Genomic DNA, 235,194 nt, shown 5'->3' with positions numbered 1-235,194 from the left:
GAGCTCCCGGGAGCCGGGCGTAGGCACCACTTGCAGCTGCTGCAGCAGGGTTTGTGGTTCCCCGGCCCCGGGGGTGACAGCAGGACAGAGCTCTGGGCACTGGGGCACTGGCCCCGCTGAGAGCACATGCACTGATGCCCACTTGCGGGAAATGAGCTGAGCTCCTTGTACACCTGCCTGGCACATGGGCAGAGCCCTGGGCAGCCACAGGGGCGGCCTGCTGGCACCTTGGCTCACCCAGCTGTCCTTCCCCGGCTGGCTGTGAGCTGCAGCTCCCACCAGCACCCCGGGCCTAGTCTAGTCTGGCTCTTAGAGGAAAAAAACCCCTTTGCTGGACCCTGTGCCTTGGCAGCAGGAGCAGAGCCCACTCCTGGCAGCATGTGTGTGTGTGTGTTGGGGAGGGTGGGTACCACACGAGCCTCCACCCGGGGTGTTGTTGCCCATGGCAGCAGAAGCTGAGGCAGGAGGCAAGCCTGGCAGGACAGCACTGGGGCGACGGAGGGAGCTGGGCCAGCCTCAGGCCCAGCCAGTCCCCGGCCACGCGCTGGCCCAGCCTTTCGCTCAAGCTGCTGGCTGCGGTGCCAGCATATGAGCTTGTTCGTTTACGGTCCGGCTCCAGCTGAGGTAGCCGCAAGAAAAACCTCCATCCTCTGCTCAGCCCTGCAGCTGGGAGAGGTGTGAGCTGCACCCCATCTATCTCCCGTGGGGGTGAGCTTCACCCACCCAGCGCCATGAGGACTGTGAATGTCTCTCCCATTCACTGGTTAGCTGCTCAGGGTGTGGCTGAGCTCTCCCCTGACATCCAGCAACCCCGGGGGGATTTGCATAGACACGCCCACTCTGCCTCGGCAGTCAGCGGGCAGAGCTGCATTAGGAAGTGATCGGTGTTGGCTGGTTTGGGGTTATAAATCACTTTACTGAGCCCAGGGGTAACAAAATGTGGTTGATTAGTGTATGAGGAAAGGACAGCAGAACTGTGCCTAGCATTGCCTGGGAGGTCACCCTAAGCTGAATCTCTCATGCAAAGCCAGCAGTAGGGATGCCAAGTGCCACTGAAGATGAGTGTGTGGGCTGTTGGGTTTCTACTTGGGTGTTTGTCTTCTGGTTTGAGCTTCAGGGTGCATCTACAGGGCTGGTAAATACCTGGGGCTGGCCTGTGACAGCTGGTTCAGCCTAAAGGGCTGTTTAATTGAAGTGTAGAGCTGATGGCCAGAGATCTTGCTGCTTCGTGAGGTCCCAGAGCCCGGGACCCACCCCAATGCTACACTGTATGCCCTGAGCCTGAGTCAACTGGCACAAACCAGCCCCAGAGGTTCCACTGTCGTGTAGACGTAGGCTGAGCTGCAATTTGACCCTCCCCTTTCTTAAAGCTTAAAGACCAAGCTGATTGGACTCAAGTGAGAGTCCTTGGTTCTGTGCAGTGATGGGTAGAGCTGAGATCCCTGATGAGTAAGTGCAGGGGCTCTGGCTGAGTCATGGTGAGGGGGTAGCGTTGTAGTGAAAGGCGACGAAAGGGCAGCCCCGCAGAGACTCCTTGCTAGCCAGCGAGAGCTGAAATCACGAAGAGCTGGGGGGTCTCAGAAACACGGCACTGTGGAAGTAGCAGTGAGCAGCAAGTGCCAACAGGGCAGAGCTGCCCGCGGCAGAGATTGCAGCGGCAGTGAGCCAGTTGCAGAGGGGGCGGTAGCAGGGTGGGGGGTGTTGCTCGGGGTGCACGGGATGCCGCAGAGTTAGAAGGGAGCAGCCTGTTAAAGGGATTTTTGTTTGGACTTTCACACCAGGAGGTGGGAAACTGAGGCAAAGGCCCGTGGTAAGTTTTCCCGGATCAGGGGGTGAGGTTGGAGCCGGTTCTGTTTTGTATTGTGAAGAGGAACCCCTAGATACTGACCCTGTCCTGTTGCTGCTGACACCACCTGGCCGAAGGGTTATATGCCCTCCCCAGTCAGCTGAGCGTGGCCCTGTTCCAGCCCCACGGGGAGAGCCCCGAGAAAGCCTGCTCACGTTTTGATCAGCGGCATTGGCTAATGTGAGCTGGCTCAGTGTGTGGGTGGCTCTGGGAAGGGCCCTCAGCTCTTTCTCCCCCACATCTGAGCCCTGAAGCTAGAAGAGGTCAGATGTGTGGAGACTTGATAAGGGGCTGAGGAGAGGGGCAGGGAGAGGAGAGTGCCAGGGGGCCATGCCCAGCTCCCATGCTGTCTAGTCTAGTCTAATCTCTGCCTTCTGCCATGAGGCTGTGCCCCTCACTGTGGCATCTGCGCACTGCTGGGCCAGGGGCAGCAAGAGGGCTGCGGGAAGCCCACAGTAGATGGGCTGCGTGCCCAGTAATGGCACCACTCAGGGCCCCCCACTGGGATGGTCAGGCTCGCTGCGACTGTGCTGCACGGCGGGAGGAGTCCAGAAGAAGCTAGGCGGCGGTGGGGGGGGGGCAGGGGGGCCTGTTATAAACAATTACATCCTGCCCCATTTACCATCAATACCCCCACTACTGTTCCAGGAGCACGTAGACACTGGACTGGGGCCGAGCACAGACACCCAGTGAGAGACCGGCCCTGCCCCTCAGAGCTCACAGCCTCCGTAGACGGTGGGTGGGAGGGGAAATGGAGGCACGGAGGTGGCAGGACCGAGGTGTCTCGAGTTGCAGGGCCCTGCCTTGCCCTGCCCCCACCAATTCCCTACCCAGCTATTTCTTACGGGTGCTGTCTGTGGCGAAGGGATCCACTGTGGGAAGGAGCCTGCCCAGGTGCCTCGGAGAGCCGCCAAGGGCCGGGGCTGGGTCTGCCGGGGGCTGCTCCCTGCCCTCTGAGGCGCCCGCCCGCCTGAGAACCTGCTGTGGGTGCCGCGCCCAGCCAGCCTGGGCGGATGGATACACACACACACCAGTGGGGCTCTGACAAGGATGGGGCCACCCCCGAGAGGATTGAGCTTCCATTTACCACTAGGAGGCAGCGTAGTGAGTAGCTAGAACACTGGACTGGGCCTCAGGAGCCCTGGGTTCAAGCCCCAGCTCTGTCACTGGCCTTCTGGGTAAGGCCCTGCCTCGTGCCTTAGTTTCCCCATGGGGGTAATGATACTGCCCTGCTTTGAGAGCGACAGATGCAAAGCATTATACGTGCTCATTTGATTTGCTCACTGCTACAGACCAAGAACATACAGTCTGGTTTCCCCGGTGGGCTCCTCGGGTCTCTGCCTCGCCCAGCGAGAGTGCGCATATCTCAAGGCAAAGCATGCATTTGCACGCACACTTCCTTTCTTCCCTGTGTCCATTGGAATCAAATCGGCATGGGTGAAATTTCAAGCCAACCCTTCTCCCCTGTCTGAGTGGAGGGCGCCCCCCCCCGCCCCCTTCTCACCTGCTGGACTTTGGGCAGCTCACTGCAAAGACACCAGCTGAGTTTCCAGTGTGCAGCCCATGCAGCAGCCCCCGTCTGTTATTTAAGGCCCTCTGAATACCTCATCCAGATGCAAGCCCGGCACAAGCCCCATCTATCCACTGCCTTGCCAGGCCCTCATCCACAGAGTATCTGAGTGCGTCACCCTCAGTCACAGAATTACCCCTGCGCCCCCTGGGAGGTGGGGAAGGAGCAGCCCCATTTCATGAGAGAGGCACCGGGTGGATTAAGTGACTTAGTCAAGGTCACCCAGTAGGTCAGTGGCGCAGTCGGGACTAGAACCTTCCCGAGGCCTTTGCAGGTCACCCCTTCCCACCCTGGCCTGGTCTGGCCTGAGAGCAGGAAAGTGCAAAGCCAACTCAAGGTGCCGTTTCTCTTTCCCTTGCCCATGACTGTTAGCGTTGGGCTGGCAGTGAACTAGCGAGCCAGGGCAGGTCTGTAGAGAAAACGCCATGGGCAGCGGAGCTTAGCTTTGTGCCCTCAATTGGGCGTTACCAGCAAAGCCAAGCCCTGGGAAGGGGGAAATTTGACCCGGTGCCAGTGGTGGGGGAGATTCCTGGATTCCCCAGTGGTGTTGTGCAGAGCAGCCGAACCTTCGCCTCCTAAGGCAGCAGCGGGGCCAGACAGGGAACCTGAGGCCCAGCCCCCATTCTGACGACTTTTAAAAGCATTTTAAAAAGTTTGTTTATATATTTTTATATTACAAGAGGGTTTAATGATTTTGTTATACTATAAAATGAAATGAAAAATCACAGTACACCAAATTTTGAAGCAAAGTCATTTCAAAATGAAAAAGTGAAAGGTTCCGTTCTGAGAAAGTCAAAATGCTCTGTCAATTCTGTTCTAAACACAATGGCACTGAACTCGGCGTTACCGCAGAATGTTTTCATTTTGTCAGATTCGCTTTGTCTGATGGAAAACCTTGGTCAGCAAATTTTCCACGGACCCAGATAGAAGAAGGAAAAAGGAAAGGAAACCAAAATGTTGTCTTGTTATGTTTTAAATCTCATGAAGTTTTAAACAAATTCCTGATTTTTGAACACTTGTGGCGGGGGCTGCTGACGTAGGCCTGTCTCTCGCTGTGCATCTGTGCAGTGCCCAGCTCAATGGGGCCCTGATCTCAGCTGGGGCAGGGCCTGTCTCTCGCTGTGTATCTGCAGCGCCTGGCACAACAGGGCCCTGATCTGAGGATGTCTAGGGGCCAGTGGAAGGCACATACTACCAGTCACTGTCTGATTCTTCCCTCTCAGCTGCATGCCCCCAGGGCAATGTCTTTGCTAGAGGAGCTGACCGACTTGAATTACTGAGAGCTAGCAGGAGTATCAGGTTGGCCTGAATTTCCTTCCTGCGCGAGCCGGCTTTGCAACAAGACCTGTGCAGGCCTGACCTGCTGCTTTGTTCTGCGGCTGCAAAGAGCTGGCTCACTAACAGGTGAGCGCTCTGATTTCCTTTGAAGCGTGCCAGGAATGGAGAGACCTTTGGAGCGGCTGATCACGTGGTGTGTGGGGTGAGCCTTAAGCCAACACCTGCCAGCGGGCAAGGCTCACTGTGCAGCTGCAGCCATGGCTCACATCGCCAAGTCCTTCTACGACCTCAGCGCCACCAACATCCACGGGGAGAAAGTGGATTTCAACAATTTCCGGGGCCGGGTGGTTTTGATTGAGAACGTGGCATCCCTCTGAGGCACGACGGTGCGGGATTACACCCAGCTGAACCAGCTGCAGGCCCGGTACCCGCAGCGGCTGGTCGTGCTGGGCTTCCCTTGCAACCAGTTTGGCTACCAGGTATGCGGCACCTGCACACACAACACCCGCCCACACCCATGTCCTCTGCCTCACCAAAGAGCCCTGGAGGTTGCAGGCCCTGCAGGATCATCCTACTCCAGCGTGCTGAGAATGCAGCGGGTGCTGGCTCAGTGCTTGGAGAGCTCCCGCCAGCCAGGGGCTGGGAACAAGAGACGTGTGTGGCCCCAGCTCCTCCTATGGTGTCTCACCTGAGCATGTGGCCGCTGGGGTAGGAATTGCGTGGGGGGGGCACAGCCTCTCTGGGATGGCCATGCAGCAGCACGGCGACATGGGAACGGTGCCCCCAGTTCAGCCCAGAGATCAGTTTCAGAGCCAGGCAGTGACCCAAGGGATCGGCTGCCCCATGCCCTGTCCCTTATACCAGTGACACTCTGCCTTGCACCAGGGTGTGGGGCAGGGGCACCCCGCCCTTTGATTTTGCTGCCAGTGCCCTCCGGCATGGCACAGGCGGGTATGATTTAACTAGCTGATGCTGGCCTCAGCTGCACCTGTAAGACCCAATGGCCCAGGTGGGTCTGTGCTGAATGGAGTGTGTGTTTTGCATGCTCCTGCCTGAAGCTGGGCTCCCTGCTACCAGCCGGCCTCCTGCTGTCCTGGCAAGGTGCCCTCCTGCCCACGTAAAGCCTCCTTGACGACCCCTTAGTGGCAGTCTGAGCACTGCTCAGAGGGGGGCATTGGAGCAGCTCCACCCTAGAGGTGGCGGAGATGGGCCCCAGCGTGCGAATATCTCACCTGGCTGCAGCCTGGTGGGCAGGGCCCGGACTGCCCCAACCAGACCAGCATGAGAGCAGCTAGAGACAGAGCAGGGTGGCTGGGTCCCTTCCAGGGGCCAGGGCAGGGTTCTTGCCTGGAGAACCTTCTTTGCTGCTGGGACCATACAATCCAGCTGCTGGTCAGGATGTTTCCCCTGCTCCCACATGGCGGCCCAGTGGGGAGGTCAATGAACAGGGACACAGGACACCTGCGTTCTCTTCCCAGCCCTTCCACAGCTTTACTGGGTGACCTTCGGCAAGTCACTTCCCTGCCCCGTGCCTCAATTTCCCCTTTGCCTGTCTTGTCTATTCAGACTGTGGGCTCCCTGGGGCAGGGACTATCTCTTGCTCCGGGTCTGTGCAGCACCTGGCACAATGGGGGGGGGGGGAGGGGAAGTGATCTCCGCCAGGGTCTAAGCAGTGCCAGGACAATGCCCCCACCCTGATCTCAGCTGGGGTCTATGCAGCTCGGGACACAACGGGCAGCAGGGCGGGGAGCTCGGTCACACCCTGCATTCCTCACAGTGTGCTTGTGGGAAGGCAAATAATGACTGAGTGGCAGAACAGGCCGGGCCAGCGCGGTGGGAGCTGGGACCATCCATGAGTCACTAAGGAGCAGCGGGAGGCGACGGGACAGGGCTGGGCTCCAGTCCATCCCTTGACTCCGTCGGCCTGACACGCCCTGTCCTCTCCCTGGCAGGAGAACTGCACCAACGAGGAGATCCTCAACTGCCTGAAATACGTGCGCCCTGGGGCTGGCTTCGAGCCCAACTTCACCCTCTTCCAGAAATGCCAGGTGAATGGGCAGGACGTGCACCCCGTCTTCGCCTACCTGAAGGCCCACCTGCCCACCCCGACCGACGAGCCCTCCGCCTTCATGGGCGACCCCAAGTTCGTCGTGTGGAGCCCGCTGCGCCGCAACGACCTCTCCTGGAACTTCGAGAAGTTCCTGGTGGGGCCCGAGGGGGAGCCCTTCAAACGCTACAGCCCCAAGTTCCAGACCATTGCCATCGAGCCCGACATCCAGCGCCTCCTCAAGCTAGCCAAATAGGGGGGCAGTAATGGGAGTCCAGCGGCAGCGCCCCCTGCTGGAGGGGCGCGGTGCCACTCCCTAAGTCTCAGCCCGCTGCAGCCGGCATCAGCGCTTTACCGGGTGACGGCCCCCTTCTAAACCACATGGGGAGGGGGCCCGAAGGGGGTAAAGGCACTGAACGCTCGGCCCGCGGCACTGGGCACCATCCAATAAACAAGCCTGAAGGGAGCTGGGTCTCTGCGTATTTTCTACCCCTGCTCCCTGTTGCAAAGCCTGGCACAAGAACAACAGTGTCAACTGCCTCCCCCTGGCCCGAGCAGGGAGGCCCAGCCTTCCCAGGTGACACACGGAGACAGCAAGGGGTCTTGTCCCAGCCTCTGCCGTGTTGGCTGAGGGACCTGAGCCCTCGCTGCTGTGGAGGTAGCGGATGTGTGTGTGTGTGTGGGGGGGGACACTGAGCGCCCATGGGGGCTGTGCTGGAGGGAGCCCGGCACAGAGTGGTGGGTGCCCAGGGCAGTGAGCTGGGCACAGGACTGCCCGTCACCGAGGCTGGCAGGGAGTGAGTGTCAATATTCCTCCTGCCTAAAAGGGCCTCCCCCATTAAAATGGCTGAGAGGGCCCGTGCCCCTCGTGGCAAAGCAGGTTCACAGCTCTTTGTGAGCAGGGGCCCAGAGACGGCAAAGACCTCAGGGTGCTGCGCAACCTACCCCTCTGCAATGGGGGCCATGCCCCGTAGCAACCCGCCCCTCTGCCATGCCCCGGGAGCAGCCCAGCTGGGGCCATGCCCCATGATAACCTGCCCCTCTGCCATGCCCTGGGGGCCGTGTCCCGTGGCAAACCCAGCTCCTGTGTGCTGCCCTGGGAGCAGCCCCAACTGCAGGGGATGGTGGGGGGTCCCCAACAGCAAACCCAGCCCCTCTGCAAAGCATCAGGCCGGGCGGAGGCGCTGTGCCCCTCTCCAGGAAGCCCCCTGACAAGTGGCTTGGGAGGTGGGGGGATCTGCCCTGCTGCCTCCTACTGCTTCCTGACCCCCATGGAAAGCACTGCTGCAATGACCTCTGTGGGGGGAAGTCTGTCTGCCTTCTCCCCTCACCCCCACTGGAAGGGACCAGGAAGTTACCTCCTCCCATGGGCTCTTCATTCCTCTACCAGTCTCGACAGCTGAGGACCTGCCTTCCAGGAGCATGAGGAGCAGCTGCTTTCCAGGCCACAAGCCCTCACAGGGGGGCATCAGTCCTGGAGCTACCCTGTCACCCATGGGGCCTATTTGGCCTTCTCAGGGATGGGGGGAACTGCCCGTGTCCAAATGAGCCTATTGCCAGGCCCCCTTCACCCGCCCCAGCCCAGGGATTCGTTTCTTGCTCCACTTCCCAGGTCAATGCAGAATTACAGCCCCAGCCCTGCTGTGTGTGCAGAGCCTCAAAAACACGCCCCGAGTGGGATTGATGCTGCCTGAGGCTGCAGGGAGCCTGAGCCCATTGCTGGGAGGGAGCTGCCCCAGGTGTGACCACACAGCGACGCCACAGAGAGCCTGAGGGGCAGATTCCCTGCCCAATTCAGGGGCCTGGGTGGCTCCTGGCACCAGCTAAGGCAACTCAACTTGTGTCCCTGCTGCCGTGGCCCCATGGTGCTTTGCGGGGGGTAAATCTGCCCTAGCCACACCCCCGCCCCGCCCTGCCTCCAGCCACAGCCCACAGCAGCCAAGGTGGCTCCATGCCTAGGGTGGGAGTCATGAGAGCATCTCGCTGGGAGCTGTGGCATGGTCTAGTGGCTAGAGAACTGGGATAGCATTCAGGAGACCTGGGTTCTACCCCCAGCTCTGCTGCTGAGTGACAGCCCTGCTCAGTGCTTCAGTTTCCCCCCCCCTTTTCCTTCAGCGTGAGCCCTTTGGGGAAAACTGCACCTCCCACTGTGTACGTGCAGCACCTAGCACAACAGGGGCCTCTGGGTGCTATTATAATAGCGACACCCCTAGGGGCAAGTCTGGCCGGGGCCCAGCTCCTGTTTCAGGAAAGGAGCTTGCAGCGGGGCAGTGAATTGTGCAGGTGGGCTCAGCAGCTGCAAGTCTGCCTTCCCCCTGTCAGGGGGCACTAGCTGAGGGGAAGGCAGGCTTGTAGCTGCTGAGCCCACCTGCTCCCATGGGAAGAGGCTCTGTCCTGCAGGCAGAGGGGGCTGCTCTTCCTGCTGGCAGAAATCGGGGCTGCTGGGCAGCTCCCCAGATCAGCAACTGAGATTTTCCCAACGAGGTCAGGGGTTTTAACGACTTGCCTCCCATCACAGTGCTCCCAGGCAGCACGGCCTAGTGGTGAGAGCACCAGGCTGCAGCAGACCTGGGGTCAGTCACATTAAAGGTCAGACCTCACCTCCCCCCAATCTGTCCCCCTGTGTAATAGAGACCCAAGCTCCCTGCAGCCAGCCCAGCCCAGCCAGAGTCCATTGCTCAGACAGGCAACGCAGGCTGGCTTTACGGATGCCAAGAGCCAGAGAACTAGTTGCTCCAATAGTCAATTCCCCTTCCTCTTAAAATTCTGCCCTTTTTTCTAGTCTGAATGTCTGGCATCAGCTCCCGGCCCCTGGATCTTGCGCTGACAGTGTCTGGTAGGCGACAGAGGCCTCCAGCAGAAATCTCCCCCCCAGGTAGCCACCTGGAGAAACTAGGCCACCCAAGCTCCTTCAGTCACTCGCAGTCAGGCAGGGCTGCAGCCCTCAGAGCCTCCTTGGTCTCTCTTCTGACCCCTCTCCAGGCGATCCCTGGCGCTGCTCCTGGGTGACCTTTGACAAGTCACTTTCCTGCTTGTCACCTCAGCTGCCCCAGGGGTGTGTGTGTGTGTGTGTGATGCTTCTTGAGACTCCTCCGTACAGAGCCTGGAGGAAGAGCCCCAGCAAGGCGCTCCGTATTAAAGCCAAGCGAAAGCACCCAGTTGCACTGGCAGAGCGCATGCAGGGCCCTCCCGTGGGGCAGCACAGAAATGCCCGGCCTTGGCCGCCCCTCAGGGTGCGGGGCCAGAGGTGACTGCACTGCCGTGCCTTCACTTCCTCTGCAGGGCAGGGAGCCACAGCGGCAGGGAGCCAGCTGGGTCTAATCCACGTGGCTTCCCTTGGTGACACATCACCCACTTCACTGCCCCCCCCGGCTGGATCAGGTATGGGCACTTCCCTCAGCACAGCCCCTTTTCCTCTGCCAGGGGGCACAGGCAACAGCCCAGCAAGCCCTGCGCCATCCTGTCATGAACAACTGCCCCGTGCAAACCCTCCCAGGAATTCCACTCAGTCTAGGAGCAAACTCTGGGGCTTCGTGGGAAGCGATCCGGATTCTGCAGCAGGGCCCAGCGCCGTTCACACCAGGCCGCTGGTCTCCCAGCAGACGTTTCCATAGCACCCCGGGTTGGCAAGGCTACAGCCAGCAAACACTGCAATTGACAGGCCCCGCTCTTTGCCCCACCGGTGAGTGGGACAAGAGGCAGCAGAAGGGCTGACTCACCAGTGGGCCCCACCAGAGCCTGGTGGGAGGGAAGAGCGGGTTATAAAGGAGAGCAGGTCTCTGCTGGGATGAGCCTGGAGAAATCCCCACACGCCAAGGGCCGGGAGTTCCGTGAGCCTGGAGCAGCACCAGCCATGATCGGGGCCCCACCGTGCTAGACGCGGGACAGACAGCTAGGAAGACACCACCGCTGCCCCAGAGCACTCCCAGTTTATTGCCCACCTGTGCACACGAACAACTTGTCTGCTGTGCTCTTCTCCGGAAGGGGAACACCACACTGCAGCCGGTCACCCCCGGGAGGGCCAGCAGCACAGGATGCCGCTCAGCAAAGGCTGGCCAGGAGATCTGGAGCCACCTTCCCCTTCCATTCAGAGGGAGATTACAGGTCCTAGGCAACAAGTCTTGCTTGTTAGCTCAAGCAGCCTGGCCACAGCTGCGGGCAAGTTTCCTGATACGGCTCTAACCTGGGCCCGATTTGCGTGGTCCTGGACCACGGCGTGGGGGGAGGAATCTGCGTGACTGCAGAACAGCTGAGACAGGGACAGCTGGGTGGAGAGCAGGTGTACCAGCCTCCAGACTCCTTTGGGGGGCACGCTGGGGTGCACCTCGGGGGGCTCTGCTACTATCAGCCAGCTCTAATTTCATTAGAAACTATAGATCCACGCAGTGCCCCTGCGCACCGGCTGTAAAATTACCTTCCAGGGGGTGGGGGGGGATCCCAGACCAGGCACCGTGGACAGGACAGCAGCTGTTATCTTGGTTTGTGCCAAGGACCGTCCCACTCCCTCCCCCTCAGCATGCTCCCCACCATAGTACCAGTTCTCCAGGCAGCCTGGCTTACACCTCCCTCCCCGCTCATTCCTCCAGGCGGGGGCCGGGGTCCTGAGCCTCTCTGATGCCTGGGGAGGAGCGGTGTGCTGGACCGTGGGGCGACTCACGTTCACAACAGAGGGCACGTGTTTAATGACTGTAACCCGCCATCGCTTTGCCAACAGCCTGGCGAGGCTGGACGCAAACCCGCCCCACGGCGGCAGCTTCAGAACAAGGGGGCCGCCTGGCGAGGGTCATCGGGCAGGATGCTGATGGAGTCCTCGGCCCTGCCACACAGCAGGCACAGCATGGTGTACTCCTGCAACAAGACAGAGGGCGCTCACGCGGGGACAAGGGGGCGCTCGCTTCCATATGCAGGGCTGGGAATCCAGGCTGTGACACTCCGTTGTCCCGGGGGTGGGCGTGAGATGGGGTATGCACCTACACCCTGGCCAAGATTCAGGCCTGGAGGGAGGAGCTAAAAGGAGGAGAGCCCAGCTCTGGGGGCGGGGAAAGCAGATCTCCAGCTCTCACCCGGTGCAGGTCAGGGCCTCCCTGAAGGAAGGGGGTCTGGGTCTGAAGCTGGGAGCCCAGGCAAGTGTTAACGAGAAAAGGGACCCTGAGTAGAATGGGGGTCCAGCCCCAGCTGACCCTCCTTTCTGAGTTCCTTGTATTTGTTTTGCAACTTGGCTACCCCTGCAGGGGAAGAGCTTTGATGGAGGGCCGAGCAGCCCTGGCACCAGACCATGCCGGAGATGGCTGCTGACCAGTGAAGACCCGGAGGGAAACTGAGGCCAGATGAGCAATGCCACAGTAGGCCACAAGGGGGTGCAGATGCCAACACTGCCACATGGTGACACAGTGTTCAGTCCCTTCCAATGCGGCACAGCAGGGTGCCCAACCGAGAGTCATGCCGGAAAGGGACTCATGCAGGCTGGCCTGAGAGATCAAGGAAAGTCGTGTGCCCAGACTGGCCTGCAGAGAGCATGGCTGTGGCAGTAGGAAACCTGCCTCCCCACTATCACTCAGCTTTGCTGTGCACCAGAGCCAGAGAGACGGACTGGGCTCCTGGCCCTGAGCGAGCGCAAGCTCTGAAAGGCCTTACTGGTGACCAGACCCTTCAAAGCCCTCTGGTTTCTCCCCAGGGCGAGGGCTGGATTGCTCCCACTTAGGTAGGCACTGGGGTAGTCGCTCTTGTTTCAAAGATCCCAAGAGCTGGGGCACCCACGGCTCCCCCAGGGAGACGAGTCCACAGCCACGGCCAGCTCAGTGTCAGCCCACCAGGCTGTCTCCATCCTCCCTTTATCAGCATTGTCCTCTCACTACACCAGAAAACTACCAGCACTCCCAGGCACTGCCAGGCGGGCAGAGCAGAAGCACATTCGCTGGGCATCGCTGCGTGGGTACTAGCACCTCCGAGCAAGCTCAGGGCTCCGCCCCGCCCCAGCGAGGGGAATGGGTTAACACAATCAGGGCGTGCAGAGCGCCCGCCGGCCTGCGCGCAGCTACTGACCAGGGCTTTGGGGACGGAAGCGAGCAGGAAAGGGGACTTGCCCTTGGACATTTCAAGGCCAGAAGGGAATTTTCTGCCCAGCCAGTCTGGCCTCCTGTATAAGCCAAACCAGAGAGCCTCCCCCAGCAACTCCTGCATCCAGGCCAGAACTCTGGTCTGAGCCAGAGCAGAGCTTGAGAGAGAGAATCCAGCCTGGATTTACAACTGCCATGTGACGGAGAACCTGCCCCATCCCTGGGTCAGTGTTTCTGATGGTTAACCTCCCTCCCTGTTAAACACCGGCACCTTATCTCTAGTCTGAACATGCCTCCCCTTCAGCTCCTAGCCCCCGAATCTTGCTCGGCCAGTTGCTGATAGATCACAGAGCCCCCTGCTAGCAGAAATCTCCTCCCTGGAAGTGTGATCAAGTCACCTCTCAGCCTTCTCTTGGATAAACTGAACAGATTGGGCTCCTTTAAGCATCTTGCTAGAAGGCAGGTTTTTCAGAGCTTGACTCCTCCTCTTAGCTCTCTTCTGAGCCCTGTCCCCTTTGTAACATCCTTCGTGCAGGGTGGGCACCAGCACTGGGCAGTCTCCACTGCCAGCCTTGCCAACGCCAAAGAGGTCACATCACCTCCTTACTCGTGCTGGATATTCCCCAGCTCGCACATCGAAGGATCCTGTACACCACCTTGGCTGTGGCATGGGCGCTGGGAATCATCCATCATTGCACCGGGAGTACGAAGGCTTTTCAGTTGCCGCTTTCCAGGATGCAGGTCCCCATCCCACAGGTGCGACCTGCACTCCTTTTCCTAGTAGTCTGATCTTGCATTTAGCATTAAAACACATGCTACTCAGGTGAGCCCCCTTACCAAGCCCTGGTGCAGGAAGCAGGGTTTGCTCACAGATTTCTGGTTCAAATTTTTACAGGACTGCCGGTCTCGCCTCCCAAATAATTAAATATGGACCAGGAAATCTGGTAAGATGCTTCCCTAATGGCAGTGCCAGGATTAAAGGCTTAAGGAGTTTAACTAGCTCTGTTTTCCTTTTCCCTAACCCCACTCCTCCTAGTTGTACCTCCTGGGACATGAAACAGGGTATCTGACTGATGGAGTCTGTGCTCCCATTATGACAAACTCCCCCCCCCCCCCCCCCCCAGCAGATGTGCATGGTAACTTTTCAGCACCCTCCTTTGCTTCCCACAGGCAGCGCCCCTGAAGCCCACGGATGCATTTCCCCGATTGGTGCTCACACTTTCACCAGGAGCTGCAGACGGCTAGTCTTGCTCTCCACAGCGGCTGGCCAAGGGGCCAACAAGCAGTCCCATCCTGCCCCGGGCAATGCAGGTACAACCACCGCAAGGCAGGAAGGGAAAGGCCGCTGGAGTATTTGGCAGCACAGACTGCAAACCGCTGGCCTTGTTTTCACTCGTCCAACGCCAGTTTCAAAAGGAGTCAGACAGGCTCCCACACACAGACATTGGGACTGCCCAGCGCTGACCAGGGCCGATATCAGACGAAAGCTCCTGAGATGGACCAGCAGCCCAGCCTCTCAGAAAGCGGAGCAGGGATCAGCTTTAGAGAGGCCTCCAGGTACCCCACAGCATTGCATCAGGGCCTGGCAGTGCAAGGGCTGCGGCTAGCAGCAGCCTCCAGGGAGTGGCCACTGAAACCACACCCCTCCAAGCCCGCTAGCTCCCTCTGGAGGTTACAAAGTGCAAATGGCACCCAGAATGGGAGCACACTCCAGCAACTGCAGGTTTGGAACAGAAAGGCGCTGAACTTCAGCTTGCGGAGGCATCGGTTCAGGAACCTCAGACCCAGAGCGGCCCCATCAGCCTTCCCCTGCTCTGCCCCGAGCAGGCAGCCTGAAGGGGCGGCTAACGCCTGCCTGCATCTCAGAGCGTCTCGGAACGGTCCCGCAGCCCCGGTTGGTGGACCGTGCCCAACGCCTGTCTTCCACGCCAATCCATCGCGAAACTCTGTAATATGGCTCCCCTTGTTGCTCCGAAGCCCTGCTGACTGTCCAGATGCGAGCCAGGGTCTGCCCGCAAAGCCCCCTCTTCCACTACCACCTCCTCCCCATCTGCTTCCACCGGCCTTGTCATCTCACCTACTGCTCTGCAGGCAGGTCTGATAAAACCCGTTGCCGAGGTAGAGGGAGAACACAACTAGTGAGGTCAGGGGTCAGGCCACACCCATCCTGCCAGAGGCTCGGGGGCTTGGCTCTGCCTCCTAGGCTGGACCGGGGCTGCAGACCCCTGCAGACCTTCCCGTGCAGAAGAAATTAACAGTGGTGGTTCTTCCAGCAATTGTCCCATGGCCTTGCTGTGTGTCTGCTTTCAAACACTGATTCATCTGGGTCCTGCGCACCCTCAGTTCTGCAGCGCTTCATGCGGGGTGGAAGGTACTCAGCCCTGCACCCCATGGCATCGGGTCCTAAAGCACTCAAGCTGGAATTCTCTATGGAGCCTAAGGGAGTTAGGACCCCAAGTCCTATTAAAAGTCAATGTCATTTAAGTGCTTTTGAAAACTGCACGCCCCCTCCCTAACCCCACTGACTTGCAATGAAACGTGTATTCCTAAGTCGAGGTGCTTTTCAAAATGCCAACTGAAAGCTAGGGCTGTAGGCAATCATGCTAAATCAGGGGTTCTCAAACTGGGGGTCCAGATCCATCAGGGGGCCGTGAGGTTATTACATGGGGGGGAGGAGGGGGTCACGAGCTGTCAGCCTCCACCCCTAAACTCCGTTTCTCCTCCAGCATTTATAATAGTGTTAATTACAAAAAATGTGTTTGTAATGTATAAGGGGGGGTCGCACTCAGAGGCTTGCTGTGTGAAAGGGGTCACCAATGCAAAGGTTTGAGAATCACTGCGCTAAATGCTACATCCATGCACGGGAGCCAGGCTCCATTTGAGCATACAGAATCTCAACCCTTGCCTTGCATGGATGTCCCCTTGCCTGATCCGACGGTGCCAGATTAGCCCAAAGTGTCGGGAGCTGGAGAGACGCTAATCAGCGGGATGCACCCATCACCTAACTCGGGCACCATGCCCAGCGGGTGGAAATGCAGCTGTGGCAGCTTGGAATCCACAGCTGGAAAGTCAAGCTACATTTTACAGTGAAGCTGGCCCTACAAAAGCACAGCAGGTTGGGCAGTGTCTTGAATCCCTCCCCTAGCTTCCTAGCTGAAGCAGCACGTGGGCTGCACAGGGCACAAGCTCACATGTACCATAGCAACAGTAACCTGCAGAACCCTACAAACCAAGAGCACCTCCAGATGGAAACCCACAAAGCGGAACTGTCTGCTCCGGCCGCTGCGATCCTGGGGTTCCTTGTGCTTCCGTGACATCACTCCCAGGGCTTTCCAGATCTCGGGGCATTCGTATGAAGGAATAAAGGTGTGTGTATTTTTGATCTGTGTATGTGCGTGTGATGAAGTGGGAATTTTCGGTGACTTTTTATGCCCCCTGTGTGTGCCTCGGTTTCCCCTATATTTTGCATGGCAATGCAGTAGGGAAACAGGACTGTTTGCTCTCAGGGCAGGTTAAGAGACAGAGGCATGCATGGCATTTAGCTGTCTGAGCCTGAATGGGTCGTTAAAAAGGTCTGACTGAGGCTCACTCCATATCAGTGAAGAATCCAAGATGACAATGGGAAAGCCAGCCACCAGGACACGGACACCTAGCAACCTGCGCCCCAGAGGAGGATGGATTCTCCCACCTCTCAGCAGGGAGGCTGAGCAAACCCTCCAGCTGGAGAACAAAAGATCAGGAGGGCGGGAGGTGGGGTTAGGAGTTGGCTGTGGGAAGGGGTTGGGGCTCTCACCTCGGAACTGACCACGGAGGTCAGACTGAGACTGAGACAGAGCCTGAACAAAGGGGTTCACCACAGCTTGGCTGGGCTCTGGGCTGAGCAGGACGGACTTGGGCCATGCTTTACCCTTCGTTTTTCTGTGCTCACCTACAGCCCTCCTGTGTTGTGTAACAGCTGACAACTGAACCCGGCTGTTTGGACAACACTGAGTGTCACCGCAAATACTGCTGAGGTGCATGGTCCCTGAAGAGGGGACAAGTCTCTCCCAGGGCTCTGGCTCAGCTTGACTCACTGGGCAGAGCTCAGGGGGTGAAGCAGGAGGGCTGGAGCTGCAAAGGTTCAGTCAAAGGAGGCAGTGAAGCCAGCTGGCCCGCCCTGAAGAAAGAGTGAGACCCCCTTGGGGGTCCAGCACGCTGAAGGGCTGGTTCCAAAGCTGGGGGCGTAGCACTGATCCTGGGGCTCCATGACAGCGTGCAAGACAACATACCTGGTAATCGTCCACCACGCTGAATGTATATTCGTGCCTGGCTATCATGTGATGACAGTTCTTACACACATCTGGAACGAAAACCAGAGATTCACAAGGATCACCTGCTTGGAAGGAGACCTCACTTACCACAACCTGGGGGCAGGGAAAGTCTTATTTCTTTTGACTGAAAATTGCACTGATCTGAGATTAAGGACCTGCTATCCTGGGTCAGTGACAAAAAGCCCTCCTGGTCCAAGAGGGCAGCGGTCGTCTTAGAGGCAAAGCCAAATATCTTTGGATCCCCCCGGCTAGATCCACCCCAGTTTTCTAATACATTTGTGAATTTACCAAAGCAATAAAAAACTTGTATTTTGTAGCCCCACAAATGCCTGGAGAAATTGTTTTACTACATAAGGTTTCACCTTCATTGTATGGGCCAGGGCCATTTTTACCTGGGAGCAGGACAAATAGTTCAAAAGAAGTCAATTTTTCTAACCACCGGAGCCTGGATGCTGAACCGAAAAGGAGACCTTTCACTCCCTGATATTCCCCAAAGCAGCACGCTCATTGGGTCACCTACACCAAAACCTGTAATCACTGGGGAAAGGCACAGTATAAACTCAGGGGACTAATGGAAACATGCCACCTTTAACCATTCCCAACTCATCTCCTGTGCCATCCTACAAAGCACATTTAATCTATGCAAGCTTGAGCGCAACTATGGCTCTGACCCTGCAATTAGCTGGAGAATCACTAAAGTCATTAACTTGGCCATTCAAATCCTGCAGAAATTGCTTCCAGCTTGTGGCTATTTGTAGGCCTCTGTGAAATGAGTTGAGGGGCATAAACTAAGCTCCCACCTTGCAAAACCCACTTGCACTTCAGTCTCAGCAGGGAGGCCAAGGCACTGAATGGGCGAGGGCAAATGACTCTCTTAGTCCTGCAGATGGTTCCCTGGTGGTCGGGGTCCAGGCAGGGGATGAAGGAGAAGTCGGGATTGCCACTGGATTTTAGAATCCAGGGGGAGGTCAATATAGGGCCTTCCACGACCACCAATGCAGATGGAAATTGTCCATTCACTCCAAACAGTGTAAATGTAACATACACTAATAAATGCCAAACTGAGAACACTTTCCTGCATATTTTAAAGAGACACAGTGATACTGACAATCAAACACCACTCCATTCTCTCTCTTCACATCCCTTCAGTTCTCTTTCCTCACATTTTACCTGGCTTAAAAAAAAAATTGACACACACGAGGCAAGCAGGAGGTTTACTCTGGTGATTAGGGAGAGCTAAGCTATCAATTGCTGGAGAATTTAGGCTCTAAAAACAAAACATTAACCTGGCATGGTTGCAAAATGTGAACAGATACAGAGCTGCTTCCCTGAGTTTGCCCCTCAGTTGGCTGTAGATTGACATTCACAAGACTCTGGTCAGTTTCACAGCAGCTGTTCACAACCCTGTGAGTATCAGTGAAGCTGTCCAGAATCACATCAATTTCAGGCAGGGGCTTCTTGGGAGCAGTGGGCAGCAGCAGAGGCAGACACTGGAGCTAATCACAGGTGAGGATGACACCCAAACGGAGGCAGGGGAGAGATTCTGGAGTCTCAGCAGCAGTGCAGCAGGGAGGTTGGGGGGTGATGGGGGAGCGTACAGTAGCAGAGACTCCTCCAGCACTGGAGTGGGGAGGGGAGCTCCAGCCTCAGGCCTGGATTCTGAGAACAGTTAAGAACATGCTGACCTGGCTGTAGCCAGACCACACAGGTTTTGTGCTGCTGTAACTATGCTGGCCAGGGGATGTGATTTTTTTTTTTTTAAACCAACATAGTTATACTGATACAACCCCTCATGTTGACAGTTATACCAGAATAGATCCTTCCCCTTCCTGTAGAGACACGGTACACTGGTATAAACACCTTTGTACCTGTATATCTGCATCCACACTAGGGGGTTGTGCCCTTATTCATAGATTCCTAGCTTAAGGCCAGGTGGGACCATTAGATCATCTCATCGGACCGCCTGTATAGCCCAGGACAGACAATTTCACTCAGTTCTCTCTGGACTGAGCCCAGTAAATTGCGTTTGACTAAAGCAGATCTTCCCGAAAGGCCTCCAGCCTGGATCTGAAGCCTTTAAGAGGGAGCAGCGACCCCTTGGGAGTTTATTCCAATGGCTCCTCTGTTGGTCATGGTTAGAAATGTGGGCGTTATTGGTAATTTTGAATTTGTCTTTAACCCTCAGCGACTGGTATAGGAACGCCACTGGGATAATTTAAGCCGTACAATTTTTGACAAGGCCTTAGACACTTTCCAGCCAGGGACTTAACTGAAAGTGGAGCCCACGAGGAAGGTCACAGGATAGCAGCAAAGTAGAAATTTCAGCAACTTTCTCCTTCCCCGCAGCTGGGGACCTGGGTCACTGACTTAGATTTCTTTAGGGAGCCCCAGACAGCTTTCCTACTACCCTCTGGCCAAGAGAGGTCTGGTAACTTTTTCAAGTCAAGTGCTAAACTCTCTCTCTCCCCACAATAGGTATAATAATAAAAAAACATGACACCTCACCCCCTCTGCAGCTCAGGTTCCTAAAGCCTGTGGCTGTGCGCGCACTCAATTGATGAGACAAACAAGGGGACCTCCTTACGGTCATAAGTGATGATTTCTTCTCCATCCTCCTCCTCCGTTGCTCTGTTTGCAATCAGCACAAAGTCCCTCTTGTTGCACTCCACACACCCCACGTAGTTGAGCAGGAAAGATCCGTTCTCCAGGCAGGTGTTCCCCTACAAAATTGAGAGGAAAATTATCCACCTCCCTTTCTATGTTATTGCCAAACACCCACCCCTCCCGCTTCAATTTGTCCTAACATTGTATTTATTGACAGCACACGCAAAGGTTAGGGAAGTGGTCCCCAAACTGTAGGGCGCGCCCCCCGCTCCAGGAAGTAGACTCACAAGTATGCGGGAGTTTGGGGGGCAAATTGACACAGATGCTAATTGACACAGCAGAGTTTCCCTGCAGGCCCCTGAGCAGGAACAAAGGGAAGGGTGACAATACTGCAGTCTTAGCAAAATTTGGTACTCTGGAGGCAATGACCTGGGACCAGCCAGCTTGTGTAAAAGTGAATGGTTTACTTTTTTTTTTTATGTACCTAAAAAAAGTGTTTTTTGGGGGAAAAAGGTGTTGCAGTGATCCCGGCAGGAGAGAGCGTTCAGATCCAAGAGCAGGAAGGCATCAACTGAGCAAGAAAGCCATCGGTGACTTCAGAATGCCCCCGTAACATGGAGCCATCTCTACGGTGCCACAAGTACTCCTGTTCTTTTTGTGGACACAGACTAACACGGCTGCTACTCTGAAAGCTGTCATCACACCAGGGGGTCTTGGAGCCACCATGTCCAACAAATCACATATTCGCAAACGTTCCTGGCAGGCAAATGCGGCTGGCTGATTCTGCTTCCCTTCCCTGACTGGCACAGGGATCTCGCTCGATGGGAACTGCTTTGGAGTCTGTGCCCAGTACTAGATTGGTACATTCAATGAGCCTGGAATAACTGAGGGGAGTGAGGAGAGGTAAGAACACAGAGGTAAACAAAAACATATGAAATGTCATCCCAGAGTCAGTGGGGAATCTAGTCCAGTAACACACAGTTCAGAGAAAACTGCAAGGAAGCCAGCAGTAGCCAATTCGGGAATAACCTTCCCCTGAGTGGAGTTTCATGATAACCCAGTCAGTTAGTGACCGACTTATGCCTTGAAACATGAGGGCTTATATCCCTCATGGGCAGGTCATGTCAATCTCTGTGCTTCAGTTTCCCCAACTGTAAAATTGGGGTAATGATACTGACCTGCTTTGAGATCTATGGCTGGAAAGCACTATGCAACATAGGAACTAGTTAGTTTTACTGTTGTTATGCCCTTTAAAAAAAGTCAGTCAGTGTACAGGAGAACCTCAGAGTTACAAACACCTCAGGAAGGGAGGCTGTTCGTAACTCTGAAATGTTCATAACCCTGAACAAAACATTAGAACTGTTTTTTCAAAAGTTGACAAGTGATCACTGACTTAATACAACTTTGAATCTTTCCTATGCAGAAGAAAAATGCTGCTTTCCCTTTATATTTTTAGTCGTTTACATTGAACACAGTACTGCTTTCTCTTGGTCTCTGCTGCTGCCTGATTGCATACTTCTGGCTCCGAATGACATGCACGGTTGACTGGTCAGTCCGGAACGCTGAGGTTCTACTGTTACTGTGTATGAGCTCCTTATCAATGTGCCTAGTGCTTTGAATTCCTCTAAGCTCTTGGTCTCAGCAATACTTTGTGGCAATGAGTTCCACAGGTTTCGATAAAGCATAATTATTTCCTTTTATCATTTTAAATGTATTGTATTTCAACTCCACTGGTTGTTCCTTTGTTCTTGTAAAAAGAAAAGGAGGACTTGTGGCACCTTAGAGACTAACAAATTTATTTGAGCATAAGCTTTCGTGAGCTTATGCATCTGATGAAGTGAGCTGTAGCTCACGAAAGCTTATGCTCAAATAAATTTGTTAGTCTCTAAGGTGCCACAAGTCCTCCTTTTCTTTTTGCGAATACAGACTAACATGGCTGCTACTCTGAAACCTTTGTTCTTGTGTTACTACAAAGAAGGGCCTGACTTGCCTTCTCTTATCATTAATATTTTTGGATATCTCTAGAGAGGAGTTAAATAAAAGGGAACACAATAAACTGTCCCATCTTTTCAGTCTCTTCTCACAGAGCAGTCTTTCTATGCCCCCATTGTTTCTGTTACCATCTCAGTACCCTGTTCTTTCTGCTTTATCTTTTTCAAGGTAACACTATCTCAGAGGCAGGGGCATGGCTGGTTTATGTAACAGCACTGCATTGTCTGCAGTATTATTTCCTATCTCTTAGGCAGCTTCACATTGCCTTTGCCCCATGCTATGCACCCTTAAAACCCAGCAGGGAGCAGGACTACCCCCTGGGCTGCAAACAGGATGCATCCAGAGGTGCTGGAACTAGGGGTGCAGGGGCTGCTGCCGCACCCCCTGGCTTGAAGTGGTTTCCATCACATACAGGGCTTACAATTCGGTTCAATGGCTCTCAGCATCCCCACAATACAAATTGTTCCAGCAGCACCCCTGGGTGACAAAGGTACCCAGGGCAGCCTCTAGCCCACCCTGGCCTGAGGATAGACACTGCTGTGGCAGAAGGTCAGCGGGTGCGGGGGGAAGAGCGCACTTTACAGAGGGAGATGGGCATGATTCACCCTAGGTATCAAGTCAGAAACAGAACCCAGGAGTCCGGGCTCCCAGCTCCAGCCCACCAGACCCCACCCCCGGCCCAGAGCTAGGGAGAGAACCCAGGAGTCCGGGCTCCCAGCCCACCAAACCCCACCCCCGGACCAGAGCTGGGGAGAGAACCCAGGAGTCCGGGCTCCCAGCCCAGCTCCAGCCCACCAGACCCCACCCCCGGCCCAGACCTGGGGAGAGAACCCAGGAGTCCGGGCTCCCAGCCCAGCTCCAGCCCACCAGACCCCACCCCACGCCCAGAGCTGGGGAGAGAACCCAGGAGTCCGGGCTCCCAGCCCACCAGACCCCACCCCACGCCCAGAGCTGGGGAGAGAACCCAGGAGTCCGGGCTCCCAGCCCACCAAACCCCACCCCCGGCCCAGACCTGGGGAGAGAACCCAGGAGTCCGGGCTCCCAGCCCAGCTCCAGCCCACCAGACCCCACCCCCGGCCCAGACCTGGGGAGAGAACCCAGGAGTCCGGGCTCCCAGCCCAGCTGCAGCCCACCAGACCCCACCCCGCGCCCAGAGCTGGGGAGAGAACCCAGGAGTCCGGGCTCCCAGCCCCCGCTCAGGGAAGCGGGGCGAGGGGGGAGACAAGCCCCGGCCCCGCTCACCCGGGAGGGATACTCGGTCTCCACGCAGCCCCCGCACATGACGCCGCCGCCGCCTCTTCCGGCTTCCGGGAGCATCGCGTCTCGCGAGAGCTGCCAGCCCCGGGAGGGTTTAGGGGCGGGGCCGGGGAGGAGCCGTGGGGCTGGGTGGGCGTGGCCTGAGGGGGTGGGCGTGGCCCGAAGGGTCGGAGCTGGGCTCTGCGGGGTCAGTCAGGGCCGAGGGTGGGGTCTGAAGAGAGCAGGGTGGGGTCTGGAGGAGTGGGGCGTTGCCTATGGGTGAGGGGGCGTGGCCTATGGCAGTGGGGCGTGGCCTGCAGGGTCAGGGTGCGGGGTCTGTTGGGAATGGGGCGTGGCCTGTGGGCAGTGGGGTGTGGCCTGTGGGGCCAGGCCAGGGTGGGGCAAGGGGAGAGTGGCTTCAGGCAGCTGGGTGGGGTAGGTAGGTAGGCTGAAGCAGGGCTTTCAGGTGTGTGTCTCTGTGCGTGTTTAACGCGTGCGGAGAGCTGCCGCAGGAGGGGCTCTGCACCCCCAGCACCAGTGACCCATAACCCCCTCCCTGCCCCGATCCCTGTTTTTGTTTTTTTAACAGCCGCCCCAGCCCCTCTTCCAGTAGAAGTCTCAGCAGCAAAGGCATGGCAAGCCCCCTCCCCTAGAGGTCAGAGGACTGGGAAAGGTTTCAGAGTGGCAGCCATGTTAGCCTGTATCAGCAAAAAGAACGAGGAGGACTTGTGGGACCTTAGAGACTAACAAATTTATTTGAGCGTAAGCTTTCATGGGCTAAAACCCACTTCATCGGATGCATGCAGTGGAAAATACAGCAGTAGGAAGATATATATACACAGAGAACATGAAACAATGGGTGTTGCCATACCCGCTATAACGAGAGAGATCAGTTAAGGTGAGCTATTGTCAGCAGGAGGGAAAAAAAACAAAACCCTTTTGTAGTGATAATCAGGATGGCTCATTTCCAACAGTTGGCAAGAAGGGGTGAGTAACAGGAGGGGGAAAAATAAACATGGGGAAATAGTTTTACTTTGTGTAATGACCCATCCACTCCCAGTCTTTATTCAACCCTAAATTAATTGTATCCATATTGCAAATTAATTCCAATTCAGCAGTTTCTCATTGGAGTCTGTTTTTGAAGTTTTTTTGTTGTAGTATTGCGACTTTTAGGTCTGTAATCGAGTGACCAGGGAGATTGAAGTGTTCTCCGACTGGTTTTTGAATGTTATCATCCTTGATGTCTGATTTGTGTCCATTTATTCTTTTACGTAGAGACTGTCCAGTTTGGCCAATGTACATGGCAGAGGGGCATTGCTGGCACATGATGGCATATATCACATTGGTAGATGTGCAGGTGAACGAGCCTCTGGTAGTGTGGCTGATGTGATTAGGCCCTGATGTGATGGTGTCCCCTGAATAGATACATGGACACAGTTGGCAATGGGCTTTGTTGCAAGGATAGGTTCCTGGGTTAGTGTTTTTGTTGTGTGGTGTGTGGTTGCTGGTGAGTAGTTGCTTCAGGTTGGGGGGCTGTCTGTAAGCAAGGACTGGCCTGTCTCCCAATATCTGTGAGAGTGAGGGATCGTCCTTCAGGATAGGTTGTAGATCCTTGATGATGTGCTGGAGAGGTTTTATTTGGGGGCTGAAGGTGACGGCTAGTGGCTTTCTGTTACTTTCTTTGTTGGGCCTGTCCTGTAGTAGGTGACTTCTGGGTACTCTTCTGGCTCTGTCAATCTGTTTCTTCACTTCAGCAGGTGGGTATTATAGTTGTAAGAACGCTTGATAGAGATCTTGTAGGTGTTTGTCTCTGTCTGAGGGGTTGGAGCAAATGCGGTTGTATCTTAGAGCATGGCTGTAGGCAATGGATCGTGTGGTGTGGTCTGGATGAAAGCTGGAGGCATGTAAGTAAGTATAGCAGTCAGTAGGTTTCTGGTATAGGGTGGTGTTTATGTGACCATCGTTTATTAGCACCATAGTGTCCAGGAAGTGGATCTCTTGTGTGGACTGGTCCAGGCTGAGGTTGATGGTGGGATGGCAATTGTTGAAATCATGGTGGAATTCCTCAAGGGCTTCTTTTCCATGGGTCCAGATGATGAAGATGTCATCAATGTAGCACAAGTAGAGTAGGGGCGTTAGGGGACGAGAGCTGAGGAAGCGTTGTTCTAAGTCAGCCATAAAAATGTTGGCATACTGTGGGGCCATGCGGGTACCCATAGCAGTGCTGCTGATTTGAAGGTATACATTGTCCCCAAATGTGAAATAGTTATGGGTGAGGACAAAGTCACAAAGTTCAGCCACCAGGTTTGCCGTGACATTATCGAGGATACTGTTCCTGACGGCTTATAGTCCATCTTTGTGTGGAATGTTGGTGTAGAGGGCTTCTACATCTATGTAGAAGAATAAATGGACACAAATCAGACATCAAGAATTATAACATTCAAAAACCAGTCGGAGAACACTTCAATCTCCCTGGTCACTCAATTACAGACCTAAAAGTCACAATGCTACAACAAAAAAAACTTCAAAAACAGACTCTCACGAGAAACTGCTGAATTGGAATTAATTTGCAAACTGGACACCATTAAATTAGGCTTTAATAAACACTAGGAGTGGATGGGTCATTACACAAAGTAAAACTATTTCCCCATGCTTATTTTTTCCCCCTACTGTTACTCACCCCTTCTTGTCAACTGTTGGAAATGAGCCATCCTGATTATCACTACAAAAGGTTTATTGTTTTTTTTTCTCCTGCTGACAATAGCTCACCTTACCTGATCCCTCTCGTTACAGTGGGTACAGCAACACCCATTGTTTCATGTTCTCTGTGTGTATATATCTTCCTACTGTATTTTCCACTGCATGCATCCAATGAAGTGGGTTTTAGCCCACGAAAGCTTACGCTCATATAAAATTGTTAGTCTCTAAGGTGCCACAAGTACTCCTTGTTTTTTTCTCTTAGGACTGGGAAAGACAGGGCTCAGCCCACTCAAGACTAAAGGCCTGGCCTCTTAGCTAAAGGGCAGGAAACCACTAGACCGGGGTAGGCAAAATCCGGCCCCCAGGCCAAATCCGGCCCGCCTAACATTTCTGTCTGGCCCCCCATGACTAAAATTTCTGTCCGGCCTCCTTTGCCCCGTCGCAATCTCCAAGTCCAAGTGCTAAAAGTCCGGGTAGTGCCTGCCTACCGTGGCCCCACGTGCTTGCAGAAGTGGCCGGCTGCTGCTGGCACATCTCTGCGTTCCCCTGCGTTCCCCTGCCCACCCCCAGCACCATTGTCACAGCTCCCATTGGCCAGAAACCAGCCAATGGGAGCTGCAGAGGCAGTGCTTGCGGGTGCGGGCAGCGCACAGAGACCCACTGCTCCCCTCTCCCCAAGGGGCGTGCAGAGACGTGACAGCAGCAGCCAGCCGCAGCCACTTCTGGGAGTGGCATGGGGCCACGGCATGCAAGCAGCCTGCCTGAGCCCTGCTGCGCCACCAACCTGGAGCCACTGGTGGTAAGCGCCTCCCAGCCAGAGCCTGCATCTCGCACCCCCTCCCGCATCCCAAACCTCTGCTCTAGGTCAGAACCCCCTCCTGCACCCCAATCCCCTGCCCCAGACCGGAGCTCCCTCCTGCATCAAACTCCCTCCCAGAGCCCACACTCCTCATCCTCTCCTGTACCCCAACACTTTGAACCAGCCTGGAGCTCCCTTCCGCACCCCCTCCATTAATATAGTAGAAATGTGTGGCCCATGACGACTTACCAAAATTCGTGGAGTGGCTCTCCTATGAAAATTATTGCCCACCCATGCACTAGACCCAGGCCTCAAATGAGGTTAATCATGAGGGAGCCAGAGGAGGATACTGAGCAGAGAACCCCTGGCAGCACCCAATGCCCCTCAAAGCCATGTGAGGAGCCAGTGGACATGGCCCAGAGGAACTCGGTCCAGAGATCTGATTGAAATCTGCCCTGTAATGCACTATGATATATGCTTCAAATCCCTATGGCAAGAAGAAAGCATTGTGCTCCTCTGTTTGCACAATCCATGTAACTCTGCACAGAAATGAGGGGTTCGTGATCCCTTTGGCTGCACATGCACCTCTCAGGTTGCAGCGTGGGCTGGGGCAACCAACCATAATTAATCTCTGCACCAGTCCGTACAGCTGTCTCTTACGCCGTGAAGGGCAAGCAGAGCAATGAGAGAATAAACGACTCATCAGATGGCACATTTACTTTGTCATTCCTCATGTCTGCTATTATAGCTAGGGCTTGTGATTTTGACCAAGAAACACTGATAAGACAGCCCAGACACCAAAAAAATGGAATTGGTGTTTAGCCAATAAATGTCAGAAAAACACCAAATGGCTACTCAATTTCACGCCTTCCCCACTGCACTTTGTTTCCATAGATAATGTCCTGCTCCCTGGTGTGTAGGATTTGTCTCCACGGACTTGTCTCCATGGAGCAGTAATGCGGACTACAGGGGTGTGATTTTTAAAGCACAAGGTGCTGTGCATTAGTTTCTGTGTGTAGACCCTGATGGTGTGCACTAAAGGTTCCCTAGTGCAATTTAACGTAGGGCTGTTTGAAACAATACTGTGAAAACACAGTAGGGAACGAAGGCAATGAATGCTAAACCAGGCGTTCGATAACAAGGATACAAAGCTTCAACTAAAATGTTCGTTATTTTTATATATGGAATACAAATTGAAATATATCCTGTTTAGTCAAGAATTTTGGGACGGACCTGATAAAAATCTTCTTGTTACAGAATCAAAGAGAAAGCTGCCCCCCCCCCCCAAAAAAACCTCCCCATATATTTGGACATCTACACAGAACTCAGAACCTGCTGACCTTCCCCAAATGAAATGAATAAACCCCTCCAAAACAGAACCCCCAATTATGGCTAAATCACTTTTGCCAGGCTCAGGGGCAGAGTTAAGCTTGTGGGACAGAGTTCATGTGTACTTGAGCTCTCCACACACTAGTACCAGCTCTTGGCTGCAGCAAGAGGTGATGACCAGTGCATGGTCAGTCAGGATGCCCTTTGACAGGGTTTCTAGGAAGACCATGGTGAAGTCAGTGGGATCCCTACCCTGTCATTACTGTCTCTGACAGTGTGTTTTTAGAAACATACAAGCCACAGTTTGATGCTCAGAGATGAGAGAATGAGAGGGCTCCTCCTAATTACATTTCAGCCCTCCCCTGTTCCCTAACGCTTCCTCAGGGGAGCTGTTCCATTGAGGACTCTGGTTTGAAGAGAGCTGGCTGCCCTAACGGCTAGCAGTGCCGGGCAAAATTTTTCATCCAAAACTTTTTTTCCAGCAAAACATGCAGACTGGGCAACACTGACACGTTCTGGGAATTCACATCAGCTTCGCCCATTTGTTTCAGTCGAAAAAAATCCTAAACAAGAAAAGGCTGAAAAAATTGGAACTTTTATTTTGACATTTTCAAAATGAAACATTCTGAGTCTGAAGTTTCAAAACCTCCTTTAATTGTATTTTAAAACCATCAAAAACATGTAAAAATGACCAAAATTGAAATGAAATATTTTGTTTGACTCAAAACAATTTTTGGTTAGCTGCATAAGAACATAGGAGCATAAGAATGGCCATACTAGGTCAAACCAATGATCCATCTAGCCCAGTATCCTGGCTTCCGACAGGGGCCAGTGCCAGGTGCCCCAGAGGGAATGAACAGAACAGGTAACCATCAAGTGATCCATCCAGCTTCTGGCAGTCAGAGGTGAACAGCATGTGTTGCATCCCTGATCATCTTTCTTGGCTAATAGCCATTGATGGACCTATCCCCCATGAACTAATCTAGTTCTTTTTTGAACCCTGCTATAGTTTTGGCCTTCACAACATCCCCTGGCAATGAGTTCCACAGGTTGACTGTGCGTTATGTGAAGAAATACTTCCTTTTGTTTGTTTTAAACCTGCTGCCTATTCATTTCATTGGGTGACCCATGGATCTTGTGTTATGTGAAGGGGTAAATAACATTCCCTTATTTATTTTCTGCACACCAGTTATGACTTTATAGACCTCTATGATATCCCCCACTTAGCTGTCTCTTTTCCAAGTTGAACAGTCCCAGCCTTATTAATCTTTCCTCATATGGAAGCTGTGTTCCATACCCCTAATCATTTGTACCTTTTCCAATTCCAATATATTTTTTTTGAGATGGGACCCATGTTCAAGGTGTGGGCGTATCACAGATTTATATAGCTGCATTATGATATTTACTGTTTTATTATCTATCCCAGGGGCGGGCAAAATACAGCCCGTGGGTCGGATCTGGTCTGCCTAACATTTCTGTCCAGCCTGCCATGACTAACATTTCTGTCCAGCCTCCTCTGCCCCCTCGCGATCTCTGAGTCCGGGCCACTAAAAGTCCCGCGGTGCAGTGGGGCACTCAGGCAGGCTGCCTGGCTGCCGTGGCCCCACACCGACACCGGAAGCAGCTGGTTGCTGCTGGCACGTCTCTGCGTGCTCCTGGCAGGGGGAGGCAGCTCCACACATTGTCCCCGCCTCCAGCACTGTCCTCACAGCTCCCATTGGCCGTAAATGCAGGGGTGGTGCTTTCGGGCATGGGCAGCGTATGGAGACCCGCTGCCCCCCTCCCCCCAAGGAGCTCACAGGGACATGACAGCAGCAGCTGGCCGCAGCCACTTCCGGGAACGGCATAGGGCCACGGCATGCAAGCAGCCTGCCTTAGCCCTGCTGCACCACTGGCCGAGAGCCGTCTGTGGTAAGCACCTCCCGGCCAGAGCCTGCACCTCGCACCCCCTCCTGTACCCCAACCCCCTGCCCCAGGTCAGAACGCCCTCCTACACCCAAACCCCCTCCCAGACCCTGAACCCCAACCCTCTCCCCTAGGTCAGAACCACCTTCTGCACCCCCTCCTGAACCCCAGTCCCCTGCCCCAGCCCAGAGCCCCCTCCTGCACCAAACTCCCTCCCAGACCCCGCACCCCCTCCATTAATATAGTAGAAATGCACGGCCCGTGACGACTTACCAAAATTCGTGGAATGGCACCCCTGCGAAAATTATTGCCCACCCCTGATTTATCCCTTTCCTAACGGTTCCTAACAGTGTTCGCTTTTTTGACTCCTGCCGCTGCACATGGAGTGGATGTTTTCAGAGAACTATCCACACCGACTCCGAGATCTCTCTCTTGAGTGGTACCAGCTACATTGGCTGCACATTTTAAAAAAAAAAATTGGTTTTGGTTTGACCCGAAACATTTCCCCCACCGGCCAGGTTTTGGAATTGCCAGCAAACAGAAGAATCGGTTGTTCGCCCTGCTCTGCGAAGGAGCGCTGGCCCCCTCACGGGGTGCCTGGGTGCTGTTAATGAGCTACGTCAGCACGTGCTCAGCTGCAAGCGTTCCATCCCCTTCTGTTGTTGCTTGGCATGGAAACCATTGCCGGGCTACCTGCAGGCAGAGCGGTGCTGTCCAGAGGCTTTGGTCTCCATGTGTTATGGGACAGGCCTTTCCCTCCCGAATACGAGTTGCCTTCCCGTCTCTGAGCATCGCAGGATGTTGGTTCCCTCTGCTTCAGTGACCTGACAGTTTCCCTCACTGTGAAGGTTTCCTCCGGAGAACTTGCTTCATTTTAATTACCTTTCCCCCACATGCCATTTGCATTTTACTTGGTTGCACTGTCCCCCCCCCGAGCAATGGCAGCACCAGAGCCAGAGCCGCTGCCTGGCTGCTGTTGGTACCAATAATACGCAGCCACTACCAGATGTTAATTAAGCAAATTAAATCAAGCTAATTAAAACACTGGGTTTTTAAACTCTCATCTATGTAGTTAGTCACAGTGCTTATTTCTTAGGGGCAGTTTGACCCAGCGGTTGAAATAAAATAAACCGGATAGTTACATACTGGCCTGGTTTTTCCTCCTGGACGACTGTCACTGAGAAAGGGACAGCGGCTCAGAGGGAGGGATGTGATGACCGCTCTCTAGAGGTATGTAACAGGATGGTCTCAGGAGGGCAGGGGAAAGTTATCCTGGCAGTAATGGGTTATTGTAGCCACAGGGACAATTCAGGTGTGATATTAGTGACCGCCAGGGTTACATTAGAAAAAATCTTCATCGACGAGATGCTCCACTGGTATCAGAACTGGGACATGGGCTGTCTAGCCTAGCGGTCAGAGCCAGAATCAGGAACCAGCCCAGGCGTCAGAGCCAGAATCAGGAACCAGGGATCAAGGCACAGGTCAGGTGCAGTACAGCAGCTAGTCAGAAAGTCGCCCAACTGTTCAGTCAACTTCCGGTGCCTCCTTCTGGCTGAAATAGGACAGTTGGGCCAATCAGAGGGGCCAGTCATCATCCCCTAGTGGGTGGGGCCTCTGGGAGGAGGCAGAGTTATGCTAGTCTCTCACTTCCAATTGCGCTGGGTGGTGCTGGAGGGTGAAGGCTGCCCAGGCCCTGGGTTCAAGACCCGTGGGCCCCTAGAGTGGGTGCCAATCAGAGGAGCAGCAAATGAAGTGAATGCTGCTGCGAAGAGCCAGCAGAGCGACACCAGTTTGTGCCAGCTGAGGATCTGGTCCCAAGTCTCTAAGGGGAAGAGCCATGAAGGGAGCTGGGACAATCTACCAATGCTTTATCAACAAACCAGCTGTGGAGGGTGGTTGTGGAGTCACTGTTATTAGAGATACCCGAGACTAAAGTGGACCCTCCCATACTGAGCGTTTGCAGTTGGGTGTCGGGGGAATCCCTCCACACTCCGCTTGCTTGGCCCTGCTACGGTTTAGCTGAGATAGGCCATTATCTGAACTGTCCCCAGGCTCAGTGTTTTGCGTCACTCACGCTGCAGTTTATCATTTGTGCTCTAGTTTGTCCATTGTTTGATGATGTTACTTTGTATTGCACCCTTGCATGCCTAGGCTGGCAGCGAATGGCCCAGCCCTTTAACAGCGGGTGAGCAAAGTGGAATCGACAGTTATTCATACAGCACCCCCAGGCCTTATCCAAGCTCCGGCCCCTGGCTGCTAGACACTGCACAGGCATATAGGGCCAAATTTTTCATCCAGCTCAGGGCCAGATTTCCAAGGGCTCAGCACCCCTACTGGGGGGAAAGGTGATCAGAGGGGCTCAGCACGTGACTTGCTGGGCTTTTCTGAGCATCTGGATCTTGGTGCCTTTTGAAAATCCTGGCCCTAGTTATCCATGGACCCTGTCCCCAAATGTTTTCAGATTTGCAACTGTTCCAGATGTCTGACCCTTGGGAAGCTTTTCAAGTGCTTGGACTCAAGCTCTCACTTCCAGCCTGTGTTGTATTGGGTTAGTTCAGCTCTTCCATAGGCAGGCAGGGCTGGAGGCACAGGACCCAGTTCTCTTCTTGCAGCTACAGCCAATGTGGGGATGTCCCGGTCAGGGTCAGCCTGGATTTAAAGAGACATAGGGTCATTTTAGGCTCAAAGAGGTAGGTTTTGGGAAAAGCCTTGGGCAAATGGATGCATCCTCCTGGTGGCCAATCTCCCCCCCACACAGCCTCCGGTCAGAGCCAGGGAGGCTGGCATGCAGACTCACCTGGGGAAGGCCTGGATGTAGTGGCCAAGCGGAGGTTGATTAAACCCCCTCACTCCTAGTACCCAGAGGTGGCACAGCTGCCAGGTGCCACTTGGCCATGCCAGCTTCCCTGTGCCCGCCAAGCTGGGGGTGAGGTTCCCTAGGTGGGATCCCCCTGCCCCCTTCCCCAGCTCTTGCCCCCTCGGCCAGGCTGGTGCAGGACCTGGCTCCTGGCTCTGTCCCACCTGGGTGGCTGGGATGCCCAGCAGGGTGCTGCCAGGACAGAGCGCAGAGGCCGGCCCTGATTCCACCCAGCCTGCAAGCAGCGGCGGCACCAGCATCGTCTCCCCCACCCCCACCCCACGCAGGGCCAGCCCCGCCGCACCGCGCTGGGTGTGGCCGAGCCCTGGTGCGGGCCTGCTGGCTCCGGCGCCGCTGCTGGGCATCGCCCGGTGCCCGCTGCTGGCGCTGGCCTGGGGGCCCGCTGTGCTGCATTGCGGGGCGGGCGCCTCCTCCCCCGCCCTCCCCTGGAGGCAGCGGGACTATCTGGGCCGGGCAGCAGCGCTGTCCTTGCAGGAATGTCCCTGCTCGCCCAGATAATGTTATTTATATCGCTGGGCTGGGCGGCTCCGCTCGGCGCTCCCAGCGCTGCCCCAGCCCCGCCGCGCCTCCGCCTCGCCGCTGCCCGGGACTCCGCGCTGCTGCCGCTGCCCCTGCCCTGGACAGGTGAGTCCGCGCCGGCCGTGAGTTGCGCGGGGATGGGGATGGGGCGCACGGAGGGGAAGGGGTCCGGATCCGGGGCGCGCGGAGGGAGAAAGTGTCCGGATCCGGGGCGGAGTGAGGGGAAGGGGTCCGGATCCGGGGCTCACGGAGGGAGAAAGTGTCCGGATCCGGGGCGCACGGAGGGGAAGGGGTCCGGATCCGGGGCGCACGGAGGGAGAAAGTGTCCGGATCCGGGGCGCACGGAGGGGAAGGGGTCCGGATCCGGGGCGCGCGGAGGGGAAGGGGTCCGGATCCGGGGCGCACGGAGGGAGAAAGTGTCCGGATCCGGGGCGCACGGAGGGGAAGGGGTCCGGATCCGGGGCGCGCGGAGGGGAAGGGGTCCGGATCCGGGGCGCACGGAGGGAGAAAGTGTCCGGATCCGGGGCGCACGGAGGGGAAGGGGTCCGGAACCGGGGCGCACGGAGGGAGAAAGTGTCCGGATCCGGAGAGCAGGGAGGGGAAGGGGTCTGGATCCAGGACGCACGCAGGGTGGGGGGACGGTGCCAGGGAGGAGGTTGCAGGGGCGCAGAGAGAGGGGACAGAACTGGGAGAGCCCCCCCCCCCCCCGCAACACACACACCCCTCTCTGGACACGGACCCAGCCCTCTGTGCTGGCGGGGCTGCTGTGCCGCATGGAGCCCGGGCGCTGCGTGGAATGATGCGCCCTGGAGAAGCCTATTTATAGCGTGGACTTGGAGACAGTTTCCTGGCGAGCCTCTGGAAGGTGTGCGGGTGGGGGGTTGTTTCAGTCTCTCCGTGCCCCTCCTGGCTGGTCCCCCCAGCGCCGCCGGAGGGACTCCTGGGGGGAGCTGGATGAGGGTCCCTTTCTCCTTGCTCTACTGGGGCGCTAAAAAGCCAATCCACGGTGTTTCTCTGTGTCGTGGGGTCAGGGATTCTCTCCCAGGAGATCCCCAAGTGTCAGCGTCTCTGGAAAGATCTGGTACAGAAAGAGCAAAGTTCGGGTCTGTGTGTGTGCTCCTGCCTGAGCATGCCCTAAATCCCTTGTCCCCAAGGGATTTATTATTTAGATTGCAAGTCCTCTGAGGCAGGGACTACCCAGTTTGTCCTGTGTTTTTGTGTTCCTGTGTTATTTGTGTGCCCTACCATAGTGCAAACAAATAAACAAGGAGAGGAAAAGTGGCTGGAGGCAGGCGTCTGGATGCCAGGGTGATGGCACTTTGTGTTTTGCGTTGCTCGCGCTGCAGTTTATCATTTGTGCTCTAGTTTGTCCATTGTTTGATGATGTTACTTTGTATTGTGGTAGTTGCAGCATAAGGACAAGCTGGATAAATTGGATGGGGGAGCGGGTGATGGAGCGTTTCCTCTGGGGGTCTCTGGCTTGAATCTAGCCTGTGTTGTTGTTAAGGAGCCACTGCCATTGTCTGATGCGTGGGTCTGGGTTCAGGTGCCTAGAGCCCAAGCCAACCCCCACTGCTGGCACCTCTAGCAGGAGTCAGCATGCAGCTCCCTGCCAGCACAGGACGGTTCCTTTTGGAGTGTATCCTGGTGCTTGCTCCCATCTTTCCTGAGTCTCAAGTGATGGGAACTTCCGCCTTTCCCTGGGGAAGGCCAGCGACCGAGGGGAAGCGTCCTCCTGGCCTTAGAAGTGGCACTTCCCCCAGGGCTGTGGTGTGGCGGGGGCCGTTTGGTGGACCCCGTGATGGCAGTGCTGGTGTCTGGTGGTCTCAGGCCAGTTCCTTGCACTTTGAAAGTGAGTGAAACTGCCTGGGTTGCATGTGCAGCGTCTGGTCAGAGCCCTGGGCAGAGAAAGCTGCCTTCACCCAGCTGAGCCTGGCTTCCCCACTAGTCCAGCTAGCCTTGGCCCATCCTTCCTGTACCATTTAGTCCTCCCACCAGCCCGAGTTCTCTTCTGCATGGGCCCCATTCCATTCACACCTCTGGGGTTTTGTCTGGCAAGCTGTGTCTGCTACCACTGTGGGGCCTGAAACTGACAAGAGCCAGGAGGGGCTGGCTGGCTGCCCCCGTCATTTCTTTGGTCATTTTAAACGTAGTAGCACCTCGGGTTGCACCTTCCTGCATGTGCAGGTGTGAGCCAGAGAGCACCCCTCTCTGCCCCCCAGTCTGTTCATTGAATGCAGCCGGGTATCGTGATGGAGCATCGACAGGCCGCAGAATTAGGAATTCAAAAGTTCTGTTTCCTGAAGCAACGCTAACTCGGCCCCCATTTCACAAAGTGATCACATCTCTGTCCTTGAGCACCTCTGATCCCAGCCCCAACATTGGCTTCTTTTCTGTGATTAATGTATAGAAATACGACATGCAAACCCTCAGGTGGAAGGCTTGATGCCATGGCTTGGCTTCGGACAGCTGTCCTGACACTGAGTTTGATGGGGGTTGTCCTCCTGATGCATTTTCATTGCTAAGTGTATGATTCAAGTGAGTGGTCAGCTCTTTCACTCTTCTGGACGTTGTCAAAATGTGCCAATGGAGTCCCCTGTGCTTTTTAGGGCCTGCCCTGCGCATTGTCTGTGCCCGAGAGGGCTGCCAAGGTTCAGAGCTTGAAAAGAAAATATCTGACATTGTGTCCTGCCTGAGTTAAGGCTTCAGAATGTCTGGGCAGAGCTGGCGTGGGGGGGTCCGCTCCGTGTGCGGCGGTTTTGTAGGCTTTGTGAGAGAGGCTGGGTGGCCCCGTAGCTAGGGGCACTCAGCTTGGACATGGGAACACCTGGATTTTGCTTCCTGCTCCTCTGCAAACTCCCTGTGTGATGTCAGCTTGTCTCTTTGTCCCTCTGTTCCCCCTCATGGAGGTGTGTGAAGAGAAGCACACAGAGATTGGGAGCTGCTCAGACACTGTGATGATGGGGACCAGGTCACCTGTGGAGACAATGAGCTTTTTGAGGCAAAGGCCCCCTTTTGTTCCGTGTCTGCAGCGCCTTGTCCAATGGGGGCCTGGGCTGCGGCTGGGGCACCGAGGCGCTGCCCGCACACGGTGAGAGAGAAAGAGAGCGGGTGGCCTAGCGCCCCAGCGGTGGCGGCACTGGCTGTGTGCGTTGTGCTGTCACGAGCTGTTCTCCCTCTGCTCCTTCAGCAAGTGTCCCAGACTGGCCTGGTGTCGCTCTACTCCCGTTCTGGCTGGGCTCTTTGGTTACGCTCTTTGCCATGATCTGAAAGCCTGGACGGCCATAGCCTGTCCATAATGCCGAGCCCCTCTCAGCTAGTACCCTTGCCTAAGGCAGGCAGGGTTGCCTAGTGGATATAGCATGGGGTTGGGGTTCAGGAGACCTGGGTTCTAGTCCCAGTTCTGTCACTGCCCTGTGGGGTGGCCTTGAGCAAGTCACTTCATCTCCCCTTGCCTCAGTTTCCCCATCTGTAAAAGAGGCAGAATGCTACGATGAGATCCCCTGACAGCAAGTGCTGTGTAAGAGAGAGCTAGTATTATTATTGTTTACCCTATCCCAGCTTCTGGGCCTCCCAGGGGTCCCATCTGCATTGACCCTGCCACTAACCCTTTTGAAGAAGCACCCCGCCCCCAGCCTCAGCAGGTGGCCTGTTGCTGCCTCGTTAATATCTCTGATTACTGAAAGCAAAACACTAGGAAGCCTCCAATTTGCAGGCGAAGGCTACGTCTACACTTTGGCTCTCTACATGCCAAAGCAGTGCTGCCCCCATCTACACTCATAGCATGGTGGCCCAGTGCCTCTCCACTGCCAGGGTGTTTCCCCACCGCGGTGAAAGGCTCCCGCACTGGGTGGGAGGGAGCAAACAAAGGCTCCGTCAGCTCCCCACTGCTGGAGCCTTTCCCCACTGCCTACCCTTGCCGGACCCTTTCCCTGCAGCGTGGGCTCTGCACGCCGCCATGAGCGTCGCCATAGCCTTAGCTGAGAGGTGACCCAGTATTTCTATTACTGGCCCTCTTGTCTCAGCTTGTCCCACTGTGTTGTACACCTCGCAATCCCACCTTGCAGTGTGATGTCAGCTCTTCGGGTGTAGGGTCTGTCTATTTCTGGCTGGCCCAGCTGTGGCCAGGAGTCAGATCTGCCTGCTGGCTCTTTAATTACAAGGCCGGATACCTGAGCTTCCTTCCAATCCTGACTGGAGCCTCTGGGGGCTGCTGTGAGAGGAACAATGTTAATTCTCTGACCCCAGATGTCCAACCAACCAGCAACCCGGTCCCTAGCCCCAGTCAGAAGCGGGAGAGGAAGGTGGCGGTAGGGCTCTTCTGAGCTCTGCCCACAAAAGGGGCCCCACTCACATGAGTCAGGACAGGGTTGTGTTGCTGCTGGGCTCCCTCTCTCTGGAGCTGGGATGAGCCCTGCCCGGGCTCCCTGATTGGCAAAAAAAAACCCCAGTGCTGGCACGTCCCGAAGGCCATGCACGTTTGGCACCCAGGAGCTGTGGCACGGAGTGAGCCGGGCAGAGCTGCAGCCCCTTCCCTTCCTTTCTGACAGACGCCGTGCTCTGGTTGACAGTGATGACATCCCCTCACCCCGAAGAATGGGGCAGTTCACACCTCTGCGAGCAATGGTCCCAGGCTCTCTGTGGACTCGGGGCTGGTTACCCCCCGATACCTTTCGGAGATATTTGTTTTCACAACCATAATGGCTAAAGACTGACTTTGTTTTGAAATGAAACAGAGATTCTGGAAATTGGGACAGCAGCTGCTGCTGGGTCCTGCTACAGCATGGAGATTGTTCCTGTGCAGACTTCCCCTCTCCTCCGGGCCTAACTTCCCCAGAGCTTCTCTGGTTCTTAAAGAAGTCAGCGAAGCTGCAGAAAGTAGAAAGATGGCATCAGATGCATTAGGGTGACCAGATGTCCCGATTTTATAGGGACAGTCCTGATTTTTGTGTCATTTTCTTATATAGGCACCTATTGTGCCCCACCTCCTGTCCCTATTTTTCACACTTGCTGTCTGGTCACCCTAAGATGCATTGACCCTCAAATTCTTAGAGGCTTTAGAAGTTAGATGCTAAAGTGAACATGCAGAGTTTTGTCCAAACCGACCTGCCTTTTCCCTTGCTACAGATGGCTTATTTCCCCTTCAGCAAATCTAAATAATAACACATAGCACCTCTCCAGCATGTTAATCTTCAAAGGGATTTCCAGACACTCCCTGATCCTGGGGCGGCCCTGAGCGAATGATGGGGGATTAGCTTCTTGATTCCTATAATGTTGTTTTCACGGGGCAGCCTCTCACCTCAGCAATTGACACCCGTTAATTAAAAGGAGACCCCCCTCCCCCAGACCCAGCACTGTGAGAGATGGAGGGGACACAGGAGTGACAGTGTATGTTTCCGTGCACCCTGTGGCGTGGTCTGAAAAGTCACAGTGATCAAACACAGCATGAGCTCTGTGATGACCACGTTTTTGATCACCCTTTAGTAAATTGGGTGACCAGGAAATTTGGTTTTCCTATATAATCATCGGAGATTAGCTTGATGGAAGTCACCCAAGTGGCTCAGTGACTGGCTGGGCACAGACTCCTGCGATACCTAATGGAGGGGAGCTCTTTCCGTTGTTGTTCTCAGAAGCAGGTGTCTCAACTTATGTCTAGACTTGAAAGCTCTGTGACTTTTTCTGAGCAAGGGTCTGTTCCGTTGGTTGCAGTGAGTCTGATCTGCCCATAAGTGCCGGCTCTCTGGTTACTAGGCTGGATACCTTGCTGTTCAGCCAGCCCCCAAGTGTCGATTACCATGGAGAATTCCTGCCCTTACACCTCATGCGCCGCATTAAGACACATACCCAATGTGCTGGCAATGCTCCAAACGGAAACAGCAGTCACATGTCATACTCTGCCCCTCATCCCCTGACACCATCTCTCAGACCCTGCCTTGATTTCCCACCCTCCGCGCTTCACTTCTGTGTTGAAAATAGGCCGGATTCTCCAGTCGCTCTGGTGCTCTGAAGCTTTGTGCAGTTCCCCAAAGTTTAAAGTATTTCTTTGGCATGATCTCAGGCACCAGCATGATTTCTGGTTCTTGTTGTTCTAGCCGGTTACTATCTTACTATGTTACTATCTAGCAGGCTGGTCTATCTAGCATAGGTGTTTATGTGGCCCCCATTGCTGGAATATCTGTGTTAACAGATTTAGCCTTGTGTCACAGAGTCACAGGATCTGGTCTATGCTCCAGCCAGTCACCCATCCCCTGGGAGTGACCCTTTAGTGTACCAGGTCCCACGCAGCTCCGCAGGGGCAGGCCCACGACCTCCACCCCTCCAACACTGGGCCATCAGCACCAGCAATCCCTGACTCTCTCCGGGGCTCCCGAATCCAACCCCACCAGCTCTCTGCAGGAGGCGTGTACTGTGTCCCTTCAGGTGCAATGCTCCTCTGAGTATGTATTTACAGTGACACCGGCAGCCTTTGCATAACAAGGCAATCCTTGAGTCATAGCCATTAGCCCCTCCCCCAAACCAGTACCCTGGCAAGCCAGGACTCCATCTCTGGCTCCCTCTCTTGTCCCTTTGTCCACACAGGAGAGACCCCGAGTCCCCAGGGGCAGCCCCTCTCCCCATCACCTGACTCCTTTCCCCCTTGTTCTCCGGCTCAGTTCCCACATTCCACCTGCCCAGGGTTTCAGTGGATTGCTCAGGCCTTGGGGCGTCTCTTTGTCAGGGTCTTGATTTGTCTTCTTTAACGGGCCAGACAGGGAGGTGACACCATCCGACTCTGCCTCTTGTTCTGCCCTGAGAGCAGTTCTAATCCTTTCCCCCCACCCTGGGTTGCCATGCAAGGCGTAGGAGGAAACTGAGGCAAGCATCAGCGTCATTAAAACGTTACAAACAACTCCCTCTTGGTCACACCTCACAACACCTGGGGAGGGGAGGTATATCCACACTGTCCCTGAAGGGGTTAATGGGGGCCTGAGAGGCCTGTTAAGTCCAGGCTTCACTGAGGGTGGAGCCCAGCTGGGGAGGAGCTGGGTAGGGATAAAGCCAGGAAGTTTGCAGCAGAGGTGGGAGGGGGTCCAGAGGGTCAGCAAGGAGTCTGAGGGAGCAGACCTTAGTTGCCAGCCCAGAGTAGAGGAAGGGCCTGCATTCCCCTCCCAGCCACCAAGGAAGGTGGGATGAAGCCCCTGAGATAAGGGTTGGGAGGACCACAGAGCCCAGAGATGGAGGGAAGACCTGCTGCAAGACCCCAGGACTATAGCTGGGTTGGACTCTCTGTTACCCCGGAAGTTGTGGACTAAAGCATGACCAGACCAGAGGGCCAAGTGGCAGGAAGAGAGACCACTGCAGGGATGGAGTGACTGTGGGCAGGGGGACCATCCAGGGACACCCTGCTGTGCCACCTCTGGCTATGGGGATGCGCACTTGCAGTGAGTAGACCCTTTGACAGGATTTCACATAGATTGTAAGCGCCTGGGAGCAGGGCCCATCTTGTTTGTCCAGCACCTGGCACAATGGGGTCCTGGCTCAGGCCTGGGCTCCTAAGTGCTATGGTAATACACTAATTACACTAATAATAATGGTAATACAGATGGGAAACTGAGGCACAGAGAGGCTAAGTGACCTGACCAAGGTTACACAGGAAGTTTGTGGCAGAGTATGGACTTGAAATGAGGTCTCAAGTCCTGGGCTAGTGCCTGAACCACTACCTTGGAAAAGGCAAGTTTAAGAGTGGGCAGCAGTGCTGCCAGCTCACATAGGTTTTTTTCCATGCCTCTCACAATATCTGGCACTGTCATAAAGCACCAGCTGCTGGAGTCAGGTAAGAATCTTTCATCCTTTGAAAACGGTAAGTTTCTAGACCCGGGGTGGGTAAACTACGGCCCAGGGGCCATGTCCGGCCCTTCAGACGTTTTTATTCCGGCCCTCGAGCTCCCATTGTGGAGCAGGGTCCAGGGCTTTCCGCTCTCTGGCGCTCCAGCTGGGGAGTGGGCTCAGGGGCTTGCTCCGCTCTGCGTGGCTCCCGGAAGCAGTAGCATGTCCCCCCTCCAGCTTCTACACATAGGGGCAGCCAGGGGGCTCCGCATGCTGCCCCACCCCAAGCGCTGCCTCTGCAGCTCCCATTGGCTGGGAACTGTAGCCAATGGGAGCTGCAGAGGCTGCACCTGCAGATGGGGCAGCGCGCAGAGCTGCCTGGCCGCGCCTTTGCATAGGAGCTGGAGGGGGGACATGCCGCTGCTTCCAGGAGCTGCTTGAGGTAAGCGCCACCTGGAGCCTGTACCCCTGGCCCGCTCCTGCGCCCCAACCCCCTGCCCCAGCCCTGATCCCCCTCCCACCCTCTTGCACCCCCACCCCCTCATCCCCAGCCCCACCCAGAGCCCGCATCCCAACCACCTGCTCCAGCCCAGAGCCTCCTCCCACATCTTGAACTCCTCTTTTCTGGCCCTACCCCAGAGCCTGCACCTCCAGCCGGAGCCTTCACCCCCTCCCACACCCCAACTCCCCATTTCGTGAGCATTCATGGCCCGCCATACAATTTCCATACCCAGATGTCGCCCTCGGGTCAAAAAGTTTGCCCACCCCTGCTCTAGACCATGTGGTTGCAGAGAAAAGCTTGAAAAGCTGGCCCCTTGAGGCTCTGAAATCTGGAAGGCAAAGGAAGACAACCTCATGGATTGTTTGGGGGAGAAAATCAGATGTTTTTAAAGAGGATTGTATTTTGGGGGGAGCCTGTGTGCTGAGCCCTGACCGGCGAGGCTTGGCAAGGCAGGGGAGGGCTATGGCATGGGGACACTTCTCCGAAGGGAGCCAGAGATTATACTCTGGTTTATGTCGCTGAGATCCATTTTTAGCCTGTGGCATGTCAGTGTGTGCTTACGTCCTGTGGATTAATTGACATGGGAGGCTCACTGCAGCTGGTCCCTGCTCTCAGGATGAGCCCAGTGTTGGCTAGACAGCCAGGACACCTTTGGGCGTTGGCTTCTGGGAAGTCTGGAAAAGGGTTGTTTCTTTATTTGCTTCCCCCCAGCACCCTCCCAAAGAAGAAAGCTAAATCCCACGGACTCTGCTGTCCTGTGCTTCTGGGCTGGGCTGTTGTCTGGGCAGAGGCTGGAGGATTGTGGGGATGGGCTGGCAGGTGGATCGAGTCCCCTTGGGCACAGGGAGAGCAGGACATCTGGAAGCCTGGTTCGTTCCTAGAGCACTAGGACAGAGTCAGTGCATGCAGGGAGAGGGACGGCCACGTCTGCCCTCTCGGGGGAGCCGCTGATGCTACTTACATCGGTGGAGACGCGTCCCAGTCGTTGAACGATGCAGCGGCCCCTTGCTCCCCTTATCCGTAGGCAGGGTGCTGAGCCTGAGGACACGGATACAGGCTCTGCCTGTTACAACAGGGCTCTTCTCTGCTGAGGACCGTGCAACTTCCAGCAGCACTAAACGGGGGGTGGCTCTTCACCACTCGCCTCTCCTGGCGTGGTGATTCGCTCCCCCACCCAGGTGGCAGCTGGAGAAGGAGCGGCACTGCCCGTCAGCTCACACTCACGCTTATCGCTTGCTCCTGCTGGCCCTCGGGCCGACCTTGAGGCTGCCGCGTGGAAGCACAGCGCCCCATTGGGCCCGTGCCGACGGGATGCATGTGTCCACGTGCCGGCGGTGAGGATCGCCATGCCTGGTGCTCCCTCACCACTGCCACCCCTGGGGGCTAGCGTCACTGGGCAGGGGCAGCGGACAGAGATTAACAAGCATTTTCTGTCCTTGGGATGGGCTGTGCCATGGGGACCGTTGTTCCCAATGCGGCACGGGGGGAGTGCAGCCAGGAGTGCCCGGAATAAGTCCCATGTCTCTGACCCAGCCATGGGTGTGAGCGTGACTCTCCCGGTTACACCATTGCCAAGGGGTACCCCTTCTCTGGCACTGCAAGTGGGGAGCTGGGCACGCTGCAGGGAGTGCCCCCCGTGGAGACGGGGAGCAGGTGAAATCCAGCCCGGTCATTATGGGGAGAGCAGCGGCTGGGATCTCGAGCCCTTTCCCAGCAGGGTCTGTCCCACCCCGTGTGCCCTGCTCTGGAGAGCACAGCCTCTGTTGCCACCGTCCCGTCCCCCCCCCCGGTCAGTGTGTGCCAGCCTGCGGGGAGGGAGGCGTGGGAAGAGCTGTGAGAAGCTGCCCACCTTTTGACCCTGCTCCTGCAGCAGCCAGCGTGAGCCACGCACGTAGGCAGGGCCTGAGCGCCTGACCCCGCCCCGCTCGGCAGCGCCCCCGGCCCACAGACCCAGCCCCGAATGCTCACACCCAGGGCAGCCTGTAGCAGGGAGTGGGGGGGCAATATCCCGTGAGAGCCAGAGCCCAGCAGTAGCTAGCACATGTGTGTGCCCGTCCTTACCCTTGCACACCCCCCAACACCCTCCCACACCCCATGTTCTGGCAAGATCCTGGTTACATGTGTGTGAGACTCTCTCATGTGTGTGTATGACTCTCATGTATGTGTGTGTGTGTGTGTCTGTGTGTGAGAGAGATTCTCTCGTGTGTGTCAGAGACTCGTGTGTGTGTGTGTGACACTCGTGTGTGAGACTCATGTATGTGTGTGTGAGAGACACTCGTGTGTGAGGCTTGTGTGTGTGTGTGTGAGAGAGAGAGACATTTGGGTGTGTGTGTATGTGAGAGAGACACTCGTGAGTGTGTGAGAGAGAGACACACTTGTGTGTGTGTGTGTGTCTCATCCATTCCCAGTAGGAGCTGGTTTCCCGTGGGGCCTGCCTGCTACATGACCTCTCATTGTTTCCTGCCTCAACTCTGCATTCCCCGATTTCCGCCCCCCTCTTTTCGAGGCCAGGCTGACTCAGTGTGGATCAGACCCAGACCAAGCCCATGGAAGGGTCTGTAATGCGGCGGGGTGGGGGGTGGTGTGGTGGTGGTGTGGTGGTGGTGTGTGTGTGTGTTTCCTTTCCTGTAACTTCCTTGAGTCTGGAAAGCTGGAGCCCAGCCAGGTGACCGCGCTGGGCAGGCCGGGGCATTGGGCAAAGTGCTGGCCCTGTGGGCCCCCAGGCTTGCGTTGTGGAGAGCAGCGGGCGGCAGCTCCTGCCCTGGACTGTCTCCGGCCTCCGCGGGGCGGAGGGAGTGGAGACAGTGGCAGCCGAAAGCTGTTGTTGGCTTCCCAGAGCCTGTCCTTGCCCCGCTCCCAGGCCCCAGCACTGTCGCATCTCTGCGTCACTTGGGCCTCCAGCCGCTCCGAACGTGGTTCTGGGGGAGGTGGGCAGAGCTGTGGCTGTGGGGAACATGACTTTGCTGGGGCTAAGTTACCCTTCATTTCTCCTCCCTGTCAGAGCGTCTCCACTGGCTCAGGCTTGTGTCGAGGACAGGGCACTGGCTGAGGCTGCCAGCTTCCAAAATAAGACCCACCAGCAGCTGTGGAGCCAAGAGACACTTATGGTTCCCCAGCCAAAGGCTGAGCACAGACAAAACCAGGCTGAGTGTATCTTATAACCGTGGGACTGGGGGCTAATTCCAGACACTCCCCATTGGCCACTGTGCAGGTCCATTGGCTTTCAATGGGGCGGGGACGCCTACGTCCCCTGGGTGTTTCTATTAGTTATACCCACAGTCCTGATTGGCATCAGAGCCTCATTGTGCTGGGCATTGTGCCAACACACCTGTGGGATCTCACTCTTCAAGACACCCAGCGTACAATGGCATGGCCAGGGGAGGAGACACTGACACAAATTCTCACATTTTTGCTAGCTGGTTTGTTTTGCAATTTCATAGATTCCAAGGTCAGAAGGGCCCAGTGTGATCATCTAGTCTGACCTCCTGTCTAACACAGGCCAGAGAACTGTCCCCAAATAATCCCTAGAGCAGAGCTTTTAGAAAAACATTCAGTCGTGATTTAAATATGGTCATCGATAGAGAATCCACCACAACACTTGGTCAATTGTTCTAAAGGTTCACTGTTCACCTTCACTGTTAAAAATGTACACCTTATTTCCAGTCTGAATTTGTTTAACTTCAGCTTCCAGACACTGGATTATGTTAGACCTTTCCCTGCTAGATTATCAGATATTTCTTCCCCGTGTGGGTACTTATACCCTGTGATCATGTCAGCCCTTAACTTTCTCTTTGTTAAGCTAATAGATGGAGCTCCTTGAGTCTATTGCTGTAAGGCAGGTTTTCTCTCTAATCCATTAATCATTCTCATGGCTCTTCTCTGAACCCTCTCCAATTTATCAACATCCTTCTGGAATTGCAGAGACCAGAACTGGACACAGGATTCCAGCAGTGGTCGCACCACAGTCAAATACAGAGTTTCTCTACTCCTACTCAAGATTCCCCTGTTTATGCATCCAAGATCACATTAGCCCTTTTGGCCACAGCATCGCAGGAGTTCATGTTCAGCTGATTATCCACCATGACCCCTAAACCTGAAGAAGAGCTCTGTATGGCTCAAAAGCTTTTCTCTCACCAAAAGAAGTTGATCCTATAACAGATAATATTACCTCACCCACCTTGTCTCATGTTAATTTTTATCATTTTAGTTTTTTCATCAAAATGTTACGTGGTACCAAGTCAAATGCCTTACCGAAGTCTACGTGTATTACCTTAGTACTGTTACCTTTATCAACCAAACTTGTAATCTCATCGAAAAAAGACATCACGTTAGTTTGGCAGGTTCTGTCTTCCATACATCCATGCTCACTGGCATTATTACATTACTTTTCTTTAATTCTCTATTAATCAAGTCCCATATCAGCTGCTCCGTTATCTTCCCCAGAATTGATGTCTGGCTGGAAGACCTATAATTACCTGGATCGTGCTATTTACCCTTTTTAAGCATCAGCAGAACATTAGCTTTCTTCCAGCCTTCTAGAACCTCCCCAACATTACAAAACTTATTGAAAATCAACACTTACATCTCCTCAGCCAACAACTCTTGGGTGCAAGTTATCTGGACCTGCTGATTTCAAGATGTCTAGCTTTCATAGCCACTGTTTAACGTCCTCCTGAGATACTCGTGGAATGGAAAAAATGTCATCATCATCATATGATGGTTTTTCCCCAAATACAGATATTTATTGAACACGTCTGCCTTTTCTGCATTATAATTTATGATTCTACTATTTCCATCTAGTAATGGACCAATACCATTGTTAGGATTATTTTTGTTCCTATTACCTTAAAAAATTCCTTTTTATTGTCCTTAACTCTGATGGCCATAAATTTCTAAACATAACGTAAGAACGGCCCTCCTGGGTCAAACCACTGGTCCATCTAGCCCCGTATCCTGTTTTCTGACAGTGGCCAGTGCCAGATGTTTCATAAGGAATGAACAAAACAGGGAAATTTATCCAGTGCTTTGTTCCCTGTCATCCAGTCCCAGCCTCTGGCAGTCAGAAGTTTAAGGACACCCAGAGCCTGGGGTTGTGTCCCTGACCATCTTGGCCAATAGCCATTGACGGACCTATCCTCCATGAACTGATCTCATTCTTTTTTGAACCCAGTTGTAGTTTTGGCCTTCATGACATCCCCTGGCAACAAGTTTCACAGGTTGACTGTGTGTTGGGTGAAGAAATACTTCCTTTTGTTTGTTTAAACCTGCTGCCTTCATTGGGTGACCCCTAGTTCTTGTGTTATATGAAAGGGTAAGACTTCCTTATTCACTTTCTCCATACCAGTCATGATTTTATAGACCTCTATAATATCTCCCCTTAGCCGTCTCTTTTCCAAGTGGAACAGTCCCCTCTTCTTTATCTCTCCTAATATGGAAGCTGTTCCATACCCCAATCATTATTGTCACCCTTTTCTTTCCAGTCCTAATATATCTTTTTTTTAACTGAGGTGACCAGAACTGCATGCAGTATTCAAGGGATTTACATAGTAGCATTATGATATTTTCTGTCTTATTATCTACCCCTTTCTTAATGGTTCCTAACATTCTGTTAGGATTTTTGACTGCTGCTGCACACTGAGTGGATGTTTTCAGAGAACTATCCACAGTGACTCCAAAATCTTTCTTGAGTTAATTTAGACCCCATCATTTGGTATGCATAGTTGGGATTATGTTTTCAAATGTGCATTACTTTGCACTTATCAACACTGAATTTCAGCTGCCATTTTGTTGCCCAGTCAGTCAGTTTTGTAAGATCTCTTTGTAACTGTTCACAGTCTGCTTTGGGCTTAACTATCTTGAGTAGTTTTGTATCATCTCCAAATTTTGCCACCTCACTGTTTACCCTTTTTTCCAGATCACTGATGAATATGTTGAACAGCACAGGTCCCAGTACAGATTGTTGGGGGACCCCACTATTTACCTCTCTCTTGTGTGAAAACTGACCATTTATTCTTCCTCTTTGTTTCCTGTCTTTTAACCAGTTACTGACCCATGAGAGAACCCTCCCTCTTATTCCATGACTGCTTGGTTTGCTTAAGAATGTTAGGTGTAAGACCTTGTCGAAGGCTTTCTGAAAGTCCAAGTACACTATATCCACTGGATCACCTTTGTTCACAGGTTTCTTGACACCTTCATAGAATTCTAGTAGATTGGTGAAAAGAAAAGGAGGACTTGTGGCACCTTAGAGACTAACAAATTCATTTGAGCATAAGCTTTCGTGAGCTACAGCTCACTTCATCGGATGCATTCAGTGGAAAATACAGTGAGGAGATTTATATACATAGAGAACATGAAACAATGGGTGTTACCATACACACTGTAACAAGAGAGTGATCACTTAAGGTGACTAATACCAGCAGGAGAGCGGGGCGGGGGGGGAGGCGGGAGAGGGGGGATCTTTTGTAGTGATAATCAGGGTGGGCCATTTCCAGCAGTTGACAAGAATGTCTGAGGAACAGTGGGGGGTGGAGGGGGGCAATAAACATGGGGAAATAGTTTTACTTTGTGTAATGACCCATCCACTCCCAGTCTCTATTCAAGCCGAAGTTAATTGTATCCAGTTTGCAAAATTGTATCCAGTAGATTGGTGATGCATGATTTCCCTTTACAAAAGCTGTGTTGACTTTTCCCCAACATATAATGTTCATCTGTGTGTCTGATAATTCTCCTCTTTATTATAGTTTCAGCCAGTTTGCTTGGTACTGAAGTTACACTTACCAGCTTGTAATTTGCCAGGACCACCTCTGCAGCTTTTTTTAAAAAATTGGCATTACATTAGCTACCATGTACTCATCTGGTACAGAGGCTGGTTCAGCTTGTCCCTTTGCTTCCCTTATCAATTTTCTAGAATTCCTAACTTCTGATTTATATTCACTGCCATCAACTTCCCCTTTTTGCGCTTTCTTCCATTTGTTATATACTATTTTTATAAACCAGGTTGTTTTTTTTTAATCAGTATGGTCATCTTCCTCAATTGTGGTTTTTGGGGTATATACTAAAGTGTTCTTAAACAGTTCCCAATTATCAGTCACATTTTTCTAATTAAATTCTTCCTCCCAGCTGATTTGGCAGTAACTGTTTTCAGCTTTGTCAAATTGGCCCTTTTAAAGCACCAACTGAATATAATATAGAACTGGTCTGGACTTTATTCTGTTTGCACATCACAGATGTGGTCTAATCATGATCACTTGTACCTAAACTGCCATTAATTTTTAGTTCTGTGAACAGCTCCTCTTTATCTGTCAAAACAAGGTCTAATATGTAATTACCCGCGTTCGGTGCAACATTTTTTGAGTTGGGAGATTGTCATCCTATAAAGGTTTTAAATTCCAAGGACATTTTAGCACTGCAGCAAGAGCTCTCCAGCCTATGGCACTCCGATTGGAAGCCCCCCCACCGCCCCGATCACCCTTTTTCCCCATGCACATTGTATACAGGTATGTAAGGAGCCAGTCATGCAGTTCCATAGTGCGATTTGGTGGACTGTAGCAGAGAGGAGCTAATACCCCATCTTGTGCTTTATCTGTTAGGACATGGATCCATAAGCATTCCAGATCACTTTGTTCTGAGTCATCAGTGACTCGGAAAGAGGGAATGCCACTTTCGACATAGAGGGCCACTCACAGGTGCCAACTTTCCAAAGTGGCTAGGGGTGCTTGATCCTCGGCCCTGCCCCCACGCCCTGCCCCCATGACAACCCTTCCCCTAAGGCCCCACCCCGCCTCTTCTTATCCCTGTTCCACCCCTGCCCTGCCCCCACTCCATCCCTTCCCCCAAAGCCCCACCCCCACCCGCCTCTTCCCACCCCTGTTCTACCTCTGCCCCCCCTCTTCCCACCCCTGCTCCACCCCACCTCTTCCTGCTCAGTTCCGCAGCCTCCCCCGAGGTGCTGCATCCTCGATCCTCCCCCCTTTTCCCCATCCTCCTGCATGCAGCGAAAGAGCTGATTGCGGCGGGCGCGAGGTGTGAGGAGGGAGGGGGAGGTGCTGATCTGTGGGGCCTGCTGGTGGGCGGGACGAGAGCTAATGCAGGCTGCCAGGGGTTGCTCAGCACCCACCATTTTTCCCCTGTGCGTGCTCCAGCCCCGGTGCACCCACGGAGTCAGCATCTATGAGGCCATTCCTCCTCCCCTTTTGCCCATTTGATCCTTCCAGTCATGAGAATCATCCCACTGGGTATCAGTAATACCGACTGGATCAAATTTCTGCTCAGAAATGAGCAATGCCAACTGCTCTCTGCTCTCCTTTAACCTGTTCTCTGCCTGTCTCACCCATCTGAGGCCACCTTCCAACCCCACAACCGTTCTCAGGCGTTCATCTGCCCCATCTCCATAGCATCTGGGCACCTGACAATCTCTAAGGCATTTACCCTCACACCCTCCTGTGCAGCAGGGCAGCGCTATTATCCCCACATTACAGAGGGAAACTGAGGCACAACGAGGCTAGGTGACTTGCCCTAGGTCACACACACCATCTGTGACACAACAGCAGCTTGAACCCCGGTTCAAGGGCCACCCTGTTCACAGCATGTTAGGTGAGATGGGTTTGCCCGGCCATCATAGCTTCCCGTTTCATAGCCGGCTGCATCCTGCTGCCCACTGACATCTGCTAGCTGTTTCTCTCGCCAAGCCTGCAGGCCTGGGCTTTGGCCAGGGACGGCTGGGGCCAGCTCCGCCTGCCATCCCCGCATTTCCGCATGCAGCAGCAGCCAGGGGCATTCCCAGGGACAGGCTCAGACCCACAGAGCATCTGGGGAGGTTCCCTGCGTGCCAGGCTCTGCTCTCTGCCACGTGCTGAGATTAGCACAGACAATAGGAAACCACCAGCCTCGCTCCCGGGGCTCGTGGATGTTGCTGCTCTGTATGGAATAGAGCGTGGCCTGAGGATTCGCCGTGAGAAATCCTTACGGCCTCTTTAGACTGGAGGAGAGCTGTGTGTTCCCACCTTGCAATAGGTTCGCTTGGCCCTGGCAGGCTAGGGGGCAGTGCAGGCAGGGGATGAGCCGGGGCTGGCGTGCCATCTGGAGCTGTGATTGTGAGACATCCCACCAGCGGAGCTCCGTGCTTGGACAGGAGCCCTTCAGGGAAAGGCCCCGGTGCCACAGGACGTGGTGTTTGCTCCGAGGCTGCCCTTCTTGGGCGCTGTGCTGCAGGCAGTGCCAGCTTGCTGGGAGAGAGAGAGCGGAGCTGCTGGCCGCTCGTGGTCATTGCAGATCCCATGGCACTCGTCCTTAGGGAAAGGGCCGAGTTACGTCGTGTCTCCTGTGATCTCCCTGGACGCCAGACCCTTTCTCTCCTCCTGCCCTGCACTGTTGTGTCGGGTCGCTATGCACTATTCAGCCGTTGCTGGGTCCCCTCCCAGAGGGGGCTGCATGGCGGTGCTGGGTGGAGTGATACCGACATACAGAATAGACAATTTGTGAAGTGCTGCGTGAGGACAGGGGCCAGAGACATGTGACAGCATCATCCTGGGGCCTCTCAGAGCTTGTCTACCCCTACAGTGATGCAGCTGCACTGGTGCAGCTATGGGGCAGTAACACTTAGTGAAGATGCTACCTACAGACGGGAGAGTGTCTCCCCTCAGTGTATCTAATCCACCTCCCCGAGCAGCGGTAGCTGTGTCGATGGAGGAAGCTCTCCCGTCGACACAGCGTGGTCCACGCCCGGAGTTCAGTCAGTAGAACTGTGTGGATTTTTCACACCCCGGCGCTGTAGCGATAAGTCTGTAGGATAGACCCTGCCTCTTCCCACCCCTGCTCCACCCCCTCTCCTGAGCACACTCCGCCCTCGCTCCACCTCTTCCCGCCCACGCTCTGCCCCCTCCCCCAGTGCCTCCCGCCCGCCCCCAAACAGCTGGCTGGCTGGGCCTGCCGAGGAGCTGATCAGCAGGTGGCTGGTGGATGCTGAGCACCCACTATCTTTTTTCCATGGGTGCTCCAGCCCCAGAGCACCCAGGGAGTCGGTGCCTGTACCCCCAAGTCACGTGAGTAGTTTTGAACACCTCATCCGTAGACACAGGGAGCTGGGCACCCAACTCCCATTGCACTTGGAAGTCATTAGGTACCATCTAACCTGGCTAAATCCCTGCGTAGTCAAGGGTGTAACTTCGGCCAGGGCTACACTACAGGATTAGGTCGACGTAACCTGCCTTGTGTCAATCTAGCTGTGGAAGTGTCTTCACTTAAATTTGGCTCCCACCGACGTCAGTGCCCCTCTACGCCGATTTAGTGATTAGGTCGATGCAGCATCAGTGTAGATGCTGTGTTGCTTACTCCGACTGCTACTGGCTTTCAGGAGCCACTGGCACCGACTCTGTGGATGCTCTGGGCCTCAAGCACCCACTGAAAAAATAGGGGGTGCTCAGCACCTTCAGGGCCTGATGAATCTTTTGTGGGCCTGGCCCCCGGACCGTGGCCTCATCCCATTCCCTGCTCTGCCCGTGCTCCACTCCAAGGCCTCGCCCCTGCTCCCACTTGGCTTCTTCCCCCCTGAGGCCCACCCACCGCTCCACTTGAGGCCCAGCCACTGCTCAGCTTCTTCCCCTGAGGCCCCACTTGCCACTCTACCTGAGGCCCCATCCCTGCTCAGCCTCTTCCCCCCAAGGCCCCGCCCATCGATCTGTCTCTCAGAGGTGGATTAACTACAATGATGGCAGCATAGGAAGAGTCTGCTCTCTGGTGCTCCAGCGGCATGGCTGCGGTAGTGTTACTCCTGAGGGAATTCTGCACCAAAAAATTAAAAATTCTGCGCACGATATTTTAAAATTCTTCAAAAATCTGCACGTTTTATTTGTTAATAAATAGATGCAGAGGCTCCAGCAAGGCAGTGGGAGCACAGGCCACCGGCTGCATGAAGGTGGGAGATCACCCTGGAGCCCCTCCCCTCCCCTGAGACATGGACTCAGTGGTGAGGCTGAACCTGACCCTGACACAGCACAAGAGCTGGACCTGCCCCTCTGCACCAGGTGCACCAGGTGTCAGGCAGACAGGCTCAGCCAGGCAGGATCCAAGTGTGGGGGGATCCAGGTGTGGGGTGAGAGGGTTCTGTGGGGGACAATCTGGGTGCGGGCAGCTCAGTGGGGGGTCTAGGTGTGGGGGGATCTGGGTACCCAGGGGCTCATTGGGGGGGTTCCAGGTGCAGGGGGAATGGGACTCTACAGGGGCTTTCAGGTGAAGGTGGTTGGGGCTTAGTGGGGGGTCTCAGCAGGGGGGTCTGGGTGCTTGGGAAGTGGGGTGTGGGGTCTGGGTGCAGCTAGTTGGGGGTGAGTGGGGTGGGAGTCTGGATGTGGGGGCTCAGGGTGGTGAAGGGGGTGGGGCTTGTCAGGGTGGGGGGTTGAGTGCAGGGAGCTCAGTGGGGGTGGTCTGGGTGCAGAGGTGGGGGTCTGGAGGCAGGGGGTCTGATTGCAATGGGGGCTCCAGATGCAGGGGTTGAGGTTCAGTGGGGTGGGGTTTGGGTGTGGAGGGCTGGGAGGTCTGGGTCTGGGTGTACAGAGTGAGGTTTGGCGGAGGGGTCCAGGTATGGGAGGTCTGGATGAACGGGGCTTTGGCGGATGGGGGAGCAGCTCCTTGTACAGAGTGACCCCTCCCCCTGCGGTTGAGGAGTGATAGGGGCTGGACGGAGGGGAGACTGCTGAGCTTCCTGCACCCTGGGGAAGTTTCTGGGGGTGGGTCTGACACAGCCCCAGCCACTCCTTGCAGAGGAAGAGGAAGCCCTGTCCTCTCCTGCCTCCAGCTCAGCCGAGACTAGCAGCTAATCTTGGCACAGGGTAAAAGCCACGGCTGGGATGTCCCCAGCCCTGCGGTGATTTACCTTTCTGCCGACTGCTCCAGGTGCCTGAAACAATGCACCTGCGCTGCGAGGGAGGGGTGCATGGCCGCTCTTACAGCGTCCCTTTGCTTTCCTGTCAGAAAGTCATTTTTCTAAAGGGAAGCAAAGAAATCTGCGGGGGACAGGAATTCTGCTCATGCGCAGTGGCGCAAAACTCCCCCAGGAGCAAAGACTTAGTGTAGTCACAGCCAAGGACTCCACGAGAAGGTAAAGAGGGGAGGTGTCTGACAGCAGAAGTTTCAAGCAGACCAAGGCCGCACGAGAGCCAATGGCTGGCAGCTAGACAAATTCCAACTGGAGGTAAGGCTCGTATGTTAACAGGCAGGGGAATTAGCCATCGGAACAGCTGACCCCAGGATGGAGCAGATTCTCCATGATCTGGCAGCTTCCTTAACAGCTCTGCTGTGCCCGCAGTTCTGGCCTCAGTGCAGGGATCACTGGGTGAGGGCGCCTGGCCAGGGCTATTCAGGAGGTGGGACAGGATGATCAGAATGGTCCCTTCTGGCCTTAAAGCTTATAAACTTTGACCATGTTGTGGCAGGCAGCCACGCTGTAACTAGTGCCCCGAACTTGTTTATCGTTATCAGGCAGACGGGGCACGCGGGAGACTGTTTCAATGCCGGGTCTGCCCTTCTGAGACGCCTCCTTTGCCCAGCTGTGATGTGGGGCACGGTGGGCTCTCAGTCAGTGGCAGCCCTGGACGGGGTTCATTTCAGCAGCAGCTTTTCTGCGAGTAGCGGTATGCTTGGAAAACCCGTCGTGGAAGCTGCCTGTCTTGCTTGCTGCCGTTCTGGGGTGACTGGCCCCCAAGACAGCGTCTGTCTGCGGTGAGCACCTGGCACTTCCTGGGGCCCTTCTCTTTCGCTGGAGGGAAGAGGTGGAGGTGCTGCCGCAAATTAGCTGTTTACATGGCAGCTGGTTGGCAAGGTCGGGTTTAAAATCTCGCATAATGAGAACTCAAGCAGCGCTGGATGCTCAAAGTCGCTCAGTTCCGTGGGTCTGCCTCAGGTTGGACTAAACGGTCCTGTCTTAGAATTCAGAACAGATCCGCCTCTCGGAGTCAGCGAGTCACCGCATCTTATGGATCAGTGGGATTTTATCCATCTGGCACTGAACAGGAGTGGCGGAAGTTCCCTGAAAGGGGGGGACACCAGCATCCGAACCGTGGCCCCGCCTCCCCGCGCTGCCCCTTCTCCCCAAGGCCCTGCCCTCACACTGCCTCTTATTCCCCCCAAAGCCCCGCCCCCTGCTCGCTCCTCTCCGGCCCCTCATCCCGGTTGCTCGCCCCCTTACAGCTGGGAAAAAGTGGGAGGGCATAGCCATGGCCCCCTGCCCCTTCCTCCCGTTCCGACACCCCTGGCACTGTGTAGGCCCACAAGGAATGGTGAGCCTGTGTGAGTGAGCATGTGGGACCTGCCTTGTACTGCTGAGGCCTATGAGCGAGGTGGCTGCGGGCTGGCTGCAGTTCCTACCCAGCCTGCGCTGCAGGGATGGCAGACGGAGCTCGTAAAGCAAAAGCAAATGAGTCTCTCGGATTCAGTGTGGCTGGTCGCTCAGGCTGGTGTCACATTATAGGACAGTGACTCTGTTGTGATGCAAGGTAGAAACGCTCTGAACATCCATGGGAACAGTAGGATACAAATACTCGGAAAGCCTGGCGAGACGTTTCCAAAAGCAGCACGCCATGGGTTGCACTGTTGGACAAAGTCCCTTGCTATGAGGGCCAGTCTTATCACATATCCACTGAAAATGAGAGCTGGTGGGAAATCTTCCGACAGAAAACGCTGCTTAGACAAAAGTGCCATGCTTTGTGAGAACATATCGATTTCATCGGCACCCTCACAGGAGATCATCAAAACCTCGTGTTCCAGTTTTAGCATTTCACCTCTTCTGTTATATTAAACAAGTTGGGAAGCTCTGTGGGGCAGAGACCATCTCCTTGTCCTGGGTCTCTGTAGCGCCGAGCACAATGCAGCCATGATTGTGGCTCTGAGATGCGATATTGATACAAATAACGATACATGATCATTGCATTGTCTTATAACATCAAAATGGTTAGACTGGTATAGTAGAAACCACAGTGTAACAGGATGTAATCTAAAAGTCTCAGGGAAAACAACACACTTTGATAAGGCCGTAATGAAATATTTCAGAATATTTCATCTGGCAAAAATTCCAAGAATTTGCCTTTTTGTCTCGATCTGAGGCTGAAGCCGGTGTTTGAAATCTTGGGCTGTCCCGGAAGGTGCCACGCCAGTTTCCCAGCTGGTTCTGTTTCGAACGCTGCGAGCGCTTTGCTTTCCCAGACCTGCGGAAGAGGGCTCTGAACCAGCGCACATGGAAAACGCAGAACTTTGTTGAGTCACTGCAAAATGCCCCCACTTTGTTCCCCACTCCAGTAGCTTTCCCAAGGATGGGTCCTGCTTCCTCTGCCTCTTGAGCTGCAGGGCTCCCACAGGCCGCTGAACAAAACCCAGGCAGGGCGGGGGGGCTGCACCATTGGACTTGCTCCTCAGTTGTCCCCTCCATCAGCAATGCAGGAGGAAAGAAAGGATGGCCGTGTGGTTAGGGTGCTAGCTGGTGACCTCTGTTCAAATCCCTGCTCTGCTACAGACTTTTTGTGTGACCTTGGGCAAGTCACTTGGCCTCTCTTATCCTCATCTGTAAAATGTGGATCATACCCCTTCACTGGGGTGCGTGAGGTTAAATATATCAGCACTTAAGTGCGCCTGGGCTACTGTCATGATGGGGGCCAGATAAATATTATTGATAAATTCTCTGATTTTCCCATGGCAAATTCAGGTGGCACACCACTCCTAGGTTTGCACGATGCTGGAGTTGGCTGTAACCGGTACAAGTCCTCTATTAACTCCCTGCTAGCTGATGCCGCTCTTTGCCGAAGAACGAAGTAAAAGTCATCACAGATGGACAGAGCCAGAAGAGTACCCAGAAGTTACCTACTACGAGACAGGCCCAACAAGGAAAATAACAGAACGCCACTAGGCGTCACCTTCAGCCCCCAAATAAAACCTCTCCAGTGCATCTTCAAGGATCTACAACCTATCCTGAAGGACGACCCATCACTCTCACAGATCTTGGGAGACAGGCCAGTCCTTGCTTACAGACAGCCCCCCAACCTGAAGCAAATACTCACCAGCAACCACACACCACACAACAGAACCACTAACCCAGGAACCTATCCTTGCAACAAAGCCCATTGCCAGCTGTGCCCACATATCTATTCAGGGGACACCATCACATCAGGGCCTACTCACATCAGCCACACTATCAGAGGCTCGTTCACCTGCACATCTACCAATGTGATATATGCCATCATGTGCCAGCAATGACCCTCTGCCATGTACATTGGTCAAACTGGACAGTCTCTACGTAAAAGAATAAATGGGCACAAATCAGATGTCAAGAATTATAACATTCAAAAACCAGTTTGAGAACACTTCAATCTCTTTGGTCACTCGATTACAGACCTAAAAGTTACAATTCTTCAACAAAAAAACTTCAGAAACAGACTCCAACGAGAGACTGCTGAATTGGAATTAATTTGCAAACTGGATACAATTAACTTAGGCTTGAATAGAGACTGGGAGTGGATGGGTCATTACACAAAGTAAAACTATTTCCCCATGTTTATTCCCCACCCCACACACACACTGTTCCTCAGACGTTCTTGTCAACTGCTGGAAATGGCCCACCTTGATTATCACTACAAAAGATCCTCCCTCCTCCCCCGCCCCCGCTCTCCTGCTAGTAATAGCTCACCTTACCTGATCACTCTCGTTAGTGTGTATGGTAACACCCATTGTTTCATGTTCTCTGTGTATATAAATCTCCCCACTGTATTTTCCACTGAATGCATCCAATGAAGTGAGCTGTAGCTCACGAAAGCTTATGCTCAAATAAATTTGTTAGTCTCTAAGGTGCCACAAGTCCTCCTGTTCTTTTTATCATTGAATTACCCACTCTAAAGAAATCCAAGAGAAGGTGAAAGGGCAGCAGGAGAAAGCGGAGCTGCTGCAGGCTTCCCCCCTCACAGCCAACGCAACAGAGGCTGCCAAGCAGCCAGCCGGCCCATTCTCTCACCCCTTCAGAGCCTAGGTTTGGCATCTGTGCAAGCAACGGACCCTACAGGGAGTGGGGAGGCCTATTCTTTAAAAAAGGGAAGAAGGAGAACCCGGGGAACTACAGATCGCTCAGCCTCACCTCAGTCCCTGGAAAAATCATGGAGCAGGTCCTCAAGGAAACCATTTTGAAGCACTTGGAGGAGAGGAAGGTGATCAGGAACAGTCAACATGGATTCACTAAGGGCAAATCATGCCTGACCAACCTGATTGCCTTCTATGATGAGATAACTGGCTCTGTGGATGATGGGAAAGCAGTGGACGTGTTATTCCTTGACTTTATCAAAGCTTTTGATACTGTCTATCAAAGTTAAAGAAGTATGGGCTGGATGAATGGACGATAAGGTGGCTACATTGTCAGGCTCAACGGGTAGTGATCAATGGCTCAATGTCTAGTTGGCAGCCGGAATCAAGCGGAGTGCCCCAGGGGTCGGTTCTGGGGCTGGTTTTGTTCAACATCTTTATTAATGATCTAGATGATGGGATAAATTGCACCCTCAGCAAGTTTGCAGATGACACTAAGCTGGGGGGAAGAGGTAGATAGGCTGGAGGGTAGGGATAGGATACAGAGGGCCCTAGACAAATTGGAGGATTGGGCCAAAAGAAATCTGATGAAGTTCAACAAGGACAAGTGCAGAGTCCTGCACTTAGGACGGAAGAATCCCATTCACCGCTACAGGCTGGGGACTGACTGGCTAAGCAGCAGTTCTGCAGAAAAGGACCTGGGGATAGCAGTGGATGAGAAGCTGGATATGAGTCAGCAGTGGGCCCTTGTTGCCAAGAAGGCTAACGGCATATTGGGCCATAGGTACCAACTTCACCTCTTCACCACTCTACCTCCAGCCCCGCCCCCACTCCGCCCCTTCCCCACCTCTTCCCCCCTTCCCCACCCCCATTCCAACCCCTTCCCCAAAGTTCCCACCCCAACTTCGCCCCCTTCCTGCCCCTATTCCAACACCTTCCCCAAATCCCCACCCTGACACCGCCTCTTCCCCACCTCCTCCCCTGAGTGCACCACATTCCCTCTCCTCCCCCCACTCCCAGAGTTTGCTAACTCCACCAAACAGCTGTTTGGCAGCGGCTGGGTGGGAAGGTGGAGGAGCAGGGATGCGGTGCACTCAGGGTGGGAGGAGGAGGTGCAGCGAAAGAGCTGATTGCGGCGGGCGGGAGGTGTGAGGAGGGAGGGGGAGGTGCTGATCCGGGGGGCCTGCTGGTGGGCAGGAGGGGAGGGGAGCTAATGCGGGCTGACAGTGGGTGCTCAGCACCCACCATTTTTCCTCTGTGCGTGCTCCAGCCCCGGAGCACCCATGGAGTCGGCGCCTATGTATTGGGCTGCATTAGTAGGAGCATTGCCAGCAGATCAAGGGACGTGATTATTCCCCTCTATTCGGCACTGGTGAGGCCACATCTGGAGTATTGGGTCCAGTTTTGGGCCCCCCACTACAGAAGGGATGGGGACAAATTGGAGAGAGTCCAGCGGAGGGCAACCAAAATGATTAGGGGGCTGGGGCATATGACTTACGAGGAGAGGCTGAGGGAACTGGGATTATTTAGTCTGCAGAAGAGAAGAGTGAGGGGGGATTTGCTAGCAGCCTTTAACTACCTGAAGGGGGGTTCCAAAGAGGATGGAGCTCGGCTGTTCTCAGTGGTGCCAGTTGACAGAACAAGGAGTAATGGTCTCAAGTGGCAGTGGGGGAGGTCTAGGTCGGATATTAGGAAACACTACTTCACTAGGAGGGCTGTAAAGCACTGGAATGGGTTACCTAGGGAGGTGGTGGAATCTCCATCCTTAGAAGTTTTTAAGGTCAGGCTTGACAAAGCCCTGGCTGGGATGATTTAATTGGGGATTGGTCCTGCTCTGAGCAGGGGATTGGACTCGATGACCTCCTGAGGTCTCTTCCAACCCTAATCTTCTATGATTCTATGATAGTCTAAATCACTGGGGAGACGTGTCCCCTTGTCATGGCTTTCCCTGTGGAAACATGGCGATCAAATCAGCCCATGGTTTCCACGGGTTTGACAGGAAAAGCGTCACTCCTCTAGATGATCTCGGCCCATGCGGTCGGAGTCCAGGCCACGGGAGAACCCCCACTAAATGCATGCATTGCTGAGAGCCCCACGCTCCCCCAGAGACGTGTGCACGCACATGGCTCCGGAACGCAGGCTTGTCGGGATGCACGGGGAAGAGCTAATCAGGGTGAAATGGGCTGCCCCGGGTAAGCCCCTCCAGGCAGCACGCTGTCCCCACTAGTGGTGGCTGGGCCACGGCTAGCAACTGATGGGGCGGCTACAGTCTCGCCTACTGGTTTAGTGTGTGGATCAAGAAGCCACAAGTTCAGTCCCCACTCCCTGGATTGTGCTCTGCTCCTTGTACCACCAGAGCAACTGACAAGCTCAGGAGGGCCGGGGAAGGTCTCCTCACGTTTTGCTTGGCTTGCAAGTGACAGGGTGGGGGCAAAGGTGGCAGGCCAGGCTCAAGGGTGGCTGCCCACCCCGCCAACCCCTGGAGCTAATGCTGCCCTCTTCTGAGCCGTCCCGTAGGGAGTCAGGGCCTGATTGCTTTATTAGCGCAGGAACCAAGAGAATCCGTCACTACACAAAGGCCCTTGCCCATAGCCCTTCTCTGTCAGATGTGATTGCTCAAGAACCGCGATGGAAAAGGACTTAAAAGGTTTGAGAGTAGCCACTATTTAAATGAATGCTGTCAACTCGATTTGATCCCCTGCAGTAACGACATTCAACGCTATTATTCTTCTCCAGAGGCCTGTTCTGTGACAGGGCTCATCTAAACTCTAGCCTTGCCAAAGGAGAACAGATAAGCCCCTCGGTCGTTGTTTCTAATTTGTATTATAGTAGCGCTTAGCCAACTGATATCAGGCAACTGTTAGGCTGAGTGCTAGCCCCACAACAAGGGACAGTCCCCACCCCAAAATGCTTACAGTTGCAACAGAGAGCGAGAGAAACTGAGGCACAGAAGGGAAGCAATTTGTCTAGGCTCACAGAGTTGGGAATAGAACCCACCCCACAAGGCACAAGGCAGGACAGCTGGAGCGACAGACTCACTTCCCCTCTGGGGAAGCTGTAATAGATTCAGAGTATCTGTGGCTCAGAGGGGGCAGCCTAGCACACAGGGAGCCGTGGGTCACCTGTTCCCCCAGGGGCAGATCATCAGCTGGAACTAGGACAATCTCCACCCACTGACGATCGGCCCCATCACAGAGCTGCAGAAGTTTGGTCCAATATCACATTTCTCCTGCTACCAGCCCAAGGAGTTTCTGCAGTTTAAGGCCGGAAGGGACCATCAGATCTGGTACAGGCCACCCACATCACCCAGCTACCCAACGCCTTGAAGCATTTCAGCCTTCAGGTGTCTAGCCTGTTGCGAGCCACCTGCAGAGACCAGGAGAGACCGAGGTGCCGCCCAGGCAATGACAGGGAACTCATTAGATGAGAGTGGGCCAGCCAATCCCAGCAGGCGAACCGCTTCCCATGCTGCAGAGGAAGGAGAAACACCCCCCATAGGTCCCAGCTGATCTGGTGATCAGCATGACCCTGACCATTTGGAGCAAGACCCACCAGCCAGGCAGCGAGAAAGAGGAGTCTCTGCATGCACACTGAATGCCCGTGGAGAGCGAGTAGTCACAAAGCGCCCGGTGATGGCACTGAGCTTCCGTGGGTGCCTGCTCTGACAGCAGGTGGGCACAGGGATGGGCAGCGCCCGGGCGGCAATACGGGTGGGGAGCGGACAGTGTGAAGACACATACCCTACAACACCAGGTCCCGCTGCACTAGGTGAGCTACTTGCATGGCTAGGCTAAATGCCTGGGGTGTGGACACACTCCCACAGCGGACAGGTGCGTACACACCCCCGTGTACCTGGCGTGCACAGCATGACCGCACGCAAGGATGCTACAAGGCGCCTGCTGGAAGCAGGGGCGGCTCTACCAATTTTGCCGCCCCAAGCAGTCGCCCCCGCATTGCCACCGTCGCAATACCGCTGGTGCTGCCGCTGAATTGCCGCCACGGGACTCGGACGGCCGCCCCGTTCTGAATGCCGCCCCAAGCACCAGCTTGGAAAGCTGGTGCCTGGAGCCAGCCCTGGCTCAAGGCCAGCAGCGTTCGTGGACACGACAAGAACGGAAAGCGTCACGCGTGCTAGGCTAGCAGGGGGTGTTTGCAACGACAGCAGATAGCGGGCATGCAGTAACAGCTGATAGCTGCCAAGAGAGAACAGCATGTGGCCTGACGACAAGCACGCTGCACCAGACCAACTCCGATCCAAATGCACGCCCTTCAGCGGGGCCAGCCCTGACCGGTATTTAGAGGGAGGAATCCAGGGGAAATCCAATGCCCCAGGGTGGGGTTGGGGCTGCTGTCTTTTGGATCAGATGGACAGTGAGGCCCTCACCACTTGTCGTTCAGAATCCTGTGGCTCTCTCCTAAGGAGTAAGCGTGTGAACCCAACGGTCCTGGCCCAGTCCCAGCACTGGTAAATACCTGCTGCCAGCCTCCCTTTCCCTGGCAGTTTCACCTGGATCCCTAGTTGCCTTCCAGATGGCTGCGGCATCTCGCTGGGAGCTGCTAAGGGCCACTCTGAAGGTCAAATCTAGTCAGTTACAGAGTCTGAGCTGGAGTCAGGAGCTGGGCCCCGGGTTCCAATCACATTTTTCCTGGGTCTTTAAAAAAGTGATTTTCCCTCCCCCATTGCCACATGAAAGACCCACACAAACCAGAGGGGAAACCAACACCACAGAGCGCTGCCAGGTGGGCAGAGCAAACCAGCTACCCAAGCCCTACCTGCTTCCTGCTGATCTCTCACACATTTTAGGAACATTTGCTGCCACCTGGAACAGCAGCCGGGGAAACATTCTCAGACAGACGTGTGGGGTTTAAATGGATGGTATTGTATTAAACAGCTGCCATGTTCTGCCCCAGAGGTGGCTGCCTTTCAATGGGACAGGCAGGGAAAGGGTCTCTGTCGTAGCTGTCTCCCCCATTCCTCCCCCATAGTTCAGAGGGAGAGGCGCACACTACACTGGGCTTTCCAGGCCTGGGGAAGGGTGCATGTCTTCTTGCCCTCACCCCCGCTGAAGCGAGATGGAGGGGACTTTGTTGGGGGCGGGAGGGCCAGAGTCCCTCGCTGCTTACCCCAGCAACAACTTCACAGCAACTAGCTCCCCGACATCTCCCCATCGACAATGCGGGACGTTGCTCCGAAAACAGTCAGCACCGAAAGAGTTAATAGCACCCACTCTGGAGCCTAATGATGGCAGCAAGACCCCGGGGGCAGCCTCAGGCACATGTCGCTGCCTCACTGCACCATCCACCTGCGCTCTGAGGATTACCTTCACAACGGCCCCGTGTTGCTCAAACTGCGGCGGAACTGGCCACATGGCGCTGCTCCTCCTCCTCATTTCCAACAGCCACGCTGCCTTGAAAGGCAACAGAAGCTCAATTAAACACAACACCCCCCCCGATTTTACTTTCCCCTGTAGGTCACGGATGAGAAGAGGTGCCAGAACCTGCTCCCTGCTCTGCAGGCCATTGCGACATCCAGGGGCGCTGGGGCAGGCTCTGGGGCTCGTCCACGCGAAGTGATTTTGCACAGGCCTTGGTGCTGCAGCCTGGAGAGCTCCAGTCCACTCCAGTCCCGCAATGTGGCCATCTTATAAGAACACCTGAGACACCTTGGTTCAGGGACCTTTTCAACAAGAGTCTGGAGCTCAATTAGGCCGCGACTTTTCTTTCGTTTTGCCATCTACGCGATCAACTATTCGGCCATTGGCATGGCTGCAAGGTCAGATTATCCACAGACCCCTGAAGGCAGCCAAAGCAGGTCTAATTCGAGCTCTAGGGAGCACTTGAGGGTCCACCACATCATGTCTGAATGTGTTGCTCTGACTGCAGACTGCACGCATATCGCCAGGCGAGACCAAGCATGAAGCCAAAAAGAAGCCAAAGGCCAGCTGGCCAGCAAAGAAAACAAAGAGCGGCACTAGCCCATTTGGCGAGTCCTGCATTTCAAGGCCACAAGGGACCATAATGACCCTCTAAGGCAACCTCCTCCAGAACAGAGCCCCTCACCAGGGCCGAGCCAGAGCAGAGCTTTTAGAAAGAGAATCCAATCTGACGGACTCCACCACATACCTAGATCTGCTGGGCCAATAGTTAATTAGCGGCGCTGCTAAAAATTTGCTGTTTATTTCTAGCCTGAATTTTAAAAGTGTTAAGGACTTCAGTGCTCAGCATAAAAGTAGGCATCTGTGGATCTGAGCCCTGGATGGAGGGTTCAGTTCGAGAGCTTTTAAGATTGTAGCTGTGTAAAGAAGGTCTGGTCTATGCCAGTAAAGGGTATCATAGAGATGTAATTTATACCAGCAAAAAGTGCATTTGCCAGTTTATAGCAGTTCCCCTAATGAAATAAGCTACACTAGCATGAGTGTTCTACACCAGGACTTTTGCCGGTGTGGCTATGACGGTCAGGGATCTGATGTTTTGGGGGAAGTTTCAGCTAAAGCAGTTCAGTTGTTTCCAAGAATGAGATTAGGGGGAAATACATTGTTTTACTTAATTTCTTACAGCCCTTTTGTTGAGAAACCCTAGCACCCCCATGCTTTGGAGAAGGGGCTTGAAATTTGCCAAAGGGGAAGCCCTGGTGTCAGACATATGCCGTCCTCGTGAAAATGCACCCCAAACTTGGTCAGCTTTGAGCCTCTTAAAAATCACTGCTTGCACATGCTCAGTAGAGACTACATGTCATGTGAACTATGTCCCTTTAAAATGTTAGGGAAATTAAATATAAAATTAAGGTGTGTGAGAAAGTGGGACTGTTCTTAATGTTTCCTCTGAATAGTGTGGGGGTGCCTCAGTTTCCCCTAGGCAGTTCTTAAGTATCTAGGTGGTGGGATAAGGGTGTATGATCATTGCAGAGCCCTAGAGGGCAGGTGTGTGCAGGGGTCTGGACACAGACAATGGCCGACACCCTGTTTCCTGGCAACTGATGGCCTGGCCCTTCCCCCCTGCAAGGTGAGAGCTAAAGGGTTGGACAACAAAGGGATCAGGTGACCTCCTGGCCCGGGAAAGGAACAAAGCCCTGGGGAGGAGGGGCTGGAGGGAGTTTCAGTTTGGGGCTGGTTGGAGACATGGAGTGAAGGGCAGACGTGGTTGTCTGGCTCACTGCCCCCCAAAATGGACCCAGCTGAGGGGTCCTGTTCTCTGCACCTACAAGTTCTGTTTTAGACCATGTTCCTGTCGTCTAATAAACCTCTGTTTTACTGGCTGGCTGAGAGTCCCGTCTGACTGCGAAGTTGGGGTGCAGGACCCTCTGGCTTCCCCAGGAGCCCCGCCTGAGTGGACTCGCTGTGGGAAGCGCACGGAGGGGCAGAGGATGCTGAATGCTCCGAGGTCAGACCCAGGAAGGTGGAAGTTGTGTGAGCTGTGTGTCCTGAAGACAGGCTGCTCACAGAAAGGAGACTTCCCCAGAGTCCTGACTGGCTTCATGGGGAGCAGTTCCAGAGCATCGCCCAGGGACTCTGTGACAAGGTGGCAAAATCAAGTACTCAGAAGTCAAGAAATTCAACTTCGGCAACATAAATTCAGCTTCACTGCACGTCCGTGCCTTGAGATCAGAGCAGGGTGATGGGCAATGTTCCCTCTAATTTCTGACAGGCCATGTGTGCAAAAAATTTATTCTGTGCAAATTTCTGACAGGCCGTGTGCGCAAAAAATATCTTCTGTGCAAATTGTGCTTCTGTGCAAATTTTTGTGCGCGCGGTGTTTCGGATCTGTGTTTCGGAGTTTCGGATCTGTGTTTGGGATCTGTGTTTGTGTTTGGGACCTGTGTTTAGGATCGGTATTTGGGATCTGTGTTTCAGATCTGTGTTTGTGTTTGGGATCTGTGTTTGGGATCGGTGTTTGGGATCTGTGTTTCAGATCTGTGTTTGTGTTTGGGATCTGTGTTTGGGATCTGTGTGTGTGCGCACATGCGCACAGCTTAGAGGGAACAGTGGTGATGGGACTGACCAAGGGCCTGGAAAAATGCTCCAAGGAAGAGAGTTTGAAAAGGTTGGGATTGCTATTTTAGAGAAGAGACAGGTAAGAGGAGACATGATGAAAGGATATAAAACACTGAATGGGTGGGAGATGAGAGCTTCTTTTCTCTGTCTCCTAACACAAAGACAAGGGGGCATTCAATGACATTAAAAGATGGAAAATGCAAAACTGGTAAAAGGAAATACTTTTCCAAACAGTGTGATTAGCCTGCGGAACTCACAGCCACATGAAGTTATCCCTCTTACTATTAGGGACCAGGATGAAACCTATTGCTGGGGGCAGATTATCCCACAGCTGCTACTGCCATGGTCTTACACTTTCTTCTGAAGCATTTGGCACTAGCCACTGTCAGAAATATGGACAAGGGACTGGATGGGGCTAGGGTCTGATCCAGGCTGGTAATTCCTATGCTCCTATGTATGGGAGGGAGTGTATCCTAGTGTAAAGAGCACTGGTTTGGGCCTCAGGACATCTGGATTCTATTCCCAGCTCAGCTGTTGAGTGACCTTAGGCTTTGACTCTTTGTGCCTCAGTTTCCTATGTGTAAAAATGGGGATAAAGCGCTTGGAGATGTGCTGATGGAAAGCGCTGTGTAAGAGCTGGGGATTATAATGATTTTCTATTCCTGTGTTTGTTGTTAAGTGTTCAGGGTGGAGTGCAGCTCCCATTCAAAGCAGTAATGTCTCGGATGAGCGATATGTTCGGAAGAAGCACCTTTAACTCTTGCCGGTCCCTGACTTTTGAGTACTAGATCTGGCAGAAGTCAGACTGCATTTGCGCTGGGAGGGGAGGGTCTTTGCCTGTAATATTCATACACTTTGTAATGCTGCAAAGTACCTTGAGGCTTGTGCAGTGGGCTGCATAAATCGACGAAGAAGAGGTGTCTGGAATGGCAAACAGACCTAGGTAGTGGGCTGCCATGTGGGGTCTTACGTGTACGAGGCAGCAGGGTCTACCGTGTAGCTCCCAGCAAGACAGTCAAGTTATCCCACCAGTGAAACGATTGAGCAGCTTTCAACTGACGGGCATTTTTGCTGTCATAGAATCATGGAATATCAGGGTTGGAAGGGACCTCAGGAGGTCATCTAGTCCAACTCCCTTCTCAAAGCAGGACCGATCCCCAATTAAATCATCCCAGCCAGGGCTTTGTCAAGCCTGACCTTAAAAACTTCTAGGAAAGGAGATTCCACCACCTCCCTAGGTAATGCATTCCAGTGTTTCACCACCCTCTTAGTGAAAAAGTTTTTCCTAATATCCAACCTAAATCGCCCCCACTGCAACTTGAGACCATTACTCCTTGTTCTGTCATCTGCTACCACTGAGAACAGTCTAGATCCATCCTCTTTGGAACCCCCTTTCAGGTAGTTGAAAGCAGCTATCAAATCCCCCCTCATTCTTCTCTTCTGAAGACTAAACATCCCCAGTTCCCTCAGCCTCTCCTCATAACTCATGTGTTCCAGTACCCTAATCATTTTTGTTGCTCTCTGCTGGACTCTTTCCAATTTTTCCACATCCTTCTTGTAGTGTGGGGCCCAAAACTGGACACAGTACTCCAGATGAGGCCTCACCAATGTCGAATAGAGGGGAACGATCACGTCCCTCGATCTGCTGGCAATGCCCCTACTTATACATCCCAAAATGCCATTGGCCTTCTTGGCAACAAGGGCACACTGTTGACTCATATCCAACTTCTCGTCCACTGTAAGCCCTAGGTCCTTTTCTGCAGAACTGCTGCAGAGCCATTCGGTCCCTAGTCTGTAGCGGTGCATGGGATTCTTCCGTCCTAAGTGCAGGACTCTGCACTTGTCCTTGTTGAACCTCATCAGATTTCTTTTGGCCCAATCCTCCAATTTGTCTAGGTCCCTCTGTATCCTATCCCTCCCCTCCAGCGTATCTACCACTCCTCCCAGTTTAGTGTCATCTGCAAACTTGCTGAGGGTGCAATCCACACCATCCTCCAGATCATTTATGAAGATATTGAACAAAACCGGCCCCAGGACCGACCCCTGGGGCACTCCACTTGATACCGGCTGCCAACTAGACATGGAGCCATTGATCACTACCCGTTGAGCCCGACAATCTAGCCAGCTTTCTATCCACCTTATAGTCCATTCATCCAGCCCATACTTCTTTAACTTGCTGGCAAGAATACTGTGGGAGACCGTGTCAAAAGCTTTGCTAAAGTCAAGGAACAACACGTCCACTTCTTTCCCTTCATCCACAGAGCCAGTTATCTCGTCATAGAAGGCAATTAGATTAGTCAGGCATGACTTGCCCTTGGTGAATCCAGGCTGTAGAAATTAACTTTAATGTGACGTGAATCACACTCACACAGTGTGTCCCCCACTCCAGGCCCCGCTCCCACCCACCTGGACTCTGCTTGCACCGAGCAGCCTGCAGGGCTGCAGCCTAAGCCAGTGCTGCTGCTTCTAAGCTCCAAAGTGGTACTGAGCCAAGTGCCAACCGTGGTATTTCTGATTAGGGCATTCCCATAGGTGTGGGTGGAACGGGCTGGGAGATAACCCAGGGGCGCCGTACAGCTCTGCCAGTCCCAGATAAAGGACTATGGAGGTTTTCAGCTGGATTGTTTGGGACTGGAGTTGGCTTTCACTTGTTTTTTCTCCTTCTTAAAACCTGTTTCTGGCCATCAGCAGTAGAGCTCTCCGGCGTCTAGAGCAGTGGAGCGGGAGTTGGGATTCTTCAATTTCAAGGCCAAAAAGGGACAACAGTGATCATCTAGTCTGGCCTCCGAACACAGGCCAGAGACCAGCCCCCAAATCCTTCCTGCAGCGGAGCTTGTAGAAAACAAAGCCAGTCTTGATTTTAAAAATGGTCAGTGATGGAGAATCTACCACAACCCTTGGTAAATGGTTCCAATGGCTCGTTACTCTCACTGTCAAAAATGTTCCCCTTCCTTCCAGGCTGAATGTGTCTAGCTGTAACGTCCAGCCATGGGATCCTGTTAGACCTTTCTCTGCTAGACTGAAGAGCCCATTATTAAACACTGGTTCCCCATGTGGGTACATATAGACTGGGATCAAGTCACCCCTTTAATCTGCTCTTGAGCACCTTACGTCTCTCTCTACAAGGCATGTTTTCTACCCCTTTAATCGTTCTCGTGGCTCTTCTCTGACCCCTCTCCAATTTATCAACATCCTTCTTGAGTTGTAGGCACTAGAACTGAACACAGGATTCCAGGAGCGGTCACACCCATGTCAAATACAGAGCTACAATAACCTCTCTGCTCCTACTCGAGATTCCCCTGTTTATGCATCCCAGGATCGCATTAGCTGTTTTGGCCACAGAGTCACACTAAGAGCTCATGATCAGCTGATTATCCCCCACAACCCACAAGTCTTTTTCAGTCCCGGCTTCCCAGGGTAGAGTGCCCCAGCCTGTAAGAATGATGTACATTCTTTGTTCCTAGGTGCACACATTTGCATTTAGCCGCATTGAAACATACATTGTTTGCCTGAGCCCAGTTTACCAAGATCTCTCTGTATCAGTGACCTGTCCTCTTCATTATTTACCCCTCCCCGTATCTTTGCCTCATCTGCAAACTTTGTCAGTGATCAGGTTCACTTCCAGGTCACTGATAAAACTACTAAACAGCAAAGGGCAAGGAACTGATCTCAGCTGGTCCCCATTAGAGACACCCCCATTCGATGATGCTTGCCCATTTACAGTGACATGTTAAGACCTCTCAGCCAGGTTTAGTACATTTAATGTGGGCCATGGTCACTTTATATTGTTCTAGTTTTTTAATTAAAATGTCCTGTGGAGCCAAGTCGAAGGCCTCCCAGAAGTCTCAGCAAGGCCCAGCCAGACGTCTTTGTAGTTTTAGGGCTCCCCAGATGGCAGTTCCATTGGTATAATACGGCCCCAGCTCCCAGAGGAAGCCGGTCATACTCCCCCGGTTACTGAATGGGGTGCTGGACAGCCTGCCAGTGCCCCCCCAACCTGTGCCAAAGACACGGGCATGGTCGCTGTCCTTAAAGCAATAGCCCATGCATGGCATGGCCAGTGAGACCGGGGCCATCCCTGACTCCGTTAGAAAAGGGCCTGGGGTTCTGTAACATCCCTCAGACAGCGCTCCAGAGACTGGCAGAAGGGACCTGGGTGCAGGGACACATCCCCAGCTGGTATCGGTCAATGAAAGCTCCATTGGAGCCGGGGGACCAGATCTCCAGCTGCAGTCTGTCGGCCCTCGCTCCATTGGAGTTAATTAGGCAGATCTCCAGCTGGTGCCAATTGGCCATAGCTCTGTTGGAGCCAGTGGGGCCAGGTCCCCAGCTGGTATAAATCAGTGCAGCTGCATTGGAGACAATGGCCCCAGTTGGTGTGAATTAGTGTTGCTCCATGGGGTGCCTCTTGCCGATTTGTGCCGGCTGAGGACCTGAACCACAGGAGAAGCTGGATTGGTTGGCATTGACGTTTCACATTGCCAGCTAAGGCTTGGTGCTTGGTGTGGATCAGCTCTGACCTGTGCTCCTCCGGTGCCTTGTCCTGCCTGGCTGTTGGCCTTGTACGCTAGCATATCTGTGCCAGGGGTGCGCGGCACAGCGAGTGGCAGGGGCTGTCTGTGTCTAATTCCTCGGGTGGCTCAGAGCTCTGGCGCTCTGATGGGGAGACAAAGAGCGGCGGCTGTCCCTGTGTTTTGTTCTCCAGCCAAGGCTAAGTAACTGCTACACCCAGTCACCGCTGATTGGCAGGAGTGTTCGTGCGACCAGACATAGGCACCCTCCTGGGTCATTGAGTCCCATCTCAGCTGTTGCAGGTCACCCTGCCCTAAAGTCCTATAAATAAACCACTCCAGCCCCATCTTCAGGGTCTTTGCCCCCACTGCTCCTCTTGGGAAGCTGTTCTTGGACTTCCCTCCTCTGGTGGGCGGAAACCTTGTCTCATTCCCAGCCCCAGATCACTGCTGGACAGTCTATCACCATTTCTACTTGTTCCAACGTTGTCTGTTATCTTTAATAGCTCTTCACCCTCCCTGGTGTCCCCCAGCAATCAGATCCTCTCCCCCTGCACTTGCCAGGTGAAACAAGCCCAGTTCTTCCAGTCTCTGTCCATAATGTCGGCCCTCCATTCCCCTGATCACCCTACTAGCTTCTTCTCTGCACCGCGTCCTGTTGGAATTCATCTGCCTCGACTGTGGGGGACCAGAACTGGACTCAGTATTGCAGACGTGGTCTCACCCGGGCCTGGGACTTGTAGCGGAGAAGAGGTGTGGGATGGTTCTGTGCCATGGGGGAGGCCAAACTATATGATCACACTGGTCCTTTCTGCCCGTAAGATCTATGAAGTACTGCTCCCCCTCTGCCCTCCCCACTAGGAAATACTTGGTGGCCAAAGCTGGAAAACAGGGCTTTGCTGAGTGGAAATTAAAATGCCAGGCTCCCTTTCCCCTGCGGTTCCTCTGTCTGCTGGGAGTCTGAACATTCTTTGACTTCAGCTGTTTCCCCAGATGGTGAGATTCTCTCCCCCTGGAATGTCTTTTCTTTCTAGCAAGAATAACTTTAATCTTCCTAAATCTCCCAGGTGGGGCCCTCACTGGGCCCATGAGCACTGGCGCTGCTAGAGACACCCGACCCGTTCTGAATTGACGGTTGCTTCCAGACAGTTATAGATAGTAACCGTTCAGACCTAAATCTTTCAAATGACCCGCATGGGCATGCATCACCTCCCCCCACCCAGGACAGCTGGGCCTGATATCGCCCATGCCAAGCTATTTGGAGCCATGCTACTTTTAGAGGGGAATTTCTACACCAGGCACGCTGGGAAGCGCTCTTCCTAATTCCAGGCCGAGGAGGAGGCCTCCTGGGGAGCTTGCTTCGTGCGCTCAGAATAGCGGCGGGTTGGCTCCAGCTGCTCCGGGTGATACCGCCACTTGCACTGTTCAGTGCGCCGGATGATAATGTTGTCAGGCCACGCCTTGGGAGCTCCGTGCCAGGCCACCTCCAGCACGACACCCGCAAATGGTTCTTTTGCTCTCCACTTCAGCTTTCAACAGCCTGCCAGCTTCCAAAAGGGAACCGGAGGAGTGCTTGGGTTCCCGACCTGAGTCTTCAATTGCACCGAGAAGGCTCTTCGACAGCCAGTGCCATCTGCAATCGGCCCTTCTCCCTCCTAGCTGCCCTTCAGTACGTTAACTGGCAAAGCAGGCAAGTCTGCGCTTCTAACTTGGTGCAAGGTCTCCCCTCCCCCCTCCCCCCACGTTAAGTGATCCACGACAATCAGTTTGTACGTGCTGCATTGCACTCCCGCCACCAAGTGTCATGCGGCCTCCCCTCTTTCAGTGTGAGCACTAAGCAGACATCCCATGGCGCATTGCTCAGCGGCTGGTCTGTATGCATTCGGGGACTGTCCGTGCTGTGCATTGTGGGATACGTTCCTACCAGAAGGTCATGGAATTATGGAGACTCAGGATCAGCCTCTATAATTCCCATGAAAGCGGCAAAGAGTCCTGTGGCACCTTATAGACTAACAGACGTACTGGAGCATAAACTTTCATGGGTGAATACCCACTTCTTCAGATGCATGTATATAATTCCCATGGTTGCTCTGGTTTCAGACCATCATCTGGGCAGGTGAGCGGCAAGGAGATATTTTGTTTGTGGGCGCAGGGCACTTTAACACAAAACACCTCAGGTTGACCCACAACAAACTGAAGTGCAGACAAGCTCTTAGGGCCCTTCCGAGCGGGCGGAGGGAAGGTATTGGGAATGCAGATCAGGGAGTAAAGCAGGCGGCTTTCACGAAGCACGCCCCACAGGCGTTCAGCGTAAGAGGGCCCGCTCATCCTTCCCTTCCCCTATGCCTCACATGGAACGGGAGCGAGATCGTGGCACCGTGCCGCGCTCCGGGGTCAGCTGTGTGCTGTCTCGGCATTCCCTCGCGTCACAGCCGTCGCAGCCGGCAGCCAGGCCAGCATGGGAGAGGCAAACACCTCCTGGAAAGGAGGTGAGGCTGCTGCTCCCAGGAAGGAGGGATTTGCCCAGTGAGCCAGGCGGGTGTGCTTCCTTCCCAAAAGAAACCCCGTCACAGGGAAGCGTCCATTAAAACTTTGCTGCACGTCTATTGGGATCCGGCCATGCTTACAGCAGTGCAGGTCTGGGCCCATGGGGGAGCCCAGCTGCATCGGGTTAAGGAAATGGAATGTCCCACAGTGCAGTCAGTGAGTCAGTGTTCTCATCGGCAGGCCCCTGGGCTGGGAGTCTGGGGACCTAGGTGTGGTTCCTGGCTGTGCCACCGACATGCTCTGTGACTTAGACGTTTCCTTTCCCTGTGTATTTAGACTGCAAACTCTTCAGAACAGAGACTGTCTCTTGCTGTGTGTCTGGGCAGCGCCCGGCACCACGGGGCCCTGATCTCAGCTGGGGCAGGGCCTGTCTCTCCCTGTGTGTCTGTGCAGCGCCTGGCACCATGGGGCTCTGATCTCAGCTGGGGCAGGGCCTGTCTCTCCCTGTGTGTCTGTGCAGTGCCTGGCACCACGGGGCCCTGATCTCAGCTGGGGCAGGGCCTGTCTCTCCCTGTGTGTCTGTGCAGCGCCTGGCACCACGGGGCCCTGATCTCAGCTGGGGCAGGGCCTGTCTCTCCCTGTGTGTCTGTGCAGCGCCTGGCACCACGGGGCCCTGATCTCAGCTGGGGCAGGGCCTGTCTCTCCCTGTGTGTCTGTGCAGCGCCCGGCACCACGGGGCTCTGATCTCAGCTGGGGCAGGGCCTGTCTCTCCCTGTGTGTCTGTGCAGCGCCTGGCACCACGGGGCTCTGTTCTCAGCTGGGGCAGGGCCTGTCTCTCCCTGTGTGTCTGTGCAGCGCCTGGCACCACGGGGCTCTGATCTCAGCTGGGGCAGGGTCTGTCTCTTCCTGTGTGTCTGTGCAGCGCCTGGCACCACGGGGCTCTGATCTCAGCTGGGGCAGGGTCTGCCTCTCCCTGTGTGTCTGTGCAGCGCCTGGCACCACGGGGCCCTGATCTCAGCTGGGGCAGGGCCTGTCTCTCCCTGTGTGTCTGTGCAGCGCCTGGCACCACGGGGCCCTGATCTCAGCTGGGGCAGGGCCTGTCTCTCCCTGTGTGTCTGTGCAGCGCCTGGCACCACGGGGCCCTGATCTCAGCTGGGGCAGGGCCTGTCTCTCCCTGTGTGTCTGTGCAGCTCCTGGCACCACGGGGCTCTGATCTCAGCTGGGGCAGGGCCTGTCTCTCCCTGTGTGTCTGTGCAGCGCCTGGCACCACGGGGCCCTGATCTCAGCTGGGGCAGGGCCTGTCTCTCCCTGTGTGTCTGTGCAGCGCCTGGCACCACGGGGCTCTGATCTCAGCTGGGGCAGGGCCTGTCTCTCCCTGTGTGTCTGTGCAGCGCCTGGCACCACGGGGCCCTGATCTCAGCTGGGGCAGGGCCTGTCTCTCCCTGTGTGTCTGTGCAGCGCCTGGCACCACGGGGCCCTGATCTCAGCTGGGGCAGGGCCTGTCTCTCCCTGTGTGTCTGTGCAGCGCCTGGCACCACGGGGCCCTGATCTCAGCTGGGGCAGGGCCTGTCTCTCCCTGTGTGTCTGTGCAGCGCCTGGCACCATGGGGCTCTGATCTCAGCTGGGGCAGGGCCTGTCTCTCCCTGTGTGTCTGTGCAGCGCCTGGCACCACGGGGCTCTGATCTCAGCTGGGGCAGGGCCTGTCTCTCCCTGTGTGTCTGTGCAGTGCCTGGCACCACGGGGCTCTGATCTCAGCTGGGGCAGGGCCTGTCTCTCCCTGTGTGTCTGTGCAGTGCCTGGCACCACGGGGCCCTGATCTCAGCTGGGGCAGGATCTGTCTCTCCCTGTGTGTCTGTGCAGCGCCTGGCACCATAGGGCCCTGATCTCAGCTGGGGCAGGGCCTGTCTCTCCCTGTGTGTCTGTGCAGCGCCTGGCACCACGGGGCTCTGATCTCAGCTGGGGCAGGGCCTGTCTCTCCCTGTGTGTCCGTGCAGCGCCTGGCACCACGGGGCCCTGATCTCAGCTGGGGCAGGATCTGTCTCTCCCTGTGTGTCTGTGCAGCGCCTGGCACCATAGGGCCCTGATCTCAGCTGGGGCAGGGCCTGTCTCTCCCTGTGTGTCTGTGCAGCGCCCGGCACCATGGGGCTCTGATCTCAGCTGGGGCAGGGCCTGTCTCTCCCTGTGTGTCTGTGCAGCGCCTGGCACCACGGGGCTCTGATCTGAGCTGGGGCAGGGCCTGTCTCTCCCTGTGTGTCTGTGCAGTGCCTGGCACAACAGGGCCCTGATCTCAGCTGGGGCAGGGCCTGTCTCTCCCTGTGTGTCTGTGCAGCGCCTGGCACCATGGGGCTCTGATCTCAGCTGGGGCAGGGCCTGTCTCTCCCTGTGTGTCTGTGCAGCGCCTGGCACAACAGGGCCCTGATCTCAGCTGGGGCAGGGCCTGTCTCTCCCTGTGTGTCTGTGCAGCGCCTGGCACAACAGGGCCCTGATCTCAGCTGGGGCAGGGCCTGTCTCTCCCTGTGTGTCTGTGCAGCGCCCGGCACCACGGGGCTCTGATCTCAGCTGGGGCAGGGCCTGTCTCTCCCTGTGTGTCTGTGCAGCGCCCGGCACAACAGGGTCCTGATCTCAGCTGGGGCAGGGCCTGTCTCTCCCTGTGTGTCTGTGCAATCTCACCTGGGGCAGGGCCTCTCCTTTGCTGTGTGTCTGGGCAGCGCCTGGCCCCATGGGGCCCTGATCTCAGCTGGAGCAGGGCCTGTCTCTCCCTGTGTATCTGTGCAGCGCTCAGCACAAGCGGGCCTGGATCTCAGCTGGGGCAGGGCCTGTCTCTTGCTGTGTGTCTGTGCAGCACCTGCTACAACAGGGCCCTGATCTGCCTTGGGGCCCCTAGGTGCTATTGTAATGCTAATAATTAATAGTATTGTGCATTGTGTGTGTTACACCAGCTAAATGTCTATTCTAAAGCAGCCACTCAAGCCCCGTTGCTATCAATGGCTGCACATGGGGCAGGCGGGTGGGGCCAGGGAATGGTCCCGCATAGAAAACAGATCTATAGGCTACGGCGGTTTGACCTTGTAACTGGTGATAGGCTGAACCTCAGAAAGCCCCTGAAATCCAGACCTGCTTAGCCAACCCTCGCCCCCCCGCGAGATCCTTCCGCTCCGTTTCAGCCCGGCTCTTCCTCAGCTCAGCGAACCCTCCATTAGCCTCGATTTATGGTGAAAACCATTGGCAAGGAACCGCCGGGACAGGACGTGTGCTGGAGTCTCTGTCACGCTGGCGTAGCAGTGTCGGTCCTGGGGGAGTCCGTGCAGGGCTAAAGCCCTGATGCAGACACAGTTACACTGACAGAAAAATGCTTTTGCGGGTGCACTTATTTGGCTCAGGGAACTGGTAGGAACTACTCCGGCACGCTCCCCCTTTTCCCAGGGTAAGCTGTACCTGGGTGGGTTTGCCGGTAGAACCCCCCCATACAGCTGTACCGGCAAACCTCTTCTCGCCTCGCCCTTGCCTAGGAATAACGACGGTACGTTCGCTAACACGAGGTAATCGACACCGGGGGCAGACCCAGCGAAAGGCGAGGGGTATCTGAGCTTTCCCACACCACAGCAGGCCCAGGGGGCCTATGGGAGAGCCCAGGGTCTTACCTCCATCTGCTAACTCATGGGAAGACTCCCAGCTGCCTGTGTCTACACTAGGACTTCCCTGGGGTTAGTGACAAGGAAAGGACCCTGCTTCGTTTTCCTCATGATGACGAGGCTGAACGGGCCCGTCCTGGCGCAGGGTCTGATTTCATGGTGCAGCACTGCCATCAGTGATGGACTAGCTGTTGTGGTTGTTCTTTGTCAGGCCTGTTATCAACCCTGGCTGGGGTTCAGTTGGATGTGGCACCTGTCCCCCAGGGGCCCACTGACTGGGAGTAAGTATTTCTATACAGTGCAGTAAAGTCCGGCGGCACTTTCCAGTCACGCAACGTGTTCCCCGCCGCGTATCGCTGGCCGTGGAAATGCCACAACTTAAATCAGCGCAAGATGAGTGAGGGGGAGAGGCAGAAGCAGGGGTGGGTGGGAAGGGACATTTGAAGGGGTTCCTAGGTGTATGGGGACTCGGATGCTGCCCCAGGCCTGGGGGCACCGTGGCAGCTGGCAGGAGGGGGAAAATCCATTCAGCTAGACGCGAACAAGCTTTGGCCTCTCCTGACCCATGTCTGAACAGTGGAAACTGCCCTCTCCCCCCGCAGTCCCGGGAGCCGTCCAGTTAGCACAGGAGCGTAGGCTGCCCTGAGCTGGGTGCTGTGAGCAGGGGAACCTGGCGGGGACTGCCCCAGAGCATTCTGCTGGGGTTGGCCGTCCAGGGAACTGGCAGCAGGTTGGGGCCACAGACGCCCCAAAGGCACTAAGCCATCTGTACCGAGGTGCCCATCAAAAGCCAGCCCCAGCCTGTACTGAAACCCGAGCATCTGGGCACCCCCCATCAGCCCTGCTTCCTTTCCATGTGCACATCCTTCAGCAAGCCACCTGCATCCCCTGCCATAGCACTCAGGCTGCTCTGGCCAGGGGTGGGAGCGCAGAGCTGGGACAGCTCAGGCAGGATCTCCTCTTTGGAGGGGAAACAAAACAGCAGCACGGACATGCCTAACCCCAGAGAACAACACAGGGGACTCTGGGCAAACAGGCAGGGCAGAGCCTGGTAGCAGCTATGAAATGGGCATTGCACCCAGGGGACCCTGAGGTCTGGGGTAGTGGATGCATACATATTGGGAACCGTGGTCCCTGGCGGCTTCCTGTCTGGGAGGCTGATATATTCATCTTTTCCCGTAACACCAGAGACGGCGGCTCAGATGTGCCCCCGGAGGCTTGGCCACGCTCCCAATGAGCCAGCGCCAGACGAGCTCTTTCCAAGCTGCATGAGACACCAAATCCTCCTTAGCAGATTAAACATAGACTCTTCGCAGGCACTCCCCATTCAAACCCCTCCGGCTGAGCTCTCTGCTGGCACAACTCCACCGTCTTTAATGGACAGAGCTTGACCAGCCAACTCCGTCAATCTGTCCACTGTCTGCCCGAAGGGGCCATGATAGACACATGCCAGGCGCTTTCCTTGGGCGGGGTGCCCTGGAGAGAGACTGCTCCTTGGGTAGCAGCTCTCCCGTTCTGTGCCCTTGCGCGTCCCCATACACGGTGGGCAGGGAGCAGAGCCAGGAAGGATTTTTTCAACAAAGTGTTTTTTCCATTGGAAAATGCTGATTTGTTGAAATGAGACCTTTGCATAGGAACAGAGCAGTTGCGATCACATTTGGACGGGGAAGGTTTCTCAGGGGCAGCGTGGCGTGTCTCATCCCACCTCCACCTAGCCCAGTGGTTGGGAAACTCTTCAGGGACATGGGAGACCCTGCGTCAACTCTCACCTAGCTCTTGTCTTCACTTGCTCTCAAAGCACTTTACCAAGTATCATTATCTCCCCTGGGTAGATGGAGAAACTGAGGCAGGGGGAGGTAGAGAAATGACTTGCGCAGGCTCACCCAGAAAGGCAGTGGCAGAGATAGGGGACTCGAATCCAGGCCTCCTGCATCCTTGTCCAGAGCTCTCGCTGGGCTGCCGGGCCCAGTTTGGGGCTGTGGATACGTAGCCCTTGCTCTCTAAAGTTAGGCTGCTCGTTTTTGCAGCTCCTGGCTTGGGGTTTTGTCGGCAGCGAGAACTGGGCCGTCTTCCAGTGTTCATCAAAATCTAGCCGGGCCAGACGTGGCAGCCAGTTTGACACGTTCAGAATCTCCCCCCAAATGGTGCGATTTCTGCTTCAGTTCCACTGGCACCGCAGTGTGTTTTGGAGAGTCAAAGTGTGCGCTGCCACCTGGCAGCCCTGCCCCATGCGTGACCATCTGACACCGGCAGGGAGGTGTCCTTGCGCTTGATGGTTCGTTTTTAGTGCAGCCACTGTACCTGGGATTGGTCTTTACTCCCTTCCTTTGAAGCGTTGCTGCACGCTATTGAACAGTGGACATGGAGGCTGCACTTCCATGGAAAGCAAAGTGCATCCCTGGATCTCCTGGGGGTGGGACACCCTGCCTGTTGCCCGCTATGGGGTGACCCCTCTCCCTGGCCTCTTCCCCCTTTGGGTTTCCTACAAGAGAAAGAGATTAGTCCTTGTCTTTGCAAACAAAGCGCCTTTGGCCAGGATAGGCTTGTTAGGGAAGGTAACAAGTGATTGAGTGACTTTTTGGTGTAGGACAACTGCCCATTCTGCAGGTATCTAGCCAGGCTTCAGGAAGGGGGCAGGACTGGGACAGTCACACCAGCAGGGTCTTGGCTTCTGTAAAAAATGAAAGCTGTTTCCCGTAACTCTCTTTCTGTTTCACAGGGACTTTCTGAGGGAGCTGCCAACCTGGTCGGGAATGTTCAACAAAATGTTTTTTCCATGGAAAATGCACTTTCCGTAAAAAATTTATGGAATTTTACCAAATTTTTATGGATTTTTACCAATTTTGGGGGGAATTTTTTCAAATTTTACCTAAAATTTTTTATTTTTTTTTCCCACTGGGGAAAAAAGAAACCTAAAGAAAATTTTTCAGTTTGGGTCAATTCGACATTAATCTACGTCTGCCTGAGCTCCTGTGTGGCCTCATGGGAGTTATAGTTCGGTGCCTCATGCCTTCACTCTCCTCTATGGGCCTGGCTGGACTACATCTCCCATGAGGCACTGCGGCAGCTCAGTGGGCGCTGATTCTCACAGAACCAAGCCAAAATATGCTGATCTGAAGTGCAGACACAAAACATTTCACACCGAACTTTTTTTGGAACTTTCCATTGTTTTGATATGTCAACTTTTCCTCCTGATTCAGGACAAAACAATATTGGAATTTCCCTGAGGCCAGGCTTTCTGGCCAGCTGGGATAACACAGTGATGTACAAATGCCAGTGGTATTTCGAAGGTGGCACGGTGTTTACCACTACTCCTTTAGCTGTATTGCTAGGGTGATGTAGGCCCGGATTCAAGAGAGCATTTAAGCACAGGCTTAAAATCAAACCTATGCTTGTCTTATTAAAATTAGTGGAATTTAAGCAGTTATCTGAAGTGAAGCAACTGGGTTGCCAACCTGAAGCTTTCAAAAATCAGGAATCAGGCCTGGAATAGTGTGAGACGGGTTTACAAAATCTGGAGATTTTAACCAAAAGTAATTCTTTAGGTCATGTTTTACAGCTTTTCTCTGCAACCAGGAGAGCTAGAAATATACTTTAAAAAAAGTTAAAGGTGAAATTCTTGCCTTATCATAGGACTCCTGAAGTTGTGGCCTAAATATACAGTGAGGATCGGCAACCCCGAGTAGGTTTTCAAGCGCTTTTCTGAATCAAGGTCTTAGTGTCCAGATAATATTCCTAACACTCATTTCTCCAGTTGGACAGGCACTGCTGTGTCACTTTCACTCAGTTCAGTGACAGGTTATTGGCATGACTCGTGATACAAGTGTCAAGTGTTGTCCCAGCGTGAGTCTCCGCAGAGTTGTAGGCACAAGCAGATGGGGCTTCTTGTGACTTACGTCTCCACCTTCTGGGCACAGTGGCTTGAGTGCCTTCAGCTCGGCTGGGCTGCCCTACTGCTGGGGCTGCTGCAATATTTCATGAAGTGCCAGAGCTTGGGGCAGAAACTGGTGCCAGGGGCCATCACGGCGCATCTCCCCTGAACGAGCCGGGTGCGTGGGAGGCGGCTCGTCAGTTTCCCCCGAGCGTCCCAGGGAGATGCTGATGCTCCCATGTGCTTTCCTGCAGGGGCCCTTTCCCCGTAACAGAAGCCAGAGCAGCTGTGGCAGGCCCAGAACATGACCTCCACCCCTGACTATGATCACTTGGAGATTCAGCAGCAGTACAGCCGGATCAACGCGCGCTGGGAAGCCTCGGACGATGAGCTGGACAATGACAACAGCTCTGCAAGGCTCTTCGAGAGATCCCGCATCAAAGCTCTGGCAGGTACCACGCTTAACTCCTCAGGGCGCTGGGTAGCACCGTCTCCCCTCGGGGGCGCAGCACCTCCTGGATGGAGCCCTTCTGGGCCTCTTCTTTGCTGAACCTTCGGAGGCCCTGATTCAGGAAAACACTTATGCACGGGCTTAACTTTGAGTAGTCCCATTGACTTAAAAACTAAGCACATGCTTTGCTGGCGAGAGGATGCTTTGCTGAGTCAGGGCCCCAGTAACGCAGCGGACGGGGTCTGGGCGGGGTGCAGTAGAACAGATCCCCTGAGCCCAGCACAGGGGACAGTCAGGGTTTCCCTTGGGTAGAAGAACTCTGGGGGCCTGGGACAGGGCCGGCCCACAACATTTTGGCACCTGCGGCGGAGAGCTCCAATGACGCCCCCATGCCCCCTCGCTTGGGCCCAAACTTTGAAACTCTGGGTCCTAGTGGCACCCCCCAAACAGTCTGGCACCTGAGGTGGCTGCCTCAGCTCGCCTCATGGTAAGGCCAGCCCTGGCCTAGGAGCTCTTCAATAAGTGGAGCACATGCCACCCCTGGGGTTGGATGGTCAGTCACTGGCTGTTTGAACTAAACTCTGCCCTAAGGGTGCTGGAAACTCACTGGGGTGGCATGTAGCTGTCTGTAAGGCTCAAAGAATCTGCCTGGGTCTCTGGGGCTGAGGAGTAACACAGACATAGGCGCCAACTCTGTGGGTGCTGCAAAAAAAAAAGTGGGTGCTCGGCACCCACCAGCCACAGCTGTTCAGCAGCCCCACCAATCAGCTGTTTGGCAGGTGGCGGGAGGTGGGAGGCTCTTGGAGGGAAGGGGGCGGAGCGGGGTGGACAGAGGCGGAGCGAGGGCGGGGCTTCAGGAGACAGGATTGAGAGGGCGGGGCCTCAGGGTGGAGCAGGGGTGGAGAACTCACCGGCAAAAATACAAGTCAGCGCCTGTGAACTCAGACACATGGCCAGATAGACACAGAACTGTTCGGAGAAGATCCCAGATCAGGGCTGGCCAGTCGGGACTGGGGCTGACCACCAGACAAGCCAAAACCCTACAATATTCTTCTGTCCTTTCTGGGCCTTTATATCTTCCAGATGAAGACTCGGCCCAGCCCTCCCCTCCTCTCCCCTGTGGACACAGCTAGGTCCCCCTCCCAATATTTCCCAATATTTCCCCCACCCCTCAGCCACTCTTTGCCTCTTCCTCCTAGCTGCCTCTGCCCTCCAGCAATTGAACCCCTCCGTGCCTGGTGCCCGCCCGGCAGACCTGGCAGGGAATGGGAGTCGGGGGTAAAGCTGGTGAGAAACGACAAAGTTTTTGTTCCTTTTTTCCCTTTCCACTGAAAATTTCAACCTTTCATCAGAAACCCCCAAATTCTGGGCCCAAATCATTTTGATTTTGGTGCTTCTGTTTTCTGGACAAACCTTGGCCATTTTCGGCAGGGAGCTGACGCTTTTCGGAAACCGTTCAGTCAAAGATCCCAGGCGTCTGTTGAAAACCAGCCGCAATGGAAAAATGCTGTCTGCCCTTTGTTGTGACCTTCGGCTTTCCCTGGGCGCCTTGGCTGAGCTGTCCAGGGCACCTTTACTGGGCGAACAATGCAGAGACTTGCAGGGGGCCTCGTTAATAATGAACCTAGCCTTTATCTAGCACGTCTCATCAGTAGATTTCAAAGCACCTGACAAAGGAGGTTGGGATCATTATCCCTCTTTCTCAAATGGTGAAACTGAGGCACAAAGCAGGCAAGGGACTTGCCCAAGGTTACCCAGCAGGCCAGCAACAGAGCCAAGAATGGTGCTCACTGTACATTTATAAACAGAGTCTCAGAAAAGCATTTCTCCCCTCCCTCAGCTACTAGGAGCCCGGGTCAGGCATCTGTGTTTCCTGGAATCCCTTTGCACCCTGCTGTTGCTGTCTCAGGGAGAGATGCAGAGCCTTGATGACAAACTGCATCCCAAATCTAAGGCCTCAGTTCTGTGCAGGGAATTGTTCACTCTTCCAGGGCTCAGAGGAGGGCGGAGAGTCATCAGGCAGTCAGCCATAGCGCTCTGCTCCTGCGCTGCCCGGCCCCAGAGTTTAGAGCAGCTAAGGGGGGGGCTCTAAGCTACGCCACTGGCAGGATGCCTGTAGGGGGCTCTGTGCATGTGGAGAATGGTGTGTCGGAGTGCCTGTCTGCCACCTCGTCACCACACAGCAGCCCCCTGCCAGGCCCGTGCAAGCAGCGCAAAGCCTGTGGAGGGGAGTATCCAACACGACACGTCTCCCTCTGCAGAGCAATTAGATAAGGTGTGTCAGGAGCCGCCTGCATCCAACTGCAATTCACATGTGGGAAATGACCAGTGCGCTGGTTTCCTGGCCCAGCCTGGAGGGAGCCTGACACCCTGAAGTCCTGATGGTGGCTGATGAGAACCACTTCCGTGACGCTTTTCCCAGCTCAGGGCTCCCACTACCCTCCTATCCCCTAGCTCCTGCCTTCACACCCATTCATGGTGGAAATTCTTTAAAGTGATGAATTATTATATAAAATAATATATAAAATATATAAAATAGTTTAATTTTGTTCTTCCAATATACCGGGCTCCCGTCTGCCGCTGTGGCTCAGGAGAAGCAGCCTGTAACAGGGCGGCCCCCTCCCACGCACCCCATTCCGGCTTTGCAGTGCCCTGCCTCAGTTTCCCCATTTGCTTAGGGGAGAGCGCCACATCACATGCATGATAATGAAACTGCACCCCAGGAGGGGAGTGTTCTAGTTAGGCCTCACACACACCGGCCCTCCAGGGCCCAACCCCAGCTCAGTGTCTCTTTTCTTGAGTCAGGAGCTCCAAGTTGCAGTCCAGGTCCCACCGTTTCTTTACTGCCTGCAGCTGTTAGCTCAGCCCAGCTGCCGCTGTCCGGCCCAGCACTCCCAGCTGGACCAGTACTGGCTCCCACAGGAGCTCCTTATAAGTGCCACCCCAAGGCAGGAGGGCTGGGGCAGGATGAACTGCACAGGGCTGGGTGCCCCTAGGCCCCCTGGCCCGTGAAGGAACCAGCCACCCTGGCACAGCATCTGCGTGTAGCGTTTTCCCCGGAAACTCCGTGTAACTCTGTTTCCCGCCGCAGAGATGCCCTCTGTGCGTGCGGCGTTGGTCACCGCGGCCCTGGGCTCTGCTGGCGCTTTCATTTTAATGTGTGGGGCCAAGTGGAGGAGGGGAAAACCCCACCCCCAACAGCATTTTCTTAGTAGGGAAGGATGGAGTGAGCCCGCCAGCAAGGCTGGCTGCCCGCGTGTCTTTCAGTCTGTTCGTGCAGCAGCCAGTGGAGTGGAGGCTTGGTCCCCGGGGCCACCTCGGGCCCTGCGCTAATTGAAACAGTAATGGAAGGGAAAAGAAAGCGGCTTCTCTGTGCTGTTATTACTCACTCCCCCCTCCTAGCTTTGTGCTGCAGCCCATCGCTGTCGCTAAGGAGCAATGAGACTGTTGAAGGCGGAAAGAGCGCGGCCAGCTGCAAAGGCAAAATGCACTTCCCCACCGCAGCCACAAAGCGCTCCCTGGCACACCCCAGAGCTGGGCGCAGTGCAAATGCAGCGGGGTGCATGGAGAGGAAGGGGGGTAGAGACACAGGTACACGCTCGCCATGAGGTTCTGGCTGGCTAAGCTGCAGCCTCGATGGAGCGTCAGAGAAACCATATCCAGTGCAGGAAGAAGCCCTGCGCTGCACCAGGTGCTGGGGGCGGGGGAGGGAATTCTTAACAGTGTTTAATATTACTAATAATAACTTGAATTGCCACAGGCAGCACTGCAGTCCCATTGCACTAGGCACTCTACAAACACTGGGGCAGATGGGAATTTTTCCATCATGTGCCAGCAATGCCCCTCTGCCATGTACATTGGTCAACTGGACAGTCTCTACGTAAAAGAATAAATGGACACAAATCAGACGTCAAGAATTATAACATTCAAAAACCAGTCAGAGAACACTTCAATCTCTTTGGTCACTTGATTACAGACCTAAATGTGGCAATTCTTCAACAAAAAAACTTCAAAAACAGACTCCAACGAGAGACTGCTGAATTGGAATTAATTTGCAAACTGGATACAATTAATTTAGGCTTGAATAGAGACTGGGAGTGGATGGGTCATTACACAAAGTAAAACTATTTCCCCATGTTTATTCCCCCCTCCACCCCACACTGTTCCCCAGATGTTCTTGTCAACTGCTGGAAATGGCCCACCTTGATTATCACTACAAAAGGTTCCCCCCCTCCCCCCGCTTTCCTGCTGGTAATAGCTCACCTTACCTGATCACTCTCGTTACAGTGTGTATGGTAACACCCATTGTTTCATGTTCTCTGTGTATATAAATCTCCCCATTGTATTTTCCACTGAATGCATCTGATGAAGTAAGCTGTAGCTCACGAAAGCTTATGCTCAAATAAATTTGTTAGTCTCTAAGGTGCCACAAGTCCTCCTTTTCTTTTTGCTTTTTTCATGGAAAGTTGTGTTTTGGACTAAAGTTTTTTTTTTTTTTTTTTGCAAAAAGTTCTACTTTCTAAGGAGAGTGTTCATTTTTCATCAAAAAACTGAATGGTGAAAACCTGAGATATTTTAATGCAGAAATGTTACAACGGTGCCTTGTAGGATTTGTAGTTCGGGTGCCTCATGTCCCTATTCTCTTCTGTGGGCTGGGCTCCCAGCTGGACTACATCTCCCATAATGCACCATGGCCAGGGACTCCCATGATGCATCACTTTCATTCTCCATGAGGGGGGACCAGCGTGCATCTTGGGAGATGTAGTCTGAGCAGGTAGCCTGGACGACAGGGTACCTGAACAACTGCTCCTGGGAAGCAGCATGCTGCATTTACAAAATTGGAATGTTTTGGTTTTTAGCCAGCATTTTTTGGTATTTGAATTTTTACAGAAAAATCAAAAATTTCCTTGCTAAGGTTAAGCGGTTACTTAATCGCTGCCTGTAAGTAACTAAACGAGGAACAGAAATGTGGTAATGGGCTCTTCAATTTACCAAACAAAGGCCTAACATGATTCAGTGGCTGGAAGTTGAAACAAGACAAATTCAGTCTGGAAATAAGGTAAATGTTTAACAGTGAGGGTAATTTACTGGAACAATTTATCCAGGGTTGTGGTGGGTTCTCCGTTACTGGCAATGTTTAAATCAAGACTGGATGTTTTGCTAAAAGCTCTGCTCTAGGGATTATTTGGGGGCAGGTCTCTGGCCTGTGTTATCCAGGAGGTCCGATGAGATTATCACAATGGTCCCTTCTGGCCTTGGAATGTAGGAATCTATGAAGTGTGGTGTATCATGGCCCCAGTTCAGGGAAGCATTGAAGCACAAGCTCCATGCATAGGTTCTGAGCACGTTCTTCAAGCTAAGCGCATGCCTATGTGCTCTCCTGAATGGGAATGCATGCCTGAACCAGGGCCCAGGTCCGCGGGGCTCGGGGCAGTTGTTTCTCTGCTCCCTGTTCTGGGGTGCTGGTGCGGGACTCTGCAGTGGGGCGGTGGGCCTTTCTCCCGTTGCAGATGAGCGGGAAGCCGTGCAGAAGAAAACCTTCACCAAGTGGGTGAACTCACACCTCGCTCGCATGACCTGCCGCATTTCCGATCTGTACATGGACCTCCGAGACGGGCGGATGCTGATCAAGCTCTTGGAAGTGCTTTCGGGAGAGCCCCTGGTGAGTTCCGTTCCTTCTTCCCCTCTGCTGGGCTGTGTGACACAGGTCGCACCTACTGTGCCGAGCCTTTCCTCTGTTGTCAAAAGAGGCAGTGTTGAAAGGTGGCCGTCTCAGAGGGCGCAGCAGAGCCGGTCTGGAAACGCTTTGCTTTGCTGCGGAGAACTTCGACATCTCAGTGGAAAACCACAAGCAGAAATATTTGGATTCGGAAACACCGCTGCAGTGCCATGTGGGAGTTGTAGTCCAGGTGCCCCACGCTCCCCTTCTCTCCTATGTTCCAGGCTCCGCGGTGGGACTTCATCCCGAGGATGCACCTTCGTCTCCCGTTTTGGGGTGGGGAGGCAGTGCATCATGGGAGTCCCTGTCTGTGGGAATCTAGGCCTGGGTGGAAACGACCAGCGGCTCCATCTGTCAATGGTGGAGCGTTCCATGGCCTCTGAGAGATGGGGTGGGGAGGATTCTCCACCCGGGGATCCATGGACAAATGCCTGCCCCACAAAAGCCACCCTCAAGCTGGCCCCTTGCGAGCAGCCTGAGCAGAGCGGCCAAGGAGTGGCGAGCAGGAGTGCAGGTGGTCGGTGCGTGTGAACGTGCCCTGGAAAACATTCTCTCCTGGGCTGTGTGTGCCCAGCCCTGGCCTGGCTGCAGCTTCCAGCGCCGGGCTTGCTGCTTTAAACTCTCTGGGCCAGAGTCCCTGCTGCAGCTACAGGGGAAGGTGGCGGAATGCCCCCTTGCGCGGCCCCACATGTGGCTCCATGCTGATTTGGCCCCAAAGGCTGCTTGAGCCAACTCTGGCCGCCAGTATTTGTCCCTGGTGGGAATAGCCAGAGGGCAGAGGAGTCCGGGCGCAGGCCCCTCCCATACGTCACCATCTGAGCTGGTGGGGGGGTTGAGGTGAGTGCTCTGCCCCATCCAGGATCCTCCCTCAGGACTGGGGCGGGTGCTGCTTTGCACCTTCAGTGTGGCTGGCCGCACCTCCTCAGCCCAGGATCAGGCCCACTGTCCATAGGCAGAAGGCCCTATAGATCTGGGCTGAATCCCTTTGTTCAAAGTCTGAGGTGCATACGAGGACGGCGGGGGAGGGCTCCAGGCTGCAGGGAAGGGGGTGACCGAGGCGTGGGTGCAATACATTCTCCAAGCCGCCTGGGAAGCGTGAGTTCTGACGGGAACGGGGCAGGGAGGGCTGCGCCAGCCTGTTTCCTCTGCCCACCCGGGTTAGTTTCTAGGCTCTGTATCACACTGGCGTCTGCGCGCTCCAGCCGGCTGGGGGGCACCGTTGCACCAGGCCTGGTGGCTGCGTGCACCCTGGGTGACTGGCTCATCATCTGTCGTCCCCCAGCCCAAGCCCACCAAGGGGCGGATGCGCATCCACTGCCTGGAGAACGTGGACAAGGCGCTGCAGTTCCTCAAGGAGAAGCACGTGCACCTGGAGAACATGGGCTCCCACGACATTGTGGACGGCAACCACCGACTGGTGCTGGGCCTCATCTGGACCATCATCCTCCGCTTCCAGGTAGGCCTGGCTCTGAGCCCAGCTGGGGAGCGGGGCCGTGGGCACATCCCCGGCTATAGCTTTTGGTGGCCAGGCTGTGCTGTGTGCAGGGAGCCAGGGGCACAGAATGAGGGGTGCTAGGCACCCGTTTACTCCCTTGTGCCAGCTCCCCGTTTCAGAGAGGGAAGCGGCCTTCGCAGAACTGCCTCCCCATGCCCGTCCCTTGTAGATGGACACAAGTGGGAGGGAGGGCAGCTGGGAGGCAGGAGCTGTGGAAGCTTCCTAAAAGTGGGGGGGCCACTGGCACCTGAAACATGGCCCCACCCTCGTGTTGCCCCGTCCCCCTGAGGCCCCGCCCCTGCGCCGCCCCTTCCCCCTGAGGCCCCGCCCTTGCTCTGCCCCTTCCCATAAGGCCCCGCCTCCTACTCACTCATCGCCCCCCCCCATTCGCCCTTTCGGCTGGTAAAAAGTGCGTTGGGGGGGGGCACAGGCCTTCCCTGTTCCGGTGCCCCTGCTGGGAGGGAACCTCGTCTCCCATCCTGTGAAAACTTTCAAGATTTCAGGAATTTTTCCCATCCCAAATCGGGGCAAAAAGTCCAAATTTTGACAATTTTCACAAACCGAAAAGCCAAAAAATGGCCCTGAACCAAAACCGTCAACACGTTTTGTTTCCATTTGGACCGTTTTCAGTGAAACAGAAAGGTTTTGTGCACTGTCACTAGCTCTGAGTTTCCAAACAAAACGTCCTTTCGAGCCACAAATTCGAAACCTCTCAAATGTTGATATGGGACCCAAGCTGTTTCCCAATTTGTTTTTCTTTTCTTAAATGTGTTTTTGAGTTGAGAAATTCATCACCTCCCTCCAGCCCGTCCTTGCAAGATGGTTCAGTTTTGCTGGATCAGCATTTTTTTGACAAAAAATTCCAATTGTTTTGTTAGGAAATTGCTGCCCAGGGCTGCCCCCGCGCCGGCACAGCAGGGGCGTACACTGCACCCGATGTGGGGCTGGCTCAGGGGGCCAGGCTGAGTCGCCGTCTGCTTGCTGAGCTGCTCCCGGGGCAGAGCCCTGGTAGAGCCCTTGAGGAGCAGGGAGGGCGGGCGGGAGGCAGACAGAAAGTGATGTCTGTAAGGGGTGCCGGGCAGAAGGGAGAGCTGGCTTCCCAGCCCTGGGGCGCTCGGGACACAAAAGTCTTCTGCCTCTGCCGGCCTTTCCTGGCGATTTCAGATCCCAGGACCTCCCGAGTAGCTGGGCACATATGAACCTAAGACAGCTAGACAGCTCCTCCCTTGGGGGAGGCCCCTGTGCCGTATCCCGGCGGTAGGCTCGGGTTCATTCTAGAATGCTTTTTGTTCTTCTCTCAGATCGAAGACATCATCGTGCAGACTCCGGAAGGCCGCGAGACACGCTCTGCCAAGGAAGCGCTGCTGCTCTGGTGTCAGATGAAGACCGCGGGGTACGAGCCAGCTAATACTAGGAGCTAACAAACGTCCCCATCCCAGCATCAACAGAAGCAGACCAGTCACACGAGTCTGGCTTACGGGATCCAGTGTTTTCCAGTCCAGGCTGTTGAATCAGAGCTCCATCTGGAGTTCCTACAATCTAATGGGCACACTAATCCGAATTGGCACCAGCAGGGGGGGTATATGTCTCTCGAATGGTCTAGTGGCCCTCTGGCTTGCTAGGCGCGTCTGGCCTTGCAAGAAGTTCCTGGCAGCGTAAGAAGTACATGGTATCTGGGTCTAGTGCTGAAAAAGATGGTAAGGCTGGGATCTCCCACGTGGCCCCCTCTGGGATTCAGGCTCCTGGCTCCCCTTTGCTTTTGTAGGTTCTTCTGCATTTCCATGCACGTATCTGAGACAGCACTCTGGCCCTGCTTCCCACAGCCTGTGCGTCCATACAGCACAGGGGGGCAGGCCAAACACCCATCTAGACCTGCCTTTCTAGTAGCCACACCCAGCGCAGTGCTTGGGCCGGAGGGTGACGCCATGTTTCCTCTTTGTCATGCAGCTATCCCCACGTTAATGTGACCAACTTCACCTCCAGCTGGAAGGACGGCCTGGCCTTCAATGCCCTGATCCACAAGCACAGGTAAGAGCCCCATCACCACCCTAGCTAGCTGCTCTCCCCTCACCAACCCCTTTCCCCGTCATTAGGGTGGGCTCCGGGGCTAGGATGGCCCAGTGGTTTGTGCACTGCACTTGTCTTGAGAGACCTGGATTCAGTTCTCTGCTTTGCCCCACATTTGCTGGGTGACCTCGAGCAAGTCACTTAGGCCCCGTGCCTCGGTTTCCCTTGTGCCCCCTGGGGATAATAGCCCGGCTGCCGAGGAGATGTGTTAGGGACTGTGAGGCACCCAGATACTGCAGTGCTGGGGGCTGGAGAAGGACCCAGAGAGCTGCCAGGCTGTCAGCTTTGAAAGTGCCTTGCCACACGTCGTTTCATTCCACTCACCTAGTGCGGACCTTAAAGTTCCTCTGCACTATCAGGTCCGACTTGATCGACTTTAAGAACCTGGAGCATTCGAACGCCCGGCACAACTTGGAGCATGCCTTCAGCGTGGCAGAGCGGCAGCTGGGCATCACCCAGCTCCTCGACCCGGAAGGTAAGGGCCCCCTGGCTCCCATGTACACCCCGTCCCGCCCCCCGAGGTTACTGCAATGCACTCGGCTCTGTCTCACCCTGCCCTCGCACAGGGTCGGAGCTGCATGGCACAGCTTAGCGCCAAATATTAAAGGCCACCTTAAAAATTAAACAATGCCTTAGCTATGTGTCAAGTGCACCGCCCCACATCTGCAAGTTCCTGTGATGCTAGGGAGGAAGTGTGGCCTAGTGGATAGAATACTGGACTGGGTCTTTGGGTTCTATTCCTGGGACTGGTGGGTGACCTGGGGCAAGTCATGGCCCCGCTGTGCCTCGGTTTCCCCATTTGTAAAAAAAATGGGGCTGGTGCTCCAGCCTGCCTTTGGAAGGTGCTTTGGGCTCTACAGAGGACACGTGCTAGACAAGAGCCGGGTGCCATTGTTAGTTTGTAATCGTTGTATGAATGTTCTGCACAGGGCGCATGAGTGCTTCTTTTAAAAGCTGCAGCCTGCCGGCGCGCTGTAAGTTTCCCGGTTGGCCTTTTTAGAACAAGTTTAAACCCAAGACGAAGTCAGTGGGCTTCCCAGAAAGGATCACTTTTGGTGAAATCTTTTATCAGAACAATGGCAGGAATTTCATGTTTACCACAATCCTGGGTTTCAGGGAAAGGAGACCTTGCAACGGTGTTTTCGAGAGAGGTTTTGCTTTTGAAAACGGGCCCCTTTCAGATGCTGTGCCATGGAATGTTCTCAGGGTTGTTTTAACTCGCTTTGCATCTGCCATCGCGTGTGGGTGACTCCATCCCAGCGGGATGCTCAGGCACACACGACTGGGGATGACGGTTTAGAGTTAGGGCTCGGTATCGGTGTATCACAAGGATACTGCTCACGATTTTAAGCCAGCACTTTTGTCCCAGAGTCCTTCACTGCTTTCTTGCCTTCTCTGCTTTGCAGATGTCTTCACGGAGAACCCCGATGAGAAATCCATCATCACCTATGTGGTGGCCTTTTACCACTACTTCTCCAAGATGAAGGTTCTGGCGGTGGAAGGGAAACGGGTTGGCAAGGTGAGCTCGGAGCCCTTACATAAGAACATAAGAACGGCCATACTGGGTCAGACCAAAGGTCCATCCAGCCCAGTGTCCTGTCTGCCGACAGTGGCCAATGCCAGGTGCCCCAGAGGTAATGATCAAGTGATCTTTCTCCTGCCATCCATCTCCACCCTCTGACAATCGGAGGCTAGGGACACCATTCCTTACCCATCCTGGCTAATAGCCATTAATGGACTTAACGTCCATGAATTTATCCAGTTCTCTTTTAAACCCTGTTATGGCCCTGGCCTTCACAAGCTCCTCAGGCAAGGAGTTCCATAGGCTGACTGTGACTGTGTGAAGAACTTCTTTTTCTTTGTGTTAAGCCTGCTGCCCATTAATTTCATTGGGTGGCCTCTAGTTCGTATATTATGGGAACAAGTAAATAACTTTTCCTTATTCACTTTCTCCACACCACTCATGATTTTATATACCTCTATCATAACGCCCCTTAGTCTCCTCTTTTCCAAGCTAAAAAGTCCTAGCCTCTTTAATCTCTCCTCATATGGGACCTGATCCAAACCCCTACTCATTTTAGTTGCCCTTCTCTGAACTTTTTCTAATGCCAGTGTATCTTTTTTGAGATGAGGAGACCACATCTGTACGCAGTATTCAAGATGTGGGCGTACCATGGATTTATATAAGGGGGCAATAAGATATTCTCCGTCTTATTCTCTATCCCTTTCTTAATGATTCCTAACATCCTGTTCGCTTTTTTGACTGCCGCTGCACACTGCGTGGACGTCTTCAGAGAACTATCCACGATGACTCCAAGATCTCTTTCCTGATTTGTCGTAGCTAAATTAGCCCCCATCATACTGTATGTATAGTTGGGGTTATTTTTTCCGAAGTGCATTACTTTACATTTATCCACATTAAATTTCATTTGCCATTTTGTTGCCCAATCACTTAGTTTGGTGAGATCTTTTTGAAGTTCTTCACAGTCTGCTTTGGTCTTAACTATCTTGAGCAGTTTAGTATCGTCTGCAGACTTTGCCCCCTCACTGTTTACCCCTTTCTCCAGACCATTTATGAATAAGTTGAATTGGATTGGTCCTAGGACTGACCCTTGGGGAACACCACTAGTTACCCCTCTCCATTCTGAAAATTTACCATTTATTCCTACCCTTTGTTCCCTGTCTTTTAACCAGTTCTCAGTCCATGAAAGGATCTTCCCTCTTATCCCAGACAACTTAATTTTCGTAAGAGTCTTTGGTGAGGGACCTTGTCAAAGGCTTTCTGGAAATCTAAGGTCACTATGTCCACTGGATCGCCCTTGTCCACATGTTTGTTGACCCCTTCCAAGAACTCTAATAGATTAGTAAGACATGATCTCCCTTTACAGAAACCATGTTGACTTTTGCCCAACAATTTATGTTCTTCTATGTGTCTGACAATTTTATTCTTTACATTGTTTCAACTAATTTTCCTGGTACTGACGTTAGTCTGTAATTGCCGGGATCACCTCTAGAGCCCTTTTTAAATATTTGCGTTACATTAGCTATCTTCCAGTCACTGGGTAGAGAAGCTGATTTAAAGGACAGGTTACTTACAAACCATAATTAACAGTTCCGCAATTTCACATTTGGTTTGAGCCTTCTCTTGTGCCATGACCTTCCAGTTCTTCTTTTCAGACTTCACTGAGCTGAAAGCCATTATGTAAGTTCACAGAAAATATATAAAATATGCCCAAGCAACGGAAACCAAGCAGACCCTACCAAAACATAGCTCTGGAGAGCTGTATCACAGCACCTCCTCCACAGGGATCTCCCGGGCCTGCTCCGATTTAGATCAGAGACATGTCACGGTCCATTCTTTGGTGTAGTCCTTAATTCAAAGGGCCAGGTCCCCAGCTGGTGTGAATTGGCTCCTTTGGAGTCAGTGGGTGCACGCCAGCTGAAGGTCTAGCCCAAGACGTTGATACAAAGCAGTGTATGCCAAAGTGTGGTACACACGAGCTCTTGCGTCTTCTAAGGGTTGTACAAATCGGTACTTATAGGGCATGAACCAGCTGCCTCTTAATCTCCTCTTGGATAAGCCAGCAGAGGCTCCTCTCGCTAGCAGGAGGCAGAAAGGCAGAAAGCGAGCCCATAGCAGGGTGTGGAATCTAGATAAATCCGGGCTAGAAAGAAAGTGCAAATTCTTAACAGGGAGGGGAGTTAAGCAATGGAAAATCAGAAAAAGAAAAATGGCTCTCCCGATCCCAAAGGACCAAGTCCCAGACCCAGGTCAATATACAAGTCGGATCTTACCCACAAATCATGTTGTTGCCAATCCTTTAGAATCTAAAATCTAAAGGTTTATTCATGAAAAGAAAGAAATACAGATGAGAGCTAGAATTGGTGAAATGGAATCAATTACATACAGTAAGGGCAGAGTTCTTGGTTCAGGCTTGTAGCAGTGATAGAATAAACTGCAGGTTCAAATCAGGTCTCTGGAGAACATCCACAGATGGGATGGGTCATTCAGTCCTTCGTTCAGAGCGTCAGTATAGCAAAGTTCCTCCAGAGGTAAGAAGCAGCATTGACGACAAGATGGAGGAGATGCAGCTGCCTTTTATAGTCCTTTTGCCACATGGCTTGTGCTTCCTTTGTTCCAAATACAAGCCACCCAGCACATGGCATGGAAAAACCTTAGAGTTCTGTCCAGAGGCAGGTCCCTGCATACCTTGCTGAGTCACAAGGGGTATCTGCCTTCTCTCAATGGGTCGATTGTATCGCTGATGGTCCTTAGTGGGCCATCAAGCTGGCTAGGCAGTGCTGATGCCAACTTGTTTGGGATGTCACTCAGAAACATAGCACAAGTTTGAAATACAGACAATATAGAGCCAATACTTATAACTTTAAATACAAAAATGATACATGCATACAGATAGCATAATCATAACCAGCACATCATAACCTTGTCATAGACACCTTATGGGACGTCTTTTGTACAAGATTTGGTGCCACTATATGACCTTGGTTGCAACAGTGATCTCTACGGTCACAGTTCATGTCAATAACGTCACACCCGCCAACAGCACTTTCCATCCCCCTCATCTTGGAGCCCCCAGGACCCTAACTCAGTCGCTTCTCCCGGCTTTGGAAGCCAAGGGGTTAGGATGGGGCCTGGCCAGGAAACACCAATTCCCTTTCGTGAGAAAGGTCCCGGTTTCGGCATTTGTTTATATTCTACAGCAGCACAACATCTAGCCCCTTCGGCAAGGGCACGAGAAAACGAAAGGGAGCAAGAAAGAGAGAGACAGACAGACAGACAGCCCCAGCCCAGCCCAGCAGGCCCTGGTGGTCAGGGCTCTGGCCTGGGATGTGGGGGACCCCACCCAGCCCAGCACAGCCTGGTGGTCAGGGCTCTGACCTGGGATGTGGGGGGCTCAGCCCTGGCCCAGCACAGCCTAGTGGTCAGGGCTCTGGCCTGGGATGTGGGGGGCCCAGCCCCAGCCCAGCCCGGCCTGGTGGTCAGGGCTCTGGCCTGGGATGTTGGGGGGCCAGCGGTAGCCCAATTCAGCATGGCCCGGTGGTTCCCCAGTGTACCCTCCCTGGGCACATGCACCCAGAGAGGGTCCCTTCATGCAGGAGCACAGACGCTGCCAGTGTTCATTTTTCTCCTCTGCTTGTCAAAGGTGATGGATCACTTGATGGAGACGGAGAGGATGATTGAGAGGTACGGAGGGCTGGCCTCTGACTTGCTAACCTGGATCGAGCAAACCATCACCGTTCTCAACAGCCGCAAGTTTGCCAACTCCCTGATGGGGGTACAGCAGCAGCTGCAGTGTTTCAGCACCTACCGCACCGTGGAAAAGCCCCCCAAGTAAGCAGCTCCTGGGTTATGGAGCCAGCTCTGCTGTACTTGCCGTCACTGCTGTCTTTAAAGTGTTCTTCATCCATCCCGCTCAATGAGCTGTACAAAGGAGGTAGCCTTATCTCCACGGTCCAGGTGGGGAAACTGAGGCACTGAGCAGCCATGACCCCCCCCAAGGTTGCCGCACAGGTTGTTGGCAGAGCTGGGAATCAAACCCAGCTCTACTTGACTCCCACGCCAGTGCCCTGCCCACTAGACCACGCTGCCTCTCTTAATAATGATTCTTGACTGAAACGAAGTCCAAAGCAGTGGTTCTCAACCTTTATGGGCTCAGGATCCATTTGTAACTGTTTATGGCCTGTTATGATCCAGTAAAATAGTCTGGGGGTGGAGGCTGTGGGGTGGTTTTGGTCACATCCCGCCCTCCAGGGGCGTCAGGGTTTGGGTCTTGCCCGGCACTCACCCCACAGTGACGGCTCCTGCAGCTCCTGTGCTGTGGGGCTGGCTGGGCTTGCGTCTCCGCTCCAGGTATTACCACCTCTTCTCTGCACCTGATCCAGTTTGCATTCATCTTTCTTGAGCCTGGGTGACTAGAACTGGTCACACCATTCCAGAGGAGGCCCTACCAATGCCTCGCATAGTGGTACATTAGCTGTTTCCTGTGGAAACACATGTAAGTTCACCCCATAATCACCCAGATGGTCTGCCTTCTGGCTTGCCTGGCCCTGAGCCCTGATCAGCCCGCCTGTTACTGACGCCAGATGCCATAAGCGCCGTGGGGACTGAGCTGCCAGGGGCACGAATTTGGAACATGCTGTCCCTCGGTGATGGCATGAAAGGGACTGGCTCGGTCCGCCCATAATCTCTTCCTTTCACCACGCAGGTTCCAGGAGAAGGGGAATCTCGAGGTTCTGCTCTTCACCATCCAGTCCCGGATGCGAGCTAACAATCAGAAAGCATACACCCCTCATGAAGGGAGACTCGTGTCCGACATCAACCGGGTACCTGGCACTCCTGCTTCCCACTAGCATGGGGGGTTTAGGGTGGGGGTTCATGGTCACTTAAGGGACGGCTGCACTGCAGAGGAGTGACTGCAGCTTGTGGTGACGTTCTCCAGCCATAGGTGCTGACTCCGTGGCTGCTCCAGAGCTGGAGCACCCATGGGGAAAAATTGGTGGGTGCTCTGCACTCACCGGCAGCCAAGCTCCCTGCCCCACCACCCCAGCTCACCTCACCTCCACCTCCGCCTCCTCCCCTAAGCGCTGTGTCCCTGCTTCTCCTCCCAGCACTTGCCGCTGCAAAACAGCTGTTTTGCAGTGTAACAAGCTGTGGGAGGGAGGGGGGAGGAGCGGGAATGCGGTGCACTCAGGGGAGGAGGCGGGGAAGAGGCGGGACAGGGGTAGGGATTTGGGGAAGGAGTCCAATAGGGGCAGGGAGGGGGCGGAGTTGGGGCAGGGACTTTGGGGAAGGAGTAGGAATGGGGGTGGGGCAGGGTGGAGTTGGGGCAGGGCCGGAGCCAGGAGGGTCGAGCACCCACCGGTGCCAGGAGAAGTTGGCACCTATGTCCCCAGCCAGCTTTGATCTAGCAAATAGCAGCGGAGGAGTGGCAGTATAGGCTGGCCTGGGTGAGGACACACAGCCCATGCTGCTTCCCTGCCGTCTGCACCCAAGCTAGCTAGATGCAAGCTACACATGAGTTCTGATTGCAGCGTAGACAGGCCCTGAGACGCAGTCCAGAATGGGTGGGGGGCCTCCCTCCATGTTGTCCTCGCTTGCTGGCCACACTCTTTGGCTGTACTCCGCTTTGGATGCCCGTTTTGCAGCTCGCCCATTGCCCCCGGTTGTCGCTGTACACCCACGGGGAAGGGCCAGCTGGCATTGCATGCAGCAGAGCACTTAGCCCCCTGCTCAGGACGGGCGCTGCGAGCTCACATTGAAGCCAGGGGGACTTAAACCGGCGCTTAACATTACGCGTGTGCTTCCCTGGATTTCCTTAGGGCTCAGCGATCGTTTCCCAGGTAAATACAGAGATACAGTATAGATTTCAGTGCGGCTACAAGGGAGGGGAGATCTCGCCACCCGGGGCCTGCTGGCACTTTGCTGAAGCAGCAAGATGCCTGTGGGGCCAAAGGCCATTGGGGGAGACAGCCAGCAGGGGAGCAGAACGCTTTCTGGCTGGTGCTGCAATGGGCCATCTGTAGGGACCGTTATTAGCCCTTTCTGGGCCTGCCAGCTGGTTTCGCATGCCCGGTGGCACCTCACTCTTTCCTGTGATGCCTCTGGGCAGGCCTGGGAATGGCTGGAGAAGGCGGAGCACGAGCGGGAGCTGGCCCTGAGGAACGAGCTTATTCGGCAGGAGAAGCTGGAGCAGCTGGCCAGGCGCTTCGACCGCAAGGCGGCCATGCGGGAGACGTGGCTGAGCGAAAACCAGCGCCTGCTGGCCCAGGTATGGGGCACGGGCTGTGGGTGGGGAGACACAGCATGCCAACCCTCCCGGTTTCACCGGGAGTCTCCCAGAATCAGGCCCTGTCTTCCAGAGGCTACTGCAGCCAGACTGGGAGATTTTGGGCACTAACAGTCCGGCAGCACAGTGGGACGAAGGCAGGCTCCCTGCCCGCCCTGGCCCTGTGCCACTCCCGGAAGCAGCCAGCACCAACCCTGCGGCCTGAGGGGGAGGGGGTCTCTGCGGGCTGCCCCCGCCCCAAGCACCAACTCCACAGCTTCCACTGACCAGGAATTGCCGCCAATGGGAGCTGCGGGGGGTGGTGCCTGCGGGCAGGGGTGGCGCACAGAGACTCCCTGGTCCCGCCACCTAGGAGCCGCTGCCAGAGGGATGTGCCAGTCATTTTCAGGAACCGCCCAAGGTAAGTGCCGCCCCCCTCACCTCCTCCCACACCCCAACCCCCTGCCCCAGCCCAGAGCCTGCACCCCTCACCCAAAATCCCTGCCAGAGGCTGACCCTGCACCCCCTCCTGCACTCCAAACTCAGCCTGTAGCCCCCTCCCACACCAAACTCCCTCCCAGACCCCGACCCCTCACCCGCTCCTGCACCCAAACTCCCTCCCAGAGCCTGCACCCCAACCCCCTGCCCCAGGCTCAACCCGGAGCCACCTCCTACACTCCAAATCCCTTGGCCCCAGCCCAGAGCCCGCACCCCCCTCCCGCACCTCAACCCCCTGCCTCAGCCTGGTGAAAGAGAGTGAAGGTGGGGAAGAGTGAGCAAGGGAGGGATGGGGGGGCTGGAGTGAGCAGGAGCGGGGCCTCAGAGAAGGGGCGTGGCATGGGCGGGGCCTTGAGGAAGGGGCAGGGCAGGGGCAGGGCAAGTGTGTTTGGGATTGTGCCATTAGACAGCTGGCAACCCTACACAGTAGGCCAGACCTGCGGCTGCCGTACTCTGAAGGCGGTGGGGTTTTGCTGATCTGCAGCACCCTGTGGGGGAAGGTGGGGAGGGGGTGCACTGTGACCCTCAGCGACTGCGTGGCAGTGAGCACAGAGCTCCGGAGGCCGTCTGTGCAGAGCTGCTCTTCCAAGCAGAGCGTCGCTTTACCCCACTTCTCCTCACGACCCTGCCTCCGCCCTTTGTCCTGCGAGCAGCGCCCGGCTCCACTAAGGGCTGGCTCCAGCTGCTGCTGCGCATGTCCCAGCCGGGACTGACCCAGGGTCCTCCGAAGCGAACCGCAAGCGCAGTTACAGTGGGAGCTAAAGCTCTGTAACTGGGCTGGAACATCATCTCCTCGGTGGATCCAGCCCGGGGAGGGACCTGGATCTAGAGCCAGGCAATTATTTTGTACAAAGCCCTTTTGGGAGAAAAATGCAGATTTGGCGGGTGGAAACGTTTCACCACGGCATGGCGGTTTTGCCACATTCTCAACACATTTAAAAAAAAATCTGGAAGAATTGAACCTTTTGATTTTCTGGTTCTAAACGACCTTTGGTCTTCATATTTTCTTTAATTTATATTTAAAAACAATAAAACCATGTTTAAAAGTAGTCCAAATTGAAATGAAGCGTTGAGAAAAAACATCATTTTCGGTGCAGCCTAAAACAATTCCCTCCCCCGCGCCGGGCCGAGTTTTCAGAATTGCTGGCAAAAGGAGAAGTCCGTTGTCTGCCCAGCTGTGCAGGTGACACATCCTCCCCCGTGGGTTCCACCCAGACCCCGCTCCCCCTTGGAGCACGGGCCCCTTGCTCTCTGCGCTGCACACGGATACGTAAGGGCAGGGGTGTGGCCTGGGGGCACGTTTGGTGCCTGTTCACGCTCCTGCTGGAGAGAAGTGCAGCACCTGGACTCCTGACCGGTGGGGTTTGGAGACTCCGTTCCCATTAATGGCGTTGGGAAGCCCACGCCCCGCTCTCTGTGGCACGGCTGCGGGGGGGGCTGCGTCTGACCAGGGCTGTTTCTGGACAGGATAATTTCGGCTGCGACCTGCCGGCGGTGGAGGCTGCCAAGAAGAAGCATGAGGCCATCGAGACGGACACGGCAGCCTACAAGGAGCGGGTGCAGGCCATCGAGGAGGTGGCCCGGGAGCTGGAGACGGAGAACTACCACGACATCAAGCGCGTCAAGGCCCGGAAGGACAACATCCTGCGGCTGTGGGACTACCTGCTGGAGCTGCTCCGCGCCCGGCGCCAGCGGCTCGAGATGAACCTGACGCTGCAGCAGCTCTTCCAGGACATGCTGCACGGCATCAAATGGATGGACGAGATGAAGGTGAGGCAGGGGCTGAGCAACGCCAAGGGCGGGACTGGAGCCTGCTACCCATGGGGCCAGTGGCCTAAGTTCCTTGTAAGCTGCGCGACGGAGCGGCTGCTGCCAGGGAGAGATGCCTCTCACCCGGCCCCAAGCTGCTGCGGCTAGAGAGGGCTGCGGGGGAGTCCTCTCTTCCCACTGCAGCCCCGGGGCAGCGTGCACCCCCAAACTGCTCCCTCCCGGCCCCACCCCAGAGCCCGCACCCCCAGCCAGAGCCCTCATCCCCCCACACTCTAACCCTCTGCCCTAGCTCTGAGCCCCCTCCCGCACCCCAAACTCCTCATCCCCAGCGCCTTATGAGCAAGGGGCAGGACTATTATCGCCCCCTTGGGGGAAACTGAAGCATCCGGGGGTTCCGTGCCCAAGGGCACACAGCAAGTCAGTGAAAGAACAGGGAGCAGAGCCCAAGTCTCTAGAGCAGGGGTCTGGGAACCTCAACAGCCAAGCAGGCCCCGTGGCATGGGCACAGCATGCTGCAGGCGAGGGCCGGGGAAAGGAAACGTAGCTTCTCTTTCGTGTTGTCAAAACCAGGGTAAATGATTAGCCCTGCCCTCTCGCCCTGCTCTGCGTAGGCGCGGCTCTTGTCGCCCGAGTTCGGCAAGCACCTGCTGGAAGCGGAGGACCTGCTGCAGAAGCACAAGCTGCTGGAAGCTGACATGGCCCTCCAGGCGGAGAAGGTGCACGCCGTGAGCGCGGCGGCCCTTGCGTTTGCCAACGGCGACGGTAGGTGGAAGTGGTGAGCGACGCATCTCATGCCTGCGGGGCCGGCTGCGGGGGGCGAGGCTGGGAGAGAGCCCATCAAAGGGACCCCTCTGCTGGCCCGTTGTCACACTCTCACTTCTCCTCAACCCTGCCCCATGCCAGCCCTCGGCTTGTTCTGCCTTTCCCTGGGTGCCTCGACTTTTGTCTCCGGTGAGGAGGTGCAGGTCCCAGGGCCGAAAGCCGGCTGTGTTCTTACTTCCCCAGGGCAGGCCAGTGCATCGAAAACTCACCAGGCCAGAGGGAGCACGGCGAGTGGGAGAGGGCCTGGAACTAGGGAGACTGGGTTCAGCACCTGGCTTTGCCGCGGGCTGCATGATGTCGGCACGGCACTTAGGGTGTGTCTACACTGTAGCTGGGAGGTGGGATTCCCAACTCCGTCAGCGCACTGGCCCTGCAGGTGGCGGCTATCGGCACCCTAGCCCTGCAGGAGGCCAGCCATCAGGGCGCGCTAGCCCTGCGGGCGGGCTGGGGGGGGCGGCCGTCGGGGCGCGCTGGCCCTGTGGGGGGGGGGGGGGGTGGCCGTCGTCGTGCCAGTTTTGCTCAAGCTAGCACCTAAAAACAGCAGTGTGGCTTGGAGGGGATGCGGGGTGGGGGAGGCAGGAAGGGTCTCCCCCCCAGATTTGCTGCTTGGCTTGTACTGAGCATGCTCACGCAGACTGAGCATGGTCAGTAACACTGCTGAAGCCGGCTGCCACCACTCCACCACCCTGGCCCCCCGCTATGGGCAGGGCAGGCACGGGTCGCCACATGTACCTCTCCCAGCGCTGAGAATGGCCCCTCCCCACTGCTGTGTAGTCACAGCCTCAGTCTCTCTGGCCCCCGCTGTGACATGGGGATGACAATTGGTAGGGAGGGGTGGCTGTCTGTGCCTGACCTCGAGAGAGCTCTGCCCCGCCCGGGCGGCAGGAGGGACGGGATGGCTGTTGAGATCTAGAGAAGAGGCCTCCTCAGTGATGGATTTTCATTCTTTAAAGCTGCCTGCAATTCTGTCCCCTCCCCTGCGCAGGCTATCGGCCGTGCGACCCCCAGGTGATCCGGAGCCGCGTCAGCCACCTGCAGCTGTGCCACCAGGAGCTGCTGGCGATGGCTGCCGAGAGGAAGGCTCGCCTGGAGCAGTCCAAGCGCCTGTGGAAGTTCTTCTGGGAGCTGGACGAGGCGGAGAGCTGGATCAAAGAGAAGGAGCAAATCTATTCCTCCTTGGATTACGGGAAAGACCTGACCAGCCTCCTCATCCTGCAGCGGAAGCACAAGGCCTTTGAGGACGAGCTGCAGGGCCTAGGCGCCCGCCTGCGTCAAACCATCCAGGATGGGGGAGACATGGTGGCCCAGAAGCACTTCGGCTCCTCCAGGATCCAAGGCAGGACGGAGGAGGTGAAGGCGCTGTGGGCTCAGCTCCAGGAGCTGGCCTCATTCCGCAAGAAGAACCTGCAGGATGCCGAGAGCTTCTTCCAGTTCCAGGTGGACGCGGATGACCTGAAGGCCTGGCTGCAGGATGCCCATCGCCTGGTGTCCAGCGACGAGGTGGGCCACGATGAGTCCTCCACGCAGGCCCTGGTCAGAAAGCACCGAGACCTCCTGGATGAGGTGGCGGACAACAAGAGAGTGATGGACAGCCTGAGCCAGCAGGCCCAGAGCTTCCCGGCCGAGCTGCGGGGCGCCCCGGAGTTCCAAAACCGGCTGCAGGCCATCCAGGCCCTCTACGCCGAGGTGGTGTCCCTGGCTGAGCTGCGCAGGCAGAAGCTGCAGGATGCCCTGGACCTCTACACGATCTTCAGCGAGACGGACGCCTGCGAGCTCTGGATGAGTGAGAAGGAGAAGTGGCTGGAGCAGATGGAGATCCCAGACACGCTAGAGGACTTGGACGTAGTGCAGCACAGGTACCTGGGCTACCACCATCGGGGACAGCCAGGTACCCCCTCCCTCTGCCCCCCGACCCTAATCCCGACCCTGACCTAGCTAGATACATGTAGGACCTGGTTGTGAAGCACAGATGGTCCCTTCAGGGGCAGCCTCTCTTTATTCCAGCGCGTCATGCTTTGCCCCTTCCGGCAGTGCCCAGGGTTTGGAAGGGGGTGTGTGGCTCCTAGCCCCCTTGGCTCCCTTCTTTCTGTGCTCAGCAGCGGGCACGGAGCCTTGCTTTGTGTTCTACGGCCCCAGCCCCATTCCTAGCCCACCCCAGCTCTGCTCACGAACATTGCATGTCATCGTCAGCGTTAGCGCGGCTGCTCCATCTGTCGGTGCTGGCGCAGGGCTCTGGGCACTTTGCCCAGGGTGCATGTGGCACCAGAGGGACGGCAGCGGAGAATGCCTTGTGCCCTGGGCCTGTGCCCCGCTCAGCCAGGGAGGGGGCCTTAGGCACAGCTGCTGCGGAGTTGGGCAGTCCCGGCGCTGCCCTGCGAATTGCTGCCTGTGTGATTGCAGGTTTGACATCCTGGATCGGGAGATGAGCACCCCAGCCTCCCAGATTGACGGCATCAACCGCGCAGCCACCAGCCTCGTCGAGAGTGGGCACCCGCGCAGCGGCCGCATCAGGCAGTGCCAGGAGCGTCTGAACACCAGGTACCGCCCCACCCCTCTGCTGCCCAGAGAGCGGTACTGCCAGAGTAGAGAGCCACACTAGCTGTGTCCCAGGCCTGCCTGTCTGGGACACGGCTGTCTGGATGCTTTACAGTGATCCTATCCCCGGGAGCTGCATATTCAGTGTGTGCTCATGCTAAAACCACCGTGGGCGTCCCATCCTGATGCTGGCTGCATTAACCCTTTGCTAGGATCCCCAGGACCAAAGAAGATATATTAGAATCGGAAAAGGTACAGAGAAGGGGGGAGGGGAATGATGAGGGGTCTGGAACAGTTTCCAGAGGAGGAGAGATTAAAAAGACGGGGACTTTTGTTAAAGAGACAACTAAGGGAGGTCTATAAAATCATGACTGGTGTGGGGAAAGTGAATAAGGAAGTGTTATTTACCTCTTCACGTAACACAAGAACTAGAGGTCACCCAATGAAATTAATAGGCAGCAGGTTTAAAACAAACAAAAGGAAATATTTCTTCACACAACACACGATCAACCTGTGGAACTCCTTGCCAGGGGATGTTGTGAAGGCCAAAAGTATAACAGGGTTAAAAAAAGAATGAGAGAAGTTCGTGGAGGATAGGTCCATCAATGGCTATTAGCCAAAGTGGTCAGGGATGCTACCTTATGCTCTGAGTGTCCGTAGCCTCTGACTGCCAGTCAGTGGGACTGGACAACAGTGGATGGATCCCTTGCAATATAACCCCATATAAATCTATGGTGGGCCCACATCTTGAATACTGTGTGTGACGGGTTGGACCCCCCCAATCTGTGATGACACCTGATGTGCTGGGGTCCCACTGGTTCCACCCATTCCACCAGCCTGGGTTTCCTCACCCTTCCCTAGCTGTGCCAGGCCCTCAAGCCTTCTCCAGCACACACACACAGGTAGGGACACACCCAGCTGCAAATGGACGCAGAGACACTGAGATCAGCTCTGTGTGGGAGGAATCGGCTCGGGGATTTACCCAGCACTCATGTGCACACCCCCTCTGGGGAGTAAACCCAAAATAATATTGTCTTGTGCTGTATAGAAAAATCTGCCCTCTGCCTCAATGTGGAAAGAGATATGCACAGCTTCTTCTCCCCCTCCCCCCCATATGAATTGCACAAACTGAGTTATGTTATAAATAAGAAATAAGTTTATTATTAACTACAAAATGTAAATTTTAAGTGATTATAAGGGATAGCAAACAGAACAAAGCAGATTACTGAGCAAGTAAGCTTAATACACTAAAGAAACAGGTTACACATAGTAATTTCTCACCCTAAATGTTGTTTAGGCAGGTTGGTAGAGTTCCTGCAGCTCAGAGTTCCAGTTATGTCTCTTTACGGGCTAGACCCCTGTTCTCAGCCTGGACTCACCCCTGCCTTTCCCTTCAGGTGTGTCAAGGTTCCTTCCTCACTCTGAACTCTAGGGTACAGATGTGGGGACCTGCATGAAAGACCCCCTAAGCTTATTTTTATCAGCTTAGATTAAAAGCTGCCACCAACAAAGTGTTACACAAAGAACAGGGGAAGTGCCCACTTGGAAACGTCTTCCCCCCAAAATATCCCCTCAAACACTGCACCCCCTTTCCTGGGGAAGGCTTGATAAAAATCCTCACCAATTTGCGTAGGTGAACACAGACCCAAACCCTTGGATCTTAAGAACAATGAAAAGCAATCAGGTTCTTAAAAGAAGAATTTTAATTAAAGAAAAAGTAAAAGAATCACCTCTGTAAAATCAGGATGGTAAATACCTTACAGGGTAATCAGATTCAAAACATAGAGAATCCCTCTAGGCAAAACCCTTAAGTTACAAAAAGACACAAAAACAGGAATATACATTCCATTCAGCACAACTTATTTATCAGCCATTTAAACAAAACAGAATCTAACGCATATCTAACTAGATTGCTTACTAACTCTTTACAGGAGTTCTGACCTGCATTCCTGCTCTTGTCCTGGCAAAAACATCACACAGACAGAGAGACCCTTTGTTCCCCCCCAAGCTTTGAAAATATCTTGTCTACTCATTCGTCATTTTGGTCAGGTGCCAGCGAGGTTATCTTAGCTTCTTAACCCTTTACAGGTGAAAGGGTTTTTCCTCTGGCCAGGAGGGATTTGAAGGTGTTTACCCTTCCCTTTATATTTATGACAAGGTGTTTTTAGCCGTCTTCCTTCCTGGGCAGACAGTGGAGGAGAGTCCTAAATGCCTTCTTCCCAGCCTTAAATAGGCGGGAAGCCTTTGTTTCCAGAGGAAAAGTACCAGCAGTGTCCAGGTGTACCAGGTGACATTATCACATGACCTTGCAGGGTCAGGGCACCCATGAGATAAGGTTTATTTGCAAGGTCCACAGGAAGGAACTCCTGGGAAGCTGGGGGATCCACATCTTTGAAGACTCATTGTCTTTTCCTAATGGCCCATTAAGGCTGATTGCTTACTATCTGGTGGGCGTTTCTCAACCACATACCCACACAGTTGTAATGGTTACATAGACAGTATTCCTAACTTTGGATATAGAAATGATACATGCATACAAATTGGATAAACACATTCAGAAAATCATAACCTTTTCAATTATACCTCCCATGACTCACCTTGCATAAAACATATCTTAGTTATGCCATATTAATATCATTACAATATTTCTATGAAGAATATGGGGTGTAACGTCACACTGTGTGCAGATGTGGTCACCCCATCTGAAAAAAGTTATACTGGAATTGGAAAAGGTTCAGAAAAGGGCAATTATTTTTGAAAAAATTGAAATTGAAATAATTTAAGAAAAATTATTAGGGGTATGGAACGGCTTCCGTATGAGGACAGATTAATAAGATTGTGATTTTTCAACTTGGAAAAGAGATGACTAAGGGAGGAGACTGGTGTGGGGAAAGTAAATAAGGAAGAGTTAATTACTCCTTCTCATAACACAAGAATTAGGGGTCACCAAATGAAATTAATAGGCAGCAGGTTTAAAACAAACAAAAAGAAGTATTTCTTCACACAATGCACAGTCAACCTGTGGAACTCCTTGCCAGAGGATGTTGTGAAGGCCAAGATTATAACAGGGTTCAAAAAAGAACTAGATAATTTCATGGAGGATAGGTCCATCAATAGCTATTAGCCAGGATGGGCAGGGATGGTGTCCCTAGCCTCTGTTTGCCAGAAGCTGGGAAGAGCAACAGGGGATGGATCACTTGATCATTACCTGTTCTGTTCATTCCCTCTAAAGCACTTGACATTGGCCACTGTTGGAAGACAGAGTACTGGGCTAGATGGACCATTGGTCTGATCCAGTGTGACCATTCTTATGTGTAAACTTTATATTTATATGATGCTCTCAATGCCCAGCACCAGAGAGAGACACCGCTCAGAGGCTGCTTTCATGTGACACCAACAGAGTTTCTGATTTTAAATAATAATCTCCCTTCTTGAGAATCCAAATGTTTCCAGTTCCTGACACAGCCAGCCCCAGGCAAGAGAGGGGTCAGGGAACATTTTCAAACCCTCATTTCCAGAAGTGACTTAGGAGCTTCAATCTCGCTGAAGCCGGCGGGACCTAGTCACTTCTGAAAGCTGTCCCCAGCCTGACCTACGCTTGCAGAACTCTTACAGCCCAAGGGGCGTGATTCCCAGCACACCGCCCGGTCAAACAGGGCCTGGGCACATAGAGTTCAGAGCCAGAAGTGACCATTTGATCGCCAGCTCTGACCTCCTGCACAGCATAGGCCGGAGAATTTCATCCCGTTGCCCCTGTATTGACTCCAGTCACTGGTGTCTGGCTAACATGTCTTCTTAAAAGGCCTCCAGTCTGATATGAAGACATCAGCGATGGAGAATCCACCCCTTCCCTTGGGAGTTTGTTCCCATGGGTAACCACCCTCCCTGGTGAACATCGGTGCCTTATTTCTAATTAGAATCTGTCTTGCTTTAACTACCAGCCACGGGTTTTTCTACCTTCCTCCACTAGATTAAATACAGAATACCTTTCTGTGTCACTCAGCGCCAGCGTTTACAACAGCTGCATGAGCTCAGACTTTGTGACATTTTCCTGTGTGCTCACAAACTCTGATCCGCACAACTCACTGAGGTCAGAACCCGGTCTGAGCAACGGCAGAGCTGCTGCAGTGCAAATGCCTCGTCCTCCAGGGGCACTTGGCTCACCAGGACCCGCCCAGTGCTGGCACATTTCGATTAGAGAGGCAACTCGTCCAGTATTAAGTCGAACAGGCCTCTTTTTGAAAGGTTTGTCCCCCTTTCGGAACTGGGACAAGACCGGACGTGGCTTTGTCTGGTATTGGATGGGGGAGTGCCATTCTGTCCCCTCTGGCTCTTAAAAATGGCCTCCCTGTGCGGTGTGAGCTCGCGTGCACCATCACGCCAGCAGGGGTGGCTCACTCCGTTCCCATAGGTACTGAAACATCTAGCATTCCGGGAACGTGTGAGTGGCCACCTTCATCTCGATATGAGCCGTGTGCTTTGCATGGGGCCGAGCCCGGTGACTGATGCAGATGAAGGACGACATGTGTAATAACCCAGAGTTGATTTGGGGCAGGACAGTGTATCTCAGCGAGCCCCGCCTCCATTTTCCTGGCTCTTAGCAGACAACCAACCATCCGGATATTGATGCCTCTGTTTTTGAGAGCCCAACCTGAGAAGGGACTGAAGTGATTTCACAAAGGGCTGAACTCTCCCACTCTGCAAATCAGCCCTTTTCAGGGTTCTCCATTTCAGCCCTGTCTTCTCCCTCAACTCCCCCAGCTCAGGATCCCCACAGGCTGAGAGGAAGGGCAGGAAGGCCTTGGAGGCATGGCCAGCTGGGATGGGGTGGGTGGCTGCCAGACTCTCTGTCAGGGTCTGGCATTGCCCTTTCAAATCAGGAGCGTGGGTGGCCTGGCTTCATAGCAGCCTGTGGGTGGGTACCCCTGCAATCCCTGGCCATGCTTTCTTCCCAGCCAGCACTGCCCCACTTTGGGGACAGCCCTGGCCCAGCAGAGTAAGGTTGGGGAGTCTCTGGGGCTGGTGCCATCCCTGCCAAGACTGCCAACGCACACCCAGTACGAATCGAGTTCCTACAGAGTCTGGGTTTGCAGACACTGACTGCTCCAGCCGGAGAGCGTCTGAATCCCTTCTCTCCCTGTCTCTGCTCCTTGGCGCTCTCACAGAGGGCGGGGCTCACTCGTGAACCAGGGGCTTCTGCTGTGTTCTCTGCAGGTGGCATGTCTTCCAGGAGAAGGTGGGGCAGCGGCGGAAAGCGGTGGACCTGGCGCTGAGCCTGCACAATTACTGCATGGACTGCGAGGAGACCCGCAAATGGATCTTGGACAAAACCAAAGTGATCAAATCCACCCAGGACATGAGCAGAGACCTAGCGGGCATGATCGCCATCCAGAGGAAGCTGTACGGCATTGAACGTGACTTGGCCGCCATCCAGACCCGGCTGGGGGTGCTGCAGGAGGAGGCCCAGCGGCTGGCCAAGGAGCTCCCTGACCTGGCCTCCGACATCTACAGCCGGCTGACCGCCATCAGTGGCCTCTGGCAGGAGCTGCAGAGGACGCTGCAGAGTCAGGAGGCCTCGCTCGGGGAGGCCAGCAAGCTGCAGAAGTTCCTGCAAGACCTGGATGACTTCCAGGCCTGGCTGTTTAAGGCGCAGCAGGCCGTGGCTTCGGAAGAGGTGCCCAGCTCCCTGGCCGAGGCGGAGCAGTGCCGGCAGGAGCATGCCGCCATCAAGGAGGACATCGACCGGCACGAGGGTGACTACCATAGCATCAAGGAGACGGGGGAAAGGGTGACACACGGGCAAATGGACCCAGAGTATCTGCAGCTGCAGCAACGGCTGCAGGGCATGGAGATGGGCTGGAGCGCCCTGTGCAAGATGTGGGACAGCCGGGGGAAGTTCCTTGCCCAGTGCCTGGGCTTCCAGGAGTTCCTCAAGGATGCCAAGCAAGCCGAAGCCATCCTGAGCAATCAGGTAGGGAAGTGGCTGCATCTGTCTGTTATGATGATGATGATGTGCATCACTGTCCCAATGCACTGGGAGCCCGCTGCCCTGCAGAGCTCACTGAATAGACAGAAGGGGAAAATGAGGCACAGAAGGAGGATGGGACTTGCCCAAGGGTAGATGGTGGAGCCGGGAGTGGAAGCCAGGTCTCCCGAGTCCCTAGCCACTAGGCCCTGCTGCTTCTGAATTGCCACTCGGGCTTCCTTGCACTAGGCTACCAAGTGAGGTGGTGTTTATAATTGTTCCATCATATTTAATAGACTTGATCTGTGAAGATCAAACCTCACTTCCCCTCTGCTGATGTAACCCAGGCCTGCTGGGCGTGGTGTTCCGTCCCCCTCTAGCGGCACCGAGCCCACCCAGAGATTGGTGAGTCTGCTACAGCCTTACCTAAGAGCCACGTGGCTTTTAGCTCAGGCAGTAGAGGCTCATGCACTAAGCTTCAGAGGTCCCAGGTTTGATCCCAGCGACCGGGGTCTGTCTGTGTTACACAGAGCCCCAAGGGAGCAATGTTCTCTGCGTCAGCTGGTTGGCAGAGTTCAAAGGGCCCGTCAGATCTACATAGCCCAGCCCGTTCAGTCACGCCCTGTACGGAGGAGCCCGATGACTTGGTTTGGCTAATCGGGGATTCTGAGACAAGTAAGCCCTGGTGAGGTGGAATGGCCCAGTGGTTAGGACACAGGTCTGGGGATCGGGAGACCTGGTTTCAATTCTTTGTTCTCTCCCAGATTCCCCACGCAGCCTGGGGTACCTCCCTTAGACTTAGACCTTTAAAGGTATTGTGCCCAGCTGGTTTAGGAGCCTGTCTCATCTTCAAAAGGGAATTAGGCACTTAGGAGTCTAAATTCAGTGCAGTAGCACCTCAGTACCTTTAACAATCTGGGCCTTAGCTGCTCTGTGCCCCATTCCCATCTGTACAAGAGGGATAATTGCCCTAGGGCACAGAGGGGGGTTGAGGATAAACACGGTAAAGGCTGGGAGGTGCCAAGGCACAATGGCGCTGGGGCACAGATGAAGACCCGAGGTAGAATGCTGCATCACCTGTGTCCCAAGGCAATACCCTTCTGCACTGATACAATAGCAGAGACCGCTTGATTTCATGGCCCGTTCTGATCACCTCCCCTGCAGAGATCCCAGCACACTGGTAAGCATTGTGCTGTGATTCGGGCACACAGTGACTCCATCCTTGGGGTAACTCCCTAGGCTGCACCACTAGGGATGATTTTGGCCTATTGCCTCCTTCCCCAGCCCGCTTTTGCCTGGCAGGAAAGCTCAGTGGCAGATGCTCCCATGCTACTGGTCCGTTTGCATACATCAGGCCAGTGCAAAAAGCCCTGAGCCGTGCCCTGGAGAGTTACACGTAGATCAAGAGCACCACGGACACCCTACCCAGCCGCTAGAGCAAGGAATGGCTGGAGATGGCTAGGCCCAGCACCCTGCATTCTCAGCATGCTAGTGTTAGTCTTGTCTATGCAGCGGCCTTCCTGGAACACAGCATGTCCCAGGCGTGGCTGGAGCTGCGTGGGGAGGGGGGAAGGGTGGGTGCTACAGACCCTGCTAAATCACATCTCCCCCCCGCCCCCGACCCACCCTCCATTCCAGGAGTACACCCTGGCTCACATGGAGCCCCCGAACACCTTGGAAGCATCGGAAGCTACCCTGCGGAAATACGAGGATTTCCTGGCCACCATGGAGGCCAACAAGGAGAAAATAACGGAGCCGGTGGAACGTGGCGAGAAGCTGGTGGTGGACAGGAATATTTACGCCGACAAAATTAATGAAAAGGCCCAGCTCATACAAGAGAGGTAAACTGAACCGCATCCTATCAGCAAGGGGGCCCCCGGGAACGCTAGCCGCTAGCTATGCTGTCCAATCCCACCGCTGGCAGATAGCTGTCTCCCCAGTGGTAGCGGTCTGATAGTGGGTGTCAAACGAGATAAGCTGCTGCAGCAATGATCAGCCTCCTTGTCCCTCTCTCCTTTCCAGGGCCAGGACGAATGTGGCTAAATCAAAGGAAGTGCTGGTTCTGCTGAAGGACAATCACGACCTGCAGAGCTTCTTGCAAAACTGCCAGGAGGTAGGTTGCTGGGCAAGCCCTTACTGCTGGCCAGGAGAGATGTTCTCCTGGTCCATGACACTCCCTGCTTCCCCTGGGCGCGACAGTCAGGATTAGAGCTGGGCGGGAAAACCTCGAGGGAGCCTCTTCCCACTGTTTCAGCCCGAGTCAAAACACTTCGCGACATCACATTGCTTTTGCCAGAATTTCATTTTGGAGAAAAACCGGGGCGGGGCAGAGTTCCGAAATGTCCTACTGAGTCATTGTCACAACGAAACGTTTCGCCTACTTTCCATGACGTCCTGTTTTGATTTTTTGTTGCTGTGCATTATCTTTTATATTCCTGTCACCCTTCTGCCAGGAGGGATCGGAAGCGATAACGTCTGGGGCCAATATCTAGGGGTTCCTCTTAACGTGACCAAACCAAGCCATTTCGAGCCCCTGCCCAGGAATCTGGGAAAACTAACCACCACCCTCCGGGCACCTCTAAGAAGCAAACCTTCCCCACTCACAAGCACTGAGTCCGTGTAACCACCGAATATTTTTTTTTAAGGGAGAGGAAACACAGCATTATTTTGGGAAAACACCACATCGAAAAGAAAAACATTCACTCCACAGCAGTGGTCCCCAAACTAGGGGGGCACAGAGGAATGTTGGGGTGGGGGCCCGCTGCAGGGCTGGGCCAGCCCCCAAGTGGCGGGGGGGGGGAGGGAGCAACCAGCTCCACCCTTGCCTTGCTCCTCCTGCAACCCCATTTAGCCTCCAGTCCTGCTCCACCTCCAGGCCTGGGAAGGGGCTCTGGGCTGAGGCAGGGGGTTGGGCTGTGGGAGGAGGTACGGGTTCTGGGCTCAGGGTGTGGGTTCTGGGGTGGGGCCAGAAACAAGGGGTTCAGGTTTTGGGAGGGGGCTCCGGGCTGGGGCATGGGGTTTGGGGGGGTGTGGGGGTGAGGGCTCCGGCTGGGGGTGCAGGTTCTGATGTGGGGCCAGGGATGAGGGATTTGGGATGTAGGAGGGGGCTCTGGGCTGGGGGGGTGGAGCTGAGGGGTTTGGAATATGGGAGGGGGCTCCAGGCTGAGACAGGGGGTTAGAGTGTGGGAGGAGGTACGGGCTCTGGGATGAAGGTGTGGGTTCTGGGGTGGGGCCAGAAATGAAGGGTTCAGGGTGTGGGAGGGGACTCCAGGCTGGGGCAGGGGGTTGGGGTCGGGGGCTGAGGGCTCCAGCTGAGGGTGCAGACTCTGGGGTGGGGCTGGGGATGAGAAGTTTGGGGTGTAGGAGGGTGCTCCGGGCTGGGACTGAGGGGTTTGGAGGGTGGGAGGGGGCTCAGGGCTGGGGCAGAGGGTTGGGGTGCATAGGGGAGAGTTAGGGCTCCAGCTGGGGGTGCGGGCTCTGGGGTGGGGCTGGGGATGAGGGGTTTGGGGTGCAGGAGGGTGCTCCGGGCTGGAATAGAGGGGTTCGGAGGGCGGGAGCGGGATCCGGGCTGGGGCTGAGGCAGGGGGTTGGGGCCCAGGAGGGGGTCAGGGGTGCAGGCTCCGGGTGCGCTTACCTCAAGCAACTCCCGTAAGCAGCGGCATGTCTCCTCTCTGGCTCCTACGCGGAAGCACGGCCCGGTGACTCGGTGGGCTGCCCTGTCCGCAGGCGCCAACCACGCAGCTCCCATTGGCCATGGTTCCTGGCCAACAGGAGCTTGTTATGCTTATAAGAAGCAAACGGGATCTTTTTTCTAGGGGAAAAGGCAATATGCCGCGTTTATTGGAGATACAACAATTAGCATATGCATTCAATCACACACACACACACACATACTGTCCCGCCAGCTGATGTTTTAGTTACCAGTCTGGAGCAACCTAGTGGCCAGTTAGGTTGATCGCGGGTAGAGAGGAGCCAGGTTCTGTCGGTCGCGACACAATGCTCCAGGGAAGTCTTGGCAGGACAAACCCAAAATTTCATGGCAAAGCCCCGTTTATATTGTGATTTTCCTTCCTTGGGACCAATGAGTTTTGCACCATCATGCTGTAATCATTCCTTTCTGCGTTCAGAAAGGGTGGCTGGCAGAATATGGTCAAATCATATCATACATCAATACATTTAATACATGCTACATTATTATTCTTTATCCTTCATTCTGAATTATATAAAATACAACCATAAAATCCTAGTACTACAAGCTGCGGGGGCAGCGCTTGGGGCAGGGGCAGTGTGCGGAAGCTCCTGGCTGCCCCTACACGTAGGAGCTGGAGGAGGGACATGCCAGCTGCTTCCCAGGAGCCGTGCGGTGTGGAGGCTAGCAGAGAGCCTGGCAGCCCTGCTGTACGGTGCTGCCAACCGGACAATCAACGGTCCGGTCGGTAGTGCCGACAGGAGCCTCCAGGATCCCTTTTCGACCGGGTGTTCCAGTCGAATACTGGACACCTGGTCACCTTACCTCTGCCCTTATTCCCTCTCCATCCGCAGACCAGCTCCGCCTCTAGCCCCGGCTCCTCCCCCTTCCCCAGTTCTGCCCCCAATTCCACCTTCAGCCCAAGCTCCACTGTGGAGTTGCAGTAATGGGGGTTGGGGGGCACAGACAGCTTCTGTTACAGGTAAGGGGAGGTCGTGACTGGAAAAGGGTGTACACCACTGCCCCGCAGTATCTTGGACAATAGCCTTTTGCCTCAGTTTCCCACCTTGTGGTGTGAAAGTCCAGCAGAGGAACATCGCTTTAACATACCACTCCCCCTTAACCCTCCGCTCCACCCCACTCATGGCCTGTTGTCAGAGGTCAGTGGAGTCCCAGAGTGTAGGGCTGCGCTGCGGGCGGGGGGATTACCACAGCCCTGGGGGTGGTTCGGCGAGTGATGCCTCCACCAGCGGCTTTGCTGCCACTGTCTCTGCTGTGCTGCGTCCTTGGTCTGGTCTGGTCCTACAGTGCCACGGCCGCCTAGCCCAGCTATCACAGGCTTTGTTCCTGCTGCTGCCTCTCTTACCGCGCTGCCATAAGCTGCAACGCCATGTGCTGAGACTCCACCACCGAACCCAGCTCTTGGTGACTTCACTGGGTATTGGGGAACCCCACTGCCCAACCCTCTCCTCCGTGTTGACTTCCATGAGAGCATTTTCTCCTCTCTAGGTCTAAGGCTCATCCCCCCCTAACCCCGACCAGCTTATCATTGATTTCAGCTCTGTTGATTACTGAGCAGAGAGAATATTGAGTCTGATCAGCTCTGTCTTTAATTACTGGAGGGGGAAGCCAAATGACGTCTAGGACTCTTTACATGGAGCCTACCCCGCCAAGTAGCAACATTTGTCCCTGTCTTGGTCTTTCACTAGGATTTACTTCACTACCCCATGCTTTGAGAGTGATGGTGACTGCCTCCATTGGGGCATATTAAGTACAGTTCTGCTGCCTTTTATTAATCTAATAAGGATAACAACATTTAATTACCCTTCATCCAGGACTTAAGTGAACTTTAACCTAAAACAGCCAAAAAGTATCATGTTAGCAAATTCGGTCTGTGTGTTGCTCAACTTGGCAAAGGAGGTGTGTCTATGCAAATGCAGCCTGCTCCTGGAGGTTTCTTCCTCCAGTTCATCAATAGGTGGCAGAAGAGAGCTCATCCAGACCCCAGCTTATGTTCTATCTCATATATTCTCATGTAAAATGAAGGCAAAATCAAAACAAAATGTTTGAATTGCTGGAAATAGGGTATTTGGTGTGGGGGGGTTGGCTGAGAATTTTGAAATTGACAGGTTTGGTTCCTAATCAGAACAAAGCCAAATGCCAGCATCACCTTGGTGAAACACAATGTCCGTCCTCTGCACAGCTCTGTTCAGAACATTGCTTTGGCTGCTCATCGGGGAAGGTTTGCACCATGGATGAGCAGGGATGGACTCTCCCTTCATTTGAGCAGGCTTCACAAAGATTTCATTTGAACCATGGGAATTTACTGCCATTTCCATTGTTTCCAAACAAATCCCTGGAGGTGGGAATTCTAACTCTAATCTTCTCATTTCAGTCTCTTTTGCCCCTTTTATTCTTATTAGACACAAGAAAGGCAGATCTATGTAAGGAAGAGGAAGCTGTCCATTTCCTTCTGAGCAGTTTAATGTGGATCTTAGGGCTTTAGAATTATTCCTGACAAGACCTAGCTTGTGTCTGTGACCCTGTCTCAGGCTCACTGCAGTCTCAGGCAGCGTTGCTGCATTGGTCACACTTGGGGCAGCTCTCCCCGCACAGAGCGATGAGCTCAGGCTCTCTACAAATGCAGGCAGATGTCATTGCATCAGTCACACTTGGATCACATTTTCAAGGTTTTCTTCACAACCATAATAGCTAGAGACTGACTTTTAAGGAAAGCTGAGACTCTGGAGAACAATAAAGAACTCTGTTCACACCCCTCGTCTAGTCCTCCCGCCCCTCAATGGGCTACACCTCACCCTGTGGCAAACAGTGGTCTAAACCCTGTTGAACTACCCCCACATAATCTACAATATGATCATAGAATCATAGAATATCAGGGTTGGAAGGGACCTCAGGAGGTCATCTAGTCCAACCCCCTGCTCAAAGCAGGACCAATCCCCGACTAAATCATCCCAGCCAGGGCTTTGTCAAGCCTGACCTTAAAAACTTCCAAGGAAGGAGATTCTACCACCTCCCTAGGTAACGCATTCCAGTGTTTCACCACCCTCCTAGTGAAAAAGTTTTTCCTAATATCCAACCTAAACCTCCCCCACTGCAACTTGAGACCATTACTCCTTGTCCTGTCCTCTTCTACCACTGAGAATAGTCTAGAACCATCCTCTCTGGAACCACCTCTCAGGTAGTTGAAAGCAGCTATCAAATCCCCCCTCATTCTTCTCTTCCGCAGACTAAACAATCCCAGTTCCCTCAGCCTCTCCTCATAAGTCATGTGTTCCAGACCCCTAATCATTTTTGTTGCCCTTCGCTGGACTCTCTCCAATTTATCCACGTCCTTCTTGTAGTGTGGGGCCCAAAACTGGGCACAGTACTCCAGATGAGGCCTCACCAATGTCGAATAGAGGGGAACGATCACGTCCCTCGATCTGCTGGCTATGCCCCTACTTATACATCCCAAAATGCCATTGGCCTTCTTGGCAACAAGGGCACACTGCTGACTCATATCCAGCTTCTCGTCCACTGTCACCCCTAGGTCCTTTTCCGCAGAACTGCTGCCTAGCCATTCGGTCCCTAGTCTGTAGCTGTGCATTGGGTTCTTCCGTCCTAAGTGCAGGACCCTGCACTTATCCTTATTGAACCTCATCAGGTTTCTTTTGGCCCAATCCTCCAATTTGTCTAGGTCCCTCTGTATCCTATCCCTGCCCTCCAGCGTATCTACCACTCCTCCCAGTTTAGTATCATCCGCAAATTTGCTGAGAGTGCAATCCACACCATCCTCCAGATCATTTATGAAGATATTGAACAAAACCGGCCCCAGGACCGACCCTTGGGGCACTCCACTTGACACCGGCTGCCAACTAGACATGGAGCCATTGATCACTACCCGTTGAGCCCGACAATCTAGCCAACTTTCTACCCACCTTATAGTGCATTCATCCAGCCCATACTTCTTTAACTTGCTGACAAGAATACTGTGGGAGACCGTGTCAAAAGCTTTGCTAAAGTCAAGAAACAATACATCCACTGCTTTCCCTTCATCCACAGAACCAGTAATCTCATCATAGAAGGCGATTAGATTAGTCAGGCATGACCTTCCCTTGGTGAATCCATGCTGACTGTTCCTGATCACTTTCCTCTCGTGTAAGTGCTTCAGGATTGATTCCTTGAGGACCTGCTCCATGATTTTTCCGGGGACTGAGGTGAGGCTGACTGGCCTGTAGTTCCCAGGATCCTCCTTCTTCCCTTTTTTAAAGATTGGCACTACATTAGCCTTTTTCCAGTCATCCGGGACTTCCCCCGTTCGCCATGAGTTTTCAAAGATAATGGCCAATGGCTCTGCAATCACATCCGCCAATTCCTTTAGCACTCTCGGATGCAACTCGTCCGGCCCCATGGACTTGTGCACGTCCAGCTTTTCTAAATAGTCCCTAACCACCTCTTTCTCCACAGAGGGCTGGCCATCTACTCCCCATGTTGCGATGCCCAGCGCAGCAGTCTGGGAGCTGTCCTTGTTAGTGAAGACAGAGGCAAAAAAGGCATTGAGCACATTAGCTTTTTCCACATCCTCTGTCACTAGGTTGCCTCCCTCATTCAGTAAGGGGCCCACACTTTCCTTGGCTTTCTTCTTGTTGCCAACATACCTGAAGAAACCCTTCTTGTTACTCTTGACATCTCTTGCTAGCTGCAGCTCCAGGTGCGATTTGGCCCTCCTGATTTCATTCCTACATGCCCGAGCAATATTTTTATACTCTTCCTTGGTCATATGTCCAACCTTCCACTTCTTGTAAGCTTCTTTTTTATGTTTAAGATCCGCTAGGATTTCACCATTAAGCCAAGCTGGTCGCCTGCCATATTTACTATTCTTTCGACTCATCGGGATGGTTTGTCCCTGTAACCTCAACAGGGATTCCTTGAAATACAGCCAGCTCTCCTGGACTCCTTTCCCCTTCATGTTAGTCCCCCAGGGGATCCTACCCATCCGCTCCCTGAGGGAGTCAAAGTCTGCTTTCCTGAAGTCCAGGGTCCCTATCCTGCTGCTTACCTTTCTGCCCTGTGTCAGGATCCTGAACTCAACCAACTCATGGTCACTGCCTCCCAGATTCCCATCCACTTTTGCTTCCCCCACTAATTCTTTCCTGTTTGTGAGCAGCAGGTCAAGAAAAGCTCCCCCCCAGTTGGCTCGTCTAGCACTTGCACCAGGAAATTGTCCCCTACGCTTTCCAAAAACTTCCTGGATTGTCTATGCACCGCTGTATTGCTCTCCCAGCAAATATCAGGAAAATTAAAGTCACCCATGAGAACCAGGGCGTGCGATCTAGTAGCTTCTGCGAGTTGCCAGAAGAAAGCCTCATCCACCTCATCCCCCTGGTCCGGTGGTCTATAGCAGACTCCCACCACTACATCACTCTTGTTACTCACACTTCTAAACTTAATCCAGAGACACTCAGGTTTTTCTGCAGTTTCGTACCGGAGCTCTGAGCAGTCATACTGCTCCCTTACATACAGTGCTACTCCCCCACCTTTTCTGCCCTGCCTGTCCTTCCTGAAGAGTTTATAACCATCCATGACAGTACTCCAGTCATGTGAGTTATCCCACCAAGTCTCTGTTATTCCAATCACGTCATAATTCCCTGACATCACCAGGACCTCCAGTTCTCCCTGCTTGTTTCCAAGGCTTTGTGCATTCGTATATAAGCACTTGAGATAACCTGCTGATCGCCCCTCATTCTTAGTATGAGGCAGGAGCCCTCCCCTCACAGACGTTCCTGCCTGTGCTTCCTCCCGGTATCCCGTTTTCCCACTTACCTCAGGGCTTTGGTCTCCTTCCCCCGGTGAACCTAGTTTAAAGCCCTCCTCACTAGGTTAGCCAGCCTGCTCGCAAAGATGCTCTTCCCTCTCTTCGTAAGATGGAGCCCGTCTCTGCCCAGCACTCCTCCTTCATGGAACACCATCCCGTGGTCAAAGAATCCAAAGCCTTCTCTCCGACACCACCTGCGTAGCCGTTCGTTGACTTCCACGATTCGATGGTCCCTGCCCTGGCCTTTTCCTTCCACGGGGAGGATGGAGCACAGAGCGATGATGTCACTACATGTTTTATTTTTATTTGTATTCATAGCCCTTGTCACGGACCAGGACCCAGTTGTGTTCTGGGACCCAGAACAAAAAGACAGCCCCTGTCCCAAGGGGTTTACAATCTAAGTGTGAGACAAGCAACAACAGCTGTCTATAGCCAGACAGTGAGACCCAGCTGGTCAGAATGATGGACAATGGTCTCAGCCAGGGAGTTGAACCATTACAAGTTTTGGTTCAGTTCCAGTTCGGATTCATCTGTGTTTCCTAAGTCTCCAGTTCGGTTCCAGTTCAGACACTAACTTAGCATGATGGTTCTGTAACCAGTTCAACCACTTTGAACCTGTTTGAGTCAGTTCAGATACATTTCCAGCAGATCAATGTCACACTTCTGCTTGCATTCTAACTCCTAGCAAAAGAATTCAATGATCAATATTTCTTTCAGTACGGAAACAGTATTTATTTTTTAAACAAGTTATTTGCACACGCTAGCACAACATCCTCCAGAACTCTGTCAGTCAGGTCTGACTGCTGGGTGACAAAATGAATTTCAGCCCCGAAAATGCCCTTTCTATGCTGTCTTGCGTAGCAGGAACAGCAATCACGATGTTAGCCAATTGATACAGTTCAGGTCTCGTTTTCTGTTGGTCACAGTAGTGAAGACTATCTGTAGTGAGACAGAGCTCATCAATGAAAGAGTCCAGGAAGGGATTAATATGTTTTTTTGCCTTTTTCCCACAAAAATTTGCTTCTTGGACTTCTTTCGTGCTTTGAGGAGGAGCTGAAGGTCGTCTTCTGATGTCCAGACACGGCTGACTGAAAATCAGTCAGTTCCTCATTTTGGACAGACTAGTACCTCCCAATTAGCCCACATTTAGTTAGATGAATTTTAGCTCTTTCCTTATCCTCCTCTGAGAGAAGCAGTTTGTACCTGAGGTCCAGGTAAATGCAGCATCGAAATGCATCATTGTCCAACACCATTTTCTCACAGTTCTTCATAGAGGCCAATAGTGTTTCAGTAAAAGGTGAAGAAGACACCTTTGTGTCGAGTTGGCATTTTAGCCCGGATCTGTAGAAATCTCCCAGAGCAAGTTGTGCTGGCTGAAGTGCCTTTTTTGTGGTTAATTTAGCAGGCATTAGTGCAGCCATAGTATTTTTTAACTGCCTTCCATTTCTCATCACTCATATCAAGGGCTTGGTTTGAAGAAGTGGCCACCATATGCTTGCAAAACTCCATGAGTTCTAAGAGTCTTTCAGGCATTTTGCACATGGAATGCCATCTAGTTGGACAATCCAGGATTGGCTTATTTAAATTAAGCTTTTTCTTAATCACCATAATTTTTGGGTTCCTAAGTCTTGCAAACGAAACGTGCTTTTCCAACTATATGGTTCACAGAGCTGTTCTTTCATAGCATCCTCACCAGCAAGTTGCAAGGTATGAGCAGAATAGTTAACTCCTTGTAGAGCAACTCCCCCGGCACCTGCCATGTTGAATTCTGTCTTTTCAGTCATCTGAAGCTGGCCTTGTTGTCTAGCATCTCCTGGCGTCTCTTTTCCACAAAAGTCCTCATTATTGTCCCCCTCTTTTTCACTCTCATCATCAGATTCATCTTTTTTCCTCTTCTTCAATTATACACTTGACAGATTTGGCCCCATTAGCTGCGTTATCAGTGGTAATCATAGAATATCCAAGTTGGAAGGGACCTCAGGAGGTCATCTAGTCCAACCCCCTGCTCAAAGCAGGGCCAATCTCCAATTTTTGCCCCACATCCCTAAATGGACCCCTCAAGGATTGAACTCACAACCCTGGGTTTAGCAGGCCAATGCTCAAACCACTGAGCTATCCCTCCCCCTAATGCTACAGAGACATCCCAGACCAGCTTCTGTCTTCGAATATGGTCACCTTCAGGTGTTCAGAAGTGTGCTGCTAATTGATCTGCTTCATAGCAAGTGTGTGGAGGATCATTTTCTGTTGGCAGTCTGCTGCATACTAACTCCTAATGCAGACCTGGCAAGATGAGTAGCTGTGATAAATGAAAGTGGGGGGAGAGCTCCCTTTTATGGACACCCAGCCAACCAGTTAGCTATCAAATCCCTTTTAGTAGCGGTTCTCTACTTGCTTTACCTGTAAAGGGTTAAAAGTCTCACTCCTATGCATAGGTAAAAGGAAGTGAGTGGGCACCTGGCCAAAAGAGCCAATGGGAAGGCTAGAACTTTTTAAAATTGGGGAAAAACTTCCCCTTTGTCTGTCTGTGTTGTTCTCCCGGAAAGCAGGGACAGGGCTGGAGCTATGCAGTAAAAGCTTGTGCCAGGTATGAAAATCACCAGCTCATACCTAGACACTACTCATTTGGAACCCCAGATCTGTAAGTAGATCAGGAAATGTCGAGGAAGATGTGATTAGGTTTATCTCTTATTTCTTTATGACTTGCGGACTCCTCTGTGCTAACCCCAGGTGCTTTTGTTTTGCGTGTAACTTTAAGCTATCTTGATGCTTAATCCTTGTAATTGTTTGTTTAAAACCTAGCAAAAAGCCTAAGTTCCAGATGTATTTTCTTTCTTTTTGTTTTTAATAAAATTTACCTTTTTTAAGAACAGGATTGAATTTTTGTGTCCTACGAGGTTTGTGCAGATGTTGTTTAATTAGCTGGTGGCAACAGCTGATTTCCTTTGTTTTCTTTCTCAGCTCTTCCCCGGAGCGGGGGCGAAAGAGCTTGAGGGTACCCCACAGGGAGGAATTCCCAAGTGCGCCTTCCTGGGTTCCAAAAGGGGTTTTTGCACTTGGGTGGTGGCAGCATCTACCCATCCAAGGTCAGAGAGAAGCTGTAACCTTGGGAGTTTAATACAAGCCTGGAGTGGCCAGTATCCATTTTTTAAGTTCTTGCGGGCCCCCACCTTCTGCACTCAAAGTGCAAGAGTGTGGAATCAGCCTTGACAGTAGCACAATGAACTTTCAAAGAAATCAGCTTGCCCTTGACTTCCTGCTTATGTTCGAATCGTACTCTGGAAGGGCAGTGATTTTGTCTCAGATATTTTCATCATTTATTGGCAGTTTTTATTGCCAAAACCTTGAAGGAGGGAGTTAAGGAGTTCATCTTCCATCAACTTAAAAGGTCTGCCATTCACTGTTACTAATTCGAGGCAAGCTTCAAGCAAAATTAGACTCCTCAATCTTCCCTTTTATTGACTTGCTTTTCAACACAGAATCTAGATGTTGTACCAATAAAATAAAAACCAGCAGGATCTTTTTAAAGGGAAAAAGGCAAAATACCACATTTATTGTGAATACAGAAAGAATCATAGTAAGCAGTTAGTTACAGCTGTAACATTCCATTCAATCTCATCTTTATTCGCACACTCATTCATACACACACACACACACAGGTTCTGCAAGGTTGTTATCATAGTTACCAGCCTTAGAGTTGCTCATGCCAAGCCACTGGCCAGGTGGCCTGGACATGAGGAGGGAGCAGGGCCTTGTCAGATGCTCATCTGATGCTCCTGGAAGTTGGTTTGCAGAATCAGACCCCAAAGTTCTCACTTTTTAGAGTCTATTTTTATAGGAATTTCTTCCTATGCTAGTCTATGGGAATTGCTGCATCATGCTGTTGCTGAATCAGTCAGCAGATGGCACATTCCTGACGGCTCTGTGCTGCTAGATGTTATCTTGTTCTTTGGTTCTCCCATTCTTGAGGCTGTTGGGTGGATTCCAGTCTGCCCTCCGGGGGTCCTCTGGTTATTTCCACTTGACGCCTTCTTCAGCCGATGGACACTGGATTCTTAGGCTGGCACCTCCCTGATCATTCAGTTATTATCCACACCAAGCATCCATCCACATACTTCCTCTATCTCTATTTTAATCACAATTGTTAATACAACAAAAGGGCGGGGAGTCTCTGGGTGCTGTTTCTGTTGTTAGAGTATTGCTTTGAGTCTCTCTCTCTGTGAATTGCTTTGAGAACAGACTCTGTCTTAGAATGTACTAACACAATTAGCAGCTTGCAGGTTTCACACACAGAGGGAGAGAAACAGTACCAAAAACCAAGAGACCTCTTAATTAGTAATACCCTGGAATTTAAACTATGGGGAATCAAACTCATTTGTGATTTTAATACAGAACTTCTTTAATATGATCCAACATAGAGCATGTTAGTTTGAGGACAGAATCTTTTTTTTTTGGCACGGAGAGTTAGGATTAGCCTCATCGGTGTGTGAACTTGTCTCACTTGGGGCTAGCTGCTCTTGCATCAGGAGAGGACACTCGGTGGGGTGATAGCGCCCAGCAGCAGGTGGTGGAGAAGGAGTTTGAGGAGGGAGCTGACGGAGGCTAAGGGTGGGTTTGTGGCTGTTAGCGTGACTTAGAAGCAAGGCTGGGGCAGGCTGTGGTCATGTTGCAGACGCTCTGTCCTGTGCTCTAAGGGCTGAGCCTCTGGGCACTGCAGCGTAGTAAGAGCAGCAAGGCAGTCTCCTTGGGAGGGTGTGGGGCTGCCTAAGTTTTAGTGCATCCGCGTCCCCATTCCTCAGGCTTACGCTCCTGTGCCAGCATCGCTCACTGTTCTGCTGATGTGGAGGAGGGGGCAGACAGAGATTTCAGGCTGGGATTTCCAGAGGTGCCTGAATCCCATAGGCTCCTCAGAGAAGCGCAGTGGTGGGGCTGGCGCTGTGACGTGTGCTCCCTTCCCTGCCTTTGCAGCTCACCCTCTGGATTGACGAGAAGATACTGACGGCTCAGGACGTGTCTTATGACGAAGCCCGGAACCTGCACAGCAAGTGGCTGAAGCACCAGGCCTTCATGGCCGAGCTGGCCTCTCACCAAGGCTGGCTGGAGAAGCTGGATGAGGTAGGTGACCTCCCACGGGGGCTGGGGGAGCATCTTCCCAGGCCTTGCCGCGCCTCAGGCACCTGGCGCTCAGCGGGTACCCGGAGGCTAGCGCAGGCCGGGCAGCTCATGGGCTGAGGTAGGCCCCCACTCCCATCCGCGTCAATGGGGCTTTCAGCAGATGCTTTGCTTGAAGCACGTGCTAAAGAGCTGTCTCAGGACTGGGTGAGGCTGTAGCAGGCAGTAGGACTAAGGTAGCGGTGGGGCAGGAAGAAAGGAGTGGGTCCTACACTGCCCTCCTGCTGGGTCCTTGGGTTCACAGGATTTCATTACTACCCCCCCTTTCCCCAGCCACCGTGGTACAATCCAAAGCCCCCCCCCTTAACATGAGTGATATGACAGGGGAGGTGATTGCCGGACACTGGTGGGGTCTCAGCTGGACATTGTCCTATTGGGGGCACCGCACTTTAGGCAAGATGTGGACAAAGTGGAGAGGGTCGTGAGGAGAGCAACAAAAAAAGACCAGAGGTTTAGCAAGCCTGGCCTGTGAGGGAAGGCATTAAGGACCGGGCTGGCTTAGTCTAGAGAAGAGGAGGCTGAGGGGGGACCGGATAACAGTCATCAAATATGTACAATGATGTTACAAGCAGGGCAGTGATCGATTATTCTCCCTGTCCACTGAGGGCAGGACAAGACGGAATTAGCTTAGCTTGCAGCAAGGGAGATGGAGGTTGGATATTAGGAAAAACTTGGAACAGGTTCCCTGGGGAGGGTGTGGAATCTCCATCACCACAGGTTTTTAAGAAAAGGTTGGATGGACGCCTGTCAGGGATGGTCTAGGTTTGCCTGGTTCCACCTCAGCGCCCAGGCTGGACTAGAGAACTGCTGCAAGTCCCTTCCAACCCCACATTGCTATGATTCTCTTTTCCCCTGATCTCTCTCCAGGAGGGGCGGCAGCTGAGCCGGGAGAAGCCCCAGTTCGGTGCGGTGGTCTCGCAGCGGCTGACAGAGCTGCACCACCTCTGGGACAAGCTCCAGTCGATGACAGAGGAGAAGGCTCAGCACCTCTTCGATGCAAACCGCTCAGATCTGTACGCGCAGAGCTTTTCCGACCTGGACAAGTGGATAGGCGAGATGGAGATGCAGCTGCAGTCGGACGAGCAGGGCACCGACCTGACAAGCACCAACAGGCTGCTGAAGAAGCTGATGGTAGATGGTGAACTCCCATGAGCACTGGCACTGCGGGGCTGGGGGTGGAGTGATGTCCTGCTGGGGAGTTGGGCGCATTGGAGACTGGCAGTACTAGGGGACGGATCAGTCTGCAGTCATCCCTTCCTGTCTCTTGCCCCTGTGGTTTGCAGGGGCTGGGGCTGCAGAGACGAAGCGGGGGAAAGGGATTCTCCTGCAGCAGCTTGCTCTACCCGCGCTCTTCTCAACTGGCAGAGGAGATGCTCATCCTCTCAGGGAAAGAAGCATTTGTAATCTCCTTAGATGTCCAGCCGTTAGCAGGGGACAGACAGCCACATGGCGTTAGGCTAGCTTGGACACTGCCACTGGCTGGGGCAGCCTGTCCTGAGCTTCACCGATTCCAGCAGCTCAGATTCACCAGAGACTGTTACTGGCCTCATCTGTGCCAATCCACAGAGCATATGAGCTGGCAGTCACTGTTACAGAGGCTCGGGTCTCTAGCTCAAGCTGCAGCCTCTCATACTTTAGTTGAGAGGGCTCTAGTTCAGTCCCCTGGGTCCCTTGCAATCCCTCCCTCCTGGGTAATCCGAACAGCCTTCCTCCAAGGGGATGAATCCCGCAGGGACTAGTCATTTTAAAACTCTTTTTTATTTTGTTTTTAATTCAGTCTAACCCTGTAGAAACATTCAGCATGTGTGTATCATGCTGCCTCCAGGGCAAGGTCTTCTCTGGGATTGAACCTATGGATCTAAAAGCAGGAGCTGGCACTGTCAGGCCAGATCTGTCACCTCAGAGGGACAAATAGACTCATAAGCCTATCCATGGTCCAGCCACTAGCAGGGGATGGGTAGTTGCACTGGGTTAGCCTGGGTCATGTTTGGAATTAGGAGCCATGAAGACAGGTTTCAGAGTAGCAGCTGTGTTAGTCTGTATTCACAAAAAGAAAGGGAGTACTTGTGGCACCTTAGAGACTAACAAATTTATTTGAGCATAAGCTTTTGTGAGCTACAGCTCACTTCATCGGATGCATTCAGTGGAAAATGATAACCATGAAGTGTATCTCTGGGAGAACTGGCTGGAAAACGGGCTTTTTTCCACAGAAAATTCTTTGAAAAGGAAATAAAAAGTCTTTGTCAAAAGCTTTCCCACAGTAAAGTTCAACTTTTTGATGAAAAATCAAAGTCTGAAATATTCAATTGGGAAACGCAGCTTCGGTGTTTCATGGGAGCTGAGTCTAGGCGCCTCATGCTCCGATATCCTCTATAAGCCAGGCTCCGTGTTGGACTACATCTCCCATGGTGCATCATGGTGTCCCCTCATAGAGCATGAGACAGTTACATCATGGAAATCCCTGGCAGTGGTGCATCATGGGAGATGTGGTCTGGCCAGACAGCCTGGTCCATAGAGGAAAATGGGCACGAAGAAAATAAACTACAGTTCCCATAAGGCACTGCAGCTGGCTCTCTGAATGGATATATTTCAGTTTTCAAAGCATTCTGTTTTTTCATTGAAAAATCAATGTTTTCTGTAGAAAGCAAACACTTTTTGCAAAAAATTTAGTTTAGTCAAAAACCCAACTTTCTGTAAAAAACAAGCAAACAAAAAAACCCCCAAAACAGGTTGTTTGGTGATTATTTGATTTTTACGAGGAAACAAACTGAGAAGTACGAAGAGGTGACTGATTTACAGCTTGCCTAGTTTCCGAATACCACATGCTTCATGGGATCTCCAACAGAATTATGCAATTTCACACCTTGTCAAGGCTGCAAGAACGGACAATACAAACCCAGTCGATACTGCAGAGATGTAACACGTTGGGGTGTGGGTCACAGTAACGAAACAAGAAAAGACGTACATAAGTAGGGAAAGGAGGGCTCTGGGGAGGGGACGGGAAAGGAGGAGAGGTTTGGGGGTCTGGCATTCTTTGAGCAGCATCAACGTGCTTTATCCAGACATCTGTTGATTAGCCAGTGGCTGTTGCTGCGGCCGTGGCTGTGTGCCATAGCCTGGCTGGCAGTGGTGAACGTCAACCTTTTGTTTTCAGAGACTCGATGAGCAAGTGAGCACACGGAAGAGAGAGATGGAAGAGCTGCTGTCACAGGCCCCTCCACCCACAGGGGACGTGCACGAGGCCGACAGCAAGCAGCAGAGCATCGAGAGAAGGTTCCTCGATCTCCTGGAGCCCTTGGGGAAGAGGAGGAAGGAGCTGGAGTCGTCCAGAGCCAAGTACCAGCTCAACCGGGATCTGGCAGATGAAACAGTGAGCTCCCTGAAAGGCCACATGCGCCATCTACGGCTCCCGGTGCTCCTTGCCTTCCCAATGGGCCTTTCGCACTAGTCTCCCAGCCCCTTGCGAGCATCTGCTCCATGCCCTGGGTGACACAGCAAGGCCTTGTACATAATTTATTAGGTGTATTACGGTAACTCCTAGGCGCTCTATCCATGGACCAGGCCTCTGATGTGCTAGGCACTGTACAGAGACAGAACAAAGGGACAGTCCCTGCCATGCAAAGCTTCCATTCTGTCTCCTTTGGTTGCTGCTCAGTAGTGAGTGGTGTGAAGGAAGGTCCCAGACCAGCTCCCGGGAACCGGGTCACTGCTCTGACAGGGTGTTCAGTGGGTCGGGATGCCCGGGACTCATTGCTAGAGCGAGCCCTGGCAGGGCAGAGTCTGGGGGCCAGGGTGCAAGCGGCTGGCGCTGAAGCTTGAGTGGAGTCTGACTGGCTGGGCAGAGGGCTTGAGTGGGCAGGTTGCCACACTGTCAGATCGCCAGCCCACTGCGCCCCATGCCGTGCCGTGGCTTCCTGCCGTCCTCCCTGCCCCTCGGCCGCAGCCTCTCCATTCTCCTCTGCTTCCCTCTTGCAGCTCTGGGTGCAGGAGAGGCTGCCCCTAGCCAAATCCACTGACCACGGCACCAACCTCCAGACTGTGCAGCTTCTGATGAAGAAGAATCAGGTGAGTCTGTCTGTCACTGGCTGTTCGTCCCAGCACCAAGATCAAAGCCGGGCAGCAAAAGGTTAAATGGGCCTTTTCAGAGGCATTCAGGGTGCTGCAGGTACAGGTCGTGGCTAGAAGCTGGCCCCAGATACATCCCCTAGGAGTCTGGTAACATGTACCTTGACGAGCTGCATAAACTGAGGCTTTCAGCCCTAGGAGATTTGGACACTCATTTTCCATTAAAATGAATGGCAGCTGGGCGCCCAGACCCCCTAGGCAGCACGGGAGGATCGCAGCCATGCTGGGGCTGTGGGGGGCCACAAAGTGATCACAGAGCAGCTGCGTGATGTGGCGTGCTGGTGCATCCCTCTGGCCCTGTGCCACCCTGTGGGGTTATTACATCACAGAGCAATGTGGACACCTAGGGGTGGGAGGCGTTTCTTCCCTTGGCTCTGCCCCCTTCGTGCCCAGAAGGGCTGCTGTCCTCACTGTGCTGCTGCCCATGCTGTGGGTCACCAGCACGGGAGAGCCAGAGGGCACCTACATCTCTTTCCTCCCGCGTGCCGGGGCGCAGGCCCGGAGCTTGTCAATGACGCTGAAGTCAGATGGTTACGGAGACGGTCCCATTGCTACAGACCATGGCCACGGTCGGAGCTAGAGGCCACCTGGCTCATCCCTTCCCTGCCGAGTGTGACCCCGTCACTAGCCATACGCTTCAGCACCATCCTCCCGCTCCTTGGCATGTACCCCTTCACACACACAGGCCGGTATCAGCCCCTCCCACCCCTTAGTTGTGGTGACTCTCCGGGGCCTCTGTCTCTGTGGGTATTTTGATTGATTAGCTGTATTATCATTGAGCCTAGGACCAGGCCCCCGTTGCGCTAGGTGCTGTACAAATGCAGGAAAAAATGACGAGATTTAAACCAATATTTTCCCAGTGTCTAGACACTAGCCGGACACGTTCATTGCCCGCGCACCAGCCGAACAGGAAAAAGCCACTTCTGCCCCTGCATCGGGGTGGTTAGCTGGGAAGCAGCTAGCATGCCCATGTGAAGGCAGAACTCCTGCCGTCCCCTCCGCTGGGCCTTCGCGATACCCGCGGGGCAGCGGGCGTGTTTCTGGGGGGTGACGCGGGCTCTCCCCCACTAGACACTGCAGAAGGAGATCGCCGGCCATGCCCCGCGGGTGGAGGACGTCCTGTGCAGGGCCGAGCACATGGTGGCGGCAGCCGACGGGGACTGCAGTGCCGTGGAGGAGCAGCGGTGGCTGCTGAAGGAGTCGTGGAGCGCTTTGCAGGAGGAGACGGGGAGGAGGTGGCAGCGGCTGCAGCAAGCGAACGAGGCCCAGCAGTACTACCTGGACGCCGGCGAGGCGGAGGCCTGGATCAGCGAGCAAGAGCTCTATGTGGTGGCTGATGAGAAGCCACAGGTGAGAACAGCTGGCGCTTAGCAATAAAACACGCAGAGGGCAGGCACGGTCCCGCTGCGGTCAGTGAACTGGGGTCTGGGCGATGGCCAGCACACCGGGGGTCGCCCAGCTCTGCCCAGCGCTAGGTTTGGCCCCAGGTGTTTCTCCGGGTACGTCTGCACTGCAGTCAGGAGCGGGGTGCGTGGAGCACATGTAGACGCAAGCTAGCTGCTGTCTTGGGAGCAGTGAGCCTTCAGGAAAAGGCGAAAGATTTACATGAGCTGAAGAGAAAGCAGAACACGGCAGCTGCTTGCCTCTGTACGCAGGGCCTGGGCAGGTGGGGCTAGGCCAGGCTGCCGCAGCGTCACCATTATTGGTTCCCTACAGGAGCTTTCCTCTCAGGAGCAGCAGAAGGTCCCTAAAAGTGCGGGGGCCAGTGGTGTCCAAACTGAGGCCCCGTCCCCCTATGTGTTTCCCCCGAGGACCCGCTCCCTGCTACCCCTTCTTCCCGAGCCCCAACCCCCATGCTGTCCTTTCCCCTGAGGCCCCCACCCCCGCGCTGCCCCTTCCCCTGAATTCCTGACCCCACGTTTCCTCTTCCCCCCCCATGACCTTGCCTCCTGCTCACTCCTCTCCACCTCCTTTCCTCCCCCTTTCCCCCCCATCGCTCACCCTTACAGCCAGTAAAGGTGGGGGGGGGACGTCCTCCTGACCCCCCCATTCCATCACCTCTGTTTTCTCTAGCTCCCCTGCTGCAATAACACCTCCCAGCTGCAGTGCAGACCATCCCCAAGAGCCCTTGTGGGACAGTGGCTCTGCATGGGGTAGACGGTGCTCTCAGGTAGTCCAGTGAATCCTCTTTCTCGCTGCCTGGCTGGTGTGTCTTGCTCTAGGTCAAACTGATCCTCAGACTTGGGGATGGGAAGGAATTTCCCTCAGGGCAGAGTGGCAGGGACCTGCAATGGGGCAGGCATGGGAGTGGACTGCCTGGCACCTCAGCCTCTCCTGGGGCAAGGGGATGAGTGCCTGTGCAACAGTAGTTTAGTCTGTTTAGGGCTGAAAAGCCGCAGTTTAACTGACGTCGGGCTCAATCCAGGGGTGTCTGGATGAACTGTAGTGCCCTAGGCGGTGCACGAGGTCAGACGAGACGGTCCCTTCTGGCCTTGAGCTCTCTGGAACTCTGTGGCCCCCCTCTCTGCAATACCACCCAGTGCGTGCCCCAGTGGCGGGACGAGCCGGGTCCAGACCAACGGTGGATGCTCTGCAGCACAGAAGACGCTGTAGCCACCAGATCCATTTATGGCTCAAACCCCCTGGGCTGTGTCGTCAGTTGTGTTTGCACGTGGTGTCCATTGAACGGCCCAGCACCGTCCCCAGGCCTCCTCCTACAAATGTCGACACCATGCCGGCACCGGGAGGCTGCTCCGGTCTGGGATTGGGTGTGCCGTGACTCCGGAGGCTCCTGCCGTGCTTGGCTGCAGAGGCTCCGTGTGGCCCCGTGCGCTGTGCTGCTGAGCCACGTTTGCACCCCAGTGCTGCTCCTGGGGGGATTCTGCACCACTGCCCGCAATTTCTTTCCCCCCAGAAAATATAGTCTGCCCAAGAAGTGCTGCAGTTCCATCTTTTGCCCACCAGAGGCCGCTGTGTGCCAGAGCAGCTGGCTGCATTCATTACTACTTGCTGTTCAGGCGCCACAGCAGCCTCTGGTGGGTGAAAGGGGGAACTGCAGCACTTCTCAGCCAGAATGTATTTTCTGCGGGGGAAAAAACAATTCTGCACGTGCGCGGTAGTGCAGAAGTCCCCCAGGAGTAAAATTCCACATGGCTCTGCTGTGCTCATGGCTTCATGCCTTCCCTAGTCAGGGCACTCCGAGGCCTCTTTCTGCATGCATGTGAATGTGCATCTGAGATGGGTGTGCTCCTGCCTTGTGTACATAGCTTTCCGCTCTTCAGCAATGGACACATCTCGCTATGTACTGCCAGTTCCGCGCGTTCCAAACTCCCGAGTTTGGCTTAAAAACGTCCTGCGATTTTAAATGAAAGCCGAGAGTCTCCCATAATCACGTGACTCCAGGAGCTCAGGCTTGAGGAAAAGCACCAAATATCACGACCTTCCCCTAAACATCGGCCTCCGGTTTTAAAACAAATTTTTACACACAAATTGGTTTTCAAGATGGGGGGGGGGATCCCCCTTCTCACATCCCTGAATCTAACCATCAGCAGAGAACACTCGGTTCAGGAGCAGGCTGCACAAAGGTGACTTTCAGCCACATTTCTGACCTCCTGATCTTGGGGGCCACAGAGGCTAGGGTGTAACTTAGCCCTAGGGTGCTGTTTAAGTTACAGCAGTCTCCCTGGGCGGCCCTCACATCGCTGTGTGCCCCAGCCACACCCCGGGCATGCCCCCTATACCAGGGCCTGTGAGGGAGTTCCTCAGAGGACTGCCTGTATAACCCAGGCCTGTATAACCCAGGCCGTCTAGTGGCATCTAGTCTAGCTAGAGATTTGTGAGTCTGCTACAGCCTTAGCTAAGAGCCACGTGGCTTTTAGCTCAGGCAGTAGAGGCTCATACACTAAGCTTCAGAGGTCCCAGGTTCTATCCTGCCCACCGAGAGAACCCTCCCTGAGCCAGAGCTTTAAGAGTCCATTTGCACTGCTTCCGTCCTTTCACCTGGTGCAAAGAGGCCAGAGCAGGGGTGAGGATCTCCGCTTGGAGATCTAGGCCATTTCCCTCAGAGCCAGGCCCTGTCATTACATACAGCAGGCTGATTCTGTCCTTGCTGAACATTGCGGGGTGCTTTGTGTGTCACTGCAATTGAAAAACGCCCAGCCTGGGTGTGGCCCACCTGAGACCAGACGGCTGTTCCAGGAGCGCGTTGTAACACACAGAAGTCTGTAGATGCGTAACTAGGTACTTAGTAAATCAGGTGCCAGTAGATGGTGCTCCACAATACGCACCTTTGTTCACGGGCTTTGTCAGAACAATAATGGTTCAGTGTCAGCCAACCCCAATCATGAGCCAGGCCCCCCGGTATCATGAGATTTAAAATAAATACTAAATGTTGGCCGAGGGAAGCAGGGTGTCTTAGTGGCCCACGTGCTGGGTGGGGACTCAGGAGATCTAGGTTCTATTCCTTGCTCTGCTGCAGGGTGACGTCGCCTTTCTGTGCCTCAGTTTCCCCTCTCTGCAATGGAAATAATGATGCCAACCTTCTTTGTACAGCACTTTGAGATCTAGTGATAATGAAAGCTGGGCGTTGTTGTTATTATTTTAGTTGCCTTCTGGTTTCTAAGCTGTGAGGGTCACACTGGGCTCACGATTTCCAGCTTTTCTCCATAACCACGGGTGCTAGGAAACGTTCTCCTGAAAGCCGGGTAATCATGTGACTCCAGGAGCTGGGGATTTAAGAAAAATCCATAACTATTGTGCAGTTTGGCAGCACTGGTTGCTATGGCCATGTACTGCATGTGGCTTCCCGAGTGCAGCAAGACACACACACTCTTAGCAAGAGCACCCCAAAGGGAGGTTGCCAACCCCCTGATTGGAAATGGCTGGGACAAGGCAGCATGGCAGGAATCCTGCGCTTGGCACTAGTTTGCATAGAGTCCAGAATGGCAGGCGCCCCTTTGAACAAGCGAGGGCCCAGTTCCTGGCTTTGTCGCCCACGTTCTGCCCCGACGTCTGGCCAGTGGAGGGCAGTGGAGCATCAGAACGGGAATGTTTGCCCAGGTGTGCGTGGGCTCTGGCAGCCCACCCCGGTGCTAACCTTGTCTGGTTGCAGGATGAAGAGAGCAGCATCGTTATGCTGAAGAGACATCTCCGCCAGCAGCGCACCATGGACGACTATGGCAAAAACATCAAGCAGCTGGCTGGGAGGGCGCAGACGCTGCTCTCTGTGGGCCATCCAGAGGGGTACGTATGAGCCAGGCACGGGAACCCCTTACTACCGGAGCATCGAACCACGCATCTAGGGACACTGGGGTGGGGAGCGGCCTGCCTGCCAGCTCTTGGTAGCTGCTTCAATTCCAGTTCCTTGGGCCCATAAATGTGCAGGGACTAGCACCAGCCCTGTTGGCTCTGCTGTGTAGGTTCAGAGTACGTCTACATTGCAGCTAGATGGGTAACTACCAGCCGGGGCAGACATACATGCACTACCCCTGTTCGAGCTAGCACCCTCCAGAGAGCAGCATAGCAGTGGGATGGGCGAGTCGCCCGTGTAGGTACCTTGGGTCTTGGACGGGATAGCACTAGGGGCAGCTAGCCCCTCCTGCCACCCATGCTACCACCGCCATATTGCTATATTTAGCGGGCTAGCTTGATCAAAGCTAGTGAGAGTAAATCTACCGGAGCTTGGAATTACACGTTCCCTCGGTGTCTATACAGGACTGTCCGGCTGCACAGATGGACGGAGAGACAGCCAGATGGCAGGTCTCCTGTTCCACTCAGAGATGCCCAATCCAGGGCCTTTGGCTCCTGGCCTCTACCACGTGGGCTAAGAGCAAATCCGTCCTACGTCATATTAAGGTTCCATTTGTAAAGGGTTAATAGATACTCGGGCCGTGAGCAGGATGTGTGGCAGGTGGCTATAGGCCGTCTCAGAAGGCCTTATAAACTATGGGTATAAACCGTGGTTGTGAACTGCCTGCTGGGTTCTGTAACAATCTGCGACAGCTGATGAGCCATTCATCAAAACATCGACACATCACACATTGACTCACCTCATAGGAACTGTTTATAAAGGGAACCTTCCTATGCAGAGTGACCAGCAACTCTCCTTGGCATCTGTGGGCCGTCAGCTTCTAGACAGGATGCAGGGTAACTAGCATGTCGTGTAGCTCTGAAACAGAGGTTTGGCTGGCACGTTGGGGGTTAATAAATGTTCTAGCAAGTTTCCCTTTAATGATGCTGTTTTCTGGGAATGCCAGACTTATTGTTGGCATTACAGTAGCATGTAGAGGCCCCAGGTGACATCAGGGCCCCATGGGGGCCGGGCGCAGCACAGACACACAGCGAGAGACAGGCCCTGCCCCAAAGATCTCACGTTCTAAACAGACCAAGGTGGGAGGGGAAACAGAGTCACTGAGAGGGGAATGGACTTGCCCAGAATCACCCAGCAGGTCAGTGGTTGATCTAGGAATTTAACCCTCAAGGAGCTCAATCTATTAAGCTTAACAAAGAGAAGGTCGTTTAAGGGGTGACCTGATCCAAGTCTGTATGTACTGATGTGGGGAACGAATATTTAACAATGGGCTCTTCAATCTAGCAGAGAAAGGCCTACCATGATCCAGTGGCTGGAAGTTGAAGCTGGACAAATTCAGACTGGAAATAAGGTGTCAGTTTTTAACAGTGAGAGTAATAACCACTGGAACAAAGGTGGTGGTGGATTCTCCATCATTCCCAATGTTTATATCAAGATGGGATATAGTTCTACAAGCTCTGCTCTGGTTCAGTCAGGAATTAATTCAAGGCCAGTCTCTGGCCTATGTTATACGGGAGGTCAGAGGAGATGATCACATGGTCCTTTAGGAGGTGGGATCTATGAACCCAGGTCTCCTGACTCCCAACCCAGTGCCGTGCCCCCTGGGTCACACTGGCTCTGACTGTCCTGAATGCAGCTGGTTACAAATTCTCCAACAGACATGATTTTTCCTCGGGAAATTATTATTAATTTGTATTATCGCATCACCGAGGAGCCCTGCCAGGGCCCAGGCGCTGGGCAGACATAGAAGGAAAAGACAGGCCCTGCCCTGCTATTTTGTTGAAACTGAGGCTTAATTTACACTAGGAAGATTTCCCGGCATAGCTATGTCAGCTAAGGGTGGAAAAAGTCTCAGCCCCTAGCCAGCAAAACCTCCAGTGTCGGTACAGCTAAGCTGGGAGACAGGGGCTTCAGTCAGTTTAGCTGATATCATCTGGGGCAGCAGGGAAGTCTCTGTCGTGTGGACCAGTGGTTCTCAACCAGGGGTGCGTGTACCCCTGGGGGTACGCAGAGGCCTTCCAGGGAGTACATCAACTCATCTAAATATTTGCCTAGTGTTATAGCTGGCTACATAAAAAGCCCTAGCGAAGTCAGTGTAAACTAACATTTCATACAGACAATGATGTGTTTATACTGCTCTGTATGCTATACACTGATATGTAAGTGCAATATTTATATTCCAATCGATTTATTTTATGACCGTATGGTAGTAATGAGAAAGTCAGCAATTTGTCAGTAATAATGTGCTGTGACACTTTTGTATTTTTATGTCTGGTTTTGCAAGCAAGTAGCTTTTAAGTGAGGTGAAACTTGGGGGTAAACAAGACAAATCAGACTCCTGAAAGGGGTATAATAGTCTGGAAAGGTTGAGAGCCACTGGTGTGGACAATGCTGAAACTTTCTCTGTGAATGTGTCTATTTCGATGACATTTCCTTTTGAAAGAGAATGGGAACATCCCAGTTTGATCCTATCGGAACGGGCCATCCCGAGTGCTCGGTTCGTTTGAGATTGTATTGTAAGTTACTGTATAAGAGACGTTGTTTCTAAAGGTTGAAATTGGGACAGTTCACTTTCCCCCAAGCACTTTTTATTTTAACATTTTGTGTTGTGGGAAATTTGGATTCCGACGGGGAACGCCAGCGTCTTGCGAACTACGGGGCTCCCCGGCCGTCATGGTCGCTGACCCGCCTACTGTCTGTACCTCCCAGGGAGCAGATCATCCGGCTGCAGGGGCGGGTGGATAAGCAGTATGCGGGGCTGAAGGACCTGGCAGAGGAGCGCCGGCACAGGCTGGAGAACATGTACCACCTGTTCCAGCTGAAGCGGGAGGTGGATGACCTGGAGCAGTGGATCGCGGAGCGCGACATGGCCGCCTCCTCCCAGGAGTTGGGGCAGGATTACGACCACGTCACTGTGAGTTAGCGTGCCGGCCAAGGACTGGCAGGGCTGAGGGCACGGCTGCCCCGGCCTGGGACGCCTGCCTGATGTTTCCACAGCAGCAGTGCATCGTGAGGCTGGAGCTTTCTGTAGCCCGGCGGGGCGAGGGGATCTTTCTGGAAACAGAGCTGTAGGGCAGCCTAGCCATGGGGGCAGAGGGAAGAGGAACGCTCCCAGGGCAAGGGGGGGTGTGTACAGAACAGCACACCCAGGATAGGGGTGGGAGGGCTGTACGGAGGAGCATGCCCACAGTGAGGTGGGCGGTATGGAGGAGACAGAGGTGGATTACCATTCTGTGGGGCACTGGGCCAGAGCAAGAAGGGGCCCCACCACCCACATCCCAGTGCTCCTACCGGGGAAATGGGGTCAGAGCGTGGGGGCTTCCCCCACTCCCCTGCAGGAGCGCCGGGTGGAGGGAGTGGATCGGAGTGCGGGGGTGCCCATTTTTCCGGGCCCCCAGTTGGCCGGCGCCCCTGGGCACGGCCCCATTCGCCCAGTGGCTAATCTGCCACTGGGAGGAGAGCGTCCCTGGTGAGGATTGTTTCTCTGCCAGCTGCTGCGGGAGAAGTTCCGGGACTTTGCGCGGGAGACAGGCAGCGTGGGGCAGGAGCGCGTGGACAACGTGAACCTGGTCATCGAGCAGCTGATCGACGCCGGCCACTCAGAGGCCGCCACCATAGCTGAGTGGAAGGACGGGCTGAACGAGAGCTGGGCAGACCTGCTGGAGCTCATCGACACGCGCATGCAGCTGCTGGCCACCTCCTACGAGCTGCACAAGTACTTCTACGATGGCACCGAGATCCTGGGACTCATCCAGGAGAAGCAGCGGGAGCTGCCTGCAGAGCTGGGTCAGGACGCCCACACTGCCGAGTCCTTCCACCGCATGCACACAGCCTTCGAGCGCGACATCCACCTGCTGGAGGGGCAGGTACGGCTCCCCCGCTGCAGGACCTCGGGGCTCCTAGAGCACCGGGGGTCTGGGATCAGACTCATCTCTGCCGCGATAGAGCACCTGCCGGCGATGCCCCTGGGCTGCCTTATTGCCAGCTGCTCCTTGCTCCCGGTCGTCCCTCACAGGAGCGCCATGGCTCGCTGGGGAGTGTTTTCCCTGTGGTGTGGCTAACTGGGGGAAATGGGGGGCCGTGTCTGCCCCTGCTTGGGTTTCACTAGGCCATGCTCTGCTTTTGCACATGTAGGCCACCAGCTGCGGAACATGGCTCGTAGGTGATGCATGGATTACAGGGCCAGACGGGGCCACTCTGAGCTCCTGTAAACCAGCCAGAGAGCCTCCCCCAGGGATCCCTGCCACCAGCCCAGAACTCCGGGCTGAGCTGGAACAGAGCTTTGAGAGGGACGATCCAGCCTGGATTTATAGATGCCATACCAGGGTTGGAGAACCCGCCCTGCCCCGGGCGATCTGTTCCCTGCTAAACATCTGCCTCTCATTTCAAACTGGAATGTTGCTGATGTCAGCTCCCAGCCACTGGCTCTCGCTTTGACAGTGTCAGATCAGCAGTTCTCAAACTGCGGCCGGGACCTCAAGTGGGTCGCGACCCTGGTTTAATGAGGTCACCAGGGCTGGTGTTAGACTTGCTGGGGCCCGGGGCTGAAGCGAAGCCCGAGGGCTTCAGCCCTTGGTGGCGGGGCTCAGTCTTCGGCTTCAGCCCTGGGCCGTGGGGCTCAGGTTACATGTCCTCCCACACGGGGTTCAAGCCCTTGGGCTTTGGGTTTGCCTCCCCCACCCCCGCCAGGGGTAGCCAGGCTTGGGCAGGCTGAGGCTTTGGTCCCCTCTCTTGGGGTTGTGTAGTAATTTTTGTTGTCAGAAGGAGGGGTCGCGGTACAATGAAATCTGAGAACGGCTGGACTAGATTACAGAGCCCCCTGCTAGCAAAAATCTCCTGCCGGGCCTGATAGAGCAGGATCGAGTCAGCTCTCAGCCTTCTCCTGAATAAACTAACCAGATTGAGCCCCTTCAGTCTTGTGCTGCACGGCCGGTTCCCAGACCTCACATCGCCCCGTAGCTCTTTTCTGAGCCCTTCCCTGTTTTTCAACATCCTTGGACCAGAGTGGGCTCAGTCTCCAGGACCGGTGCCATACACAGACACAATACCACCTGCCTGGTCCTACTCAATATTCTCACATTCATCCTCCCAGGTACAGCATCACCCTGGCCGCTCATGTTGAGTTGTTTGTCCAGTGTGATCCCCAAGTCCCTTTCAGAGGCCCCACTTTCCCGGTTCAGCCCCCCATGTTGTAGGTGGGGGCTGCATTCCTTGTTCCTAGATATAGAACCTTGCATTTGGCCATATTAAAATACATGTTGTTTGCATGTGCCCAGCTTACCAAGTGACCCATCCTTGTTATTTACCACTTCCTTGTCTCTGTGTCAACCGGTGGTTGGGATCAGCCCGGTCTGACAGACGGGAATTGTGATGGGACTCCCCGGTCTAGAGCTAGAGGCGGGTGGTAGAGTGGGGCTCAGGAGTCATGGAACCCGCGGCTCGGCTTCCCCCCCTTGGCCACGTTTCCCCATGCTCTCTCCGGCAGGTCCAGCAGTTCCGGGAGGTAGCAGCGCGGCTGCAGACAGCCTATGCGGGGGAAAAAGCTGATGCAATCCAGAGGCAGGAGCAGGAGGTGGTGAGGGCCTGGAAGTCCCTGCTGGACGCCTGCAGCGGGCGGCGGGCACAGCTGGTGGACACAGCCGAGAAATTCCGCTTCTTCAGTATGGTCAGGGACCTCCTGTCTTGGATGGAGAGCATCACCCGGCAGATCGAAACTCAGGAGAAGCCCAGGTAAATCGCCATTGAGGGGGAATGGCCCTGGCCCGCCCTGACTCACCCCCTCCCCACACGTGGACCCTGGATAAGCCCCACACAGGGTCCGACATGCCATGGCGGCGTCTCTATTCCCGCTTTTAAATGCTGACCTGACACTCATCAGAGGCTGAGAAGCAGCCTTGTACTTCGCAAGTTTCCCCTTCTGTAGAGACAGAGTGATCATATTTCCAAAAGGGACACCATGTGGGGCTAGCCTGAGCCCTTCTCCCCCCCCCCCCCCCAGTGCGTGGGGCTGGCCCAAACCGCTCTCTCGAACCCATCTCCCCAGACAGGCCTGGCCCATCTCGCTCGCCTGAGCCCAGCCCCTCCCGCCACTCCCCCCCCGCAGGGCTGGCGTCGCTGCTCACCCGAGCCCTGTCTGCCCTCTGACCGAGCCCTGCCTTCCCACCCTGAGTGGGGCTGGTATCACCCCTTGCCCCCCCACATGTTCCTCCGCACCCCACCTTTTGGGTGGGGGGCAAAAATGGTCATTTGTCCTGTTTGCTGTTGCCAACTGGCCACTTTTGCCCAAAAAGTCGGGACGGCCGGGACAGGGCTTAAAAAAGGGACTGTCCCGGCCCAAACGGGACGCATGGTCACCCTATGCAGAGATGTCTCGTCCGTGGAGCTGCTGCTGAAATACCACCAGGGGATCAAGTCCGAGATTGAAACCAGGCAGAAGAGCTTCGCCGACTGCGTCGACCTGGGGAAGAGGCTCCTGCAGCGCAGACACCAAGCCGGCGCCGAGGTGAGGCGCATGGGGCCTCATGCTCTCATTTGGCCTCCATGGGCGGGGCAGCCCAGCCTAACCCCGTCTTGCAGGGTGCCCTGCGGCCACGCCTTCCACTGGGATCCCTCACGGGGAGGTAGTCTGGCTGGTGAGCCCAGCCCGCCACGCACAGGGGGAGCGCGGCGCACCCAAACTACAGCTCCCAGGAGGCACCGCAGCAGCATTGCTGAATTGAAATATTCTGGTTTTCCGGGTGGTTTTTTTTTTTCATTAAAACCGTAACATTTTCCGCAGAAAATTGACATTCAAAATGAATTTTTTTTTCTTTCTGTCAAGACTGAGCCCCTCCCCCCACTTCCCGACCCCACGGCCGGAGGTGTCATTCCTCGTTCAGAGCCTGCAAAGTGCCCCGCGTGTCCTGGGTGCTCCGTGTAAAGCAACATCTGATGGAGGTTTCCCGCCTGAGGGCCCTCCAGAGCAGCGCGAGGCAGACCTGTAGAGCCAGCTACAGAGACACCCGCCGGAGCCGGGAGTGGAAAACGCCGTGGTTATTTCTCTCCTCTCTCCCCTTCCAGATCAAGGAGAAGCTGCTGCAGCTGACGGAGAAGAGGCGTGAGATGATGGAGACGTGGGACAGGCGCTGGGACTGGCTCCGCCTATGTGAGTGGCACACGGGCATGTCGGTGGTGGGGGAGGGTCGGTGGGCACCAGGAAGTTGCTGGGACTTCACCCAGACCTCCAAGTGCTTAGCACCCGCCTGGCCCCAGGACACTGAGCTCTGTGAAATGGGAGCTCTGGAAAATCCGGCCCGTGGTCTGCAGCAACAAACCATGGACAGGCGGCTCCCAGGGGAAGGGGGTGGGGGGAAGCATACCGCCCCACTGAGATGGGTGTGGCATGCTGTGCTTTCCCCAGCGCGACACGGGACCCCATCCCCCTAGCGTGCATCGGGACTGGGTGCAGGGAGCCTACGTCGGCCTCAGCGGTCAGCATTGGGGCCTGGCGTAGGAGCCTCAGCCTGCTTAGGGGGAGGTTTGCAGGGACCCACCTGCCTCTGCTGAGGGGGCAGTTGCACTTGTTGAGGGAGGGATGTCCCAAAACCCTGGGCTCCCAGCTCCTGAAAACTCCCCGCTGGGGTGCAGGAGGGTTGGCCTGAACCACTCTGGGTCTCCCTTCTCCCCAGTCCCCGAGGGGGGCGATGCTCATGCCCTGATCTCTGCAGAGCGCTGTGTGCTCCAGGGTATTAACGAGCAGGACACTAGCATCCTCCTCCTTGGGGGAGCCAGCCAGCTCCAGTGCGGAGACTGGCCCTGCTCCCCCACCCCCGCCTGCCGCGGGCATGTAACGCGCCGCTCTGCTCTCTCCGCGGCAGTGCTGGAAGTGTGCCAGTTCTCTAGGGACGCCTCGGTGGCCGAGGCCTGGCTGATCGCCAAGGAGCCGTACCTGGCCAGCGGCGACTATGGACAGACCGTGGACAGCGTCGAGAAGCTGCTGAAAAGGCACAACGCCTTTGAGAAATCCACCGCCACGTGGGAGGAGCGCTTCGCCGCGCTGCAGAGGCTGACCACGGTGAGCGTGCCCCAGGCCTGGGTGGACGGGCATCAGCAACGGGGATCGAACCGGGGAACCTCAGCAGCTAGGATGCCAGGAGCAGGCTTCTGTGAGCTGCCACTAGAGGGGGGGCAGAGAGCCCCCCCCATGGGCAGAAGCTGCATAGGGAAGGCAGGGCGGATCCCTTGCCTGGCTGGTGCATAGCTGGGCACATTCCCGGGTGCTTTAGCCACTCCAGTTATCAATGATCCAAAGAACAGGGCTTCCCCACTTCCCTCCAGAGACCATCCCCCTGCCTGGTGGGTATCACAGAGGGGGAATCTCCCCCGGACCCCTTTTGTACTGCGCTGTCACTGGTGGTAGCGCTGCATCCGGCCCCCCCCAACCCTCTGCTCTCCCTTCCCGGCATTCCCACCCTTCGCCCACAGCTCCCTGCCAAGCACTTGGACCTTCTGCCATTTGCAAATCTGCAGCCTTTACATAATCCTCCCCACTGACTCCTTTTCCAGCTGGAGTTGCTAGGGAAGCGGAAGCTCCAAGCGGAGTCCACGCAGCGCACGGCAACCTGGACCATCGACCCCCAGTACGACTTTGACCCAGCGGCTTTGAAAGCACTGGAGTAAGTGACAAGCTCACGCGTTTCAATGCACCTGCGACCTTCCCTTCGGGCCTTTTGGGGGGTGATTCTGCACCCAACGAGGCAGCGGGAGTCTCACCAGGTCCTGGAGGTACCACAGACTCAGGAGGATGGGCTAGTGAGTTAGTAGCCAGCTGCCAGCAGGGGATCCCAGCATGCTCGTGCCTGTGCCTTGTGGGCTCTAGCCATGGAACCAAAGCCAGGGTCGAAATGCTCGGGACTGGTTCACTTCGTAGCACCTGACTTGGGAGCATTTGCAGCTCGCGGCCAGTGCTAGTTAAATGGAAAAGTCCCTTTCCGAAGGCTGATGCTGGGGAGTGCAGCCCAAAGGGGCGTTTCCAGGCTGAGCTGGATTGCCAGGGACATTGCGTTTCAGGATGCAGGTGCCAGTCAGGCTGAGAGTGACTTAGAGCCCAGGGAGATGACAGCGTCACTCGGTCACCGGCTCTGGAAGTGCAGCCCTGCTGCCCCACTGGCAGATCACTGATTGCAAACCTGCAGCTAGGCCTGGTGCCGTTGGAGCATTCGGTGCTGGCCCCTACCAAGCTGTGGGGCCCTGCTCTGTTCCTTCAGGCCATATCTTGTGTTTTCCCCAAGCTGCCAAGTCCAGCTGCCAGGTAAAGTTGTTCCAAGTGGCTCAGGTCAACGGGAATTTTGCCCTTGACTTCAATGGGTCTGTCCATCCGTTAACGCCCCACACTTGCTTTGGAGCTTTCGCTGGATCGGGGCCGGAGGAGGTGGCATCCCGCAGGGTCCGGCCCCACAGCAGCACCTTCTTCTGGGCCCATTTCAGAAGTCAGGCTGGAGTCAAGCACCGGCCTCCCTCAGGCTCCTCTCTGGATGCCAGCCCTGTCTGTCTCAGGAGTCTGCCTGGCCTCCCCTCACCCTGGTATCTGGGCATCTCCTGTGTCAAATCGATGGCAATAGCGAAGTCCCCAGCGGACTCCATGGGGTTGCTGGCTCTTCTCCCTTCTTGGGGTCAGAACTCAGCTTGCGGGGACATGTGGGACTTGGATGGGGGGGATATTCTCCATTGCCTTGGGGTTAGCTTGATCTGCGCCAGCGGGGTTTGTTGGTCGGTTCCTTGGGGACAGGGGGGAGAAAGATGGTCAGTGTGGGGTTTGGGCAGAGAAAGGGGCACCAGTGTTGGTCTTTGGAGGATTGAAGGGGGGCCAGTGTTGGAATTTGGGGTAGAAGGATCGGCACTGGGGGTTTGGATGGTGAGAGCTGGGCTTTGGAGTGTGGAAGGGGGGGATCAGCCAGGGTGACCAGATGTCCCAATTTTATAGGGACAGTCCCAATATTTGGGGCTTTGTCTTATATAGGTGCCTATTATCCCCCTGTCCTGATTTTTCACACTTGCTATCAGGTCACCCGAGGCTCGGCATCAGGGTCAGGAGGGAGGAAAGGGGAGCAGGGGGGCAGTGTCAGGAGTCTGGGGGTTGGGAGAGGGGGTGGCACCAGGAGGTGGGGACAGAAGGGGGGTCAGCTTCAGGAAGTGGCACTGGGAGCCAGGCGGAGTGGTCAGGGGCGTGGAAGGGGGGCGGTGCTGGCGGCAGGGGGAGGACAGTGCCGGGGGTCAGCGGAGTGGAAGAGGCAGTGCTGGGGGTCAGGGGTATGGGAGGTAGGGGTACTGGGGGGGGATGGTGCCAGGGGCGTGGAAGGGGGACAGTACCGGGGGTCAGGGGTATGGAAGGGGGCTGTGCGCCAGGGGGCGCGGTCAGGGGGCAGGAGGGAGTGGAAGAGGGGTGGTGCCGGGGGGGACAGAAGGGAGGGCTGGTGCCGGGGGACAGGGAGTGGTGCCCGGGGTCAGGAGCATGGAAGGGGGCAGCACTGGGGGTTTGCAGCCCCAATGCCCTTGCTAAAACCCAGCCTGGGTAATTCTAGCCAGCTGGCTCAGGTCTCTGAACAGAGTCAATGGCAGAAGAGATTCCTTTCTTTTTTTTTTTTTAACTTCTTAAACTGTTCTTGAGTTTTCATGTCATCCATTAAACAGCTGCCATGTTCCACCCCAGAGGCAGCTGCATTTCCTAGAATCCTAGAAGATTAGGGTTGGAAGAGACCTCAGGAGGTCATCTAGTCCGACCCCCTGCTCAAAGCAGGACCAATCCCCAACTAAATCATCTCAGCCAGGGCTTTGTCAAGCCGGGCCTTGTGGGTGAAGTGACTCATCTAGCGTTTGTAAGCTGAGTGAGAAACTCTTGAGGCTGCAGGGGTGGGGTGTTTTGGGGATATGGAATTTAGCGGCCGCTTTGCATTGTAGAACCAGCACAACGCCTGCAGCAGAGGCTTGGCCACACTGGCGGTGCTTCTTGGTTCCATTGTTTGTAAATCTACATGCCCCAGGAGAGAGCTGACGAGGCCAGAACCGGAACAGCCATTTGCGACTCCCTTAGCTTGAGAAACTCCCAGTCACAAAAGCATCGGATTCAGAATAACGTTGGTGATTCTGGGCAAACCACTTACACAGCAAATTATGGGCCTCTTACCCGAAAGAAAATACCAAAGTTCCCTCTTTTTAAAGGGAGTGTTATTTGCCGTAGGTCTCAGGAAGAAAAAGAGAAGAAAACAGGGGTAATTTCACAGGACCTCTCTGAACCTGCTACAGAAGACTCATCACTGGTCAGTTACCAATTTTAGTTTTCTCCTTCCTGGACCCACCCCCCCCAGCTGCATAATTCCCCGGGATATTTTATAAAGCTCTTTGCAAATTGTTGCCTCTCTGCCGAAGCCTGTTAACAATGTGCCAATGTTTCCCTCTGACAAAAGCCTCCTGTTTTCTTATTTGCTTTGTGTTTGTTCGTCCCCCTAGTTCTTTCCTCCTCTGCTATCAGTGAAGCAGGTGGAAAGGTTTTTGTACCATGCATTCATCCAGTGTTTCTTTAATTAGCTTAATAAATGTTCACATTATAAATAATTTACTGTTTGCCACAAAAATATACACACGTTCACACATTCTATTTTTCCACCCCCAGAAAATGCTCTTTTTTTAACCCAGCAAGAATTTCCCCAATGAGCAAAGGACGTAGTTTGCCAGGTTCACTCGTCTCGAGGTGGATCTGTCCCATCTGATACATCTGTCCCTCATTTGGTTGGGGGAAGGGTTCGCTTGCCCACCGTTGCCCTGCTTGAGCGGAGGTTGAGGGTACCTGTGTGCTGCAAAGAAAGACTCGCGGCTGAAAGTCTCGGAACCCCGGTCAGCTGCCTCAGGCTTGCTGGGCTTGTGCTGTGGGACTAAAAATATCAGCCTAGAGGGTTGGGCTCGAGCTTGGCTCTGAGACCTGACCCCTCACCGGAGAGGGCTCCAGGCCATGCAAAGTGCTATTTTTAGCCCAGTAGTGTGAGCCCGAGTCAGCAGACCCAGGCTCTGAGACTCGTTACCATGGGTGTTTTTCTGCAATGTAGACAGAGCTTAGCTCCAGAGATGTTAAGGGCAGGCAGGACCATTGGATCGTCTTGCCTGACCTCCTGTGTAGCCCAGGCCAGAGATTCTGCTCCATTACCCCTGTGTTGAGCCCAGTCACTTGTGTTTGGCCAAAGCAGATCTTCCAGAAAGGCCTCAGTCTGGATTCTCCATCTCTTGATGTCTTCAATCCCCCCTTCCCAGGGTAGCTTGTCCCTACAGGATAAACATCAGGGCCTTGTGGAATGCATCTGGCTTCTGCTCCAGCCATGGGTTCTTGTCCTGCCTTTCTCCGCCCTCTAAGCACCCGGTGTTTCCTCCCCGGGAAGGGCCATATGCGTAAGCTGGTCTGGAAGGGTGCACTGGGAGACCCCTCGCTCCCCACACTGCCGGCACGTGCGGTGAAACAGCGCCCCCGCGGAAAATGCCGTGTCTGCCAAACTCCAACGGTTCCAGGAGCGCCAGGGGGAAGACAGGCGGGTCTGTAGAGCAGGGAAAGGGGGCGCAGTGACAGCTGCTGGTAGGGAAGGGTCATTTGTACAGCCTGCACTGTTCCACCCCTCGTCGCCTGGCGAATGCAGGCTGGGTGGGCGCTGCTTGCTCTCTGGACATACACGGGGGAACCCCAGGGAGGGAGAAGGCCGGCCCCCATGCTCAGCTCAGTGTCTATTCACATTGAAACTGGCCAGGACAAGCGAAGAGGTTAAAGCTACAGGAACACAGAGAATAACATCCAGCGGCTAGCGGTGGGGCCTACAACTCAGGTCTCCTGGGTTCCACTCCTGGCTCACTGCGGGATCGCGGGCAGCTCATTAAAAAGCCACCGGCTGTTCCCTAGAAGCTGGTTTGCTGTCGTAGGCCCTGCCTTCGCTAGAAACGCGCGTCCATGCGGACGCTGGCTCCGGCGATAGGAGGGGCTCGCCCGTTGCTGGAGTTCACTGAGTGGCAGGAGCGAGGTGGATGGTGTAACGACCTTGCGCAGGGGGGTGGATTTTTCACCCCCCCGAGCGGATCGCTGGCTGGACCTGGCCGTTGAAATGTCCGTGACAAGGGGTGATTTGTTGGTGGCGTTTCTCTCCTGGCTGAAGCCCCGGCACCTACGCAGTAACATAGGCATAATGCTGCCCCTGCAGCGCCCTTTGCTCAGGGAACCGGCATGAAACCCTTTTGTTGCCAGTGTGAACTGGGTCTCCGCTAGGGGGTTTGCCAGGCCAGCTCTTCCCCATCTGGACCTGGCCAGTGTTTCAGTGCTCTGGGCAGTCTGGAAACCAGCCACCTCCTTTCCAAGCTGCATGGCTCACACGCCAGTGCCCACGGGAGCAACCCGGTCTCGTTCTGGGGGTGCGTGAAACATAAGGAGGACGTGGACACAACTGGGGCTGGAACAGTGAAGGGAGGGGGGAGCCTCATGTGGCCGTCGGTTCTCTATGGGCGTGCAGAGACTAACTGTGCTCCTCTAGTCTGACCTCCTATCTGCTCTACGCCCGTTTGCAGCTGGGTTGCAGCAGGACCCACCTCATAGCAAGTGCCCCTGACTTCCCTCATTGCACCTGCCCCCCTCCCCCCCCCCCGGGGGAGCCATTCATCCACGCGCACGCTAGCTGGGCCCTCCCACGAGAGCCTGCTTGGGAAGCCGGGGCTCTGTAGCTGTGAGAAGCACTTGCCCGTAGCTGCTCCGCTCCGGTTCTTCCCCCTGTGCCGGGGATCTGGGGCACTCCAGAGAAGGCCTGTTCCAGCAACTATGCCTCCCTCCAAATGGCAGACACCCGCCTTAGCCCCGCATGGAAGATTGCTCTCAGCAGAGGCGTTTTAGGTTCCCCACCAGCACCCAAGAGAAGGGTTCCTGCTCCTGCTCATGGCCTGGGAATCCTGCTCCAGGCAGCTGGGCTGTGGCCTCCTCAATGTATAGGTCTGCGCTGTCACCTTCACAGGAGGCTTTGGCACTGATTCAGGCCAGACCTCCTTCCAGTGTGGATGGGAGATTGGCTTACCTGGCAGCCCCACCGCAGAGTCTCAGGTGCATGCGGGGGAGACAGGCCAGGAAGGATGGCCTAGGAAACAGGGAACTGGCCGGGGGCTCCAAGTCCTGGCTCTGCTACTGGCCTGAAGGGTGACCTTGGGCAAATCAACCACCCCTGGGCCTCAGCGCCCAGCTGTCATTGGGGATAGCGTTCCCTGCCTCGCATGGAGGGTGAGCAGCTAAACCCACCCACCGCCAGGAGGCCGGAGAGCTACCTCGATAGATCCTGGACTGGGCAGTTGGGGCTTTCAGGTCTCCTGGAGGTGCCCCCTGACATTCTGGTCAGGTCCTGCCCCCTCCTTGTGCGCTGGCCATTGGCTGTGGCTTAGCTGCTCAGGCATGGGGCAGCCCATGGTGCCAATTCTCTGTAGCTCCCCTGGTGTCATGAGACGCTCTGACCAGCTACACCAGCAGAGGATCTGACCCATAGACAGACTGGAGAGAGTCCAGCGGAGGGCAATGAAAATTATTAGGGGGCTGGGGCACATGACTTACGAGGAGAGGCTGAGGGAACTGGGGTTATTTAGTCTGCAGAAGAGAAGAATGAGGGGGGATTTGATAGCAGCCTTCAACTACCTGAAGAGGGGTTCCAGAGAGGATGGAGCTCGGCTTTTTCTCAGTTGTGGCAGATGACAGAACAAGGAGTAATGGTCTCAAGTTGCAGTGGGGGAGGTCTAGGTTGGATATTAGGAAACACTATTTCACTAGGAGGTGGGGAAGCACTGGAATGGGTGACCTAGGGAGGTGGTGGAATCTCCATCCTTCGCGGTTTTTAAGGCCCAGCTTGACAACGCCCTGGCTGGGATGATTTAGTGGGGGATTGGTCCTGCTTTGAGCAGAGGGTTGGACTAGACGACCTCCCGAGGTCCCTTCCACCCTGAGATTCTCAGATTCTGCGACACCCCCAGCACCACAGGGTCCCACGCTGGTGGAGATGAGATACTCTGCTGCCCTCCTCTCTCCAGGCAGAGCTCTAGGAGAATCCGTGACACACCAGCTCACTTTTCCCAGCACCTCCAGGGCTCAGGTTTCCGGGCTGCCCCGCCCTGCTGAAGCTGTGACTCCTGGTGCCTGGAGCTGTGACTCCGGAGCTGAGGCTCACAGGGGTGACAGGGCCTCACTGCACATTAGGTCACTTCCCCCCGACGTCTGTTAGTGACCTCCCCCGCCCGGCGGCGTTCAGCTGGGTGTTCCCACCAGCTCTCCTAGCACAACAAACCATTGGACCGGCGGGTTCCAGAGACGCAGCCAGGCGAAATGCAGGGAGCCTCTCAACTCCAGAGCAGCAGCTGCGAAGCAGAGGAGAGGAACACGGGGTAATTTTTCTCCCGACACCCCACGCAGTGGGCTTAGACTCCGGCTCGTTCCCCTGCAGGAATTCTAACCTCTTGCCATTGTTTTCTTTGGAAGAAAGGTGCCCCGTCCGAGGCAGGCCCCGTGGAGACCCCCGAACTGGCGCTCTCCGGTGCACGCCCAGCGTCAGTGGGAGACACGGACGGCTCATCAGAGGCTCGGCAACCTTTGTATCAGCTGCCAAAGGCTCTTTGTGCTGCTTGGCCGCGGTGCCGCCTCCAGCACCAGCTCACGCTGCTCCTGCCTATCAGCCTGCTCTTCCTTTCACTGCATCTTCTTCCTCCTCTTGCGCCAAGCCCAGTTCTTAGCTCTCCTTGCCTACCTGCCTTCTCCTCCTTGGACATCTTCTTTCCAGCGCTGGCCTTAGCTAACCCCCTTCCCGGGGGCTCGCTTGCTGCTCCCCTGTCCCCCTCATCTCCTCCAGCTAATCCGCTTGCAGAGGGCGTTTCTTTGAGTTCTTTGAGCCAGCTCCGGCTCCCTATTCTGCTGGCTGCAGTGTGCTGGTCTCTTCCTCTGCCTCCATTTCCAGCAGACCAGGTGTGGCTCTCTGCACCACTTCACCCCCAGTTCCCTGCGTGCCTCCACTCCGGCCCTGCTAAAATATTCCCCCCCTCACACCTTGCCCAGCTCCCGACAGCTGCCCTGCCCTGAGACGTTGCCCCTGCTCCCCCATCTGCTTCAGGGTCCCGGGCACACTCGCTCTCCTGGGAATTAAGGGCTCCCATGTGCTTGCTGCTGTCATGCAGGCCTTGTGTCACGCTCTGGGCCCTGCTGAGCTAGCACTGGCTGCAGGGGGTGCTAGAGCCTCTCCATCTGCCATAGCTTCTCCCATAGCCCCGTGCCATGCGCGGGGTCTGCTCTGCCTCCTCCTTCCCCTCGCCCTGTGCTGGCCCCCTGGCCCGGGGTGAGCGAAGGCTGCAAAGCCGGCCGGGCCACGGTTTGTATGAAGGACGCTCCCTGAACAGCCCCTGGCTGCAGCATATCCAAGAGGCCGGGCCCCATGTAGCCAGTGACACTGTCTCCAGGCCGGGCCCTTGTTCCCTAGGCAGCGTGCCTGTACTTCCCACCCACTCAGAGCCCCTCTGGGGCAGGTGCAGTGACCCTCTGGCCTTTGAGGCCCACCCTGGAGCAGGGTACCCCCCCCAAGGAATGCTACCCCCACCCTGAGGAAAGTTGCTTCTACCACCCAACCCTGGAGCAAGGTATCCCATGAGCAGCATGGGTCCTTTGAGCTAATACTGTGTCAGTCATGCCCAGGGCAGCTCCCTCTGGGAGTCACGGGCTCAGGCTCTCTGCAGACTCAGACAGCGTCTCTGCATCGGTCACATTGGGTTCTGTTTTGGAAATGTTCCTCACTGCACTGAGAGCTAGGGGCCTTTTCTTCCTTCTGTGAGAGCTGAGAGTCTGGAGAACAAGCCAGCAGGTCACAGACCAGCCCTGGGGCGACGGAGCCCTGATCCCTGCCTGGAGCTGCCCTCTTGTGCTGCAGGCCCAGCCATCAGCACACCAGCCATAGCTAGGAGCCAGAAGGGTGTCCCTGCAAAGACCTGCTCTCAGCCCACACTAGACGGCTCCCTGTCACCCACGTCGGAGCCCCATCACGTTGCCTGTCCCCAGGAGGTGCCTTCCAAAGCAGGGTCCCCTCTAGGGCTCGTGAGTTCCAGAGCCAAAGATGACACCCCACCCCACCCCGCCCCATCCCACAAATGCACTGCGAATGACCTGCCACCAGCCTCCTCCCACTAACTCCAGCAGAAGCACCTCGGCTCAGCCCAGCTCCTGCACCCCGAAAGAGCCCACGCTGAAAGCAGCTCTAGGCCAGAGCCCCACACGGCGTGCACAGCCAGGGTCCCAGACACGCTGCGGGGGTTGGTCTAAGCGGAAATGACACAAGCTCCTTGGCAAGCCCATGTGACCCAAGGCCGCCCAGCCCAGGCGCTCCCAGCCACCCCATACTGGGAACCGCAGGCCCCCATCACAGAACTAGCTGAGGGCCCCGTCTTGGGATGGGAGGGATCCAACTCTTGGGTCCCACGTACAGAAGCCTCCAGCGGCTGAGTTGTGGTCCTAGCCCCACGCTCGGGGCACAGATACGCTCTCTGGTACCTGCTCCTGAGAGGTGCAACTTCATGGTCCAGCTACCCAGCGCCCCGGGCCCAGGGCTGACCCTCAGCTTCCTCATCACTTGAACACACCTCGCCCAGCACTGCAGCCGCGTGGGCCCTCTGGGATACCAGGTTAACGCTCCAAGGGCATGCGCTAGGTGTGACTAAAGCACGTATACCCACACGCTGCCCACAGGTTTCTAAGCCACCGTCACCCATCACTTAGCAACGCAAGAAATGCCCAGCTCTAGCCTAAAGCAATAACCCAGACCCAGAACTGAGGTTCCCTGCCTCAGTTTCCCCACTCAGGTGGTGGAGCCCGCGACACAGCAGTTGTTTCACAGTAACCACCTCACCATGTTGGAGCTGTGCAGACAGACTCCCCAGAGTATTCCCCCCCCATTTAGCCTTATGTCAGGGTGACAACACCCCCTTGACACCTGTTCACATGCCCGGTCTGGGAACCCCTGTGGCCTGGACTACGCTGTGGGATCTGCAGCCTGCAACACACACACCCCAACACCCTGTGGGTGTAAACCCCCTCCCCACCCTATCGCTCGGGCCTGTCGGTACAACTTCTTCCCCCTTTACCCCAACCCCAGCCTGGGCGCATTCTCTGAGCTGCAGCTGGGGCAGGGCCTAGGCAGCTGGCTGTCCTCCATCCCCAGCTCTGCTAGGCCCTGGGGGCGTGGCCCCCGAGGTGCCCTGGCTGGCTGGGAATGTGGGGTCCTCCTGAGCTGGCCCTTTCCCTGCCAGGCCAGCGGTGTTCTGCGATGGTGGGTCGCCCCATTGCTGTCCCGCCCCAGCGAGTGCAATGGGCAGCAGCAGTACCGGGGGAGGCAGAGTTCCCCTTTTTACACCAGGGTGGACTTTGGCCCCAGACAGCTCGCCGGGACAGGGACAACACGTGGCCAAACCAGGGCCTGCCTTGCTAAGCGCCGTGCATTAGAGCTCAGCTAGGCAGGTCCCGCCCTGCTGGAAAGCTTGCTCCGTTCGATGCAGCTGATCGGTTCTCACCCTTATCGCCACGGTGGACTTTGTTTCTTCTCATACAAGCTACAATCTAATCAGCCAGCAGCTCGGAGCCCTAAATTCCAGCCTGGGCCCTTCGGAAAATGCCAAGGAACATTTTTCCCACCAGCCCCGTGCCGTGGCCGGTGGAGGGGACTCTGCCCCCTCCCTGATTGGACACACTCCAGTGGCGTCATCGTACAGAGCAGCCACCTTGGGGAAAGCGCACGTCGGCCCGGGAAGATGCACGCGCTAGAGAGCCAGGCCCATTGCAGGCGGCCCAGGGGGCGAGTCCCCCCCACGCTACCTGCCCCCAGCTGTGTGGCTGTTCCTGGTGTCGCTTGCAGATGGTGCCTAGCGCCCGGGGGAACCCTTTGTCCTCTATTTGCATAAATAAAAATCAATCACAGCTGACTTGCTTCCTGGGGCAGAGGTCCCTCCTGGGCTGGGCAGTCTCTAGCGCCAGGTTGGCCCCGTTTATCTCGCCTCTGTCAAGAGTTAACCCTCCTGAGAGCTGGGGGGGGGGGATGATTTTTCAAAGCCCCTAAAGCCTGTTTTTCAAAGTGACTTAGGCACTTAGGCTCAGCTTGTCGAAACAGAGATCTGCCATCCCCGCCCTGATGGCCGCTGGGTTTTAAGTTCGTTCAGTGCTGGGGAAAGGTGCCAGATTGCCGCCCCCCCCGGCAGGCCAAACACTTTGCTGTGACCTCCAGCCCGTCACAAGGGGGACACAGCTCACTCTGCTGGGCCAGCAGCCCCTGAGACCCCGTTCAGCTGGAGCAGAACTGAGACCTCCCTCCCCCCATCCTTTCTCACTGACTGCCAGGGAGTCATCAGTTGGCAGCAACATCTGGTGGGTACCGCCGTGGCTGGGTTCAGCCCCATGTGGAGGGTTCCCCAACTGGTCCGGACCCCCAGGCCGCCTCCTGCCTCGTCCCTGGTCAGGCGTCAAGCTGTGTGACGGGCAGCAGGTTTCCACGTATCCCCTCTGAGCAGGAGGCGCATCCCAATGTGGCAAAGCCCAGGGCACTGGACATGCTTTCCAGCAAGTGTTGTGCGGCTGCTGAGCATCCCCCCACCTACCTCACGGCTCCGTACCTTCTCCCCGGGACTCCCAGCTACCCGGAGAGCCCTGCTGCTCCCTGGCACCCGCCTGAGCCCCACTGGGCAGCAGTTCCAGTGCGATAGCAGCCCCCGGGCAGCAACGGGCTCAAGGCAGCATTCCCCCAGCCCTCCTCACCCACACGATACACTAGAGAGGGCAGGCTGGCTCCTGGCCCATTCCCCTGGTCCGGTCCCCTGCCCGTAAATGAGGGCTATGCTGTGAAATGAAAAGCGGGCTCCTTTAACCGCAATACACACCCAGCCCGAGCGCCGCAGGGGAGCCCAGGACTCCAGCTGTGACAGAGCTGGCTATTTCTAGGGGCCATAAGCCGCACTGGCAGTGATGCCAGCCAAGGACCCACCCCTATGTCCGCATGCTTTACAGGGGGAGTGCGTGTCACGGGCCAGGATCGGGAAGGACTGCATCACCGCCATGCTGCATGGTGCATTGGCCAAGGTGCATTCTGGGAAGGGTTCTCCTTTCTTTAAAGAGTCAAGTATGGGCTGTTGTCAGGGGCAGGAGGCAGGACTTGATCCCATGTAGCAAATCCTGTTCCTGTGAGGGGCAGGGCGGTTTGTCTGGGGCCAGGGCCCTACCCAGGGAAATCCCGGGCAGGCAGCACCTCTGGGGCAGCTGTTCAGCAGCAGGGGCTTTATTCCCATTTCCAAACTCAGGCCGCTGGCACCAGGGGCATATTTACAAAGGGATTTAGGTGCCTACAGCTGCAGATGGGTGCCTAGTGGATTCACAACAGTGTCTAAGTGAGTCAGGCACCCGGCTCCATGGACTTTCAATGAGAATTAGGCACCAAACCCATGTCGGCACTTCCAAAACATCCCAGCTGTGGTGCTAGGCACTTAACCCCCCCTTGACAAGTTGACCCAACCTTCCTGCGGCACTTTTGACAATGGGACTTGGGCTCCTAGGTCACTTGGGCCTGTTTGCAAATGGTCCCCTCCAGCTGAGTGTGCTTTGCCAGTCACAGCTAATTGCAAAGTGCCATGCACAGCAATGGGGTGAGCGTGTTGCTCCATAGGCCAGCCCTTCAGCGCAAAGAGCTGAAACTGGGGGCCTGGTGTGTGTGTTCGGGGAGGGTGGAGCGGCGGCATTTGGCTGAGGAATGGGCAGCCCAGAGTTAGGGAGTCAGCTGCTTATTTACAGGAATATACAGAGAGTCCTGCTTCCCTGGACAGGAGTGGGAACATCCAGCACATGCCTGTGTCAAAATCTCCAGCCAGACACATCAGCCCTGTGCCCAAAAAGCTGCTGTCTCTCTCTCTCAGCATCTGCTTCCTGCAAGGGTCACACACACAACCCCTCCTTTCCGACCCACGGACCAAACTGTCTCCGGCAGCTTAACCCAGTCTCTCCAAGGCCTGTTTTCTGGGTCTTTAACACCCACCTTTTCACCCCGCCCACCCCCTTCGTCCAGGCCCTGCAACAGAGAGCAGGTGCTCTGGAGATATCTCTGTGAGGCCCAGTCTTCTTGCACCTCAAAGGAAGCTCATTCAAGGTTCCCTGCATGTTCAACGCACACGTCTCCTTAGCGAGGCCCCGGATCGATTGCGACGGCGACCCCTTACAGCAATAAACAGCTGTGATGTCCTGGGGCTATACCAGCAATGCAGTGCACAGGGCCCACCGCCCTCTTCCCGGGTGAAGGAGCCGTGGCGTGGGAGGTGTCGGGTGCTTGCATAATCCAGACGCTTCCTTTAAGTCTCTAACGAGGCTTTGGGCATGCTGGTGAACGTGGCCTGAACCTGTTAAGAAGCCCCCATGGCTAATAGCCCTAGAGCCTGATCAGTTCAGTGCATTAATTCGCGACTGGAAAGAAAAACATCTCACCACCCCCAGACTGTCAGAGGAGGCTGCTTAGAGAGAGAGAGCGCATGGGGCCAGAGGGGAGGCAGAAAGGGGGCGGAGATGCTCGTCCAAGCTCCGCCCACACATACCCAGAGCGGGACACTGCTCACCCTACAGTGCAGTCCATCATCCCGCACTGAGCGCCTCTGGCCTCCAGGGGCCTGGCTCCCCCTTGTGAGCTGTGAACAGGCTCAGCTGGGCTCTTTTTTGGTTCGGGGGGAAATAACTGCAGGCAGCTCCTGACTGCCACCCACACATGGCCCCAAAATGAGCCTTCCCGCATGGCAAATTGTGTCGCTGTGTGACACAGCACCACACCCACAGGCGCACACACCAATTCCCCCCCACCCTGCTAGTCGTGGGGAAGTTACAGAGGTGACGCCGGCTGAGGGTGTGGCTAGGCGTTAATGATTTACCAGTGTAATCACTGTAATGACCCAGGGGACAGGCTGGGCTGTAATCAAAGTGCCTCTTTACAGTTTAGCTTAATCTGCTTCCAAAGGTCCCAGGGATCAGGACAGGAAGTAGTTTTTCCGTGATGCACAACTGGCCTGAAGCACCCGGGATTGGCCACAGCTGGAGATGAGACCCCCAGCCATGGGGGCGGGTCAGAGAGTCCTTTCTTAGCTGCCTGGCTCTTCCCGTGTGCTTGGGGACCAGATGGGGGCTGGGAAGGAATTTTCACCGGGTCAGACCAGCGGGGACCTTGGGGTGGGGGCGTTCTCCCTCCTCCGCAGCATGGGGCACAGGTCACCTCTGGGATCAGCTGGGCCTGGATCGCCTAATCCATTCCCTGCCATTGCAGGGGCCTCGGGCATTGGTGGCATCTCAGTCCTCCTGGTCTCTGCCTGCAGCTCACAATAGGTTAGATCCTGAAATGTAACAACGTTCTAGGGCTCACTGGGTGGAAATCGATGGCCTGGGCTACACAGGACGTCAGACAGGAAGGCCTAATGATGCCTTCCTGCTCTGAACTCTATGAAGCCATAAGCCCCCTTGTACTGGACTACGTGTCCATTCCAGGAGACAAGGTGTGAACTGAAATCCCTACAGTCACACTGGTACAATGCCCCCTGTGGACAAGCCCTTAAAAGACCATCACTGGGCATGCAAGTTAACCCCTCCCTGAGATGAATGGCAGAGTTCACACCTCCACAATCTCTTGTTCAGCTCTGCATCGGTGATCCCGTTCTCACCCATCGCTGCATGAGGAGTGGGGGAGGTGAACAGATATCGGCTGTTCATTGCCAGCAGCAGAGGAAGTCCTTGTCTAGCTCTAGGGGTAGGCGACGGGAACCAAAGAGCTGGGGGTTATTCCCACTGAGATTACATGGGTCCCTGGGGCTGCACTCTGACATTGGAGCTGGCCGGGGCTTGTTGCCCACCGAGGGCAGGAAGCATGTGGACTTGGGGAAGGGTTGTAAGGGAGTTAGCTGCAGCTGAATATGAAAGCACGACGCCTCTTTGCCACGGTCATGCCAACGGGGGTCCCGACGAGCTGGCGCATCCCAGCCCTCTGGGCAGAGCCGGGTCACTGTCCTAGCTCTGGGTCTCTTGGGCCCACTCCCAGGGGTGGCCCCACGTCTGCTACCCTTCCTGGGCACACAGGGCAACACAGCCTGGCCAGCTGGGCCCCAGAACCAGCTCCTCAGTTGTTTAGGTTCACGTCCCGGTGCCAGCTGGCTGTGGGAGCCCAGCAGGGCTGGCGTGGCAGGCCAGCCAGGGACACGGGCTGAGCCAAGGGGTTGATAACCCGGCCACTTGACTCTGAACAGAGCACTAGAGCTACAGAGCTTTGCAGACTAACAAACGGACTGGAGCTCAGCCCGTCTGTGAGTCTGAGGTGTGTGGTCGGCGTGTCCTGCCTGCTCTCTCTCTCCAGCTCAGTCTCCTGGCATGTGGCAGTGGCCATACCCCCCCTCCCCATGCTCAGTGAAGCCCTTTCTCTTAAATACAGCCTCTGTCCCTTTTCACCCACGTGCTCCAGCTGGGAAAGTCCTGTCCAGCCCCTTCCCTCTGCCAGGCTTCTGTGTAGCAGTCATTGTCCCATTGCGATAGAGCGGTCGGGGCCTGGCAGTCAGAGCTGACGGCCCTTGATCATGCTGCGATGGCTTCTCAACCAGCGACATGCCACTAGGTGCCGAGCCCCTAATCTGGCTACTCTGAGAGCGCGGCCAAACTTGGAATTTCCCTCCCATGGGAATTCCAGCCTTTCGAAAATGGTTCTCATTCTGGATCGGCATGAAAGCCAACACATTGTGACATTTCCTGCAAAACCAAGTTTATTAAAAAAAAGGTCGGTGTGGGTCCATCAAAGCATTGCATTCCGAGTCTGGCTTTTTTAGCTTATCTCTATAGTAAGAGTCCAGGACTGTCTGTCGGTCGGGGTTTGCTGTGTTGCTGGTCCCAGGATATGAGAGAGACAAGGTGGGTGAGGTGATATCTTTTATGGGACCAACTTCCTCTTCTGAAGAGCTCTGTGTAAGCTCCAAAGCTGGTCTCTCTCACTGAGAGGAGTTGGTCCCATACAAGATATTCCCCCACCCACTCTGGCCGAGTGTCACTCTGAAGCCTAGAATAGCTGTTGAGTCAGTGTAATGAGATGGAAACAGCTACAGGCCTGGCTGGGTGTCCATAAAAGGAAGCTCCCCCACCACCCTTCATTTATCACAGAGGCTAAGGGGGCAGCTTTGCGGCTAGTTACAGAGAGCTCCTCCCAACCAGGAGGGGCCGTATGAGACAAAGTGCTGGTTTGTCTGTACGGCCAAATGTAAAGATATATTCCTAAGAACAAAGCGTGTCGGCCACACCTCCGGGATGGGGGACTCTATCCTGGGGAGCAGTGACCGAAACAGATCTAGGGGTGGTGGTCGGTAATCAGCTGACCGTGAGCTCCCAGTGCGATGCTGCGGCCAAAAGGGCTAATGCGATCCTGGGATGCACAAACAGGGGAAACTCAATTAGGAGCAGATTGGTTACTGTACCTCTGTATGTGGCTCTGGTGTGACCGCAGCTGGACTCCTGTGTCCAGTTCTGGTGCCCGCAATTCAAGAAGGATGTTGATACATTGGAGGGGTCAGAGAAGAGCTGATCCTTCTCAGATTAAAGCAGAGGTCTCCAAACTGTGGGGTGTGCCCTCTTAGGGGGGGTGTGGAGGAACATTGGGGGGGGGCACAGTGCGCCCCGGGCCAGCCCCCATAGGGGGCAGGGAGTGAGTGCTTCCCAGCCCCAGCTCTGCTTTGGTTCCACCCCCTGCCTCATCCCCTGCTCCTGGGCCCCGTACTGGCCCTATCCTCAGTGGAGCTCTATTCCTGGACTCGCGCCAACCCCCAGCCTTAGCCACTGGCCACAGCTCAATTCCTGGCCCAGGGCCGAGGCCGGGAGTGGAGCTGCTCCTGGTTGTGGGCCTGGCTGCTGGGCCACACCGCAGTCCAGCTGCAGCTCTGCTCCAGCCCCCAGCCTCAGGCCCTGGCCACAGCCCCACTTCCAGCCCCATTCCCACTCACCAGCCTTGACCTCCTTACCCCATCCGTGTCCATCCCCCTCCCCCCCGGAGCCATGGCCCCGCTCCTCACCCCGGCCCCAGGGAGGCAGGGGAGCACAGACAGGGGGTGGGGGGCATGACCCTCAAAAGTTTGGGGACCACTGTATTAAAGGATTAGAAAACCTGCCTTTGACTCAAGGAGCTCAAACTGTCTAGCGTCACAAAGAGAAGGTTAAGGGGTGACTTGATCACAATCCTAAGTATCCACTTAGGAACAAGTAGTTAATAGTGAGCTCTTCAATCTAGCAGACAAAGGCATAACACGATCCAGTGGCTGGAAGTTGAAGCTAGAGACATTCAGCTGGGAAATACGGTGTAAATGTCGAACAGTGAGAGTAATTACCCATTGGAACAATTTACCCAGGGGTGCGGTAATGTCTGGCAATGTTTAGATCACGATTGGATGGTTTTCTAAGGCTCTGCTCTGGGAATGATTTGGGGGCAGGTCTCTGGCCTGGGTTATCCAGGAGGTCCGAGGAGCTGATCCCTTCTGGCCTTGGACTCTAGGAATCTGTGCAACCGTAACGAGTGGGTGCGAGAGGCTGCACTGGCCAATCAGAGGAGGGAGTCAACACTGAGTCTGCAACAGCATTAGTGTGGGACTAAGCCAGGTGGTGCCTGAAAGAGAAGAGAAGTAGACAGATCTCGGCTTGGTGTTGCAGAGTCTGCACATACTTCGCAAGTTTCCAAGCACTAAGTCAGCCGAACACGTCACGCTTACATGTATATCTAGCACCTCCCAGTCACGCATTTCCACAGGCCTTGCACCCCTCCCTTCAGTCACACTTGCAACTGCCAACCCCCAGCTCCTCTGGGGCGAGATCCCCATTTGACTCCTGAGGGAAACCGAGGCACGTTGTTAAAAGTGAGCCTCTCCTTTTCCAAAGGGGACCTGTGCACTTAGGAGCCAACGCCTCACTGAAAGTCAACGGGGTTTCGGCTCCTACACCCAAAATGGGACTTGGAGCACAGAGTCACCTAGGTGGGCATGAGCGCACACACAGGGCAGAGCTGACCAAGCTCCCACAGTAAGACGGTGGCCGGGATAGAAATAAAGGAGCAGACTCATCCTGCTCTCACCCCTGGCCTGTGCTCCCCTCATGCGCGACAGCTGGGTGAATAGTGGATTTTTCGGTTCATGGACAAATCTGAAAAATGGGAGAAAACGTTTGTTTGGGGCTGACCTGACATTTTTCAAAACTTTTGTCAAATTGGAAAAGGGGGAAAAAAAGGGTGGGGGTCACATAAACCTGTCACCGTGACGACTGTGACAACTTTCAAAATAAAAGGACAGGGACGTCGGAAAGGCAAGGTCCTTTCTGAACAGGAAAGCAGTCAAGCCGTTGCCTTTTCAACGGTCAACATGAAACCGTTCCGATTTTCCGGAATTCAGCTGACAGTTGGCTTTGCCCCAAGCCAACGACACTGACAGGAGTCCATGAAACATTTCCGTGTGCCCAGCTCTGCGGCTTTTGTCGGATAAAAGATTCCTCCCCAAAAACGTCTCCCCGCTCTGCTAGCGGGTGTCAGTTCTCCTCGAGCGGACGAGGGGCAGTGTGGCCAGCAGCATTCATGACCCACCCCGCTCTCGGGTAACACGCTGTGTCCGTGATCACAGCAGGTGGACGAGGAGAAAGCAGACCCAGCCCAGGCCCCAGCGGAGCCAACTGCGGCCAAGCAGCCCGAGATGACGACAAAAGCGGACAACGAGGACCCGCTGTTCAAAGTCCTCCAGACCCCTGTGAGTGAGCTCGACGAGACCACCACACTGCCCGCGCAGCTGGACCGCTCGCACAGCCTCCACATGGAGGGCTACCTGGGCCGCAAACACGACCTGGAGGCTCCTAACAAGAAGGCGTCAAACAGGTGCAAGGGAAAGGCGGGCACTCGGCTTGTAGGACGTGTCCCATAGGGAATGGCTCTGGCTCGGCGGGGGTCAGCTGTGCCCGGCCCATAGAGGCATTGGCAGCTCCCCAGCAAGACCAGGTGGGGAGAGGTTGAAGGCACGCTGGGCTGGGGGGCGACCCCAGCACAGGGCCTCTTGGAGCAGCATGGAGGCTGCCTGCAGGGAAATACAGATTCCGTGGGTGGGACCCATGGGTGAAGGCTCCCCTCCACCCTCCTAAGAAGGCCCCTGCATGCCACGCTGCCCAGGAGCCGGCCCGGCCCCTGAACCACTCTTCGACCTCCCATGACTCCATAAATCTGTTACCCGCGCACTCTACGGCACCCACCTTTACCCTTCCATGGGCTCAAGGCGTAACCCAGTTGAGTTAGGCACCCAACCTGTACCCAGTTCTTAGGGCTCCAGGTGAAAGGCACCACCCCGTACCCAGTTCCTACGGCTCAGGGCGTACTCTTCTGTGGAAAGAGTGGAAGAGCCTTAAGCAGTAATATCCTTATCCTTTATTTATTACCAACCACCAAAACGGAATGCACACCCTAAGCATACAATGCTCACCACTCCCAATAAGGCAGACGAACTTTTCCTGCTGGCCAGTGAGGGTCAGGTCGTCCAGAAACTCCAGCTTCTGCACGCTTATGGTTGGCAGGGTGTTGGGTCTGGCAGCTCTGATCCTGGACTGTGTCCTAGAGTTAGGTTTCAAAGAACTTCCCTTTGGACCTCAGTTTATCAGCGAGTGAAACTTGAGTCCTGCTTAGCTGTACCTTACCCAATCATTTTAGACGAAAGTCCTACAAACCGGTATTTTCCACCAATCCTAGCCCAATCAGACCAACCATCTTAGTTGATTTAAATCTTGCAAAATTAGTTATGCAACAGACAAAAACAATCAAAGAACCAGACAGAGACCCAACAGGTAAACAATAGAGAAGGGGGGACCATGAAGGCAAAACAATAGACTTATAGATCTCACAACCACAACTGCTGATAAGTGGTTTCTTGCTGGACAGAACACTGTTGAACAAAGTTTTCTTTAAAGATCTGAAGGTCTCTTTCTTTAGCTGGTGATGGTGGGTGCTATTAGGACAGGAGCCTTCTTAACAGCCTGATCTTACACAATTTAGATGAAAGGGGATGATGTGACTTTCTGCTTCTTAGCTCATGGCTGCTGCTGCTTACTAAAGAAAAAGGCCGCAGACCTTACACTTCAGTACAGAATTACCACCGCAGCCCGATGCCTGGTGCCAGGCCATGAACCACAGCCCCTCTGACTGGCACAACAGTCCTTAGCCGATTCTGCATGTTGGATGACTATGTCAGACACAGCCCTGCTGGGCGCGGGTGCAGTTCCTTAGACTGCCCTGAGCCAGCGCTCCCCCACGGCATAGCCACATTGGAGAGAGTCGGAGAAGAGCCTGGAGAATGATTAAAGGGTTAGAAAACCTGCCTTACAGAGCTAACCTCAAGGAGCTCAATCTATGTAGCTGACCAAAGAGAAGGTTAAGGGGTGACTTGATCACAGACTATAAGTGGGGAACAAACATTTAATAATGGGTTCTTCAATCTTCCAGAAAAAGGCCTAACAGGATCCAAAGGCCAGAAGTTGAAGCTAGACAAAGTCAGATGGGAAATATGACGTACAGTTTTAGCAGTGAGAGTAATTAACCATTGGAACAATTTACCCAGGGTCATGGATTCACCATCACGGGATGTTTGTTCTACAAACTCTGCTCTAGGAATTATTTTTGGGGCGTTCTCTGGCCTGTGTTATACAGGAGGTCAGGCACGATGACTACAATGGTCTCTTCTATGGGAAATCTATGAAGAAACCATTTCAGCCCAACTGCTCAAGACCCCTGGCACATGGAAGGGACCAGACCAGAGAGCCCCACCCAATGTATTAACCCTGTCACTCTTGGCTGAGCCGGAGTGGAGCTTTTACCACGAGAAGCCAGCTGATTTACAGACTTCAAGTGATGGAGAACCTGTCCCCTGGCTGGGTCAGCTATAGTTTCCCCTCCCTGTGAAAAAACTGGGCCTTCCCTCTAGCCTGGATTTGTCGGGCGTCAGCTTCCAGTCGTTGGAATTCATTGAGATTCACCAGCCCCCCGCGCTCCGAAATCTCCTCCCACATAGGTCCTGACAGCCCACAATCGAGTCACCTCTGGGTGCTAGGAAAGTCACCTCAGCCAGCAGGTAGCAGGGGCCAGGGCTTTCAGGTTCCAGGCTCTGATGGTGCGTGAGGTGCGTTTGGGCTGTGGAGCTGGAGTAATGTGTGTCCTCGCGCCCGTCACACAGGTCCTGGAACACGCTGTACTGCGTGCTCCAGAGCAGCGAGCTGGCCTTCTACAAGGATGCCAAGAGCTTAGCCTTGGGAGTGCCTTACCACGGGGAGGAGCCCTTCCGGCTGAGGAATGCCCTCTGCCACGTAGCCACTGGCTACAAGAAGAAGAAGCATGTCTTCAAGCTGAGGTGAGGTGCAGACAGAGCGCCGGGGCCAGACCCTGCAGCCAGTCTGCCCAGGGAGCCCCCCGCAAGTCAGCGCCGGGTACATCACAGCACATAAACCTCCCATGGCTGGGACCTGGGGCGCAATAACCCATGGCACACTCAGTGGGGGAAGGGGACCCACGCCAACCGTGAGGGGCAAGATTGGCTAGCACCTAAGCCATCTCATGGGGGTCATGGGGTTCGCAGGGAGCACCTTGGTGAAGCAGAGTGCCCAGTGCATCTGGCAGGGGGCCCGGAGGGAGGCGCTGTTTCAGCACAGAATGGGGGGCATTCCAGGCCAACCCCTGCAGGCGGGAGCAGCCAAGCAGTGTCGGGCGGAGGACATTGAGATCATGATAATTGCTTGGCCAAGCCCTAAACCCAGTCCCATCCACCACCTTAACCCCTTCATGCCTGTTCCTTTGCTGCCATCAGGATCATGGTCCTGCCTTCTCTGTGCCCACTGCCCCCCCATTGCCCGCCCTCGCTCCGCAGCCAGCCCTGGCCCATTGCCCGCCCCCGCTCTGCAGCCAGCAAGTGTGGCTTTTTGTCCTGGTGTTCAGCCAGTGACCAGCTGGCAGGGAGTTCCCCTTGGGCTCCAGCCACGTCTTGGCCACGTCAGAAATAAGCCCCTTAAAATTAACACTGACTTCCAAACATAGGCGCCAACTTCGTGGGTGTTCCGGGGCTGGAGCACCGCTGATCAGCTCCTCCCTCCCCGCAGTGCCTCTCGCCCACCAATGATCAGCTGTTCAGCGGTGTGCAGGAGACGCTGGGAGGGAATGGGAGGAGCAAGGGCGGGGCAGGCTCAGGGCAGGGGGCAGAACGGGGTGGGAAGAGGCAAGACGGCAGTGGGGGCTTGAGGGAAGGGGTGGAGTGGGGACGGGGCCCAGGGTGGAGCTGAGGTCGAGCACCCCCCCGGCAACTACTTCCAAAAGTACGTGCTGGGTCCGCCTGATGAGGGACCGCCTGGCACAGGGACTGCTGTGGGCTGGGAGATCTGGGAAGGGCGGGGAGCTGCTGCTGCGGGTTCAGGAGCCCTGGGGCACAGCGTCTGGAGCCCCGAGAAGGGAGAGGCAACTAGATGCTGGCTTTAAATCGGTTAATTAAGGTATATTTAAGGGAGCATCTGAATGACCAGGAATCTCCCCTCTGCTTTCCAGGCTCGGCAATGGCAGTGAGTGGCTCTTCCATGGCAAAGACGAGGTAGGTGCCTGTGTGGGCCATTCGGGGCTGGAGAGGACGTGGGAGGCTGGAACGTCTCAGTGAGCAGGGGTCCAGGCCTGGCTGCATAGATGGGGACTGAGGCTGTCACGAGAGCTACCTGGCCTGGGGGTGGCACAAAGAAAGGGGAAGCCACTAGTAGAGAGAGTGTTCTGGAGACATAGTCCTACAGGGTAGCTATGATGTAGGCCTAGGCTGGGGCAAAGCATGCTGGGAGAGAAGTCCGCCATGCCCACAGCTGGGCTGAGGATGGGTCTCTCCAGAGAGCTAGGGGCAGTCAGGTTGTGAGTGGCATGGGGAGCAAAGGCCCCTGCATCACCATCTCATTTCCAGACCTAGCTGCGTGGCTCTGCAGAGGCACTGGCTTGCTCCATGCGAGCTGCCTCTGACTTTCACTTCACCCAGCCGTGTCTGGCTCCCCCAGCTCCTGCCTGTATAGCTGCAGAGCCAGCGGCAGAAGAAGCTGCTTGTTTTCTCCCTCTGCCTCCTGCATGTCTCGCCATCATTCCTCTGGGGGCTGTGGAGACGCCACAGACTCACCGTTTTCCGTGAGGAGTGTGTTAATTCTGCCAGAATGGGTCTTTCATCTGCATCTGGCTGAGCTGCCTTGGTGCGTTGTGGGAGCTGTAATTCAGCTGTCTCACATCCTCATTCTCCCCTATGGGACACGCTCCCAGGCCAAACTACACTTCCCATAATGTACCGTGGCAGCTCAGTGAGACAGCAGACCACAGTGAATCATGGAATATATAATCGGTCTGTATCAGGGGGTTGCCGTGTTAGTCTGTATCCACAAAAACAACAAGGAGTCCGGTGGCACCTTAAGGACTAACAGATTGATTTGGGCATAAGCTTCTGTGGGTAAAAAACCCACTTCTTCAGATGCAATAATCTGGCTTGGGAGCCCAGCCCATAGGGGGAAACGTCAGCATGAGACACCTGAACGACAACTCCCATGATGCACTGCATCAACTCAGCCAGACACAGACTAACATGGAACTGTCTTGCGAATGGAACTGTTCAGACATGTCTGAACTTTCCGTTCCATCGAGCTGGGCTGATCCAGCTTTCCTGGTACCTCCCCACATTGCACTCTGCCCCGGGACAGACATTCCGATTTCTGAATAGGTCTGATCGCTCCCCTGCATCTGTCTCGGGGCATCGGATCAGCCCAGCAGCCCATCTTTCCCCTTTGCTGGGCTTCTTGCCATACGGGTGACTAGTCCTGGGATTCTGGCCCCCTAAGGGTAGCTGTCTTCTGCCTCCCTAACTGCCCCACCCCAACGGGGCTGCAGCTGCAGGAGAATATGACGTTCTCCTTCGCTCCCTGCCCCATTGGGCAGTGCTGGAGTTTGGGACACAGCGAGCCCTGAGTGAGATCCTCCTAGGTCTTTAGATGCCCAATTCCCATTGATTTAGGTGTCTAAATACTTTGAGAAGCTGGGCCTTAGAGGCTGGGAGGTCCAAAACAGCCCATGGGAATGAGTGGCCCAAATCCCTTTGAAATGCAATGGCCGTCGGGTGCCCAACTCCCGTGGGCGCCTCAGAACACTCCAGCCGTACTGTTTACCAGTGCTTGGGTTCCAATGAACCTTTGAAAGACACTGAGCTGACTGAGGTAATAATGACCAGTGCTCAATGGTGGCATTGGCCCCCGCCTGGAGGAGGAATGCTGGGTGAGAGGTCAAGCTGGGTTAGACACTGGGGTGACTCCTGCCCCCCGTAAGGCGTGGGGCTCTTTGGGGTGAGCGCTAGGGGGGCTGGAGGCTCAGAAGCTGCTGTCCCAGGGCGGTGACTGAGGGGCGCTCTCTCTTGGTCTCTGTCCGACAGGAGGAGATGCACACATGGCTGCAGGGGCTCAGCACAGCAATAATAGAAGCCCAAAGCGTGAAAGCCAAGGCGCTGAGCCTGCCTCTGCCCTCCAGCACCGCCCCGGACGTCATCCTGGCCAAGAAAGACAAAGAGAAAAGATTTAGCTTCTTTCCCAAAAAGAAATAACCCGAGAGGTGGCTGAGGGCAGCCCACTCAGCTGCCTAAGAACTGCGCATGGGGGAGCGTCTGCGGGCGTGCTGGGCCCCGCCACCACCCCCACCCCCATGCACCTCCGGCAGCAGCCGCGGGTGCTCACACCACAGCCCCGCCTCCAGCGCCGGGGCACAGCCCCATGCCCCGCTCTGCTCCCACGCAGCACCGAGCCAGCCCCGTGAGGGCCGAGGCGTGGCGTCTGCTGAAGGCCAGTGCTGGGCGTGCCGGCGCGGGGCCCTGTCCTGTGGGACACGCGTTGCATCGCCCACGGCCGGGGCGAGCCACACGGGTGTCTGGCGGAGGAGGCACCATCTGAGCGAGACCACGCAGTGCTGGGGACACGCTGCCCAGGCCAGGATGGAGGCAGCAAGCTTCCCGACCTGCCTCTCTGACAAGGTGCCATGACGGCCCAAGACATAGGCGCATCTCTGGGCGCCGCGGCTGTGGCAGGGCTGCCTGCAGCCACTAGGGGGTGACAGTCACACGCTCCTGGGCAGGTCTGCCGGTCCTTCCAGCAGGGGGCGTGAGGTGGGCTGGCGCGCGTGAGCTGTCTCTCGGACGCCCCCCCGACACCTTCCCAAGCCACAACCCACAGAGAGCCCATTGTCAGGCAAGCCATGCGCAGCCGAGAACAAACGTTTGCCCTAAATTAGGGAGGAAGAGAATCGTTATGATTCTGCATCTGAGTGTGTGCGCGCGTGCATGTGAGTGTGTGTCTGCACATCTGAGTCTGTTTATATGTGTACACTTCTGCATTTCATGTGACCGCGTGTGTGCATGCATGTGTGAGTTCACAATTCCCACGTGTAGACTCTGTTGTACTGGCTCAGGCTTTGCCTGGGCTCGGGCCGTTCTTGGCCTGGGTCCTGTTTCTGTCCCTGACCTTGTGGTTCCTGTGCTCTCCCCTGTGGGCTGGGCCGGGCCCCCGAAAAGCCAACGTCTCCAAAGCCCCCAGCCCTCCCCTCGGTGTCCTTGCTGCTGCCCGGGGGCTGGGGAGCACCCTGCAGTGTGTGGCAGCGGGGGGCCCTGCGTTCCAGCCAGCCAAGCGGTGCCACGGGGCTGAATGCCCACTGGCACATCCCTGGAGGCGAGGAGGCTGGGCGAGAGAGTAGGTGCTTTCTCCCCTGGGTCCCAGAGACACAGGGCTGTGACGCCTGCCTCCCATGCAGTGCCAGGATGCGGCCAACTCCTGCCCTGTTGCCGCCTGCTGAATGCTCTGTCGGCCTCATGCCCAGCAAGGTCGGCCCAGGGGAGGCTCTCTGCTTCCTAAACCCAGGCTGGCGGCGCTGCTGGCGGAAGGCAGGGAAACACACCACCACGTGCACTGCCAGGACCGGCTCTGGGGGACGTGCAGTGCGTGCAGCAGCACCGCTCCCTTGGCGGGGGTCCCGTCCTGAAAGTGCCTTACCTGCAATAATGGAAAACAAACCCCATGTGCTGAGGCACCGTGCCCCGAAAACTCCAGGCCGGTGCCCCCGCGTGCCCCCAAGGAGGCGCTCCCAGCCCCCAACCCCTGATCCCTGCCCCCAGCAGGGGCCGGCTGAGCTAGGGGGTCTGTGGCGTGGGCCAAGAAGGCTCCCCCCAGAGCAGAGCTTGGCGTGGGGGTCAGTGGCTGGCAACTCAGCCCAGCCAGTGTGAGCAGCCTTCCCAGTCACGACAAGCACAGAGCCCCCGCATTGGGGGGGAGGGCAGTGTCTAATCCCCCCCGGGCCCTCCGCACAGATGGCACGAGGCGCTGTGGGAGTCCAGCAGGCTGACCCAGGGCTCTCGTGCTGTCAGCGCTGGGCAGGGCAGCGCTGCAGGAGGCGACATCGCACCAGAGCAGCTGGGAAATGGCCCTGGCAGGAGGCTGTGCCCAAGGCAAGGTTCACGCCCTGTAGCGGGCCGTAGCACCTCCAGCCTCCCACACCGGCCCTGTTGTACACAGCTCTCGAGGAGGGCACACCCTGCAGCCAGCCACACCGGGGCCTGGCCTCATGCCTCCACCACAGCCCGCTGGGCAAGCTGCCCCCCAGGCCTGCCGGAGCCCAGCTCCACCCCACTAGCGCTGGACGGTTCCCATCAGCTCCTCCGGACCCCCTAGCCTGGCTCAGCAAAACACTGGGACATGGCGCTGGAGCAGGGGGCGCTGGCTGGCTGGCGGCACATATGGTATGTCCTGGGTGCAGAACAGGAAAGGATCCCCCACTTCACGCCAACGTCAGCCCCGTGTTTATCAGCCCTGGCACCCACCGAATGAGGCTGCGCCTGGTCCCCTGGGGTTTGATCCTGCCCTGCAGCGGGGCTGGAGGCTGTGCTGAGATCTGTACGGCAGTGCTGGCAGCTCTGGTACTGAGCTGGGGCCCCCTGCAGCTTGAGGCTGCAAAAGCCTGTCTTTTCGTCTTTGGGGCTGTCCCTCTCGGCTGCCCCGTTTCTAAGCCAAGAAACACCCGAGTTCAAGTCGCTGGCAGAGGCAGCAGGGGCAGGGAATGGGGTATTTTCAGTGGCACCCACAAGAACCAAAGAGCCTTGGCGAGCCACCCTGCAGGATGTGGAGTTAGACCAACTGCAGGTGTGTATCTCGGGGAGGTGTAGCTATATTTACACACACTGGGACTGAAAACCCAGAGTGGGGCCTAACCCCCGCGTTGGAAATCGCCTTGGGCACAGGCAGGCACTGCGGTCAGTCAGTGCCGTGGGGTGTGCTGTGTTTCACATGCATTTTCTCCTGGCCCGTGTTTCCATGCAGCTTGCTGTCCTTGGCTGAGTGGTTTCCTCCACCACTCCCTCCTTTGGAAGGGCTCCGTGCAGCAGGTCTTGGCTCCAGCCCTTTCCGTGTGTTGCTGGGTTCAAACACCTTTTGTTTCTCATCAGAGCCCCCACCCCCACACACACACCCGATTCCCCCTGGGAGCACTGGATTTGCCCAGAAATCATCTGTTTTACCTAGCGTGGGGCCATTTGACACCTGGACCATTACTGCCCTCTCCTCCTTCCGGCTGAATTCATCTTGGTGGGATCTCCGCTCCACAGGGCTGCTCTCCCAGCATGCACAGCGCTCCCGCGCAGATGTGGGGCGTGGGCTCAGGGCAGACATGCATGCGGGGGGGGCTGGAGCCCCAGTGAGTGCAGGAGACGGGCGCACAGCCAGAGCAGCTCGCCGAGGGGCAGGGGGTCGCATTGCTCGAGTTGGTTCTTGATTCCCGCTGGCTGGCACCGCGTTCGACCTGCTGTCACGTACTTCCACTGTGCATAGCAAGAGCTAAACCTCCAGACAGTGCTGCAGAAGCATTTTAATAATGGTTTTTCTAAGAAATAAATAAGCCAAACCCCGCTCTGGCTGAGGCATCTTGTTTCGATTTTACCCAGCAGGTTTCATGCAAGGGTCAGCGAGAGCACTGGGGCCGCCTTGGCTGGAGGCCTGTGCCCTGCCTGGGGCAGCATGCGTGGAGAGACGTGCACAAAGTCCGAGAATCTAGAGGAGAGCGACAAAGATGGTCTGAGGTTTAGCAACCCTGGCCTGTGAGGGAAGGCTTTGAGGACTGGCTGTGTTTAGTCTAGAGAAGAGAAGGTTGCGGGGGGACCTGAGAACAGGCTTCAGAGATGTCAAAGGTGGGTATAAAGGGGACAGGGATCAACTGGTCTCCATGGCCACCAAGGGTAAGAGGAGGAACATGGGCGGCATGTAATGGAGGCGTAAACCTCCGTTAATGCTCCCTGGGCTGGGCCACGGCAGGGCTCAGAGCTCCTCCGGGTGGCCAGGGCTCGGGGCGGCTCGGGTAGGCGGGCCTGTGCACGGGGCGGCTTGGCCAGGCCAGCCAGGGCTCCTCTGGCCATGGGGTGGGGCTCAGGGTTCCTCTGGCCCTGGTGGGCGAGAGCGGGGGTGGTGGGAGCCCAGTAGGGGTGGGGCCTCAGGCAGAAGGGGGCAGGACAGGGGGCTAGCCTCCCCCACCCAGGGGTTCACGTGCCGCCATGGGAAGGAATGAGGTTAATTTGCGGCACAGAAGAGACAGGTTTCATATTAGGCCCTGGAGCAGGTTACCCAGGCAGGTTGTGGAGGTTTTAAAAACTGGGTGGACAGACGCCCATCAGGGCTGGGCTGGGGTTCTGCCTCAGCACAGGGGCAGGACTAGAGGGCCCAAGCCGCCCTACGTTCCTAGGGGTCCGTGGAAGGCCATTTCCGTACCGAGCAGTGGGGATCCCGGCCGAACCTGCAGGGAGCCCTGCTGCTGCGGAAGAGCATCTGCAATAACAACCTCCCGTGCGATGGCTGGCAAGGGAGCGTGGGCTGAGCGGTGCTGCCGCAGCCAGCCAGCAACAACCGGGGCGGGGAAAGCAGCGCACAGAGGAGGGGACTTTTGAGAGGCCCAAGGGGAATGTTTCCCAAAGCAGGTAAGTGACTTGGGAGCCCAAGTCTCTGGGAAAGCCAAGGGGATTTAGGCTCTTGGTCCGATTTTATGAAGGGTTTTAGGTGCCTACAGTTACAGAGAGATGCCGAGTGGGGATTTGAAAAGCCCCTAGGTGCAGCTCTGCATCTGTAGGTGCCCGAAGAGCTTCACCTGGGGCAGCTCCCTAAGGCCCTGTTAGAAAGCAGCTAGAAGCAGGCCGCCCGCCCTCCCTGCCAGGCTCCGCACCCCTAACACCCAGGCCTCTGCGCTCGGCACTTGGCACCTCCTTTGGGGTGAGGGGATGCTGCAGCGTGGCAAGGGCTGAGGTGCTGGAAGACCTGGGCCCTGTTCCCTGCTCTGGCGCAGGCTGCCGGCCAGCGTGGCCCGGGCAGGTGATGTGGGGTATTTCTGCACTACACGGGCAGGTGTGATTACTGCCCGGATATGCTTATGGCGTCTCACTTGGACCTAGCTCTGTAACGCCAGCTTCATCTGCTCCACCCCATTGTGCTCAAACAGCAGCAAAGGGCTGGCGGCACGTACCTAGCCAGGGTCCCCAGGGCCACCCCATTGCCCCACGAGTGAGATGAAAGCTGGCACAGGGAGGCACACCTGTGCCCCAATCCCCTCTCCAGCTGCAGCATGGCCGTGCCCTGCGGTTCCACAGGGAGGTTGCAACGAGGCAGGGACTTGAGTCCCCATCTCCCCTGGGCCATGTTGGGGGGCCACCACACATTGGTTCGTGGTGCAGACATGCTCACAGGGGGGTGATTTCGCCAGCGCCCCGGCGACTTGTGCCTATGCCCATGCAGACCCCGCAGGGCTGGCGCCAGCTAAACACCCCAGTGCAAGTTCCATGGAGCCAAGCCGGACGTCTCCATGTCCCAGCTCCCCACCTGTACCACGGGGATCGCAGCCCCGCAGAGGTGAGATGCTCATTAAAGACGGCGAGGCACCCAGTTACAATGGTGATGGGCGCCATAAAAGGCCTTTAGCTAGCCAGGCATGTGCGTGATGGTTGGTGACAGTTCCAGGCAGAAGGGCTGAAACACAAAGGCCAAGATGAGCAATAACTTCCCTGCCATGGACAGAACTGGGCCGGCAGCCATCATGGAGGGTGCCGGCTGCTGCCACTCTGGAGACAGAACCAGGGGTTTCCAGTAAAGCGCCAGGGCTGTGCAGGGAGCAGCTGTAACAGACTCCTGTCCTCCAGGGCTCAGCACACACTCACCAGCAGGAGTGTGGCCTTTGTCAGTGATCTCTTGGGGGTGTTTGTATAATGATATGTGCGGTGGGGGGTTGCGTTTTCACGGTGATATATCAGGGACATGGGATATTTGTCCAGTGATCTATTGGGGGAGGTGTGTGGCATTTGCACAGTGATATACCTGGGGGCCATGGATGTTCGTACAATGATGTATCGGGGGGGGGGGGGGGGACAGGGGGCTTTTTCACACTGCTATATCAGGAGGGTGTGGCATTTGTGGTGCAAGCTATCGGGGGAGCTTGTAGTCTTTGCACAGTGATCTATCGGGAGGGGCATTGCTACAGTGCTATACTGGGGGTGTGGGGGGGGAATGTTGCATTTGTACAGGGATCTCTTGGGGTCTGCGGTGTTTGCACAGTGAGATAGCGGTGGGGGGTGGCATGTTGCAGTTGTACAGTGATACAGTGGAGAGTGTTTGCAAGGTGATATATCGGGGGTGTTAATACAGTGCCATATCAGGGATATGGGGCATTTGTACAGTGATAGTGGGGGCATGCAGTGGGTATTTGCACAGTGATCTATTGGGGGTGTTTGTACAATATCAGGGAGTGGCATTTGCATAATGATACATTGGGGTATTTGCACAGTGCTATATCGAGGCTGGGGCATTTGCAGTGAGGTGTCAGGGAATGAGACGTTTGCACAGTGATACAGTGAGGGGATGCGAGGCATGTATACAGTGATATATTGGGATGGTTTCACAGTGATATATTGAGGGTGGGGGCATTTGTACAATGAAGTTTTGGGGGTGCATTTGCACAGTGATAGATCAGGACAAGGTTGTTTGCACAGTAACATAGTGGGGGTTGGGGGTTTGTACAGTTAGATATTGGGGGACATGTGGCATTTGTACAGTGAAGTTTTAGGGGTGCATTTGCAGTGTGATATGGGGGAGTGGGGCATTCGTACGGTGCTGTATCTGGGGGCATGTGGCAGCTGCACAATGATCGATTGGGGGCATTTTCACCGTGATAGATTTGGGGCTGGGGTGTTTGTACAGTGATATATCAGTGGGTGGTCAACGATGTACCAGAGAGGTGTGGGGCGGGCGGTCAGCGATATATTTGAGGGAGAGGAGTAGGTGGTTTTGAATCACTGAATTTTCCATTGCTGGGTCCACCGGCAGGCAGGCAAAGTGGGGAGTCACCCAAAGATCACATGGGACTTGCTGCTTTAGCCCAGCTCAGGGGCTGGCCCTGCCCCGGCTCACAGGCAGTGGCAGGCCCTTGTTGGGTAGAGTCCAGGCAGGCAGCGCCCAGCCTTCGGCCCAGGCTGGTTTATGCTCATCCAGTACCCACGGCAGGGTGGGGATGGACAGCGAGGTGTGATCCCAGCTCCGGGCGCCCCACCGCCCACAGAACCTGGAGCTGCAGGGTGGGCCGCAGATATTCCTTACTGTGCCCCTGGCACGTTTGGGTCAGCCACTGGCAAGCAGGGGGCTGCGGGGGGCACACCCCCAGGAATAATGCACAGAGGACAATGCTGCATTGCTGTGGCCAGGGGACCACTATGCACGCCACACTGCCCTACCCCATACCCAACCCCCCCTTCCCCACACACTGCCCCGTGCACTGCCCTGCCCCCTTTACCCCACTTCCACCCCCCACAGGAGAGTGCAGCACCGGGCACGCGGTGGGCGATGGCAGGGCTGTGGAGGGGGCCCGTGTCACACTGTGGGGAGGAGGCAGGAGCCCCCGTTGTGCTGCAGCCCGCTGAGCTGAGCTCCCCAAACCCAGCTTGGGCCTGGCTCTGCTGGAGACGCGGCCTAGCAAGGCAGCCTGAGAGGGGGATGGCACTGCCCCCTTGCCATAGCTGGGCTCAGCACATGAGCACCCAGTGGAGGGGGGCACCACTACAACCAGCCATCAGGCTACGGGCAGGTGGGGGTGCTCGGCATCCCTGCCATGGGAGCTGTAAGGGGTACGGTGTCCATCTCAGGGTGGGAACCTCGCTGGGCACCCACGGAGCAAAGGGGCACTGGCCCCTCCCCAGGGGTGCAGAATCAGGTCTCCCAGGACAAGCCCTGGCCCCGCACCCTTCCCAGGCCCTATCCAAGAGTGACGCCCCCTAGAGGAGGGGAACTCCCAGTGCCCCCCGCTGCCTGGGTGTCCCAGCCCTGGGCTCCCACCCCAGCTCCCAGTGGGGAGCGCTGGCACGGGAAGAAGCCAGAGCTGCCCTGCACAGCCTGTGCCAACCTCAGAGCCTGAGTGAGTGCCTCCCAGGGCATCGCCCCATGGAGAGCGCACCTCCCCCCCTCGCCGGGGCTGCTGTGCCCCCAGCCCTTGGGGTGCAACACACAGTGCTGAGAGGCAGGGAGTGTGGGGGAGAGGAGGGCGAATCAGCCCCAGGACACCGCCCCTTGCCTGGCTGGACAGACAGATGGATGGGGGCCCTGACACTCAGGGTGGGAGGGGGCAGCCCAGGAGGGGCTCCCCTCCAAAAAGGGCCTGGGGAATCGGGGCCGTGGGAGCCAGGGAAGGTGCTGGAGCCTGTGGGAGGTTCTGGGCTCCTGTGGAGCCACCTGCCCTGGGTGGGGAGCCCTCAGCCCAGCTGGCTCTGCCTCCCCCCATCCTCTACAGCTGCTTCTGCCTTCTCCCCTCCATGCATTAACCCTTCAAACCACAGGGCTGCAGGGCCTGGTGCCTAGTGTCCCCCCTCCAAAGAACACAGAACCACTTCCATCACCCCCGTCCCAGGCTCGGGCCCAAACAGCGCTGCCCACGGTGCGGGTTCTTTGCCAACCCCCATCCCACAGTGGCAGGTCAGGGTCGGGGCAGTGGCACCACTAGCTAGACCCACCCCGGGCTCCAGGCAGCCAGAGGGCCCCCCGACCCGCTGGCATGGCCTCCCTGGGGCCGGAGAGGCCCTTCCATCCTGGCCCTGGATGCTGCCGGGCATTCACCTGCCCAGAGATGAGCTCGGGGCCTGGATCGTAAGGCCCCATGCGGTGCTGGACGGGGAGGGGACAGCCCAGCAACCTGGCACTGTGGCACAGGCCAGGCCGAGGTCCCTGCCGCTACTCCGCCTTCGAAATCCCGGCAGGTGCCACGCTGCCGGAGACGGCTCAGTGCTCCGTGTGGAGTGGGACCCCCACTGGGGGCTGCGTATACTCAGGGCCCAGGCTAAGGGAGCCCAACCTCTCCATGCCATGCAGCCACGAGAGGGCAGAACGGGGCAGGCCGCTGTTAGCCTGGGTTACGCCAGCTGCTGCCATATGCAGGACAGGGCTCAGCTGCCCCTCCCTCCCGCTGGCCCCCAGCAAAGAGGAGTGGCTCTGGAGCGATGTCTGGCAGCACCCCGAGGTGGCACTGAACCCACCCTACCGCATGCCCACTGATCACAGCCTGGGTGGCCCGACAGGTCTCATGGCGCGTGGGGGCAGTGACTATACAGGGGCCCCGCACGCCAGGTGCTGCACACACAGCGAGACAGGACCTGCCCCCCAGGCTGCGCTGCCTCCCCTCCCCGAAGAGCGGCGCAGAGGCTGCAGGAGACATGACGAGGCAGGCAGGTGGCGAGAGGTGTGATTATTGCACTGAAGTGTGTGTACAGCCAACAGGACCCTACTGTATACAGCCGCCCTGCGTGGGGCACCCGGGGACAGCACGCTCCCTTCCACACAGCACGGCAGCGAGCAATTCACCCTCCTCCTCCAGGACTGGCCGGCAGCACCGGCCCTCATGCCTGCAGGGCATTGCAGGGCTGCCACGGATCAGCCCCACAGCGGGCAGGGCCGGGCAGACCTCTGGAGCCCGCTGCTCCTGCCAGCCAGGTTCCAGCGCAGAGCCCCCGAGGAGAGCGGGTCTCTGGCCATGGCCCAGTCGGTGCTGGGGGTTTAGTCCCATCGGGACGGGTGGCATTGCCAGGGGGAGGAGAGGAAGGCGCTTGCTATGTACACGAGTCCGGCCTCCCCTTCATTAGCCGGGCAGGTCAGGCATCCGCGAGCTCACCCGCAAGCGGAGCCCGCTCAGTTGGCAGAGTTCAGGGTCTGGAACTTCTCCCGCAGGTTCCTCACGCGGCCGTGCTGGCCGGTGGCTGCCTGCTCCCAGCCCGCGGCCCGGCTGGGCTCGGGGGCCGGGCCCTCCTCCCGCCGCCGGTACTCGTCCGACTCCTGGTAGGCCTTGCAGCGCTCCGCCACGGCCTTGAGTGAGATCCTCTCCCGCGAGGTGGGCGAGCGGATCTGCACGTAGCTGGCGGCATCGGGCGGCTCCTCGGGGGCGGGCGGCTCCCCGCCGCACGGCACCTTCTCCAGGACGATGATCCGCTGGTCGCCCAACATGGCCTCTGCGGTGATGTGCAGCGAGCCAGCGCTCTGGTTCCTCTGGCGTTGCCGGGCGCTGGTGTCTGGGCTCTCCTCGGGGCGCCAGCCCCTCCCGGGGCTCTGCTCCAGCCCGCGCCAGCCCTCCTGCCCCGGGGCGCCTCCCGGCAGCTCTGCCACCATCTTCTCTGGCGCCGACTGGCTCCTGTTGACTGGGGGGGCCCGGCGCGGGCTGGGGAAGATCGTGCCGATGGAGTACCTGGAGCGCAGCTCCCGCACGTCGGGCCAAGGGAACGTCTCCGCCATGATGGGGCTAAGCGGGCTGCAGGACGAGGGGCCGGGCAAGGCGCCAGTGCCGGGCGAGGTGGGGTAGGAGGGGCTGAAGGAGAAGTGCTTGGGCGACTTGTCCTGCGAGGAGGTGGCGGCTGAGAGCGGCGTGCGGGGGCTGTACTCCGGCAGTACCACCTGCTCGAAGGCCGCGAGAGACAGCGCCGGCTTCCGCGGGCCTGGGGGAATCACACACGCTGGTGAGCAGAGGGGCCAGAGCCGGGGGCACCTGCCTTCCCTGACGTGTGCCAGCCCTCCTACCCAGCCCCATGGCCCAGGGAGCCTTCCTTGCCCCGTGCCAGCCCTCCTGCCCTGCCCCACCACCCGGAAAGCCTTCCCTGCCCTGTGCCAGCCCTCCTGCCTGGCCCCACTGCCCAGGAAGCCTGCCCTGCCCCACCGTCCAGAGAGCCTTCCCTGCCCTGTGCCAGCCCTCCTGCCTGGCCCCACTGCCCGAGAAGCCTTCCCTGCCCTGTGCCAGCCCTCCTACCCAGCCCCACGGCCCAGGGAGCCTTCCCTGCCCCGTGCCAGCCCGCCTTCCCTGCCCCATGCCAGCCCTCCCGCCCAGCCCCACGGGCCAGGGAGCCTTCCCTGCCCTGTGCCAGCCCTCCTGCCCAGCCCCACTGCCCGGGGAGCCTTCCCTGCCCTGTGCCAGCCCTCCTGTCTGGCCCCACCGCCCGGGGAGCCTTCCCTGCCCCGTGCCAGCCCTCCTGCCCAGCCCCATGGCTAGGGGAGCACCCACCTGTGTTTCTCTTCACCTCCTGGTGCCCGTCACGTGGCGGGGGTGCTGCGCAGCTCCTCAGCTCCTCCAGCTCGGCAAAGCGCCTGTGCCCGGCTGGCTGGCGGCTCCTGATGCGCAGGCTGTACTGGCGTGCCAGCTGGTACACCTTGTTCTTCAGGCACTCGCTCAGCTCGGCCTCCGAGAGTGGTGGGACCCGGGGGGGCGGCTTGGCGGGGTGGCCCAGTTGCTGCGCCAGCCTCTGCAGCTGGCCGGCCAGCCTGGCGGGCCCCGCCCGCTCCGTGGGGGACCGGCTCTCGGGCGAGGGCCCGGCCGACTCCTCTGCGATGGCGCTCAGCTCCTCGTCCTCTGGGATGAGCAGCGGCTCATGCAGGTCCAAGCCGTTCTCCTGGCTCCTGCCCAGGGGCCACGCGGCGGCGCCGCCGCCAGCTGTGCCCTCCCCGCTGCCTCCCTCCGGGCAGGGCTGGCCGGCGCTCAGCTGCTCCATGCCCTCCCACACCTTGACCATCTCAGCGGGCGGGCGGAACTCCTCCTCGGTGACGGGGGCGCTGGGCTCGGCCCCGGGCCCAGCGGTGGGGCCGCCCGCCAGCACCCAGGCGGCTGTCCGACCGCCGCTCCCCATCCCGCCCGCTCCCCGCCTGGCGTCGGCATGCTGCTCCGGCCGTGGGAGGCTGTTGAGGCGGCAGACCGAGTTCCTCACCAGCCCCTTGGGGATGTAGGAGAGGCTCTCCCGGCGCCGGATGCTGAAGCCGGCGTCGCGGTGCTCCGCGCACTCGTAGTAGCTCTTGATCTTGTCCAGCAGCAGCCGGTCGCGCTGGGAGAGCATGGACTCTTTCCTGTGGCAGGGGGTGCGCTCGGGCTCCGCGGGGCCGGGCGAAGCAGCCCCGCTGCGGGCGGAGCCCGGCGGCGAGACGCGGCCCTGGGAGTTGGCGGCGCTGCTGCGGCCCTGCCCCTTCTCGCTGCCCTCCAGGCTCAGCACGCTGCTGCTCCGGCTGACCAGCCGGGGCGTCAGGAAGCCCCCGGGCCGGCCCTCCTCCAGCGCCAGGCTGCTGCGCCGTGAGAAGCTGCTGGTGAACATCTCGGCGATGAGGCTGGCGTGGTCCAGCACGGATGGGGGCAGAATGCTCCTCGCCCTGGCCTCCTCTTCCTCCTCCTCCTCCTCCTCCTCCTCGCTGCTGAGGGGTTTGAGGTCCTCTGTGTTCTCCGCCATAGCCAGGCTCCGCTCCTGCTCCATCTCCCTCTGCTGGGCCAGCAGGGCTGGCTTGGGGGTGCGCGTGACCTCGGGGGGCTCCTCTGGGCGCTCTTCCTTGTTCAGCTCACTGAGCTCCGGGGCAGCCTGCGGGGCAGCAGGGAGAGTGAAGGCGTGTGCTTCCCCAAACAGCAGCCCGCCCACCCTGACCCAGCGCCTGACACATTGTCCCTGGGGTACTGGCTCCTCTCCTCCAGGGCGGGAAGCAGCCCGGGATTCCTGCGGATCCTGAGGCACAGGGGAGTTGCCGGTCCGGTGCCCCAGCTCTGACCCCGGCCCGTGCCACATGTAGGAGCCCTGCAGCAGCAGCTGGGGATAATTGGCCCTCATACAGATCTCATGCCTCAATGTCCAGAGCAGTCGCTGCTGTCTCACGCTGCATATTGCTCGCAATAGAAGTGTCCCATGTTTTTTTCTCATCTTGCTCAGCTCCTGGGCCTCCCCCAACCTTCCTGTGGCATGGAGTTCCACAGGCTGATCTCCCATTGGGTGAAAACGGGGTTAATTGCTTTTCACTGGTTATCAAGTTACCATTTTTGATTTCCTTCAATGCCCCATTGAAGGAAGCCAAGAAGGGGTCTTTTCCTTCAGAGGTGCAGGGGAAGGCTGGCTGGAGACAGACTTGGCAACTCCCACCCATCAGCCAGTGAAAAGGATGTTGGCTCGTGGCAAGAGATGCACTAGGAGTCGGGTTCCATCTCTGGCTCTGGTGGTTAGAGCAGGGGGCTGGGAGCCAGGACTCCTGGGTTCTATCCCTGGCTCTGGGAGGGGAATAGGGTCTGGTGGTTAAAGCACAGAGCTGGGAGTCAGGACTCCTGGGTTCTAGCCCCAGGTTTAGGGAGCCACTGTGAGCAGTGGTAAGAGCAGAGGACAAGAAGATGACTGGGTCCTGGTGCTGCTTCTCTCTCGCTGCATCATCCCACCTCATTGTGCCTCAGTTTCCCAATTTACAAGAGTCTTAACTACCTGGCAGGGCGGCGCTGGGTGAACAGGCCCTTGCAGAGGGCTGAGAAATTCACAGGTGGAAGGTGCTATAGTGAAGCGCAAATGCTCATCCGTCAGGAGGCTGCCGGTATGAAGGCAGCGTGGGCAGGGCACTCAGTGAGCCAAGACTCAGGACACCTGCGGTCTATCCTGGCTCCATCACTGCCCTGCTGGGAGACCTCAGCAGCACAGAGAGGAGAGCAGGGAGGTGCCCGTCTCCCTTTGGGGCTAGGACTGTGTCTGTGCAGTGCCCGGCCTAACAGCCCACCCCCCCTTAGCTGTGCCGATGGGGTGTTCTGGGCAGCCCTCAGCCCAATGGGGTCCCGCTGACCTCGGGTCTGAATGCCCAACCCCCCGGTCTTGGTGAAGGATAATGGGAGGTGTGGCCCATTCATCCCCATGGGGCCGTCTCTCACTCACCTCCAGGATGGCCGAGGCCGTCTCTGCACTGTGACAGTTCTCAGGGCTCCCTGGCTCCTGGCTGCCCTTGGTCCCCTTGCCCTGAAACACAGCAAAGGGGACACATTACACTGCTGGGCCGCGACTCAGACAGCCCTGGCGGCACCGTGCCTGCACCGAGGGACGAGAACCTCAGAGCCCCAGAGCAGCCCAGTTCCGACCCGGTCAAGCGCCAGCAGCCTCCAGCCTAGAGGTCTTGGCTCCGGCACCAGAGCTGTGGAGCGACATCCGCCGGCCAGCCCCAGACGGGTTCCGATGTCAGAGCTCCCAGCGGAGACCTGGCCCTGTTCAGATCGGCTGCACGTCACCTTCACGCTCCAAGGGAACTGGACCGGCTTCCCCTCGGGAGAGACTCCAGCCAGCCAGCCTCTTCGGGACCCAGCCATGAGTGGGGTTAGATGGGGTGGGTGCAAAGCATGCTGGGAGTCACAGCAGCCACTCCGTCAGGTCAGCGAAGGGTTAATAGCAGAGACGGGCTCAAGCTCCAATCCAGCCGGGGGTGCTGATCAGCCTGCCCCAAGCAGGGCGGCAGGTGGAGATAGAGGAGAGCGGGGGGCAGGCAGCCCCGAGCCATGCGCCAGGCCAGCATGCAAGAGGGGGTTGGAGAGACACCTCACCGTGCGGCCCCGGGAGAAAAGCAAAGCGTTGGCCCGACAGTGCCAGCCGTGCAGTGCCGCCAGCAGGAAGCTCGCAAAGTCCGCTACCTGCTCCTCGCCCACCGGGCCCTCCTCCTCCTCCTCCTCCGGCCCGGCTTCCTTCTCACTGCTGTCACTCACAGCCAGCTCCTCCAGCGAGCCCTGCCCCAGGGCCTGCTCTTCCTCCTTCCCCATGGCTGCTTCCTCCTCCTCCTCCTCCTCCTCCGCGCCCCCCTTGCCCTCAGTTGGCTGCAAGGGCGCCCCGGCCTCCAGGAGGGCCCCGGCGCTGTCGGCGTGCTGTTCAGGGGACAAACAAGGGCTCCCTTTAGGGCCACCTCATTCCTGGGCGCCAGAGCTGCTGGCAGGGCCCCGACAGGGCCAATCGTGGGGTGTCCCCCCACCAGCCCCTGTCCCAACTCCATGCGTCTGCAAAAAGCCGGGGGCCATTAGGCCGTGCGTGCTGGGGCACAAGCGCATGGGTGTGAACGGGCGTGCGACCGGCAAAGGGGGGCTGCATGCGTGCGATGCACATACAGCGTTCAAGGAGACCCGGCCTGCACAGGAACCTCGCGGCAAGAGTCCCAACGCCCACTGCTACCCAGCTGGCACCTTCAGCCCCTCCGTGCCCTCCCACTGCCCCCAGGCTGGGGCGGCGTCCAGATCTTTGACACAGTTGACATGACATTCTACTAGGAAAGCTGGAGAAACGTGGGCTCGGCAGAACTACCGTGAAGTGGATACAAATTGGTTAAACAACGGCAGACAAAGAGTGACTCTGAACGGAATGATGTCAGATTGGAGGGAGGTCTCCAGTGGGGTTCCACGGGGCTCCCCACGGGGGTCCGGTGTAGTTTTTGACCTGGATGTAGGTACAGAGAGCACACTGACCACGTCTGCAGATGACACAAAGCTGGACGGGGGGGTTACCAACACTTCGGAAGACAGAGCTAAAATTCAGAGGGATCTTGATAAATTGGAGAACTGGGCTACAGCCAACACAACGAAATTCAACATAGACAAGTGTGAGGTGCTGCACTTAGGGAAGAAAAACCAGATGCACCGATACAGAATGGGGGGAAACGGTCCTGGCAGCAGCGCTGCTGAGAAGGATCCGGGAGTGGTGGTGGATCACAACCACTGCATGAGCCAGCACTGCGATGCTGTTGTAGAAAAAAGCAAATGCAAGTGTAGGTTGCATTAACAGAGGCAGAGTCTGCAGGTCTCGGGAGGTGACAGTACCGGTCTCCTCGGCGCTGGTTAGGCCTCAGCTGGAGTCGTGTGTCCAATTTTGGTCACCAATGTAGAGAAAGGATGCAGAGAACTGGAAAGGACCCAGAAGCGAGCGACAAAGATGACCAAAGGGATGGAATGCGAGTCAGAAGAGCGAAGGCTGAAGGAACTGGGTATGGGTAGTTCGGAAAAGAGGAGATTAAGAGGGGACGTGATAACGGTCTTCAAACACTTGAAATGCTGTCATAAACAAGATGGAGAAAAGTTGTTCTCTCTTGCCACAGAGGCAGGACAAGAGGAAATGGGTTCAAACTACAACGCAGCAGATTTAGATTAAATCTCAGGAAAAGCTTCCTAACGGTAAGAACAGGAGGACAATGGAACAGACCTGCCTAGGGCGGCCGAGGAAGCTCCTTCACTGGAGGTTTTCAGAAGGAGGCTGGAGCCATCTGTCTCGGGTGGCTTAGACACAACAAATCCTGCGTCTTGGCAGGGGCGAGACTAGATGACCCTTGCGGTCCTGTCTCACCTTGTGGCTCTATGATCTTACCTTCAGTCCTGCTGCCGCATTCCCAGCGCATGGAAGAGAGAAGACAGGTGATTAGCAAAGAGGTCACCGTGCACCGGGGCCACAGCAACGGGAGGAGAGCAGGTGAATGGCGCATCACCCCGACGCCGCCCCTCCCTGGCAGAGCTCCCCATCCCTGCAGACGCGGGCTTGAGGCCCACGAGCTGCAGGGGGCTGAGGGCGGGAGGCTGGGCGGGCTGCCGAAGACCCAGATTGTGGTGTTGGGAGCTGACATGTCAGCAGGGCAGGTTAGAGCAGCTGCCTGGGGGGGGCCAGACTGGGGCTGCCCGAATGCGCTGGGCCCTTTGTGCCAGCAGAGACTCAGCCTCCAAGGGCAGAGTGTGGCACCTGCAGACCCCTCAATGCCAGGGAGCGGTGGGGATTCCCCACCCCCACCCCCCTGCAGCCGGGGGAGGCCAGCAGGCTGGGGTGAGAGCATCGAGTCCTGTCCCCTCAGGGCACCGCACAGGGTGAGCGAGCTGGTGCCACAGGAATGGCTTGGCAGTGCCACAAGGGGCTGGGGGGAGGGGGGCCAGGGGCTCCAGTGTAATTACCACATAAAGGCAGATGGGGCTGTTTGTCTGCTCAGGCTCGCTGGGCCCCAGCCAGCCGGCCAAGCAGGGAGGGCTCTGAGCTCTGCCCAGCCCAAAGCGGGCATGCGGGGGGGGGCGGGGGGCATCCCAGGGACTCGCTCACCTTTCTCACCCAGCTGCTTGACAATCTGCTTGGCAGGCTCTGTAGGGAAAACAGCAAGTGATAGGCTTGCCAGTTGTACCCTGCCCCCCGGCCATGCGACCGACAGCTGTGGGGCAGGTCTGGACCCCCCAGGGTCGCAGCTGGGAGACATCTGCTTTCTGCCCAGCCCCGCACCCTGCGGGGCACAGGCACCACCCAATCCCAGCGCAACCTCAGCGCACCGGGAACGCGCCTCTCCAATGCCGCGGCTCCTCTGCCACCGCCTCCCGCTCCTGGAAAGCGGGGCCCCAGGGCAGCCCATCTGCCACCCGACGGCCCCTCACACCCGCCACAGGGGGCTGGAGAGATGCGTTCGCCGGGCCCCCTCGCCGCACCTCTGTGATTGGCCCCAAGAGTACCACGCGCCAGGAATCACCAAGCCCAGAGCACCACAGCCCCCGTCCCCTGGCCCGCGCTCCAGCCCCGTGCCCCAGGCCGTAGAGCGGAGCTCGCACCGGACTTCCTGCGGCCTGCACGCCCCAACCCCACGCTGCCACGCAGTCCATCCGGGAGCTGCTCCCTGCGGCGTCGGAGGTGGAAGGGCTCTGAGGACAGGACAGACGCAGCCGTTAGAGCCAATTCAGCTCTCCGAGCGGCTGTATATCCTGCACCCCCCCAAGACACGGCTGTCCTACCTACGGCTGCACTAGCCCTGCCACCGGTGTACTCTGCACCCTGCCGCCTGGCACTGCCCACCGCCCCCCGAGACACGGCTGTCCTACTTACGGCTGCGCTAGCCCTGCCACCGGTGTACTCTGCACCCCGCGGCCTGGCACTGCCCATCGCCCCCTGAGACACGGCTGTCCTACTTACGGCTGCGCTAGCCCTGCCACCGGTGTACTCTGCACCCCGCGGCCTGGCACTGCCCACCGCCCCCCGAGACACGGCAGTGCCCACCGCCCCCCGAGACACGGCTGTCCTACCTACAGCTGCACTAGCCCTGCCACCTGTGTACTCTGCACCCCGCCGCCTGGCACTGCCCACGGCCCCCCGAGACACGGCAGTGCCCACCGCCCCCCGAGACACGGCTGTCCTACCTACGGCTGCACTAGCCCTGCCACCTGTGTACTCTGCACCTCACTGCCTGGCACTGCCCACCGCCCCCCGAGACACGGCAGTGCCCACCGCCCCCCGAGACACGGCTGTCCTACTTACGGCTGCGCTAGCCCTGTGTATCTATGTACCTGTGTATTTGGTGTGGTGCTGGATGCAGGGCACTGAGCATGTCCCCCCAGGATGCTCTATAGCTGGCCACGTACTATTCCTGCCCACAGCTAGCCCCAAAGCAGCCCTACTGATGGGGGCTTGCCCTGCCCACCCAAGGCCACAGTCCCAGCGCCCCAAGGCTTCAGCAACCTGGCCCTGGCTGGGGCTGTGCACAGCCGGCTGGATCTGCGATAACCCAGTGAGAGGGGCTGGGCCTGGGAGCCAGCCCAGCAACGACCCCCCACCCCACCCCCCGGGTGTTTGACAGCGACTCGGCCACAGCACAGCAGGGGAGAGAGACCTGGCCGGGCAGCTCTGGTGCGGGGACAAGCAGAATGGTGCCATTTCTCACCCTCCGGCTCTGCAGGGAAGGGGGGAACCGCTCCAGAGCCAGCGACCCCACGGGTGCAGGACCCTGCCTGCTCTCCGGGCAGCCACAGGGAGGTGGTGCCTTTATGGGGCCTAGCCGGGCCCAGGACTGCACAGAGGCAGCAATCAGAGGGTGGCTGGTTCCAGGTTCGATCCCAGAACAGGAGACACGAGGGAGCTCTGAGCCCTGCTGGCCCACGGCAGACAGGGCGCCACGCCAGCCTTTGGCCAGCCAATCCGATTGGCTAGCGGGTGGAAGCAGGGGATGGTTTGCCATTGGACCCGCCGTTGTTTGCCCAAGGCTCTGGGCCCTGAACTTTGCCTTCCTGGCCGGGCAGGCGGGCAGCAGTCTGATTGCACGTAAAGGGGATGTGCGTGGGGCCAAGCTTCAGTTTGTCTGGGGTCCACCAGGCTAGCTCCGCCCCGGTGGGGAATTCCCACCACTGGGAACGGAGGCCACCACGGAGGGGGCAAAGAGAGGACACCGCTCAGGGAGCCGGGCAATCTGCCCTCCAGCACCAGGAACAGAACCCAGGAGTCCTGAATCTCACCCTCTGCTGCCAGCGAACAGCTGTGAAACCCACTGGCAAAGGGTCTCTCCTTCACGCTGGTCCACACAGAGGATGACAACCTTCTACTGCTGCAAGTTACTCTGTGAGCTCAAGCAGCAGAGTTCTGTGGGGTGGATCTAAAGGTTCCAACCCTGCTGACGACCACTGGGGGTCAATTTGATGATGCTGCAGGATGGAGCTGCTGGTTTTTTCAGTTTGGTTTTGTGCAGACTAAGGAATTACATGCAAAGAGCTATGTTAAAGGAACATTGAAGCTGCATTGTCAAACACTCACATTAGGAAATGCCAGATCTAAGGCTGCCTGTATCACCTTAACCCTGTCTCTTGTGCAAGTATGCATTACAACAGTCAAAGAATACTATGCTTTTCTTGCCTCATCAGCGCACCGGATGGGCCCTGCTCTGGGGAAGGGTGCAGTGCAGGAGGCTGTCGTCTGTAGGACCCTGCCTCATTGGTTCCAGAAGCTGGAAGGGGTGAGGTGAATGAGGCAGGGGATGGCAGGAAGAGACAAACGGGTCTCCTGGCTTGGGCAGTTGAATGTTGCCCTAGAGAATTGTCCAGAGTTCCTGGGTGATGCTGGGCAAAACACTTCAAAACAGCGTTTTTCCAGGTGGTCCCTCATTGTGTGTTCCTGTGACAAAGTGGGCATTTTTTCATCATATGAATAGAGTGTCTCTCTCAGTTTCCCCTATGTGCTACATGACTGACTACATGGGGGGGAAAGGTTGTTACTCTTTGCAGAGATCCAGGTGTGACTGACACCTGGCTGTCTGGGCCGGGGCCATGCCACGGAGAGTCTCAGAAACAATTGCCCGGATTTTGGCACCTAGTGACTGTGGAAGGCCCACCCTCTGCAGGAAGCCAGCCAGGTGTGACCAGCTGGAGAACAAAGGGCTAAGGAGGAGGGCCAGGGGACAATGTTTTCATGGGAACAAGGACAAAGGACTGAGGAGGAGCCAGAGGGGTTGTTAAGTGTGGAGCTGCTGGAGGGAGAAGCTTCTGGGCTGGAAGGCGACTAAGAAGGGGTCAGAGAGAGCTCTGGGATCTGAACAGACCGAGATGGACTCTGCTGTAACTTTCCATTCTCTTTGCTAGTGTAGAAAGTCCTTGCCTGTGTACCAGAGATCTAATGAACCCTTCTGCTTTCACAGTGCTGGCTGAGAGTCACTTTGGAGGGGCAAGTCTCCCTCCAGGGTCCAATCCAGGTGGACTTGCTGCATAGTGCTTGCGGTGCTAAGTGGGGTACTGAAGGCTCTGAGATTCAGCCCCAGGTGGCAGTGAAGCCAAGGGGCTCATCCCAGGGAGTGTGAGAGACCTTAAGAGGACTGACGCACTGAAGGGCTCCTCCCAGGGACCGTTCCGGAGCACTGGACCTGTGGATCTGTGCCACTTCCTCATTTACTGGGAGTGTGACTGGGGCCCTGGGCGCTGAGTTGCACCTGAAGGCACTCGGGGCTGGGCTTGGAACATGTCAGTGCTACCTGATGCCATGTGCTCTGATAAACTCAAACCCAGGGGTCTCAACTTGGGCACCCAAATTAACAGACACTTTGGACCTTAATCTCTGTGCCTGAGTCCCTACCTGTCTGAGGGGGATAAATAGCAGCCCCCCACCTGGCAGGTCATAGAGAACAATTCACTGCTGTCCGGGAAGTTCTCTGGTTCCCAGTCTGACGAGCCCCATACACACGCCCAGAAGGAAACGAGTAATTCGGCGTCTGGGGCAGGGATGGGGGGTGAGCAGGAAGCCAGGCCTGGGGCCGAACACTGAACGACCAGGAGCAAATACTGAACAGCAACTCATTCCTTGAGCACCAGCCCACCCGTGCAATGAACAGGGCAGGGGGCCTGGGGAAAAACCATGTTGTCAGGTCATTATAGACTGTAGGGGTGGAGCTAAGACTGCCTTGACAACCTGCTCTCTGGCCTTTCCTACATCTCAGCGCTGCGGCCTGAAGGTGGCTGCATGTAATTTACTAGTGACGGTTTGCAGAGATTCGACCGAGGACCCCTCCCACGAGCTCGACGTGTCTGTGCCAAGCACTATATCCACCACCTGATTTCAGCAGCATGCACCAGAGCTGCGTCTTCTGCGGGCCGGGAAAGACAACCTGCCTGGTGCAGTCAGCGACCCCAGCTCACAGCAGCCCTCTGCCCTCCAGAGTCTGGGAACAGCCCGCTGTGACAGTGCACCCCATATTCTTCACAATGATATTATTATGACGTGATTATGACATAATCATCATGTATTTTATGCAAGATAAGTCATGTGAGGGGTCATCGGAAAGGTTAGGATTTACTGAATTTGATTATCCTATTTGTATGCATGTATCTGAAGTTAGGAATATTGACTATGTATCCATATTCCAAATGTTTTACAACTGGGGAACGCCCAGTAGACAAAGATACTTTCATTCTGAAAAGCTGGGTGGGGAAGGACCATTAGGGAAAACAATAGGCCTTAGGAGAAGCTTGTCTCCTACCGGGACGCCTTCCTGAGGACGCTACGGACAGCCTCCGAGTTATGGCTACTGTGACACTACAGGGACATGTAACCAGGTCACCTGGTGCTGGATTCCATCTTGGGATGTCAGTATTTTTCCACTGACTGGCGTGGGAACCAAGCTTTGAAACAAAGTGTTCCCGCCCTATGCAAAAGCTATTTAAGGCAGGGGAGTGACATCATCGTGGTTCTTCACTGACTCCCCACCCAAGAGAACTCCTGGAAACACCTGAGGAACAAAGACTGAACTGGGAGAAATGCTGGACCCAGGCTAAAGGGATTTTTAGCCTGTGTATGAAAGACCTTCGGATTCCACACTGTCAGCAAGTGCAACTTGTGCCTTAAGAATCTGCAGCCTGATTGTATCATCTCTTAGGGTGAAAATCTGCTATTCATATCCAATCTTTTTAGTATATTAAGCTTAGTTTGTTTGTGTGTTTTGTATATTTGCTAGGTAATCTGCTTTGATCTGTTTGCTATCCCTTATAATCATTTAAAATCTGTCTTTTGTAGTTAATAAACTTGTTTTTGCTTTGTCTAAAATCACTGTGTGGCAATCATAACTCGGGAAGGAAAGCTGTCGTATATTCCGCTCCCCATTGAGGGAAGGGGCGAATTTCATAAGCTTACGCTGCACAGTTCCCTATGCAGTGCAAGACGGTATAATTTTAGGTTTACACACCAGAGCACGGTTCGTGCCTGAGTAGCTGGGAAGTTCCTTGGCTGGAGCCTTCCCATGCAGGGCTGATCACAGCATCTGCATGTAACTGCAGCTGGGTGCATCCCTACCTGTATGGGTGCTGGTGAGAGTGCAGGTTGGAGGGCTCTGTAGCTTGTTACAGCAGCACGGTGTAAAGGGCGCCCAGGCTGGTGGGTCAGGTGGGCTCAGTAGTACCTCAGTTCCAGGTGGCACCCTGGGGGAACCAGTCACACCTGCTGCTGGGCAGGGGTCCCTGAAGAGAAGGGTCCAAGCGATCCTAGCCCCATGGGTGTGAATCCCAGAGCAGCACAGATGGTGGGGAGGTCAGACGCTTTCCTGCGGGGGTTCACAGCTACAGGCTGACAGCCATGGAATGCTGGGGTTCAGGACTCCTGGGTTCCATTCAAGCCAGCCAATGGCGGTAGAGGGGACAGCTATTCTCTGATGCAGGGACACATACCCTTGGCTGGAGGCAGATGGGGAAAGGTGACCCTGGTTCCTGCAGCTCAGCCAGGGGCCTGACAGACATACACCCCTGTCACCCTGAACATGGGCTCACAGGACAGGTGGGGAAGAGAGCGTACCTGGGGGTTGCTTCCCCTCCCCCAGCACCACTTCTGTCTGGCCTGAGCTAGCCAGCCATGCCCGAGCCTCCACCACACGCGGGGAACGAGGAAGGGGAGGAGATCTAGGCATAGGCCCAGCAGCGCTCACAGCCCAGGTCTCTCTCCTGCCCTGCTAGAAGGCCACTGCCCCCAGGAGAGCGGCAAGTGTCCAGGGCTGAGCTGCAGGCCCCTCCGAGACACGGGAAGCTGCCGAAGTGCAGCCTGGCCTGCTCTGCCCTGCCTAGCAGAGGAGGCAGGGCTGCCCTGGGCCCGACAGCAGCCAAGGTGGCTGGGAGTCCAGCCACACCGGCAGGGACAGCTGACCAATCTGAGCGCGTTTCCCGACCGGCCATGCAGCCTGTGTGCTAGGAGGATGCTGAGTCCGGAGTAGGACAGTCAACTCCGTGATCTGACCCGGAGAAGGACGGGTGGGTATGGGGTAGATCCTGGACGGATACCAGGGCTGGATGCTCAGGGACCAGCTACCGCCAGGCAAGGCCGTGCAACAGCCACCATTACAGCCAGCGCTGACAGCTCGCCCGACAACAACCCCAGGGGGAAGGACGGGCAGGGGCCGGCTGCAGGCTGGGACACAAAGACCCCCACATCTCTGGTGCCCCCATGGGCACTGGCCTGAGCCAGCTGGCGAGGACTCAGCCCCAAACTGTCCGGTGCTTGCCCTGCACCCGGATGATCCAGTCCCGCCCTCACCCCCACAGAGCAACAGGGAGCAAGTCAGCCACCTGCCCACTCACTGTGCGAGCACAGCCCAGACGTATGCCCCATCAGACAGCCCGGCTTGCAGGCATCACTCTTGCCAGTGCCAGGGGGAGCCATGTGCCACGCCAATCCTTCACCATCACTGACTCAAGGCCCAATCTGGCTGCACCCTCCCTCGACACACCCTCCTTTCTTACCCGACTGTCGGCGCCCCTGCCGTGCCTGCGGGGGCACCTCGTCCAGGGGCTGGCACGACTTTGCTTTCTTCAGCCGCTCCGGGCTGTATCTGTAGCGAGCGGGGTCTGAAAGGGGCAGAGGAGTGCGGGTGAGCGCTTCTGCAGTGCGCCAAAGTGCGCAGGGAGGTGGGGAACGAGTCCTGCCCCCTGCAGCATGCCAGAGTGAGCGCAGGGCGAGATGGGCCCCAGGAGCTTAGCCCGGGCCTGGCACACGAGCCTGCCGCAGCCTGTGCGCTCACAGAGCCAGGTCCCACAGCTGAGGCACTAGGGACTGGTGCTGTTAGACCCAAAAGCCCCCAGTTTGATCCCTGCAGCGCCCCTGCCAGGGTCATCATTCTGTGGGGCACCGGCCTGGCCCAGCAGTCCAGAAGAGACGCACACAGCCACGGGACCCGCCCCAGAGAGAGGAACAGAGACAGACACCCCACCCCCGCCCCACAGACAGACAGAGAGCTGGAGGGAGCACTTACGGGAGGAGTCCATTTCCAGGATGGCTTCCTTAGCCTAGGGGTGCAGAGATCAGTCGGTTAGCGAACAGGGAGGGCAGCGCAGCAGTGGGAATTCTTCATAATGCTTTGTAGGAGTACTGTGTGTGCCTCGATTTCCCCTATGTGCTGGATGATTAACTAGGTGGTGGCTGGGGAGGTTGTTCGCTCTTTGCAGAGCTCCAGGTGAGACTGACACCTGGCTGTCCGGGGCCTGGGCCCCCCATTCCCATGGAGAGTCCCAGAAGACAATGGCCACTCCAATTGCCCGGACATTTGGCACCTACCGACCACGGAGGGCCCACTCTCCACAGGGAGCCAGCCAGGTGTGACCAGCTGAGGAACAAAGGGCTAGGGAGGAGGGCCAGGGGACAATGATTGCCTGGGAACATGGACAAAGGACTGAGGGTTGTTAAGTGTGGGCTGCTGGAAGGAGAAGCTGGGGTACTGGGACTGACCAGGGGTCAGAGGGCTCTGGACTGACCCAGATAGACTCTGCTGTAACTTTCCCTTCTCTATGCTAACCGAGGACTTTCTAGGCTGTGTTCCAGACATCTCATAAACCCTCCTGCTGTTACAGCGCTGGCTGACAGTCCCTCCTGATTAAGTTGGGGGTGCATCGCTCCCTTGGGGGGTACAAGTCTTCCCCAGGTATCCAATCCAGATGGACTCGCTGCAGGGAGCTCACGGTGTGAAGCGGGGTGCTGAAGGCTCCGAGGTTTGGCCCTAGGAGGTGGTGAAGCCAGGGGCTCACCCCAGTGAGCAACCCTCCGGGGGCTGATGCGCTGAAGGGCTCCTCCCAGGGACTGTTCCAGAGCTGGGCGAGAGTGCCGGACCTGTGGATCTGTGACATACAGCCGCCAGCGTGACGGGGGGCTGCGTTCCCCATCCCTCCTTCCCACACCGGGTAGCTGCTGATCCCTGCGCTCTGGCACAGCCGGGCTGACCCGAAGCCCAGACCACATGCCCTCGGCCTCAGAAGCCAGCTGCCGTGGCTTGGCTTCAGGCCCTGTCTGCATGGGCCCCAGGCCTAAGTGCTCGACTCAATGGGTGGGGTGGGGGCTCTGACCATGGGGGCTTGGGCCAGGGGCAGCTGGTGGGTGGCACCAGGGCTCTTCACCTTCTGGGGGATGATGGCGTGGTGGTTCTCCAGGATGAGCCTCTTGATGTGGTGGGTCCAGACCCGCTTCTCCTCCACACTCTTGGCCTGAGGCAAAGGACACGTGATGACATGGAGCCAGGCACCACACGTCACCCCTGGAGAACCCAGTCCCCTGCACCACCACTGGCTGGCCCCGCAGGGCGCCCAGCCCGCCTGCCCCCGGCTCCCACCCTGCCCCTCCGTGCCCCACAGGGCGCCCAGCCCGCCTCCCCCCGGCTCCCACCCTGCCCCTCCGTGCCCCACAGGGCGCCCAGCCCGCCTCCCCCCGGCTCCCAGCCGGCCCCTCCGTGCCCCGCAGGGCGCCCAGCCCGCCTGCCCCCGGCTCCCAGCCGGCCCCTCCGTGCCCCGCAGGGCGCCCAGCCCGCCTCCCCCCGGCTCCCAGCCGGCCCCTCCGTGCCCCGCAGGGCGCCCAGCCCGCCTCCCCCCGGCTCCCAGCCGGCCCCTCCGTGCCCCGCAGGGCGCCCAGCCCGCCTCCCCCCGGCTCCCAGCCTGCCCCTCCGTGCCCCACAGGGCGCCCAGCCCGCCTCCCCCCGGCTCCCAGCCGGCCCCTCCGTGCCCCGCAGGGCGCCCAGCCCGCCTCCCCCCGGCTCCCAGCCGGCCCCTCCGTGCCCCGCAGGGCGCCCACCTGGATGCTGTACTGCTGCTTGCTGTGCTTGTAGTGGGTGACGCTGAAGCACAGCGAGTCCCTGGTGCTCTCGATCAGCATCAAGGAGGAGCACTGGGGAGAGAGCGACATCCGCAACCCAGGCATGACTCCCCTCCCAGGGGCTGGGCTTGGGCCACACCCGTACCCCTGGGGCTCCCCCTCTCCTCCCCGTGCCAGCACCACTGCCACCATCCTGCCCCCCCGGGGCTCCCCCTCCCCTCCCTGTGCCAGCCCCCCCACCGCCAGCCCCCTCCCGGGACTCCCCCTCCTCGTGCTGCCAGCAGCTCCCCTTTCCCCTGGGGGTTCCCCACCCCAGGCCGCCCCTGCCCACCCCTCAGGGCTCTCCTCCCCATGCTGCCAGCACCACTAGCTCCCCCCAGAGGCTCCCTTCCCCACACCAGCAGCCCCCTGAGGCTCCCAGCCCCAGGACAGAGGGGTGGTACAGGGAACGGGCAGGAGGCCACGCCATCCAACTCGCTGGACCGGCTGCCGACAGGGTAGGGCACCACGGAGCCACGGGGGTTGGGGGGAACCACGGAGCCACGGTGCGGGGGGGTTACCGGGATGTGGCTCTTGCAGATGAAGTGGTCGCCCCGTCTCTTGGTGATGAGCAGGGTGCGGTCGAAGAGGAAGAAGGTGCGCTCGTTGCGCACTCGGCTCACCCGGAAGGTGCCCTCCAGCACCAGCTCCCCGAAGGTCGTCAGATCCGGCCCCTTCCAGTTCAGCAGCAGGGACTGGATCTCCTGGGGAGGTTGGGGGGGAGGCGGCCTCAGGTGGTGCTTCTGTCAAACCAGCCACACACCCCACAGATCTGCGAGGGGGTGTCTCAGCCCCGCTGCCCCCAATCCTGGCACCACTGCTGGCCTTGGGCCCCTGCCAGCACCCAGCCAGGCCACATCCCAGCTCCAGGGCACCGGGAGGCCATTTCTGTGAGGGCAGGGACACAGGGCCAGGATCACCTGGGTGCACCAAGACGTCCCCACTCCGGACCCAGAGCGAAGGATCCGCTGATGTGGCCAGGTAAGAGGCAGCGCCTGGGAGGGGCTGGCTACCACCTCCCACGGGGACATTTGGGAAGCGCGCGAGGCTCTCAGCCAGTACCAGGGAGCCGTTCCCCGGATCGCGGTGCTAGGCACTGCCTTCACACGGCCGGGGGCGGGACGCACCCGCACCAGCGCTCACCTGCAGCCGCACGGCGTGCTCGTGTCTGCGCTTCATGTCGTTGATGTACCAGGCCACACAGGTCATGGTGTCGATGGCCTCCTCCACCACTTCGTAGCCGGCCTCCTCCAGGTCAAAGTGCTTCGCGATCTCCTGGGGACACCACCCAGCGTGAGGGGTCGCTGCCCCGCTCCCACCAGAGGCCCCGCTCCCTTCACCCTCCCCAGGGTATGGGCAGGGCTGAGCTGGGGGACACAGCCGTGGGGCTGCTCACAGGGCACCTTTAGGCACTGCGGTTGGAGGGGATGCAGCATGGGGTGGAAGGAAGGAAGGAAGGAAGGAAGGGGATTGCAGTGCCCCTGGAGAGGGGACGGGTCTGTGATGCTGCAGTGATGGGGATGGAGGGGGACAGGGGGCGCCCTGCAGCGGGTGAGGGAGGAGGTGCGGAGGCGGTGATCTCTGTGATGCGCACAGTAGAACAGGGGTGCCGTGTGACAGGTGGGGTGCCGCCACAGTGCCCATGCAGTGGGGGGCGGAAGGCACCCCCCGTTTACCTGGAGCAGCAGGTGGTACTTGAGGATCCTCTGGACTGGCTTGAGCAGGTAGGAGCCCAGGGGCAGCATGTGGCCGATCTGCTCCTGGCGCTCGCGGAAGAACTTAGCCTGGTGCTTGTTCCTCATGCACTCGGTCAGAGCCGCCACCGAGCTGCAGGGACCAGACACTGCGGTGAGGGGAGACTCATGTGGGGGAGGGGCCTGGCACAGCACCCAGACACCACGGTGATGGGAGATGCCCACCCACACATGGCAGGGGCCTGGCACAGCACCCAGACACCACGGTGATGGGAGATGCCCACCCACACGTGGCAGGAGCCTGGCACAGCACCCAGACACCACGGTGATGGGAGATGCCCACCCACACGTGGCAGGGGCCTGGCACAGCACCCAGACAACACAGTGATGGGAGATGCCCACCCACACGTGGCAGGGGCCTGGCACAGCACCCAGACACCACGGTGATGGGAGATGCCCCATCCACATGGGACTAGGGCCTGGCACAGCACCTGAACATAACAGTGAGGGATGCAAAGTACATATACATGGCACATATAGGCGCGGGGGCAGAAACCAGCCCCCCTGCTCCTGTGCACAGCTCGCGCAGAGGGGGAGCTGGCACACAGCCCCTTCTTCTCCCAGGCCACAGACTGAGGCACCTGCGATTGGGATGCTGGGAGAGGCTGCTGCAGGAGGGGACGCTGGCCCCTCCCAGCTCTGGCAATGCCCCATCTCAACTTCCAACTCGTCCCCCTCAAAAAACTGGCAAGATCCCATTATCTGCTGCCAGAGCCAGGCCACCCCAGCGTGGGTTGCAACCTCCCGACAGGCAGGGATCCCCCGCCCCGGGCACAGCCCCAGCTAGCAGCTGGGTGCCCACCCCGGGCACACTCACTTGGGGTAGTTGTTGCAGTACTGGGTGTAGATATCGAAATCCTGGCTCTGCAAGGGGCGGGGGGAAAGAGAGAGACCGTGAGTGAGGTCTACAGGGGGAGCCCCCTCCCACAGCACTCTGCCCACACGCTAGCCCCAGGAGCCGCACCTAGGGTTGCCAACCCTCCCGGCGGAATCGGAATTGATGTCCCAGTGGCTTCTGAAATCAATCTGGGAGATTTTAATAGGCCAAAGTCCGGTCGGCGGCGCAGCGGGGCTAAGGCAGGCTCCCTACCTGTCCTGGCTCCACACGGCTCCCAGAAGCCCCTCGGCACAGGGGCTCCACGCGCTGCCCCTGCCCCAAGTGCTGACTCCGCAGCTCCCATTGGTTGGGAAGCACAGCCAATGGGAGCTGCCAGGGCGGTGCCTGCAAGCAAGGGCAGCACACAGAGCCGTCTGGCTGCCCTTGAGCCTAGGAGCCGGTGGGACATGCCGGTCGATTCCCGGGAGCTGCCCGAGGTAAGCGCCAGCTGGAGCCTGCACCCATTCCCACACCCCCACCTCCTGCCCCAGGCCTGAGCCCCCTCCTGCATCCAAACACCCTCCCGGAGCCCGCACCCCTCACCCCCACCCCAACCTCCTGTTCCAGCCTGGTGAAAATCAGCGAGGGTAGGGGACAGTGAGTGATGGGGGAGGGGGATGGAGGGGTGGGGGCAGGGCCTCGGAGAAGGGGTGGGGCAGGGAGAGGGGCAAGGGTGTTTGGGTTTGTGCGATTAGACAGTTGGCGACCCCAGCTGCACCCCTCCCTGTGCCCGGCCACAGCTGCCAGCAAGTGCTTACACTGGGCACTGCCCTCCCACTACTCCACCTGCCCGGGCATCAGCACCCGCAAAAGTGCCTCAGTGCTGCAAGCGTCCCCAGAGTGCCCCAGCCAGTCCTCCTCCCCTTCCCTCGGCTGGCACCGCGAGCTCCCCCATCCCCACCCTGGCCAAGCGGGGGCCATCCCATGAAATCCCTCAGGGCCACATGCTGGACCAGGCGTGTGAGCTGGGAGACGCTCGCATGCTAGGGTGCTGGCCCTGAGTACACCAGTTCGCCTGGCGCAGGGCTATGCCATGGGCCATCTCGCCAGCCGCTCACCACTGAGTGCCACCTCCAGAGCCCCCTTACCCTGTCCACGAAGCACCTGGCCACAGCCACAGGGTCGCTGTTACAGCTGTCCAGGTCCTGCAGCAGCTCGCTGGGCAGAGACAGAGACTGTCAGTCATGCAGGGCCCGCCAAGAGCACGCATGCTCCGGGTGACCCACGGGCCGGGCCTGCCAAGCACACGTGTTCTCCAGGGGACACACGGGCCAGGCATGTGCTGCATGCATACAAGGCATGCCCCCCGCCGCTCCCAGCACACAAACCCCCAAGCAGAGGGCAGGCAGCGGACCATGCAGTGCGCCCGACGTGGTACCCACCTGCAGGGCAGGGCCCCTTCCAGTGCCGGCAGGGTTTGAAAACAAAGCAGGTGTTACGAGAGGAGACGCACGCACGGGCTGCCCCCTCTCCCCGGGGCCCTAGCCTGGCCGGCTCTCAGCCACACCACCGGTGTGACACTCGTGCCACGCGGGCCCCGACCAGAGAGCGCAAAGAGCTCAATGGACAGGACCCCTCCCCACCCCGCCCAAGGGCTCTCGGCTGGGACAGCCTCAGTGTCAAGCCAAGGGAGATGGGGAGGGATACGGACCGGAGCCGCTCCTCTGCCCTCCTAGGGCGGCTCCCTCTGACACTGCTGTCCTAGGGCCGGGGAGCGCGTGGCATCAGCCTCTCACCTCTGGAGACTGGCAACGAGATACCCGGCTCACAAGTCAGAAATCTGTAGGGGGGGATTGAGGGGCACTGGCAGAGCTGGGGGGTCGGGGGGAAGAGCCCGGGGCTGTGGGTTGGGATTGAGGGGCACTGGCAGAGCTGGGGGGTGGGAGGGAGAAGAGCCCAGGGCTGTGAGAACAGGGGCTGCGGGTTGGGATTGAGGGGCACTGGCAGAGCTGTGGGGAGAGGGGAAGAGCCCAGGGCTATGAGAACAGGGGCTGTGGGTTGGGATTGCGGGTCACTGGCAGAGCTGGGGGTGGGGGGTGGGGAAAGAGCCCAGGGCTGTGAGAACAGGGCTCTGGGTTGGGATTGAGGGGCACTGGCAGAAGCCGGGGCAGGGAGCCCGGGAGGCTCCCTAGGTGCCACAGTTCCTTTCTGCCGAGCACTAACCCCGACTTCTCCAATTCTAAGGGGAAGCCCGTCCTGGGGCATTTACTCCTCATCCCCTTTGGAGAGGGGGAGTGGAGGAGGTAGGGTGGGGCTGGAGGAGGTGGGGGTGGTACTGGAGTCGGCAGGGGCGGAGCAGGCGGGGGTCAGGGGAAGTAGGCTGGAGCAGGTCGGAGGTTAGAGGGGCTCAGGCCACAGCAGGCAGGGGCAGGAATGAAGGGGGCTGGGCCGGAGGGCAGGGCCGGGATGGAGGGGCTGGGGTCAGGACGGAGCAGGCGGGGGGCAGGGACGGAGGGGGCCAGGATTACTGGGGTCGGGTCGGAGTGGGCGGTTCTGGGCCTGGCTCACCTGTTGAGTTCGTAGAGATCCTCGATGTTCCCAAAGAGCGCGCTGACCTGCTCCGGCCGCAGCAGCAGCTCCTCGGTGTCGATGATCTTCCCCAGGTAGTCCTGCCAGGCGCCCGCAGTGAGCCACGGCGCGGGCCAGCGAGCAGAGAGGCCCCCCAGCCCTCCCCTCCCGTCAGAGCCATCCAGGGGAGCTTCCCCCAGGCCAAGCGGGCTGCAGTCGGTGGTGGGAGCAGGGCTCGGGTCCCCCCTCCCCGTCCTGTTGCCCCAGGCAGCGCCATTCCCCACGCCAGCCCAGCCCGCCCTGGAGCCTGCCAGGGCAGAGCCAATGGGACAAGCTTCCCTGCGGGCAGCTTTATCCCCATCGACCCTGCCAGCACCCCCCGCCCATTTCCCTCACCCCCAGCCCCGGTGCATGCTGGGAGCCCACCCCACTAGCAGACCCCTCCCGGGAGAAGCCAGACCAGCAATATGGGGATGAAAGATGCCCCCTGAACCCTACCCCACAGGGCGTTTAGGGGCACGGACCCAGCCAGCCTGGCATGGCACTATGCCCCTCCCAGGTGCTGGTACCAGTGGGGCTGACAGCACAGAGGAGCCAGAGACTCCAGGCGCCCCTAGCTCCAGGGCGGATGGGGTCGGGGGAGCCACGCAGCGCCACACAGGGGCAGCAGGGGGTGCTGCTGTGACGCGAGGCACAGAGCGGGCCAGCCTGTGTCTCTTGCCCAGCTGGAGCAGGGGGGCGGGGGCTGGCTCACCATCACAATGCTGCGCAGGTCCTCCACGTAGGTGCGCTCCGACTCCACAAGCTCCAGCACGACGCGCTCCAGGTAGCTCAGATTGCGTCTGGCGCCAGCAGGGGCCCGGGGGCCGAAGGGCGAGAGGGAGCGGGAGCCCTTGCGGCCCAGCCAGCCTCCCGGCGAGGCGTTGTTGTTGCTGTTGTGCAGCTGGTTGACCCGCAGGGCGTCCCCCTCCTGGGCTGGCACATGGCCGGGGGTCTCGTCCTGCCCCTCCATGGGCATCCGGCTCACTGGGCACTCTGGGGGGTGCCCGCCCGCCGCAGCGCAGACGGGCATCCTGTCATCGCTGCCGGGGCAGGGCACTGCTGGCAGCCGGGGGGATTCTGGTGGGGGGGAGAGGCAGCGTAGTTAGAGAGGGCAGGGCCCCACAGCCCTTCCTGCTCCCGACCCCATGCCATCACCACACCTGCAGACTCGGCCTGAGGAGTGGCTGAGGGGAGCTTGGCTGGGGAGTGGCCGGACCCAGGTGGCCGGGACAGGAGCAAGAGCTCAGAGCCATGCTTTGACCCCATGCCCACCTGGTCCCAGCCCCCGACGGCCGGGCGGTGCCAGAGCAGCCCAGGGCCAGGCCACCTCAGGGCACTGCTCGAGGCCCAGCGTCTGACCAATGCTCCCCACAGCTGGGCTGTCAGACACAGCTACCAGGCAGCCCAATACCACAGGCCCTGGGCCGGCTCTAGTGACCACTGGACACGGCCCGTGGGTCACGCTCACGGCCCCCATTGCCAGGCTGCAGCACTGCAGCCAGGACGGGGCACAGAGGGGATGGGGGCAGGGCTCACAGTGCCAGGCTATGCATCGTGTGCATCAGACAGCTCAGTGCTGGCCCGGGGCCACCATGGCAACTGAACCCCGGGGCAGGTAACCACCTCCAGGAGCCCCACAGGCAGGGTCCCGGGCACCCAATCCCTCCAGGCGGCCAGTGGCTAGCGTGGAACGAGGCCCCTGCCCCTCACAGAAGGGGAAGGGCTGGGTCAGCAAGGGCAGGGTTTTGCCCCCACCCCAGAGGCCGGAACTGCCCAGATGCATTTCCACAGGCCCTTTGTTCTACACACGCATGCCAGCTGGCAGACATGGACAGGGCCCCTGCCTCCCCAAAGGCTGGGACCAGGCTACTCCCTCCCTACCACGGCCTGGGTGAGCCCCTGGCTCTGTGTTCCCCTGGCCAGGAGAGGCGCGACCGGCCTCGCCAGCACTCCCAGGGGTCCCTGCTTTCACTGAAAGAGAATCAAATCAGTCTCCAGTTACTCTGGTTGTCAAGAAAACCTCCAAAACGTGCCCCAGGGGTGCCCAACACAGAGAGTCTGAGCCCATCGCTGTGGGGGAGGGGAGCTATCCCAGGTGTGACTGACCCAGCCAGCGACACTGCCTGAGTCTCCTGAGCGTCTGAGCCCATGCTGGGCAGGGGTGGAAGCAGCCCCGGGTGTAAGCGACGGGCCTGAGTCTCTCTGAGCTGTGCCCTGCCCTGTTCAGTTCACTGATGGAGATGGCAGTGACAGAAGCTTGACACTCACTTTGTGAACTCTTTCATTGCACTTGGCAGCGCGGCAGGAGAGGGGCAGGGAGCCTGCTAGGTTAGAAAGCAGCGGTCTATGAGGACACCTGGACCCTGCTACCATCCACTGCCCCCTTCCTGCCTGAGAGACTGGCCAGGCCCTAGAGGAGAGGGGCTGACACCACAGTCCTGGCACCATGGCTCCCAGCTCCTGGCCTGGCCGGTTTATTTCTTACTGTTGTGGGACAAAGGGAGATAGGAGACTACAGAGAATTCTTTCTGGGTATCTGGCTGGTGAATCTTGCCCATATGCTCAGGTTCAGCTGATCGCCATATTTGGGGTCGGGAAGGAATTTTCCTCCAGGGTAGATTGGAAGAGGCCCTGGGGGGTTTTCGCCTTCCTCTGTAGCATGGGGCATGGGTCACTTGCTGGAGGATTCTCTGCACCTTGAAGTCTTTAAACCATGATTTGAGGACTTCAGTAGCCCAGACGTAGGTGAGAGGTTTATCGAAGGAGTGGGTGGGTGAGATTCTGTGGCCTGCATTGTGCAGGAGGTCAGACTAGATGATCATGATGGTCCCTTCTGACCTTGATATCTATCTATGAATCTATCTATCTATCTCACTGCCATGGACAGCCAGTGCTTGAATGCCACATGGTGGGTCCATGGGACTCAATGCTCCCTCAATGGGGAAGGCAGCTCCAGCTGGGAAAGTACCCGCCAAGGGGCTGGCCAAGCAAGGCTCAGCTCCCGGCTTGCGACCACAGGGGGTAGCACTGCCTGGCTTCAGGGCATGGAAAATTGCAACCAAAACGTCCTCTGGCCCAAGTAGTTTAAATACCTCCAAGGAAGGGTCTGCAGGTCAGATCTGCCCTCGGTGACCCCTCTGCAGGCTGAGCAACCCCCGTGCACCTCACCAGCTGCAGAGAGGCATGCACAGAGAACCCAGGGTGGGAATTCTGCCGACAGCGCACTAGCAGGACCGGAATCCACCGTCCCTCTCAGCCGGGCTGGTGGCTCTGCCGGGCTGCCAGAGGAGGCAGATAGGCTCACAGGGGAGTGATCCCCATTTTCCACATGGGGACTGTGGCACAGAGATTCACACTGAGCAGTTCTAGTGACATCTGGGCACAGCTGGGGCTGGACTGTCGGAAATGCAGAGCCCCGCCCTGTCGCGCCTCGCGACTCCCAGCTGGAGCAGTGGGTACCCAACGCCCCTCGAAAGTGGGGTCCCCAGCACCACTCCTCAGGTGCCCAGAAAACTTGGGTCCCCAGATCAGTGTAAAACCTCTGGTCTAAATGACACCACGGTCATGAATGGGGCCAGGGCCAGAGCAGGACGCAGACCTTCCAAGTCCCAGGACTTAACCACATGGCCAGCCGACTTCTGCGCCCAGCCACAGAGTGACAACCATGCCAACATCCCGCCCCTCCTCCTAGGAAGTGCCCGGGGAGCAAGCAGGGGCCCTTTCGCAGAGGGCAGCTGCACCGGTGGGCAGGTCCGTCCTCACTGGGCCAGATTTCTCAGTTTGGGCTGCATAGGCCAGGCCAAGAGATCCCAACAGCGCTGCCGGCCTGAAAACAACAAACCATTTCCCATGTGCACAGCAGCAAAGAATGCCAGCAATTTCTGACACTGCAAAAAGGCCTTTCCCTCCCCGAGACACATGCAGAGTCCCACACAGCCCATGGGCGCCCTCACAGCCCACCGGCGCGCTCACAGATACCGTCTCTCCCACAGCCCCTCACAGGCACACGCCGCGGCAGTCTCTCTCACGCACACAGTCACGCGGGTCGGACACACAGACAGTCACAGGCTCACGCAGAGTCACACGCAGCGACACTGTCTCACCTGCAGAGTCTCACACACAATCACACGCAGCCCCACAGGCGATCTCACAGACAACCGCACACACCGGCGCTCTCACCGACACACAGAGATGGCAACTGCCAGGTGTGCGTGTGTCTGACTCGTCCCCTCGCAGCCAGCTGGACGGAAAGTTACCCAGCTGCCCCAGAAGAAGACAGCGCCGCCGGCAGGCTGAGACACACCAGCCCAAAGGATTAGACGCGGCTGAGAACTGGGGCTCAGCACCGGAAACGCCTCCCGGCCCATCACCAAAGCACCAGGCCTGCAGCACTACCACAGGGGTCCAGCACCAAGTCCTGAAGGTCAGGGAGCCACATGGGGTCGATCTAAAATTGCAGCCTGGCTGAAGGGGACCTGCTGCTCTCAGGCCCAGGGTGCGGGACTCTGCTCAGCCCCTACCCCCCAGCAATTAGCCATTCCCTCCCCCCACCCAGCAGGGCTCTGCATTCTTTGCAGCATGTGTAACCAGGATCACACCCTCCCTTCCCTCCCTCCCTCCCCCCCACCGCTGGGCTGGGCAGGGCAGGCATGTGGCTGCAGGCCTGCAACACGCAGGCTCCCTTTAGCAGCTAGTGACACCCCACCGCTGTGCCTGATATCTCCTCCTCCCCCACACCTCCCCCCCGCCAGGGCCGCGCCTCCAGGACTCAGCCCCAAGTCCAGACGCGGGGCCTCGGCCTCCCCCCCTTACCCCAGAGCTTGGAGATGCGGACAGGGAGCCAGGGCAGGCTGATCTTCTCCTCCCAGATGAACATGCCCGTCTCAGCACGCAGGGATGGGCCAGGGGACTGGCCGGGGGGAGCTCGCGCTGCCTTCCTGGGGCGCGACCCGAGAGCGAGTGGGGCAGGGCACGGAGGCTGCTGTCGTCAGACCTCACCTGGAGCTGCTCTGGGCACCACCCCCTCCACAGGAGCGGCATGTCAGCGCCACGCCCACGGGGAACTCACCCGCTAGGCCACCAGCCATGCACAGCGAGAGCCGGGCCTGAGCCAGAGCCCACCAGCCTTGCCCACCTGCGCTCAGGCCACGAAGGGACCCAGCAAGCATGTCCCTACAGCTCCTCCCCCCCAACAGCCCTGAAATGCAACCAGCTCTGGGGCGGAGAGCAGCCACCAGGGGACCCAGGGGGTGGGGAGCGATTCCAGACCTGGCTGCCTGGGCACAGCACATGGGAAAGGCACCAGGGGACCGGGAGGGCCTGCCTCGGGGAGAGCGGCACCAGACCCCCATTGACCCTCCAGGAGGGGGAAGGGCTACACTGACCTTGCAAGATAGAGGGAAAGGCGTGAGGGGGTGTTGGGGGCCTGTTTCTGACCCATTTCAGGGTCCGAGCAGCTCACAGGGAGCACGTTAACTCCCCTGGGGCGGGGGGGGTCACAGCCCTGCTGCCACACTCTCGGGCCAAGGTTTGCAAGAACCGAGCTCCTGAGCTCATAGAACGGTATTACAGCCAACCTGCAGAACCGGCCGAGCTGGGGCCTGCTCCCCTGTGTTGTACCAGGTGCAGCTCAGACCCTCGGGGCCACCACACGCACCAGCCAGGCTGCTTGCCCAGCCAGGGGGTCCCGGCCTCTGCTCTCCCTCTGCAAAGCAAGGTGGCCTGCAGCCCACACAGCCCCCGAGGACCCAGCGCACAGCACGCCCGGCGCAGGCAGCGGCCTGCTCCCAGTGAGTGCCCGCTGCAGCAGGGGTCCCCGGCACGCGACCCCGCCACCCTCAAAGGGACCCCGGACTCGGAGCTGCTGCACAGAGACGACTCTTCAAGGTGAGCCGTGCCAGGCCAGAGCCCTGGTGACCCTTTGGAGCTGGGGGCAGGCACAGCTAGAACAGGGCCACCCACAGCAGAACACAGCTGGGGGGCTCCCCATGTGCCCCAGATGCCTGGCGCACCGCCAGGGACAGAGGCAGAGGTGACATTTGGCAAAGCTTTCCCAAGGAAAACAGAAGCCCTTCCCAGCACCAAGGGGACCCCCTCTCCAGGAAAGGGGGTGTCACGGCCACAGTTTATTGGCACAAATAGCCACCCTGTGGAACAGCAACATTTGGGAGTCTGCCAGCTCCCATGATTGTATCCCAAGCCTGGCGCTATGTGGTGGCACCTCCGTGGTGCCTTCCTTCAATCCCCAGCTCCCGGAGTCAGGGGAGGCTGCAAGAACCTTGGCTTTCTCTTTGAAACCGTGACCCGAAAGGCTCCACTCAGGAGAAAGAGAACCCCCTCCCCGTTTCTAAAGATCTCCTGATTTTCAAGCCAGGCTCCTGATGTCTGAATGGCCGAGGCTGGGGATACTGGGGGAGGGGAAATCCTCTCAAACGGGCAGTAAAACAACCGGCTACATTTTTCAGCAGCTCTAAGGCAGAGGGGAGAATCTGAGCCTTTGTAAATCAGCAGGCCACCTCTGGCCATCCAGCCTGCCCTGCCGTACAACCAGCCAGCATCCCCCAGCGATCCCTGCGGCCAGCACAGAGCTCCGGGCTGAGCTGGAGCAGAGCTGTAGAGAGGCAATCCAGCCTGGATTTACAGGCGCCAAGTGCCGGCAGCTCTCCTGTGCTTGGGTCCGCTGTTCCGATGATTAATTTCCCTCCCTGTTAAACATGGGCCCCTTATCTCCCCCCTGGATTTGTCACTTCAGCTCCCAGCCCCAGGCTGGTAGAGGGAAGAGCCCCCGGTTAGCAGAAATCACCTCCCCTCCTAGGGACCTGGAGACCATTAACTAGACTCGTCTCTCCATGTGCATGGCGGGGCTCGATATGAACATCGCCAGGGAGCTCCAGATGCCAGCCAGGACAGCAAGGGCCTGCGATAAGCAGAGCCCCTGCAGCCTGGTGGGGGATGGCACGTGTGAGAGATCAGAGCCTGGATGTGGGGCATGGGCCCCGGGGGCACTGGAGCGTGCAGAGCTCTCCAGTGGGGAGGGAGATCCCTGGGGCAAAGGAACCAGTCACACCGGCTGGGGAACGCTCCTCCCGCTCCCTAAGGGCAAGTGGTCACAGAGGGGCCACTGTGGGAACCTGCCCATGGCTTTGGCCCTGGCTCCAGTGGGAGCAGCCCCTAGTCCGGCTGGGCCCTTGGCCAAGGGAGCCAGCTGGCCAGCGGCTGCAGAGAGCATCTGCCTGGCACTAATCAATGCCCAGCAGAGACACCTAAGCCGCTTTGCCAGTCAGGGGACGGGATTTCCCAGCATCAGGGATCCTGACTGGAAACAACCTGTTTAACCCCGTCTGCACCAGAGAGCCTGAAGGAGAAGCAGCTGCCCCACAATGACCCTGGCGCAAAACACAGCAGCAAAGGCCCATGGCACGAGTGCTCGGCATGGTCAGAGGCGGCAGCCTGGCCCAGCAGTTAGGTCACTGCACCAGGACACCTGGGTTCTGTTCCTGACATTCTGCTGGGTGGCCTTGGACAAGTCCCCTCCCCTCTCTGTGCCTCAGTTTCCCCTCCCACCCTTGGCCTAGCCAGACTGGGAACTCTTGGGAGCAGAGGTGGTGTCCACGCAGTGACAGGGCCCTGATCTCAGCTGGGGAGTCAGGGAGCTGCCTAAAAAAGCAGGGAAGTGGGGGTTCAAGGCCGGGGGGAGAGAAAGAGTATCTCTGGATTGGATAACCCACCTCCTGGAGCACAGCAAGCAGCCAGCCACCCTCCGGCATCTAACAGCTGCCCCACACCTCCACAGCTAGTTCACAGCCTCTGTCCTCTGCAAAGGCAGCTGTGGGTCAGGACACAGCTCCGTCCAGCAGGGCCCCCATAGCCAAGGAAAGGAGAAGAGGACCACGCCCCTGCAGGGACCCGCCAACATAGACTCAGTTTCCCCAGGAAGCACTCGGTTGCTGTGGCGATGGGCGCTACAGAAACCCTTGAGGAGAGTAGCATAGAAAGCACACAGCTCTCGTCTCAGAGCCACGCGCTGCACCTCCTGCCCACCCCAGGCCTTTCAACGGCCGTGTCCACTCCAGAAGGGACAGGCTCATCTGCAAACCCACCCCACCCCCAGGCTCCTGGGAAGTTCAGGCCCCTTTCCCAGCTCTGCTTGGGTGAGAGCTCTCCTGGGCTTCAATTTCATGGCCTCACTTTGGTCCAAGAACAGAGCTTCCGTGGGAGCCCTGCCAGCACCCACAGATCCCAGGCAGCCCAGAGGCAGCGAGATGGGTGAGGGACGTATGTGGTAGGGAGGAGCTGGTCACAGGCCAACTGATTCTCTTCCCGGCCCCGGGCACAAACTAGTGCAACATGGGTGCCAGCCAGGGATTGCCAATGTGCACCCACGCCATGCTCTTCCACGCCATGGCATGCCCCACATACAAGGGGCTGGGGGGAGGGGATTCCCCCCACTGGTCAGGAGGGCCAGCTAAAGGTTCGCAGTCAACCTCCGGTCCTTTTGTATAGCATGAAAAGAACAGGAAATCTGCCCCACCAACCATACAGGGATCCTCACCCCAGCACTGAAATGCAGCCACTTCTGGAAAGGGGCACAGCAGCTGTTTCTTTGCCAAGCTTACTGCACCATCACAGGGATTCCTGCGAGGGACCAGCTGTGACACAGTCTGGCCCGCACATCCCGTAGCACGCTGAGGCTCCAAGCATTCCCTGGATGGCAGCAGGGAGCCCCCAGCACACAACCCGAGCCCCCCCCCCAGGCTCCACCCTCCATGCAAATGACAGCCACGAGGGGCGGGGAGCCGCACCCAGCCCCAGGCAGGACAGCCGGGAGCGGATGAGCATCCACCTTAGCTAGGAACGCACAGTGCCGGGGTGGAACGATGGCTGGTACCGCCATGCCCACAGTGAGGGGTTCCTCCGGGCACTCCTGAGCACGCCATGGGCATGCCGCCCTGCCCCAGAACCTTCAGCCTGGGGCTTGGGTGGACTGACCTCCAACAGCCCGTGCCAGCGCATCACCTCTCTGCTCCAAGGCCAGAACTCAGTCAGACTCGCCTCTGGCCGCGAGGCCCCAAATCAGAGCCGTGGCACGGACGCGGGAGGAGAGCCGAACCGTGGCGCGGGCCAGAGGGATTACAGAATTGGAGGGTATGGGAAGGAAACCAGGAAACATCAATCCATGTCCCCGGAAGTGCAGCACAGCCCCGAAATGGCACATCCCAGGGATCCCGGGTGTATCTGCGAACCTCAGCGCCGCCCTAATATTGCTTCTCATTCACGTGGCCAAGCAAAGGAGCCGCTGGGGGAAGGAAGCAGCCTCTGAGAAGATCTGTCTTGGGGCTTGTCGTCCCTGCAGAGTTCACAAGAGCACTGCCCGTAGCTCGAGTCCCATCCACACACTAACCCCCTTCCCTCCAGTGCCTGGTGCAGTTACCCCATGCCAGCTGGCCCCTCCCAGGGACGAGGGAACACTCGAGCACACAGCGCATCCGCTGCTAACATGACCACAGTACAACCCAGGCTAGTGCTCCAAAGCTATCCCACAATTCCTCCCCACGTGCCCAGAAAGGACAATTCACTGGGAAAGAATGCATACAGCGGCTCAGCTTTCTGCAGCACAGAGAACCACAGATACAACCCCAGGGGGCCTAGCGCCCCACACGAGTGTCAGTGTGGACCCAGCAAGCCCCCTGTTACTGCGCAGTGAGGCTGCTCTCACTCCAGCTAGGCGGCCTCCCGCTACCTCTGCGGCGAAGACGTACCCTCGGAGATGCAGCCCACAACATGAAAACGCCCCCAGACGCACAGCTGTATCAGCCCAGAGTGCTTTGCAAATAGAGCCACCTGGCAGACAAGCCGCACGTGGGGAGCACTGTCTCTGTCACTGATATGTGACCACTTCTGGGGTGGAACGTGGCAGCTGCTTAACACAGAGCAACACTACAGTAAAGGAGCAGAGGATGCTCCAATGGGAATGGCTTGGAAAATTATTTAGCGCCGCCAGCCATAGCAAGTAGGTGCTGCTTATAAAGAGCAAAGACAAACTGTGTGAACCCACCACCATGGGCTCAGAACTCAGGCTGGTGGAACCTAATCATTTGGGACACTGAAGCCTACGCCCTGTGCTTGCGAGAAGTGATGTGGGATCTTTAATGACCTTATTTACATCTCACCTGCAGCATAGCACCTCCAGACATCACAGCATGTGCCCACCTCAGTCCAGAGCTGGGTGAAGAGCTAAATAGACAAAGGTTGGAAGGGGGAAACTGAGGCACGGGGAGACCAATGGACTTGCCCAAGGTCACTGGCAGAGCCAGGTTCTGGCTTCCCACCCATCCATTCCACCCCACTGCCTCCCATCATGCTAAGCCACTGGTCCAGCAGGAAGAATGGCCCCTATGGACAATGCCAGCAGAACAGTGGGAGGTCACCCATCCAAGCAGCATGCCCAGTCCGCCCGGGGCCCCAGCCCAGGGGCTGCAGCTGCCCGGTGCCATTTGGCAGGGAAGCGGTTAACACAGCCAGCATGCGAGTGGCTAGGAGGAGGCTTTGAAGCTAAAGAGCAACACTCGCCTCCTGGAGAAGAGGCTGATAAAAGTGTTATTCAGAAGTACGTTCTGCTGGCGTCTCACATTCTCTGCATTGCTCACTGATTGGCACGGCAGGGAGTGCAGGCCAGGGATTTCAGGGGGGCCCGATTCTCAGACTGCTGAGCACCAACCCCTCAAAAAAAATCAGGTCCTTTTAAAGGGTCTTTGGACACCCCAAAGCGGAGACAGCTGGGAACAGGGGAATTGTCAGACTGGGCCGTGGTCCATTCAGCCCAGCATCCCGGCAACAGCAGGGAGGAGGCGTAGGATCCGTGCAGTGGCTACTGCGGAATAACCTGCTCCCCACACAGTACTCAGTCTGGTCTCACAGCCGGCGATCAGCTAAAGCCCCGAAGCGGGAGGTCCAATATCCCTTCCCCGATCAGTTAGCCAAATCCCTGTTGAACTCTGGACTACCCCCATCCGCTGCTGGCCATCAGGCTATTCTAGTCTCTCCTTTGGGCGTCACAGACAGAGGTTTCTCCTCTCGAGCAGCAGCTGAAGCCAGTGGCCCTCAAGCACCCAGATTCCTCTCCCCATGCCAGCCCATCACCACGTGGAGCACGATCTATCTGCCAGAGTCTCCGCCTGTCGGAGGACGCCCATGGGTGCCAGCTGGCGTTTGGTGGTCCAGCAAGATCTTGCTGCTGGCATTGGAGGAGGGGGGAGGAGAGACTGCTGCAGGCCACAGCCATGAGGGTCCCTCTCTATTAGGAGCTAGGCATGCTGGCAGCAGCCCAGGGTTGTACCACTCTTCCCAGCCAAGGCAGGGGCAGAAGGGACCTTCGCCTCTGGACCTGGGCTACATGGTCTGGTTGCCCTGCCCCAGCAGGGGCAGCAGGGCTGGGGGAGTTGGCACGCGCAAGGCACAGGACGTCACACTGCTCTGAGCGGGGAGGGGGCATGGGGTACTGCGGCGCCACCAGCGCTCTCACCATCGCTCCCCCCAGCAGGGCAGGGCCTGGCAAAGCGCCTCAGCCGGAGGCTTCCCGAGAGGCTCTAGCGAGGGCACGCTGCCCATCGGCAGGGCTGGAGCGAGAGACCATAAACACAGGGCAGGAGCCGACTCAGGAAAGGGGCCCTTTGGCCCAATCTTTGTGGACGCTGCTGCTGCCACTCACCCTTCGCCGACCAACCATGTGAGCCTCCACGCTTGTGCCAGCAGCCTCCGGCTAATTCCACTTCCCCCGGGGTAGAGCCCAAACCAGCCCTACCCCGGCTCCACTCCCAGCTTGACTCTGCCCCTGAACAGGGCTGAACCCCCGGCCCTGGTGGGAGTCCCAGGATATGCTCCTCGGAGAGGTAGCACGTCGGAACCCAGCTTCAGACCCTGATCCCTCCTGCACTTAATAGACACTGTCGATCTCTCCAAACAAAGCCACAGTCTTTGCCATGCACCTGTCCCCCTCAGCCTTAAATCAGAGCCCTGCGTCTAACGCTGCCTGCTGAGTCTCAGGAAACAGCCCCAGGGTTTGCAGAGTGGAAGTGGCAGAGGGAAGGGGACAGGCAAACCGGAGCTGGGACTGGAATTCAAAGCATCTCTCTGCAGCTCAGTGGCTAGAGCCCTGGACTGGACCTCAGGAGACTTGGGGTCTATTCCTGACTTTGCCACCAGCCTGCTGGGTAACCTTGGGCAAGTCCCTGCCCCCCTCAGTTTCCAACATCTGTAAAATGGGGATAAAGATACTGACCTGCTCTGTGAAGTGCTTTGAGATCAATGGCTGAAAGGCACGATGGATTACCATTACTGACACCTGACCCGGCACAGTGGGGCTGGGGCCGTTCCCATTGGAGGGGATTTGTGCTTTAGCAGTCTTTCCGGCTCGCCTCTAAATGCCACCCACCAAGTGCTAGGTCCACCCCAGCCCTGCTGTCCTTCCAAGATGCACTAATCTGCTCAGCACAATGGCCTGGGATTATGGTCCTGCCGGGGGGAACGTCGCCACTCGCTGGAGGAGCCGTGCCTCCCCGGCTATGTACAACCCCACTGGCGCTCTCCCTGCTGCCCATCCCTGAGCGTCCCTCCCTGTCAGCGGGGCAGTGAGAGCCTTTATCCTCTTACTGTAACCCCCGCCGACGCTCCCGCAGGAAGCACGTGGCAGATTTTCTCCCTGCAACCTCCTCAACCACCAGATTAGACCTAACTTTAAACCCAGGAGGCGCCACTTCGAAATGCAGCCCGGCCTGGAAAGAGCTGCTGTCACGGAGTGTGGGGGAGTCCGGGGCCTGCACCCCTCTTCCTGGGATTCACTGCGACTCTCAGCCAGCCAGTAAACGGAAGGTTTATTGGACAATAGGAACACAGTCTAAAACAGAGCTTGGGGGTAGAACCAGGACCCCTCAGTCAAATCCTTCTGCGGGGGCAGGGAGCTTAGACCCCAGCCCTGGGGTTCCCTGCGTTCCTTCACCCAGCACCAAACTGAAACCAAAACCGCCCCAGCAGGCTCTCTCCTGTAGCCTTTGTCCAGTTTCCCGGGCAGAGGAGTTACCTCCGCCTCCCGGCTCAGGTGACAGGCTCTCAGGTCTCCCATCCCCAGTGAAACTCCCCTGCCACATTCCCAGGTCAACACTCGCCCCTCCCTGCTGCTTCACAGCCCCCGAAACAGTCGCTCAGACTGGCCTCCCCTTCCAACCCAGAGAGCCAGGGGATACACCCCCTAGAGCCTCCCCTGCTCCGTTCCAAGACAGCTCTCCCCAGCCCAGGCCTCAAACAGAACCAAGGACAGATGCTGGGCAATACAGCCACAGATCTCTGCTTCCTCCCACCACACCCAGGGGAATGCCCCTTAGTCAGGGGCATGCGTAATTCCATGGGCAAGTTCACGATAGAAAGGTAAGGAAGGCATCATCTGATTAATTTTAAAAAAAAAAACCCTACAGAACCATAATTTCAATGGTGTCACCCTCTGTCGCATGGCGGGGTGTGTGTGTGTGTGTGTCTGTGTGTGTGTGTGCTGTGTGTGACTCACTGCCCCTTTCTGCAGCTCCAGGTCGTCTGGTTGGTGGAAATTTTGATGACACAATGTCATTGGAAATGAGTTGCGTTTGGGATAATTCGAAATCCCTTTCTCCCCCGAGCCCAATGGTACCAAACCTGACAAGCCTAGAACAATGAGGCAGCTCTGTATTCCAGAAAAGTTTTAAAAATCAAGGTGTTTTTAAATTATACTTTAGCACTGGCCCGTCAAACCTGCAGCCCTTGCGAAGGTAAATGGTGGCCCTCGACCGACAGTCCTGCGTGATCAGTTAATGCATAGAACAGGAGACCCGGTTAATTTTTTTAACGTTACAAAGAACTACAAGTAGACGGGGGGCTTCAAGTTGAATGGCTTCTTTTTTGCCAACGATGGCAAAGCAGCGATATTGATTATCCAGTTTGGTTTATTATGCCAAAGAGTTGTAATGAGGCACTGGTTAAGAGGTCAGCATCCAGACAGAAATTACTGGACTCCATCCACAAATGGTATGCCCACAGTTCCAGACTGTGAATTAATTACAATCCCAAGGTAATGTATTACAAAATCCTTGGTTTTACTTTTGTCTTGATCACCTTTAGTTACCAACGGGGAGACGAAGAACACTGACTAGTTGCTGAACTCATGGAGAATACCACCATGGAGGGACCTGGTTAAACACAATGCTCCGTGGCACCTTACTTATAAGAAGCGCATGTTTCCTGTGCAGCTGAAATGCATGAACAAATAGATCTGCAGAACTGAATCAAAACGTGGTGACACACTAGACATGGGCCTTTACAGGCCTGTCCAACAGCTAATAATGCCCCCGATGATCTTCATTGACAGTGGATTCTATGTCCTGGCAAATCGCACATATCAGTCACAGTGACACGTGCAATCGGCTCCTTTGTTGAGCTCTCGGGGATTTGGTACAGTGACAGTACTGTGAACCAAATTCTTGCAGGGACAAAGTTGTGACGTGCTATAGAAGCATGCACCCAAACACTCGCTGCCCTTCAAAAATGCTACCTAGATGTCTTCTCTGGAAAGCAATCTGATGTGTTTGAAGTCACTCCCCAGAGGGGACAGGACTTGCAAGACCAGTTCCCCACATCCAGCTCTCAATGACCTGTCGCACACAGTGGAAAGCTGCAATAGCATAGAACGGATCAAGCAATCAGTGACAAAGCCAACTTTCAGGATGGCGTGGAGACACATGAAGACGGTTGAGTCTTAGTTGCGCTTCATTCAACCTGTCAGGACTGCTCATTGCAATTTGCACCTCAAAGCACTGGAAGACTTTGCAAAACACATTTTTGCTTTAGGTGTAACCAACTATTCTGCGATGAGATTGCGTAGTTCCTTGCTGAGACAAGAGGTATAGAAAAGGCTGACTATGACATAGCGGAGGAATTCCAGCAAGGGAAATTGGGCTGTCAAAAGGTCAGCAGATCCCCTCTGGGCACTTGGTTCAGACGAAGCCCTAGAATATGAAAACAGAGCAATGGAAGTCACTAGGGGGTTGGCGGGCATAACACAGCAGCCAAATGATCTTTCCCGGTTTTTCCTGACAACCCTAGAACTCCATCGAATTTGGAACAAAACAGTAAGAACTGCTGGGATAGCTTCCCCACAAGATTATTAGATGCCACAAAGGGACAATTTTAAAGCTACAGGAGGAACTTACATGCACTGGCAACCCATTCGAGTCTGATGGACTGAAGCACATTAATATCACAACAAAAGCAGTCTTCAGCAAAGAGATAGCTACAGACGCCAGAGCAGATACTTTGGGTTTTGAAGCTTTCAAAACCCAAAGAATTATCCAAGGCTGTGTCAATCTACAGGCTCTGTGACGAAGTGGGACTGTTCTTAATGTTTCCTCCGAATATTGTGGGGGTGCCTCAGTTTCCCCTATGCAGTTCTTAAGTATCTAGGGGGTGGGAGAAGGGTGTATGATCATTGCAGAGCCCTAGAGGGCAGGTGTGTGCAGGGGTCTGGACACAGAGAATGGCCGACACCCTGTTTCCTGGCAACTGATGGCCTGGGCCCTTCCGCCCTGCAAAGTGAGAGCTAAAGGGTTGGAGAACAAAGGAGTCAGGTGACCTCCTGGCCGGGGAAAGGAACAAAGCCCAGAGGAGGAGGGGCTGGAGGGTGTCTTTCAGTTTGGGGCTGGCTGGGACATGGAGTGAAGGGCAGACGTGGTTGTCTGGCTCACTGCCCCCCAAAATGGACCCAGCTGAGGGGTCCTGTTCTCTGCACCTGCAAGCTCTGTTTTAGACCATGTTCCTGTCATCTAATAAACCTCTGTTTTACTGGCTGGCTGAGAGTCAAGTCTGACTGCGAAGTTGGGGTGCAGGAACCTCTGGCTTCCCCAGGAGCCCCGCCTGAGCGGACTCGCTGGGGGAAGCACACGGAGGGGCAGAGGATGCTGAATGCTCCGAGGTCAGACCCAGGAAGGTGGAAGCCGTGTGAGCTGTGTGTCCTACAGACAGGCTGCTCACCGGAAGGCGACCGCCCCAGAGTCCTGACTGGCTTCATGGGGAGCAGTTCCAGAGCATCGCCATTGGACTCCGTGACAGGCTCCAACCAAGAAGCCTAAAGGTGTGTTTGAATACAAAGAAAACAGTCAGAGTGAAGGTGGCAGGAACTATGAAAGAGCTAACCGCAGAGAGGTTGCTATTTGTTCGTCTCCTGGTCATGTCCGGATCTCAGCATGATGCTGATCTACATGAGACTTTGGAAAGTACAAGTTCTCCACGGTACCAGGATCAATGTTTGAATGCGACAGAACAATGCACACATGCCAGGCAAAAAGCAAACTAATACACATCTTGTACCTTGTGGCAGTGGAGGACTTCCAGGGTAGCAATCGCAGATGGCATGGCGAAGGTACACTTCATTAGGAGGCTACCAGGAAAATACTGGATCTATGACAAAGTCCACCTCATGTTCGACACATATGCAGAGGAATCCATTAGAAATATTACCAGACAGAAGAGACTCCATGGCAGCGCACCTGTCCAATACAAAAATCACTGACTCCACAAACATCTCCAGCGTCACAATGTAGAAGCTACTGTGTGGTACCAGCACGAAGGAGGAGTTAACTGCACACCTTGCAGGGAAAATGCTTCAGCATCCAAAGAACTGCTGGAAGAATTTTGCCATTGCATGGTGCAATAAAGTTGCTGCCTTGCACTACTCGGAGGAGTTTTTCCGTAGGTCTCATGAGGCAGCTGACACTCAAATACCTTGCCTGCCATCCCTGCCACGGAGCAAGGCCCTACTAAACTCCCGATTTTTGCACAGGACACAGATGTTCCAGTGCTCTCAGAGAGACATTACTCAAAATATCTGCAAGATGCTGGTTTTGTGCCTGTTGCTGGGGAACAGAATCGCTGGATATCTCTCAGAGATGCGCTCTTATCAATCGGACCATTAATACCGCCCACTGCCAGGTTTCCACGCCCTTTCAGGATGTGACACTACTGGAAGGCTGCCTGGAAAGAGCAAATTATCTTCCTGGAAGGCATTTGATTCAGCCTCCGAAGACTCTCTCCTTGCTCTGGAGGTGTTCAGAATGGCTGAGAAACACCGATGAGACCATAAGTGCACGGGAGCGGTTTGTATGCCAAGATTATCATTTGAAGACCAACGTTACGGAGCTTGCAGATGGATGTTTATCAAGAAGCAGAGAAAAATCACCACCAACAATGTATTTGTTTATCAAGAGGGCAAATGATCAAGCAGTGGAATGACTCCAGGATGGCCAAGCACATTCAAAACTACCCTCCCCTATCCGGCATGGATGGATTGATCACACCACTTATGTGTGCTGCCAAATCAATCCTTCAGCCAACCAAATACTCGGATGCAAAGACCAGATGCACACTGCCCGGCAGATGTTTGGCCAGCAGCCTGCCCTGTATGGAGCCGTGCGAGTGCGTCACGGACAAGGATCAGCGTAACAAAGTGTCTACTAGCAGCGTGCTGGAAGGAGACGACACTGATGAGGACTTCGGGGAATAAACGTTTGCAGTCCTACGTGTCTATACTTAGTCCTGCTTTGAGTGCAGGAGACTGGACTAGATGACCTCTTGAGATCCCTTCCAGTCCTACGAGTTTATGTCAAGGCCAACTCCCCTAGAATGACCAAAGATCAATGTCTTTTTTATGTACCATCAAGACACCCCTGAGTTCAAGTATAACTAAAAACAACATCGATCATTAACCATTCTCTCGACTGTAGATCTACATCATTGTCCTAGGTTTGTCAGGTTTGGTACCACATGTCCATGGGAGAAAGGGCTTTCGAACGATCCCCAGCTCGACTCCTTTCCGACAACACTGGGTCATCAACATTTCCACCAACCAGAGAACCTGGAGCTGGGAGCCGGGGGAGAAGCAAGCCCCGCCCCATGTCACAGATGGTGATACCATTGAAACCACGGTTCTGTAGATTTTTAAGAATCAGTTGACCCCTCCCTCACCTTTCTAGCACTAACTCGCCCATGGAATGAGATTTCACTATGTTATGCTCCCAGACTGCTGGGAGGGAAGAGGAATTGGGCAGTACCCCTTTAAATACTTTGGGAGCCCACTAGCAGCGCTCACTGGGCTCTGTGCTGTAGAATCCAGCAGTGCGCAGATGCAGCCAGGGTTCAGTGAACACAGCTGAACGCCCACGTGTCTCCTTGAGGCTGTCACCATGGGGCAGAGGGCAGAAGCCACCCCACCAGCCCGGGGGGTCTATCAAGCAGGGAGACTGGGGTAGCGGACTGGCGTGCAGGATGCCTGAGTTCAATTCCCAGCTCTGCTACCAACGAGGGGCAAGTTCCTTCACCTGCCTGGTGCCTCGGCTCTGCAAGCTGAGGCTAGCCCCTCCCGCACCACAGAGGGCCAAGCCACTGTGAGGTGGTCGGATGCTGCAGGGCCAGGGGAACCCCAAGGTAGCAAGGAGACTCCGCCAGCTCTCCACTGCAAGACCCACAGTCACCCTGGGAACAGCCCTGAGGGCCCATCGCTGCTGGGTCCCTCTGCAGGGGCAGGAGAGCCCTGCTGGAATTGGGCAGCCTGAGCCCATCCTAGGGCTGGAGTCAGGGGGGAGGGATGTGCCGCCCAGCTCCCTGTGGCCCCTCTGGAGCCCAGCCGTCCCAGACAGCACCCTGCCGCTCACGTTGGCGTTCCGATCACAGCCGGGCCCGGTGCAGGGCTCACATTAACCCCGGGATGTGGGTTCCCCCCCAGCTCCTGCCCTGGCAGCCCAGACCCTCAGAACATGGGGTAGCCTCAGAGACCAGGCTGAGATACAGGAGGCGGAGCACAGCTGCCAGCTCTCGCCCTGGCGCTGGGCACGTGGCTGGAGCGGGAAGCCGAGAACCAGCAACAGGGAAGCAAAGCCATGGTGCCAGGCCTGGCACAGCAAGGCTGCAAGAGCCAGCAGTGCAAGAGGGAAGCCAGCCCTGGGTCTGCAGCCCTCCGCCTGGCAGCACCAAAGGCACAACCCTCAGCCCTGCCTCTCCCACTTCCCCCCACTTCCCGTGCTCGCCATGGGAAAACGTTACCGGAGAAACCTGGCACCGGCTGAAGGACTTAAAGGGACGTGCTCTGATATTATACAGCCACGCACCAAAACTCCCTGCCCTTTGAGCTCAGCCCAGTTAAAGGCAGCACTTGCCCCTCTCACAATACCGGGCTCCAAGCCCCAGCATGCAGCACCCTGGCGTCAGCTCAGCAACACTAGTCCCTTCACAGCACCTGGCCCCTGCCTTCTGCCGCCTTGGGGCTAATGGGGAGCCACAGCCAAGCTGGGCACAGGGGCCTCAGGGAGTCAAGCACCCAGATCCAGCTCCTTTTCATCACCCATTGAGCCGGGCACCCGACTCCCCATGGCCCTGCGAAATTTCAGCCAATAATCTTACAGTCATAATTAGTAGTAGTTACATGTGTGAATGCTTAGAAACCTCAGCTGAGATCAGGGCCCTGTTGTGCCAGGCACTGCAGTGAGAAATTCTCTGACCCCAGCTGAGATCAGGACCCCGCTGTGCCAGGTGCTACCCAGGCACGCAGGAAGAGACAGGCCCTGCCCCAGCTGAGATCAGGACCCCGTTGTGCCGGGTGCTGCACAGACACACGGTGACAGTCCCTGCCCTGAACAGCTAGACAGACAGAGGGTGGGAGGAGAAATGGCTGGCCAAGGTCACCCCACAGGCCAGCAGAAGGGCCAGGAACAGAACGCAGCTCAGAGCCCTGCAGGCTCCAATACATTCCTCCAATAAATAAACCCTACCAGGCGCTGGCCAGGGAGGGGCTGCTGCTGGCGGCACCAGAACCCCTGAACGACCCAGACACAAGCACCCTGAACACAGGGATGTCCTGGACTTGGTAAGAATCCCATCAACACTACAGCTCTGAGCCAGCCTAGCCCGCGCGTGCCCCATTCAGCACACGGCAGCAAGCCGGCTCAGCTAAAGGGGGAGGGGTGCTAAGGCCGGGCAAGGTGGCTGGGGGGAGCCCACAGCTCTGGGGCTCAGCATGACCCGAGGGGGAGTGTGTAGGGGGACTGCAGTGAGTTAACTCCCAGTGATTGGCGCTGCGGTGGGGGGGCTGCTCTCATAGAGGGAACAGCTGGTATTTTCATGCAGCGGGATGAGCTCATGGGGAGCCTGCAGTCTCTGAGAGGGACTGGCTCCGGCAGCTGGGGGCCTGCGTGCACGTCTCCCAGCTGCGGAGGTGGCCGGGGGTTGATTTGTCACTGCTCGGCCGGAGGCAGAGGAGAGGCCCGCAGCTGGGGAATGAGACGATGAGCCCTAGCCCCTGTCAGCCCCACGGGCTTCAGAGCCAGGGCCCAATCTGGCCTTCACCAGGAGTGGTGCTTGTCCAGCACAGCAACCTGCCCTGGGGAGGGCGTGCTGGCGGGGACAGCAGCTGCCTGTCAGCTAGCGGTGGTGGGATCCGCCCTGGGATCCATTCCCAGGTTGCAGGCACAAACACCTGGGAGTAGCCAGGCTGGGACGTTGGGAGCGGAAGGGGGCCCAGGGCAGGCAGGGAGCAGAGCCAAGCGGGAGCAGGCCCAGCCCTCAGTTCTCTGGCCTGCAGGAAGGAGCCTCTCTCACCAGCCCATCACACATTCTGCACAGGAAACTCTGAGCAAGGCGCTGCCCGCCCCAGGTGCTTTCCCATGGCTGGCCTGCCGTGGGGGAGGGGAAGCCGGCACTTGGGAAAGCAGCTGTCTCCCGGAGCCCAGCCAGGGAGCAGGGGCTCTTGGACCGGAGGGGGAGCCATCCCCACAGCTGCAGTGGCATTTCCCCTGCGCCTGGGTTTCCAGCCCTGCCGGCCTACGAGTGAGCGAGCGGCATGAAAGCTGGAGCCCGCGTGGGTCCGGCAATTACAGGCACAAACCCAGCGCCGGGGGAAGAAAATGCAAGGGCTGGAAGCCATATAAGGGAAGGCGCTCCATCCTCCACTGCTCCGAGATGCCAGAGGGCCCTGCGCCAAGGCCAGACCTGAGCCAGGAGGGCCGGGGAGGGGGCCCGTCTACACCACTGCTACGCCCAGCCCGCTCTGCTCCAGGAGGGGGCTCTGGGCTAGCGTCTCCCAGCAACCCCGGGTCCAATGGGTTCCGTTCACAAGAAAAACAATGGAGCTTTTCCTAGCCACCAGCCCTGCTCATGCACCAGGGCTTGGAGAGTCCTGCTGGCCATTCGCCCATCAGCCTCACCAACACAGACTGTGCCAGACTGAGCCAGATTCACACACCAGCCCTGCGCCAGCAGCGCCTGCTGGCACACAGACGGCCAGGTTTCCAGGTGGGCTCAGAGCCCGGGCACCAAACCTATCTTCAGGTCTGGCCCATCAGTGCACAGTGAGCCCTTCTGGAAATACCAGCTGCGGTGACCGCTCTGCGCCCAAGCTCTGCCGACAGGTATCACCGCAGGCCAGACCGGGATGGGCCGTCCTGTCCGACCGCCACTCCCACAGCCCCAGCCGCTCTGTGGGGCCAACAGGGCAAAGTCAGGGCAGTTAGTTCAGTCAGAGGTCAGGAGGCAAGCGGAATACGCACCTGGAGCTGATCGGAGGAGAAGACCCCCCACCCCCGATTTCCTGGCCTTACAGACACAGTCAAAACACAGGTGCTGCCAGGCGGGCTCCTACCAGGGCTCCGCGGCCAGAGCCAGCCTGTGCCAGGAGTGGTGGAGCGGGGACAAGCCCTGCACCCTCTCCTGGATTCACAGCACTGAGAGCCAAGCCCTGGCCACTCCAATCCAGTGGGGCCCAGAACCCACAGCCGACCGCGACAGTGCATGCCAATCACACCGCTGCCATCTCAGCAGCGCGCCATGCGTCCAGGCTGCCCTGGGTCCACCTCAAAGCAAGGGCCTGGCCCTAAGGCTGGGTGTGGAGCCTGCTAGCTGCACCCCATGGGCCATGGGGGGATGGCAGGGAAGCAGACCTCCAGGCACGGGTACAGCGGGGATCTCAGTGGTTCCCCATCAGACCAAGAGAGCTGGCTGGCTATTCCTCAGGACTTGGGTTCTCACAGGCCTCCTGCAAGGTAAGTGGGGAGCATCTCTCTTCCTGGGATCCCCAGGATTGTTCCTGGGAGCACAGCCCTAGCCCACCTCCTTCCACGCTTCCAGAACCCCCAGGCAGCGACAGGGCCCAGAGCGCCAGCACCTCTGATCTCACTGCTGAGCAGCACGGTAGCCGGCCGGAGCTGCCAGCCCCCAGCCGACACACAGCCTGGAACCGGACCAGTGCCAGGTGAGCCAGGAGGCTGGACGGAGGCACGTTTCTGGGCTTGGTCTGTTTCTGAAGTTCACCCTCTGGGTTTCCCAGAATCCCCCTGCCTGTCACAAAGGGGTGGGGGAGGGAGGCTCCGCTCTCCTGGCACCACCACATTCCTGAGCGGCAGGGGATGGAGGCACTGCAAATCCCCCCATCCACCCCGGAACAGTCAACAGCCCCAGTCCCCCCACGCCCTGCACCCCTATGCCCACAGGGAGGCTGCTGTCCATGCCTAGCTCCCTGCGCTGCAACCCTGAAGTCCCCAGAGCTGCAGCCCAACCCCACTCTCTGCATTATCCATGGGGCAGGGCTAGGACACAGCACCCACAGCCCTTCCTGGTAGGATCCTGGACTTCTCCCCCAAGACAAAAGTCCCCGATTGCCCGGTCACCCCCACCGGGAGCGGGGAGCTAACCGCTGGCTGCAGCATTTCAGAGATCTGAGTGGGGGCAAGGAGAGAGGCTTGTAGATGGGGCGGGCGCAGCGGGGGAAGCCGGCCCGAGAGAAGGGCCCCCAGCCGGCTCCCCGGTGGGCGCAGGAGGGAAGCCGGCTGTGCCACCCGGGCAGCACAAGGCGATACATAAGCGCACAGGCCAATCCTGCGTGGGCGGAGAAAGCTTCTTATACCCGCAGGCGGGGAAGGCGGGCAGGCAGGCAGGCAGCATCCCACATGCCCTGGGCAGCGGAGTGGCCGCCCTGTCGCTCCCCAGCACCTGCCCGGAGGCCCCGGGAGCGGCGGCGCCCGGCTGCTCTCGAGTCCCTGGCTCGAAAGGCAGCGGGCGGGAGGACGGGGTCCCGCTGCACCGCATCCACCTGCCCCTGCCCCATGGCACCTCCCCAAGGGCGCGGAGCCCGGCTGGGCACAGCTGAGACCCCCCAGCCCCTGCGCCCCCGGGCGGCCCCGATCCCCCCCGCGCTCCGGAGCGGGCCCGGCCCCGCCACTCACCAGGACCCCGTTACAACCCGGCGCCGCGCTCCGAGGTCCCCACGCCCCGCCGCGGCCAGCCCCAGCCGCGCAGGAAGTGCGGCGCGGACTCTCGCAGGCAGGAGGCAGGGAGGGCGGCGGAGGCGGGGAGCAGCCTCGGCCCCACCCCAGCCCGGAGCGGCCGCCCGCCCGCCGGAGGCTCGTGGTTAACGCGCAGCTGCGCCACCGCGCCCGCGGAAAGCCAGGCCTGGAGCTCGCTCCTCCGCCGGGCTGCTGGGGCCCTTTGGCCTGGGAAGTAGGGAACAGAGTACCGCTGTGCCAGAGGGAGACCCTCCCTGGCCTGCCACAATCCACGCAGGGAAGGCGGGGAAACTGAGGCAAGGGGGGGGGGGGGAATCTGCCACAGTTACCAAGCAGGACAGCAACTAGAATCCAGGTATCGTGAGTCCCTGCCCACTAGACCAGCTGCCTCTCACCCTGCTGCTTGGGCTAGGGTAGGGTTGGTTCCTAGCCAAGGGCGGGGGGAGCCCAGGAAGAGCCTGGCCAATGCAGCAGGGTGGAACAGAATAGCAGGAGGGGGAAGAGTCACAGCCACTGCCCCAGCTTGTCCTGGAATATCTCCCCAGTCACCTCACCACCACAACCATCAGGGCCTCTTGTCTGTGCCCCAGGTGAGGAGGAGAGGTACAGCAATGAGGAGGCAGGGGTTGCAGTGGAGAAGGCTCTTGCACCAGAGACTGGAGACCCATCTTAGAAGAAATCAAACTGGAAATGCATATTTTTAACAGCGAGATGGATTACCCACCCCCATGCCAGATTCCCTATGCATGGGGGATTTGTCATCACCTGGAGTCTACATCCACAACCAGTCTCTTTTCTAAAAGATCTGCCCGTCCTGGCTGACCTACAAGATATGGGCTGGCTACAGGCATGGCTGGGAGAGAGCCTAGCCTGAGCCCAGCATAGCACAGGCTGGAGCTGATCAGAAGGGCCCCTTCTGGCCTTGACAACTACGAATCTAAGAAGTGAAAAAGATTTGCGGGTCGTGGTGCATAATCAGCTCAGGGTGAGCTCTCCGTGCGATGCTGCGGCCAAAAGAGTTGATCCGATCCTGGGATGCGTCCATGGGAATCTCAGGTAGGAGTAGAGAGGTTATTTTATTTGGCACTGGGGTGACCACTGGAGGAATCCTGTGTCCAGTTTTCATGTTCACAGTTCAGGAAGGGTGTTGTTAAATTGGAGGCAGCTCAGAGAAGGGCCACAAGAATGGCAGGTTGTCTAACCCTTTCATCATAGACTCAAAAACTCAGTCTATTTAGCTTAACAAACATAAGTTTAAGGGGAGACTTGATTATAGTTGATAAATACCTACATGGGGAACAAATATTTAATAATGGGCTTTTCAATCTAGCAGAGAAAGGCATAACATGATCCAGTGAATAGAAGTTGAAACTAGACAAATTTGGTCTGGAAATAAGGTGTACATTTTTAATAATGAGAATAATTAACCATTGGAACAATTTACCAAGGGTTGTGGTGGATTCTCCATCACTGACCATGTTTAAATCAAGACTCAGCCATGCATCTGAAGAAGTGGGCATAAGCTTTTGTGGGTAAAAAAACCAAATAAATCTGTTAGTCTTTAAGGTGCCACTGGACTCCTTGTTGTTTAAATCAAGACTGGATGTTTTTCCCAAAGCTCTGCTCTAGGAATTATTTGGGGGCAGTTCTCTGGCCTGTGACATCCAGGAGGTCAGACTATCTGATCCAAGGCCAGAAGGGCACATTGTGAATCTAGGAATCTCGAGGAAGGGGGTTGTGCTCTGGCTTTTGCTCTTCTGTGATGGATGAAGGGGCCTGATGGGTTTTATATTGGCTTTTCCCTGCTTGCTTTTTATCTCAGAAATACCAGGCATCGCAGGTCTGATCTCCTCTGAGGACTCTGGACAGTTCAGCATTTGAAGAGTGAGGGCAGTTGAATATGTTACAAGAACTGTTTTGTCCCAAGTGTGTCTCTGGTATTTGAGTTATATAAGTGGTAGCACCTCACCACACACAGTCTGAAGCAATTAATGTACACCTTCCCCCTCCATTAACCAGCTTTCGCTCACCTTGTGTCTGTGCTGTCCCAGCCTGCCCAGCTCTCCAGTCATCCCAGAAAATCACACTAGCCAAGACCTGAATTTCTAGTGTGAAAAAGGCAGAAACACACCCTTCTGTTTAACAAACAAAGGTCCAGGCTTTCCCTATGCATTGCAAAATAAGGCAAACAGATGTTTTCCCTTTGCAAGTCACCTTTAAGTGACTGCCCAAGGTCACCCAGTGACTCCGCATTGCTAGAAGTTGGGGGGTAACAGACTTACAGATGGGGTCTTCACCCTTATCTACTGCTGAGCCCAGTGGAGAAACCCGCTCCAAGGAACACGGTGGGACAGCACTTCTGAAAGCCTGCCCTAGGGGCCCTAGCAGCACCCTGCTCGCTAACCGAGAGGGGACAGATGAGACGGGCTTTCAAGGTCCATGCTCCAGCCACTAGACCCTGCTGCCTTTCTGCATCATGAGCTGCTCCCAGCAGCAGGGCTGAAGCTCATGGGTTGAGCTATTCCCCCCAGGGCAGTCACTTCCAACCTTCCCAACAGAGTGTGGCCCACTCCGTGTGATACAGACACTTCTGACATCTCCCCAGTCACACACCCTGCTCCCTCTCTTCCTCACAGCAAGTACAAGGCTCCTTCCCGAGGAGAAAGAGCAGGATCAGGAAAGGAGTGAGGGCAGGATAGTAAGAGACGTCCTTCCATGGCACAGCAATGGTCCCCAAACTCAGCTCCACCCCCTGCCTCAATGGGGTCTGCATCAGTCATTTCCTCCTAGCATCATGGGGCAGATGTTCCCAGCTCCTGCTTCCCCCAAACTGTGGGACTCATATTCATACTCAGCCACACAATGGCCCCTTTGCCCCCCACACCTCCGACTGCTTAAAGAGGGGGCAGGGGTGAATAGCCCCCTGGAATTTCACTTTGCCCCTCAAGCATATGCATTATAAATAAGGCTACGATTTAGTCAGGGGTACAAGTCATGGACAGGTCTCAGGCAATAAACAAAAATTCACAGCCCGTGACCTATCTGGGACTTATACTATAAATACTCCTGACTAAATCTTGGGGGGGGGGGGTGCCTCAGGGGGCTGCTGCTTGGGGTGACATCTGGGAGTGGCTGCTGCTGGGGGAGGTGCCCTGGGGGCCTGCTGCTGAGGGGGGGCCAGGGCTGGGGCCAGTTGACAGCGGCTGCTCCAGGAGCCACTGACAGCAGCTGTTCCAGCTGCCCTGGGACCGCTGCCGGGGGGCCGCGAACAGCGGCTGCTCTGTCCACCCCCGGGACCGCTGCAACAGTGGCCGGTGTGGCTGACTCCGGGGCCACCTGAACAGCTGACCCCAGAGCCTGTGGTCAGCCACACTGGCCTCCTCAGAAGTCACGGAGGCCGCGGAAAGTCAAGGAATCCGTGACTTCCGCGACCTCCGTGACAAACACGGAGCCGTAATATAAGTACCAGGGTCAGAAGGGCCGATTGTGATCATCTAGTCTGACCTCCTGCATAACACAGGCCAGAGAACTGCCCCCAAATCATTCCTGCAGCAGAGCTGTGAGAAAAACATCCCATCTTGGTTTAAAAATAGCCAGTGATGGAGAATCCACCACAACCCTTGGTAAATTGGTACGATGGTTAATTACTCTCATTGCTAAAAAATATGCCTTATTTCCAGTCTGAATTTGTCTAGTTTCAATTTCTAGTCATTGGTTCATGTTAGACCTTTCTGTGCTAGTCTAATGAGCTCCTTATGAAATATTTGTTTCCCATGTAGCTACTTACAGACTGTGATCAAGTTACCCCTTAACCTTCTGTTTGTTAAGCTAAATAAATTGAGCTCCATGGGTCTCTCACTTTAAGGCAGGTTTCTAATCCTTTAATCATTCTTGTGGCTCTTCTCTGACCCCTCTCCAGTGTATCAACATCCTTCTTGAATTGTGTGCACCAAAGCTGGACACAGGATTCCAGCTGCAGTTGCACCAGTGCCAAATATAGAGGTAAAATTACCTCCCTACTCACAGGGCCAGATTAACCTTTTGTGGCCCCTACCTGGCCTCTGGATTGTGGCGCCGCCCATGCTCTGCTCCAAGGCCCCACCCCTGCTCTGCCTCTTCCCCCCAGGGCCCAGTCCGCTGCTTGCATGGAGGGGAGTGGGGTAGAGAGGAGCAGGCAGTGGGTGGGACCTCAAGGGGAAGAGGCAACTCCTGAGTGGGGGCAAGCGCTGAGGCCCCTTCTGGGTGTGGGCCTGGTGCCATTAACCCAGTGCTGCCTGCTCAAGATTCCTGTGTTTATGCATTCCAGGATCTCGTTAGCCTTTTTGGCCACAATGTCACACTGGGCATTCACATTCAGCTGATTATCCACCCCAACCCGCAAATCCTTTTCAGAGTTGCTGCTTCCCAGGGTAGAGTCCCTCATCCTAAGTGCATCCGGCATTCTCTGTTCCTAGGTGTACACATTTACATTTCATTTACATTTCGCCACATTGGTTGCTTACGCCCAGTTTACCAAGCCTGATGTGTATCCGTAACCTGTCCTCTTCGTTATTTACCCCTCCCCCATTGTTGTGTTGTCTAGAAACTTTATCCGTGATGATTTCACGTTTTCGTCCAGGTCAGCAATAAAAATGGTAAATAGAGGAGGGTCAAGCACTGACCCCTGCAGAACCCCCTGGGGAAACGCACCCTTTCAATGTGATCCCCCATTTACACTGACATTTTGAGACCCATCAGTTAGCCGGTTTTAATCCATTTAATGTGGACGCTGTTCATTTTCTATCGCTCTAGTTCTTTTAATCAAAATGGCGTGAGGCACCATGCCATGCACCTGACAGAAGTCTAGATAGATTATGTCAACATCATTACCTTGATCAGCCAAACTTGCAATCTCATCAAAAAATGATATCAAGTTAGTTTGACAGGATCTAGGGGAGAGGGGTTGGTCCAAGGGATGCAGTGGGGAGGTAGAAGGGAAGGGGTGGGGGACCCATGGGATGGGAGTGGAGGAGGGGGAGGGGGCCTAAGGATGGGAATTGGGTGCCCATGGGGTGGTAATGGGGACGGACGGACTAGGGGGTAGGGTGGGGAGGGAAGATGGGAATGGGGGTCAGCATCCAGAGCCCCCCACACCATGTGCTGGCCCACTGTGCCCTGGCGCTCCGTGCCCAGCTGGCTGGCACCTGGGACCACTAGAATGGCCTATTCTGCAAGCACAGAGCGCTTTGTGCTGCAGGGCTGGCCCTCGGGCTCCAGGCTCAAAGGGACCATTGTTCAGGGCCTGCAGCCTGCCACCCACCCCCACCCGCGGACGGTGGATTCCAGCACATCCAGCCACTGTGGCACAGACTCCTGGGGGCAGAGGCACCACTTAGAAGGTCAGGGGGGCTCTATTCCCCCTCCCCCGAGTTTCATACCTGAGGTCTGCGCACCGCACAAGCCTTAGCCCCAGATGGAGCTCTTAACTGCAACCCAGCTTGAATGTGATAGGTGATGAGTTCTGTGCTGCTCCCAGCTTCCACCCTTGGGGCAGGGAGTTTGTTAATAAACAGAGGCAGGGTGATTAAGATAACAAAAGGCTTGTCCTTAAATTAAATTAAGGATCCTTACATGATCCTGAAAGCATTGCCAGGCACTCCAGTTAAAAGATAGGAATAAGTGGTAAGAATGGAGAGAGGTAAATAGTGGTGTCCCCCAGGGGTCTGTATTGGGACCAATGCTGTCCCCCAGGGGTCTGTATTGGGACCAATGCTGTTCAACATATTCATAAATAATCTGGACAAAGGTGAGGAGGCAAAATTTGCAGATGATACAAAACTACTCAAGATAAGTCCAGAACAGACTGTGAAGACCTACAAAGGGATCTCACAAATCTCGGTGACTTGGCTACACAATGGCAAATTAAATTCAATGTCAATAAATGCAAAGTAATGCACATGGCAAAATATAATCCCAACTATACATACAAAATGATGGGGTCTAAATTAACTTGTTTCCCATCAAGAAAGATGTTGGAGTCATTGTAGTTCTCTGAAAACATCTGCTCAATGTGCAGCAGCGGTCAAAAAAGCGAACAGAATATTGGGAATCATTAGAAAAGGGGTAGATAATAAAACAGAAAATATCATAGTGCCTCTATATAAATCCATAGTACGCCCACATGTTGAATACTGCCTGCAGATTTGGTCACCCCATCTCAGAAAAAAATAATCGCATTTGGAAAAGGTACAGAGAAGGGCAACAGAAATGATTAGGGGCATGGAATGGCTTCCGTATGAGGAGAGATTAAAAAGACTGGGGCTTTTCAGCCTGGAAAAGAGACCACTAAAGGGGGATATGATAGAGGTCTATAAAATCATGAATGGTGTGGAGAAACTGAATAAGGAAAAGTTATGTTCTCCTTCACATAACACAAGAACTAGGGGTCACGCAATGAAATTAATAGGCAGCAGATTTAAAACGAACAAAAGAAATAATTTCTTCACAGTCAACCTGTGGAACTCTTTGCCAGAGGATATTGTGAAGGCTAAAACTATAACAGGGTTCCAATAAGGACTAGATAAGTTAATGGAGGATAGGTCAATCAATGGCTATTAGCCAGGGTGGTCAGGGATCCGTATGCATCCGATGAAGTGAGCTATAGCTCACGAAAGCTTATGCTCAAATAAATTGGTTAGTCTCTAAGGTGCCACAAGTCCTCCTTTTCTTTTTGCGAATACAGACTAACACAGCTGTTACTCTGAAACCTGTCATCATGTTCTGTGTGTCCCTAGCCTCTGTTTGCCAGAAGCTGGGAATGGGTGACAGGGGATGGATCACTTGATGATTACTTGTTCTGTTCATTCCCTCTGACATACCTGGCATTGGCCACTGTCGGAAGACAGGATACTGGGCTAGATGGACTTTTGGTCTGACCCAGTATGGCCATTCTGATGTTCTTATATAGAACCCAAATGTATCTTCCCCCCACCCTCCACGCTGTAACCCACTAGACCCCACTCCCCTCTCAGAGCTGGGATTGAACCCAGGAGTCCTGATGGGGTCTCTCTCTCCAGAGTTAGTAACAAAGTAAGAATATATATTAAAATATTAAACCTAACCAGTGTCCCTTAAGTGTTGCCTTCTATGATGAGGTAACTGGCTCTGGGGATGAGGGGAAAGCAGTGGACGTGTTATTCCTTGACTTTAGTACAGCTTTTGATACAGTCTCCCACAGTATTCTTGCCAGCAAGATAAAGAAGTACAGGATGGGTGAATGGACTATAAGGTGGATAGAAAGCTGGCTAGATCGTCAGGCTCAGCGGGTAGTGATCAATGGTTCCATGTCTAGTTGGCAGCCGGTATCAATCGGAGTCCCCCAAGGGTCGGTCCTGGGGCTGGTTTTGTTCAATATCTTCATTAATGATCTGGAGGATGGTGTGGATTGCACCCTCAGCAAGTTTGCAGATGACACGAAACTGGGAGGAGTGGTAGATATGCTGGAGGGTAGGGATAGGATACAGAGGGACCTAGACAAATTAGAGGATTGGGCCAAAAGAAATTGGATGAGGTTCAACAAGGACAAGTGCAGAGTCCTGCACTTAGGACGGAAGAATCCCATGCACCGCTACAGACTAGGGACCGAATAGTTAGGCAGCAGTTCTGCAGAGAAGGACCTAGGGGTTACAGTGGACAAGAAGCTGGATATGAGTCAAGAGTGTGCCCTTGTTGCCAAGAAGGCTAACCGCATTTTGGGCTGCATAAGTAGGAGCATTGCCAGCAGATCAAGGGATGTGATCATTCCCCGCTATTCGGCATTGGTGAGGCCTCATCTGGAGTACTGTGTCCAGTTTTGGGCCCCTCACTATAAGAAGGATGTGAAAAAATTGGAAAGTGTCCAGCGGAGGGCAACAAAAATGATTAGGCGGCTGGAGCACATGACTTATGAGGAGAGGCTGAGGGAACTGGGACACGGGAGCAGTGCTTAGGATGGCACCTGTTGCTCCAGTACTCGGCAGCAGCTGGACGGTGGCCCAGGCCAGGGGAGAGAGTGTGCTGGACGCAGGCTGACAATGGGTATCATTGGTATGGGATCCAGGATGGGGGCAGCACAGAGCATAGAGAAGCGTTAGGGCTCCCAGTTGTGCCCCCTACCCACCCATGACCAGTACAGTGCCTAGGGTGTTACAAACACCTGGAGAGACTGGTTCCCCCGTTGCACAGATAGGGCCCCCTCTGCTGTATCCAGCCATGTGTGGGGAGAGTCACCGCAGCAGAGAGTGCCCTGGAGTGGGGCTGCAGCGCCACTCCTAGGGGAAGGGGCACTGGGCTGCGAGGCAGGAGACCAGGGTTCTGCTCACACCTTTTCCCCAAGTGCCGAGGGCTCAGTTCCGAGCCCCACATTATAGCAGAGGTCCAGAGAGCTGACAGCCCAGGTCTCTAACATGACAGTATCAAGCTTCATCCCCCCTGCCTCTCTGAACGACTATGCTAAAGCTATGTGTTTGGTTATTCCATTTGTCACCTCTGCTCTAACCCACTAGATCCCACTGCCCTCCCAGAGCCAGGGATAGAACCCAGGAGTCCTGGCTTCCAGCTGCTCTGCTCTAACCTCTCGACCCCACTGTCCTCCCAGAGCCAGGGATAGAACCCAGGAGTCCTGGCTTCCAGCTGCCCTGCTTTAACCACTAGACCCTACTGCCCTCTCAGAGCCAGGGATAGAACCCAGGTGTCCTAACTCCCAGCCTTCCAATGCAGTCACAACTTGTAGATCACTGTCTGGTGTCATCTCTAGACACTGTCCCCCCACCAGGGATAACAACCTGTTACTGGTACTGGTTTGGAAAATATTATGCAAATTAGCTCAAATTAACATCTCCCCCCTACCTGGAGCTGCATGAAGCTTGGCCCCCTGCTGGTCCGGCTGGCACTGCCCAGCTCCTGGCTGGGGGAGCAGGCATGGGGGGTGGGGGGGCAAGAGAGCTGGCACAGTCCCTGATCCCTGCACAGGGCTATATATGCCTTGATCTCTCCACCTTGCCCCCTGGGGAAAGCCACCGTGTCCCAAGGACATGAACCCCACCCTCCCACTCCCCTGCTGCTGCTGGGAGGAATGCACCCAAGCTCTGCAGCCCAGCCATGGCATGTGGTGGGTGGGAGGGGGGCAAGCCACAGGCTGGGTCCACCTGGGCCTGACAGCCAGGTACCACCCCCAGGAAGTACTCTAGCCAAGCTGAAGGCCCTGGAGCACCACAGGGGTGGGAGGGTTAGAGAGCTGAAGGGCAAGGCATTGCAGAGGGAAAGGGCCACTAGCATAGGCCCGTCTGGTAGGCACAGGGATTCCCCCCCCCCCGACATTATTACAGAGCAAGGGTGGCTGCAGGACAGCACTGCGCTGGGCAGGCTGGGGGCTATGGCAGGGGGAATCCCAGGTTAGGATAACTGGGGGCCGTGGGTCAGGACTGAGGGGCATGGCTGAGCTGGGGGGGGGAGGTTGTTGTGGCAGGGGGCTGGGCCTTGGGATTGAGGGGCAATGAGACAGCTGAGGGGGGAGCTCAGGACTGGGATAACGGGGCAGTGGGTGGGGATTGAGAGACACTGGCTGAGCTGTGGCAGGGGTGGTAGGGCTGCGATAGCAGGGGCAGGGGTTGAGGGGCACTGGCTGAGCTAAGGGGGGGTGGCAGGGCTGGGATGGCAGGGGCTGAGGGGCACTGGCTGAGCTGAGGCGGGTGGCAGGGCTGGGATGGCAGGGGTCAGAGGATGAGGGGCACAGGCTGAGCTGAGGGGGGGTGGCGCTCCGGGATGGCAGGGGCTGAGGGGCACTGGCTGAGCGGTAGGTAGGGGTGTGGTGGCAGGGGGCTGTAGGCTGTTTGTAGCTGCAGTGACCAGCAGTGACCTTTTCCCAAGGGGTCTCTGCCCCCAAGCTGTGGGGGTTACGTGCAGTGGCACTGTGCGCAGCCTCGTGTGCTAGCAGGCGAGGGCTCTGTGCAGCGATAAATCATGCCATTGTGTCTTTACAGTGAGGAGAGTGCGGTGGGGGGAGCACCCAGAGCCCTAGCGGCAGGGGCAAGGGGTGCTGGGGGGGGGGGCAGTGCTGGCTGCAGGGATGAGACTGGGGGGGACATGGCTGGACGCAGGGTCAGTGCTGCTTGTGCTGCTGGCTGCCTGAGGCCAGTGCGGGCCTGAGGGAGGCCTGGCACGGCCAGCACCAGCTCTGCACGGAGGCACCAGCTCTGGGCACAGGCAGGGACCATGGATGCCCAGGGCCTTGCTGCCCTCTAGAGGGGGCCAGGACAGCACATCTCATCTTTACTAGGTGGGACTTTACTGGCCTGACAAGCTGGGGGAGTGCAGAGAGGAACCAGGCTCCTGGACCAGCCAGGAGCGGGTCACACCCTGCACCCGAGCTGACCCCATCCCTACAGCTGTGACCTTGGTCCCGAGATCAGCTGCCCTAGACCAGCCAGGAGGGGGTCACGGCCCTGCACCCAGGGCCCTGACCCTGTCCCTACAGCAGCGCTCTCAGTCCTGAGATCAGGGCCCCCTTGCATTGGGCCCGTCCAGTGGGCCGCGTGTGGCAGAGCTGTCCAGTGGAAGTGCCCTTCTGAAGAGCCAGTGAGGGCTCGGCCGGGGGATTCTCAGCACCAAGGAACACGCCCCCTCCTGGGCTCTGCGGCGCAGCGCTGTCACGCCCCTCCGGCAGAGACTCCAGGCACTCCTCTGCATGCAGGGCATGGCCCAAGCTCGGGAGCGCTGTGCTGGCGGCTGCTGCGTCTCCTCCAGACAGGAACTCACAGGCACTGGCGGCTCCTCCCAAAGACTAGCAGGGTGAAACCAGGGCCAAGTACCTTTCACTTCTGGGGAAGGTCCAAGGGCAGGGAATGGTGTGGGGGCGGGGAACAAGGTGGGGACAGGAGAAGAGGAGGGGGGAGTTGTGCAAAACACTCAAGGGGCAAAGCCCTGGCCCTTTCCCCGCATCCACTCTGCAGCCAAGACAAGCTCTCCTTCTGCAGTGGGCAGGGTCAGCTCACTGTAAAGCCAGTAACTGCAAAACCTAAGGCTGCCAACCCTAACAGATCATTGGCCACCACCCCGGGCTTCACGGTCATAAGCAGCCCCCACTGGCATGCCTTCCTGCAGCAGGCTGTGACACATCCGGCACACCTGCCTCAGTTTCCTCTCCCAGGTAACCCAGAACTCCATTTCAGACTCTCTTTCTTCAATAACTCCCTTCCTTGGGGCAGCTTTATTATCAAAAGCACAAATCAGTTTCTTATAGGGAGACACTGGTCCTTTAACAGGGAGTCAGCTGACCCCAATTAGACTCAAAAAGCAGGCACCTAGCTGGGCCTGGGGATGGGAGAGAGTTGGTGCTGGGGTTAGGAAGTTGTTGGATTCTGTCAGGAAATTCTGTCAGACTCTCCTGGGAGGGGAGGAAGTGAGAGTCTGAGAGGTAAATGGGAAAAATCCCTTGGTGACCGCTGCCCAGGGGGAGCCAAGGAACTTTTTGTTTAAATCTGGATGATAAAACTGCCTATGGGCGGGGAGAGAAGGGCTGCCTTGTTACACTGTCCATACACAGTCCACTGATCACCCCAGCATATGTAGCCCTTAAAATCCCATGATGTGATGCCCCACAGGCCAGTGCCTTCTTCCTCAGCTCCTGTTGCTCCTCTTCTGTCCCTCTGCTAGGAGAGTCCCAGCCCATAGTACAACCCCGCTCGTCCCAGCTGGAACCGCCACAGCCTACCTGCTGGCCGTGGCCTCTCGGAGTCAATGGAAAGTGCTCCTGGGCTGAGAACAGACATGGCTGGTTTCAGAGGAAAAAGAAAAAAATGCGGAGAGCAATCAGTGATTGAGAAGGGGGTTAGAATGGAAATGCCAGCTCTGAACTATTCTTATTGCTCCTAGAGGCCTCAATTGTGCTAGGCGCTGCATAGACACAGTGAGAGACAGCCCCTGCTCCAGCCACCTTACAAACTAAATAGACAAGACCGGGTGGGAGGGGAAAGAGACACACACAAATGGGAAAGGACTTGCCCAAGAATACGCCATCTCTGGAGCAGAACAGTGCTGACAACGTACAGCAGTTTAGGACGGGATGTGAACGCTATCAAACTGAAATTGCATAGGGAACCTAGGGAGGCAGAATATAAAGGATGACCCACGTTTAGGGTCTGTCTAAAACATCTGGCTTAATGCTCCTACGCTAGTTAAAAAATGTGACCTGTAAAACTCTAAATTTGGCATGTGGCTGGATCTTTAATGACTACTACAAATTAAGGCCCCCCTCAGCACTGTTTCCCCTGCACAGGGGCAATGCCTCTGGGGTCACAGCTCCTGCGAACACCATGCTGGAGCAATAGGTTCAGTAACAGCTTGGAAGGCTCCCCACAAGAGAATCAAGCATCGGTGTGAATGTTCTTTTTTTTTCCAGGACATTCACTGCAATATTGCTAGAGGAATTTACCCAGTTAAACAGGTAAAACAAGCACTATCCATACATTCAGAGTCACCGATCTGTGACCTTGCCTGGCAGCAGTAAACGACAATGGAAAATTCATGTCACGCTTGTCTGCTCTAACCCCTGAGTGAACTGCCATAAAATGCTAATGGAAACAGGAACACCAAAAAAAAAAACAACCCAACACTGGATGCAGCTAAGAAGAGCGAGAGGTGCATTTTGACCCTGCTGTATTTGTAATTTTGGCTGGTGACACCTGCCCGTGGCATTGATTCCAGGTGGCAGGGAGAAGTCCAGTCTATCTATCTTTGGGTTTTATACCTCTATCCATCCCTGTTTCAGGCCCAGATCCATGGAGGTATTTAGACTCCTAACTTCCATTGCAGGGCTGTTGTGGATCTGCGCCTCAGTGTGCCTCCCTGTAAAGTCTATGCTTCACATGCCCTGACAAAGAGAGGAATTCTGCCCAGTTTTAGCCTTAGATATAACATCTGGGTTATTAACATTTCACAAATACTTGTACGGGGGAAGATATACATTGATAATTGACCATCCACCCGGAGTTAAGATTTTAAACTCTGAGAATGGTGACTGTATCTGGTAGCTGCCAGATGTAGCTATGGAGCAAAGGATCCTGATGCTCTGCTGATTGATGCCAGCTGGCCGTGGCTCTTTGATATTGTCAGAACAGCTGTGTGGTAATGAACATGTAACCCATATTGTACAGTGTGGCTGTCTGGCCCCTTCTAGTCGCTTCACCACAAAGAGATTTATGAGTCTGCTCCTTGTGAGCTAACAGAGCCGAGGCTTTCAGTTTCACAGGTTGTGGGTTCAATCCTGGCAAACTATTCTCCTTAAAACAGAGGAAATCCTTTACAAGGGAAGGAAAAACATGTTTTGGTCTAGTAACGTACTTAGTGGAAGTAATGGGAGATGCATCCAATGTCAGCCAGATACTAACTATCTGTGGGACACAATTGAAGGCATCTGCAGAGTCTAATGGGACTGGATATGCTTGGGAAATTACAGCCCAGGCCAATGGTGACATGAATGCAAATGCTATTGAATCAAAAACAAACAAGGAGAGCGTGAGATTTTATACTGGGCTCAGAGCCTGATTTTAGGCCTAAAGAGTAAACAAACAAGAAGCCTCCAGAAAGGCTAATATGTAGCTGCCATGGGGGCGGGGGGCCCGTTGCCTCTCCAGCCTCCATGGCCCTGCTCAGGCAGCCCTGGGTCAGCCACACCGGCTGCTGCAGGAGTCACGGCAGTTGCAGGAAGTCATGGAAGTTGCAGGCTGCAGGAAGCCCTACTAATAGATAATTGTCCTCCCCTTGGTAAGACTGATTACCGAACAAGTGTCATTCTGATAAGGTCATGTTCCTCTTTCCTTATTCATTGGCAGAGTTTCATGACAGCCAGTATACAGGGCACACCACTTCCACAGCTAATGGAAATAAGCTTCTGAATAAAGCCATTATTATTTTAGTATGTCACCTCTGGACTCTTTAGTATTAATGCTCCAGCATAAGTGTTACCTAGTAAGTCTGGCAGCACACTGTTTGCTCTACAGGGGGCTTGCCCTTCCACTGAGCATGCCCACCCAACCTTGCAGAGCTTGTGAAGATCACAGCCCTCGGTTGGCTGAAGGCTTCGCTTGCACTGTTTTCGTCCAACCCAACTCAAACCATTAGCTTTCCCTCCACATCCAGCCCATTCGCTGCTCTTCAGCTATCTTTAGAAAGGGGATCCAGGCACTTCTCTCACTTTATTCCCATGATCTGTACTACTGTCTTAGCATCACAAGCTAGAGTTTCTCTTGTCCCCTTTTCTATTTCAGGAGAGTCACAGCTTCACGAGTGGAACTGAACTGTCAGAGCTCCATGCAAGAGTTGAGAGGCTCTCAGAATTGGGGTAGTGATGCAGCGGCAGCTACAGCTGTCCCTTCTCTGTAGACCATAGATAGGGCCCTTTGTTTTCAATGTTTATTTTTAGGGCTGTCGATTAATCACAGTTAACTCACACGATTAATTCAAAAAATTAATTGCGATTAAAAAAAATTAATCGTGATTCATTGCAGTTTTAATCACACTGTTAAACAACAGAATACCAATTGATATTTATTACATATTTTGGATGTTTTTCTGCATCTTCATAGATAATTGTATTCTGTGTTATAATTGAAATCAAAGTGTATATTATTTTTTACCAATATTTGCACTGTAAAAATTATAAACAAAATAAATAGTATTTTTCACTTCACCTCATACTAGTACTGTAGTGCAATCTCTTTGCCATGAAAGTGCAACTTACAAATGTAGATTTT

At 56.2% G+C, this 235,194-nt stretch overlaps 4 protein-coding genes across 22 annotated transcripts; 2 read left to right on the top strand and 2 right to left on the bottom strand.

Moving 5' to 3' along the window:
• Positions 1-1,066: 1,066 nt before the first annotated feature.
• On the top strand, positions 1,067-7,207 carry GPX2 (glutathione peroxidase 2). The gene is made up of 3 exons (XM_007068441.4): positions 1,067-1,810; positions 4,288-5,173; positions 6,647-7,207. Exons 2-3 carry the CDS (start codon positions 4,952-4,954, stop codon positions 6,995-6,997), a joined length of 573 nt encoding a protein of 190 aa, XP_007068503.3. The 5' UTR covers positions 1,067-1,810; positions 4,288-4,951; the 3' UTR covers positions 6,998-7,207.
• Positions 7,208-11,399: 4,192 nt separating this feature from the next.
• On the bottom strand, positions 11,400-23,085 carry CHURC1 (churchill domain containing 1). Its single transcript, XM_037899304.2, has 4 exons — positions 22,946-23,085; positions 19,692-19,827; positions 17,066-17,136; positions 11,400-11,589 (listed from the first exon to the last, which is right to left on the bottom strand). The coding sequence occupies exons 1-4, from the start codon at positions 23,018-23,020 to the stop codon at positions 11,497-11,499; spliced, it is 375 nt and encodes a 124-aa protein (XP_037755232.1). The 5' UTR covers positions 23,021-23,085; the 3' UTR covers positions 11,400-11,496.
• Positions 23,086-32,845: 9,760 nt separating this feature from the next.
• SPTB (spectrin beta, erythrocytic) lies at positions 32,846-169,352 on the top strand. Of its 8 annotated transcripts, none has more exons than XM_037899293.2 (36): positions 32,846-33,174; positions 80,171-80,368; positions 85,878-86,029; positions 87,369-87,542; positions 88,883-88,974; positions 89,529-89,609; positions 90,008-90,123; positions 91,055-91,167; positions 94,814-95,001; positions 95,876-95,993; positions 97,280-97,438; positions 99,401-99,703; positions 100,315-100,465; positions 101,511-102,381; positions 102,926-103,063; positions 108,275-109,031; positions 110,664-110,866; positions 111,048-111,138; positions 123,494-123,640; positions 124,565-124,828; positions 126,852-127,067; positions 127,673-127,762; positions 128,894-129,172; positions 132,933-133,063; positions 135,840-136,044; positions 136,622-136,996; positions 138,616-138,860; positions 139,494-139,632; positions 140,190-140,274; positions 140,987-141,183; positions 141,675-141,784; positions 144,346-144,424; positions 159,825-160,072; positions 162,408-162,581; positions 163,763-163,805; positions 169,200-169,352. In XM_037899293.2, the coding sequence occupies exons 2-36, from the start codon at positions 80,221-80,223 to the stop codon at positions 169,335-169,337; spliced, it is 7,020 nt and encodes a 2,339-aa protein (XP_037755221.1). In that variant the 5' UTR covers positions 32,846-33,174; positions 80,171-80,220; the 3' UTR covers positions 169,338-169,352. The 8 variants fall into 8 exon arrangements, with proteins under 8 accessions (XP_037755221.1, XP_037755220.1, XP_037755217.1 ...); XM_037899292.2 differs by lacking the exon at positions 169,200-169,352 and adding an exon at positions 165,654-169,160 and having other exon boundaries at positions 159,828-160,072; XM_037899289.2 differs by lacking the exon at positions 169,200-169,352 and adding an exon at positions 165,654-169,160.
• A 5,619-nt stretch (positions 169,353-174,971) lies between these two features.
• Positions 174,972-220,525, bottom strand: PLEKHG3 (pleckstrin homology and RhoGEF domain containing G3). Of its 12 annotated transcripts, XM_043549067.1 has the most exons (20): positions 220,367-220,525; positions 198,969-199,058; positions 197,800-198,164; positions 197,046-197,146; positions 195,626-195,695; positions 194,478-194,524; positions 193,583-193,733; positions 193,050-193,181; positions 192,428-192,610; positions 191,847-191,939; positions 191,180-191,266; positions 190,045-190,078; positions 189,536-189,640; positions 183,119-183,208; positions 182,625-182,663; positions 181,911-181,921; positions 180,113-180,427; positions 179,457-179,537; positions 176,807-178,139; positions 174,973-176,246 (listed from the first exon to the last, which is right to left on the bottom strand). In XM_043549067.1, exons 3-20 carry the CDS (start codon positions 198,115-198,117, stop codon positions 175,450-175,452), a joined length of 3,987 nt encoding a protein of 1,328 aa, XP_043405002.1. In that variant the 5' UTR covers positions 198,118-198,164; positions 198,969-199,058; positions 220,367-220,525; the 3' UTR covers positions 174,973-175,449. The 12 variants fall into 12 exon arrangements, with proteins under 12 accessions (XP_037755202.1, XP_043405002.1, XP_037755207.1 ...); XM_037899274.2 differs by lacking the exons at positions 198,969-199,058; positions 220,367-220,525 and adding an exon at positions 201,900-202,033 and having other exon boundaries at positions 174,972-176,246; XM_037899279.2 differs by lacking the exon at positions 198,969-199,058 and having other exon boundaries at positions 220,367-220,508.
• Positions 220,526-235,194: the final 14,669 nt, after the last annotated feature.

This window comes from Chelonia mydas, chromosome 6 (assembly GCF_015237465.2).
Source record: "Chelonia mydas isolate rCheMyd1 chromosome 6, rCheMyd1.pri.v2, whole genome shotgun sequence".
NCBI lineage: Eukaryota > Metazoa > Chordata > Testudines > Cheloniidae > Chelonia > Chelonia mydas.
The sequence above is the reverse complement of the archived record's forward strand: the minus strand, read 5'-3'. Positions and strand labels throughout refer to the sequence as shown.

Coding starts and splice junctions, on each gene's coding strand:
- SPTB (XM_037899289.2), top strand. CDS start 80,221: ATGACCTCCACCCCTGACTATGATCACTTGGAGATTCAGCAGCAGTAC. Junction 100,466..101,510: donor TGCGTTTGCCAACGGCGACG/GTAGGTGGAAGT, acceptor TCCCCTGCGCAG/GCTATCGGCCGTGCGACCCC. Junction 103,064..108,274: donor CAGGAGCGTCTGAACACCAG/GTACCGCCCCAC, acceptor TGTTCTCTGCAG/GTGGCATGTCTTCCAGGAGA.
- PLEKHG3 (XM_037899274.2), bottom strand. CDS start 201,963: ATGTTCATCTGGGAGGAGAAGATCAGCCTGCCCTGGCTCCCTGTCCGC. Junction 193,734..194,477: donor TACTGCAACAACTACCCCAA/GTGAGTGTGCCC, acceptor TGGTCCCTGCAG/CTCGGTGGCGGCTCTGACCG. Junction 191,267..191,846: donor AGCAGCAGTACAGCATCCAG/GTGGGCGCCCTG, acceptor CCTTTGCCTCAG/GCCAAGAGTGTGGAGGAGAA.
- CHURC1 (XM_037899304.2), bottom strand. CDS start 23,020: ATGCTCCCGGAAGCCGGAAGAGGCGGCGGCGGCGTCATGTGCGGGGGC. Junction 19,828..22,945: donor AGACCGAGTATCCCTCCCGG/GTGAGCGGGGCC, acceptor TCAATTTTGTAG/GGGAACACCTGCCTGGAGAA. Junction 17,137..19,691: donor AGAAATCATCACTTATGACC/GTAAGGAGGTCC, acceptor TTTTCGTTCCAG/ATGTGTGTAAGAACTGTCAT.